The sequence below is a fragment of the Gigantopelta aegis genome, chromosome 3, assembly GCF_016097555.1.
Source record: "Gigantopelta aegis isolate Gae_Host chromosome 3, Gae_host_genome, whole genome shotgun sequence".
Lineage (NCBI taxonomy): Eukaryota > Metazoa > Mollusca > Gastropoda > Neomphalida > Peltospiridae > Gigantopelta > Gigantopelta aegis.
Window position 1 is genome coordinate 52040727 of NC_054701.1, and position 215631 is coordinate 52256357.

At 36.5% G+C, this 215631-nt stretch overlaps 4 protein-coding genes across 6 annotated transcripts; 2 read left to right on the plus strand and 2 right to left on the minus strand.

Moving 5' to 3' along the window:
- Positions 1-15239: 15239 nt before the first annotated feature.
- LOC121368219 (serine/arginine-rich splicing factor 1-like) lies at positions 15240-36464 on the minus strand. Of its 2 annotated transcripts, XR_005957487.1 has the most exons (5): positions 36207-36464; positions 23208-23497; positions 19361-19533; positions 18027-18241; positions 15240-17055 (listed from the first exon to the last, which is right to left on the minus strand). XR_005957487.1 is itself a non-coding variant. In XM_041492852.1 (4 exons), the coding sequence occupies exons 1-4, from the start codon at positions 36371-36373 to the stop codon at positions 18110-18112; spliced, it is 762 nt and encodes a 253-aa protein (XP_041348786.1). In that variant the 5' UTR covers positions 36374-36464; the 3' UTR covers positions 15240-18109. The 2 variants fall into 2 exon arrangements, 1 of the variants encoding a protein (XP_041348786.1); XM_041492852.1 differs by having other exon boundaries at positions 15240-18241.
- Positions 36465-51089: 14625 nt separating this feature from the next.
- Positions 51090-59650, plus strand: LOC121368220 (mediator of RNA polymerase II transcription subunit 20-like). The gene is made up of 4 exons (XM_041492854.1): positions 51090-51226; positions 52596-52738; positions 54131-54381; positions 58535-59650. The coding sequence occupies exons 1-4, from the start codon at positions 51213-51215 to the stop codon at positions 58751-58753; spliced, it is 627 nt and encodes a 208-aa protein (XP_041348788.1). The 5' UTR covers positions 51090-51212; the 3' UTR covers positions 58754-59650.
- A 7103-nt stretch (positions 59651-66753) lies between these two features.
- Positions 66754-118810, minus strand: LOC121368221 (urocanate hydratase-like). The gene is made up of 21 exons (XM_041492855.1): positions 118626-118810; positions 111827-111957; positions 107314-107467; positions 106022-106150; positions 105488-105549; positions 102000-102066; positions 100226-100282; positions 98564-98650; positions 95806-95957; positions 95546-95654; positions 95209-95279; positions 94556-94653; positions 93861-93969; positions 91708-91793; positions 91282-91352; positions 90188-90286; positions 83901-84000; positions 82322-82403; positions 79891-79939; positions 75987-76037; positions 66754-68379 (listed from the first exon to the last, which is right to left on the minus strand). The coding sequence occupies exons 1-21, from the start codon at positions 118749-118751 to the stop codon at positions 68233-68235; spliced, it is 2037 nt and encodes a 678-aa protein (XP_041348789.1). The 5' UTR covers positions 118752-118810; the 3' UTR covers positions 66754-68232.
- Positions 118811-123895: 5085 nt separating this feature from the next.
- On the plus strand, positions 123896-213738 carry LOC121368222 (kinesin-like protein KIN-14E). 2 transcript variants are annotated; one of them, XM_041492856.1, is made up of 19 exons: positions 123896-124154; positions 143865-144330; positions 162485-162595; positions 165079-165189; positions 169615-169797; positions 170772-170885; positions 173708-173816; positions 180246-180340; positions 182249-182299; positions 183865-183981; positions 188438-188587; positions 195816-195932; positions 196496-196669; positions 199631-199767; positions 204303-204366; positions 206870-207075; positions 209892-210078; positions 211705-211800; positions 212361-213738. In XM_041492856.1, the coding sequence occupies exons 2-19, from the start codon at positions 143920-143922 to the stop codon at positions 212487-212489; spliced, it is 2562 nt and encodes an 853-aa protein (XP_041348790.1). In that variant the 5' UTR covers positions 123896-124154; positions 143865-143919; the 3' UTR covers positions 212490-213738. The 2 variants fall into 2 exon arrangements, with proteins under 2 accessions (XP_041348790.1, XP_041348791.1); XM_041492857.1 differs by lacking the exons at positions 162485-162595; positions 165079-165189.
- Positions 213739-215631: the final 1893 nt, after the last annotated feature.

Below are 215631 nucleotides of genomic sequence, written 5' to 3' on the forward strand. Positions count from 1 at the left end.
ATTGAGCCTTGTGGAGCACTCCCTCAGGGTTTGGAGTCGGTATCTGGATTAAAAATCCCATTCCTCAACTGGGATCCGAACCCAGTACCTACCAGCCTGTAGACCGATGGCCTAACCACGATGCCACCGAGGCGGGTAATAGAGGATGCTTTGTTGTCTAACAGTTTGATGGTTATGCTCTGGTCTATGCATTTAACAAACCAATTGCAAACACATTTGTCAACATAGTTTTGGGAAAGACTGATGGTTCGACCAGAAAAGATGATATTATCTTTAACACTCATTGGGAAACAATACACAAAGGCACCAACATTTTGCATTTGACACAAGTGTAGTTCCAATGTTTCCTTAATTATTAATGAAACCAACAGTGTTCTTGCCATTCTTAAAAAGTGGAACTGTTGTGGACCTCTGAACCCGCTGAGGTATGTGTGTGTTGCGTGTATGGAGCTACTGAATCAGATGTTTGGATTGATAGACCGGTTTAGGATATTAAAAACAAACAACCCAGAAGTTCTGAAATATAAGGATGCCACTGAGTTATATGTTGGAAGACCTATATCCAACCATACATATTGGTAATGAAAGGATTCTACAAATTGATAGTGGTCTAAAACCTGCATTCAGAGTTTTGGGGAAGGATGTGTCACACGAAAAGAATATTGCCAATAAACACACTTCATTCCAGATTCCCTTAGTTTACATGAATATTGCAATATATACCAATCAATTAGTCATAACCAAGAGTAAACATTAAACAGCACTTTAGAAAAGATTTAACTCGCATAGACATCAGAACAATGTAAAACTAAAATATTGATTTTCACTGCCACTGACCTCTAAAATGATCCCTAAAGTGACCTTTAAATGTCACAATGGTGTGAGAACCTACCTTCAACATAAACCTTGCCTTAAACAGATCCCAATACAGGTAAATTATGTGTGGGTACCTACCCTCACCATAAACCTTCCCTGTATAAAGACCAGTAAGCACGGGTACCCATTTCTAACAAAGCTACCATTACTTATTTTTAAACATGTTTTAGACATTAGCAAACAAATAATTTCGAGATCAGTTGATTTTTATATCAATTTTTCTTATAGTTTGCATGTAAATTGTAATATATAATGATCCATTATAATCATATTTATGAAAAGCGAACTTTAAGTAGTATTTGTAAAAAGCCCTACCCTTAAAAATAAGAAAAATGTAAAAAAAAACTAGTTTTCGTAATATGACCCTAAATGACCTAACATGACCCTAAAATGATCCTTAAGGGTCAATTTCGCATAAGTACCTCTCCTCGCCATAAACTGCACCTACACTCACCATAAATCATACTCTGTAAAGACCTCAGTAAGCATGGGTACCCATTGCTTACAAACCATGCTCAAAATGTGAACATAACTAACCCATTCAGAAATTATCTCCTTTGATTAAATTTTGGATCTGCCCCAGAAAGACATAACTTCGAGATCAATTGATTTTTATATCAAGTTTCCCTATATTTTGCATGTAAATTGTCATATATAATGATCCATTATAATCGTGTTTTTGAAAAGTGAACGTTAGGTAGCATATTTGTAAAAAAAAATCCCTACCCACAAAAATGAGAAAAATGGTAAAATGGTAAAAAAAAAAAAAACCACCCGTAACTTCCCCTAATTTGATCCTAAAGTACCTTAAATGACCCCCAAAATGACCTTTAAAAGTCATCACTGAGTGGGTACCTACCCTCACCATAAACAGACCTCGGTAATCAACGGTGATCTAAAATCTACACATATTTTTGCATAAGAATCAATGTTCAAACCTCCGACATAGATGAATCGACCTGGCTCCCGTACTATATCGCTAACAAGTTATTTTGACTGCTGTAACTGTTTTCTATGATCAGAAAGCTGTTTGTCTAGTTTCCAAAAAGGTTTACAGTTGTTGATTTTTGATGTTTGTATGGAGTTAAATTCAAGGATGGCTAATTTGGATCAAATAATTTTCAGAATTCAAGATTGCGTTTATTTAACGACGCATTCAACACATTTTATTTACGGTTATATGGCGTGAGACCATACTGACGGGTTCACCAAATCCGTTTCAAATCATCTTAATATCTTTACTTGTATATTTATTGCCATGTATGTATCACGATACACACACATTACCATGATCCAAAGGGTATGTCAACACAAGGTAGATTCGAAAGAGAATTTTGGCAGTCGATAAACACTGTCATATAGTTAATATATACGTGTATACAGGTTGCACTAATAATACAGTAATATGGAACAGGAAGGAAATGTTTTATTTAACGACGCACTCAACACACTTTATTTACGGTTATATGGCGTGAGACATATGGTTAAGGACAACACAGATATTGAGAGAGGAAACCCGCTGTCGCCACTTCATGGGCTACTCGTTTCGATTAGCAGCAAGGGATCTTTTATATGCACCACCCCACAGACAGGGTGTACATAACACGGCCTTTGGTATACCAGTAGTGGTGCACTGGCTGGAGCGAGGCAATATAGAACAGTGTTCTAAACATAAATATACTGAATTTTGTTAATCATCTTCAAGGTTCTTCATCGAGTTACTTTCATCACTGGATTGAACATAATGATCCGATACCGAGCATCAAACAAGAATCTTATTAGCTAATATGGCATATCACCAGTGATGACAATGTTATGCAAATCACTTTACAATGCTACAGACTCGGATGACCAACTTGGTATTCTAGAAACTTACTTTTTGTCTGGAAGCGCTGCACCATCATACCAATTAGAAATGAGAGTTCCTTTTTCACTCTTCCAACCATGAGTTTGGGGATATTAGGTCATTGCTCCCATAGGTTATATTGGCTAAATAAACCAATTGGTTTGGAAGTCGAAGCTGCTGATATAACATTATAGTGTATTTTACTACTCGCATTTCTAAACGGCAATTCTCACAAAACTGGTGTCATTTACTAATTAGCATGTCCCATATATCCGACAGGTATGTTTGGTATATTTGACCAAAATTTCCACCTTCCTATGCATTTTATGTATCTTCATAACAAGCGCGAATACATACACCATATATTTTGTATTGCTGATTGCGCAATTTAATGCGTCCTTCTACTTGGCAAAATGCCCATAAACTGCATATCGCCAACACGACCACAAATCTTCAATCATGGGAATAGTTCTTATTTTATCATTCAAGTTTGATGAAAAATGGTAGAATATGTCTCCTAGTTGGTTGTAATTTACGTTACATATATGTTGGGTGCATTAAACAAAGTGGAAATCTGATTATTTTAGTAGTAATAGCTAAATATACACTTTATATAAACTTGGCGTAGTGTCATACGATTCAAATTTCAAATTCTGTATCATCGCACAATGTCATGTTACTCTTTCCTAATTATTTTCCAATATGTAAAATGGTGTAATCTACTAGATGTCGTTTTAAGTTTATGTGCTAAAGTTTAGCGAAAACAATGGTTATCTTTTCTTAATGCTATTTCTCGTTCTAGCCAGTGCACCACGACTGGAATATTAAAGGACGTAGTATGTACTTTCCGGTCTCGTGGGATGGTGCGTACAAAAGACCCCTTGCTACTGAAAAATGTCATAACATAATGTAGCTTCCCCAGTTTTAGCTCTGTGTAATCGCTTAACAAAATAACGTAATTTCGTAGTCTCCTTTTAGTTACCCTGACTGTAAGAGAGATGGATGGACATTTTGACAGTTATCACACAGGTACCGCTGCCTACCAAATGGTAGTCAAAGATACCCGCTCTAACACAATCCTATGTTTGACGGATCATTTTCGAGCACCCTGATAAAAATTAAATCACATATTAATCACTAATACATACACACACTACAGGAAACCCGTCAGCAAATGCATATTTAACCGTAACATTATTGAAAGGGGGTGCTGTCAGGTTTCTGATCGGGCAGTACAAGAATCCTGACACTAGTTTCGTAAAATCTCTCTATATATACACTACATGCATCGCATGCTTACCCTGGTGGGTGTAGTAATGAGGGGTACTAGAATTGTACACCCATATTCAGCTAGATCATTCCTAAATGTAACCACTTGAAATCACCTGACACCTTTAAGCCACCCCTCCCACATCTTTCGTGTATAGGCAGACAGGTATTTTCATTGGCGAGACATGTCCGCCAGACCAAAATAACTGGTGCCAAAAAATTGGGCTAGATCAACTCGATGAGTAACCGAATAAAACTGCAAACTGTTCAGCATACCCTCATATAGCATAAATGATTATTGCCAGAAATGTTCTGTTGTTGAGTACCCCCCCCCCCCCCCCCCCCAGAAGGCTTAAATTGGCCAGCCTTCAATAATGGGCTACATCCGCCCATTGAGCATCTGAATGAAAGTACTGCAAAATTTTCAGCATATCCCCATGTAACATAAACGACTATAGTCGGAACATTTCTATGGTGGGGTACTCCCTCCAGAAGGCTCACATTTGCCAAGTCCCAAAATTGCGCTAGATCATATCATAGTAACCGAATGAAACTTACTGCAAAGTATCCAGGATACATGTCGCCTAAATTTCCAATTTCAGAAATATTTTTAAAGCGGAGCACCCGCCAAAATTATTAAATAATAATTGATCTATAATGTAATACGCAATGCCGCCTTTGTATAGACTCGATGCCGCACTTCATGAGGATCTTTTTGTGCTTACGTCCAGTCGACTACTGTGTATACAGTGCTAACAAAGATGAATTCCAAGCATACATTTGGGTATGAAAACTGCCATCTTTGTCACTTAACATAGTGGCTATTTACACGACGGTCGTATTTTTGGGGAAAGCACATTGAATATTTCGCATCGTCCCCTCTTCAGTTTTATTTTTTTCAGAAACAAGAAAAAAAAACCAAAACGAAACATCACTCAAATTTAACGAGTGGACGTGGAGGCTGGGTTCAAGAAAATAAGTCGTGAGAAGTGTTGTGGTGTTCTCCTACTGGACGAAACTGTTTTGTATTTCCAAAACAATCAAGATGCACTTTCGGCAGTGATGAGACTTTCCAAAATGCACTGTGAAACGACTGGGAACATCAGCAAACATAACTCCTGATGATGCCTACACATTGGGTGCAGCAATGATATTCACATTTGGCCCATGGACTGGAATCATTTGGTACTCGTAGTCTTGTTTCATCAGGTGTGAACTACAGAAAGCACACATCAAAGATCAGTTAAAGTTTTGCCAACAACTTTGAATCTGTCAATTGCAAGCTTTCACCAAATTGTGGTACTGTTGTAATTTGGACTGCAATTTAAAAAATGGAAAACGAAGACATTCATTAATCAAATTCAGTGTCTACAGGAGCGATAGTTTACTAAAAGTGAATGCTCAACTAGTCTACATCAATGATAATGTTCTGACGAAAACGCAACAGAACAAACTGCATATGTAAAGAAAAATAGTGGTGAGTTGGACGACAGCATTCGTGGCGCGTTCTTCTTCGGACTGATCAGTGGTGTGAAGGAAACTTTTGAATCAAGTTTGTTTGTGATTTCCAGATGAAGGATGTACAGATTGACAATGGAAACGCAAGGACATACCCTATATAGGAAAGTGGCTCATGACTGAATCTTGTTTCAAAACTGGAGTTTCGTGCAGTCAACGCCCACTTCTCACGGCTGATTTGCTTCAAGGGCAGGTCTTACATATTTGGCGTTTGTTAGTTTCTAATGTTTCATTATCATAGAAAGTAGTGTTTGGTCGATGTTTCATTATCATAGAAAGCAGTGGGATACGATTGTCTGCTACTTGGACCTGGATTTACCTCCACCGCTGAAATGTGTTAGACATTTTCTTTCAGTTGGAGGTGGGTTTTTTGTAATTTGCAAAGGCATAAATCTGCAACAGATCTGTAAAATATATATTTAAGAATTTCTATGAATTGCTTGTAGTTTATTTGAAATGGGGGGGGGGGGGAACGCTGTAAAGAAAATTTAAAACCAATGGTAAAAGTAGACTTAGAATAAATATACGAGACAAAGTTCAAGGAAGGAAATGTTTTATTTAACGACGCACTCAACACATTTTATTTACGGTTATATGGCGTCGGACATATCGAGGGGTTAGTGCTAGAACCACTTATCTCCTTTTCCACTTCAATCTGAGAAAACGGCACTGAAAACTTTGGAATGCACTTAAAAATCGGAAACTTAACTTTTGCTAAATATTTTGCTTTTAGATGCTAGCAGTTATTTGTTTTAGTATAAACCTTAAAAGTTTTGTCTGCTAATAATAATAAATCATGATGTAATTAGATGAAGAACTATTTAATTTATTCTGGCTCCTGGAACTTGAACATAAACAGCTCCAACCAGCATGCCAGACCAAGCTATTTTATAAACAGTTTTTCTTACAGCCCAGCATGTAACAAATTGTGTGAAATCTCAAGTCAAGAATACTGTTATCTTGCAGTGACTCCTGGTGGCATACAAAAACTTTCGAGTTGGCAGCAGCTCTGAAACACCTAATTGGGTCTGTGTTGTTAATACTTTGAAAATGTACTGGAGGCAGGAAGTAATTGTAAACAATAACAAATTATTTTTGCTCCCTGGTATTGTAGCAGGTTGCTAGAAGCTCTTAGCAACTTTAGAAAAACAATTTGTCAACAAAGCAAAGCCTTAAAACCAGTTATAACAGATATATTTGTTATACTAATTATTACATGAAATGTAAGCTATCATACCAGTTATAACAGATATATTTATTACACTAATTAAAGACGAAATATAAGCTATCAGAGTAAAGTGCACCACCTGTAGTGTTGAGTTACTGACTGAATTAATAATCAACCGTTAAGATAAGTTAATACGTTTAATGATTTTTAATACAGAGTAATTTAACGAAACAAAATGAATACAGGGCCAGTAACTATATTCGGCATTTTTCTTTAAAAGTTTTCACTCGTTCTGAAATGTCTACGTTTAGACATGTTCTAAAACAAAATTATGTTCTTCAACTTAATGATTTAAACAGCAATTTAGAAAAAATAAAATGACAAATATATTTACAATCAACGTGTAATGATTCCTAGCAGAATACGCATTTTCGTAGGTTTTACAAAAATTCACACAAATCTCATCGTGTAAGATGTTTGCATGCAACATGGGTCAGATGTTACTAAAACAATGTTTAGAAGTTATATGTAATTAAAACTTACTAAAATAATACATTAGCAAATAATTACCACAATTCTACTGTCCATGCAAGTAATACTACTAAAGGTACCCGTGTTGAAACCAAAATCTATTGATTGATATACTTTAAATTGCACATATATGCACTGGCGTATCCGGGTAGCCAGGGATTGGGCACAAGAGGACCTCTTTTTTCACAATACCAACTTTTATAATGCATATCACCCCATAAAATGTGTAAACGCAGTGCCCTCGATCTCCACTCCACCCTCAATAAACAATCCTGGCTACCCTAATATGTGTATATATATTTTTTTTAATCCTCAAACTCTAAGCTTTTGGTGCTTGTGGATAGTTGTGTATCAAGTTTTAACTGTTATTTTTGTTCCCCTCAGAATTCAATATGACGTTTTTGGGAAGGTGTGTGTGTCCCGTGATCATGACTATGTGGATCTACAAAACAAAGCTGGCTATGACATAGCACAACTCGAAATGAATCCGGCAAGTGATGTCTTGAAATCTGAGCTGGATTATTATCACATCTTAAGCCAGTGTCTTTCCGCAACGTTAATTTTCAATCCAGACCCCGGCAACCTGATCTGGAAGTTGTTCAAACCATAGTTATGATATGTCTCTGTGAGGTATTTCGACACATGGTCTGTAAAATGCAAAAGGAAAATTGTTACCGGCATAGTGGCTGCTCCAACAAAACAGCGACAAGGTATCATTTATATGCATTTCCCCCATTGATAGGAAAGTACATATCACAATCTTTAATGTACCAGTGAATGCCATTAAGTACAATAAGACCAGGTGTAAAACATATCTAAATACAGTTTAATGCATTCGTCATCAGCACTGATCTGGTGCGTGATTAAGTATAATGTTTGTCTAATGCGCTCGTAGAATGATATACATGAACACACACACATTTTATTTAAACACACTATAGCAGTAACCACTTTGTTATAATGACCAGAGATATCTCATCATTGGAACATCTGAAATGCTACAATTATTCCAGTTAATGTAGTAATATCTAGATATTTTAGCCCAGAAAATATGAATTTGCATACATTTCAACTACTACAATGAACAATATTTATTATTAGTATGCATATTTATTTTATGCCATTTATATAAAGGGGGTCGCTTCTTCTAACCAATTAGTTATAATATGAACTACCATGAACGGACTCCCGATTTAAAGAAAAGTGCTTGACCTTAATCTGCTAATTCATTTTCAACTATATGTCAATTATATAATGTCTATAAAATATACAATGACTAGAAAAGTTACAATCCTGTGATGATGCCTTTGAAATAATATAAACTAATTTCCCTCTATGCTAAGTAAATTAAAATATTTTATTGCGTATGGTCATAAAACATTTATCATCTTTGGGCCGGCATCCTTTTCACAATAAACAATTCCCAGGCATTTTCATTTTAAATTGCAACTTAAATTTATGTTTTATATAATATTCAAATTATCTACAAAAGACAGACATAGCTAGATCATAATTTTTAACTAAGGCTGTTGCATATGGGAGCCATGTTTAAAAAAAGAAAGAAAGAAAGAAAGGAATTTTATATTTAATGACACACTCAACACAACTACAGGTATGTGGTGTCAGACATGTGGTTAATGACCACACATATATTTTAGAGAGGAAACTATGGGCAACTATTTTTATATTAGCACCAAGGGATCTTTAATATATGCATCATCCCACAGACAGGATAGTAGGCCTACATATCATGGTCTGTAAAACCAGTTGTGAAGCACTGGCTGGAACGAGAAATAGTCCAATGATTACACTAACAGGGATCGATCCTAGACTGACCGTACACCAGGCCAGCACTTTACTACTGGGCTACGTCCTGCCCCCGGCAAATTAATTTAATTATATTATTTTTTTCCTCTAATACACATAGTAACTATTCAGACTAAAATAAGGGAAAATAACTTTCCTGTTTAACTAGGTTCTCTGTCTCTGTTCAGTTAATATTTTCTTAACTGCGTGTTTCTTCTGTAGAACTAAATGAACTCTGCAATCACTTCTTATTAAACTATTTACATAACCGGCATTTATTCGGCATTTATTCAGCAACTAGTTAACAACACACACATTTTACCACATTCCAGATGTCTAAGAACTAAACACTTCATTGTGAAATGATAGTACACCTTCCCATGATGCTGACAAGGTGATTAACTCATTTTTGTACAATTCACCATATAATGGGTTCTGGCACTAACCCCTCGATATGGTTAAGGACCACAGGTATTGAGAGGGAAACAACGCTGTTGCCACTTCATGAGCTACTCTTTTCGATTAGCAGCAAGGGATCTTTTATATGCACCATCCCACAGACAGGATAGTACATACCACGGCCTTTGTTACATCAGTTGTGGAGCACTTGCGAGAAATAGCCCAATGGGTCCACCGACGGGGATCGATCCCAGACCGAAAGCGCATTAAGCGAACGCTTTACCACTGGGCTACGTCCCACCCCAGACAAAGTTCAAATGAATTTTTTTTTTAAATGCCGGAAGCGTAAAGGATAAAATTAAAAATTCCAGTCTTTTCATATATAAAATCTATTTCTGACAAAAAGTGTACGGCCACCCTATCTCAACTTTTCAGTGAGAATAGAATGGGTAACGACAACCTAGCAATGTTTGTCCATTACGTTTAAGTACAGCCATGCATTATGAAAAATAATTATTAAAGCGGCTGTATCCGGAATATTTTTATTATTTAAGCATATAGAACAGAAAATCCAATTACGTTTAGTGCATATATGACGCCGCAATCCGCATTGCTTTCACTACGCTGACTTATCCAGGTCAAAAACAAAGCCAGTATTTCGAAAGTGGGACACTTTTGACGGGATCCTACCGATCTCGGTTTTCATCGGCTTATCACACGTGTGGAATTCCCCAACAAGAGATCACGTGAGATTTCGTAATTTTTGAACAAATTTAACGGTCTATCTCCAACAAATATTTATATCCAGGGGCCGGTGGGTGGGGGATTTGCCTTGAAATTTTGACAGTGGCCAGCTGTTGGCATACGCGTTACATGTAAGGGGGTGTTACTAATTACGTAACGCTCTAGGGGTAGAGGAAGAGGGTACTGTGTTCGATTTACGTAACATTTTTCAAGACTATATGTTATTTTTATTAATTACTTAGACCTAAAAAGGTGTTTTTTGGAATTGCGCGGTCAGTCTAGGATCGATCCCCATCGGCGGAAATATAAAATACCATGGTATGTGATATCCTGTCTGTGGGATGGTACATATAAACGATCCCTTGCTAACGAAAGAATATTTACTTGAATTTGTCGATTTCAACACGTAAAATTAAGAAGTGCTAGTTCATGGTCTACTTTAGTATATTTTATTTTAGCCCGAGTACTCTGACTGTAAGAGAGCTAGACGGACATTTGGACATAAACACGCTCTCATTACAGTCAGAGACCAGCCTATGTCTTTTTTTGGCAATTCCTGACTACCAAACGGTAGGCAACGAATCCCGCTCTAATACCACAACAATTCTATGTTTGACGTCAAATACCTTTACATCAATCATTTTCGAGTTAAGTGATACAAAAAAATCCACATATTAATCACTAATACACATACTACAGAAAGAAACCCGACAGCACCCACATTCAGCTACGCTTCGTGACACTCCGTCGCAACAATTACAAAGCTCGGCGATCTATTTCGAGACTGGGCGATTCCGCCTTGTGCAGCAGTTACAGGGGTCGTCTCATAAGAGGCAGTACGTAGCACATACTTTTGCCGTATCCTGTCGATAACACCCCAAATGTATCCTTCAAATTCAAAATGGAATCAATAATGTGTAATTGTTTTGGTTTAATGACGTAATGAAATCCAAATTCATCCAAAACGGCATTAGCCAACTCTTCCATGTTGTAACTTCGCTTGATATGAGACGGCCCCTGTAACTGCTGCACAAGGCGGAATCGCCCAGTGCGCGATCACGTGGTCTACGTCTCGAAATAGATCGCCGAGCTTTGCAATTGTTGCGACGGAGTGTCACGAAGCGTAGCTAAATGTGGGTGCTGTCGGGTTTCTTTCTGTAGTAAGTGTATTAGTGATTAATATGTGGATTTTTTTGTATCACTTAACTCGAAAATGATTGATGTAAAGGTATTTGACGTCAAACATAGGATTGTTGTGGTATTAGAGCGGGACTCGTTGCCTACCGTTTGGTAGTCAGGAATTGCCAAAAAAAGACATAGGCTGGTCTCTGACTGTAATGAGAGCGTGTTTATGTCCAAATGTCCGTCTAGCTCTCTTACAGTCAGAGTACTCGGGCTAATTTTATTTTAAAAATATATACATGATTAATGTGTTACTAGTATACAAACTAAACTTTGAAAGTTCTACCAACACTTTATAAAATATTAATTCTGAAATAGGAAGGTACGATTGTCGATAATACGTTGTCAAGACCAAACCGGTTTTAACGAAAGACCAGTACCGTATCCTCAACCGAACGTTCTTCGTAAAGCGCAAGATTTCCCTTTTAATTTTTTGAGACGAACCCTACAATTTGAAATCGGCAAACGCACGTGTTAACTGAAACTGACAACAGGCTGTCATTTGTGCTTTGCACAGGCGACGAATCAAGCGTATACTTTTGACGATCTCCGTTCATAGCGAAAAAACACGACTTTTTTAAAAGTGCATTTGAGCTTGTATTTCATGTTTGTACATGATGTTATAATATGGTAACCAGATAATGTAACTTTAAGATTCAGAAAATCGCAATCGTAACCCAAAGCAGACAGACTTGATTGAAATGTACATCGAAAAGACGAGATTCCATACACTGGTTTTTGTGCGAACGGTCTTGTATTCAGATGGAACGAACGAAGTAATATCTGTTATGCATAGTCCAGTTTAGTTTTGATACCAGCCCGTTTATAAAGGCATGTTCAATGGCAAAGAGTTCCGTCCGTTTTTTAAAATACATTTTATTTTTTTAATATTATGGTTTGCTAGATTCAAGGGGCGGGGCTTAGCCTAATGGTAAAGTGCGCGGCCCATCTATGATCGATCCCTATCGGTGGGACAATTTCGTTTTAGTCAGATTACTCTTACGGATATTTGGACAGTTAACAACACTCTAAGCCCCTTTCAATAATTTCCGATTAAATACGTAGTTGCTGACGGGTTTCTTTCTGTAGTGTGTGTATTAGTAATTACTTTGTGAAACATTTGTCAAGGAACTCGAAAATGATCGATGTAAAGGTATTTAACTTCAAACATAGGATTGTTGTTGTATTAAAGCTGGAGTCTTTGACTAACGTTTGGTTGCTCAACATATATATCAATTGGTCTCAGACGGTTAGAGCGTTGACAACTGTCCAAATGTCGATCTAGCTAGCTCTCTTTAAAGCCGCACACCCTAGTTCCATCCAGCGAAAATAAATTATAATTTGGTTAATCTACAAACCTGTAACACACTTAGATCACGTTTTTATCAAATGGAGTGAAAAAGCAGGTTTTATATCGATAAATACCATGGGAATCCCCATGTCCCAATTGCTTGAAATAATTTTGAAAGTTTGTATTCCGATATCACCGGTAGATGTCGCTCGAAGCACAACAATGCCTACGTCACGACAAATTTCACAGACTTGGGGTGCGTTCTTTTCACCTCTCCTGGACATGTTCCAACTGTTCTGTCCTGGTTGTATCCCCTCTCCAGATATCGTAGGACTTAGCAAAATTATTGGTTTTAAGGGTTTGTAACGTTTTGTATTGAGATATTTACTTGTCTGAACTTTATTGTTACTGAAAATGTTCACGAACTGTGAAGAAAAATCTCACAAATGAACAACAAATCGGATGTTGACTGCGCGAACCGTGCACGAGAAAACAAACTGAACCAAAATGATAACGGTCACGTGGTATACCAACGTCTGTGACATTGAAATGGAACCCCTGCGCGTGTTGTAACCTCACCGTGGTGCAGGGGTGTAACATTCTCTTTGAGAATGGCCAATACAGCACAAATTGAAGTTTAGAGTAAAATTCGGTGTCCGTAAAATTCTGTGATATTTTTATTTGAATTTTTGGCACAGTTCTTTACACTGTTTTTGTTTAAACCTTGAATTTTTATATTGATGTTTATCATCACTTTATTTATTTGCATTACCATAGTTTGACACCCAATAGCCGATGTATTTTTCGTGCTGGGGTGTCGTTAAACATTCATTCATTCATTCATTCATTCATTTGAAATGGAAATATCCCGTCTAAAAATAGATTAGACCTTGTCTGCTCAACGGTTTTTTCTCAAACGTGCGCCCGTTTTTCAGAAATACGAAAAATGCATTTTGTGGTATTACAAACACCAGGATTACCAGGATTACCAAAAAACATTTCAGGTGAATGGAAATGTATATTCTAAATAATAAACGGTAAGTAAAATGCAATTTTATTTGTGAAAAAATGGGTTTAATAGCGAAAAACAACGCCGTAATGGTTAACTAGCCGTAACTAGGGTGTGTCCCTTTAATACAGTCAGAGTACACCGGCTAACATTTCATAACGTACCTCATATGAAAACAATTATACAGTGTGTTAACTGGGCTTGATAAGATACCTGTTCTTAGACCGTCCTGGAATAAACAAATCGGCATCGGACCTAAGATCTTATATCTACAATATGTAGGTGTTAATCTGTGTGAATTGGAATTTTTGTTATTTAACGACGCACTCAACACACTTTATTTACTGTTACGGCTTTTTGCAGTGTATTGCCTCAGCAACTGCGGCCGTATATATTTTTGCCCTGTATATAGCCAAGCCTCATATATACAAAATTCAAGATCATATACACAACCGCTGATCGATATTGTGGAATCGATTTAAAATGATAAGACACTAGAACTGCTCACAAAGATGGATATGGACGGGGATATAGCAGCTTGGGAAACTGTCTGGTCGAAATTGGGGAAAGGTCTGGTATCGGATTGGGGATGTACTTTAGGAGTGGTAAACTACATTCTGGAATAATTATAATTTCATTGCAGAGGACTCGATACAAACCAGTGGAGTACCGGTACGCTGTTCGGACATTGGATTACATATCTAGTAATTTTATTAGTAACCCTAAATTTAGGATCATCTGAAGTTTGAAGTGCTAAAAATATCACAAGACCTTTCACAGCAGAAGGTATCCGGGTTGATCAGTGTTACCTCACTATAGTAGCAGTGACAGCACCTCTTTCCCCGTTCTAAACCTAGTTACACCCCCAAATAGTACTGATAAAATGTGCTGAGGTATAGTAACAATGCATGTATACACTTGATTACACATTCCAAGAAGTGACCGACAACATACATGTACATAGGCTGTAATGGATCTTGTACATCAAAACTGCTACTGCAACTACATTTATTTTTAAAAAAAAATTGGGGGGGGGGGGGGTCAGTTAGTGAGACCAATCTATAAGATCACGTGGATGTTTACATTTACATGAAATTATAAATTTTATTTGTTATGTCTTTTCTCTTTTCTACACAGTATACAGCAGTTATGACTTGTATTGACCTAAGTGTTAACTTGTAATTATTAACATCTCTAATATTCAAAGCTGATTAATCTTAATGTTTCACATTTAAAATGGGGTATTTATTCAAACTGATGCTTATTTTTTAATACATACATGCTCATAAGTTACACAGTAAGATAATGTTTTACTGTTTGAAAAGAACACAAAGCTGGAAGAGCTGTTTTATTTAAGGGTCTCCTTTTAGTCCTGACTGGAACACACTGTTTATTGCAAATACTTGTAAAACTAAACCAATGATTCAAACATGTGTCGTTTAGTAACTGGTCCTAGGCCCAGTGTTATACATATACTGCTTTTGGTCTGTATGATCTTGACATTGTCACAATATTAGCAATGAACAGAATGTTCTAGATGGCACAAAAAGTAGAACAGTACATAAAATAGCTCAAAAATCAAAACATACACCGACAAATGCTTTGTTCGATTTTTAATCTGAACACACTACATGAACAAAAGCACCTATATTAAAAATATGAAATCCACAAAGCTTGCATACAACATGCTTTGGATTATTTAAAAATAAAAATGGAACAAAATCCTATGGTGAGGCGTGGTTTTTCTATGAAAGTAAACAGTGTCTGTCCATGTAAGCTCCAACATAAACTTGTGTTGCTGATCAGCTGGTATATTGTCATAAAAAGTTCAAGTTGCACTTCCCTTGTAGCAGTCTCACAATCTCTTCTCTTTATTAATATGGAAAACCTATCAAATGGACTTGATGAACGTACATCTATGCTATGATTATTGCCCCTTATTTTGCAGTTTGAGACTCTTCCCTCCGCCTGAGATTGAAAAGGGATGTCAACAGATGACACAATACAATACAATTTACCGATGTAGAGTTTGTACAATACTAATCATACTGACGTATATAAAATAAAATAAAATGACATGTATATATACATATGTAAACTATGTGACAAAATTACAAAACAACAACACAATAAAAATCCCTTGATTGTAATATACTCCCTGGTCCTACAAGCTATTACTACCACTAGTATTTTCTTCCATAGCTGCTAGATCTCCATACCATACCTATTATAACAGTTGGGACAAATTAATTAATGAAGCAACTCATTTTGAAATCAACATTAATTGTAATAAATATTTTAAGACTGTTTGGCAGGATATACAACCAATTTAATTAAAACTAATACATGGTTTAAATAAATTGTCCATATATTGATTTTTAAAATTTCATTTTGCAAAAGGAATCCACAATGAATCCTTACCAACAAATACTTCCATCCTTGTAACTGAGCAATATGTTGGTATCCTCATGAAAACGACCTCCAAAGTGAAAGTGTGGGAATTATGATCTGTACATGTGATTCATTAATATTTCAACTCCTTTCTAATTGAGGGTGAAACACTCCAAAATATTTAAAGTGTGAATTGTGTGAATTTTATCCATCCTTCTTTTTTCCCCCAAGCCTGTAGTTAAAAAAAATCCTTCTGGAGATAAAGTGGGACTTCCTCTACGAATGCTTTATCCATTCAATTCCTAAAAATCCTCTACGAATGCTTTATCCATTCAATTCCTAAAAATCCTGTGTCCAACTGCTGTGCTTTATCCAACCTCCTATTTATATATATAAAAAAAAACGTTCTTCCAGATATATATAATTTTGTCATGCATATCTCTCCTGTACACAACTACCTGGTATCCAAGCAAATGCCCTTAGCCTTTTAAACTTCAAATCCAGATAAATCTGTTTGCCTACCAAATATAACTCATCCAAATTTCTAATTTTTTTCTCCCACAACTGGAATAATAAGGCTACATTTTCCTCACTGGAAGAAAAGCCATACAAGGCATATCCCCATCCTCCTCATTCACACTGCACATCCTTTAATAATGTAACAATGCAATCCATCCATCCATTTTGACATCCTTGTGTTTGTCATCGTACCTAAACTATAGCTCTTTACAAATTTATGAAGTATTTGCCAATGAAGAATACCTTTCTTCTTTATATAGGTTTGGGTGCAATCCTTTGGAGTACTTTTTTCAGCCTGTATCTCTATGCAATGATCCTACATTTTTCCTGGGATTTTGAATTTTTTCCCTTATTTCCTTTTTGCTCCTTTTAAACGTATTATGATCCTTTCCAATCCCTATATTTCCATGATTTCAATCCTGCTCATTCCCAATACAGCCAAGAACAGGATTGCAATCCTTTTCAGTCCCCAAAACATCCAACAAGATTATAATCCTTTACCAAAACTGGACAAAAAAGAAAAACAGAAAAAATTAGTGATTACAATGAAAAATAATATTAATGACAAGGATAAAAAAATTTAAAATTTGTGTAGCAAGATACAACGTTAAAAAGATTAATTTAATTAATTCTTTTTAAATTGAGACATTTTTAGGACTAAATATATAAACCATAAATACTCAACAAAAGTTCAAAGACTGCTGGAAACCAATACTTCATTCAATTAAAAAGAAATCGAAAATCCAAATGTAAAGGACGAAATTAAAATGTATTTCATTTATATCTTTTAACTAATCAAGAAGAAAACATGACTCAACAATGTTCACATTTAATATAAGTATGAAACGTTGACATTTACATTAGAAGTATATAATGATCCTTTTATATAGTCATACAGTAGTTATTCTAATGAAGGACTACATGGAATTGCACTTCTAAATGATTACATTGTAAATGCATTATTTTCTAACTTCTTTAAAACTTGAATATCCCCACACAAAAAAGAAGAAATAATTTACTTTTTGTAATGTTCTTATCAGTATTGTGGGGATCTGTGCATAACCTTTTCATTGTTATATATATATATATCCAGTTAAGTAAAGTGGGTAAATTTTTCGTTAAGTTTTGAGAGAACAATTTACCCTGGAAATCAATTATGATCAAGACAGTCACATGAGTAATAATACTGAATAATTATTGTGTATTGTAATGTAGAGGAAATTGTATATATAGTAACATACACATGGAAAGAGGTACACATAAAAATACATGTATATTAGGCCTAAAAAATTATCAGTAAGCCAAAGACGAATACACTAAACTAAAGGAGAACTGTAATCAAACTTTCTGCATTTTTCTCCATACACTGTCACAAATATAAAATCATTACTAGAACATGCCCAATAGCAAATATTGTTATTTTAGGCACAAAGACAAAAAATGATATTACATAAGATGCTTCCTGTAATGTTAATACCTAAGCTGGGAAAATACTGCAGTCGTATTTTCAGTGACCATAGGAAGTCCTGATTCACACAGTAACAGCTGGTCGGATGCTGCTCAGAAAGGTGAACGTGACCGAGATCTCATTGGTGAGTACCGGGGACTGCTGCGTCGCCTCGGAGACGTGCTACGACTTCTTGATCGTCCCCCACGACCATCTTGTTTTACTCTAACAAAACTGGTCTCGCCCTGTGAAAGAAAAATTGAATTCTTTCAAATTTACTATGTAAAAACAAACACAATCCTATTATATTATTTTCAGTGAAATCCAAGCATATTTATTGTAGTGTCAGAAACTATCACATATTTTAATTGTACTCACTGCATACCTGGTGTAGAATCAAACAGACTGGTTCTCCAACTGTGAACACAAATTGTTTTACAGCTGTAAAATATGGCAATATTAGTCCCAAATACATCTTGTTCATTATCCACCTCCCCCACATAGCCACTTTTTACACAGAGATCTCCCAAATATTTTCAGAAATGCCCATATAAATACAAATCCACAGTCATTAAATATGAACATGTGCAGCATAACATTTCTCACAATTAGGAATTTAAGTGGTCCACGATGAAGGAATTCTAACCTGGAAAAAAACATTTTATTGAGACTAAAAAATTACAGCAATTTTCCGGTATACCACAGGGTCTGTTCCTGGTGTGTCAGCTGCAAATTTTTCTTATGTGTAAAATTGTATAGTGTAGTATACAAAAAAAAAATGCCAATCAAGTGATTAATTCTGGAAGAGCCCTTAACTACTAAAAATAAGATTAATACCAGATCAAATAGTTTCTCATCCACGTGAGGTGTAAAATTGACAGTAAACCCTTATATTATGTGCTATGTAGCTAATTTTTAATATTAAATTAATAATACTCAAGAACAATCCAGATCATTAAAAACAGCAACCTTGGAATACTACAAAACAATAGAGATTCTTGTTTAGAATATCAGTGTATGTACATTCAATGTGTTTCTGATCATCCAGAACATTTGTAAATAGCCCAAACTGGATTTGGTCTTCCAATAATTTTGTACATTAAAAAAATATATATACATGTACTAGGAAATAGAATGAATTTGGCCTCGTACAAAGACGACCAGAAAACCATTTAATCTATAGCCACTAATATTTCAAGAAGAAAAATATATTTAACGTAGAATTAAAATCATTAAAGTCTCTAAGTCGAAAATACCGTAACAAAGGCAGCAAACTCAGGACAGTCCCTTTAAGTGCTCAACAGATGGCAAATTCTGACAATGAAAACAAGTCTTAAGCATAAAAATACTTGTAGATTGATTACCTCATGGGAACGAAACTTGGTATCATCTAAATTTTTAACAGCATATTTCATATCTTCTCTCCTGAGAAATTCCACCACACCAGTTCCATCCTTAAAAACATCAGCATAGCAGACATCACCAGCTTCTCGCATGTGATCCTTCAAGTCTTGCCAGCTACCAGTTGAAGGCAGACCTAGTATTGGGTATAAAAACGTGTGTGAAAAAGTTACTATGTACATGAACATTGTACATGTATTAGTTCTTTTTGTTTCAGTGTAATAGTGTGATGTTCTAAAATAAAATATATATTAAATTGATCATATGTATATTTCTCATTTATAAAAGACTAGTAAGATTAACATCTGAACAAAATCAAAAATGATGTTAACATGGAGAAAACTTGGAGTGTTTTCTCTTTTATAGATACATTACCTGTCCTCAACAAGTGCAGACACACACACACACACACACACACACACACACACCCCCACCCCACCCCACCCCACGCAAGTGATCTGGTCTTCTACTGTATATTCCCTGTAGTTCCGGTCATGTGACTATAACTTCCTTCTTTATCCCTGAGCGCATCGCATGGACAACAGGAAGTGGGGAGGCTCGGGCGGGAATAAATCCTTGAGGACAGGTAATGTATCTATAAAAGTTTTCTCCATTTCTTTTCAACATTACCTGTCCTCAACAAGTGCAGTATTCAACAGATGGTGGTGGGTTTCGAAATCGCAGATGCACCTGGTATCTCCCCAAGACCAGATGGAGTCTGAAAAAGTGGAAGAATGAGGCCAACCATGGTAAGCCCTCCTCCAAGGGATGCCCGTCACAAACCAATGCAGGTGATGTTAGTAACAACAACCAGAAAAGGCGGCGTCCGTCAGCAGTGGCAGATACAGCTCCTAGAAACACATGGGACTGGAGTCCCATGGAGTCGGTCAGCTACATCTCATGCTGGTTCAGACAGGGTGGGAAGACATAGCCACCAGGGATGCAAATGTTAGGTCACCTCCCACGTATTGAAGTGTTAGTAATAACAAGCGACAACATGATGGGGTGCATCCGTCAGAATATTGAACTAAACAAGCCCCCTGAGTGTTTTCTGTCTAGTACACCAAAGAACTGTTAGCCCAATAGAGACAACATATGACCACATGCAGTGCAGAGTAAATGTTATCTAGACAAAAGTTCCGGCACCAGTGCGTGAACTATGCAAAAGAACTAAAGTCTAAGCAGTCCTCATCTGTCAATTCGATGGACATCTCGGTGTGCAGCCAACAGCAACCTCAATGACGACGAGGACGGCTAGTGTTCACCAAAGTCTGCGCAGCCACCACCGGACCCAGATGATGAAAGCCCTCGACATCTTCTGTAGATACGTCCCTCCGGTAATAATTAGCAACGATTTATGCGGATTGGAAGCTGAAGGTGCAGGCAAACCTTCCTTCTGGTACGCAGACAGGATCGTAGACAGGATCCAAGTAGCCACAGTATTCTTGGTGATATCTTTCAGGTGACTGGTGACAGGAAAGGAACAATCTCGAATGGTGTTGACGAAACAAGCGAGTCCTCTCGATGTAGTGATGCAAAGCTCTCACCGGACAACAATCTTCCACATCAGCCAGACCCACAATGGATGATACAGCTTGAACCACGTATGGTCGAGGCACTTGGTCAGGTAGTTGATTCTTGGCCACGAAGTTCATAAGGAGCCTCAGGGTAACAACTGCACTCACGGTGAAACCGAACCAGGTCGACATCTAAGGCATGAATCTCGGAAACATGTTCAGCTGTAGCAAAACCCAGCAAAGTCAAAGCTTCTAAGGAGGACTCTTCTAGAGGCTCATATGGTGCCGACGTCAAGGACTGCAAGACCAGATTCAAATCCCACTTCAGTGGACGAAAATGATGGACTTGAGCTTCCAGCTTAAAACCCTTGATCATCTTGTGTTTGTGTATCTCAGGGATGGTAGACAGCTTCATACCAGTGGCTGGATCACGAACTGTAGCAATCACCAAAACATAACCCGCAACGGTCGACCCCTTGAGCTTCAGAGATGTATGTAGATACAACAGGAAGGCAGCAAGATGAGGCACCGGAATAGTCTGAGGTTTAATCTTCTGCCGGATGCACCATCAGTGGAAACACAGCCATCGGACATTATACGCCGCAGTGGTGGACGATCGATAAGCCTTCAGGATAGCCGTAGTGGTCTTGAAAGAAAAACCCTTCTTCTTCAAACCTTTGGTGAGAATATCCACGTGTGTAGCTGGAACAAGCGGGGCTGCGGATGGTGTAACCTTGATGTGGGATACCACAGCAGATGATCCCATTCGGTTGACTGTGGAGCCGACGGATGGGAGAGACTGTCTGCGAGGTCACTGGACACCCAAGGATTATGTCAAGCACACATCTGCAGAGGAATACTGTCCACCAGGTCGTATAGGCAAAACGTTATCTGTAGAAGACTGCTGGAGTGAGTACCGCCCTGGCGACTGATGTAAGCCGCCATGGTAACACTGTTGGTGGCCACCATCAGAGACTCTCCAATCAACCTCGGACGCCAGTGGAGGACTGCGATGTAAACAGCCAACATCTCCAGCAAATTGATGTGTAGATCGGCTTGTTCTGGAGACCACAGCCATGACAATGTCTGGTCACTGAGATGAGCTCCCCAACCTTTTAGAGACGCATCAGCGAAGAGATGTTGAGTTGCTTGGAAGGGCTGCAAAGAGACTCCGTCTAAAGACGTTCGACCTGTGTTGCCACCATCGTAGACTTCAAGTGTGGGTTGTTATACCGGATGTAAGGATTCAGGGACAACTGGATTCGACGAAGCTGGAGTCGACCTCTGAGCGTCAAGTCTTGTGCCGACGTCAAGAGACCCAAAAGACTCTGCCACTCTTGGAAGGACATCTGAGCCGACAACACCCTGGTGATCATCAATTGAATTTTCGTCCATCGGTCGAGAGGAACCAGAACACGGTAATAGATGGTTCAGTGTATTTGGTAGTGGGTTATACATTTAGGGCCTACTATTTATGTCGCCAGGAACAGTGATGCCAATTGCTCAAATACATTGCATTATCCCGTGTCAGACTGATATCAAAAGAATATAACAGCGACATCTAATCCGTTGTTAATTGATGAACAAAAAAGGTATTATCTTGTATCGGCAGCTGTGACGCATTATCCAAACCGCTACACGCCAAGGCGAGTCATTGCATGTGCAGTTAACATTAAAGTAAATTGTTTTCCTAATTGCCGATAACCACATGTAAGCGAAGTGTTAAATTAGAAAACAATAGGTAACTAAAACAAACACTGAAATTCAAAGCATGACTGGGGTTTACTTGATTGAGATTAACCTGTCATCGCGATTGGTGATTTCCAAGTTCTTAGCCTAAAACATATGTGCGAGATTAACTACCAAGTGACGTGTCCAACTAATCAAAACACGCATGTCATTAGACTTATTTCCTGTGCCAGAAACTTCAAATGGAAAAGTAAACAATGCATGCTGTAACTGTGATGATGTAGAAATAGCATGTTACTGCAGTTTGCAGACCTAGTTCAAGTGGATTATTATTATATTATGATTGCGTTGTTGATACTATTCGATGACAAATGTCACAATCAAATTTATTAAACGAAATTTCAGACAAGAGAAAAAACCCAAAAAAAACCCATGATCGAGCGATAAGAAGGGGGGGGAGGAGGGGGGGTGGCTTAAAAACTACTAGCCGGGGGGGGGGGGCGCGCGGCGGCGGAGCGGCTTAAAAACCACCAGCTAGCGGATTTGTCAAACTCTGCTCTATATAGTATTATTACTTCTACTGGTAGGAAATAAACATTCGAACCTGACACAAGAACTCTATACTCGGATCGTCGTGATGGAGGACCTCCACGCCCCCGGCCCCGCCCTCTGCCGCCAATACCTCGGCCGCCGCTGAATCCTCGGCCACCTCCGCCACCTCCTCCACCTCCACCACCTCCACCACCTCGGTCACCAAAACCTCGGCCACCGCCCCTTCCACCCCCACCTCTTCCACCTCCAAAGCCAGGTCCACCGCCACGAGGAAATTCAACTCTGAGGGTGTAGCCATCATAATTAATACCATCACGCTGGAACACAGCTTCTTCAGCATCCCTGTTGAAAATAATTAAATTGACATAACTTCGTTACACTAGTAGACTGTACCATAACCTGAAAATAAACATTCAAATCTGATACAAGAACTCTACGTTAGTCTTATTACCACTGTTCAAAGACAAACATTCAAACCGGATACAAAAACTCTACATTAGTCTTACTTTTTATATAGTTCATTTCACGTATATGGTTCTTTCCAGGATCTCATAGGACTCCAAAACAAATGTTATTTTTAAACAAAGCTAACCAAGAAATCAAGACGACAGTCACTCTTCGCACCCTTATTTTAGCTTCGTACACAATAAATATAACATATCTTAACGTAATTTCACTTGAAAACCATTTCATAAAAGGTAAAAAAAAAAAAAAATCACACACTACAGAAAGAAACCTGACAGCACTCACATTCAACTAAGCTTCGGCAAACTACGGACAGCAGAATTCTAAGGTCATTGACCTATATCATCACATGATCGCCCACTAAGTGATTCAGTCTTCCAGCTGCCGACTCATACGATAATACAACAATCACCAAAAAAGTTTGTTTTGATTAACGACACTACTAGAGCACATTGATTCATTAATTATCGGCCATTTGGTAATTTTATCAGTGTAAGAGAGGAAACCCACTACACTCTGGTTAAACAAAACAAACTTTTGGGGGGAACTTGTCTTATTATCATACGACTACGAGGCGGCCCCTGGAAGACGGAATCATTATGTTGACTATCATGTGATGCTACGTCACGATATAGGTCATCTTCATAAATCAAGGCTAATATTCGTTCCTCGTATTCAGCCTTGATACATGTCGTCAAGAAATCGTGCCACAAAATGCTTAAATTTCACTGGATGCGATGAGATCTGATTGCAACGAATCGCAATGCTCCTTATAGATTCCCTTGTTATTGTAAACAAAGATGGCAGCATCAGCGTCCGTGGAAACGTGTCGTGTTTGTCATATGTTAAAAAAAATGTTTCGGTGGTTAATTTTTGATATTGCTTTCAAGATTGTCACATGTTACCGATGCTGTGATTGGTCAGCGATGTCATCGTGTAAGGGACATAATCGGTGTTACAAATTTTCTTCCAATAGAGGGCGCTAGTAGTGGATATCAGTAATCTTGACTATATGTATCAAGGCTGAATACTAGGAAAGAATATTAGCCTTGATTTATGAAGATGGATATAGGTCAGCAACCCTATGGTCGATGACAGTCACTTTTTGCACCCTTGTTTTGGCTTCGTACTGCACAATACATATAGCATATCTTACCGTAACAATACATATAGCATATCTTACCGTAATTTCACTTGAAATCCATATTTCGTAAAAGGTACAATTTTTTAATCACAAGATTTTCTTCAAACATCAGTCTACAGGCTGGTAGGTACTGGGTTAGGATCCCAGTCGAGGTATGGGATTTTTAATCCAGATACAGACTCTAAACCCTGAGTGAGTGCTCCGCAAAGCTCAATGGGTGGGTGTAAACCACTTGCACCGACCAGTGATCCATAACTGGTTCAACAAAGGCCATGGTTTGTGCTATCCTGCCTGTGGGAAGCGCAAATAAAAGATCCCTTGCTGCTAATCAGAAATACACCCTTTTAAGCAAAATATTTGAAATTACTATTCTATTACTTGACCAGCCACTAATCCACATGCTCACATCGATCATTCGCCAGCCATATGACTCGGACATTGCAAAAGCAATTACAGTAATGATTATAAACAAGTGAATATACTTTAATTTAAAATTTTATCAAAGGTGTTCTCATCACTCAAATGATGTCCGATTTTAAGTTAATCCCATTGAACATCCGACAAAAATTCACAGATCGTGTTTTGATAATAATGACCTATTCCTTAGGTCAGGTCAGGTCATAGGGTTTTACGTGCACATTCAGAACAAGCTGTTGTAGTGCACGCCATGAGAGGAAAGGTGGGGGGAGGTGGTGCTATGGAATTTGACTGGAGCAGTTAAATGCCAAAGAAAAGGGTGCGCAATTTTGATTGAGGGAATTTGGTGCAATTTTAGAGAAAAAATTTCTAATTTTCATTATTATTCATACTTACCTAGTGCTAGCACAACAAATATGCTATTCAACCTGAGTCATACCTTACACACTGCAGAATTCTCTCCCTTGCCGGATATATGCAATGCTATCCTTGCACGGGCTACCTATAACTTCATTCTCGGTTCAAAGTCCACCCAGGCCGACCTCTTTCCGTTGCCCTGCGCACAGACACGACGTGTTGAGCCGCAATGACTGTCTGGTTCCTCCGCGTACCATCAGGACCAACCGCCATATCCCGGAAATAGAAACGGTCAAAAGTGTGCCGTCCTTTCCAAACCCCTGCATTCATGAACTTTATAATATCTAAAGAGTCATGAAAATTCAGGGAAGCAGATATGGTTTGGATTTCATGTGGTTTAACAGAGAAATTCCGTAACACATGATCACCCGCCATCTCATATGCTAGCTTGACGGTAGCTGCTATCCATCGAGACAAAGCATGTTTTGTGACATCACCAGGCCTAATGGTATAATAAATAAACAATCTCTTTTTACCCTGCCGCCGGTTTTTCGTACGCTCCAACTAAAACTTCAATGCTCTCACCGGGCAAAGAAGTCTATCCGAGTTGTCAGATGACAGTGTACGAGATAAACTGTGAATGACAGTAGGTGGAAACTCTTCCCCCGGAAACGGATTTTTAGCAACAAAGATAGGGTCGGTACGTAAAGTGACAGACCCGTCCGAATTGTAATCAACCAAATCATGCAAAAAAGCATGTATCTCACTGATCCGACAGTAAAACCAGAAACAGAGTCTTCCACGTCAAGGCACGAAGACTAGCAAACCTCAACGGCTCATAAGGCGCACCCTTAAGAGCATGTAACACCAGAAAGACATTCCATTTCGGAATAATGGAAGGTCGTTCAACCGTGGATTGCAATGATTTAAGTAAATCATGCAACACCAAGTTCGTAGAAAAGTCACGACATCCACACTGTTTAAGAGTAGTGAAAATCGCAGCTCTGTGACTTTTCACTGTCGTGACTTTAAGTTTCCTTTCTTGGACCAACGCCAGAAGTACTCTGCTAAATCGTTGACAGTAGGCGATATGGGATCGAAATCCCGTGCGTTAGCCCAACGAACCCACACACACCAGTGACACTGATAAACCGATTCTGTAGATTTGCGCTTTGCTGAAGAGATGAGATGTGCAATTCCTGTCGAAAAACCTCTGCGTCGCAAGGAAGCCCTGATAACCTCCATGCGTGAAGCCGGAAGACCTCCGGCTTCGGATGCCACACCGTCTGACTCAGTCGTTGGCTGAGTATATCGGACAACACTGGTAACTGGAACAGGACTGCCACTAACAGTGACAGGAGCTGTGGAAACCAGGGCTGCGCCACCCACAGAGGAGCTATCAACGTCACATGACAAGGTTCCTGGACCACTTTGGTCAACACCTTGCCGAGTAAGACAGGAGGAGGGAAGGCATAAAAATCCAGTCCCGTCCAATCCATACTCAACGTGTCGTACTCCAACGCCAATGTGTCCAGTACCGGGGACACGAACACCGGCAATTGGTTGTTCAACCGTGTAGCAACGATTGAGATATGCCACTACCAACGTATTGTCGCATCTCAACAGAATTCGATGTTGTCGAAGAACACACTGGAAATGAATACAGGCACGATGCACTGCCTCCATCTCCAAACAGTTGATATGAAGCTTCCTCTCGGAGAGATTCCATACCCCTGAAATGTGTTTATCCAACGGATGCGCCCCGTACCCGTGCAGCGAAGCATCCGTGAAAAGGATCAGATCTGGAGCAGGGGGGTGCAACAGAACCGATAAGCACTTGTCTGACAGGCTCTCCTGTATCAGATGAGTGAACCATGGGCCCAGAGGCACTATCGTGTCCCAATTGTGACCGTCCCACCGTGGGAACAAATGCCACTGGAGTGGTCGTTTGAATCATCTGAACCGCACGATCATTGAGGCCAGAGATTCGAGGTGGCCCAACACCACGTGGTACCGTAGTACTTTGCTCCCCCATCAAACGTCGCGCCGACGTTTTAAAATTGTGGATACGCACATCGGTGGGACGAACCGACGCTACCACAAGATCGAAGACCACTCCGAGATATGTGAAAATCTGAGCCGGCGTTAACCCAATTGGGAATAAAACCCAATTGGAGGATCGTGTCCAAAACCAATCCGACATTGGTCCGACACTCCTGTTGCGACGAAGCTGTGATCAACCAATCATCCAGATAGGTATGCATTCGAACCCCTAACGATTGAACATGACCTACCACCGCTTTTACCACGCATGTAAAAGCATGGGGACTCGTTCCAACCCGAATGGAAGCACACGAAACTCGTACACTTTCCCGTCGAAAAGGAAGCACAGAAACTTCCAAAATGCCTTGTGCACCGGGACATGGAGATATGCGTCTTTCAGATCGATAGACGCAGCCCACTCTCCAATTTGAAGCAGGTTCCGGACTGAATGAACCGTTTCCATTTTCATGGAAGGAACGTCGACGTAGAAAAGATGAGAGTAAAATCCCGGAGTATCCAGACTGACTCTCTGGATGGCCCCTTTGTCGAGAAATTCGGCAATCATACTCTCCACTAAAACGCGCCGATTCGCGGATGGTAACGGCGGCATTCTCGGAGTGGAAGTAAGAGGCTCGAAGAAAAGGGTATTTTGTAACTGTCGAATGACCGACAGAACCCAGGGGTCGCGACCCAGCAGCTTGCACCAATTTCGAAGGAAATGGCGGAGCCTTCCCCCCACGGGTATGGTTGCTAACAGTACCTCCGAAAGCAACTGCCGATCGTTCACGTACCCTCACCCCAACCGCTTACCACCCGTAGGTGCAACACCTTTGGTGGACTGAGAACGGAACGCAGTACGACGTTTGCGTCCTCGCTTAGCGGAAGACGGGTTGTTACCTGGTTTCCTCCTAATGTCAGGAACCCTAGGGATCTAAGCAGACTGTAAAAAAGCAGCCTTTTTCACAGGAGGCGGCTTGAACCCCGAAAATGTGGACCGACATTTACCAGAGGTTGAGGGTTGAGTGTTCGGGACTGGTCGCGACAAATCCTTGTCTAGGACAATATTAAAATCGGGACCGAAAAGTAAGTTTTTCCGTACCGAACGTGTACGAAAAAACGTCTTCGCAACGTTTTGACGCACTATAACCCGCCAGGTAATGGTCACGCCGTAACAAAAGACTGTTCGCAAACAATCGGCCAGATAACTGAGTGATATGCTTAGAGGCTTTTGACGCAGCCTCCAAACAGCCTTTCGCCATCGCGGGAAGGCTCTCGACAGCCTTATCCAAGCCAAATAGGAACGTACCTAAATGGTTATTAACCTGGAATATCGACTTAGCCAGCCGTTCGAACGATCCCAGATCCGCGATTGGCAATGACATATGCGGCGATGGGGAACAAGCGCTCGCACACTAGCGGGAACGACCGCCGGATGTTCGAGAAAATCCGCCTCCAACGTCTCATAGGAGTCGGCACGAAAAATGCGCGCTGCTGTTAAGATTTTCCCCGTAGGCAGTGCCGTTGGGTACTCATCAACACCCACTCCCAGGATACGATCACTGCCAGTGATCAACGCATCAATGTCACAAAGTGAACTGTGCACCACCTGAGCACGTGGTAAACCAGACTCCTCGCGAGGAGTGACCAAATTCAAGGAACGGTTCCCGAAGGAGACACCCTTGAATGTAAGCTGGGCCTCAGCCTGAGGTATAGCGTCCCCGCATACCTGTCGGGCCTGGTCCCTGACAAAAGCCAGAACCGCCGGATAATTGCACTCCTCCTCTACCTCCGAAATGAAGTGAGAGAAAGCTGGGTCAGCGACAGAATCCGGTCCAACCGACGCTTCCTCTGACACTGTCCATTGGATCCCGAAGATCTACATGGACTCCTCCCCCTAATTGAGACGCCCCTGAGGCAGCGTCTCCTGAGACGGAAACAATAGGAACCGAACGACAATCCCTAACTGCATCGTCAAACTGCTGTCGAGACGCAGTTTCTGCTGGTTTTGGCGGAAAACCGGGGGGGGGGAGTGAGAGAGAGAGAGAGGAATGGGAGCCGCACCCGACGGTCCCATCTGCGAAAGCAATGATCCCAACTGAGACAAAGCGTTCAAAAATTCCACAAAACTCCGAAACATTTCCTGAAAGCCTAACAGTCGTTCCTGCTCCAAGTGCGGAACGGTCGGAGTTTGTGGCAATAGAGTACCCCCAGCCGAGGGGTATCTGCGCGAACCTCGTCCTCTATCGAGTAAAGTCGAAAGGGTATGGACCAAAGACGGTGCAAACTGTGAGGAGATGTCCATTGCTACCGAAGTCACCGGACCCTTGGGGTAAACATATGCAAACGGAAGACCCAAATGGGATGAGTCCTCCACCAAATGGTAAACATCAGTCGGGATGCCATCAGAGACAGATCCTGGCATCGGAACAACTGGCTCAGTTCGAAGCAAACTGGCAGAACTCTCCTAGGGCCTTGAGAATGCTGAGGTGCCGAAGCGACTGTCAGTAATCGAAGGCAAAGTCAGGGCCACCTGCTCTGCGGACAAAGCAGTGGACCTATGCAAAACGGAGTGCATGTGCTCGGTAACCGATGAAGTCGTCAAAATCGTAAAGACGATGGCGACGCCCGAGACGAAGCCACACAAACAGAAGAAGGCGCTGTCACTAATGGGGACGACTCACTTACCACGCTCCTGAAGTATCGGTAACTGTACTCGTAACACGGTCCGACGAAGAAACATACTTGTGTTTACCCCCTTTCCGGACACTTTTCGAAGTGTCCACAGACTTACAGGACCTACCCACTAAGTCCGACGTGCCGACTACTGCCAAAGCAGCCGAACAAGATTTTGCTGGTATCCGAAATCTGAGTCTGCGAACCAAACCGAACCCACTGGTCAGGAGACCACGTGGCGCAGATCTCACACTGACGGTCTTGAGAACAAGACCGACAGTCCGGACACAACACGTGTGTCTTTTTACGTCGTAAAGGAAATTGACAACCATCTCGCGCACAAACTTTCCGTGCGCTAGCTGTCAACAAACTCGTGTCGGACATGGTAAATTCAACACAGAATTCCCTACTACCAACCGTATGTCAAGTTCAACCGAAAAACAAACACAAAATTACAAGTAAAGAAAACTTTTTGCCAAAGCTTAAACAGGCGTTAACAGGTGGACTGCAGAATTGAGAATGAAGTTACAGGTAGCCCGTGCAAAGATAGCATTGTGCATATCCGGCAAGGGAGAGAATTCTGCAGTGTGTAGGTATGACTCAGGTTGAATAGCATTTTTGTTGTGCTAGCACAGTAAGTTGAATAAGACTATGGCCAAGCTAATATAGGTTTTGATATTAGTGAATCGAGCGTAGCTCGTTAAACCTATTCCTTCATTATCTGCCCAATTTATAGTGCAGTGGTCATTTACTGGTTACATAATACTTAGAACACATACTTAATTTAACCGTGTCTACACAGTCCAAGTAAAACAAACATGCTAAAGGTTAGCAGTTAATTAATACTATATGACGCATAAAACTTCACACACATAGTAAATAAAGAGGTTGAAGAGGCTTTATGTACGCTATTACTTCGTCGCTGACCAGCAGTACTGTACAGATATTCCCGAAGTGTGATTATCCTCAATGGTTAAAAAATCGGGGTATTAACGGGAAATGGCTTTTGCACTTTTCTGCACTTTATGGTATGATGTTTACTTCTTCGCTATAATTATTCAAAGGTCAAGGTTTACACATACACAGACTGCTTAAAAACCAGTCCAGAATTAAATAACCCCGATTTTCGGTCCTTGGCAATTTGGAAATGTAAAAAAAAAAATATTTATTATTATTATTATTCCCATTGTGAATTTACAATGGCAATCCCCCAACACACACAAAAAATCCTAAATAAACATTTGAGGGCTTTTTTTTCATTATTTTATTTTTAAATTTGGTAATTCGTGATAATATATTATTATTATTATTATAAGAACTCATGGGGCCGATTTCACATGTCTAGGTTATCGGTGGGTTTTGGAAACATATGGTTTAAACCTAGGTTAAACCCTGGGTCATGTTTACTGTGCATTTCACGTTTGGTTTTCAGTAATCCTAGTTTAACACTGGGTTACAATTGTATTGCTTGTTTAAACCTGCCCTTGAGGTGGTTTTTCGCTGGGTTTGCTCAAAGTAACTTTTCTTCATGGATAATTTCGGCAGCAAAATCGTGTTTTATGTCAGTATTGCAGAGCCATGAAATGTGAACGAATTTTAGAGATCATTTGAAGCCACTACAGAAACAGTGGCGTAGCCGGGGGGGGGGGGGGGGGGGGGGGCATTTGTAAAAAAAAAAAAAACTTATAAAGTGAAAAGTAAAATGTTGCAGGACGTGACGAAAATGGACATCACTTTTCGTTTTTTTTTACACTGCAGTAAATTCCAAAACTGCTCTCCTGATAGAATGTTTGCTTATTGAAATACACTGTTCAACACAATATCCAGTCTATTTCAAAATGCCATATAGCAATTTACTAAAAAAATATTCTTTATGATGTAACATTTACTTTTTAAAATTTCAGTACGAGCCAGAACGTGACTTTTTGTCCAGTCCACTTATACAACTAATAAATGACATGTATATCAAATACTACTAATGAAACACTGTTAATTTATTAAATCAATGATATTTACTTGTTTTAAGTGTTTTTATCATCAAATTAAGTGCATAAAATCCTAATTAATTGAACTTTTTGTGCCAAAAAAAAGTTCTCATACAATATTCATATCATATACTTTTATAACCAGTGACCATACTGTCAACAACATTATTTATCCTGATGTTGTTAAGTCTGGTGATTTTTGTCTTACCTTTATATTAAAACAGTTTTTAAATAAAACTAACTTTTATATATGCCAAATCAGCCAGGACTGGACATATATTTTGAAAAATAATTTAATATACTAATTAGGCCGACATTTTTTTTTTACTTGTTTCCTATTACATGCTGGAAAAATATTTTATTTTGGAAAATAATTTTATTTATGGATATTAAATAAAGGTGTTGACTACCGATATCCAAAATAACCTCTGCATGTATAGAAATGCATTATGCAAACCAACAATACATTTCATCACAGTGTTTTCCCTAGAAATGAAGTAAGGAATGGTAAAGTGACGCTTTGGGGTCATATTTTATGTGCAGTTTTAATTATAAGGGCTTTTTTTTTTTCCCCATTATACAATTTTCAAAAGGACAAAAATCGTATGGCCATTTTATTTTCTATATCTATTTCATAACTTAATTAAAAAAAGGAAATATGTAGTACTATCCACATAGGTGTTTAAAGGCTTCTTTTTACATGGGCAACTTATAAATTTATAAAAGGCAAGGCATTTTGATTTTGAGGGCAACATGGTGCTAACCTATCTGTGGGAGAGTACATACAAAAGACCCCTTGCTGTTTAATAATAGGCAGAAGGTTTACTCTCATACTAACACTTAACTTCTGTACTGGTCCAGGACAGGCTTGGTTGCACCTTAATTGGATAGAAACCAGTAAATAAGTTATAACAATTTCTTTTAATGAAAACTGAAAAGAAGGGTTCTATATTTATCTGTCCAACAATAACATTTAAAAAAAATGTTATGAATATTATTTTTCCTAGTGTAACTAAGAAATGGTAGACTTACCAATTTTATAATTTGCTATGTTAGTTTTATTCTGTATGCATCCAGTATTAAAGTACACACTTGGTTTGAAGCAATCAATTGGTCCAATGAATAGAAATGCAGTACAAATGCTCAGGATGCTCAAACGAATATTGAAAAGTAAAGTTTGTTTTATTTAACGACGCCACTAGAGTACATTGATTTTTATCTTTAATATCATCGGCTATTGGACGTCAAACACATGGTCATTCTGACACTGTTTTTAGCGGAAACCTGCGAAGTTCCCAGTGACCACTTACAAAAAATAACGAAATGCATCGAGATCTTACCAACATATTTAATCATTTGATTTGGCAGTAAATTCCATCAGTATCGGTAAATATTCCCTCCCCTAGTTTATCAGAAGGTCACTAAATTTCTACAAGGCCAGTTTGTCGCTGGAGTAAATCATTAAATACAGTTATTATTATTATTATTATTATTAACCGGAACACCTCGCTACGCTAGATGTAGAGTAAATCGGAAAAGATCGCATATATTCGTGAAAACAATTTTCCGACTCTTCGCCCGATATCTCACAAAAGTTACCGAACTTCAATTCGAAGGGAAGTAACTCCATCAATCAATTGTTAGAAGAAAACATTTCGTGGCTAACGGGTCGCCAATAAAACTAAATTTGCGACAGTAAACCCACCGATATACGTCCGCAAATCGGAAAACACAGTAGGGTTATCCCCTAAATGACACCAAATTTTGGATATACAAAAAAAGTTTTAGGGTCGGCAGGTTCAAATTAGGGTCGGTCAGGTAACCGGAAACAAACAATATTTTATGATACGCCTTATGATATGAAAGAAGGCAAAGTAGTATTTTCATATGCAGTACATTTTAGATATAATGTCCTGATACCTAATTTTTAAATTTGACATAACAGTAATGAAATATTACAAAAAAAACAAATGTCACGTCCTGGCTTACAAAAATAATTTTTTCAAATAACACTGTCATTAAAACCCATAAAACATAAGTAAATTGGCAATAAAAGTATACTTGTATGTGCTTAAGGGTGTTAACTTTAAGCTATATTAAAAACAGATCATTTTGAAATTTTTACACCCATGGACCAAATACCACAGAATGGCCCAACACTGAAAAAAAAATTCTGTTTGGGATAAGTTAGTGTAGCCCACTGCATTATAGGTGAAAACTGGCTTTGGGTGCACTGGACAAGATACACTGGGTAGGGTCGACATCGTATTACAATACTATTACCTTTGTAACCTTGGATGGGCAGGGATATGGCGGATCGTAGTCATAACAGCCCCAGTACTAAACAGCCTTAACAATAATTGGTCAAAACGGCCCTAAAAAAGTAAAAACGGCCAAAGTGAAAAAGTCATAACAGCCCTTGAAAAAATGTCAAGACGGCCTTAGTTATAATACTTTAAAAATGTATTTCATCTACACAAGTGTCAAGAAAGATAACTGTGCAAAGACAGTTTTTATAGTACGGTCTCACTACACGGATATTATCTGTGTCTTATTTATGTTTGAATAAACAAAGAGTTTAAAATCTACATATGTGGTTATTGTACTAGTACATCTGTGTTAATATGTAGATTTTAAGTACAGGTAAGTTTTGGAGAATCATGAATAGTTATTATTATAACCATTCCAAACACATCTCCCGAGCCATTATACAAGAGATTGCACCAAGCAAACCCCAACCCTACCTCAAAGCCCATTGAGCTTATAATGAACTTATAATGAGCTGTTGTGTGTGTATATTATTTTCATTATTATTTAAGAATTGAATGTTATATTTCTGACATTCATGTGATGATAAACACCAAAACAGTTTTACACACTGCCGTTCATACATAAATGTGTAGGCTAAAACGATTTTGGTGTTTATTATCGCATGAACGTCAAAAATATAACGTTCAATTGTTATAATTCTTTTCAAATACAAGGTCAATTGGTGGTCTTAATTATATTAGTAAATTGGGGGACAGGCCCGTTGTGGCCCCCGGGTGAGCAGCGCCACTAGGAACTCGTTCAGACGATACACACTCACCCGGAAAACCTAGATGGTCAACTAACCCTCAACCCCTTTCTGTGATTGAATTCAGTGTTGTTAAATAAAATGTTAATTGGTGGTCTTAATTACAATAGTATATTGCGTTGTGTAGGCTAATAAATTGTTACCAGTGATTCCGTTGTTTTGGTTGTTTTTATATATATGTTTATATAGGCTATATTGATTACTAATTATTACTAATGGGAATTAATTTAACGTGATAGTACCTATTGGCCGTTCTGACCATTTCTTTTGGCCGTTTTGACTTTTTCTTTTGGCTGTTTTGACTTTTTCTTTGGCCGTTTTGACTTTTTTCTTTGGCCGTTTTGACTTGCATGTTCAGGGCCATTTCATCATGGGGCAGTTTTGACTGCATACCGATATGGCCCAGTGGTAAACCATTCACTTGAATGCGTGGTTGGTCTGGGATCGATCTCCGTCGTTGGGCCCATTGGGCTATTTCTCGTACCAGCCAGTGCACCACGACTGGTATATCAAAGGTCGTGGTATGTACTACCCTGTATGTGGTTTGGTGCATATAAAAGATCCATTCCTGCGGTAGGACTTTCCTTTGGCACGGTCACGTATAAAGAAGATTATAAATACTTATAATAAATAGTTAGGATTTGGGTTAGTGACAGCGCCACTGAAAAAGGAAAGTCCTTCCCTTGCTACTAATCGAAAAGAGTAGCCTATGATAGGCCTTATGGCTATGTGACATGTCAGGCTACGAAGTGGCAGAGTGGGTTCCCTCACAAATTATCTGTATCGTCCTTAACCATGTCTGACGCCATATAACAGTAAATAAAATGTGTTGAGTAAATAAACATTTCTCTCTTTCTTTTTGTATTTATTATTATTTTGTATTATTATTACCTTGGATCCTCAAACTCCACAAAGGCAAATGGAGGACCTCTGCTGTTTTTCAGATCGATGAACAAAATCTTCCCAAATTTGTAAAACAAATCATCTATATCGCGGGTCCTGATATCAGGTGGAAGATTTCCAACATATACCCTAGCATCACCTCCCCTAGAAGACATTTTGTACCAAATTTGAACGATTATCTTATTCAAAGTAAAAAGAACAATTCAATGTTCGGCAAGTTTCAATCCCACAATGCTCACTCGATGTAAGTTCAGTCAACCGTTTGTCGATAACGTTCGTTAGACTGGATTTTACGCTACACATTAAACCGAATAACCACTTCGGGAACCAGTCAAAATAGTTTGCAAACGTTAGCAAAAACACAATTGCCTGAACAGAGAGAAGGCCATCCTGAATTCGCTCAGCAGTAACTGTTGGTGTACTCGCCCCAAACTGTTTCACTGTAGGGTTTACTCGGTTACTGCGGGAGTTGACTTTTATTTGACCGATTGTTTTGTACGGCGTTTTGCTTATCAGTTTCATACGGTGTTTTAACAATTTTACTGATTATAGTCAAACCAGGGTGTAGAGAAGAAGAAAAAACCTCACACCCGGTCAAAACCGCTGAAACTCATTAGCTAATGTTCAATGAAATATAAAAACAAACGTCATACTAAAAAATTAACAGTATATAATCTCTTGGGCTTGGAATTTTAATCCAGATACGGACTCCATACCCTGAGTGAGTGTTCCGCAAGGCTCAATGGGTAGGTGTAAACCACTTGCACCGACCAGTGATCCATAACTGGTTCAACAAAGGCCATGGTTTGTGCTACCATGCCTGTGGTAAGTGCAAATAAAAGATCCCTTGCTGCCTGTCGTAAAAAGAGTCGCCTATATGGCGACAGCGGGATACCTCTAAAAAAACCGGTGTCAGAATGACCATATGTTTGACGTCCAATAGCCGATGATAAGATAAAAAATCAATGTGCTCTAGTGGCGTCGTTAAATAAAACAAACTTTACTTTACTTTACTCTCTCTCTCTCTCTCTCTCTCTCTCTCTCTCTCTCTCTCTCTCTCTCTCTCTCTCTCTCTCTCTCCAGATAGATAGATAGATATATAACGTGTCACGCCAGGAATTAGTCTTCGAACTGAAGAACCGGCGTCGTGGTTAGGACATCGGTCAACCCACGTACTGAAAATAATAATAATCGGAGTGTTTTCTTGGTTAATTGGTCTTTTCTTTCCGTGGCCTGTACCTGTGGTTCCTGATTGGCAGGTGTATATTTAGACGGTCCCCAGACACTCCTCAAATCGTAATGGACATTATCAGCCATCCTGCTTTATTACTGTAAGTAATTCTGTAAAACCCTTGATTAAGTGGACTTCCCCATTTAAAATCACAAAACTGACCAATTAGGTAGTCCCAAAGAAAAGAAAAGTATCACTTGGGTATCGTGAGTGATCGATTTTGCTCGGACGTACCCTACCAATAGGCCTAATAATGTGCTTCTTTTTTTTTCTTTGGATTTTTTAAAAGAGTAAACTACTATAACTCCATTTCGTTCTATTGATGCAAATTGAAATATATTTAATTAAATACTTTATTATACTATCAAGTCATTTATGTTGTTTTACAAGTCAGGTTGATGAAAGCGAAGCGCCTTGTCGTAAATTAGAGCGTTTGTTTACATTGTGCATAGAGGCGTTGGACGGAGCTGACGTCACTTTGCCCCAAATTATACCACCGGACGACACAAAAACGAAACAAAATGGCTGCCCCCAGTTAGCAGGAATAATCACGGGTTTTTTTTTCATTAAATTTAAAATTACGCGTTTTTATTTCTTAAAGTGTCAGTATGTGTTGGTCGTCCGGGTATGCAATGCATCTTTCCAACACATCAGGCTCATATTTGAGTTGATCATCCCTTTAATGACGTCGGATATCTGCTTGATCACGTGAAGGTAAGAATGGGAAATTCAGAGACCTTTAAATTAGAAAGAGGATGTAGACAAGGTGATACACTTTCTCCTTATATTTTTATTATTTGCGCTGAAATTCTAGCTATATTAATAAAAAAAATAACGAAAACATAAATGGAATAACAATCGATGGTGAACAATATCTGATTTACGACAATAGCGTTTGCTAACTGTGTAACCCTCATTAAATAAAGAATTTATTATTATTATTATGATTAATATCCCAATACGCAGACGATACAACTTTTATATTGGATGGAACTCCTGGATCTCTGTTTAATACTTTAACAATATTAGAATATTATGCCACAGTATCTGGATTAAAAATAAATTATACAAAATCAAAAGCTATTTGGATAGGCAGTAAAAAACACCTCAAAAGATGTTTATCACCATTCAAGATTGAAATTGGAATGGAATACAACAGAATTTAAAATGCTCGGAATAACGTTTACAGTAAATTTACAATTAATTGTTAAAGCGAATTACCCCACAAAAATTAATGAAATTAAACTATTGATAAAACTATGGTCAATAAGGAAGTTAACTGTCTTAGGAAGAATAACCGTATTAAAAACACTAATAATACCTAAAATTACATATTTACTAATTTCACTACCAAACCCATCCAAAAAAGAAGTTGACAATTTGAATAGATTATTTCATAAACTCATTTGGCAAAATAAACCCGATAAAATAAAACGAGTCTTATTAGCTCAAGAATTCAAAGATGGTGGATTACGAATGTTAAATATATATAATTTCATGATGGCTTTAAAAGCTTCATGGCTCAGGAGACTATTTTTAGGTAACCCAAAATGGATTAAACTGTTTGAATCTACTACTAACTTATCCAATAGAGACCTTGTAATAAATGGAGATTATTATTTGAATATAAAAAGAAAGAAATTAAAAAACTTGTTTTGGAAAGATGTCTTATACAGTTGGGAGTTAATTCAACAAAAACAAATTTCGGAATAAAATAGAAGACATTTTAAGCTCAAATATTTGGTACAACAGCAATATAACAATAAATACAAAACCATTCTGTTATAAAAATTATTTAGAAAAGGGAATAATATTTATAAACGATCTACTTGATGAAGATGGAAATTTCTTTACATTTGAGAAATTAAAAAATATATATAACGTAAATTCACACTTTTTAGAATATTCATCGCTTATAAACAGCATTAAGGCATTTATAAATAAAGCAGACAATGTTAGAAATGGCCACTTTACATTGCTAACTAATCCTGCATTTCCGGTAAAATTTAATATTATTCTTAAAAGTCAGATAGGTATTAAAGACATGTATAAACTATTAAATCACGAAATTATTATACCAACATCACAAATAAGATGTAGAAACCAAGGTTTTGCTTTTGACTCAAAAGAATGGGGAAACTATAATAGAGTGCCTTTTATAAGTCTCAAAGATACAACTTTGATATGGTTTCAATATAGAATTATACACCAGATACTAACAACTAATACTTTTTTACATAAAATTAAATACATAGATACTAATGAATGTACGTTCTGTGGCAGTTCACCAGAAACATTAACACATTTATTTTACTATTGTAATAAAGTGACTGATCTGTGGCATGCTGTTGTAAATTGGATTTTAAACAAAAAAGGAATTCGAATAAAATTAAATAAAACAATTATTTTATTTGGACAAATAGGCGATATAGCATGGGCGTACATAGGGGGGGGGGGGGTTCGATGGGTTCGACGGAACCCTCCCTGAAATCGCCTTTTTTATAATTTAATATATCTGACATTGATATCTGACATTATTATATTTACTCAGCATAGAAATATATGCCCAATATCTCTGCAATCTATTTTGGAACCCCCCTTTTCAAAATCCTATGTATTGGAACCCCCCTTTTCAAACTTTTATGTACGCCCATGTATAAAAGACATATTTATAAACTGGCTGTTAATAAACATTAAATTATATATACAAGACAAAAATGGAAAAAAATGAAATAAATATAATAGCTGCTCAAATTTTTTTACAAAATAAATACGAAATAGAAAAATATATTCTTTTTAAAAACTGTAAATATGAAGAGTATAATACAATCTGGGCACCATGGAAACGACTCTTAAGTCAAGAAAGTAATTTGATGGAAGATAATAGAAACAATTATCAAGCGAGCGCTTGACGTGAATTTTGACATTATTACTTATCACTATAATTACCTACTATAACTTCTCTTTTTAACATTCTTTCTTTCTAAACTTATATATTTATTTTATGTCCCCATTAGGCCTACATCAACCAGCCTATTTAAATATATTTCTATTAACTAGTCATTTATAATACTACTATCTACATGTACATATGCATTAATATTAAATATATCACCATGTATATAGACCAAAGATCAAATTAGGATCGTATCGGGTTACATGTGTCTATCACTCGGTTAGGCCTACCTGTTCTATGCACAACAATCAACACCACTATTTCTCTTCCTATTTTTATATATAAAATAAATACTGAAAACTAAATGATAATTCTGGCGGCACTTAGTGAAACTAGAATTAAATGTTTGCACTTCACGATAACGGTATCATTGGGTAATGAGAGATAACTACAGAAAAAGGGAGAGCTGGCAGTTATAGTGCTGGGACATCTGGGATGTGATCATTCTAAGAACAGCGTTCAGCACAGCAACTCGGCTAACCAAATTTTGAATTTATTCCTTAACTTGGAACACAGCGAACTCCAAACTATTATTGCAGAACAAGTAAAAAGTAGGCTAATAATCATGGTATTCTCACCGAGATGTCTCTAATGATGATGTCATTCAAAGAAAACCTGGCAGAGACGGCTGATTTTAAGACACAACAGCTGATTTTAATCAAGAAAATATAAAAGCTACAGCAGATTGCAAATTTAAGAAAAGAGGAAATGAATTACAGTTTAAACACAACAGAGAAGTGATGGATCCGAGGAGCACACGGGGGGAAATAGATTGAGTAGTGCTCAGGAGACCCTAAAACGAGGTATGGAGATAATAAAACATAGAAGATAATTCTGCTTGCAGACAAATTAGAATATGGGTGGAAAACTGTGGAAGAATACGAGGGGAAAGACATAGTAGACGACTGCGACGACGATAAGAACATGTGGAAAGCTGAATTCACAGCGGGGAAGAAAATAAAAGAACAAAGAAGCAAGAGGAGTTTTGGTGGGGATTTAAAGAGACGATTCCAGACCACCCGAGAAGAAACAGCAGCGTGTTCACCTGTAAAACGGGGAAAGACTGGAACCTGCTTCAACTGCGAAAAGTTCGGCCACTTGGCCAGGGAGTGTCAAAAGTTTGCTGATGGGCACTCATCAGGAAGTGTCCTGGTTGGTGGGAAGCAAGCGTGAAAGATAAGTAAATCTTACATTGATTGTAGTGATTGTGGTACTGAAAGTTCACATCTTGAAGATCAGGCTTTACGTAATAACGAGATAATCAATGATGAATTAGAAGGCATTTTTGAAAGAGAACATTTTGAATATACTGAGGGTATAGACAGAAAACATATTGTATTTAAGGGGCGATTAAAGGCAAACATAGAGAAATGGAGGTTGCTTACACCACCAGGGTGGATTACTGACATCGTATAATCTGGGTACAAATTACCATTCAAAGGTTTGCCAAAAAAATAATGTACAATAACAAATCAAAAAGAGAAAATAGCTCATTTGTAACCAGAAGCAATATCTGACAAAGTATCGTAGAAATAAGTGAACCAGCATACGTTGTAAATCCATTGTCAGTGGCGACAAAAGACCGTGGGAAAAGTAGACTAATTCTTGATCTTAGACATGTAAACCTATTTCGCAATAAAGACAAATTCAAGTTTGAAGATTTATCTCTAATACGGGAAATTTAAGTCAGGACGATTTCATGATAACTTTTGATTTAAAATCAGGATATCATCATGTTACAATATTTGAAGAACACCAAACATTTCTTGGTTTTAGATGGAAATTAGAGGGCAGTATCAAACACTTCAAACTCACAGTGTTACCTTTCGGTCTTTCAAACGGGTCCGTATGTATTTACTAAATTGCTTAAGCCTTTGGTTAAAAAATGGAGGTCAGAAGGTAAGCGCATGGCTCTTTACTTGGACGGTGGGTTAGGGCTGTCCACGTCAAGACGTGAGGGAGAAATTATGGCGAAGGAAATGCAAAAAGATAATGTATGTATTGCTAATTAGCTGCAGAATAAACGCTGGTCACACCCAAGATAGTGCTGTTCTAAATAGTTTAAAAGTGGTGATTAAACATCATGTTTATTATTTCCTACAAAAATCATGTGTAACAATACTACATTTGTAGTTATTTATTTTACCATAGTTTGCAAACAAATTTACTGTCGTCTGCACACACGTTGCCGTACGGTAACAACAGAAAAGTTTCATTTATATATACCTCTATTATACGTCATATAAGGTCAATGCATAAGCTGATCTAGAGGTTAGTAACTTGTTGTGCCAGGTATTGTGGATCAATTCTCGAAATGGTTTTGTCTCCCCCCCCCCCCCCCAAAATTTTATTATTATTATTACATGTGCGTGCGTGTGTGTGTGTAATAATTATTAAATTAATATAATATATGTTCACTTTACTCACTTCACATTATTTGTATAGAAGGAGTTGGTTTTCTTTCCTACAGATGTATATTTTAATTTTACAGGAGTTTGAAGTATTCGTTGAGGCACATTTTGGAATTCAAAAGAGAAGACCAAGACTAAGAACAGTGGAAACGGGAGAAACTGTATCTGTATTAGATAATGAGCGGGACGTAGCCCAGTGGTAAAGCGCCCGCCTGATGCGCGGTACCTAGGTCTGGGATCGATCCCCGTCGGTGGAGCCATTGGGTTATTTCTCGTCCCAGCCAGTGCACCACGACTTGTATATCAAAGGTTGTGGTATGTGCTGTCCTGCCTGTGGCATGGTGCATATAAAAGATCTCTTGCTACTATTAATAGAACAATGACTATAGGTCAATATTACCAAATGTTTGACATCCAATAGCCGATGATTAATAAATTAATGTTCTCTAAAGGTGTCATTAAACAAAACAAATTTAACTGTCTTGGATTAATATAATAAACACAGGCCAATAGATGTTGACAATAATACTGAACATAGAATCAAACACTTAATTATCTGATGATGACACCAATGAGCAGAATTACACTGAACCAGATCCAATTAACAGTTTGACAAATAAAACACAAGTTAGAGAAAGGATACAGTGGATTGTGTTTTAGAAATATTCAAATCAAATTTATGTCTGTATTTTGAATAAGAGGGAACAGGAAAAGGACCAGAAGGAAATGTAAATACTATTCTGATTGGGTAAAAATTAAAGGAGGACGGCTGTGCGACCCTCGCCCTTATAAGAAGTAGTTTCGTTTTTGTAAAGGCGCTGTATATATTATTTCTCGTCCAACATAAATGTTTTAGTGATGTACACTACCACTTCTGTTGTTTTTATAAGCGGTGATACCCCCAAAATTAAAAGTTTCTAATATTTTATAAGGAATAGACCTCTTTCACATTCCCATTGCGCATGTGCGCGAAAAGTAACGTCCCTTGCCAAATTAGACTATATCCAGGCTATTTACAACGTGGGACATGATTGACAGTTGTCTTGGGCGTCATGAGTAGCTTCGTAGGAGCTGTGAATCTCTAGCGACTAACGCACATATTTCGTATCAGATGGTAAAATGGCTGCAAAAACGGTCTACTAAAGTTTACATCGGAATCGTTTAAGACCAAAAGCAGTGAAACACTAACTTAGACGAAGTCTCTGGAGCCGCCTGTCGAGGGTTTTAACAACGAAAATTAAAAGATTCATACAATAACATTAACTTAAGTGGAATGTGTTTGCTACTTTTAACATTTAGAATTATAGTTAAATATTCATGCTGATTTCCAGTGATGTTTAATTCTCCACATGTATCAGTATTTAAAATTTAATAAAATATGCCTACCCTTCCCCCTAAAAAAAACAACAAAACCCCTACTTTACATAGACCTTTATCATAGCTCTATTTTCCCATTTTCATTAGAAAAGACATTCGTACAACTACTAATCAATGCTACATGTCTATCCACATTTATTTACTTATTTGTTTATTTATTTTATTTTATTTTCACTATGATTTATATCAGATAATAAACTTCACTTGAAATAATATCTGATATTTACGAAGTTTTAAAACATATTTATTGTGTGTGTGTGTGTGTGTAACGCCATGACCTTATTTATTATTTTATTTATTTATTTTATTATATTTCTTTCTTTCTTTTATTTACTTATCTTATTCACATGCCCCCCCCCCCCCCCCCCCCCACCTGCTTCCTACGCCAATTATGACAGAAATATTTTATGACTAAATTTGATTATTTTAAATATTAAAACTGTTACGATATATACGGAAAAGTCGATTTACAATGTGTAGTTACGAACTTTTTCAATATTTTTCTTGTTGTTTTTGTGTTGTTTGTTTCAAAATGCAAGTGTGTCCATAAATTGAGTATAACACACCCACTCATGCACTAATATATATATATATATATATATATATATATATATATATATATATATATATATATATATATATATATATACTGGTATCCGAGTTACGGGTCAGACGATTAGAAATAGTCTTCATCAGCCCATACCGGCCTCGGTGGCGTCGTGGCAGGCCATCGGTCTACAGGCTGGTAGGTACTGGGTTCGGATCCCAGTCGAGGCATGGGATTTTTAATCGAGATACCGACTCCAAACCCTGAGTGAGTGCTCCGCAAGGCTCAATGGGTAGGTGTAAACCACTTGCACCGACCAGTGATCCATAACTGGTTCAACAAAGGCCATGGTTTGTGCTATCCTGCCTGTGGGAAGCGCAAATAAAAGATCCCTTGCTGCCTGTCGTAAAAAGAGTAGCCTATGTAGCGACAGCGGGTTTCCTCTAAAAACAGTGTCAGAATGACCATATGTTTGACGTCCAATAGCCGATGATAAGATAAAAAATCAATGTGCTCTAGCGGCGTCGTTAAATAAAACAAACTTTACTTTTCATCAGCCCATCTTCATGCTCGACGGTCCCGGGTTGTGCCTACCTTGACAAATCGTTACATTACCCACATACGTGAATGGTGTAGGGAACGTCAGAACTGGGGTATTCGTCGCTGGTCACGTGTCATGTTTTCAGACGAGTCCCTATTCACTTTGGACTTCCTTGACAGGCGTGGTCGGGTCTAGCGACGACGAAATGCGATTTCATGACAGATTTGGCGGTGGATCGCTTATGGTGTGGAGTGGTATTACTATGACTGACAGAACCCCCCTCCATATTGTGCAAGGAAGGGTCACTGGGCAGTACTACCGGGACAACATACTGACACCCTTTGTCGTCCCGTTTGCTAGAAGTGTGGGTCGACGTTTTGTTTTTCAGGACGACAATGCCCGTGCTCACCGTGCACGAATCGTCAATGCTCACCCTCAGCAGAACAACATCTATCGAACGCCATGGCCAGCAATGAGCCCAGACCTTTCCCCGATTGAATACGTCTGGGACATAATAAGGAGACGTATGCGTCAACGTCAAAGACCGCCGACCACGTTAGCGGAACTTGGTCAGGCGCTGCAAGAGGAGTGGAACAGATTCCCTCAAATGGCCATTGGGAGACTCATACGCAGTATGTCTCGTCGACTGAATGAATGTCTGACACATCGTGGTGGTATCTCCCCACTACTGATAAAAAAAACCCCGACAACTTTCAAATTTCACTTCTGACCCCAGTCGTCCATCAGTACCTTTGGTGGTCATAAAACCTATTGTAATACTGAACTACCGGTTGTAATGTTTGCCCAATTAATTCACTATTATCATATAACCATTCCCCACCGCTAATATATCTTACAATTTCGACAAGTGTAAATTCTTATTAGAGTTCCCCTACTTGTTTTGAAGAGTATATAAATATACAATCTGATTAAAATTAGCTCTACTGGTCTCACCACATGTAATAGTGGAGCTAATTTTAATTAGATTGATAAATATATAATATTCATATATTTGTGTATGTAATGCAGCTTTTTATTATGAGCTAAAATGAGATTGCCCACCACGGCTGTAGCACGACAGGTACGTGCTACATTTGTTGTTTATTTTGTAAACATTTTCTAGGGACACACCTCAGCTATCTGGACTGTCTGTCCAGGACAGCGGGTGATTAGTTAATTGCTATTGGTTAGTACCCACCGAGTCGTTAAACTCGCTCTGGGTAGGAGCCAGTACCGGTGTAGCATTTAATTTGCACTCCCCGAGAATATGCACTCCCCAGTCATTATACGTATAATTTGCACTCCCCCAGTTATTATTATACGTATAATACGCACTCCCCTTGAATTTATGCACTTCCCTAGTTATTATTATACATATAATATGCACTCTCCACTACTTTGTATAAATACTGAATACATTAATAGTTTCTTAAAAGAACTTTGGATTTATAATAATTTAAGTGCTATTCAATTAATATAATCCACATTCATTATTAGTCCCCTATCGGTCCAACCGGAGGGGGGATTATGGTTTCATATCCGTCCTTCTGTCTGTCTATCCGTCCTTCTGTCAGTCTGTCCGTCCGTATGTCATATAAAGGTTTCTGGATGCTTTTTTCACAATGCCTCGAGATACTGAGCTGAAATATTGTATAGAATTTTATCATATACCATTACAGATCAAGTTTGATTTTCATGACGATTTACACATTTTGACCAAATTATAGCCCAAAGTTACTGAGCTGAAATGTTGCGTATAACTTTATAGTGTGCCATTACAGATCAAGTTTGTCTTTCGTGAAGATTTACCTATGTTTGATAAAGATATGGCCCTTGAATTTAGGAGATACGGAAATTTGTTTTCGGGACTTTGTTTTTGCAATGCCAAAAGATATTGAACTGAAATTTTCTATATAACTTTTTCATATAATATTACAAATCAAGTTTGACTTTCATAACGATTTACCCATTTTTGACAGGGTTATTGCCCTTGAACTTAGGAGATGCGAACATTTGTTTTTCGTACTTTTTTGTGTGTGCAATGCCTCAACATATTCCAGTGAAATTGTATGTATAACTTTACAGGTCAAGTTTGACTTTCATGACGATTTACCTATTTTTGACAGAGATATAATATAGCCTTTGAATTTTGGCGAAACGAAAATTATATGTATATTTAAAAACACAACATGTCATTTGGCATGATTGTCAATAATAATAATGAACGGGGAGTGTATATTATATGTTTAATAATGAATATGAAATGCAGATTATATGTACAGTAATGAATGCGGAATGTAGGTTAGCAACGGGGAGTGCAAAGTATATGTAGTATAATAAGGAATATGGAGTGTAGGTTATATATGTGTAATAATGAAAGGGGAGTTTAGATTATACATATAATAATGAAATATATATATATATATATATATATATATATATATATATATATATATATATATATATATATATATATATATCTCTCTGTGTGTGTGTGTGTGTGTGTGTGTGTGTGTGTATGTGTATACTAATGAATGGGGAGTGCAGATTATATGTATAGTAATGAATTGGGGTGTAGGTTATAGTTATATAGTAATAAAGGCAGTGCAAATTACATATATAGCAATTAATGGGGAGCGTATATTATATGTATAGTAATTAATGGGGCGTGTAGATTATATGTATAATAATAAACGGGGAGCGCACATTATATGTATAATAATTAATGTTGAGGGTAGGACATATGTATAATAATGAATGTGGAGTTTAGATTGTGTGTAGTTAGATTAATGAATGTGGAGTTTAGATTATGTATATAATAATGAATGGGTAGTGTAGATTATATGTATACTAATGAACATGGAGTATAGATTTAATACTAATGGATGTGTAATAATTAATGTGAGTTCCAGGTTATGTGTATGATAATGTTCTATTTATGATCACACACTGAAGTTAATAAATTCTATAACATCAATTCACTGCCCCTAGGCTTGTGCAATTTTAATTTTTTTAACGACACTGATGTATTAATGATCGAATATAGGATGTCGAACATTTGGTAATTTTGACATAGAGTCTTAGATTTAGCAAATTCGCTACATTTTTCTATCAGAAGATTTTTTTATATGCACCATCCCAAAGACATGATAATATTATGTAGTGCACTGGCAAGAACGAAAAGATTGGGCCCACCGACGAGGATCGATCCAAGACCGACCGCACATCAGGCGAGCGCTTTACCACTGGGGTATGTTCCGCACCTTGTGCATCAAGATAATCATGAATCTATACGTAATAACTGTAAATTGTATATATGATTAGTATTGTTACATACAACTATAGTATAGATCTATGGCATGTGTATATTATTGTTTTATACTTTGATATTCATATATGTTACTAATATGCACCATAAGTATAATAATGTTCCATTTTCAATGGAAAATCGTTTGCAAGGACGTTAAAATTCACTTTTCTTCCTTTGTCTTTCAGATCGTCAACAACTTCCTTTACTTAAAAACATATAAATGGTTATCAATATCGGATCCCTGATATGAACAAAGAATGCAGGAATGACGATGGGCATACACGGTGGCACTTAATTGGGGTAGAGTGGGTCTGAAGTAATGATTTTTTGGTTCTAAAATATGAACCTGTTTAAGACGAAGCTTTGCAATGTTATCTTCACATAATTCCTGTCATATTAATCGGAAGCAAGGGAAGTAGGGGATGGGTGGAGATATTCTGGAATTCATCCGATCACCACACATGATGAGTTATTGTTTTTATTCTGCAAATTTGCAAGGGCGGATCCGGGAACGTTTTGGCCTCCTTGTGTCCGCCCCAGATTCACATACTATCTAGATTCGCCACTGAGATTTATATCAACTTTTACAAAGTGCACTGGCCATACAAACATCAAAAACCCACTAAATTATCATTATGTGAGTGCTTAAACAATTATTATAGCCTACGTGCAACATAGACTGGGGGAGTGCATATTATTCAGAGGGAGTGCATATTATTCAGAGGGAGTGCATATTAAACATCTAATATAGACTGGGAAGTGTATATTACACGTATACTATGCACTGGGGAGTGCTAATTCTACGTATAATCTTAACTGGGGAGTGCAAATCCAGGGGAGTGCAAATTATATGTGACACCGGGAGGCGAGCACAGTACCTACCAGCCTTTTAAAGTCCAATGATTAAACCACCATGCCACCGATGTTGGTGCTATGTAAGTCGAAAGGTAACCAAACTGCTGTAGCCTACATATATTAATATACTGACGTCCAAAAGAAACTTTACAAGGCTTGAAATTATAGAAAACAAACAAACGGTACGGTGGGATATGAAAATATCTTTAAGGTCAACATCTAAATATCACAATGCACTGCGTAATCAATACATGCAAAGTGTTTGTAATGTGGTTTCTAAATTTGTTATTTTCGATTGGCAACAGTATTTATCAAATCATTCAAATTTAATGAATGTAGGCTATTTAAAGTTTATTTTGGACGTCAGTTAGTTAATTGTAATCATTGCGTGTATTTTCAGATCTTATTTATTTATTTCAAATTATTTTCCAATCTTATTAAAATTAGCTCCACTGGATAATAACTACTAGAACTAATTTTAATCAGATTGATTATTTTCGTGCTTAGCACACTGTCCTCAGCTATCTGGGCTGTGGCTGTCTGTCCAGGACAGTGGGTTACAGTAGTTATTAGTGGTTAGTGAGAGGTAAGATGAACTGGTCTTACATCTACCCATCGAGTCGTTAAAACTCGCTCTGCTACAAATGGAAAAATGTAGGCTTAATGGGTTTCCTGTCTAAAACTATATGTCAAAATTACAAAATGTTTGACATCCAATAGCCGATGATTAATGACTCGGTGTAGGCCTACTCTCGTGACATTCTTTGGCATCCGTCGTTATCATAATAACAGTATTAAAGCATCAACCTAACTTGTTTTAGTTTCATGGCTAACCTTTAAAACTGATTAAATATCTTTGATATTTGTGGTGTTAATAAAAAAATTTTTTTTAATAAACACACGCACGCACGCGTGCGCGCACAAAAATTCAATTTCAATTTTAATTTCAATTTATTGCACAAATTCCAAACAAATTGGTGTCAGCAAACAGATAAAAAACATAATACAAAACAAAACAACATATATAATAACAACAACAATTAATAATAATAACAATGTTACTGTAGCCTACAGGCCAGACGGAGACACAAAATTTGTATTGCATTTATAGGAATAAAATGACTATATAATAATAATGTATATTATAAAAATAAAATGGTCAAAGTACTTGGAAATAATTTAATTATTAAATTAAATAACTGCTCCACTAACAGGCGGAACAAGAACTTTATGTTTAGATAGCCTAGGCCCTATAGTATAGGGGGCCTATATATACAGCCGTCGGTATGCCTAGTGTTAATATTAATAAACAAACAAACAAGTACGAAAACGCGAAACCCTCACCAAAACCATCTTGGACATTATGTTATTATGTTTTATATAGGCCCTATGATTATGAATATTGATTATTGTCTGATGTCCATCTTGTTTAGGAGAGCACTTAGGGCTCTGCCTGATGTGCAATCCTTTTGACTTTTTTCTGATCAATAAAATATCTCAAAATAAACCATCTTTATTACATGACATAATATTGGGGGAGGGGCGAACTATCAAATAGTCAGGGACGAACTGAAAAATAATTTAGGCGAACAGACATTTGGGACGAACTAGTCAATTTGGGGGGAAACCGATTTGGGGCGAAACGTCTGGTACCCGAGCCGAAAAAGAACCGGAAATACAGTTTGTGGATAAGCAAAAACTAATGTGTTTGTTGGAAGCACTTAAATTATTTTTGTTAAAAAGGGGACGTGAAAGTAACAAGATCAATGGGTGTTGTTTGGTAAGTTATTGTAAACCGGCTTCTTTATAAATAAAGAAACTAAATTGAAATCAAAACGAAGTCATTTTTGTTGGCGAAAACGGAACCAATTTGGCTATGGTCTCACTACACAGATGTCATCTGGCATTGAAATCCATGTTCATTGTTAAATTGCCCAACTTCAAACGAAGATTGCCAATAGAACGGGTTCTCGTTGACACTAACAACATACACCATTTGCAAACATACATTATATTTAATATAAGCATTTACTTTTACTCCAAAATTAGGAACATCTGTATTTTCACACATCACAGGGAACATTTTGTTTTCAAAATCTTGATAGTGATATTTCTAGTCAATTAAAAATTTATTAGCAATTACTGTTCAAAGTTTCAAAATTGAGTAGTGATCACTGAAACTTGTGTAGCAAATTGCTACGTGATACAGAACAAAATGTTCCCAGCATTACCACCACCATACACACTTTCAAATAAACTCCTCCAGCCTTGCAGGGCTTTCACTTGTCCTCCTACAGGAAAGAGTTTGACCCGTACCCCTCTATATCAAAGTCTGTAAGACTAACCCTAAGCATAACCTTAAAACTAACCATAACCATTGAAAGGGGGTATAATGGGTCGAACTCCTGCCCTCTTACATCCACTTCCTGCCCTGCAAGTTTCTACGTAGTACATTTCAACAAGTGAAAATATTGGCAGACATGTAGATTTTTAGATGTGCTTATCCAGTGGACAAGTGGAAAATTCTGCTTATTTCTATTACTGCTTGCCTTAAATTACTCTGTGTATTTACACTGTGCATACAGGTGTAGTTAACAAGAGCTGACCTTACTTCCAACAGGACTTCTAGATTATGGTAGCCCCACTCCCATGGCTGGTGATATTCAATATTGGGCTAGTAAATAACTCTTATCTCCATGCCCAACATTTGGCTAGTTAAAAAAAAAGTTATCAAATGCTGCTTTAAAGTCTATTTTGTAAATATGAATATCCTGCCCACCCAACCCCAAATCTAAGGGTTTTAAAGCTTTATAGATATATCTTTCTTTTTAGGTGACATATCCAATTATTCCTATTAGTAAAATGTCCCATATGTACATTATTTTTAAAACACTTAATTTATGTCCATAATAAATGGCAAAGTGCTGTCTGCATGTGCATGTTTATATTATATTTGCTTACTAGTGAGTGGCATTAGTAAGTGTGAGGTCACATCAGTCATTTTCTATTGAAGCAAATAAGGGTGCAGCAATAAAAAATAAAATAAAATAGGATGTAGATCCTGATTGAGTTTTTCAATTTAAAATATGACTGTTACTACATTACATATATCTGTTCAGTACTACATTTGTTGTTGTTGATTCTTTCAGTGTTTACCCATATCAGGTGCAGTCAGGGAAAAGTAGTCAGCAAGCCCTGGACATTCTACAGAAGCAGGTGGAACAACTTGGGGCCATAAAATCAGGAAATTACTATGTAGACTGTGAAACATTCCAGAGCAATTTGCAAAATGGTATATATAGGGTTTGTAATGTGCCAGGTGTTGAACTTACCAACAGCAATTTCTATAGTTGAGATATGAATGGCCAAAATGGCTTTACCAATGGCAGTTTGTTGCTGCTGGATACAAATCATTGCCATCACTTGGTTGTAAGGATAATTTGTGGTTTTTATATTGGTTACAAAAGTTATTGATTTAAAATTGCTGTAGGCAGGCTCTAAAGTTGCCAAAGGTGAGCATTTTGTCTGTGGCAAAAACATTTCAAAATTGCCAAATACTTGTACTTATACTCGAGCTCTACTACATACATGTGTTATGATGTAACTGAACTATTTATAAATAATAACTTTAAAAATATATTTTGCATACAAAATAATATTTAATTTATAACACAACCACAAGTCCAAATAATTATGAAACATGGCTTGAATTTATAATAAAATTCTATACAGAGCACTTCTTCTCCAAAACTGCTTGACCAGTTCCAACCAAATTTTGTTGGAAGCATCCATGGTGTATGGAGAAACAAATTTTTGAATTTGGTCAGTTGGACTCACGGGGCCCAAAAGGGAGAAATAAATCAATTTTAAAAAATCTGTGAACTTCTTTATTACCCAAAATTTTATAAGCAAATAGTCTTCATACATGTGTATGTAAAGCTCAATAGGTATACACATGTACTATCTAATTTGTTAATGTCAATAAAGTTGGGTCCCTCGTTTATGTCCAGGGATGTAATAATCTCTATTAACATGCATCTGGTACACTGTGTTATTCATTTAAAAACAACATATTTCAAGATGCCAGTTTAAGTGGACATTGTAGCTAATAGATAAGTAGTAGGTTTGTAATTTGTATAATTTTTCCCTTGAAGGGCGAGATCTAGCTTGCTTGATGTGCAGTCGGTTTGGGATCGATCCCCATTGGTAGGCCCGTTGGGATATTTTTCGTTCCAGCCACGACCATGACTGGTATTTGCTATGCTGTCTGTGGGATGGTTCATATAAAAGATCCCTTGCTATAATGGAAAAATGTAGCTGGTTTCCTCTCTTAATTAAGCAACTGGTGTAACAAAGACTGTGGTATGTACTATCCTGTCTGTGGGATGGTGCATATAAAAGATCCCTTGCTGTTAATCGAAAAGAGTAACCCATGAAGTGGCAACAGCAGGTTTCCTCTCTTGATATCTGTGTGGTCCTTAACCCTATGTCCAATGCCATATAACCATAAATAAAATGTTGAGTGCGTCATTAAATAAAACATTTCCTTCCTTCCTCCCTCTCTTAAGACTATATGTCAAAATGTCCAAATGTTTGATATCCAGTAGCCATTGATTAATAAATAAATGTGCTCTAGTGGTGTTATTAAACAAGACAAACTTTACTTTTTCCTTGAATGTTTCAGTTGCTCCCAAGCATGTGAACATATTGCATAATAGTGAACAGCCGGCATCCTGCTTTGCTGTGATGGACTCTGGCTTGTGTTTGGTGGCTGATGCTCTCTTTGATGGACTGATGCAAAAAATCAAGAACTATTACCAGCCTAGTAAAGGGGCAAAGATTGAAGTGCGTGGACAGAGATATGAACTTGGTGACTTTATTATCAAAACAGGATCAGTGATGCTGACTTCCAGTTTTAAAGGAATTCTTGTTGAGGCAAGTCCCATGTATTTTTAATCTTTTTTAGAGTATTGTAAATACACCATATCTGGTGTATTTTGACCTCTGGGTCTGTATCTGTAACGTGTTATCAAAATATATATATGAAAGGGACATTCCTGAGTTTGTTGCATTGTAAGATATTTCTGACTAATAAAATATTTCTACGATTAAAATAACATATTAAATATATTTTCTTGTTTAGGATATCAGTGTCTGTATATTCAATGTGTTTCTTGTCGTCTTAATATTTGTAAGAAGCCCAAACTGGATTTTGTCTTCAGATAATTTCGTATGTACGAAAAAAACTTATTTTAGGAAATAAAATGACATTTAACCTAGTACAAATATTAGAATGATCAGAAACATGTTTAATATACAGCCACTAATATTTTATGCAAAAAAAAATATTTAGTGTGTAATTACAATCGTTAAAAAGTATCTGTTAGTTGAATGCCCTTTTAATGAATATCTTTAGATAAATTTACTTCTGTAAACACAGACAATAAGTATGAAAAAAACACATTGATTAATAAATACCTTTCCTGAAAAAATGAAAGTGTAAGGTTCGAATATTGTGTAGCTACCAGTCTAGCAGTGTGAAAACATAGTACATGTTCTATGTCGTCTGTTGCCAGATCTGTAGTATGCACCAGCACAGACGCGGTGTGTTTTGTCACATTCTATTAAGTGTGTTTTATTATCGACTGGTACCATACTCGCCAGACCCAAATCCAGATCCGGTGTGTTTTGGGCCTTAGTGTGTGACAGCTGCTTCAACTTCTACTTTCTTTGAGGTGTGATTGGATGCACATAAGAGAACCAACAGGCCCTAATCTTGCCGGTGAAATGAGCTGGGGGTTTTTTTGCAGAAAGTTGGCTCAAGTCGCCGAGTTATTAGCAGTAGTGAGAAGTCGAAGTCGCCGTAAAATGCTGGACCTATTCAGATTTCAAAAACGAAATCACACAACAAACATCAAAACCCTGACTTGTTTATTGTCATACCTCACTTGGCACCTTGTCACCGTATGTCGGAGTGTTTTTACTTTAGCGCAGAGTTCGACAAATCCGCTAGCCCGACGCCCGTGGCTAGTGGTTTTTAAGTTCGGGCTAGTGAGAAACGCAAAACCACTAGCCCCTGCAAAAACAAAAACAGGACAATGACGATGGATCACACTTGACAAAAGACAAAACGTACGACACGACAAAAAACTGAAAGTTACAACATGATTTAAGTGTTTGTTTTATTTTACTGTTATACTCGTAAATGTGTAATGTTACAAAAATTATATAAAAATCCAGTTATAATTGATCAAGAATTTGGGCTAGTGCTTTATCTTGGTGGGCTAGTGGTTTTCACAAACCCACTAGCCCTGTGGCTAGTGACTTTTCAAAATATTTGTCATACTCTGTTTAGCGCCAGGCTGTATCCTCGGTAATCGAGAACTAACCTATAAACAGGAAATAGTTTCTACGCACGCGTACTAATGTACGATTGATTCGAAGAAATAATGTTTTACCATGTTAAATTTATTAACAAAATCAACCACCAAATGCTAATACTCATGCGAGTTTCTGTTGTGAAGAGATTAAATACATGTTATAATTGACATTCTTCAGATACACCTGTAAACCGGGCTATTGTTTCTCAAAGCGACACATGTTGTGCTGTGTACTGCGACCAGTCAAACGTTGTTAATCCTCGGCCACATTCATTTCAGTAATGTCAAGGTCCAGTGATACAGCTCTCACTTGATGTGTGGTTGGTCTAGGATCGATCCTTATCGGTGAGCCCATTGGGCTACTCCTTTTTCAGTTTTGCTGAAAATCGGTGTATACATGCAGGATTTCCGCCAGAAAAAAATGATGGGGGGGGGGGGGGGGACCAGGCGGAGGCGTGTCGCGTGCAGGGGGTCTGGGGGCAAAACAGTTAGATAATTAACATTTGCTAATTAACATATTTTCTCTTCCTAGTATTTTCTTAGAAAATGTCATGCTAAGAGCTAAAAATTACCTTTAAAAAACCCACTGCTCTGCAGATTGATGGGTGGGATTCCCCCCCCCCCATGTCAAAATCATGGGGGGGGGGATAAATCCCTCCGTCCCTCCCTCTGTATGAAACCCTGACATGTACATGTAAGGTTATTGTGCCAGAAACAAATTATATTTCAAAATTTAGCTTGATTGGACAAAATGGGCGTGACTGCCAATATTCAAATGACCATACGTACAACTGTTACTCAGTAACCGTTTGGTCAAGCTTGCTGAAATTGGTATTTCACGAAAGGGAATTTCACAAGGATTCCAAATCTGACCGTAAATAGGCATTGGGGTGATTTTAAAAGTGATGGCCTTTTTTACTTTGAATTTGAAGAATGTAGCCCTGTGGTAAAGTGCCCACGTGATGTGCAGTCAGTCTGGGATCGATCTCCATCGATAGGCCCAGAGGGCTAGTTCTCATTCCAGCCAGTGCACCACGACTGGTATATCAAAGGCATGATATGCTATCTTGTCTGTGGAATGGTGCATATAAAAGAACCCTTGCTACTAATGGAAAAAATGTAGCAGGTTTAAATTACCAAATGTTGGACATCCAATAGCTGATGATTAATAAATCAATATGCTCTAGTGGTGTCGTTAAACAAAACAAACTTTTAAATTGTTTTATTTGGCCTTGTGGATCACACAACCTTGAAAGTATCTTGCCAAAGTTTTTTTAGCTCTACATGTTTCTAAATAGTGTGAACAAAATTGGAGGTATAATATTTTTCATTGGCCTGTAAGGTCAAGTCAAAGTATGCCTACCTGTTGCTAAAATGCAGTCTCTATAGATTACAGTGCACAGTACTTGGATCTTTGTGATTTACTTCTAAGAGCATGTAACCTTCTGCTGATTTCCACAATAAAAGTTGATCAATAGATATATTGCACATTCCGGTTGCAAACAGATTACACAACGTGTTGTTGAGGGGCATTAGTAGATTTTATTTTGTAATGCTGATGGGGAGGGAGTATGTGGTCATTGTCCAAGTATTAACAATTCTGTCATTTGTTTATCACAGTCTAACATTTCAGAAACAATAATTGTTTCGGCTTCAGACACAATAATTATCAGATGTGGGCCGAAATAATATTAATTTATGTCTGTGTGTTTGTGTATATTAACGTATCATGAATTCAATATAAAGCATTATACAGATAAATACATTCTGGAATCATGTCAGGATTTCTTTTCACTCCGTTATTTAAAATTTCATTTAGTGTTTTGGAAAAAAGAAGAAGATACATACGAAATTTGAGCTACCAATAAATACAAAACATTGTGTTGCATATACAGATATTTATGTTCGAAGCAACAATATGCAGCTTAAGAAACTTGTAATTTTAATTTTTAAAAGAGATTATAGATTAGCCAAAAACACAATAAAATGGCTGCCACTGAGGATGGCCCCTTTAATATAAACTGATGAGGTGGACCCATTTGGCTGGAACAAAGTGCATGCACCTCAAACTAACATTCTACTTTTGTTTCAATTCATTCTTAATAATAAAATGTCTGGGGTTTTAGTATTATTTACAAAATTAGGAGGGCTAATCTTTTAATACAAGATAATTTCAAGATTGTGTGATCCACAAGGTCAAAAAGTTATCACTTTTAATATCACCCCTAGGTATGTAAAAACTATTGGCAGATTTGGAATCCTTGTGACATTCCACTTCCAAAAATACCAATTTAAGCAAACTTGACCAAATGGTTGCTGAGCTATTGTCATTTGAACATTGCAGACACACCCATTTTGGCCAAAATGAATGGACCGTATCTCGGGAATTGTTTGTCTGATCAAGTTATAATTTGAAATATTAGCTATTTCAGTAACATTAACAATATATACCATTTATTGAAGGGGGTAGGGTTTAATTATTCCATTTTAGGGGCTGATTTGACACGGGATGTCATGTTTGTATTAGGTATAATGAATTTCAAACTGATGAATTGAATAACAGAATACCAAAATAATAGTGGTAAAAATAAGTTCCAGTATATTACTTGGTAAAGTTTTGAACTAGTATAAAAAAATTTTGATAATGACTCCCAACTGACCCAGTAATATGTGAGTATTAATAAAAGTAAGTTTGCTTTGTGTTTTAGGTAGAGTATGGTCCATGCGTGGTGCTGGGTGACTGTTGGAACCTGCTGAAAGAACTGTTACAGAGCATTATAGGAAATGCTGCTGAATCACCTCCACCACTGTTAAAATCTAAGATGGATGCAACATACACACCATCAGATACAATATTACAGTATTTAGAACATTTCAGTAACTGCAAGAAGATGGCTGTTACTTCACCTACAGCACCAAGTCGATAAAATAGATGATCATCTTTTATGCAAGTTGATGAAATAGACAGTGATGATCATATATTACCCAAGTTGATGAAATAGACAGTAATGATCATCTGTTATTCAAGTTGATGAAATTAGACAGTGATGATCGTCTGTTATCCAAAATACTGTTGTTCAATGTACACACATTATACATCCTCAGCTAGCTAGGTGCAGGCTGACAGACAGCACCAGTAGCAACTACTGATCATGCTCAATTCATCTAATTTTTCTCATCATCTTTCTTCCCAAAGTTAAGCTTACCGAAATGTATATATCTGATAACAATTTGAATGTCATGGTGATAAACACAGCTATCCCATGGATGTTGGATTATATAGTATCGACACTCGCAGTCAAGCATGATAATCGGCAATTTCATGGAGGTTTCTATGGTCATTTATTTTGCTATCAATTTTCTATGTCACTATGTCAACCCTCTTTATAAAGGCCATGTTGGTGCAATACAGGTCTTGCCATTGTTTTGAATTTGCTGTTATAACGATAGTGAAGAGTCATCTCCCTTAGTTTGTTAATTTTGTTGAATATGCACACACAGAAACAAAACAAAGCAAAAATTAAATATTTTTTTATATACATAACAATTTCAATACTGTTTGCTTCCACAACAATCCGAATATCACATACTGTAACATAATTTACAAGTCACTATTTCACAACAAAGTGCTGTTTAGAATCGTACTCCATTCTTTGCTGAAATGCCTAGCAATTTCACCCTGCGCCAATAAGGACAACATTTTCAAATAAAGTTTTTATCAGCACAAGGATACTCTAAAAACAGGATTGTAATGGGAAACGAAAACATGAAAAGACTGGACTCGCATGTAAAAGGAAATAATATTAATAAATAAGTACAATTAATATACTGGCATGTCTGTTCTTTCTTCTTTCTCCTAAAAAGATAAATGTATATCAGGTAAAATGTTCTTTGAAAAGTTGTATACTATAAACACACAGATTACATGCATGTGTCATGACTTTCTTTGTCAGGATATAGTATAACACAATCTAACATAGCAAACAAAAATAAAGATGGTGGCTTAATTGCCCTTTATTTTTCTCTCTGAAAGTTTAACCATAACTAGAACACAGTCACACAAACTGAATACTGTTGTAATAAACAATAGAAACTTAAGTCATGTCCCATTCTCCAGATTTTTGCCATGCTGGTACAACTTTTATGCGACTAGATTTTCGAGTTTGGATGGAATACGCCATCGTGATTTCACAAATACTTTGTATGTCCATTTCATGAAACTCAGTACTGTTATCTGAATGATTATTGTCAAGGCATGGTTCATCCACAAACTCACCAAGTAGATCAAGACACTCCATGCAGCCAAGATGACCACTTGAGTCAGCAAGTTGTCTCACTAAGACCCCTGATTGGTCCTGTGGGTGAGGTAGCTAAGGTAGTTGGTCAACTGGGTAACATTTGGACTGGTGTACTTCACAAGTCTTAAAACGGAATTGTGACTTGGTGAACTTTCTCACCTGGCAGTGGTCATCTGAAAGGCCTGTGACCATAATATTATATTTATCTCTAGCTCGAGTCTTGTCCCGGTTTCCTTTAAGGAAGACTAAGACGTCTATCTGGAGCTGAGAGGTGGTTATTTTATGTTTTCCATGTGCTTTCGATTTGCTACTGTATGGAAAGCAAGAAATGTTTTATTTAACGACGCACTCAACACATTTTATTTACGGTTGCATATGGCGTCAGACATATGGTTAAGGACCACACAGAGTTTGAGAGGAAACCCACTGTCGCCACTACATGGGCTACTCTTTCCGATTAGCAGCAAGGGATCTTTTATTTGCGCTTCCCACAGGCAGGATAGCACAAACCATGGCCTTTGTTGAACCAGTGCATGTGGTTTACACCTACCCATTGATCCTTGCAAAGCACTCGCTCAGGGTTTGGAGTCGGTATCAGGATTAAAAATCCCATGCCTCGACTGGGATCCGAACCCAGTACCTACCAGCCTGTAGACCGATGGCCTAACCACGATGCCACCGAGGCCGGTACTACTGTATGGATGATTTGTTAGTCTTAATAGGTGTTGTAGAATGACCTGTCTGTCTGAAATTGGTAATCGCTCTCCTGTTAATTGATTATGCTGGGTTAATACCTCCTGAGCTGAAAGTTCACATTATCTAATCCTGGTCTTCATGTTGGCTGTTGCCAGAGCCAGTGTAACTGTGGACAGCTGTCCACCCTCGGGGGATAAATGTAAACACTCTAAGCCAGGTTCTTCTATGGCTCGTGCTACAGGAATCTTATTTGGATTCTTTGGAGATCCGAATTCCAAGGTTATACCATACTGGCTTAAAACTGGGTCCTTGGCAAGGGAGACAAAGCCTGGAGCTGGGTCAACTCTGATACTGATAGTTGTACCACCAGACCTTGCTTTTTAAGGTGCACGGGTGCGATCGCGCTCTTACAGTGCACTTAATTTCAATCTGGCGAATGTAAAAAACAGCACACATTACACTCAACAAACGGCGCACGTAAAATAGATGGATATATATATTTATTTCCACTGTTTACAAAAATCAACAGTTTTCATAGCTCATTTAGCTGATATGATTGTCCTTTTATTAAAACAAAAATTAAAAACATGGCAGTGGCTTCCATGCAGTCGTTAAACTGGTATTTCTCTTTTTTGAACAAATCGGGGAAATACTGGTTTAATAGGCAATTTTGTAGACGTACCAGTCAAAATCCAATCGGAGCTAACTGCCAATTACTCGCCTTAGTATATTGAGGTCTGCGAATTTCCACTCGCCTATAATTTTCAAAAACCAAGGACTACCACCATCACCTAAGTGGCGCATATGTGCACATAGTGTGAGTATGGCTCTCAGAGGTGATCATCCTTCTCACTGTCAATGAAGCATGTATGTGAGGGTGAGTTATGATTTGGTCTCTCGAAGTTCAAAAATTATCTTTCTGTAGCACTTCAATACATCTGCAGCAAAAGAGACACCAATAGATACTGGTGGAGCTGATGTTGACTGGGTAATGCTTGGATGGTATAGATTTCAGTGAAGCACAATGGTGACATGATGAGCTGAGTGAATGAAGAGTTTTGTCCAAGTCTAAGGCAAAATAAATACCCTGTGAAGACTTGCTTCATTTGATAGCTTGAGGAATGGTCAAATCGAATATGCATTGAAGTTAACAATCCATCCAGCACAGATCGTGGAACCACAACACACTATCAGCTTGACTGGAAAGGTTGATCTGCAAATACTACAAGTAAACCATCATTCGCAATGTCTACATCCTTCAGGTATCTCTTTACATCTGGTTTGTTGGTAGAGTTCTTTGTGAGTGATTTGAGATAAGTAGGAGTGTGTCCATCTCAGATCTGGACATTCTTGCTGAGTGGCTTGCCATGCAGCACTGCTAGTAAAAGGCATTCTTATAGCACCTTCAGTGATGTCCTTGACAAACAGGCTGTGGATAACAGTCGGCTGTTTCTTGAATGAACTTACACACCTGGCAACTGGTCAGAGCACTGACTTGGGTGTCAACTGCAGAAATTAATGGGATATTGGCTACACCTGATATGCGTGTCACAGCAACATGGTAACGGCTGACAATAGACAATGTGGTAACTCGTGAACTGGCAGAAAATGCACCATGGCACAGTTTGCTTGAACACAAGGACAGCTGTTGGTCAGAATCCATGTTTGGTTGGATGAGGCTGTGATGAATGGAGAGAAATGTTTTACTGCAGCTGCTATGGCGAGGGCTTCAACTTTGCATCACAGTCAAGTTACCTGGTGCTTCTTGAGTTTTGCATTGAAGAAGCCAGCCAATAAGGGCTTTCCGTCTCTGTAGGCATACAATGTTGCTGCTAATCCAAAGGTTTTCACAGATGCATCTGTGACTATCCATAAACAATCATTTGGCCTTTGAATTGTTATGGTTTTGTTGTTAGACAGGCCAGGCTGAAACCTCAAAAATGATTCTGTTATGTCATCTGTCCAAAGTATTTGATCTGTGGATTGTTTACCAGCTGTTGCTTTGTCTAGTGAATGTCTGTGTAGTCTGGGAGAACACGGCTGTGGGCCTTGTATGCACCGATGAAGGAACATAGTCCCTGTACTGTTGGCGGAGGTGTTGCTGCTGACAATGCAGAAATTTTATGTGTGATTGCGTAGTCTTAGGGCAAATAACAGTTTTGGATGCTATTAGTCTGAGGTTGTTACGTTTCAACCACGCCATTCAGGACAACATCAATGTTTTTAAACAAAGTTTTTATCAGAACAGGGGGATACTCTAAAAACAGGATTGCATTGAAAAACGAAAACATGCAAAACTGGACTTGCATGTAAAACAAAATAATATTAATAAACAAGTTCAATTAACATACTGGCACTGTGTGTGTTTAGGGCGACTTTCTTTAAAATTGGTTACTTCTTGTTTTTCACTTATCGAAATTTGTGTTTGGTACTGCTTTGCCGGAGGCTGTGACATTTTCCCCCTAATAAATAGTAAATAATGAAAAATAGTTGGTATTCATATATCCCAAACAGTTAACAAGAATTGACATGAATAACTCGACTCAAACACGGGCTGTTTGGGATTGAAAGAAAGAAATGTTTTATTTAACGACGCACTCAACACATTGTATTGACGGTTATATGGTGTCAGACATATGGTTATGGACCACACAGATTTTGAAAGGAAACCCGCTGTCACCACTACATGGGCTACTCTTTCCGATTAGCAGCAAGGGATCTTTTATTTGCACTTCCCACAGGCAGGATAGCACAAACCATGGCCTTTGTTGAACCAGTTATGGATCACTGGTCGGTGCAAGTGGTTTACATCTACCCATTGAGCCTTGCGGAGCACTCACTCAGGGTTTGGAGTCGGTATCTGAATTAAAAATCCCATGCCTCGACTGGGATCCGAACCCAGTACCTACCAGCCTGTAGACCGATGGCCTAACCACGATGCCACCGAGGCCGGTTGTTTGGGATTGATTCCCGTCTGTTGGCTCATTGGGCTATTTCTCGTTCCAGCCAGTGCACCACAGCTGGTATATCAAAGGTATGTGCTGTCCTTTGTGGGATGGTGCATAAAAAAGATCCCTTGTTACTAATGGAAACATGTAGCGGGTTTTCTCTATATGTCAAAGTTACCAAATGATTAATAAATTGATGTGCTTTAGTGGTATCATTAAACAAAACAAACTAACTTTTTGACTCGAACAAGATAATGCGAGATGTTTTTATTACTTTTCCACCTTGGTCCCAAGTCACAACAGACCTGATAATCACTACGCTGCATTTGACAGGCATGCACTATCAACCACAGCTAATCCAGTTTGCACAAGTCATCTACGGTCGGAACTGACTAGAAATGCTATACCGAATAGTCTTCATCAGGGAACATTTTGTTCAGTATCTCGTCACAATTCACTATGCAAGTTTCAGAAATCGCTACACAATTTTAAAATATTAAACAGTAGTTGCTAATAAATTTTCAATTGACTAGATATATTGCTAATCAAGATATTAAAAACAAAATGTTCCCTGTTCATACCTGTAAAGGTGAACAGATAGTTTCTTTAATTTGATAATATAATTTATGGTGGGTCCCCACGGTGGGGATGAAGTTTACTATGCATGTAAAATTGTATACAGAAATGCTTTTAACTGTAATTTCATCATCTTGTTCTCCATAACTACTTTACCAATTTGAAGCAAATTTTGTGGGAATCTTCCAGGTTCTTCCTTGGCATATGCAAAAACTAATTTGGTCATTCTGATTCCCCGCCCCCCCCCCGGGACCCAAGAAAATTAGGCCTATTTTTAACATTATTCTAATCTATTTCCAGAAATGCTATAACCAAATAGTCTTCATATATTTAAGATCAATAGATGGTTCATCTTATTTGTGAATGTTTTTAATGTGAGGTCCCAATGTTTACTATAGTGTTAAAAGAATGGCTGATTTTCAACACACTGTTTCTGACATTCATTCCTTTATCCATGCACAGGCAAACTAATTTTACTTTTATACACACATCTATGGGTCATATTATGGTATGGCATTGTCCATATCTTGCATACAGATGCATACAAGACCATCAAACCACATGTTGGAACAAAACAACATGTTGGTTCAAAACAAACTGTTCATCTATCCCATTGCAATTTCACATAATTATAATTGAATCATACCCGTAACATATTCATTAATATAGATATGTTTTTCAATCAAACTCCTGATAGGCATATCATGTACCTCACCAGTACTCTTAATACTATTGCTCTCGTACATGTATATGATGTTGATTTTTTCTTTCCGTAAACATCTAACATAATGACTAATATATAGCATGAATGAACCAAGTTGACAACATAAAAGGGATAACGTAACAAACACATCTTCATGAACATAATTTGACAAAAAATAAACTACCAGTATTAGATTGTAGGTGATATATAAAAAGCTCTGTTTACAGTGATTGTAATGACCCGGTGTATTTATAGATATTTTAAAAACAGTAATGTCTCTGTTTAAAACCACAAGTTTAAAATCTCAACGTTTCGTCAACTATATGTGGACATCGTCAGGAGAAACATAAAAACAGGAGTTCAGCCTTTAAAACCATTAAGATAAAAACAGTTCAAGTGAAACACCAGAGTTAAAGGATTAATCACATCTAAAGATAAGCTGACTGTGAGGACCGACAACATAAGAATATAAAAACAGTTCAGATAAAAGAATCATAACGCCACCAGGTAAGCTGCCTGGGAAGTTTAACAAAGAGAAAGTTAATTACTGCTTGGATCATACTCATTGAGTCCTGCAGGCCACTGTGTTTAAGCGGTGTATCCAAAAAGATTCTGGAATGTTCAGTTTGGATTTATCAAGATTAACAATCTTTTGTAGTACAGTGAAGTTGTAACTGTCCTGCCAAGCTGAAATGAGGGGCCACATGGAGTGTTTTAGACTGTTTATTGTACAGAATATTGGGTACTGAATTGTGGAGTAGTTTGTCCTACATACTGAATTTTGCAGTGTGTACATGTCCAACAGTAGACTACGAAAGTGGTACTACAGTCTAGACTGTCTTTTATTTGGTACACTTTATTGTTTTTGTTTGTAATATGTTGGGTTGTTGTAATTATTTCACAAGTTTTGCATCTAGGCCTGTAACAGGGGCAACAACCCCAGGTAGTTTTATCTGAAGTAGCTAGTTTGAGTTTGTTCATCCTCAAGATGTTGCCAATGGTAGCATTGTGTTTTTCTGCAATTACCATTCTAGTTTTCTGTAACACCTGAGACATTCTGTTGCTAGTGGTTAGAATGTTGGTGTCCGCAGCCAGTTTTCTCAATTGGGGCTGGCATGGGTCAGATGTAGTAACCCATGGTAGTGTTCTTTTGGAGTCTTTGTTGGGTTGTTTATACTTCAAGAGTTGATCTCTAGTATATTGCTTGGCTTTATTAAAAATGTTAATCACACTGACGGAGATAGGCACAGAACTGTTGGTCTTTCCACTCAGTTCTACTACAAATTCTTAGGATCAGGAGTGCTTCACTATAAGGTATTGCACGAAAGACATGTCTGGGTTGGCAAATGGATGGGGTTAAGTATCTGTGACAGGCTGTTTCTTTGTAGTAGAAGTCTGCCTCAAAAAAGGAATCAGTTATATCACTGTAACATCCAGAAATGGCACAGAGGTTTTACTCATTAGAAGAGTGAATTTTATTTGTGTTTGTTTCTTGTTTACGGTGTCAAAAAAAAAGCAAGTATTTCCAAAGAGGAGGCCTTACTCCAAGGCCAAATATTATTGATAAAGCGTAAATGTATATTTGGCCTATTGGGTATGGTGTTCCAGTATGTGTGCATCCTGTAAGTCATACAAATGTTAGCATATGTGACTGCAAATGGAGTACCCATAGCTGTGTCTGAAATTTGGTTGAAGAAACAACCACAGAATTCAAACTCTTTATTATACAAAACGAAATCTGCAATAGACATATCCGCCTGGGTGTCAATATCTGATAGAAGATCAGTATTGTGTATGGCTTCTTTAAGTGCTTCAAGTCCTTCTCAAATGATGATGTTAGGACAGAGACTCACACTACATCTAGTGTAAGCAAGTGGCCTTCTGTGGGATGAGGAGTAGTGGTATTAAAACCTTTCTAGATACAGATATTTTAAAAACAGTATTGTATTGATACTGTAGACATTCCATTTTTAACATATACACACTTTTAAGGTCCAAATTGGTCAACAATAAGCCTCAGGGACATACAAAACTAGGCTATATAATTGTCCATGTTAGGCATTGCAAATTATTTCACAATATAACAGATGAAACTCACATTTTATTTGAGCAAGAGAATATGAATATTGACAGTAACCACTTGTTCTCTATATATTTTACAAAATATAAAAAATACATGGCTAGTGAAAGGTGTTAACATATAATATTAGCGAAGAATATAACACAATATATAGAAAATATATTTGCAAGCAGGTTATTAAAGGTTCATCTTCATAGTTGCATGTGTCATAATGGGTTGTCCCCACATGTATTCAATAATAAACAAAAAAGTAATCGAGCCATATAATCTTTGTTTAATTAGCACAAGAATATATAAAAAAGTCAAGTTTTGCCATTGCCACTTCCACTGTATTAATCAATTATAGTGACTTTAAAGCAAAGTAACAAATGCCTAATAGCAGTTGATCACATATCACATGAACTGTCTGACTTTACTCATTTGCTTTAACTAAATTTTAAAGTTAATTGTTGTAGTAAATGTGACAAAATTCATTTTTGTATAACAATACGTTTTTGGACATATGACAAATATAACATTTTACAAGAATGAAGTCATGCATTTTGTATGTTATAATGAATTTTGGAATAAAGGTAATTTCCCCCACTGTTCTTGTTCCATTCCAAATGACATAACCAAAGATTGTCAGCTTTACCTAGTTCAGGATAAATGGAAAACACTGCTTAAAAGCCATGCACAGTTCTCCATTTCACCTTCACAGGGTAAAGCTGATGGCCTATATCATTAACGTATTATTCTCTATATATCATAATTCATGAAAATTAGAACTGATCTCTATGAGAATTATGATAAAAACAAGTCATCCAGCATATATTAGAGAAAACACATTAAAGCGACAGTTTGATGTTTATATACATGTTTCCATATAAAATATAAATTTAATTTCAAACAATCATAATTTCTACTAATGATAAATTTTAATTCTTCAACCCATCATCTTTATTAATTGCAGGAACATAAATGTTGAATTGGTTAACACTATTATCATGGTATACTTCCAAATTACATTTATCAGTTTTGTAAATATTTTTCAAACCGTTCTGCATATTTCTATCACTATTTAAAGCTGATTGTTTTTCACCACAAATAGATCTGTACTTGTAGGTCAGTTGGAGTGAGGAAAGGCTTTACTGAGAATAGTGGCATCTTTGATGTGGTGAGCAATGGTGACCTTAAGTCTTGGATCCATGTCCATTGCATGGCGTATTGTTGCTTCAGCGTTATCATTTCCTGACCAGCTTCTTCTTGCAACCTTAAAAAAATTAAAACTTTTATGTTTACTCTGGAATGGAAGGTCTTAGACTGAATATGAATCTGGTTGAAATCTACTCACCGGGTCTATACAACCACTTGTTTTATATATAGCCGTTTGAGCTCATTTTAGTCAGGCTAATTGAACATTTATAACAATGTATAAAAAACAAATTAAATTTGTGATCTTTTACACCCCTTCTCCTATGTACACCTTTTGTAGATTTGATCATTACCCCCTGACTCGTGTATGGCCATACATCAATCTTCTAATTAGGAGCTTGGTTTGCATCCATTTTGCACCAATACATTTTTTTTTAAATATTAGCACATCGAGGGGTTAGTGCCAGAACCACTTATCTCCTTTCCACTTCAATCTGAGAAAACTGCACTGAAAACTTTGGAATGCACTTAAAAATCGGAAACTTAACTTTTGCTAAATATTTTGCTTTTAGATGCTAGCAGTTATTTGTTTTAGTATAAAACTTAAAAGTTTGTCTGCTAGTAATAATAGATAATGATGTAATTAGATGAAGAAATATTTTATTTATTCTGGCTCCTGGAACTTGAACACAAACAGCAAGCCAGAGCAAGCTATTTTATAAACAGTTCTTCTTACAGCCCAGCATGTAACAAATTGTGTGAAATCTCAAGTCAAGAATAATGTTATCTTGCAGTGAGTCCAAGTGGCATACAGAAACTTTCAAGTTGGCAGCAGCTCTGAAACACCTAATTGGGTCTGTGTTGTTAATACTTTGAAAATGTACTGGAGGCAGGAAGTAATTGTAAACAATAACAAATTATCTCTGGATGGCAGACACTGGCAAGGGTCATGGGTGTTTCCAGCTGTATGCACAGTGACCTTATCCTACAAGCTGAGATGATAAATTCGGCTCCCTGGTAATGTAGCAGGTTGCTACAAGTACTTAACAACTTTAGAAAAACAATTTGTCAAACAAAGCAAAGTCTTAAAACCAGTTATAACCGATACATTTGTTAACTAATTATTACATGAAATGTAAGCTATCATACCAGTTATAACAGATATATTTACAGTATTACACTAATTAAACACGAAATGTAAGCTATTGGAGTAAACTGCACCATATCTGTAGTGTTGAGATACTAACTGAATAAATAATGTTAATTCAACAGTTAAGATAAGTTAATACATTTAATGATTTCTAATACACAGTAATTTAATGAAACAAAATGAATACAGGGCCAGTAACTATATTTGGCATTTTTCCTTTAAGGTTTTCATTCATTGTAAAGTGTGTACGTTTTGACATGTTCTAAAACAAATGTTCTTCAACTTAATGATTTAAACAGCAATTTAGAGAGAATAAAATGACAAATATATCTACAATCAATGAGTAATGATTCCTGGCAGAATGCGCATTTTCGTGGGTTTTTAAAAAATGCACAAAAAAATCATGTGTGCAAGATGTTTGCATGTAATATGGGTCAGATGTTACTGAAACAATGTTTAGAAGTTATCTGTGATTAAAAATTACTAAAATAATATGACATTAGCAAATAATTACCACAAGTGTACTGGCCCTTAATTCATTTTGTTGAGTACATTTTAAATATGCAAGTAATCTATTGATTGATATACTTTAAATTGCACAGCTATGTACTGGCGTATCCTGGTAACCAGAGATTGGGCACAAGAGGACCGTGTCTTAATAAATATACCTCTTTGTTCACAATACCAACTTTTATAATGCATGTCGCCCCATAACATGTGTAAAAGCAGTGCCCTCTATCCCCACTCCACCCCCAATATAAAATCCTGGCTACCCTAATATATATATATATATATATATATATATATATATATATACGCCGTTAAGGTTTGTGGACTAGTTGGATATTGGCATGGATGGAAAAGAAATATTTAATGGCAATTTAGCCAGCACATGATATTTTTAAACCATGCTTATCATATGTCCTGTTTGTGAGGTATTTTGACACTTGGTCTGTAAAATGCAGAAGGAAAATTGTTATCAGCATAGTGGCTACTCCATCAAAACAGAGACAAGGTATTATTTATAAGCACTTCCCCATTGACAGGAAAGTAAATACCACAATCTTGAATGTACCAGTCCTGGGCACTGGTTGAAGTAAGATAAAAGCCACTAAGGGCAATCAATCATATATCCTATCACATCTACCTGTACCACTGAGCTATGCTGACATGGGTGATATACTGTATACAGGAATGAACTACTCTACTAGACTTATCATATATAAATTGCAAATACATTGCGGTGACTGTAGATTAAAAATAAGATACATTTTCAGGTATAGTTTCATGTTTTGATTGTCAATGTTTTGAAAACATTTTAATGCGTCCATTGAATAAAGATTGTTGATTAAAATATTTAACAAATTGATGTTATAATAATGATAACAGTGAATGCTATTAGCTACAGTGAGACCAGGACTGGTGTAAATAATATCTAAATACAGTTTAATGCATTCGTCATCAGCATTGATCTGGTGCGTAATTAAGTATAATGTTTGTCTAATGCGCTCGTTGAATGATATATGTACACACATATATTTTACTTAAACACACTATAGCAGTAACCACTTTGTTATAAAAGTAAAGTTTGTTTTATTTAACGACGCCACTAGAGCACATTGATTTTTAATCTTATCATCGGCTATTGGACGTCAAACATATGGTCATTCTGACACTGTTTTTAGAGGAAACCCGCTGTCGCCACATAGGCTACTCTTCTTTACGACAGGCAGCAAGGGATCTTTTATTTGCGCTTCCCACAGGCAGGATAGCACAAACCATGGCCTTTGTTGAACCAGTTATGGATCACTGGTCGGTGCAAGTGGTTTACACCTACCCATTGAGCCTTGCGGAGCACTCACTCAGGGTTTGGAGTCGGTATCTGGATTAAAAATCCCATGCCTCGACTGGGATCCAAACCCAGTACCTACCAGCCTGTAGACCGATGGCCTGCCACGACGCCACCGAGGCCGGTCCACTTTGTTATAATGACCAGACATCCTTCATCATTGGAACATCTGGAATGTTACAATTATTCCAGTTAATGTAGTAATATCTAGATATTTTAGCCCAGAAAATATGTATGTGCATACATTTCAACTAGACCGGCCTCGGTGGTTAGGCCATCGGTCAACAGGCTGGTAGGTACTGGGTTCGGATCCCAATCGAGGCATGGGATTTTTAATCCAGATACCGACTCCAAACCCCGAGTGAGTGCTCCGCAAGGCTCAATGGGTAGGTGTAAACCACTTGCACCGACCAGTGATCCATAACTTGTTCTACAAAGGCCATGGTTTGTGCTATCCTGCCTGTGGGAAGCCCAAATAAAAGATCCCTTGCTGCTAATTGGAAAGAGTAGCCCATGAAGTGGCGACAGTGGGTTTCCTCTCAATATCTGTGTGGTCCTTAACCATATGTCTGACACCATATAACCGTAAATAAAATGTGTTGAGTGCGTCGTTAAATAAAACATTTCTTTCTTTCTTTCTTTACATTTCAACTACTACAATGAACAATATTTATTATTAGTATGCATATTTATTTTATGTCATTTACATAAAGGGGTCGCTTCTTCTAACCAATTAGTTATAATATGAACTGCCATGAACGGACTCCGATTTAAAGAAAAGTGCTTGACCTTAATCTGCTAATTCATTTTCAACTATATGTCAAATATTATATAATGTCTATAAAATATACAATGACTAGAAAAGTTACAATCCTGTGAAGATTCCTTCGAAATAATATAAACTAATTTCCCTCTATGCTAAGTAAATGAAAATATTTTATTGCGTATGGTCATAAAACATTTATTATCTTTGGGCCAGCATCCTTATTACAATAAACAATTCCCAGGCATTTTCATTTTAAATTGCAACTTAAATTTATTTGTATATAATATTGAAATTGTCTACACAATACAGACATAGTTTGTTAATAATGTTTAACTAAGGTTGTTGCATATGGGAGCCATGTTTACAAAAAATATATATAGAAAGGAATTGTATATTTAATGACACACTCAACACAACTACAGTTATGTGGTGTCAGACATGTGGTTAATGACCACAAATATATTTTAGAGAGAAAACTATGGGCAACTATTTTTTTTTATTAGCACCAAGGGATCTTTAATATATGCATCATCCCACATACAGGATAGTACATATCATAGTCTGTAACACCAGTAATGAAACACTGGCACGAGAAATAGTCCAATGATTCCACTAACAGGGATCGATCCTATTCTGACCGCACATCAGGCCAGCACTTTACTACTGGGTTACGTCCTGCCCCCGGCAAATTAATTTAGTTATATTATTTTTTTCTAATACACATAGTAACTATTAAACCTAAAATAAGGGAAAATAACTTTCTTTTTAACTAGTTTCTTTATGTCTCTGTTCAGTTAATATTTTCTCAACTGCATGTTTCTTCTGTAGGACTAAATGGACTCTGCAGTCACTTCTGATGCAAGTATTTACATAACCGGCATTTATTCAACAACTAGTTAACAGCACATACATTTTACCACATTCCAGATGTCTAAGCACTACACACTTCCACACACACACACACAAACACACATACCCCACCCCCATTCATTGCCTGCAGTCCATCTCAGATTATCACCAACGGACCGGTCATCATGATGAGTAAACAATTAATTCTAGCTACCTTTGTCAGAGTTGTTATTTCTTTGTAAGCCAAAACACCCAGCCAGAGAAAGTTTACATAAAACACCATCGCTGGATGGAAACATTTAGAGCTAGCACGTGCCATTAGCGTGTCACCTAGGATTCAATCTTCTCAGTTTACAGCCCACCACAATCCAGTGTTGTAAGCTAACATGTTATGTCTGTCAGCTATGGGTGATAGTAGTACTACAAAATTCTAGAGAGACAGAATAAGGTAGTGCTGAAAACATGGTTTTGACCTTTTATTTTGTGGAAATGGACATAAAAGATAACTGGTTTGGGTTCTGATGTATAAAAGCATAAATAAATGATTGGTTTGAATGTGACATTGTGAAATGATAGTACACCTTCCCATGATGCTGACAAGGTGATTAACTCATTTTTGTATAATTCACAATATAATGGGTTCTGGCACTAACCCCTCGACATGTATTCTCAGCAAAACCCTCCTTCCCTCTATACACTCTTAAACTTCCCCTCTACCTCCTGGCGAACATGCTTTACATATGGCCCCTGACAACATTCAATTGGTTTACATGTCAGAATGACGTCATTGATTTAGAGAACATAGTATGTTGTGTCAAAAATCGAATATTACAACTCTTACATGACTTAATACTAATATTCAAACTTAACACTAATATTCAAACTTAACATTTACCACCCCTCCACCCCGTAGGTAAAAAAGTATCAATAAATAGGCCCAACTTGCAATATCACCTACATCCATTACTGTTCACCCAATGTAACTACTCACCCCATTAACAACCCAATTTCACATCCCCTAATTACCTGTTGACAAATACTCTAATTCAACTCATTTGTAAGAATGAATCTGTACTAAAATTTGACCTGCATTTTTGTTAGCTACAGATTTTCAAATGGGAACTTTATGTTACTTGTTAAGTGCTTGACTTGCCTGTATATGCTTACATTTGTTTATGAATAAAGTGCCAGACATCGGTAAAACATACAGTGATATTGATGTAGATTATAATAGTTTATGATACTTCAGCAGGTCTACCTGTACCTATGTAAGGGGCCATTCAAAAAATTAAGTAATGCTCGAGGGGTGGGTGTAAGTCCAAACATTATGTAACATTACAGGGGGTGGATGGGTGTAACACATACATTGTAGGTGATAGGGAAAGAAGAAAAGTGTTTGATTTTACAAAATATTAGTTTTTTGTACAATGTTGCTGAATAACCATGATTGTTCATGTTCCTGGAATGGAACAGCATGCCCAAATGCACCCTAAAACAAATTTAATGCACGTTGTGCGACAATTGCAGGAAATAGGTGTGAAATGGTAAGATTTTGGCGAATGCACATGAAAGTCTAAGAAAAGATTGGGGTAGTGATGGGTATTTAAAGCTGCAATGCTCACAATGATGCCTCATTTCCATTTCGACGCAGATGAGTTACAAGATGCCAAGACTAAGCCTGCTGAATCGAAACATTGCAATAGGCCGCCTCCAGTTAGGTGAATCGCTGTCAGCAGTCGCATGAAACATGAATGTCCATCAGAGCACCATTTCACATCTCTGGGACGTACCAGCAGTTTCAATCAGCTGAAGACCAGTCCAGAAGTGGAAGACCTCGCATAACAACTGCAGCACAAGATCACAACATCCAGGTTCTGCACTTGCGTCACCGAACTGCCACAGCAACGAATACTGCTGAACGCATACCTGGTTTGAGAAGGGTGTCTACACAAACCATGAGGAACGGACTTCGAGAAGCTTGTTTACAGGCTAGGAGACCGTATGTTGGCCCCGTCCTGCGACGTCAACATCAACATTTACGTGTTCGCTGGTGCACGAATGTACAGGGGTGGAATTTGGGAAACTGGCGGCGAGTATGGTTCAGCGACAAGTCATGTTTCCTTTTACAGCGACGTGATGGACGACAACGTGTTTACAGACGCCGCAATGAACGTTTTGCCAACAACTGCGTCACCCAAGTTGACAGATGCGGTGGAGGGAGTGTCATGATGTGGGGAGCCATCTCATACACCGGCAGAAGTGAACTTGTGTTTGTACAAGGCAACCTGACAGCTGCACGCTACCAGGATAAAATTCTTCGCCGTCACATGCTTCCCATTTTGGATTGACAGAGAGAATTCTTTCAGAAGGACAATGTCAGGCCACACATTGCATGTGTAACAATGAATTTCCTACAAAATGAGAACATTAATGTGCTGCCATGGCCATAAAGATCACCAGATCTCAACCCCATTGAACATCTATGGGACGCACTGGACAGACGTGTACGCCAGCATGACCCAGAGCCTCAGACGGTTCCGCAACGGTCACATGCACTGCAGGAAGAATGGGCTAGGATTCCACGTGCCCGGATTCAGAGACTCATTCAGTCTATGCCAAGAAGATGTCGCGCAGTGATTGTTGATGCTGGTGGCCACACAAGGTGATTTTAGCGATTTTAGCGCCCTCGTGCGATGCTGTTTGGTGACGAAAACGCCTCCACTGCCATCAGTTCATAGCAAGAACATTGTCACATACTCATGTCAAATTTGATTGTGATACGATCATAAATAACGAAATTATGCCACTTTGTATTAAAGAGATAATTCCATGAATATTTCGCCTATGCATTTCTTTTTTGACAGAGTATACTATGTAATAATAATGGCAAGTGGGTTTAAGTACCACACTTACCCCATTGTTAACACCACACACTTATCACACTGTTAATGTACCACATTTAATTACCCTAAGCCGTTATTAACATCACACTGTCAAAGTACCACACTTACCCCATTATTAACACCACACAGTTATCACACTGTCAAAGTACCACACTTACCCCATTATTAACACCACACAGTTATCACACTGTTAAAGTACCACACTTACCCCATTGTTAACATCCCAACTTAGCATTTTCCTTGACTTGTCTTCTGCATCCTGTTAATTAGACAATCATAATGTACTTTCAAATATCACTATACATACTAAACCACAGAACCCCTAAAAAGTCGTTAGTTTTACCAATACCTATTAAACAGAATGATGTACAAAAACCTGACTTCTTCATCATTCATCTGATGTGATTGTTATTTATTTATCTTCATGCACTTATATATATATTCAGTTTAACTTCGATAACTCAAACTTGAAGGGGACGATGAAATAATTAGAGTTTCAGGGAGTTTGAGTTTTCAAAATTTGTATATAACACCTCAAAACTGAAATGGCATTGCAGATGGATGATTTTGTTTGTTAATGTAAGAAACGTGCAGTGCACTATCCCATCCCAAACTCTGAAAATTTTACATTTCCAATTCAAAGGCAAATTAATAAATAAATGACCATTCATCCCATATCTAGCTGGTGGCATCTTCCGGTGCCTATGACACATTCCTTTTATGTACGTTTTAAATGTAAGTAACAAAAGAAAAGAAAGTTGGCGAAACATAACTAATAAAATTAAAATACTGAATGTTAAAATGCAGGAAGAGAATACTACATTAGTGTCTGTTAGATACCATTTATCTTACGAGTTGTTTTAAAATGTATCTAACGAGCAAAATTGAGTTTGATATGTTTTTAAATAACAAGTTGTAAGGTAAATGGTGTCTAACAGACATGAATGTAGTATTCTATTTCTTACATATCTTAAAAAAACTGGTTTAAAATAAATTTAAATGCCTTTTCCATCTAAAACCTATTTATGGCCCTTGCGCTTACAGTTAACTGGTGCGTCACAGTCAAGTCAATTTCAGGTTAACTTGTACGGTACGGAGTGATCGATTTGACCAGTCTTGTTTTTCATTGGATGGCATGGCACTGATGGCATGGCACTGGTGACCTGGTTGTCACCTAGAAGCAGCCAATCGTATGTCTTTAAAATGTTAACACACATTATGTGTTAACAAGTACATGTAACAAATATTTTTATATCTGTAAAAAAATTCAAGATAGAAATTTTGTATTAAGTAATGAGTCCCTCTACAATGTACAATGTGTAAGCACCAACAACCAAACACATAGCCTTTGTTCCATTTAGTCGGTGATCTATTATTCTGTAATTAACAGCCAAATCCTTGACAGCAGAGACCACCCGAGACACCCGCACTTAGCTTGGGTGACAATTCATTCTTCTTTAAAATACTACCAGGAATAATAGCTTGATCAATCCATTCACTTCGAATGTTGGAAGTGCAATATCTATTAAATACCTTCTAGATTCACCTACCAGAAGAAGATTTTAACAATATTGTTTTAGTTTTTTCCCCTTTTGGGCTCCACTCTCAGGTAGTTTTCAGTAGTCACACTGAATGCTTAGACCCAACTGAAAAATCTTTAAAATTCAGTTGTATCTTATGTTCAGGCCAGTGCAACCATTTTTGATACATTAAAACACTGTCTTACATTTATTACACACACTTTTAACTTTTCTTCTTGCTGTATAAATGTAAGACAAAACATGTTTTAGTTAAAGTTTGTTTTGTTTAACTATACCACTAGAGCACATCGATTCATTAATCATCGGCTACTGGATGTCAAACATTTGGTCATTTTGGTCTTAAAGAGGAAACCTGTTACATTTTCCATTAGTATCAAGGGATCTTTTATATGCACCATCCCACAGACAGGATAGCACATACCACGACCGTTGATATACCAGTCGTAGTGCATTGGCTGGACATGTTTTAGGATCTCAATAATGGCTGCTCATAAAATAAAATAGCATTTTAAAGACTTTTTTGTTATTTCTAACCATACAAGTTCAACTAATGAAAACTATCCAGTCTGCTATATATCAGAACTTCATAATCTTCTTAGTGACCACATAAAATTTCATGTCTCTATGTACATTCAATTTATTTCCTGAAATAATGGGACTTGAAATATAGCATTCAAATTATGTTGGCCATTTTCGAGCTAAATTTAACACCATACCACTGTTAGCAAAATGACCATTTCTCAAAAACTACTTAAAATACAGAGCTCAAATTTCAGATTTATTCAGGTGGATGCCTTATGAATATTTGGTACAAAATTTATATGAATCAAAAGTGCCTGGGCGACCCTAAATATTAGTTGATTTAAGATGGATTGACCTATAAACGAAACCATATACTGAATGTGACCATTACTACCAATATATATGGTTTAAAAAAAGTTTGTTTTGTTTAATGACACCACTAGAGCACATTGATTTATATATCATCGGCTATTGGATGTCAAACATTTGGTAACTCTGACATATAGTTTAAGAGAGGAAACCTGCTAAATGTTTCTATTAATAGCAAGGGATTTTTTATATGCATCATCCCACAGACAGGATAGCATATACCATGGCCTTTGATATAGCAGTCGTGTGTTGCACTGGCTGTGACGAGAAATAGCCCAATGGGCCCACTGACGGGTATTGATCCCAAAATAAGCGTGTATCAAGTGAGAGCTTTACCAGTGGGCTATGTCCCGCCCTTAATTGATTGAATTTCCCACCTTGACGGGGGAATAATAACGCGACTAAATTCACTAATTTGTTTCTCCATATGCCAAACAAGCTGCCAACAAAGTACAAAGTACATGCAGTTTCAGAAGATTGGGTTTTTTAACTGGCTTAATTTTTGCCTTTTGGGCCCTGTCCCTTGGACAAGGGGGGTCAGAATGATCAAATTTGAAAGTGTATTTCTCAATGTGTAAAAGCTTGGCACTTATGGAAGAACAGAAGTAGATCTTTAAATATATTCTGAACATAATGGTATTTGAAAAAACGAAAGAAAGAAATGTTTTATTTAATGACGCACTCAACACATTTTATTTACGGTTATATGGCGTCAGGCATATGGTTAAGGACCATACAGATTTTGAGAGGAAACCCGCTGTTGCCACTACATGGACTACTCTTTCAGATTAACAGCAAGGGATCTTTTATTTGCACTTCCCACAGGCAGGATAGTGCAAACCATAGCCTTTGTTGAACCAGTTATGGATCACTGGTCGGTGCAAGTGGTTTACACCTACCCATTGAGCCTTGCGGAGCACTCACTCAGGGTTTGGAGTCGGTATCTGGATTAAAAATCCCATGCCTCGACTGGGATCCGAACCCAGTATCTACCAGCCTGTAGACCAATGGCCTAACCACGACGCCACCGAGGCCGGTAAATAATGGTATTTGAAACCCAATTTGAATTCACTGTTAGAGTAGTTACGCGTGTTTAAATGCCAGTAATGTGTGACTGACTGCTAGTAACATGGTTAACTTCCTGATACTGTGGATGAGACTTCTGGTAACAGTCAATATTTGCTGTCACTTTTTATGTCTTCCCTTATTTCCTTCCATCAGTATGTGAAGACTATTTGGTATAGCAAAATTTTGGATTTTTATATTAAATTAGCTTAATTTTCCTCTTTTGAGTCCAACTCTCAGACCTTTGGAGGGGGGGGGTCGGGTCAGAATGACCACCAAATTCACAAATTAGTTTTTCCATGTGCCATGGAATTGGTGACTTAGTTTTGTTTAAAATGCATTTGTCTATACAACTATAGTAAACCTCACCACCACCCCAGGGACAAACGGAGGATCCAACATTCATGACATTGACAAATTTGATAAACCATCTGTTCAACTTTAAATGTGTGAAGACTATTCGGTTACAACATTTCTGGAACTCGGGAAGATTTTTAAAAATTCCTCATAACATTGCTTCAATTAACTTTTTGCTCTGTAGTAATATTTCTTTTCTCAATTCACATTTCAACTGTCAATTAAATATATACTAATTATCATGGTACATGTACTTACAATCGATCCATCAAGAACAAGTCCAAATCCTCCATTAGTGACTTCACCCCTGTAAGATAATGACCTCATTACATTAGCACCTGTAACAGAAGCCACAACCTACATGTACGTTATGGTTACACAGTGGAACCTCGATAAGCCAGAATCAAGTAGTCTGAAAACCCAACCTTGTGGCAGCCGAGACACAAAACAAACATTTTACTATATATACATGTATGCATTTGTTAATATGAATATTCATTATCCGAAACAAAATGCAAAAACTAATGTCAGTTTACTTCATTTAACAGGGGATAATTTTTTTATAACATGTAATTAGAAAAAAGATAGCATCCCATGGTCTGAGTTGTTTTAACCATGACCAGTCAACACCAGAAATCAAGCAAAAAAATCTCATACCGGAATTTTTCAGTTATAGTTTCACTATAATCTAGGTTATTATTTTATTAACATTTTCATTATTTTTATCAAATGTAATTAATAAAATTAATATCAAAAGTTAATGGTTAATACATAAAAAAACATGTTTTTAACCCAAGAATAAAAATTACATCTTCTCAAACAAAATACCTTTATACATTGTACATGTACAAAAAAAGAAAAAGAAAAAAAGTTTCAAATGACATATAAAACAAGAGTACCGGTGATGTACATGTCAGGAGTTTGATGGAAAACCATAGATATTAATGAATATGTTACATGTATGATTCAATTCTAATTATGTGAAATTTTTGCAATGGGATGGATGAACAGTTTATTTTGGACCAACTACTGATGATACTGTATCCATTGAAGAAGGTGCTGTCTGATTAATGAAGTTATTGTTCTTTATTAGAAAGGGAACTTTGTTTAGCATGGGTACTCTGGTGACACATTTATATTGGCAGAGAAACAGTTTATGTATGTTAACAATACAGAACCGCCACAAATTAGCATATGTATTGTCGGTGCTGAATTGCATACTGGAAGAATAATTATATTTTATTTCAGAATATAGACAAATTAATTGATTTATTTGTATCACAGTGACCTAGTAATAGTATGCGACACACCGCCATCCCAAGTTGTTCCTACATGTGAGGTTTGATGGTCCTGTATGCATCTGTATGCAAGATATAGTCCGGACAAAAAACCATTAACAGACAGACAGACAGACATGTGGACGGATGGACATGCAAACGGATGGACATACTGACGGCCAGACAATGCCATACCATAATACGATTCATCACAGACGGGCGTATAAAAACTGAATTGATTATGAAATGGTAACTTTAAGTTAATGATTGGTGATACTGAAAAATGTTTTCTTACAATATATACATTGTACATGTACATGTATGAAGAAGTATTTTTTATCATTCTGTTCAATCTAACACATTTTCATTACCTCATTTTGTGGTGAAATACCAGTACATGTATTTGTAATTTTTATAAGTCTGCAGTTTGTAATAGAAAATGTTAAATTGATTTTAATAAGTATTTAAGGGAAATCAAATGTTTGATATCCAATACCTGATGATTAATAAATCAACATGCTCTAGTGTTGTCATTAAACAAAACAAACTATTAAGAGTGTATACTGCCAAATCAAATCCCATAGACGACAAAAGTAACATAATTATGTGGCTAAAACTCCTACCTGCAGCGTATCAATCGACATAAACACCACGGATATAAATACTACCATCCCTCACCCTTAAAGTGAATCGGAAAAAATTGGGGGTCAAGCTGCTCATTTCTGAGATAATGGGTAGCGTCTATGACTACCTTAGTTTTGCACAAAATTAGAGTACTTTTTTTTTACAGGTACCCCATATGTGTTTCAAGCACAAGGCTACTTGACACAGTGGTACTAGATGAAATAAAATTGCCCAATTTATAACCAACACACACATTTATCACCAATCACAGGACTTGTGCTGTTCACTTCTCTATCAAAAGTTGGGTGCACCTCGAACTTTGACCCAGCCGGAAGTTATTTGGTTTAGTACAATCTTAAATAAGAAGTCTCTTAAAAATGACTGAATATGTCTTTAAAAAATATAAGAGGACATGAATGACTTAAGATTGTAAATAATACAACAAATGTCTACTAATATAAGTGTTGACTCCTGGATCAATTCCACCAAGGGTGTTATAGGTATAGGGTGTTATAGGGGTAGGGTGTTATAGGTATAGGTTGTTATAGGTATAGGGTGTTATAGGTATAGGTTGTTCGTTAGCTTTGGAGGTAGAATGATGTATTTCTCAGTACAGTGAGGTAGGTGTACAACTGTAAACATAAAAAGTAGGCAACAATGGGGTCTGCAATACAGTCAAAAATCAATGAATGCCACCCACCAATTAACACAATACGTGAATGTTAATAATGGAATTAATACATTGTTACTACTAGAGACCAAATTAGCTGTCCGGGGCAATCACTCACCAGCCCACTCCACCACCATTGTGAATAGCCACCCATGTAGCTCCACGGAAACTGTCCCCAATCACATTTTGGATTGCCATATCTACAATATGAAAAACCATTTATAACAATCTTATTTACAATATAAAAAGATGTGGAATTCATTTTAAAACCATTGTAATGAAAGTTCATGTTTTGCATCCAAAACATTTTGAAAAAAAAGCTTTATTTAAACCATACTTATACATGTAGCCAGACCATAAGAAAGGCGACTGGTTTAAACATTTATTTGTACATTTTATAATGTTTAGTCAGGTTCCGTGTTGATTTGGAAAGGTTCCAAATGTTACTCCCTCTTAATTTGAACCATATGATTTTTTTTTTTTTCATTCAAAATCGTGATAGTATTAAGTAACTGATACGGTAATTAATGTGAAACTGTTATGTTAAAATGAAAGCAATAATTAGTATTTTCTGGCATTACTGAAACAATGCATGTCTTGTAATTGCAAATGACATAACATACATTGGTGTATGTACAGTTTCGTGCCAAAGTAACACAACAGACTGACAAAGTGTTAAGTGAGCTATGATAGTAAATAAGTCGGCTTAACGTCTGTTCTGTGATTTTGTTTTTCAAATTAGATTAGGTCCTAAATATTATGTTACTTTCAGCTTCTAACTACTTTTAATAACTTGGCAATTTGAGCCGTCTTGTGGCCAAAAAAATTCCATTTTGTCAGCAAGGTTAGGGCCTGCCTGGCATACATTTGATTTTCATGTTAATAGAAGAACAGAAGAAGCTACACAGTATTTTACCACTCAACCTGTTTAAAAAAGTATTTTGCTTTATGGGTTTCATGGGAACATTCTTAAACTATTGTACTGAATATTTCTTCCTATTTCAAAATGACTGTTTAATTAGTATATCAATTTTGTCAACAAAGCAACAATCACATGGTCATTCAAACTATGACTTGACAAGAAAGTAAGTCCCAATGGATTATACAGGCTTTAAGCTAGGCACCTTCCCTTATATTTTATATTTTTGAATCCTGCAACATGTAATATTGGTTCACATCTTTGTTTTTTCATTGATGGGATTGCTGTTAAAATATTTAATACCACCATTATCCATAAGACATTATCTTTACCATACTTTGACAAATACCAGTCTTTATTATTATTTAAGTTACATGTACATGCCAGTTAAAATACAAACAAAAACAAAAAATAAATTTCAAAGGTGCTATGTCAAAGTTGCAAAATTGGCAGTTCCCGCCAAAAATATTTAATAATTTTTGCTTTGAAACTTAAAGTTTATACATTCAGCTATATGCCTATAAAAAATTACAACTAACTAATTCCATTTACTAGTAGAATTTTGTTTATTTTTGGGGGGAATCTTGACAGTTTCACAAGCTAGTGACGTCATTGTTTTATGCATACACATTCAAAACACTAAATTTACCTAGAATTCTTTGTGGTCCACTGACAGAAGAAACAACAATGGTGGCCATGCTATATTTATCCATAAATTATTCGGGAAATGGAGGGTGTTTAATTTTGAAAACAATAACATTACATAATATTTGCGTACCTGCACAGAAAGCTGATCCATCATATATGTTTGACGTCTCCCGGTAAGGGCTGTCCGTGCCGCTCACATCATGGTGGTCACGACTCAGCACCACTGGGCCCTAAGTAGTAGAAAATATATTACTTAACCCTGGAGGAGTAGAAAACATTTTACTTAAACCTGGAGGAGTAGAAAACATTTTACTTAACCCAGGAGGAGTAGAAAACATTTTACTAACCCAGGAGGAGTAGAAAACATATTACTTAACCCTGGAGGAGTAGAAATTATATTACTTAACCATGGAGGAGTACAAAACATATTACTTAACCATGGAGGAGTAGAAAACATTTTACTTAACCCAGGAGGAGTAGAAAACATTTTACTTAACCCAGGAGGAGTAGAAGCATTTTACTTAAACCTGGAGGAGTAGAATTTTTTTTACTTAACCCAGGAGAAGTAGAAAACATTTTACTTAATCCTGGAGCAGTAGAAAACATATTACTTAACCCTGGAGGAGTAGAAATTATATTACTTAACCATGGAGGAGTACAAAACATATTACTTAACCATGGAGGAGTACAAAACATATTACTTAACCATGGAGGAGTACAAATGTTTTACTTAACCCTGGAGGAGTAGAAAACATATTACTTAACCCTGGAGGAGTAGAAAACATATTACTTAACCCTGGAGGAGTAGAAAACATTTTACTTAACCCTGGAGGAGTAGAAAACATTTTACTTAACCCTGGAGTAGAAAATATATTACATAACCATGGAGGAGTAGAAAACATATTACTTAACCCTGGAGGAGTAGAAAACATATTACTTAACCCTGGAGGAGTAGAAAACATTTTACTTAACCCTGGAGGAGTAGAAAACATTTTACTTAACCCTGGAGTAGAAAATATATTACTTAACCCAGGAGGAGTAGAAAACATTTTACTTAAACCTGGAGGAGTAGAAAACATTCAACTTACTGAAACTGATCAGTAGGAAGCATGATGGTCATATTAATATTAACTTGCTGAGCACCTCCATAACAGCCAGTTCTGAGTGCTGAGTGCTGTTCTGAAACTGATCAGTAGGAAGCATGATGGTCATATTAATATTAACTTGCTGAGCACCTCCATAACAGCCAGTTCTGAGTGCTGAGTGCTGTTCTGAAACTGATCAGTAGGAAGCATGATGGTCATATTAATATTAACTTGCTGAGCACCTCCATAACAGCCAGTTCTGAGTGCTGAGTGCTGTTCTGAAACTGATCAGTAGGAAGCATGATGGTCATATTAATATTAACTTGCTGAGCACCTCCATAACAGCCAGTTCTGAGTGCTGAGTGCTGTTCTGAAACTGATCAGTAGGAAGCATGATGGTCATATTAATATTAACTTGCTGAGCACCTCCATAACAGCCAGTTCTGAGTGCTGTTCTGAAACTGATCAGTAGGAAGCATGATGGTCATATTAATATTAACTTGCTGAGCACCTCCATAACAGCCAGTTCTGAGTGCTGTTCTGAAACTGATCAGTAGGAAGCATGATGGTCATATTAATATTAACTTGCTGAGCACCTCCATAACAGCCAGTTCTGAGTGCTGAGTGCTGTTCTGAAACTGATCAGTAGGAAGCATGATGGTCATATTAATATTAACTTGCTGAGCACCTCCATAACAGCCAGTTCTGAGTGCTGAGTGCTGTTCTGAAACTGATCAGTAGGAAGCATGATGGTCATATTAATATTAACTTGCTGAGCACCTCCATAACAGCCAGTTCTGAGTGCTGAAACTGATCAGTAGGAAGCATGATGGTCATATTAATATTAACTTGTTGAGCACCTCCATAACAGCCAGTTCTAAGTGCTGTTCTGAAACTGATCAGTAGGAAGCATGATGGTCATATTAATATTAACTTGCTGAGCACCTCCATAACAGCCAGTTCTGAGTGCTGAGTGCTGTTCTGAAACTGATCAGTAGGAAGCATGATGGTCATATTAATATTAACTTGCTGAGCACCTCCATAACAGCCAGTTCTGAGTGCTGTTCTGAAACTGATCAGTAGGAAGCATGATGGTCATATTAATATTAACTTGCTGAGCACCTCCATAACAGCCAGTTCTGAGTGCTGAGTGCTGTTCTGAAACTGATCAGTAGGAAGCATGATGGTCATATTAATATTAACTTGCTGAGCACCTCCATAACAGCCAGTTCTGAGTGCTGAGTGCTGTTCTGAAACTGATCAGTAGGAAGCATGATGGTCATATTAATATTAACTTGCTGAGCACCTCCATAACAGCCAGTTCTGAGTGCTGAGTGCTGTTCTGAAACTGATCAGTAGGAAGCATGATGGTCATATTAATATTAACTTGCTGAGCACCTCCATAACAGCCAGTTCTGAGTGCTGAGTGCTGTTCTGAAACTGATCAGTAGGAAGCATGATGGTCATATTAATATTAACTTGCTGAGCACCTCCATAACAGCCAGTTCTGAGTGCTGAGTGCTGTTCTGAAACTGATCAGTAGGAAGCATGATGGTCATATTAATATTAACTTGCTGAGCACCTCCATAACAGCCAGTTCTGAGTGCTGAGTGCTGTTCTGAAACTGATCAGTAGGAAGCATGATGGTCATATTAATATTAACTTGCTGAGCACCTCCATAACAGCCAGTTCTGAGTGCTGAGTGCTGTTCTGAAACTGATCAGTAGGAAGCATGATGGTCATATTAATATTAACTTGCTGAGCACCTCCATAACAGCCAGTTCTGAGTGCTGAGTGCTGTTCTGAAACTGATCAGTAGGAAGCATGATGGTCATATTAATATTAACTTGCTGAGCACCTCCATAACAGCCAGTTCTGAGTGCTGAGTGCTGTTCTGAAACTGATCAGTAGGAAGCATGATGGTCATATTAATATTAACTTGCTGAGCACCTCCATAACAGCCAGTTCTGAGTGCTGAGTGCTGTTCTGAAACTGATCAGTAGGAAGCATGATGGTCATATTAATATTAACTTGCTGAGCACCTCCATAACAGCCAGTTCTGAGTGCTGAGTGCTGTTCTGAAACTGATCAGTAGGAAGCATGATGGTCATATTAATATTAACTTGCTGAGCACCTCCATAACAGCCAGTTCTGAGTGCTGAGTGCTGTTCTGAAACTGATCAGTAGGAAGCATGATGGTCATATTAATATTAACTTGCTGAGCACCTCCATAACAGCCAGTTCTAGTGCTGAGTGCTGTTCTGAAACTGATCAGTAGGAAGCATGATGGTCATATTAATATTAACTTGCTGAGCACCTCCATAACAGCCAGTTCTGAGTGCTGAGTGCTGTTCTGAAACTGATCAGTAGGAAGCATGATGGTCATATTAATATTAACTTGCTGAGCACCTCCATAACAGCCAGTTCTGAGTGCTGAGTGCTGTTCTGAAACTGATCAGTAGGAAGCATGATGGTCATATTAATATTAACTTGCTGAGCACCTCCATAACAGCCAGTTCTGAGTGCTGAGTGCTGTTCTGAAACTGATCAGTAGGAAGCATGATGGTCATATTAATATTAACTTGCTGAGCACCTCCATAACAGCCAGTTCTGAGTGCTGAGTGCTGTTCTGAAACTGATCAGTAGGAAGCATGATGGTCATATTAATATTAACTTGCTGAGCACCTCCATAACAGCCAGTTCTGAGTGCTGAGTGCTGTTCTGAAACTGATCAGTAGGAAGCATGATGGTCATATTAATATTAACTTGCTGAGCACCTCCATAACAGCCAGTTCTGAGTGCTGAGTGCTGTTCTGAAACTGATCAGTAGGAAGCATGATGGTCATATTAATATTAACTTGCTGAGCACCTCCATAACAGCCAGTTCTGAGTGCTGAGTGCTGTTCTGAAACTGATCAGTAGGAAGCATGATGGTCATATTAATATTAACTTGCTGAGCACCTCCATAACAGCCAGTTCTGAGTGCTGAGTGCTGTTCTGAAACTGATCAGTAGGAAGCATGATGGTCATATTAATATTAACTTGCTGAGCACCTCCATAACAGCCAGTTCTGAGTGCTGAGTGCTGTTCTGAAACTGATCAGTAGGAAGCATGATGGTCATATTAATATTAACTTGCTGAGCACCTCCATAACAGCCAGTTCTGAGTGCTGAGTGCTGTTCTGAAACTGATCAGTAGGAAGCATGATGGTCATATTAATATTAACTTGCTGAGCACCTCCATATAACAGCCAGTTCTGAGTGCTGAGTGCTGTTCTGAAACTGATCAGTAGGAAGCATGATGGTCATATTAATATTAACTTGCTGAGCACCTCCATAACAGCCAGTTCTGAGTGCTGAGTGCTGTTCTGAAACTGATCAGTAGGAAGCATGATGGTCATATTAATATTAACTTGCTGAGCACCTCCATAACAGCCAGTTCTGAGTGCTGAGTGCTGTTCTGAAACTGATCAGTAGGAAGCATGATGGTCATATTAATATTAACTTGCTGAGCACCTCCATAACAGCCAGTTCTGAGTGCTGTTGCTGTTCTGAAACTGATCAGTAGGAAGCATGATGGTCATATTAATATTAACTTGCTGAGCACCTCCATAACAGCCAGTTCTGAGTGCTGAGTGCTGTTCTGAAACTGATCAGTAGGAAGCATGATGGTCATATTAATATTAACTTGCTGAGCACCTCCATAACAGCCAGTTCTGAGTGCTGAGTGCTGTTCTGAAACTGATCAGTAGGAAGCATGATGGTCATATTAATATTAACTTGCTGAGCACCTCCATAACAGCCAGTTCTGAGTGCTGAGTGCTGTTCTGAAACTGATCAGTAGGAAGCATGATGGTCATATTAATATTAACTTGTTGAGCACCTCCATAACAGCCAGTTCTAAGTGCTGTTCTGAAACTGATCAGTAGGAAGCATGATGGTCATATTAATATTAACTTGCTGAGCACCTCCATAACAGCCAGTTCTGAGTGCTGTTCTGAAACTGATCAGTAGGAAGCATGATGGTCATATTAATATTAACTTGCTGAGCACCTCCATAACAGCCAGTTCTGAGTGCTGTTCTGAAACTGATCAGTAGGAAGCATGATGGTCATATTAATATTAACTTGCTGAGCACCTCCATAACAGCCAGTTCTGAGTGCTGAGTGCTGTTCTGAAACTGATCAGTAGGAAGCATGATGGTCATATTAATATTAACTTGCTGAGCACCTCCATAACAGCCAGTTCTGAGTGCTGTTCTGAAACTGATCAGTAGGAAGCATGATGGTCATATTAATATTAACTTGCTGAGCACCTCCATAACAGCCAGTCAGTAGGAAGCATGATGGTCATATTAATATTAACTTGCAGGTCAATACTTTTCTTAATGTGTTGTTCTGACACTGAGCAGTTCGTTAAGGTGGAAGCACGATGGTTATTATATTAATAGTTTATGCCTAATGGGTCTGATGTATTTTTTTCTTTGTACATTCTTGTTTAAATACAATTACATTTTAGTTGTGTTGTGTCCAGCAACGGATCAGTTCTGGGAGAGTCCTAAGGCAAAACCCTATCTCCTGCATTTTTAAAATAATTTTAACAAGTTACAATTTTCCTTTATTATTAGTCAAATAACATTAGTTGGGCACACATAGGCCTACATTTATTTTATCTTATACATGTAACTTACCCATAATATCCATGTCAAAAACCTCTGATATTCTTGTTAAATATACCTACTGCTGTCAACGGGTCATTAGTTAACAGACTGTCAACAGGTCATTAGTTAAGAAACCTATGTTATATTTTGGTGTATTAAACCATTAAATATACCTACTGCTGTCAACAGGTCATTTAATTAGTTTACAGACCTATTTGATATTTTTGTGTATTAACCCGTTAAGTGTACCTACTGCTGTCAATGGGTCATTTAATTAGTTTACAGACCTATTTGATATTTTTGTGTATTAACCCGTTAAGTGTACCTACTGCTGTCAATGGGTCATTTAATTAGTTTACAGACCTGTACACTTGAGTTTAACTTTTTGATAAGATTTAGTTAAAGTGCTGGACATCACACTAATTGTGATGATATCATATTACCGATGAAGGTGACTTTAGAACTTTATCATATTAAGATGTTATTTTAGAAGTGTTAACTCATAAACAGAATTCACTACTCATGTTTTTTACTATGGAAAATATTAACCCTGTCTGGTTAATGTGTCTTTGTCTTTGCAGAGCCTCAACAAATACTACTAATATAAAATCAGTTGATATTTTCCATATTGGAAAACACTTGTGACAAATACTCTATGTATTACCATGCTTACCTTAATTTTCCCAGCAGCAATTGCTTTGTTAAAAGCTACAGCTATTTCTGACCTGCCCCGCTCATTGGAATACAAAATTCTAGCCTGCGAGCCAACAACCTAAAAATAAGACTGACATGTCTGTGAACATAATCAATGCACCATGAAGGCAGGTTGTATACTAATGATAAGATTGTTAAGGGTTGGTTGCAATTATCAAGTTAAACATATTCACTCATGTCAGGATTCATGTATTACCGTCGTTCTCGCTCGGACAATACAAAAATCCTGACATTCGTTTCGTAAAATCAGTACGACACACAAGCTCGTATAATAATCTCTATATATTTTAAAAATGAAAAAAAATTATATAAATATTCCATACAAAATTAGCATGTTTTGAGGGGCACAAAAAAACCAAAGAACAGTTTGCATTCTCATGAAAATGTTGGTAAATGTGAATATTAATTTATACTGTTTTATACTTAAAATATTTTATCACACATTAACCAGGTAACAGTAAATGTTTGTTCAACACAAAGGGTACATAGGGTGGAAAGTTTCCCCAATTACATCATTGTCCAGATTTCAACCAAGGCATTGTTAATAGTTCAAATGAACATTTTAAAATATTTTGTGGCTTTGTTTTTGTTTCGTCATGACCACAGAACAGTTTAAAAGTGATCATTTAAAATCCACTTGATTCATAATTTTAAGAAATATATTATTGTAAACATTGCTGAAAAATGTAGGCAATATTTAAATTATTGTCCAACAATGATAAAAAGTTAAAGCTATACTTTGTTTTGTTTAATGACACCACTGGAGCACATTGATTAATTAATCATTGGCTATTGGATGTCAAACATTTGGTAATTCTGACTCTCGACAGAGGAAACCTGCTACATTTTTTGTAATGCAGAAATGGATCTTTTATATGCACTTTCCCCACAGACAGGAAGGCATATACCACGGCCTTTGTCCAGTTGTGGTGCACCGGTTGAACAAGAAAAACCCCAATCAACTGAATGGATAACATTGATAAAGACACTAGAAACACTGGGATAGTGGTACAGGTAATTATTTCTACACGGATAGCTATTTTGGTTTGCTACCAGTTTGTGTTGTGAGGCCTCTCGAATCCATCGGATATTGTCTTTGTACTGCTGCTGTACCAACTCAGGGGCTGAAATATAATATACATCAGAGTTCAGTGCTTACATGTAAATACAGAAATGGTGAATTCATTCATGTAATAACATAGAACGAAACAATGAAACCAATAAAAAGCTGTGCAATTTTTGCATATCATTACTGACGATACCTTGATAATTACATTTATCCAATGATTTCTTGATAATCATGACATACATATTTATTTACATTTAAAAATATATACCGGAGATATATCATATGTCATAACACATGTTTCCAATTTAGATCATATTGAAATATTATTAGACTATGAATATATTTATTTCAAGTATTGTTTATTAATCATAATATGACTCCCTACATTTTAACTACCAATAATTACAAACCTTCTGTCATTATTGTTTCCATCACGTTACCAGCTATGTCATCAGTCAAGTGTAAATCGTTTTCTTCACCAGACGTGCACACCCACCTGTAATTAACAAACAATTCACCATTCATGAGTTATTTATTAACAGTAATAACTATAATGGTACTTAATACGTTATGTACTTATGGTGTTCTTGGTGCTAAGATTGCTATATGGAATGGGGCTCAGTTACCTTTATTAGATAGCTTGTTTCCATTGTCAAGATGTCTTCAACTTACCAAATAACAATTCCTGGGCAACTAGATGACATGCAGTGTGAGATATACTGTCTGATGAGGTAGTGAGTAATCATAAATCAGAAGCATCAGGATCCTACTGATCAAAGAAATCCTCTCAGATTCGCTTGCTAAAACTGTCAAAATGTGATATGAGAATTAGTTTTTCCAAAGATTTTCATGCTACTCCAATTTTTGTTTATCCATTCCTGCCACCTCTTCAGAATGTGAATGCAGTGCCAGTATTCTAAGAAGGCTCAACAATTACATACATGTGTTCATCACAGAACAGAGCTTTATGGGACTGGCACTAATGCATGCTCATTGTAACAACAGTTACATGAACATCGAATAAGCGGCTAACATATTCACCAAAATACACCTGCACAGAATGCTGCTATGTGACAATGGACTGGTGGAAGGTCAATAATGGTACCTTGCTATGTGACAATGGACTGGCGATTGGTCAATAATAATGCCTTGCTATGTGACAATGGACTGTTGATTGGTCAATAATGGTACCTTGCTATGTGACAATGAACTGGCAATTGGTCAATAATGGTACCTTGCTATGTGACAATGGACTGGTGAAAGGTCAATAATAATACCTTGCTATCTGACAATGGACTGGTGAAAGTCAATAATAATACCTTGCTATTTGACAATGGACTGGTGAAAGGTCAATAATGGTACCTTGCTATTTGACAATGGACTGGTGAAAGGTCAATAATAATACCTTGCTATCTGACAATGGACTGGTGAAAGGTCAATAATAACACCTTGCTATCTGACAATGGACTGGTGAAAGGTCAATAATAGTACCTTGCTGTGTGACAATGGACTGGTGAAAGGTCAGTAATTGTACCTTGCTATGTGACAATGGACTGGCCATTGGTCAATAATGGTACCTTGCTATCTGACAATGGACTGGTGAAAGGTCAATAATGGTACCTTGCTATGTGACAATGGACTGGCCATTGGTCAATAATGGTACCTTGCTATGTGACAATGGACTGGTGAAAGGTCAATAATAATACCTTGCTATGTGACAATGGACTGGTGAAAGGTCAATAATGGTACCTTGCTATGTGACAATAGACTGGTGAAAGGTCAATAATGGTACCTTGCTATGTGACAATGGACTGGTGAAAGGTCAATAATAATTCCTTGCTATGTGACAATGGACTGGTGAAAGGTCAATAATGGTACCTTGCTATGTGACAATGGACTGGCGATTGGTCAATAATGGTACCTTGCTATGTGACAATGGACTGGCGATTGGTCAATAATGGTACCTTGCTATGTGACAATGGACTGGCGATTGGTCAATAATGGTACCTTGCTATGTGACAATGGACTGGTGAAAGGTCAATAATAATACCTTGCGATGTGACAATGGACTGGTGAAAGGTCAATAATAATACCTTGCTATGTGACAATAGACTGGTGAAAGTCAATAATGGTATAATGGTTCAGCTGCAACCAGAGATTAGCCTTGGACAGTGATGTTTTACAAGTCAGAACTACGTCTTTAATTTGAAAAGTTTTCTTCAATAAAGCCATTTATTTTTTTGTTTTAACTGTATGCAATATTATCAGGGGAAAAGATGCTATAGGAATGGTTGCTGTGATTTGATCATCTTTCTTGTCAGTATATTGTTTACCCAAAATGCAGAAAATGACTTCTGAAAGGTTGGGGTAACCTGCCTAGCAGACTCAGGCCCCTATGGGTATTCAGAGCTCTCAAATACACAACCCCCTTAGAGATTCCTGGCAACAGGCTTGTAATATATTAATACAAAAACCCATTAAACACAAGTATCAGGTCTCTTCATAAGCACATTTGTTGGATGTCATGACAAAAAATAAAACATTCTATTAACACAAATCCTACCTGAAAGGCCCAAAGCCAAGGGAGAAAATATCGCCCATGATATCCTGTACATAAGATGGGTAGCGGAACTTTGTACCATACAGTCCACTTTCCAGTGTGACATCAGCTCCTAAAACACACATTAAATGGGCTCTATCAAAGCTGCATAATGGTGGCTTCACATCAAAAGTAAACCTATTTATTAATTTTGTTTTAAAATGTAAAGATGAAATATCTTCAATTACATGCTCATAAAGATTACAACCAATAAATTTCATTTACTAGCAGAAAAACACTTTTTGCTGGACTCCCCCCCCCCCCCCCCCCCAACACACACATAATTCACTGTTTCAAAAAGTATGTTTGGAATCAATTAGTTGTGGTTATTTATCATAAATAAGAATACAAACAGTAAAATATGGCACTCGATAATAAACCTTTAATTAATTCATTTATTTATTACTGAAATAAAATAATAATATAGAAAGTACCAAAATATAAACTATTAATGGCTGCTACTGAAGGAGTTAAAAAAAGGTCTGGAATGACATTGTAGTTAAATGCAGAGGATGTTTGTATTCAAAGTGATTTCATAGACATTGGTTTTGTTCACTTATCTACAAGCACTTATCAGCTTCTGCTAGTTATAGGTCCTGAAGTATTATTCAGATTAGATAAACTGTTCCTGAACTCGATTAATTTCCAGTGTAACTCACCAGCTCTGCTGCACTCCAACAGAAAGGCATTCCCATAATCCCAGAAAAACATCCCATTATCAGCTAATTCGTTTATGGCTTTTATCTGTCTTCGTAGACTGCAATATCCAACACATTATTTATGTTTAACACATTTGTTAAAATTCACTCTACAATTTATCAATGGTTTGTACAACATTCTTAATAATAAAGTCAGGTTGTATCACAAGATGGCACCAGCTTCATGTCATCTCAATACTAAAAGGTTAAAAAAAGTTAACTAAAGTTTGGGAAAATAGTGGATTTGTCAAATAAATAACGATGGCATCCTTGTTTTTGAATAAATTTTGGAATATTTAGTGTAGGTATTTTCAACAACACTTTGTGGTGCTTACATGAAAGCAGAATTGGAAATAGTACTTTTTATTCGTTACTGGGAATATTCAGTAAAATTTAAATTGTATGGCTCAAGAGTATAATTTTATTTAAAAGTTAACCTTTAATGCCAAAAACTTGCCTAAAATGTGATACGTCTTCTGCAAATATATCTATACTCTGTATCTAACATGAACGGATATGTAGTAATATGAAAATTAATAGAGCACTGTTGGGTGATGACAACTTGTCAAGTTATAGAACAGGTTTTGACAGGAGGACACCAATGAGAAACCAACCTTTCTTGTACCAATATTTTAAACTCTGCTGGCTTCTCATGCATAAGACGTCTTGCTTCTTCATAGCTCACCTGAATACGAGCACAAAGCACTGATCATAATAATCAACATTGATTTTCTTTCACACTTATCTTACATGTTCAACTCTTCCAACAATATATTAGCATAAGATTTTAAACATTATTTACCCACATTGACTGAAACTAATCATGGTACTTTTACCATATTTAATACTAATTTCAAATGTATAGCACCAAGCATGGTGGTTAAGTGTAACTATGATAGACAGGAAAGCAGTGAGCACTGAGGTAAGTGTAATATTTAGCATGTCACTAACCTGCACTGGGTAATATCCACCTTGAAATGGGTTGTGACAGGACGTCTGATCCGATCCCATATCAATCAGTTTTTCACCTGTCCTTTTGTAATCTTCCGCAAGTTTTTCCCTGTTAAACACATTTTAATTATAAAAACAAAAATCTCAAACTGCAAATTTTAAGCATGCATCTATGGTTTGCAATGTCATTTGTGTGGTTTAAATAGATGACAACCGACTATATAATGTAAATTGAAGGGATAAGACAAACTATTTCCTACCAAAGATGGACAACATTTCCATGGTACGCCAGACTGAGAGGCTGTTTCTTGGTGCGGTACTCCCTAATGATGGCCACACATTCGTCAAGGTCAGTCGTCACTTGCATTACCCAGCCCTGTTTGTGCCTTTTGTGAAGAGCTTCACCACAAACCTGGTCAAATTATACAACATGTTCTTTGCTATTAGCCCACAATATTAACTGAACTGCATACCAGTTATATGCCAGTGAAAACCAAAATAAATTTGAAATTTTGGCCATAAAATCTTCCAGAGATCTTTAAAGGAATGCTTAAGCAAGGCTTTTGGACTGGTATGCATATTCAAAGATATATAATGTACATTATTGCTTAATATCAACAAGTATATTATTATATTTAATTAATAAAACGGTTAAATGTGATGGCTATTAGATACAATGAGGGCAGCCATTTTGTTCCATTCCAGTGAAAACGCCCTCTGGCGAGCTGGTGGTTACATAACACTTAACGCGTAACACCAGGAATGAGCCTTAAAACTAAAGAAAGACAATATACCTGGTTTTTGCGGGATGATAAATAGTCATACATTGCAATGTTCTGTAATAATATACATCCCAGTAAGCCAGCAATGTATATATTATTTTTCAATACAAAATAAAACAGCACTGTCAAAGTCAAATACAACAAGTCGAAATAATTAACCATGTTTTGTCCATGCATTAACCTATGTACTGAAATGATACACAGAGTGTTTTCTTAGTTAATTGGTCAATGCTGTTAGTTGCTTCTACCTGTGATTCCTGATTGGCAGGTGTGTATTTGATTGGTAAGCAGACGAGCCAATTAAATGACACTGTCTAGACACAAAAATACATACCGGTATTGTGTAATATTACCTGTCGCCTTTAAAATGGTAATGGACATGGTTTATTACTGTAAATAGTTCTGTAAAACTATTGATTAAGTAGACTTTCCCATCTAAAACCACAGAACTTACGTAGTCCCAAAGAAAAGAAAATTATCACTTGGGTATCGTGGGGTGTCGTTTTTGCTCCAACGTAGCATATCAATAGGCCTAATAGTGTACATTTTCCTTTGGATTATTTAACAGAGAAAAATATTATAACCCCATTTTGTTCCGTTAATGCAACTTGAAATATATTTAGTTAAATAGTTTATTATATTATGGCGTCATTTATGTTGTTTTACAGGTTGATCAAAGAGAAGTGCCTTGTTGAAAATTAGTGCTTTTGTTTACACTGTACATACAGGAGATGGTCAGGAGCTGACGTCATTTCGCCCTAAGCTAGCTGTCCCAGACGCCTCAAAAAGAAAAGAAAATGGCTGCCTCCAGTTAGCAGGATTAATCATGTTTTTTTATTAACACTAAAGTTACGCATTTTTCATTTGGTAAAGTGTCAGTATGTGTTGGTGGTCCGGGTGTGCATCTTTCCAACACATAAGGCTCTTGCTTTAGTTTACTCTCACTTTAATATTTGACCAGAATCAATTATAAATGCACAGCCGAAAGCAAAGATTAGGCTAGGCTAATGTTGTTGAAAAAGTTCAGATTTATTTTGGTTTTCACAGGCAAATAACTGGTATGCAGTTCAGTTAATAAATGTATATAGTATGTTCTGGGTTTTCATTTTTAGAATAACACATGCTTACATCACGTTAATAATTTTAGTGTTAATTATTATGATTTTATTTTCTATCTAATTCATTGAATGCAATAAGGAAAATAAATACTAGCACATAAGTTAGGAAGTTACATTTTGTTCATTGCATCATAGCATCTGTAACAAGATTCATAATAATATTTGTAGCTAAAATCGGTTGACAATTAACATCTGCCAAGCAATGTCTATTTCGTCTGCACATGGAAATTGCGCTCTGTCAAGTGACACTATTTTACTTCACATAACACACTTGCCACCCCTAAGAACAATAGCTGTGAACTTTAAAGTTTTGTTTTCCCCTCACTGTCCTTTTCCTTCTCTCTTTTATTTCCATCTCATTCTTCCCAGTCTGTCAGCTCCTCCTAGCTTTAAACTTCTTTCATGGTCTACCTCCACATCCCAGTCCTTGTCTCTCCAACCGCGACAGGTGCTTGTCTCTTGTGGCTATCCGTGCCACACACTTGTCATTTCCCATCAGCTTTAGCTGTGAGCTTAGTTTTATCATTTCGGAAAGTGTTCAGTAGTTACTTCTGGCATTGTTAAGAGGCACTTGTAACCACCTACTATACTCCTCTACTACCAACGGATTTTTTATTAATTGTAGATCATGGTATTTCCAGCAATGATTAACATTAATAACATTATGAAACAATAAGATTTTTGTTTTCTCTGAGGATAAGCCATGTGCAACAAACTGTAAAATAGTATTGATAAACACAACCACATATTTGTAACAATACAAAACTAATACATTTAATTTTACAACATTCATACTGAATGTTACTGTATTATTATTATTATTACTATTACTATTACTATTATTATTATTATTACTTTAAAATACATGTATAAACAAATGAAATATATACAGATACATGCATTAGCATTCTTTGTTATGACAAAGAGTGAGATTGACTGTCTACTAGGTATTTGTAAAGTTTACTGTTGATTATAATCTGGAAATGGGGCTCTAACGGATAATTGGTTGAAGCAGTTATTAGCATACTGGGACTATACATTTAAGTGGATTTGACTGTATATACAATTATTACAGATATACATAGTGAGGTCTGTCACAAATATTAAACCTCCAATACCTCTGCCACAACTCCAACACATCCACAAATGACAGCTGCCTTGGCTTGGGCCCCACTCATTCCTCCTAGTCCTGAAGTGACAAACACCTGCAATGTGAAAATATTAGTGCAAACACTAATCAATAGCATATCATCGCAATTAGAGGCCATCCATAAAGTATGTAAGCACAAAATCTGGGATTTTAAAAAACCTCTCCCCTCATGTACACTTTTTGTTTGTTTGATCATTACAACAAACCTACGCCCTCAAACCCATGTACGGGCATACATCTATTATCCAAGCAAAAAACAATGTCAGATACAATTGGGTGCTTGAATTGCATACATTTACACCAATACTTTTCATGTATGTACTATGTCAGTGAACCCACCACCCCCATCCCATCACCGTCTTGTACAGTTTTAATATGAAATGTCCGAACATCCTCTCCATCTCTGGACATGTATACTTTATGGATGGCCCCTAAGAATACATGGTCATCAAACTAAACCACAAGTTTGGTTATTTAAAAATATATAAAGAGTTTTAAAGTAACACAAGTCAATGTAACAAGTGATCTCCAGTCTGATACACACAGAACCTAGACTTCAACACCATGCTGACCTCCAGTCTGATACACACAGAACCTAGACTTCAACACCATGCTGACCTCCAGTCTGATACACACAGAACCTAGACTTCAACACCATGCTGATCTCCAGTCTGATACACACAGAACCTAGACTTCAACACCATGCTGACCTCCAGTCTGATACACACAGAACCTAGACTTCAACACCATGCTGACCTCCAGTCTGATACACACAGAACCTAGACTTCAACACCATGCTGACCTCCAGTCTGATACACACAGAACCTAGACTTCAACACCATGCTGACCTCCAGTCTGATACACACATAACCTAGACTTCAACACCATGCTGACCTCCAGTCTGATACACACAGAACCTAGACTTCAACACCATGCTGACCTCCAGTCTGATACACACAGAACCTAGACTTCAACACCATGCTGACCTCCAGTCTGATACACACAGAACCTAGACTTCAACATCACACCAACCTCCAGTCTGATACACACAGAACCTAGACTTCAAAATCACACCGACCTCCAGTCTGATACACACAGAACCTAGACTTCAACATCACACATACCTCCAGTCTGATACACACAGAACCTGGACTTCAACATCACACATACCTCTAGTCTGATACACACAGAACCTAGACTTCAACATCACACCGACCTCCAGTCTAATACACACAGAACCTAGACTTCAACATCACAGAGACCTCCAGTCTGATACACCCAGAACCTAGACTTCAACATCACACCGACCTCCAGTCTGATACACACAGAACCTAGACTTCAACATCACACATACCTCCAGTCTGATACACACAGAACCTGGACTTCAACATCACACATACCTCTAGTCTGATACACACAGAACCTAGACTTCAACATCACACCGACCTCCAGTCTGATACACACAGAACCTAGACTTCAAAATCACACCGACCTCCAGTCTGATACACACAGAACCTAGACTTCAAAATCACACCGACCTCCAGTCTGATACATACAGAACCTAGACTTCAACACCACGCTGACCTCCAGCAGACTGATTTGAGTGAAGTTCGGTCTTTTTTATTCTTACCTTTCCATGAAGATCACTTGAACCAAGATGCTTCCGTGCTGCATTCAAGATTGTCAGCTGTAAATTCAAAGTATTATGCATGTAACAAAAAGAAATTCTTTCAAATACCATGAAAACACAACTTGTTGTTATCCATAATTGATCAAATAATCATAACAGAAATGATAATTTTAAAAGAATCCATTGAGGAATAAAATTGAAAAATTGAGGAATAAGCTCATTATTTCACTCTGGATTTTTATTCTTTTTTCTAAACTGATTCAAACTGTATGTATATATTTGTAATAAAAATATGAAAATTGATAATGCCACATTGTGTACATTATATACTCACTACAGTGTCATGAACAATGCCTTGTTATGTACATTATATACTCACTGTAGTGCCATGAACAATGCCTTGTTATGTACATTATATACTCACTGTAGTGCCATGAACAATGGCTTGTTATGTACGTTATATACTCACTGTAGTGCCATGAACAATGGCTTGTTATGTACATTATATACTCACTGTAGTGCCATGAACAATGGCTTGTTATGTATGTTATATACTCACTGCAGTGCCATGAACAATGGCTTGTTATGTACATGGTATACTCACTGTAGTGCCATGAACAATGGCTTGTTATATATGTTATATACTCACTGTAGTGCCATGAACAATGGCTTGTTATGTACATTATATACTCAATGTAGTGCCATGAACATTGGCTTGTTATATATGTCATATACTCACTGTAGTGCCATGAACAATGTCTTGTTTAATACATGATATACTCACTGTAGTGTCATAAACAATGCCGTGTTATGTACGTTATATACTCACTGTAGTGCCATGAACAATGCCTTGGTATGTACGTTATATACTCACTGTAGTGCCATGAACAATGCCTTGTTATGTACGTTATATACTCACTGTAGTGCCACGAACAATGCCTTGTTATGTACGTTATATACTCACTGTAGTGCCACGAACAATGCCTTGTTATGTACGTTATATACTCACTGTAGTGCCACGAACAATGCCTTGTTATGTACGTTATATACTCACTGTAGTGCCACGAACAATGCCTTGTTATGTACGTTATATACTCACTGTAGTGCCACGAACAATGCCTTGTTATGTACGTTATATACTCACTGTAGTGCCACGAACAATGCCTTGTTATGTACGTTATATACTCACTGTAGTGCCACGAACAATGCCTTGTTATGTACGTTATATACTCACTGTAGTGCCACGAACAATGCCTTGTTATGTACGTTATATACTCACTGTAGTGCCACGAACAATGCCTTGTTATGTACGTTATATACTCACTGTAGTGCCACGAACAATGCCTTGTTATGTACGTTATATACTCACTGTAGTGCCACGAACAATGCCTTGTTATGTACGTTATATACTCACTGTAGTGCCACGAACAATGCCTTGTTATGTACGTTATATACTCACTGTAGTGCCACGAACAATGCCTTGTTATGTACGTTATATACTCACTGTAGTGTTAGGAACAATGCCTTGTTATGTACGTTATATACTCACTGTAGTGCCACGAACAATGCCTTGTTATGTACGTTATATACTCACTGTAGTGCCACGAACAATGCCTTGTTATGTACGTTATATACTCACTGTAGTGCCACGAACAATGTCTTGTTATGTACGTTATATACTCACTGTAGTGCCACGAACAATGCCTTGTTATGTACGTTATATACTCACTGTAGTGCCACGAACAATGCCTTGTTATGTACGTTATATACTCACTGTAGTGCCATGAACAATGCCTTGTGGTCCAATGTAACAAAAGCTACCTGCTGTCATCTGACCATACCTGTGAACAAATGAAGTTGTGTTCAGGCTAGTACATGTCATTTTTTAGTCTACCATTTGGTAGTCCATTAACTACCAGCAATAGAGTCTTCTCAAGATGCATCACATACATTATGCAAGAATTAAAGTCCCACACATGAACTAATTTTATCAGATTAAATAAAGGTAGAATAAACTTCTACATTCAGACTGTAGATCTACTGAGTATGGTTCTCAGGTTGGCTTTTAGAAGATTTAATTACAATATTGTTAGTAATGTGGCTGTTGAACTGGTATATTGAATGCACAAATGAATGAATTAATGATGGAACCAACAAACCAATGAACCAACGAACCAATGTTTAATGACATCATAGCATGAAAAACATATCAGCTATTGGGTGTGAAACAAAGGTATATGATGGTCAACATCAATGTAAATATTATAAAATTATCCATACAACACAGTGTAAAGCACTGTGAAAGAGTCACATTCATGAAAGACACTATGGTGCATATCAACATAACACAACAAAAATAAAATCTTCAAAAACACAAAAACAAATGCTATGCCCAGACCATGCAAACCACGCTGTGTAAACATAAACCATTATTGCACTAGACTACATATTTGAAAACATATGCTTACAAAACTAAAATCTCACCACTCTCGAGGCAATTAAACAATAAGAATGTGTTTCTTACATTGTAACACCCATTGCAAAACGTTTCTATTACTGTTGAACAAGCATCTGTTCTGACAGTGTTTCTTACATTGTAACACCCATTGCAAAACGTTTCTATTACTGTTGAACAAGCATCTGTTCTGACAGTGTTTCTTACATTGTAACACCCACTGCAAAACGTTTCTATTACTGTTGAACAAGCATCTGTTCTGACAGTGTTTCTTACATTGTAACACCCACTGCAAAACGTTTCTATTACTGTTGAACAAGCATCTGTTCTGACAGTGTTTCTTACATTGTAACACCCACTGCAAAACGTTTCTATTACTGTTGAACAAGCATCTGTTCTGACAGTGTTTCTTACATTGTAACACCCACTGCAAAACGTTTCTATTACTGTTGAACAAGCATCTGTTCTGACAGTGTTTCTTACATTGTAACACCCATTGCAAAACGTTTCTATTACTGTTGAACAAGCATCTGTTCTGACAGTGTTTCTTACATTGTAACACCCACTGCAAAACGTTTCTATTACTGTTGAACAAGCATCTGTTCTGACAGTGTTTCTTACATTGTAACACCCATTGCAAAACGTTTCTATTACTGTTGAACAAGCATCTGTTCTGACAGTGTTTCTTACATTGTAACACCCACTGCAAAACGTTTCTATTACTGTTGAACAAGCATCTGTTCTGACAGTGTTTCTTACATTGTAACACCCACTGCAAAACGTTTCTATTACTGTTGAACAAGCATCTGTTCTGACAGTGTTTCTTACATTGTAACACCCACTGCAAAACGTTTCTATTACTGTTGAACAAGCATCTGTTCTGACAGTGTTTCTTACATTGTAACACCCATTGCAAAACGTTTCTATTACTGTTGAACAAGCATCTGTTCTGACAGTGTTTCTTACATTGTAACACCCACTGCAAAACGTTTCTATTACTGTTGAACAAGCATCTGTTCTGACAGTGTTTCTTACATTGTAACACCCATTGCAAAACGTTTCTATATATACTACTCAAAAGAATTTAAGGGTCAAAAATTTATAACCAAATAAGTTTCAGAGTGTATTAGATTGATGATGTAAACTACACCAAATTTTTTATTTATTGTTCCATATTTACAAAAAACCCACAAATAAACGTCACTGTATACAAGAAAGTCACATGACATGCTGTCAAAGTTGAAAGTTGTCAAACATGGATTTTACACATTAGAACATTCGTTTAATAGTGTGTGAATCCACCCCTGGCGCGAATACACTCGACACATCGTTGCCTCATGCTGTTGATCAGACGTTTGAAGAACTCTTGGGGAATGGCCTGCCACTCTGCCATAAGAAGTTGACCCAGATCATGAAGGTTGGCCGGAGGGGCATGGTTATCCCGAACTCTCCTGCCTAATTCGTCCCAGGCGTGCTCTATTGGGGCCAAGTCAGGCGAATATGCTGGCCAATCCATCCTGGCGATACCTTGTTGTCTGAGAAAGTCCGTTACCACCCTGGCGCGGTGGGGTCTGGCATTGTCATCCTGCAGAACTGCCCCGCCGCCAATCTGCTGAAGGCCTGGGAGAACCAACGGCCGGATAATCTCATTCAGACAGCGGATTCCATTCAGATTGCCATCCACCACATAGAGGGGGGTCCTGTGGTGGATGGCAATCTGACGCTGACACTGCCACCACCGAACCAGTGACGTTGTCTAACGTTAACGTCAGCGAAGCGCTCCCCAGGACATCTGTAGACACGAACCCGACCGTCGTTGAACTGGAGACTAAACCTGGACTCATCAGTGAACATCACTCGACCCCACTGAACACGTTGCCACCGCAAATGAAGCTTGCACCAGTGACGTCTGGCCGTTCTGTGACGTGGTAGGAGTGGTGGTCGAACAGCCTGGCGACGGCAGTGTAGATTATTGGCTCTCAGACGATTGCGTATGGTAAGATCAGACACTCGAGTTCCAGTCGCAGTCCGCAGATTGTCACGTAATCGGCGTGCAGTGGTTGTGCGTTGATGTAGAGCCATATTGGTGATGTAGCGGTCCTCTCTATTTGTAGTGCTTCGGGGTCTTTCCGAACGTGGACGATTTCGAACAGAATTCGTTGCTTGGTACCGTTGCCACAGTCGGCCAACGACACTCTGACTGACACCAAGTCTCAGAGCAACATTTCTTTGCGTATTGCCATCCTGAAGCCAAGCAATAGCCCTTCCTCGATCTTCGATAGTCAGTTGAAGTCGTACCATTGTCGAATTTGGAGTGTGCACCGTACACGAACGCAAGCTCCAATTATACGGAAATTCAGCATTGGGAACATGGAATACACATGCAAAGCGTGCAAATGAAGCGCTTTGTGAAAAAGCAAGTTATGGGCATTTAGCAGACCTTTCGCTTTCGCCCTAATTTACGTGCAAATGTAAGCATGTTTTCGCCATTAGAACTAGTCGACAGTGTCAATGACAGTGGATTTTAATTCATTTATGGGTTGCTTAGACCCACTTTCGTCAAAATAGAACAATACCATGCGTGACATTATGGTCTAGCTAATATAATTGACATTCAGAAAATAATGTCGAAAATATCGTCTGACCCTTAAATTCTTTTGAGTAGTATTACATTGTAACACCCATTGCAAAACGTTTCTATTACTGTTCAACAAGCATCTGTTCTGACAGTTTCTTACATTGTATCACCCATTGAAAAATGTTTCTATTTCTGTTCTACAAGCTTCTGTTCTGACAGTGTTTCTTACATTGTAACACCCATTGCAAAAAGTTTTTCATACATGTCCCTGGAGGAATAATTTGGAATTACCTGTAAATAAAAAAATAAAAATAAATATAATTTCACAAAACAGGAATTTGATCAACTTGTTTGTACAACCATTACAAACTATACCTCCCTATCTCCCCTATAAAAATAAAAGAAAGTTAAGCCCATTTATCTGCATATAGCATGAAATGTATTACATAGTTGTTTACAGGTTAATACTTAAAAAGCAATTTTGAGTTATAAATCATCAACTGTTAACAAACTGTATTTACATGATATTATTCCCTAAAGATTTTTGGATGTGGAATGGGAGAACCAGAAATCATGGGAACAACTATTTTTCACTAACAAAAATAGTATTTTAATTTATTAACTATATTTGGTGATAGGGACTTTATAATTATATGTACATTTGTGTACAGGCTATTTTTATTACCAGTACTTAACAAAAACTAACAGAACAAACCAATTGATTTTTAATGTGAAATAACCTAAAGATTACAATCAAATTTACCATTCCATTGGTGATGACAGCACGTGGTGCATCTCTCTTGCTGGGGAAAAGTCCCATAGGATGTCCTGAATACAGCACCAGAGTCTGTTCATCTGTCATCTCAGACAAGTAGCTCATGACCAGACGGAACTGCAAAACAGTTCAACTTCCCACATCAAATAATCAAGCCCTTTTTGATGAGCATTATGAGGGCCGACATCCACAAATTGTTATGTCTACTTTTTGGCAAAATTAGTAATGTCCTTTTTCTTTTTTTAAATGTAGTATTTTTAAATTATAGACCATTAACTTGGAGTGGTGGATTGGGAACAATGGGTACCACCTTTATTATAATATCAGTGTGAATATAACACAGCTTGTTTATTAGTGTTCATAAAGATTGGGAGCAATGGGTACCACCTTTATTATAATATCAGTGTGCATGAATATAACACAGCTTGTTTATTAGTGTTCATAAAGATTGGGAGCAATGGGTACCACCTTTATTATAATATCAGTGTACATGAATATATAACACAGCTTTTTTATTAGTGTTCATAAAGATTGGGAGCAATGGGTACCACCTTTATTATAATATCAGTGTGCATGAATATAACACAGCTTGTTTATTAGTGTTCATAAAGATTGGGAGCAATGGGTACCACCTTTATTATAATATCAGTGTGAATATAACAGCTTCATTGAGACTTATGTGGTGTAAGAATGCAAACTTTCATTCACTATTATTCGAATCAAGTGGTTTCCAAACAATTTTTGTTGTTTAGTTTATATTTGCTGAAAGTGTAAAAGGAACATGTCAAACATTTACACAGTTAAGGAAACCATTAAATTTTCATCAACAGCTGTAGGAAAATGCTTTATAAGCTTATGACCTGACCTTTCCTATATTTATTTGGCCAAGGAGTCTCATTTCATTAGCGATGACTTTTTCATCAATGTGTATGTCTAATCTGCTATAGCATTTTCAATTAATTTACCATATAAACAAAAAGAGTGCTATTAAGTTGTATTTGTGTCACAATTTAATTTTTTCTTCCATGTGTGTTTTCTTCAAAATACCTAAATATAGTTGCTAAATAATTTGGCTAGTTGCAAAAAAGTAGTGCAAGTCACGTGTGGTGTGAGTTTAGGCATGGTTTAATTTTTTTAGTTCATAGCTAGACATATGAACGCAAAAACAGTAAACACAATTCAACCTTTAATTGGGTAAACAAGTATGAACCATGCATGATCCTTGATGTCAAAACTAAACATACTGTCTGTGCCATTTTTCACAGCTAAACGAGAAATACCTGTGCCCAATTTGAGAATGCCTGTCCATTGCCGCCATACGTGACAAGTTCATGTGGGTACTGTGCAACATGGGGGTCAAGGTTGTTCATTATCATATGCATCAATGCTGCAGCATGCACACACTTGGCCGGGTACTCGCATATTGGATATGCCCTATGGAAACAGTTAATAAATATTAATAACCCTCATCCTGCCTCATTCTTTTTGCCAAATTTAAAGAATTTTCACCTGTTCTACATTTCTAGTAATATTATTAAAATCTGTGGATATTATAACATGAAATTACAACCATATATACCATAATGATCTACCTATGTAATGATATCATTTTGTAGATGGTTATTTTATTTGTTACCATGGTAACAGCTGCAAATTTCAATATACAATTTTTTCATTAATAATTAAGAAAACTTCAATTAAAAACTACTCTCTTTTTTAAATTTAAGTGTAAGCTATGATTTATTAACCATAGTGCTTGATTTAAAGAAAAAATTAAGTAGACTGCCAAATTGTTTCAGAAAAGTAGGGTGCAAAAATTCACATACTGTCATCAATGCTTTTTTGTAAATCATGAACATAATGTCCCAACATTAACTATTATACATTTCTAGTAATATTATTAAAATTCTTATTCTATTTTAATGCAACTGTCATAACGTAGTTCATATATAATTATAGTATATTATGACAAATTTGTACAGATAAAAGAAACTGCTACAAAAAAACAAGAAACAATAATAAATAATAGCACGAGCCTTTGACGGGTTATTTCTGTTTTTAAAAAAACATAAAATGTACAACAATTTAGCAAATATTTGGATATGTCATTTTACGAATATTCATTGACAGTTCCTTAATTTGTTTTTGACAAAAATGTCAACAGTTTTCTTAGAAAACAATTTTTATATATACAGTTGAATTCTCGGGACTACGTTTTTGGTTTGATCGTTACAGTGTATTTGACCATTCCAAGTTCGATCCAAAGAGATTCTACTGAATATAATATACACACACACACACAGTGAATCCCCGCTGGTGTGACCATCATTGAATAACATCAATCACATTTTACGTTATGTCCATTCAAAAAGACAAAGCGTCACAAATTCTTATGTCATTTCAATATCGAGTAATGCATGTCTGACTGAAATTAAAATTGGGTACACAGTTTACAAAAACACACTGTATTAAGCTTGAGATTATGTGATAAAGAGATTATTATCCTTGTGTGTTTCGGAATAAAAATAATGTATTATGCTTGCCAGAGGTTCATATAAAACAAAAAGAAAGTTTGTTTTGTTTAACGACACCACTAGAGCACATTGATTAATTAATCATTGGCTTTTGGATGTTAAACATTTGGTAATTCTGACTCGTAGTCATCAGAGGAAACCCACTAGATTTTTCCTAATGCAGCAAGGAATCTTTTATATGCACTTTCCCACAGACAGGAAAGCAAATACCACAAGCTTTGACTAGTTATAGTGCACTGGTTGGAATGCGAGAAAAATTCCATCTGAGCTAAATCCTGACCCCTCATATAAAACAATTTTTATTCCTAATATATATTGACGATTCTGAAACACACAAGGGTAATAACCTCTATATAATATGTTTAATTAAGACACTAATATTTAATGTTTAATTAAGACCCAAATATTGATATGCTTGAGCAATGTAGACAACAAATGAAAAGAATGTAACTACTATATATATATATATGTATATGTATATGTATATTTATATACAGTCGAACCTGGTCTAACGGTCACCTGCCTATAACGGCCACTATACATCCCCCCAATGCATTTCCTTCCTTATTTGACCTGTACATAACGGTCACCTGTCCATAAATGGCCAGCGGTCATTATTTTCCACCCAAAATCACAGGTTGAACCTGCTATAACGGTCACAAGATGACTGTCCATGAAGTCGTTTTTAAGTTTATTTTTTGACCTTGGTTATGTCTTTACTTTTTCAATCATCTTAAAAATTATAAATTAAATGTGTTTATATGGCCATGTCTGTAGCTTTGAGTTTATTTTCCATCAAAGTAAAGTTCCATTGTAATTCTCTGATCGTAATCGAAAAACAAACGGACACTCAATAACTTCTGTGACACGCAGTTACTGATGGTGTAATTCGATTGGTTCTCAGCATCCTCACTGAGCAGTAGACGACTTCCCATTGGCTGTACATAATGTAATCTGTATGTATGATCACTCTATTGAGTCTCGAGAAACAAAACAAATGAGGCATTATGTTAAGTGTCTGATTGTTTCTAGCCAGACATGATTGGTAAATAAACATGAATTTCTGAAGGCGACGGTCATTAAAGATGCCCCGTGTTAGGATTATTTAATGACTCATGATCTTAATCAGCTGTAATCAACGGTCATACTCCACTGAAGGATCAGTGGTGACATGAATTTGATGAAACAAACAAGTTAGTTAAACATGCCACATGGGTAATAACCTTCAATTAAACAAAATATCTTCTGACATGGACAGTCTCATGTAATAAAAAAACTTATTTATAACACATGTATGTCTTCTATGTATGTCTTCTTTCTTTATGACAGTTGTGATATGTTTTAATATATGGGTTCTAATTTTGAACCTGTATATAAGGGTTACCTGTCTATAACAGCCACTTCTGTCAGGTCCCTTGGGTGACCGTTATATACAGGTTTGACTGTATATATATATGTGTGTGTGTGTGTGTGTGTGTGTGTTCCTGTGCACTTAATAATTCCATATATAATATAATTTACTTGAAATCTGATCATAAAAATTTCAGTAAATGAACGTGTAACCACTCCCTTCGATATTCTAGCGGTTTCATACTTTGTGATCACAAGTTGCATTACTAGCGTTCTTGGTCACATGCTTCTGTTTGGCGTCATTTTTCTTATCATTGGACTCTAAAACTATTCTATGGATTCTCATCACTCAGAAAAATATGTGTTTTGGTATCTAATCGTCGACAGTGTGATGCCACATCTCCAAGAAAATTAACTGCTACGAACGCTGGGTATGATTGAAGTTAGAATGGCACAAACGTTGTTGCTAGTCATTTTGGTGTCCATTGGTGTTCATGAGAAAACCATGCAGTGTCTGCGGAGATGTTCTAAGCAGTTTAGGGATACTAGGGATCTTTCATGTTTATGGAGTCGACACGTGACATCACGTTAATAAATCGTCAATATCAAGCAGGTACACATATGGAATCATTTGGAAATGACAAGTTTAACATCCCAGTACATCCCTGAGTTAAGGCCAATCAGTAGAAGAACTGTACGCAAGAGAGTAGGGGATCACAAAGTACGACCATGACAGTACATCCATACGCTGTCCAGTTACATCGTCACCTACGGCGCACCAAGCATTGTGTAGACCGCACTTCATGTGCAGAAGATAGGAGAGGATCACTGTACTTTTAACAGATAAATACATCTATGTAAAACACAATATTTGTACATTTTAAAAATATACGTCTCACTGAAATGTTAATGATGCACAGTGTATACATATACACATACACACATACACACACACACACACACACACACATATGTGTGTGTGTGTGTATATATATATATATATATATATATATATACATACATACATACATACATACATGTTTATATGAAATATTACAAAACCTTTATCTTACAATTAGTTATACATGTACATGTACACACAATCATGTTATAATTTTATTATTATGGTACATTGTAAGACAATGATTCAAGCCACCCAACTTTGACATTGCCAGTGATCTGGGTTAATAAAAAGATTTTAAAAGACAACAACAAAAAACACTAATATTTTGGACATGTATACTGTAGTAGTTCATCCAAAAAAATATTACGACAGACATCAAGATGTTGACTTTACAGTTGATCAGTGAAGTGTTGTCTAACTAATGCTATAAAAATACTAAATTACTTTCATTTTAATATACATGTAATGATAGATTAATTATCAGTTACTCAGCAATATCGCATCTGAAGGAAAATATTTTGTATATAAAAAAATTTAAAAAGGTTTGCAGAGGCTGAATCTAAGTTTAATAAAGCTGTCTTCACAGCAAAATTAGTTATTAATTATTGTTTGAAATGTAAAGGTTATACCTTAAAATGTATTTTCATAAAACAATTAAAACAAGCAGATAAAAAGTAACAAAGTAGACTTTAGGCAGTGACCAGCTGTTAACTGTTTTGAATACACAATGTACAGTTTCTGTTTATTTTGTATTTCTACTCAGACTACTTTATGATGTAACACTTTATGGCAATGACTGCACATGGCAATTTCAATATTCTCATGATAATAATGCCAAGATTATGCGAGGAATAGATTAATTGATAAAACAGTAAACTATGGCATTTGCAACTATAATAAAAATAAAAAAAAGTTAAATAATATAAAAATCAGAATGTTTTTATGTTGGCTGTAATTTGTAACTGTAAACAATTCACCAAATAAACAAGCTTGTGTTTAGTGTACCTCATCTCCAAGCTGGGTCTGAATCTGTACATGTAAATGTGGCCATACAAGCGAAGTTCTTCTGCAAACTCTGGGGCCAGTACATCATGTAACGTGGAGGGAAAATAGCGTAGTGCATTCTCAAGAGCTAGCTGAAAGAAAATAAAAGAAAATTTGTTTAACAGCATCACAACACATTGTTTAGTTGGTGTTCATAAGCTAACCTGGACATGTTGACACTTGGTGTAGAACAGAATGAGAGAAGACACTGGTCATATCCCTAGTATGGGACCTATAACTGACCTACCCTTCTCCACAAACAGTACAGCAATTATACTAGATATACTAGCCTTTGACATGAATGTCTACTGGTCTCGTGGCAAGTGGATGTTTGTTGACATGGAGCCTGGACACGTGGCAAGTAGATGTTTGTTGACATAGAGCCTGGACAAGTGGCAAGTAGATGTTTGTTGACATGGAGCCTGGACAAGTGGTAAGTAGATGTCTGTTGTCATAGAGCCTGGACAAGTGGTAAGTAGATGCTTGTTGACATAGAGCCTGGACACATGCAAGTAGATGTTTGTTAACTTAGAGCCTGCACATGTGGCAAGTAGATGTTTGTTGACATAGAGCCTGGACAAGTGGCAAGTAGATGTTTGTTGACACGTAGTCTGAACACATGGCAAGTAGATATTTGAGACATAGAGCCCAGACGTGCGACAAGTAGATGTTTGTTGACAAGGAGAACAACAACTAGTTCCTGGAGGCCTGGACACACGTGGCAAGTGGATATTTGTTGACAGGGAGCCTGGACACATGGCAAGTGGATGTTTGTTGTCATAGAGCCTGGACAAGTGGCAAGTAGATGTTTGTTGTTATAGAGCCTGGGCAAGTGGCAAGTAGATGTTTGTTGTTATAGAGCCTGGGCAAGTGGCAAGTAGATGTTTGCTGACATAGAGCCTGGACACATGGCAAGTAGACGTTTGTTGTCATAGAGATTGGACACGTGGCAAGTGGAAGTTTGTTGACATAGAGCCTGGACAAGTGGCAAGTAGATGTTTATTGACAGGGAGACTGAACACATGGCAAGTAGATGTTTGTTGACATAGAGCCTAGACGTGTGGCAAGTGGATGTTTGTTGACAAGGAGCACAACAACTAGTTCCTAGAGGCCTGGACACATGGCAAGTAGATGTTTGTTGACAGGAAGCCTAGACACGTGGAAAGTAGATGTTTGTTGACAGGAAGCCTAGACACGTGGCAAGTAGATGTTTGTTGACATGGAGCCTGGACACGTGGCAAATGGATGTTTGTTGACTCGGTGTATTTAAATTTGTGACACATGAAAGGGACAAAAGTTTGCATGAAATATTGTGTCATGTCAATTTGCCTTTGGTCCTCACATTAAAGGCATGTTGCACCGACCAGTGATCCATAACTGGTTCAACAAAGGCCATGGTTTGTGCTATCCTGCCTGTGGGAAGTGCAAATAAAAGATCCCTTGCTGCTAATCAGAAAGAGTAGCCCATGTAGTGGCGACACCAGGTTTCCTCTCAAAATCTGTGTGGTCCGTAACCATATGTCTGACGCAATATAACCGTAAATAAAATGTGTTGAGTGCGTCGTTAAATAAAACATTTCTTTCTTTCTTTAAAAGCATGTTGTGCTTAACAGCATACTAAATGTATTCTTTAGTGATGATCTGCAAAGAACAGATACTTAACTGCTCTCCTGGACTCCGTTTCACAACATGTTGTAATCCTAGTTCTGCACATAAATATAAATCTATGACTAAACCACAATACATATTATATATTAACAGTACAATGAAAAACCAGTTTACCCCCACAAGCTAAACAACTTCTTAAAGACAAAACGGGATGTAGAGAAATATATAAATTGTTATGCTACACAAAAACCATTCCAAAGTCTCAATTAAAATATAAAAATAAAGGTTTTTGTTATTCACCAGCAGAATGGAATATATTTTACAATATACCATTTAAATGCGCTAGAGATACAACTTTACGTTGGTTTCAATATAAAATTCTACACAGATTTCTCACTACTAACACATTTCTATATACAATACATTATATTAATTCAAATAAATGTACTTTTTTGTAATTGTATGCCAGAGACAATTGAACATTTATTTTATGAGTGTTGCTATGTTAAAGAATTTTGGAAAGATATTACAAACTGGATATTCAATACTATAGAAGAGTGCATAATTATAGATAAACATATTGCCATTTTGGGTCTGCTTAAAAAATTAATACATATGCAATAAACTGGTTAATTATTAACATAAAATATTATATTTATTCCATGAAAATACAAAAACAAAAATTAAACTTCTCTGCCTTAAAAACTATAATTAAAGAAAAGTTGGAAACTGAAAAATGTATCTTATATAAAAATGGTAATTATGAAGATTTCAAGACAGTATGGGAGCAGTGGTATAATTTATTTCAAACATCATAAAAATTTATTAAATCTATCAAAATTGAGATATATCTATTTCTAAAATACCTTCTTCGCACTTTATACTCCTTCACACATCTTTTTATAATACTTTCTTGTATCAATACTAATTCCGTACATAACATCTCCTTTTTCTTTTTTTTTCCTTCTTGGACCCAGAAAATAATAATTTTAAAAAATTAATAAAAAAAACAAACAAACAAAATATTAACAACAACAATATACATGGATTTTATCTATTCGTGTGTATATATTTTGCCATTTATATGTATGTATATAAAACTGTATATCATATGAAATTTAAAAAATATTGTGAGACAGTGAGCTCAGGGCACCCCAACCCTGACACTGCCTTTTTATATTCTGGGGACAATAAAAGTTGTAGACATAAATTTACGATGTTTTGTGAAATTGGCTCCTGGACATCACTCCTGCTGCTTTTAGCCAATTTGTCAATGCTCTGGTCAACAAGCATCCACTGTCACTTGAAAATAGGACTTACAGTAGATGTTATACTAACTGAATCAGGACTCTGTCTTCAAGCTGTGATATCACATGGAGTCATCCTGACCTGCTAGAAAATAGGACTTACAGTAGATGTTATACTAACTGAATCAGGACTCTGTCTTCAGTCTGTGATATCACATGGAGTCATCCTGACCTGCTAGAAAATAGGACTTACAGTAGATGTTATACTAACTGAATCAGGACTCTGTCTTCAGGCTGTGATATCACATGGAGTCATCCTGACCTGCTAGAAAAGATCCTTCACTGGCTTGTCTGTTTTTAATCAATCTGCTGATTACTTTTTAGTCACACCTTAGATGATATCCAATAGCTTTGAAGAAAATACCTGTCAAATCCATCCCAATTAACTGTCATCTTTCCACCTCTAACTGACATCCTTCTTCATGACATGTTCATAGGAATGCTTCAAAACTGTATGACAGAAACATTAAATACCCAAACTATGCTCTGAGCAGATACGGCACTTTCAATTAGCATGGTCATCATAATGATTGTGACATATAAATGGTCCTACTGATGAATGTTATCTCAAACAATACAGTTCTTTTGTACATGTATAATTGAAATACATTTCTACCTTGCTCAGGTATCACATTTATTAACATATGTAGCTTAAAACTGGCCTCGGTGGCGTCGTGGTTAAGCCATTGGGCATATGGCTGGTAGGTACAGGGTTCGCAGCCCGGTACCGGATCCCACCCAGAGCAAGTTTTAACGACTCAATGGGTAGGTGTAAGGCCACTACACCCTCTTCTCTCTCACTAACAACTAACAACTAACCAACTGTCCTGGACAGACAGCCCAGATAGCTGAGGTGTGTGCTCAGAACAGTGTGCTTGCACCTTAAATGGATATAAGCACAAACATAAGTTGAAATGAAAATGAAATGAAATGTAGTTTAAAGAACACAGCTTGGTAAAAATTTAGACCAAATATTAAAGCAATCCATGAAAGGATCAAAACGTTACAAGCAATTAAAACCTAACACAGTTGAAAATGAAGATGCATGGACCCTGAGAGGTGTATAAAAGACTTGCTTATTGAACAAGCCATCCTTGAAAAGAATCACAAGTTAAAAACCAATTGCAGGGCTAGCTCTGCCACTCGCCAAATTAGCCAATTGTGAATTCTGAAAACAATGGGCAACTTTTAGTTCAATTTGGCGAACAAATTTAATGTAATTATTGATATTTTGTTGAAAAATAAATAAAGTAGGTTTTTGTCATTTTTGAAGTTTGATAGATAATTTGGCAAGATTTTCTGCTCGCCCAGAGCTAGCCCAGAGTTGGAGAAACTTAACAAAGTTCTGAATGATCTTGACATAACAGTGACAATGCTGAAGGTGTGCTGCTAACATACTAAAACTGAAAGCCAACCATGAAAATTAACGAGACAGAGGAAAGGGTGCAAATGAAAGATGTCAAATATGAAAGTTAACCATTAAATGAATGAATGAGTGAATGAATGAATGAATGAATGAATGAACAAGGCAAGGTAATTTTATTTACATGCCTATATCCATATACAGTTTAGGCACGTCTATCCCATGTCCAGTCTCTGACAAGGCAAGTGGCTAAGCATGGGACAGAATGGTAATTATATTATAGGCCAATAATAATTTGGAATCAATTTATAATGGGGGAGGGGGGAAAAAAAATTTCATCATCTGCCAAAAACAAAACTAATATTACAATTTTACAATTAATTATTTGACTTACTAATTTTGAATGAATGGATGTTAAATGAGCACAAAAATAAACATTGTGTATTTTGTGTCAACGGTAATTAGTACATGTATATGAATATGATTATTTACATTAAAAATAAGAATTATATAAAATCATTGGAATAAAGAGCTGAAGACAATTAGTGAAATTTTAATCAAATGTTAACCAAGTTCTAAATGACCGTGACCTTACACTGAGGTCATACTGTATTATCACACTTGTGAACACACATATCAAATATTAAAGCCATCCATTAAAGTATTCACGGGTTAACGGTAACTAGAGACACTTCAGCCAAATGGTACTTTAACTGTTAAATTACCTTACCCTTCCAACATTCATGGTGTGTGCTCTATGACTTAGTGAATATTCATCTAAATATAATAAAATTTTGTCAATTCACAGTTTTGTGGATGATTTTTTTTTTTAATACCCCGATGAATGTAAAAGAAATAACAAACAATCTTTAAATAACCTAACATTAACCCAGCTTATCCATGCTTACCAGTGGCCCGAGTATTTTGACTAAGAAAGCAAGATGGACATGTGGACAGTTATAGCACTGTCATTAATAAGAGTGTTATAACTGTCCACATCTGTCTCGCTCTCTTACTCAGGCTAGCTTACCAGTAAACTAAACAGAAATGTATTTCAAAATATTCCTATCATATTAGAATGAAGTTTGTAAACACAGTGGCCAAAACTGGGAAAAGGACATGTGGTTATACATGAATATAAATTTTAAACAAGCTTTAACTTGATTGCAACGAAATATTGATGTTGGTCAGATATTGTTATTTACTGACAGTCAATCAATGCTGCATGCGAGCCGAAAACCATCAAAATAAACACATCAATTATTTGTTACCTGAGTGTATTCATGTGTTTTAGGTTGCTTGTTGTTTTGTTTTTTTTTTTTTTTTTTGGGGGGGGTGGGTTTGGGGGGTTTGCATAGTGGGTGTTACGTTTTGGGGGTGGAGGGTATTTCAAAGGAAAGTAAATAAAACAAGTAAAATATCCTCAACACACAGATTGATAAACCTCTAACTACCCTAAATGTCACTTTAGAATTTGAATTAAGAAGATGATTCTTGCCACCAACTTCTGCCAAATACTCTCTTTCTGGCTTGGTGGCAATTGTTTTGCTCCTAGCTTGGCTAGCATGTCTGCTTCCTCATTTCCTGGGATCCCACATTGGGCTGGAATGCATTGCAGCGTTATTTGTCTTTACATTGCAACCTCTTGGATGCCTTCCATCAAATGAGGAAATATGTCCCCTTCTAGGGGACGCGACGTTGTCCAGTGGTAAAGCACTCACTTGATGTGCGGTCGGTCTGGGATCGATCCCTGTCGGTGGTCCCATTGGGTTAATTCTTGTTCCAGCCAGTGCACCATGACTGGTATAATATAGGTCGTGGTATGTGCTATCCTGTCTGTGGGATGGTGTATATATAAGATCCAAGGGATCTACTACTACTAAAAAAAATGTAACAGGTTTCATCTCTATGACTATATGTCAAAATGATCAAATATTTGACATCCAATAGCCGATGATTAATAAATCAATGTGCTCTAGTGGTGTCGTTAGACAAAACAAACAGGCTTTAACTGTCCCCTTCTAAGGCTTGCTGAACAGAATGAGTGTCTGAGAGCAAGAAAACTTGTCAACATTCATCTTTTGAGTCCATCATAATAGCGGTCTGCATTAGGGCTTCACTTTCTGCATTAAAGTTGGAACTGTAGGGCCTGTAGGAGTCATTTTCAGTTTCTACTTTGGAGACCAGGTACTGCCCTCTAGTCCTAGAGCATATACATACCATGGCTTTTACAGTACTTAGTGGGTCTCTAGTTAGGAAGGAGAAAAACAAAAACGAGCCATTGAGGTCAATCCATCCAAGCAAACCATCATTTAAATCAGACTGGTGTTGGCAGCATACACCCCACCTCGTTTGACAGCTCTGCGACTGTATTTTCTTAAAGTTAAAAAAAAAAACCTTCTTTTTTTTCGGACCTAGCAGTTAATGTCAACTAGTTTAGGGTTTACTGGGCCATGTTGCTACCATAATATACGTTACCCACCCTCTGTTCTGCAGTTGTAAGATGCGGGGTGCGTACAGGTGCGTGGACCACGGATTCGTCTCGACTCGGTGGCGGAGGCAGTGGATCTGTGGGTAACCCAGCGCACAAATCCTGTAACGTCGACATGGGTGTTTCACTTCCTTGCTTCGTCTGTAGGCCTGCCACAAGGGTGCGCTGGTGTTTTCAACAGTGTACATGCGAACATGACAACCTGTTGATAACAATATTGACACAGGCTACTATAGTATACTACTGAAAACAAGTTAAGGGTCAAATGTTTGTTTGTTTGTTGTTTGTTTTTCGTTTGTTTGTTTTGTTTTTGTTTGTTTGTTTGTTTGTGTGTTGTTTTTGTTTTTTTATATCGTTAACCTTTCATGCATTGATCAGTATTAACACCATTAGTGTGAGTTCGTGTTGAAAACTGAGTCTGAAGAAGCCGGGTAAGTCTAGATGAGCAATTTATCTTATTATGCCATTTCAAGTTCGAATGACCTTGACAGAATGATGCAATGCTCAAATGAACTGACATTAAGGGTTGAAGCAAGTGTTGTACAAACTCGATGTACAGAGTCTGCACTTAGACCTACAGATCATACAAGTTTCACGATAAACAACCTAAAGTTGCATTCATCAACAGCAACGCGACAATGACTTGTCGAGTGTGTACGTACAAGGGGGTAGTAATACTCGTTATAATACTGAACCCACAATGCTTTCATTGTCATCACTTTCGTTTTAGTAGCAACATGATTATGATTTCAGTTGTGGTCAAGATTTTCTGTCATCAATCTGATTAAAATCAGTTCCACTGGCCTATACTATACTGGCTGCAGGTTTTTTTTAGATGTTATTGACTATACTGGAAATTAAAGAGATTGTGCTGTCATGACACACTTTGGAGTTACTTTTATGACAAATTGGCCCTTAAGTTGATTTGGGTAGTATACAGTACGATTAACAGATCAGCTGTGTACACGTGGGCCTACCAATGCTACAGGACAAGGTAACCAATCAGCGCTTTCTGGAGTTCAGAAAAGCACGTACTTCCTTCAACAGTTATTTTTACATATATATTTACTGATTAAGTAGCTCGAGTGTCCTCTAGCGTCATTCTATTATATGTGAGAATAACACATTTAGAATAGCGCTAGACACGCGAGCTACTGATTAAGTAGCGTGTCCACTTGTGCAAGTGCAGTTCGGACACGACACGTTTTACCTGTTACAAATACGGTTTTGTATCCAATTTACAAGTCTGTCTTCTAGCATATGTCAATACCTACCGCTACATGATACGGTCATAAACCATAAGCCAGACAGCACTCCACACCGAATAAATGGACAGAGTCTTATGTTGTTCTATTGTGGGATTTTAGCCGTGTCCGCGTCCGCAGACCCTTGTAAAGGAACATAATCCAATAACACTGTTCATCATTTGTTTGGTACAGATGTGTCTTATCGTGACAATGCCAATGTATTGGCAGACAACTTTTCATCTAACTATTATTCTCCTTTCAGTACAGATGCTAGAAATAAAGCTAAAAAGATACCTATTAACTTTTCATCTGAGAATACTGAGGTATACAACAGGCCCTTCTCAGTGGAAGAGTTGCAGGGTTATCTGTATAGAGCCCATGGCACTTCAGCAGGACCAGATGAAATACATTACCAGTTACTAAAATAACCCAATCGTCCCTATTGGTTCTTTTGAACTTCGTTAATAAAACCTGGTTTTCTGGTAACTTTCCTTCTGATTGGAGGAAAGTAATTATTATTCCTATTCCCAAAACCGGTAAGGATCTCACGAATCCTACCAGTTATCACCCTATTGCTTTGACAAGATGCATCTGTAAAACCATGGGGTGAATGATTAACCTTAGACTTGTGTGGTATTTTGAGTCCCACAAGTTGCTGACTAACGTCCATATGGATTCAGATCCAAATGTAGCACGGTTGATCATCTTGCTAAGACTTGAAACGTTATACCATGTGGAAGTATGTGACTTTAAAAAACTTAAAGAGGTCGACTTCCTAATCTTATTTTTAAAATTTTTAAGTCAGAACATTTAAAATGAAAGTGGGGTCCACTGTATTTGATTCTCACTCTCGGGAGATGGATGTGCATCAAAGTTGCATCCCGTAATTCTATTTTCCATGAAAATTAACAGCATCACCCAGTGTTTAAAAGCTGATGTTGATTGCTCGTTATATGTCGATGATTTTCAGCTTTGCTACAGATCGTCTGCGTAGCCTACTATTACTGAACGCCAGTACATGTTGCAGCTTTGGTTTTTGACTGTCTGTATGCATATTTGTTAGAAAAGAGGTCACCATTTAAATCCGCAGCTTGACTATGGATGTATCGTGTATGGATCAGCACGCATGTCTTACAAATGCTATATCCCATACATAACCAGGGACACAGGCTTTGTCGTTTAGAACATCTCCTATGGAGAGCTTGTACGTTGATGCACACGGCACTAGTTTGGGTGCTAGACGTGCAAAGCTTTCTCAGCAGTATGCCATCAAGATTAAAAAACTACCAAATCATCCTATACATACTGCGGGTTTTTTTTTTTATAACAAATATATATGAGGTTGTTTAATTGAGGGCGAATGCTATCCTCACATTTTGTCTTAGGATTCAGCAGTTTTCATCCGTTTCCAACATTGATTTAACAGACACTTTGGAAACTCCTTCATATGTTGTCTTACCACATTGGCGTATCAAACCAGCTTTAAAGGAAAATGGTAAAAATATACTGGCTTTCAAATAATTGTGTTGAGTATAGTATAGGCACATAATACTGAACCATACGTCAAATACAGTTCAGTTTTTTATAATAAAAGATTCAGGGGGTCAAACGTATGTGTAAATGTATATCGAAAAAAAATGAATTTCAAGCATTGCTTAACTCTTGCCGATGAGTATATTCATTATTCATACCACGTATTGCATTGTTATGTGGTTTAGGATGAATATTAATTATCCATTTTGGCCTGATACTGTTACAAATGTATATATGGTTGTCAACTTTATAATTATATTTCATTTTCAAATTGTGAGATATAATTCAGGCACTGAAGAGGCAAGTAGAGGGTGGGAGGCTGACTGAGATGTCCTGAAATACATTTTCCTGCATTCTACAATTAAAATTAATCTTTCTTAAGATTTACTACCAATAATATTTTTGATTCAGCCCCTCTCCCCCCCCCCCTCGCTCCGCCGTACCTGTATTATATATATATATATATATACATGTTACAGTCAATGTCTAAAATCAGTCAATTTGTAAAAGGCCTGAAATTTTGAGGCAATTTATAAATTGTCTGATCCACTCAGTCAATTTACAATTACCTGAAATATCCAATCATTTTATAAAGTGCCTGGAAAATTAGCCCCTTTATTTGACAGATTGACTGAAATGAGTCGGATGAAATAAAATGAAGATGATGTATATCTTTATGACTGAAAGACGAGTTGATATTGGCAAAGGGGGCAATTGCCCCGGGCCCCTCTGCCAGAGGCCCCCCCCCCCCCCCCCAGACTAGGGACTTCCTTTCTATATATATAAAAAAAAGTAATAATTATAAAATTAGTTCATTCTTTTATTTGCCATGTAATTTAATTTCTATGATGAGAGGCCCCCGAACCTGAAGCGCCTCGGGGCCCCTCAAGGTCTAAATCCGGCCCTTTATGATGTCAAACATGTCATCTATATGAGTGAAGCAGACGAAATCCTCAGGATCTCCTTTTCGTTTTCGTATCAACTTTTCAACATCGCCACACTGGAAAATTTCATATCTGCCCAGGATGTAATATTGACTGTTAGACTTCTTTTCAGATTGAGCAGCTACCTTAACTTCTTCTAATAAAAAAACAAAATATTCTTCTTTGGTCAGTAGCAATGATTTGGAATCAGATTTTTTTTTCTTTTGAACAACTCCTCGTAAAATGTAGCTTTCATAGTGTCTGACATTTCTGAGGAATATATAGTGACAACCTTGTATTGAAATGCGCATTTTATATTCCTAAAATCTAGGTACTGGCTTCCCAAAATCAAAGGTAGGCCTATATCTCTAATCTTCAGTAACTGTGTTGTTACATTATATGTGGTGATTGCGAATCAAACGAATGCCAGTTAAGAACACAACGTGACAGTGTGTTATTATAGTGAATTCGCACATCAACTGAACGATAAATAGGAATGACTATTCCTGTCAGTTTTACTATTGCAATAGTATTGCGATAGTTAAAATACTGTTGTGATAATATTGCAATACTGATAGTACTATTGCGATAGTATTGCAATAGCATTGCGAGTTCTTAAATCGCTTGATAATAATAATATGAATAGATATTTCGCAAAATTATTTACCTGTCTTCAAATGTGTGTGTGTGTGTGTGTGTGTGTGTGTGTGCGTTTGTCTGTGTGAATGTGCGTGCATGTGTATGTACGTATGTCCTGTGTTTGTACTTAATTATTTGTAATAATGTCATTAGGTAGTGAAATCATCCGTTGGTCGTAGACCATATTCACTGTGCATACTATCGAAACTATCGATAGTTGAGCAAACAATTGCGATAGTTATCGATGCATTGCTATCGAGGCACTGACTGTCGTAACATATCTATAGTTCGATATATTGCTATCGAGGCACTGACTGTCGCAACATATCTATAGTTCGATGTATTGCTATCGAGGCACTGACTGTCGCAACATATCTATAGTTCGATGTATTGTTACACCACTAGATCTACTTCTAAAAGGATTATCTAAGAACACGATGTGAGAGTCTGTGTGATTATAGTGAACTCTCACATCAAATGAACAATACTGCCCACAGCTAATTGGCTGCTACTCCTAGAAGGATTATCTTTTAATCATATTAACAAGATATTTTGTCTTGATTGCCTTTTATTCTGTCTAAATAAATCATTAAAAATATATATACTTTATCTGCATTTTCTTTCATCTCACTCATTTCAGTCAGTGTGTAAAATAAAGGGCCTAATTTTCCAGGCAATTTGTAAAATGACTGGAAATTTCAGTAGGGTTTCTGTAAAATGACTGGAAATTTCAGTAGGGTTTCTGGCCCATGGACTAAATAAATTCACCACCGTAAAACTCGGGATCCTAATAATAATAAAAAATATTTCCCAACCGGACGGGATTAGGTGTCGACCCTATTCGAATTTCGACCTAATTCTACTATGGGCTGTGACATTTCTCACTAAGGAAGTAAATGGGAGAAGTAGAAGTGGGCGACTGTAGCTCCGCCGCTGCATAGTGTTTTGTAGATCTCATTAATTGTGATGTGATGTAACAAGTAAAGAAGATTTGTTTTGTACGTTGTTGTTGCCCTGGGATAGAAACGAACAGCACGGCCGATCGATGATCAATGGTATTCGTTCGTGACAACCCGTACGTCACACCAATAATCGGCAAAACACTAGGATCAAAGAGACCGACATCGACCGACAACCAGCTACCAGTCCTGACAGTTGGCATATTTCCACCTTCACAGGTAGGTAGAATTTCTTTTATCCACGCCAGTGTGGTTTGCTTCCTTTTTCATATTGGTGACATAGTTCACCAATTAGGTAAACATCTACGGTCCGGGTTTAAAAAAAAAAAATTCACATTTATTGGACCTGTACGTCACGGCACAGCAATAAACATCACAATAAATTGAATGAATGAATGAATGAATGTTTAACGACACCCCAGCACGAAAAATATATGGTATAATATCCGCCCGGTCCCCTCCATTATTATTTTTAGTTAGGGTTAGGGGTTGGGGTTGGGGTTGGGGTTAAGGTTAGGGTTAGGGGAGGGGGGACCGGGCAGATATTTTTCCGGCAGGATAGCACAAACCATGGCATTTGTTGAACCAGTTATGGATCACTGGTCAGTGCAAGTGGTTTACACCTACCCATTGAGCCTTGCGGAGCACTCATTCAGGGTTTGGAGTCGATATCTGGATTAAAAATCCCATGCCTCGACTGGGATACGAACCCAGTACCTACCAGCCTGTAGACCGATGGCCTAACCACGATGCCACTGAGGCCGGTATTCTAAACAAGAAAATATATTTAATATGTAAGTTTAATCGTAGAAATGTTTATTAGTCTGAAGCATCTTACAATGCAGCAAACTCAGGAATGTCCCTTTAAAGAAACACACTCACAGACCATTGACCTATTTAGTAAACTAGCAAAGTATTATCTGAAAGTGTATATATACATTTCATTTGTCGGAAGGACTTTCCTTTGGCACTGTCACTAACCCTAACCCTAACTATTTATAATCAGTATTTATAATGTTTTTTATATGTGACAGTGCCAAAGGAAAGTCCTACCCATTTGTCCCTAAAAGTATGTTATTTAATCATCTATATAACCACCATATCCCACTTGTCAATATTTTGTAAAAAAATATTGAATTATGGCAAATATCCATAATTCAGAAAAAATAACATTGATATGTTCAGACGCTTGACATATTATATTTTGAGTCACCCAAATAAGGTTCCACAACATCAAAATGGACTGCCAAACTCCTGTATTGAGAATGTGAGGTGATCTTGGTTAAATGGGGGTAAACAGAAGCTAAAACAATTAATGAAAAGAAGTTATTTAAAAAACCTTCACTGAATGATAATAAGTTAATGGAAATTACATACCGTATATAGAGGTTATTACCAGTGTTTTTCAGTATCGTCAATATCTGATCATATATTAGGAATAAAAATTGTATACATTATTACATAATGAAAATATATCTGTATTCTTATTGGTCAAAAACCAGTCACATGATCTTCCGTAAATAGTGATATTGCCCTGAGAGATTTAACCAATGAAAATATAGATGAAAAAAAAATCTATCCAATTAATGAGTAGGTAATGTAATACAACGTCAACTGCTAATCCTAATGTAAACAACCACAAACTTGTGACAAAACGCTTTTTTGTCCTTCAACACAAAGATAACATTTTTATTCATACAGAGTTTAATTCCGCAAATATGACAAAGACAAGGTCAGTAATTGTCAAATTGTGTAAGTAATATCTCGCAGATTTAGAAATGTACATGATACATCAAAATACAGTTGGAATCAGTACTGTCAGGATTTTGTTACAAATCAAAAATACATTTGGAGGTAATCGGTAACTGTTCAGTATAAATGTATGTTCAGAGTTATCACATTTTGTGTTTTATGTTGCTATTAATATGATTTTGACACTCTTGCTGGTTACAATGTCTCAATTTTTGTTTATCTTCGTAATGTTTCAACTGTTTATTTCCCCATTCCTCTGCTTGTCATACAACATCATAGGATTACATGACGTCACTAAATCACATCAGTTTTAACGCATTGCGGGAAATTATAACCATTGGCATTAACAAAGTAGGAATGTACAAGTCTTATGGATGACATTATGTAATAAAACAACTATTGACCACATTTCGGGCAATATCCTGTTTTATAGACCGAATAAATCAATTTATTCCATCCATAAAATATGATATTGCCATCAATGACGGTCAATAATTGATCAGTATTTTTATTCCTAATATATGATGTTGACGATACCGAAACACACAAGGGTAATAATCTCTTTATCACATAATCTCAAGCTTAATACAACATGTTTTTGTAAACTGTACACACAACTTTAACTCGAGTCTGCCATTACTAGATATTCAAATGATGTAAGAATATGTGACACAGTATCTTTTTGAATGGAAATAACGTCAAACTTGAATGACTTCATTTTGGATATTCGTACATAAAAATAAACTAATGGTTAACATTTTTTGTTTTCTGAACACTGGTCAGCTTTCAGTATAAAGTTGCTATTGAAAAGTTTTTGAATGATGACTGTGAATGCATACATCAATTATGGAGTGTCACCATAGTACATTTGCTTAAATTTCAATAAACGTAGTGCCATGACCTCAATTAATTTACATCAAATTTGCAAAGTTATCAAATTTTGAAAGTATTTGGTCTGAAAAGCATCACATACTTACACTGAAGTGATATATAATAAATTAGTTTATTACCCATATGGGCTCAACTATATGGGGGTAATATTTTTTCAATAATTGCACAGTGTGCAAATTGCTTCTACACCCAATGATTGGCTGGCTGAAAAATTATGATGTTTGGTTGGATGTTTACCACGGCCGGAACTGCACTTTCATGTATTTATTGTTTTCATTCATTTGTGGGGCGGGATTTAGCTCAGTGGGTTGAGTACTTGCTTGAGGTGCTTGCATCACAGGATCAAACCACCTTGGTGGATTCATTCAACTGATTGGGGTTTTTCTCATTACAACTAGTGCACCACAACTGGTCAAAAGTTGTGGTATCATGTATGTGCTTTCTTGTCTGTGGGAAAGTGCACATAAAAGATCCCTTGCTGCATTTTGGAACAATGTAGCAGGTTTTCTTTGATGACTACGAGTCAGAATTACCAAATGTTTGACATCCAATAGCTGATGATTACTTAATCAATGCGCTTTAGTGGTGTCATTAAACAAAACAAACAAACTCATTCATGTGTTGGATTACACATAAAGCTATACGATCTACACAATCTAATTAAAATTATCTACACTGGTTAATTACTAACACCTGTGGATCTAACAGCACCCCGTTGGGGCTCATGTCCAATTGACCTTTCATTCGACCAATCGAAACCTTACTTGCAAAATCAATGCCAGTGATTTGAAAAGAATTTGAAAACATTTGGGATTATGCCGAGGGTGTACGAAATGATTCAAGTGAATTACGAAGTATGCCGGAAACTAAAATCAATATAATTTTTTTATATAAAATTCGTTTCAAGACGGAAAAAAAAAACCCATGATGGTATAGCCATAAAATCGGTTTATACTAGTATATAATCCAGAGTTTATTACTGAACTTTTCCCCCTGTTTTTTGATGACTTTGTTGTAGAAAGCAGAGGAACTTTTATATTAAAAACCAATTAAAAGTGGCAGTGGGTAATAAAGAGAATAACCAATTCGCTACAAGGAGTTACAAATTATCTGTCTAGAGACTCGGGTTTACAACATTCATTCACTCGGGACAGATAATCCGTAATTCCTCATACTTGTTAATTATTCTCTAAATTCACTTTGGTTTGTTAATGTTTAGACTTTTAAAGTGTACAGGTCTAAGGGTGATTATCACCAGTTGCCACTTGAGCATACTGGAATTGTCTGCTATATTCAGTTCCAAGATTCAAAAACAAGTGTTGACGTCATGTTTGTTTAAATTAAATAGTTTTGGGTGATACAACAGCGAGGTTTGGTAATTATTTCAAATGAATGTAATTGTCATTTATAATCCATCTTTAGAGAAATGAGGTCCTTAAATTTGTGTCGGTATACATTCTCTGTGTAAACAGAGTTGCGTAGGTTATGGCTAGGTTTCTGTGTTATCACATCATAAATATTATAACAAGGCACACATTCACAGCTGGTGAGCCGTGGACAGGCTCGGTTAGCCAGGTGACAGTTTTCTCAACCATTTATGCCTCATTACACATGTGCATACTACAGCTTGTTATGACTACCTTAAACAAGGAAATAAACTCCAATATCATGTTGTATAATTAAAATGCTGTATTAAAGTAGAAGTGGGAGCAGGTACTGAGCTATAAACCCAGTACCCATCAACCTTATGTCCGATGGCTTAACCACAACACCACCGAGGCCAGTATTTTTCTATTAACAGCAAGGGATATTTTATATGTACTTTTCCAGAGACTGGACACCACATACCACAGCCTTAACGACACCACTAGAGCACATTGATGAATGAATCATCAGCTATTACATGTCAAATATTTGGAAACCTGCTACAATTTTTCATTACCAGCAAGGGATTTTTTATATGCACTTTCCCACAGACAGAATAGCACATACCACAGCCATTGATATATTACTGGCTGGAACGAAAAATAGCCCAATGGGTTCAGTGCTTTACCAGTCTGGGCTACATCCTCCCTCCTCACCCCCCTTGCATGAAGATATCAAATATATCAGCAACATCTGCTGACATAACATTATGGAGCATTTGCCTCAATTGTGCATGCCTAATTCCATAGTCTTCTAAAGATTTTCCAATAATTTTAGTAAATTAAATTAATTAGTTAAATTTTTGTATGGCTACAAAAATATTTAAACATCATATTGGGAATTTTCAGTGGCACTTACTTGGATAAATTTGTCAATAGAATGCTTGGATAAATCGTTGAATGTATCCTGTAAACCCCTGTCTCTTTCAGTGATACCACTGTCTGTTTCAGTGGTACCGCGGTCTGTTTCAGTGGTACCGCTGTCTGTTTCAGTGATACCGCGGTCTGTTTCAGTGGTACCGTGGTCTGTTTCAGTGATACCGCTGTCTGTTTCAGTGGTACCGCGGTCTGTTTAAGTGGTACCGCTGTCTGTTTCAGTGGTACCGCGGTCTGTTTCAGTGATACCACTGTCTGTTTCAGTGGTACCGCGGTCTGTTTCAGTGGTACCGCTGTCTGTTTCAGTGGTACTGCTGTCTGGAAAAGTGAATATATATAAGATCCCGGGGTGCTGATGGAAAATTATAGCAGGTTTACTATGACTACATGTTAAATGACCAAATGTTTGACATCCAACTAATAAATCTGTGCTCTAGTGGTGTTGTTAAACTAAACAACTTTTATTGATCATATGTTTTAACAGTTTAACATGTTCTTGGATGTGAATTAAATGTGAACATTGACTTGATATATATGTTTAAATAATATATACCTTTATATTTCACTTTATATTCTCAATTCAGTGTTTCGTCTTATGATACTGATTCATTAATTGATATATATGTTTAAATAATATACCTTTTTAGTTCACTTTATATTCTCAATTCAGTGTTTCGTCATATGAAACTCTTTCATTAATTACTCCATGTATTATTCAAGGTAGAAGGCAGGTGATTAGTAATGTGCTCAACCATGTCTTGTCTTATGTTGAGGCATCTCCATTATGGGACATCTATCTTTTGGGAAGATACCAGAAAAATGCAGCCAGCCATTGCTATTTTAATCATTAATGAATGACTTTTTATCTGATATTTAGTATGAAACCAAACAAACAGAAATACAAATGGGAAAAGCCATTAATATTGTTAAAATTATGTCATAATGACAGAGAATGCATTTACTGAATTAGAATGGGAATATCTATGTTGTTATTGACTATTTGCGGACGTTAATGCTGGTTTTACAGTTGCCAATTTGAGTTTTACTGGCAATGTAGAGCGGATGGTCAATTACAACATAGTTATCCCCATTCTAATTCAGTAAATGCATTTTCTTTTTAAAAATCATTTAAATAATAAAATTATAATTATTTAGATTAACACAGCATTAAAAAAAAGCTGGTCACTATGATCAGGTGGAGAGCTCTACGAACTGAGCTAGATCCTTCCCCTCATCATGACACATGCTGGTAAATTCAACAGTGTTTAGATCCTTCCCTTCATCATGACACATGCATGTAAATTCAACAGTGTTTAGATCCTGCCCACATCATGACACATGCTGGTAAATTCAACAGTGTTTAGATCCTTCGCCTCATCATGACACATGCTGGTAAATTGAACAGTGTTTACATCCTTCCCCTCATCATGACACATACTGGTAAATTCAACAGTGTTTAGATCCTTCCCCTCATCATGACACATGCTGGTAAGTTCAACAGTGTTTAGATCCTTCCCCTCATCATGACACATGCTGGTAAATTCAACAGTGTTTAGATCCGTCCCCTCATCATGACACATGCTGGTAAATTTATCAGTGTTTAGATCCTTCCCCTCATCGTGACACATGCTGGTAAATTCAACAGTGTTTAGATCCTTACCCTCATCATGACACATACTGGTAAATTCAACAGTGTTTTGATCCTGCCCCTTATCGTGATACATACTGATAAATTCAACATGTTTAGATCCTTCCCCTCATCATGACACATCCTGGTAAATTCAACAGTTTTTGGATCCTGCCCATCATCATGACACATGCTGGTAAATTCAACCGTTTTTGGATCCTGCCCATCATCATGACACATGCTGGTAAATTCAACAGTTTTTAAAATGTGTATTGCACAACATATAATTTTTGAATACATAAGTATACACTGAATGTATTGGGCAATTTATTTTTTAAAAAGTCCCTCTTTTTGAAGTTCAATGGCAGAAAACGTACATTGCAAACATACACAAAACCAGTTTATTATTTACAGTTTATTATTTACAGTTTATTACACCAAGTAAAAGGCGAGATATATATAGGTATTACATATCTGAAAGCCGCAGTAATGGTGTCAACTTTTACAGTTAAGTTTTGTGTATAGATCTGTTTCTCACAAACTGTAAGTCTTAGATCAATGAAACTTGATTTATAGTTGCACCTAAGGGTGTTCATCACAGTGCATGTAAAAAGTGTTAAAGTGTTAAACATTTTTAATTAAAATACTAAAAATTGCATTTAGATTAATATTAAAGTTTTGCATTTAGCTCCATATCTGACAAACAGTAAGTCCTAGATAAATGAAATTATATGTTTACATGCATTGAGATGAACATCTATTAGCAACACTGAATACATTTTGGTAGGCGAGACATTTAATTCAGCAGAATTCTTATGTTGTTCATTGATGAAGCTGCTCAACATACTGATATACCGGTTGTACTAAAACAATGGTCGTTTAGCCCACCATCTTCTAACACAGCATGTAAGCTTTTCTTCAGGATGAATGCACTTATATACTTACTCAAAAAATTGTTTACATATTTTGATCATTCTTTTTTAAGTCTGTGTGACCACTGTGAACCACTGTAGACTTTTTGGAAAGGGTCTCAAGATTATTGAATAGTCCATATGGTTGCAAATTGTGGACTTGGAGAGGAAATGTTGAAGGAAAAAACCTTGAACAAGTAAGAAAGTGCATTTCATCATGGGGGAAAATGTCTATAGGTTATGGTAGAAGAAGATGGTGGCCCATGAGATGTAGATGTTGAGCGACTTCCCAATTTTTGACATTAAATGTTGTATTGTGCACCATTTTTAATACAGTAAGCTACATATCTGAAGTGAAAATTTAAAAAATCAATAAACAAAATAATAAACAGGTTTTGTGTAAAATGCATTGTTCTTTCGCACACTTTTTCTGTGAATCATATAAACAGCACTGTCATGTACCAAATTGTTGGATGATGTGCCTGCCTGCCTGCCAACCATCTCTCTCTATCTCTTTCTCTCCCTCTATCACGATCTCTCTATTTATTTCACTCCCTCTATCTCTCCCTTTCTCTCCCTCTATCTCTATCTCTCTGTTTCTCTCACTCTCTTTTCTTCTCTCTGTGTCTGTGTTTCCCTTCTAAAAATTTACTATCAATAGTTTGTGATTTGGAATTCTATTGGGGAGTTAGCTATCCAGCACTCCCCCCACCCCCAGCTTCACAATGCCTGCAATGTGGAGTGTTAAGAACCTCAACATGGATTTAAACAGCCTTTGTACTAATTGTTTTCTAACACTGTTATTGATTTGTATGTAGCATTGGTAACCTACCAACGGACACAATGGAATAGCATATCTAATGTTAAATGTTCTTATTTGCTACATTCACTAATTATTAAAATTGTTAAATGATTGATTCTTGGGTTGTCATGTCAATTTTATCATCAGTCATCAGTTATAATCAGTTTGAACCAACCATTATGACGAATCACCTACTGCATGTTATATTCATTGACCTATGAAATATCTCTTTACATATACATGAAAACAAAGCCAAACCCCAGCAGATTTCACACGTGTAACATCATCTAGACTCTTAGTCGAGGACTGTCAGCTAACTGTTGATTACTGGTAACCTATTTTGTCGGTTATAGTTTTTTTCAGTGTTGATTATTCATCTCTTGCATGTATGTAATAATACATGTATCTAGGTAGATGTGGAGTTTTCACCTTTGGGAAAATGGAGAAAATCCAAGATGGCCATTACAAAATCATGAAAATCAACTTTTTCACATATCTTTACAACCAGAAAGGATAAAAACATGATTTAACTGTCTTTTTATATATTTTTTACTAATGGAAACGTGTAGTAGGTTTGCTCTCTGAGACTATATGTCAAAATTATCAAATGTTTGACATCCAATAGCTGATGTGCTCTAGTGATGTAGTTAAACAAAACAAACTTTAACTTTAACTTTTCTGTATATTTTCTAACATTATGAATCTGATTCTATGAATATTTATTTGGAAAAGTATAAAAAACAATATGAAAGCCATATACTTCCTAAATATGGCAATTAATAATGCAAATTAGAACTATGAAGCTTGACTACGAGATAACTTGACTGTATTAACTTTCTTTAGTTTCAGATAGATAGAACTAAAGACAAATAAACTATCATACATAACAATCTCAAATAAATATATTTCATTATGCTTATTAAGTGTTTCAGTCCTCATCTTTATAACACTGAACTTCCATACTCTTTTCATTTTGTCAGGCCTGTCCACCATTGCAAAAGTGAAACATTGTACCAGCCATGATATTACTGTTAAGCTACTGTCACATCTTGCCAGATAGCATTAAGGGATGTCAGATGGAGAGCAAAATTTTCAATCCATTCTTCTCCGTTCACGTGCGTTTCCTGTCCGTTTGTCGTTCGGCGAATGCGTTTCTTGTCAGGCAAGGTCCGGCGAGGTCTGTTCAATTCGGCGGAAAGTTTTGTGCATCTTCTGGGGTATAATATGTGGCTTTCCTGTCTCACCCTCTCAAGACCTTCTGGGACCGTGAGGACCTTCATGACGCCTGCAGTATCAAGTGGCCCTGATCCAGGCACATATTGACCTGCTAGATGCCAATCTCAACATCTATGCCCATGTAGAGAACAGAAGGAGAAGGGGGCAGCAGAGATGGTGGTGTAGGGCGTGGCTGGGCCCTGAGAGGCGGCCTTCCCAGCCTTCCTGGACTTCCCCTTGGTCATCTTAGAGAGAGGTGTTGAGCCAACTGGAGCCTGATGATACTGTGTTCAGGTCATAGGGCTTTACATGCACATTCAGAGCAAGGACAGGACAGGAAAGGTGGGGGGAGGGGGGGGGAGGAGGGACCACCTGCACTGGCAGGTGCAAGTGAGCACCAGCAGCCCGACCATGGTCTGCAGCAGGCGCGGGGGGGTAATGGTGCTATGGAATTTTGAATGGAGCACGAATTATGCCAAAAGAGAAAAGGTGCGCAAGTTTAATTGAGGAATTTGGGCGCAATTTTGAATGGTCGGTCAAAAAGAAAGTTCCTGAGCTAATAATACTGTGTTCAATTCACCAGACTATTTATACCCGTTTTGTCCGTCACGTGACCTGTACAAATACGTTCGAAGAACATTTGTCAGTTTCTCTTGCGTTCCGCTTTCATTTTGACCGGATCTTGTCCGTTACTCTTACGGTAATGTCCGTTACAGTGGCCGGTAATTGTCCTGTACTTGTCCGGTCATTGTGCGGTCATTGTGCATTTTATCTGCTAAATATCGGGTGTTCTTCCGTTCGAAGGGCCTCAAGCAGCAACGGAGACGACTTTCACCACCGGATAATTTTCTTTCACTCCGTCGGACGTCCGTTAACGCTATCCGGCAAGGTGTGACAGTAGCGTAACAGCTGCATCTTTTTGTTTTGCATGAAAGAAAGAAATGTTTTGTTTAACGACGCACTCAACACATTTTATTTACGGTTATATGGCATCAGACATATGGTTAAGGACCACACAGATTTTGAGAGGAAACCCGCTGTCGCCACTACATGGGCTACTCTTTCCGATTAGCAGCAAGGGATCTTTTATTTGTGCTTCCCACAAGCAGGATAGCACAAACCATGGCCTTTGTTGAACCAGTTGCAAGTGGTTTACACCTACCCATTGAGCCTTGCGGAGCACTTACTCAGAGTTTGGAGATGGTATCTGGATTAAAAATCCCATGCCTCGACTGGGATCCGAACCCAGTACCTACCAGCCTGTAGACCGATGGCCTAACCATGCCGTCACCGAGGCGGGTGTGTTTTGCATTATGTCTCACTCTCACACCAAGCATAGTGATCACATAAACACAAACTGATATTGCTCAGTCATCTTGTTACACTTCCCTTATTTTCAACACACATTGGCGTTTCTTCAGACAAACTGCCATTATCATCTTCTATAGTCTGTCCCATCCCTTGTTTTTTTGTAAATAATTTCAGTTTGGTTTGGTGTAAGAAAAACAGTAAACATGTTTTGGAAATAAAAAACAAACAATCTATTTTTATGTGCAACTTAGAAAACAATGTGGTCATAAATAAATAACTTGTAGTAAATTTCAAAGTGTGAAAAAAGCATTCCCTGTGGATATATATTTTTTATCTTTTGTTTGAGCAGCTGAACATAATACAGGCGCAAACTGAAACACGCATCTGGTCATTTCTTTTAGTAAAGATGGTCATATCTGTTAGGTAAAAATAATTAGGATTTTTTATTGATTCTGGTAATGCTATTTTTCTATTTTTAAATATGTATATTGAAATAGGAACTTTGGATAAGCATCTTTCAACTAAAATACTCCTTTATGTCAACCTGTTACAATGTTTTGCTAAGTTTGATGACTAACTAGAATAAAATACATGAACAGCTAGTTGAATTGAAAAAGGCCATTTATTGGTGACATAATAAATGACGAGAATTGACATATTCATATACATATCTAACTAGTTACACAACAATATATGTAATGAATTAAATTTAACAATATTATCACTGATAAAATTGTCTTATTACCATGTCATCAAAGATGTGGGCAACATTATACACCACCATATTGTGAACATCACAATAACCCCATCCAAAACATTGTATAACGTAATAATTCGTTAACAGATATAACCTGTTTGTCAGGGTTTTTATTTCTATGAAGCAAAACACATTATAATCCATAAAAAATCCAAACAAAACCCCCCCAAAAAAACACCATAGTCAGAGGCCATTATACCCCTGACATGTATGCAAACACAAATATTATGATACAGAAAATTATGTTTGTCAGAGGCCCTTGTCCCCATGACGCAAATGTTTCAAACAAAATATATCATGAATTCACAAATGCATAGTTACAAGAAGACCTTGTCCCCAGGACTTCATGAGTCAAGCAGAATGCACTATTATAAAATTGTGGTTGTCAGAGGCCCGTGTCCCCATGACGTCCATGATTTAAGCCAATACATTATGAATACACAAATTCATGTTTGTCAGAAGCCCTTGTCCCCATGACGCCCATGGTTCACGCAAATACAATATGAATACTCAATTCATTGTAGTCAGAGGCCCTTGTCACCATGACTACTACTCCTAAGCACAATTGCCCCTGTTTCCATAATTCCACATATTTACCTAGCATTGATATTTCTGTATGATATCACCCATAGTGGTGCGTTATCAGCTACAATTGTAATGCAGGTACCCGAATGTACTTTTTGAAAGCATTGGAATGCCACCTTCCCATTTGTTGAATTTTTTCATCTGGAATACCCATCATAGCTGCTGTGGCTGCTGCATCTATTCAAAAGCTATGACTTTTATAATGGTCTGTTCTAAGTCCACTCCAGATCAATGATAGATTCAGTTGTTGGCAAAAGAACTGACGCGAAACAGGTGAGCCATCTGCTAGAGCAAATAATGGGCCTGGTGCATTTCCCCGTATTTGGATGAATTCCCACAAAGCCTGTATTGGGCACAAGACAGATTGAGAATCAAAATCAGAGTAGGTATATGCTTCCCGGCACTATGTTTGAAGTGCTGCATTCATAGCTCAATGGAAGTAGGGACATCCTGATCAAAAGAGAATGTTATGTCTTGCATACCAATGTTATGAGCTGCTGCACTGGAACTAGTGATTTCTCCCACTCTTAGAAATGCGTGAAATGCTAGTAAGTACATGGCTCTGAGCATCGTTTTCTGGAAATGTGATTGGCACACATGATCAAGTGATGTAATCAAATTCTTTAAAATCTTCAGTGTAATTGGTAAACGTGTATCTCCAGAATTTTGAAGTTTTTTTAATCCTTGCAGCATTTTGCGAATGATAAAATGCTGTGTCACATCAGGAAATCCACCCAGTTTAAAGATATATCCGAATGCAGATACAATGTATGTATGTAGAAACTGTTGCTGCAGCCATTTTGTCTCTAAAGCACATTGCAATAAAAAGAGAAACTTGTTCTAATGTAGCTGGTAAAATAGGTTTTGTAGGGAAATGTTTGGATAAAAACTGTTTGTACATAGAAAAAACATGCCTCTATGAACTCCTTGAAGACTGCGACAAAGCCGCTTGTAAAATATCACCTGCTAATGTTTCTAAAGAGTGATTAGCCTGACTGAGACCTCTGTTGGGATCAATTCCATGTGTAGAAATGTTTCCTTGAATTCCTGAATAGTGAACGAGAAAGTTGATCAGACCCAATATTTTTAACACCTGTAATATGTGTAGCTTTGAACAGAATATTATGTTTCAACACTTGTATCATAAAACGACACACTAATTTCATAATAGTTGGAACTTTGGATGTTTGCTTATTGATAATATAGACCACTGCCATATTATCTGAGTAGAAATTGATGCATCTATTTTTCAAGTGTTGAGACCACAATTCCAAAGCCAGTACAATTGGAAATAGCTCTTTCACTGTAATATGAACTGATAACAATTCTCCCTGCCAAGAATCTGTAAACCATTTGTCGTGAACCTATCCCCCAAAACCCATACTGCTGGCATCAGTATAGAAACAGAGTTTATCAGAAGAGTCCCAAATATCTGACAACATTAAAACTTTTTCCATTAAAATGGTCAATAAATACCAACCAAGTATCCATGTCTGCTCGGGCCTCTAATGTTAGACGTCGTCTATGGTTAGGTTTCCTTAAACCAAGAGTCAGATCAATAATATGCATAAGAAATGGACGGCCTGGTATAATAACTGTGCATTCAAAGTTCAAAAGTCCTATGAGAGATTGAAGTTCTTGTAAGGAAACTTTTTTCTTTTTCTTTAAAGACAAAAGACTGTCTTTTAACTTTCTTTGTTTGTCGAACGGGAGCCTGACTTCCATAGCAATTGAATCAACTTCTAAACCTAAAAAGGTTATCGTGGTGGTTGGGTAAACAGGTTTTTCCTGTTTAATAGGGATGCCTATGTCGTTTGCAAATTTGCAATTTGCATAAAATTCTGCAAACTGTTTTGACAAGAGTTTGCATTTTGTGCTCCAATAAACAGAAAATCATCTAATACATGTATACAACATTCTGCTTCAAAATGATGATCCATAACCCAATGAATTGCCAAGCTAAACAATTCAAATATTTACATGAAAAACTTAAATCCACTGGAAGTGTTTTATCAAAGTAGAATAAGCCATTAATAGTAAAACCTAATAAATCATGATCTGATGGGTGAATTGGGATGATCTTGAAAGCATTCTTGATATCTGTTTTAGCTAGTAATGCTCCTTTTCCGCATTTTTTTTATCAACCGTACTGCATCATCTAATGTTTGATATCTGACTGCACATAAATCATGAGGTATACCATCATTTATTGAGGAACCTTCTGGAAATGGCAAGCGATGTATAATTCTATATTCCCCTGGTTGCTTTTTAGGAACTAGACCCAATGGAGAACTTTGAAAATTTGGAAATGGAATAGACTGAAATGGTCCTGAGACTCGTCCTGCTTTTAATTCTTTTGTAATTTTTTGCATTAAAATGTCTGAGTTGGTCAAAGCAGATTTTAGATTTTTACTTGACATAAATGTCCTTTTACCCTGGAAAGGAATTTTAAAACCAAATATAAATCCTTGTAATAAAAATGTTTTATCTTCTGTCGGGTATCCATGTAGCCAAAACTTTAATCTTTTAGGATCCACTGGAGTTATTAGGTCCTGATTTTTTGTAGTAGGAGTATCCAGATTTCTCATTTCCAGAGACTGTTATGGTGACTGTTTGAGAGGACAATACCGTCTGCTATGAGATCCTTGGCACCGCTGACAGATGTGTCGAAAGGAGCACTGTGCTCCCCTGCTACATATTCCTTTCGTGTTGTTAAAACTGAAACAGTATTTCTCAGCTGTACTGGATTTAGCTTTATTGGCTTGCTGAAATGACCCTTTTGACACAGGCTTGGCTTTAAATGCTAGGCCCATTGCCAGTGCTTCCTGATAAAGTTCTAGATTTATCTGTTCCCAGGGTAAATCTGCAGGAGAAAGCTCTCTCAATTGCCTGAAAGAGCGGTCATAATTAAGAGCCGCTGAATCGCATGCCTGCTGCGCAAGCTTTTGCACTGTAAGTGCATATTTCATCAAATGTGATGCCTCCTGTGAGTGCTGTTCACAATATATCCCCACAAATATGTGAAAGGCTGTCAACCAGTGGGCGACAGATTCAAATTTATACTCGGTGGGGTTTTGTTTAACAAACGTGATACCTCCACCTGTTTCTGACATGGAGTATCTTTCTTTCAATATATGTTGGCTGATTAATGCACCCATATCCACATACTCATTTGCCCATATTTTGGCCTTCAACTTGGGATCAATTCCCAATGCAAGTGGCTTACCAATACTTTATTTTCCCATACTTGTGTTCCATTTACTAACTGAAGGTTCCATACCTGTAATATTTTCAGGTGTATTGAGCAGGTCCTCCAACACCGTAGCCTGCAACTGCCTGGTTGCTGAACTTTGGCATTCTACTGCTACAGCTGGTGGTGCCTCTGTTTCCGACCTGGCTGGCTGGGCGGACAGTTGTTGCTGTGGTGTTGGCGGATCTGTGTTCAAGCTCCCACTTGAATGCAGTGCAGCAATCACTGATTTTGTAATTGCCGGAATTGCATCATTGATGCACTTCTGAATCTGTTGTTCAAGGCTAACTGGCTGGTTTGCTTGTCCTGCTGTTTTTGCTCTAGAAACTTCTGCAGACTTTGTAGATTTAGCTGATTTAACAGATTTCCTGGCATTGTCGTCTCGACTTCCTTGGAGGCGGGTTGGTGCCTTTTGTGGACATTATGCTCTAATCACAAAGATATAATTATAAATTCAATTATGCAATTACACATTTTAACCTCTTACCCCTCAGTAGCTCCATTAGTTATTGTAACTCTAGGTGTGAGATTTATTATTTGAAACATAGATGTATATGGATAAATGCTCAAACTATAGTGTATTGTAATCAAGATTATACCTCAACAATTATTGTAGGCTGTTTGTATATGCATATAATATAATGCATTGCTACTTAGATCGCAATGCGTCATAACATTCAGTAATTATGGCACAACAGTACCGAACACTTGCCATAAGTATACACATACATGTTTACTGCAACTGCACTATACCTCCTAATTATGTTATTTAACACAAGACAGCTGCAAAGGTTGCTAGTAAACCAAAGCAGATAGTGCAAAAACAGGCATTTATGTGAATCATAGCACAGTATACAGTATAATTGGACCAATACCTCAATTATGCCTTTTATCACAAACATTGTGATAAGTTCTCAGCACAACATATAGCACCAAATCATACTAAGCATACTCCTCGTGCTTCATCTCACAGACAAATGCAAAGAGTAAACATCACCCAGTGCACCCCGTATACTCACACTAACATTTATGTGATAAATCCCATTAAGATGACACAATACAGTTGCAGCAAGTATCCATGTGTATCATCATTTGTAACCTCAACACAGGCTAATTAGACATAACTTATACATGTAGGCCTATCACAACCCGATATGCTTAATACGAATTAGACCTACCTTTGCACATATATACACCTACAGATATGCGTTCAAAAATGAAATACCTTATAGCTAATTTGCAAATTATTGTTAGCTATAGCATATGTGTATCATGAAAATTTTAAATCTCAGTTGTGACAGTATTAATTGACCTAATTATTGCCCCGCGTACATTTCTGTAGTATTTGGGCATGCCATGCTCCAAGTTAAAGTGAACCCCATCACTAAATATGGGAGTTATACTGTTCTTAACTCCTTGAATGTTCCAATATTGCATGGTTGGTTTATTTGCTAACTCTGCTTTCAATAGGGTGTTAGCAAGCTGTACACGTTGATTATATACTTGTGAAGAAATACATGTATGTCTGGTAGAGAAGCATGGTAACAACTGACATACTGTTGTACGTTTAATGTTTCTGCAATGCACACAAGTTTTAATATTAACTCATGTGAAAAGTCAATGTCTGTCTCTGCTTTTTTGCAGTCCAAGTCATTTCCTCCAACATGCAACAATAAATGATCCGGTTTAAAATGGTATATAGCATGTTCCATTCTTGATATGTGTCCAGAATTGTACAATTTGCCACCACCGATTCCACAATAGTTCACCACAACAGACTGTCCTAAGTTAAAGTTCTTTAATAAGGGCCACTCCGCAATATAATCGCCCAGTCTCCGTACATGGGAACTTCCTACCAGTAGCATGGCCATTCTTTGTTTACATTCAGTGAGCGTACACTGGACGCGAAAGCAAGGCCGAAGTCATGGGCTATTTTTAGCTTATTCCACAATAGAACTTTTCTTCTTTTCACTCACTGGATAGCGAAGTTGGTAGACCAATTAATTGGTAAAAAGTCATATCAACGCAGAATTTTTGTGTCTTTTCCACCTTCTAGAATACCTTCTTAAACATATGTAAACAAATAAACTTACAATTCTACTCCAAAATGTAGATTATTTAATGGAATTTTCGTTGATTAATACTAATTACCAAATTGTTTTACTTAATAGCGCCCTCTATTAGATCTTTGATCAAGAACCATAACCATGAGTTTCAAGTAATAGTACGAGTTGTCTTTTCATGCTTAATTTTGGATTATTCAACAGTTCACATAAATAGATTTAACTGCATTAAATAACATTTTAATTATGCAAAATATTGGGACTCCCTTGATGTTAACAGAGTAAAGTTTTGTTTTATTTAACGACGCCATTAGAGCACATTGATTTTTTATCTTACCATCGGCTATTGGACATCAAACATATGGTCATTCTGACACTGGTTTTTTTTTCTCAGATGAAACCTGCTGTCGCCACATAGGCTACTCTTTTATGACAGGCAGCAAGGGATCTTTTATTTGCACTTCCCACAGGCAGGATAGCACAAACCATGGCCTTTGTTGAACCAGTTATGGATCACTGGTCGGTGCAAGTGGTTTACACCTACCCATTGAGCCTTGCCTCAGGGTTTGGAGTCAGTATCTGGATTAAAAATCCCATGCCTCGACTGGGATCCGAACCCAGTACCTATCAGCCTGTAGACCGATGGCCTAACCATGACACCATCGGTGCCGGTCTTGATGTTGACAGAGACATTACCCTGCACATGTGATGGGTGAAAGGTCTGGGTTCTAGACTGGCCTATGGTGATGTGTTGATGTTTCTCTGCTAAATGTACATTTCATTCCACACTTCTTCATATTTGAATCGAAACACATGTATCTCCAACTTCTTTTGAGCAAAGTGATGGCAGCAGGTTCCCTCTCTCTCTTGACTCAGTGTCAAAGTGACTGTTAAGACACCAAATAACCATAGTTTAAATATTCCTTTCTTTTTGATCCATCTGTCCATCCATCCATCCATCCATCCATCAGTCAATCCATTCATCTATAATCCATCTATCTGTCCATCCATCAATTCAACCATTCATTCATTCATTCCATTTATTAATTCATCTTTAATCATAAGTCAGTCCATCTAACCATCCATCTATTTATCCATCTCCTTTCTAACTATTCATTCATCCATATGTCTCTCCTATACTTCCATACATCCATCCATCTATCTGTAAACAATCCATCTATCCATACACCTATCCATCCACCATCCTGTCTGTCTTTCCCTCCACCATACATTGATCTATTCCTCTATCTTTCTATCCATTCATCTATAATTAATTCATCTAACCCTCATTTATTTGTTCATCCTCCCATTTATTCAACTGTCGTTCCCTCCATCTACATTTCTATCCATCCATAAGATTCTCCATCTATCATTTCATGCATTTATCTATAATATATTCATCTACCCCATTCATCCATCCATCCGTCCGTCTGTCCGTCCATTCATCCATCCATCCATCCATCCATCCATCTGTATGATTGTCCCTCTGTCCTTCAATCCATTCATCTATGATCTATATCCATCCATCCACCCATCCACCCATCCATCTGTATGATTGTCCCTTTATCCTTCCATTCATCTATGATCTGTTCATATAACTCCATTCATCCATCCATCCATCCATCCATCCATTCACCCATCCTTTCATCTATCTACATGTATGTTTCTATCCATCCATAAGATTCTCTGTCTATCCTTCCATGCTTTTATCTGTAATCTATTCATCTATACTGATTCAGTAATTTATATGGAAAACACTACATCCGCTTTTCTGTTTGTTCATCACACTTCATTCACCCATGCATCCGCTTTTCTGTTTGTTCATCAGTATGATTTTCCCTCTATACTTCCATCCATTCATCTATAATATATCTATGTAACCCCCATTACACATACATCTATCTATATTCCCTCCTTCCCTCTGTCCATCCATCTATGTATGTATCCCTCCCTCTATCCCTCCCTCCCTCCTGTTCAATGAGTATAGACTGCTTTTAACATAAACTTTATTGTCCCATTGTTGAGTTACATTAACATCACAGATAGGAGATAGCCCAGTGGTAAAGTGCTTGCTTGATGCGCGATCAGTCTAGGATCAATCCCCGTCAGCTATTTCTCGTTCCCGCCAATACACCACGACTGGTATATCAAAGGTATGTACTATCCTATCTGTGGGATCATGTATATAAAAGATCCCTTACTACTATTAATGGAAAATGTAGCAGGTTTCCTAAGACTATATATCAAAATTAATAAATGTTTGACATCCAATAGCCTATGATTAATAAATCAGTGTGCTCTAGTGGTGTCATTAAACAAAACAAACTTTGTATTAACATCAGTATACCTTCACTGCTAACCTCAAAATCTGGAACTTGGTATGTATCGCGTTTTGGAAATGAACTCTTCACATGCATACAAACAAATAAATTCAATCCAGATTGAATTTTTTTTTTTTTATCTAGGTTAAAGAACAAGGCATCACAACGTGATTTCCATTTTCATATTCATCAATGAATTATGGGAAGTGGTGCCTCAACAGCCTCTGATGACAGCAACTCTGGACAGACTAGTGCAGCTTCACCCAGACATGGCGCAGGGAAACCACAGGCAGGAGGTAACACTAACAACTTCAAAGAAGTTCAGGTTCAACCTGCAAAAGATCACTCTACACAAGACTTTCGAAATGGTGCATCAAAACACCAAGACTCAAATCGGTCAAAAGCTCCAGACAAAAGTCCATCAAAACACCCAGATAAAACCACATCAAAGCCTACTGAAAATAATGACAGCATGAAGGCATCAAATAGTGGCACTAAAAACACAAGTGCTAGCGAAAAGCAATCTGGAAGTTCTCAGCAGACCAACCAAGCAGCCAGCAGGTCAAAGGCCAGCAGAGCAGGTCAGAGGTCAAATCAAGATACTACCATTGTAAGTAAACACACAGAACATTTCCATTTCTGTATTACTGAGAATTATTAGCAGCCAACTAAGTTAAATAGAAAATAGATTGCAGTAAATTTCCAAAGATATATATGCCTTTAAACTAAGAGACTGAGAGTAGCAGAAAGTGAAAATTAGTTAAGGCGTGTCCACTTGCCCAGGACACTGCTTTTGGGTGTTGTTTACGTTTCAGAGGAGTTCATTTAAAAAGCATTATTTTTCGGTTTTCATCTTTGTATATAAGCACTTCAATGTGTCTTTACAGTTTTTCTAGTAGGTATCGGATGTTGTAGCATAGATTTATGTCATTTGTTTCCAAAATTATTAGTTGTATTGAAGGCATAGGCCACAAGAATATTACACAAGTGAACATTTCAGGAAAAGGTGACAGTAATTACTTTTGTTAGTGCTATATCATATGCATGTTATGTTGCATTCAAAATTCAAATCTCCCTTGTCTAAATATAATCTTTTAATCATCTATGACCATTCACAAATACATATAAAAAATATGTTTAATTTATAGTTGCTTGAAATTATTATTTCATTGCAATTACATGTACTAACAATACACTGAATAACTACAAACCATTAATTATGTCATTATAGTCCAGTTTTTTAATTATTAATTTATGACATTAACACATTAATGAAAAAGGTTTTTCCTGAGAATAGGAGTAAATTTCAATATTAGTGTACTGTAGAGTACTGTTGATTATATGGGTTAAAATATATACTGTTACTTTCATTATCTAATATTAAATGAGATGTTTCGAATCGTTTTAAAAATGTTTTATTTTTTATATCTTGTCTTTGTTATTCTGTTAATATAATTTATCAAACTGAAATGTGGACTGGTCTGAAAGAGGTAACAGTCAGGTGATTAGTGATTCAGTCAACCATTTCTATAATTAATGTAATTCACTTGTGTCACCAAATGGCATTCCTACAAAATGGGAGTGAACTCGCCTTCCAGAGTTTCTGTCTGAGAATACAAAGGGTAACATTACTTACCCTAAATCTTCCAAATTAATGGATGCATTTTCCAAAGATTTTAAAGCCATAACTACCTGGTAGGGGCACTTTATTTGTATTATGTACTATCAGATTATTTTCTGGCAGAAAACCTGCCTCTCCCACTCGGATTAAATTGATGGGGATGCATGCATTACGTTATGCGTGTGCCCTTTAAAAACAAAAGTGTGCATTTGACAAGAACAGATGTGGGATGTAGTTCAGTAGTGGAGCGCATGCTTCACATGCTATGGGTCACAGAATTGGTCGCTCTCTTTAGACTATTTTTTCTGTTCTAACCAGTGCCCCGCGACTGGTAAATCACAGGTCATACTGTGTACTTTTCTGTCTGTGGACCAAGTGTAGATAACGATAAGTTAGACACCAAATAGCCATAGTTTAAATACATGAATGTGCTGAGGGGTTGTAAAACAAATATTCCTTTTCTTTATTTTAGCACCAAAAGGTAATATTGCATCAGGTAATGTTTTATTTATACTGTACACAGAGTCACCATGTTGTAATCATAAACAAGCCGTGGTATCATAGTTCAAATCTGACACAGGGTTTGAAGCAGTTTTCATCAGGCTTTCATGATAAGACTTGTGTGATAGTAGACTCTCCTCTTTGGTCAAGTATTTCTAGACAAACTTGGCTTATATACTAGTATACATCATGCATGCCAGTATATGGTATGAGCATCATTAATGTGCTAAATTGATTTAAATCAGGGCATCATCAATTGCAAGTAACGTTTTCTGTGCCTTGCAAGCATAACAGTCAGTACTATGGCTTCTAAGTATGTTTAGATATCTAGGTCAAGTTCCTGTTTATCAATATTTATGTAGACCTCATGGCTAATTAAATGCTACATGTATACATTATTGGTATGCATGTAATATGTGTGTGTGTGTGTCTGTGTGTTTGTTTTATTTATGAGAATGAATGTTGAAAAATATGTATGTTAAAACATATTCCCAGTAATATATTTGTGTATGTGTGTTTGTATGACTGTGTGAATATGTATTATAATTTGTTTTGTTTATGTACATGTATTATGTGTATGTATCTCTATGTTGTGTGTTTGTGCATGTGTCTACATGCAAGTGGGTACATGTAACAATATATACGTGTGTGTGTGTGTGTGAGTGAGTGTGTGTGTGTGTGTGTGTGTGTGTGTGTCTGTGTGTGATTTAATTATTAATGGTGTTGCAATTTGAATGTTTCTGTTGCTTAGAAATACGTGTAGAAACACATTTAGTCAAACATTTTAAAGCACACTTTTTAACAAATTATGTTTGACCCTTTTGCCTTTTATGAACATTTTATTTTTAGAAATTTGATGTTTTGTATATTATAGATTTAATTAAGTTAATCTTCAAATCTTGTTTGCTATAGCCTATTTAACTCACCGGGGTATGTCATAAATTTTGGAAGTCCATATCCTTGCATTTTCTGTGTACAATGTACATGTACATGCTAAAATGGTGGATCAGGGAAACGAATAATTTTATGAATATATTCATTGTGCATGGCAGGCTATAAATGGATTGAGTGGGTTGTTAGGTTTCCATAAACATTCAAAAATGGTCCGATAAACAGTTATAAATGAGTTATAAGTTATAAATGAGTTATAAGTTATAAATCATGGAGCTCTGGTGGCACTTTTATTCTCTTATATTAATGGACGTCAAAAGGCAAGATATACATGTGGGTTTTTTTTTTATGGCAGTGTTGACATCAATATTTTCGTTTAGTTCAATGTTAAATGTTCATCTCTGTATTCACAAACTAAAAGGCTTAGGTCAGTGAAATTTGGTTTATTGGCACCTATATATGTTCATCTCAAATGTTAAATATGTTTTTATTATATATATATATATATATATATATATATATATATATATACATGTATATATATACATGTGTATATGTATGTATATATATATATGTATGTGTGTGTATATATATATATATATATATATATATATGTATATGTATATGTATATGTATATGTATATATATATATATATATATATATATATATCAAATACTTTTGTATTTTACTTTATTTCTCACAAACTAACAGTGATAGGTTAATTAAACTTGGTGTATATGAATTAACCTCCAGCAATAATCATGATGCAGAAATGAGGTAGGTAATTTGACATTGTGTTGTAATTAATTTGCAATTGATGGGACTTATTAAGTTTTGGGGGTATTTTGCCTTTGATATCATTGACACTTTTTTTTATTCACAGGTCTGTATTAACAATATGACAATAACATCATACATGCACATAGTACTTTTCATTCATGTGTACATGTACTAAACATTCTCATTAGTTTTGACTGGACTGTGTAAACAATCATTCGTCTGCCTGGTGTACAATCAAACATATAGCAGCCATGTTTAATTTAGAATTGATAATATATTAATGTAGAAAATGTTCATACATATACATTGTCATGTAGACCCAGTTTGTATCAAATTGGTAATATTTATGTATGTTAGAATCTAACAGATAACATATTATTGTGTTTTTTTCATGGTATAGCCTACTTGGGTATTTGGTTTTCTTATTTGGATAGCATCTGCTTGTCTCTGGGTAGGCTAAGCTTGACATTTGCAGTTTCACTTACTGTGACAATACACTGCATGATGTAGGAATTAAATAATTAAATGGAAAAAGAAACAAACTTATTGAGAATGGTTAAATTAATACATTCCAATTACCTCATGTCGAAAGTTGATTTATAGTCAACTGGGAGCACATAACCATTAATTAGCAGTACACACAGCAAAAAAAAGAAGAAAAGAAATAAAAACAAATGCTTTAAAAACTATATATGTGGCAACCTGTAATTAGCTGCCACCTGTTAGCATTCGTTTTTTCTCTACTCCCTTGTGTGACTGCTTAAGACAGGTTTGACTGTATATATATAAATTCTTTACATATGTGTATTTAAAACAAATGTCCTCCCCAAAAACTAGACACAGACTGCATGTATTTTTATAATATACTAGTCACAACAAGTTAAGGGCCACATGGACACGACATCAGAGGGGTAGCCCATTCACTGTGCCAATGGTATGGAAATGCTCTTGCAGTTAATGAATGACAGAATGGCTCACTTGCAAGCATCTTTCTACTTTTCTCATGGATATGCTATCATTAGGACATGCCAAGGCTTGACCACAGTCCAGAATGCTCAGTGTACATGTGGCATGGTTATCCAAAGCCAGATTGCAAAATATGTATACCCTCCCAACACTAATTAAACATGAAAAGTGTTAATATAAATAAGGAGTGTTATGTGCACCATGCAGTTTTCAGGCAGCTGCCCTGCTTATAATCAGAAAAGTTTTAAAAAGTCAAACAATCTTGGATTTTTTATGCATTTACCATACACTTTTTACCAGCAACCAAACAAGCTGTGAATAAAAGGCTCATGTACATGTACATGCAATCTGAAACGCTTTATTCAAGTCTGTAACCTACATTTCATTATCTACAATGTATTACCATATTTAACCAGAAATAAGCCCAGGGGGCCAAGACAACTCATTGTGAGCTTAGCATGGGGTGGGCTTATTCCCAGACAAGGGGCCAGTTTTGTTGAGAAAAAAAAAAGATAATAATTAAAATAAATAATAATAATTAAATGTACTAGGAAGAAAACAAAAAACGTTCAGTAGCATATCTATTAATTAATGTTCCATTTGTTATTAATAAATAATAATTGTTTATTAATTATTTTTAATTTTTTTTTTACTTGTATCTAATTATTAGAAACACACTTTCTATGTTACAATTACTTACCAGTGCTGTTTATTTACATCCAAAATTTAATGCTGAGACGACTTAAAACAACAGCAATTAACAATAAACTCAATAGGTATACACACGTTTCTGACACAGTCAGCCAGCTTACACTACAAAAAATTGTCAATCTAAAGTCATTGTTCTTAGCCAATCAGAATATGGTATTTGCTTAATTAGCATTAACTCCAGACCCAGTGTGGTGGTAAAAATAGACATTGGTTTTTAGTTCATACTTGGGCTTGGATACTTCAAAGAAATACTGCAGGCATGAAACTGAAAACAATGTTACACACTGTTATTGTTAGACTGCTAAATCTCACTGGTGGTAAAATATTGTGTTACATTTGTGTTTAATTATCTGCAGGAGGTATGACCTTTTAAATGAACTTTGAGCAAACTTGCAATTTCGTGTTATTTTTAAGGTGACGAAGTAAGGGGTGGGCTTATTTAAGAATGAGGGCCTAATTTCTTAAATGCTATCAAAACGGAGGGGGGCTTATTCAAAGACATGGGCTTATTTCCGGTCAAATACGGTACTGCCCCTGATTTTTCATTTAATTTTTGTTAAAGTAAGATAAAATTTGATACTGGCCCTTAACATGTTATAGTTAGTATATATTTTCTATACATGTCAAAAACAGTCATTACAAGATAACTCCATAGTAATGTAACATGGACAGACACAAAAGTAAATAGCATTAGATAATATTTTGCAGATTTGTACAATTCAAATTTGTGAAAATAACTTAAAATGTATCCAAACCAATGATTGATTACATACAAAAACATATCCTAAAATTTACAAATAAAAATTAAGTATATCATAATGTAATGATGTTTTAAAACTTGATTTAAAAAACCTAAAATGAATGTTCAGACTCTTGCACTACTTGTCCCAAACATTTCCATGTTTTGTTAGCCTTGACTGAACATTGTGTAATTTAGGTCAAAAGTTATTGCTGACAGCATCTTTTTAAAAAATGACCAAGTTGTTATTCTAAAAGTGTTAAAATAAATTATTAATCAACTAGCCATAATACATTGCCAAAGGGCCCTGTATCATACAATTCATATTGGGGCAATACAACACAATTGCCATTTATGTGCCCATGGGCTCTTTGATGTCAGTTCCTTACTTGCTTCTGTTTACTTGTTTCATGAAAATACTATTTTTGTTTATTTCCAAAGCAATTTCACTATAAACATTCAATTTTTGAACAGTTTATTATTAACAAGTGAAATGATTATCCTCCATTTACATTTATTATCATTATTGTCAGTCATCAGTCACAATTAAGCATTTTGTTTGAATTTAATTCCCTTCTGTGTCATAATTGTTCTGTAAATGTTGTGATCAGTAACATTTATATTTATCCATGACGCTCCTCTGAGAAATTTGTGTTTGTTTTTTAATGTGAGAAAAATGTTTGATCATACAGTCCAATTAGAATATATTTCAGTGCATCAGGATTTAGCAGACAACAACATTGTGGTAATTTAAATTGCCAGTAAAACAAAATGCAAATATTTTAGTCAAAATGTAATCAAATATAGCACATTCAGGTATATGGGGGAAATCCTTTAGGTGTTCGTTTTGGCTATTTTATACTGCACAACACAATAAACTGCACATAGTCTATAACCCCAACATCCCTTTTTGATACTGGACATAGGTGTCAGAAGCTGAGGGCACTGCTCCTCAAATTCACAAGGTAATGCATCTCCCAGATGAAAATCAAATATATAACTTATAACCCACTCCCCATTGTTTCCATCTTCCAACACCTAGACCAGAACATGCAGAATGTAAAGGCAACACACCGCCATTTGTCATGTTGTTACTTGCTGTAGTACGTAGCTTAATATAGTCCGGTTTAGGAAATCGTTCTTCATAAAAAAAATACATTGTACTACAAAATTCCGATATGCTTTTTGAAATCTTTCTTTGATTATTACACATAGGTTGACCTCTGTAGTATTTAAATAACACATTGGTTTGAAGTTAATTGTTGTATGTAGTACTAACTGATAACAATTGCAAGTAAGTGGTATGGTGCCACTTGTATAACAGCAACACGAGGCATTGGTCAGGTATAGGGGCCATTAATAATTGGAAAATTTTGTGGTTGACCTATGTTGATTTTTTACATGGTACTTGTCAGTTGAGAGCACTCCCTAAAATTAGTAGTCACATGACCCTCTTGATAGTGTTGTATTTTTCACCGAACATATTCTGACATAAAAATGACATATAGTTGCATGGAGTACTTAATGGTGGTGTGTAACCTAATGTAGTCTTTTGCAAAAACAAATAAACTGGAGGAGAGTTTGAAATAGAAACTTTAGTCTAGTTTTGTCTAAAATAATACTTTAAATACCCTAAACCTAATTTTCATAATTGTTATGAAATAAAAATGTGATTGTCACCATTCCAGTAGAAGTTGATTAATAAAAATGCCATTAAATGTCATTAAATTAAACGTTACAGGTCTTTGGACCTATAACATGAGCAGTATGAAAACACCCATTTAATAAAATTATATTATTAAAAAGAACTCTTCACATATACAAGTATTATATCTAGATTTACTTGATAACATATTTATATAAGGATCTTTGAGTCGCAGGGGCATGTATAGCAAGTATTTGTGTACGTGTACATATTTATAGCAACGTCAATGTAAATCCCAAGTTCTTCCTGTTTCTTTTGTGTAAATATTGGACAGTCAATGCAGTACTTACATGTCAGACCATTGTTTTGAAAGAAATGTCAGTGTCCTCATAGCAACATAACACAAATGTGTGTGTGTGTTCTAAATCTTGATCAATTTCATCATGGTTACCTCAATACAATCCTGTACCACAGGACGGTTATCCATACAGGTTCAGTTTATATATCACTTTAATATTGATTGAATAATGTTGTTCAGTTTATATATCACTTTAATATTGATTAAATAATGTTCAGTTTATATATCACTTTAATATTGTGTATATATATATATATATAAGCAGGGTATATATCCTAGGAAATACACCACCAGGGGAATATTTCCTAGGAAATACACCACCAGGGGAATATTTCCTAGGATATATGCCTCCTGATAGGAAGGATTTCCTAGGATATATACCCCCAGCCTGAAACTTTACCCCCTACATTAGACATTGAAATAAATAATTATTTTTAGACAATAGGTTGCAAATTCAAAAACAAATATAGGATATTACATTTATGTTTTCCCACCCCCTATCTAGGGTATCAGAATATCTTCAAATAGGAATGATCCCTGGCTGTGGGAAACATTTCTTATAGTGAAAATTATGCAAGAGGCATCCAACCAAATCTTTTCAAATTAGTAATAAAAAAATTAACATTAAAATCTTTATTGCAAATGGTCTATTCTCTATACATGGTATTACATATATTTGTTATGCAAAAAATCATTTTATCAGTTCTCTATACAGAGTATTATATTTATATTTACGCCGTCCCCCCAATACATTTAAAACAAATAATAATAATAATAATAATTTGGTAAGTTCTTTATACCGAGTATTGCAAAATGTATTTCACACAAACATTTATTTGGTCAGTTCTTTATACAGGGCATGAATTCCAAAGGGTTTGGGGGGGGGGGGGGGGGGGGGGGAGATAGATTTTTGGCATTTTGTTAAGAAACATTATTTATACTCTGATTTTAATGCAAATGTTTTTCATTCAAGTTGGTATGGATTTAATATGTTTTTATATGAGTTTTAATGTTATTCTTATTGAAGTATATTTTCTAGGAATAATCTCCCAAGAAATAAACCCCTTTGCATCACAATATATGGGGTGTATCTTTCATAGGAAACATTTCCCCTAGGGACCAATATCCTTGGAACACCCCCCCCCCCCCCCCCCCCCCAAGAGAATCCTCACACTTCAGCCAAGAGAGAACTATATATTTCATATATATTTTACTTGTTTGAAATTGTTTTATATTTGTATGATGATATTCAGGGGGGTGGGGGTGGGGGTATATCTTTTTAAAGAAAAATCTCCTCTGTGTTATATATATATATATATATATATATATATACATACATACAGTAGAATCTCGTTGGCGCGACCTTGGAAGGGTTGATCACACCGCAACGTTCGAACCAAAAATGAAGTCCAGAGTTTTTTGTTCGGTAAACTCTTATATTAACTGATGTTGGGTCGAACTCGTCCATGGTCAACTGTAAAGCTAACATTCCATTAACGCAGTAAGCAGATGCGTGGTGTGTTCAGTTGCCACACGAATTGCTACATGGAGCGATTTAGTTTTCCGCATTCGCAGCCGCGTGGCAAATCGCATCCGCAAGCGGACATGTGGAATCACTCTCGTGCGTCTACATGCAGTTCCATTTTTGCTGCATCATGCATGCCACATCCGCTTACCGCATTAATTGAATCTTAGCTTAAGCCTTCGCTCAAACTAAATTATCGGTCCCGTCTGTGTTATTAGCTATATTTCATCAAATATCAACGAGCAACAATAGTCATGCAATCCTTTCTTTACCATACCTGTCATGTTGTGTGTTAAGCGGCTATTGGTAATGATCTTTCAAATACAGCTAGTGTTACGGTACCTGTTCGATGAACAATTAGTGCACAAAAGACCGGTTTTAAATGAAACAATGGATGAGTTACTTAGCTGTCATCACTTCAGCAATCACACATTTAATTAATACCAACAAGGGCTTCTGCATCACACAGTCAGAGTAATTTGTAATAAATTCCATCACTCTGATATTTTGCTATATAACACCTTGATGAAATTTTTAACTTTGCAGTTACCTAAATAATATTTATTTAATTCAACTTTCTAACTGATGTTTCGGAAATATCCGATGTTGACCAAATGGTTCGGTCGAACTACCCGATGGGTCGAACACTTTCTCGAGCACCGATGGGGTTTGAGCCAACGAGATTCAACTGTGTGTGTGTACATATGTATATATATATATATATATATATATATATATATATATATATCATATCTATATTCATATATATATATATATATATATACATATGTTTCACTTGTTTGATTTTGTTTAACATTTGCTTTACAATTTTAAGGGGTATATGTCCTAGGAAAAATCCCCACCCCTTGTCGGTCAATATTCTAGGAAATATACCACCCCATGAAATATCCCCATACTATAACCATGGGAAAATTACATTTTTGATATGTACATTGTACATGTATGTTTCACTTGCTTGCCACTGTTTAACATATACATGGTGTGGGCAGTATCCTAGGAAATATACCCCCGAGCAGATATCTCCACTACAATCATGAGAAAATTACATATTTTATATATATATTTCACTTGCTTGCCACTGTTTAACATATACATGGTGTGGGCAGTATCCTAGGAAATATACCCCCGAGCAGATATCTCCACTACAATCATGAGAAAATTACATATTTTATATATATATTTCACTTACTTGCCACTGTTTAACATTTACATGGTGTGGGCAGTATCCTAGGAAATATACCCCCGAGCAGATATCTCCACTACAATCATGAGAAAATTACATATTTTATATATATATTTCACTTACTTGCCACTGTTTAACATTTACATGGTGTGGGCAGTATCCTAGGAAATATACCCCCGAGCAGATATCTCCACTACAATCATGAGAAAATTACATATTATATATATATATATATATATATTTCACTTGCTTGCCACTGTTTATCATATACATGGTGTGGGCAGTATCCTAGGAAATATACCCTCGAGCAGATATCTCCACTACAATCATGAGAAAATTACATATTTTATATATATATTTCACTTGCTTGCCACTGTTTAACATTTGCATGAGGATTTGGGGGTGGTGGGGTGGGGCATAACAGTCATAAGAAAGTATATATTTAAAAAATATTTCAGACTACATTCAAGAACAAAATTGTGGAAGGGGAATGTTCTGGGAGGGGGAGTATACTTCCTAGTATATTTTACCCCTTGTGGGGGGTGGAGGAGATTTTCAGGGGGTAAATGTTCTGTTACACTGGTAATGTTTTGTTTTTTTAACATTTAATTACTTTTAAAACATTTATTATTTTTTCTTATATATTAAATTACATGTTGAGTAAGTATATTTATCATTATTTTCTGACTGCTATTAATGATAATAGAACACTTCCTGAAAAGGTCAGTCAATTTACAGAAGCCCTTTGTGGTATTACCCGGTAACCTTGTATGTTGTATTTTGCGTGCATTTGCACATTTGTATATGTATAGTTTACTGAAATTATTGTTTTGTTATCCCAGCTTTGCTTTGTTGTGTATCAGTTTTTTCATCTATTAAAATAGTTCAAATATGTTATGAACACAGAGATCAGAATAAATATGATAATTTATCTATCCTTTTGCAAAACATTCATTTGGGATTTTTTATAAATAACAAAATATATTGCAATAATTATGAAAGCTTACTGGCTTCCGATGTGCCAAGGTTGTTCATTTTATCATACCACAGAATTCTAGAAAGTCTTTAATGTGACAGGGAATGATATCACGACACTAACTATTTGAAACTATTTGCACATTATAATAATTCACTGCACCTTAATAGACCATTAAGATTTAAGCAAGACATAATTTCTTGTTACATGACCTGTACTTGTATCAGACTTGTCCAGTCCACACTACCGGAAAAGTTAGTGTCATGTTGTATTCAGATCTAAGTCATACTAGACAGCTTCTGTATTGAGTATCTCCAGTACTGATGTTAAACTTAAGTGGGTTATGTTTAAATGTTTAAAATTACAGACACTAGTTTTTAAACACTACACCATATTTTGTCAATATTAAAGCAATTTTTGATTATTGGAATCAGACTTGACTTACATTTTATTGTTTAAAATATCAATTTTCATCCATCATAAGTGTTTATTTTACAAAATGCAATTTTTATTATTCTAAAAAACACAAGTACCTCTGAGAAGTAATGGTTATGGAAATGAGCTGTAGTCTATTTTTTTATAGAGTGTTTTCCCCATTTCAACATCACAGACTCTTGTTTCACTCTAAATGTAACTTTATCCAGATGTGTTACAGTTTTGTAAATTAACCAAACTATTTTCATGGGTTCAACCCACCTGTAGGGTTTGTGATTTTAATCAAGCATTCATTTAATTACACAGTGGAATGAGTATATAGGAGGAACTACATTGTTTACATATATACCTGTATTGTTTGTATATACCTGCATGGTTTATATCACCTCTGTGTGTTATGACCGTATATCGCAGTGTATTAGCCAACTTCGTAAGTCTTTAAATGCCATCCTGGGAGGAGGGGTCAGCCAATACATACAGTCAACAAAATATTTCTAAAAAAATACAATATAACAATAGCGGTATTCAAATGGAGTTTTATTCAAATGGAGGTGAAATATACCAGAATTATACCCATTTCCATGAGTAACTTTATGTCAAAAACTAAATTTATTAAATGCACAAAAATAATCCTATGAAGTGTACTCTTGTTACCAATGTTTTACTACACAAATATATTAACCTACCTGATACATGTATATAGTTACATTGGTCTTTTTGTTGAATTGCCTTGACATGTGATTATGTTTTGATGTGTTTAATCATGACATAGCTAGTTGCATTATGTATTCCTGTGTGGCGATGTTTTACAAGTCAGAGGTGTTATTAGGCCTAAATTGGATTGATCAGGTTTAGTTTTATATATATGGCAACACTGAATGTCAGTACACAACTACAGAAGCTTCAAAACATTTTTATGCTTAGAAAATAAGGATCTTCCAGGAGAAACGTTGTCCCGGCGGTAGAACAGGAGACTTGATAAAATATGGCGCAATCCAGGAAGGTTGACAGGTCTAAATATTCTATTAGACTTATGATAGAATACGGTTAACTGTTGCCCATGGCTGGTGATTTACTCTGACCCAAGCATGACAGCAAGTTTTAAAAAAATAAAAAATAAAAATCACATCTCAAATGTTGTAATTTTTTTTCTTTATCAAATTATCAGGTTAAAGCAAAATCTAATTATTATCAACATATATTATCTCTAAAATTAATGTACCTTCCAGTTTAGATTCCAATCTAAAATTAACAGACGAAATCAAATATATATATATCTTCTACAAATGCTTAATAAAACTGGTTCCATATATTAACAGACAAAAACAAATATATATATATATATATATATATCTTCTACAAATGCTTAATAAAACTGGTTACATATATTAACAGATGAAAACAAATATATATATATCTTCTACAAATGCTTAATAAAACTGGTTACATATATTAACAGACGAAAACAAATATATATATATATATATATCTTCTACAAATGCTTAATAAAACTGGTTACATATATAACAAAGATATATACAATTATGGATTGGAGGCTAGTATACCAGCATTCCAGTATACCAGTCCTGGAGAGGACTATATGTAGACAGGTTAATTGGCTCAACCATGTTCCATTGTTGAAGCACAATGATTAGACCTTACTTTCTACTTTTTCCATGACACTCTATTTGAAAAGTGTATTTTCATTGAATTGCATTTTTTTCTTCATGTAGTTTAAGCAGTTGTGTTGATAATGGAAAATGTTACTTGGAAGAAAAAATTAAGCTAATCCTGTCCTAGTTATATACTTAATGGAAAATATGAATAATCAGGTATAGTTGCTTTTGGGGTGATAAAAGATGATAAAAAAAGCAACATTTACTGTTAGCACACTGTGGTACAAATGCTTGTTGATTAGTCTTGTCCGAATGTTTCTCCCAGTAGCTAGTGTTTATGTGGAAAACAGCTTGGTAACTGTTTGCTTTCATTGTGTTTCTCACATCACTTGTACATGTGAATTTGTACCTGTATCAATAATTAATGAATAGATTGACTTTGCATTATATACATGTATTTGTTTCAATATAAATCTAACAACTGCCTTTCTTTTCTTAAAAACTATATATTCTTTTAAGTTTTATGTCTGTTACTTCAACAGATCATTAGAGATCATTAGAGATCAAACTGACATATAGCTGTATGTTTTTTTTAGCAAACAAAAGTGGTTAGCGGGTGATAATCAATAGACCATATTGTTTGTTAGTGGTTATTATAGCAACATACCATACAGCTTACAAATCAATATAAACATGCTGAGAAATGGGTTGTGTATTGTTGTTTCATATTCACTTAAAGATCCAAATGTACTTATTGCTACTTGTATTTATTAATTATTGCTACGTGTACTTGTACTTATTAATCTGTGCTAATTAAACCTTACAGTTGTATTTCAATAGAATATAATTTTAATGTCCCTATACAGTCAGTAAGATTAATATTATGTATTGTGCATGCTGAGATGTCACAAACACTAAACTACAGATTATTTCTATTATGAATTCTCTTTTGCAATAATACATTGTAGTCTCTATATTTAAAAAAAAATGGAATTAAAAAGGTTTTTAAATTTTGAAAATTTATTTGAAAAAAATTGGGGGGAAGATGGACTACTTTCTGGTTTGCATGCTGACATGTAATGCAAATCAATGGAAAATGTTTTCTATCTGAACATCTGACTACTTGTCATCATTTTGTTAAAGTCAGGTTAATATTTGCTTAGAGATCATCTACCTGCAACCTGTAATATGGTATGCAATGAGAACTCTGACATTCACTGATACACAAATGCACCAAACTACCGTAGTAGGTTTTAAGTGTTACCAAAAATGTAATCTACATCCTATGTTTACGATGTGGTGTTCTTGTAATACAAAGTACTCTTTTTGTTTATATCATATTTCTGTACATCATAACTAATTAAGAAATAAAATTCTTCCTAATACAAATAACACTACTATGACAGTGTTATTAGATCCAGTTTTGTTATTATTAATATCGCTTGTCAAAGAGTAAGCAATTACATATCTTCCTCTTTTACAATGCTCCATACAGGACAGTTTTGTTAAGGTGAGTTTGATATTTCAGATCTTGAATATTTATGCTGAAAACACTCAGTTAGCACTTTTATTATTTTGTCACATTTTGGTTTATTTATAACTGACTGGCTTGGCCCTTTTTATATTTGCACCACCTGTGACACCCTGTAATATACACCATCAGTAGCCTGTGTGAGTAGGACACTGGCATGTTACACATGTTAATATAGTGTCCTGCAGCAGATAGTTTCCTCCACAGATGACATTTTCTCCTTTTCAACACAGTATTTCAGTAAGGCGCCTGTTCCATTTCCCAAAATTCAAATGCATGTACATTACTATTACAGTTTTGTACTTGTTGGTAGAAATGTATACAAGTAACACAAGAAATTATGATTACATGTATTTCAGCTATGTTTTCCAAATATAAAATATGAATTTTGAATGAAAGAACAATATTAAAAGGCGATTGAAAAAACCTTAAGAGGGAGGAATGTCTTCCTAAAACAACTGGTGTTAGGAAGGTGGTGAGTTGTGGGAGAAATTGCACTCTTAAACTTTAAATATCTCAAACACTTGGAACCTTGTTAATCCATAGTACTAGCTGAAAGAAAGAAATAAACAAATGCTTTATTTAATGACACACTTAGGACATTTTTAATTACAGTTAGTTAGTGTCGGATCTATGGTTAAGGACTGTAGAGATAATTAGATAGGAAACCCTCTGCAGCCACTTTGTGTGCTATTCTTTTTGATTTGCAGCATGTGATCTTTGATATGCAACATAACACAGCCTTTGTTACAGAAGTTTTTGAGCACTGATTGGAGTTAGAAATAGCCCAATGGGCCCATTGACAGCAGACATTGAAATGAATGAAGAACAGCTCTTCAGGTTACCAGATATCAAGAAAGTCGAGAATGGTGCTTTATTCACCTCAAACTGTTATTAAACTAAAACTACACCCCCTACTTAACACCTATTTGTCCTGTGTCTGTCCACCCATCAACGTTTCCTTTGAAGTCTATCTTCTACAATTTTGATTCAGTTGTTCTGAAACTTGGTACAATGACCCTCTGGGGAACAAACTAATAGAGAAATATTTGGGAATGTTTTTATATGCCCGTCTTTGATGGGTCATATTATAGTATGGAGTTAGCCGTCTGTTCATCCATCCATCCATTTGTATGTCTGTATGTCCATCTGTACATCCATCTGTAAACTTTTTATTTCCGGAGCAAGATCATCAAACTCTCCATAACTATGTCACCATGACCTACTTCACACACTACTGCACACTGTCTGGGTCGTACCTTGATTCTTCCTTATCAGTAGTGTTAGATAACCAGTGGCAGTAGTGTTAGACACCCATGCAATAGCAACAGTGTTAGATGCCCAATAACAGTAGTTTAAGATGTGCTGGGTGCATTACACAATCATTCCTTTCATTTTATTTCAATTTAATTTGAGTGTTTATACAGTTCAAGCATGCTGTCCTTAGCCCACATACACAGGTCAGCTATCTGGGCTGTATGTGCAGGACAGTATAGGCTAGTTGTTAGTGAGAAAGGGCTGGTAAAACTGGCTGGGAAGTGGTACTGGGATTCTGTTACTGCAACTTAAATGGTTTGTTAACATCTTTCATTTCTTTTGATGCAGACATCACAGCTTACCCTCATGTTTTGCAGTAATTTATTTTAATTATGTGGGTACTCTGAATACTTAAACATTTACACATAACCGTTTTGTCTTCTATTGAATTCTGTTCAAAATGTGAAAAATCTATTCCCCAGTGCTCCACTGCTGGTGGAAAAATACTTAAACATATCTTGCATCTAATCAAAGAGAATATCACCTACAGTATTGCATGCAGTGGTCTGTTTGTTTCAAACTGTCTCAGTTGCATGCAATAGACCCTGATCACATATTAAAGAAACACTTGTTCTTTTCTCTTCTTTTGAGCTCTTCACACAAACAGGACAGAAAATCCCAGTTAAATATTAAATTCTCTTGTGGTGTCAGACAATCATTTGTTTCTGTCTCAGTTGATGGTATATTTAATGGAATAAACAATGAGCAGCGTGGTATCCATTGATTTCACTGTCTCAGTGTAATTAGCCTGGCCAGTGATCTGACGTACAAATGGTTAACAAGTATTTGTGCGTTAATCGTTGTGCATGACATGAGAGAAATATTATTACATTGCTGGTCTCATTCACAAGGTAGATTGATCATGTTTTTGAAACTAATATACCAGCACATGTATAACTTGAGAAATGCATTAATTATTTTCTTTAGAATGTTAATACTGTGCGGGTTGATGAAGCCCGAGTGAAAAAGGCCAATCTATTTGTTTAACCAACTGATATATTTATTGAAATAAAGTTTCCCAGACTTTTTTGTTGTTTTCTGTCCATCCCGTATTGTATTTAATTTTTAAGAATATTCTGAAAAAGCTGTTGTAAAATACTGTATAATGGTAAGAAGCTGTAATATTTCATTTGTTTGAATGTATGTGATACACCATGTGTTGATGGTCAAGGGTGCAGAAAATACTCGCCCGCTCACCAAATGTGAGTAAGTATTCTGGTGGATGAGTTAAGAAATGCAATTACCAGTCGATCTGTCTTTTTCTGACTAATTTGTTTTTTCATCAAATCTGTGACGCATGCCAAAATTCCAAACCATTCAAAAAAAAAGTTTAAAAAAAACAAACAAAAAAAACAATACATGTATCGCACTAATAACTTCGGACTTTCGAACTACACAAGCTCGACATCCCGAAAACAGAGCTAGAAATGGCTTGTTTACGATGAAAGTATATGTTGCCAGTATGTTTTGAATAGATGGTTTTGTTAAATACTTGAGGGGTGTCATTTGAATTTTGTAAATCCATATGAAAGACATTTGAAAAACTTAGTCTTTACCAGAATATTTCAAAATTTATAGATTCCACATGATGTTGATAACTTACCAAGTGCCCTTAATAATGATTTTTTAATTAAATACATATAGACATCATTTGAAGTGAAGACCGCGTATATTATATTATTGTTAAACAATAACATTGTTATATAGGCTGGTGGACTAGTAGAAATTCTGGCAGGCTAGTAATTTTAGTTGGTTCCGGTCCAGTGAGCTAGTGAAATATTTTCCATTTCTACACCCCTGATGGTATTCCTTGTAACTAGCAATTCTCTGTTGTAACTTTTATTTCAGATAAAGCTTTGTTAACTCTTCTCATGACCTGTTTAGGCAACCACTGTGTTGTATTTTTCACAACCTGTATTAATTCAATCATTAATGTTCTGATTTCAGGGATCAGATGCCATTGTATTTGAAACATTTGTTCATGAAGGATTAAAGCGAGAGTTTCAGTGTCTGTACACCAACAGGCAGCGGTTTTACCTTGATGACTGGAACTCTCAGGTTAGTGGACTGGTTTTCACATGTACTGTTATTCTTATAAAACAACAGGCAGCGGTTTTACCTTGATGACTGGAACTCTCAGGTTAGTGGACTGGTTTTCACATGTACTGTTATTCTTATAAAACAACAGGCAGCGGTTTTACCTTGATGACTGGAACTCTCAGGTTAGTGGACTGGTTTTCACATGTACTGTTATTCTTATAAAACAACAGGCAGCGGTTTTACCTTGATGACTGGAACTCTCAGGTTAGTGGACTGGTTTTCACATGTACTGTTATTCTTATAAAACAACAGGCAGCGGTTTTACCTTGATGACTGGAACTCTCAGGTTAGTGGACTGGTTTTCACATGTACTGTTATTCTTATAAAACAACAGGCAGCGGTTTTACCTTGATGACTGGAACTCTCAGGTTAGTGGACTGGTTTTCACATGTACTGTTATTCTTATAAAACAACAGGCAGCGGTTTTACCTTGATGACTGGAACTCTCAGGTTAGTGGACTGGTTTTCACATGTACTGTTATTCTTATAAAACAACAGGCAGCGGTTTTACCTTGATGACTGGAACTCTCAGGTTAGTGGACTGGTTTTCACATGTACTGTTATTCTTATAAAACAACAGGCAGCGGTTTTACCTTGATGACTGGAACTCTCAGGTTAGTGGACTGGTTTTCACATGTACTGTTATTCTTATAAAACAACAGGCAGCGGTTTTACCTTGATGACTGGAACTCTCAGGTTAGTGGACTGGTTTTCACATGTACTGTTATTCTTATAAAACAACAGGCAGCGGTTTTACCTTGATGACTGGAACTCTCAGGTTAGTGGACTGGTTTTCACATGTACTGTTATTCTTATAAAACAACAGGCAGCGGTTTTACCTTGATGACTGGAACTCTCAGGTTAGTGGACTGGTTTTCACATGTACTGTTATTCTTATAAAACAACAGGCAGCGGTTTTACCTTGATGACTGGAACTCTCAGGTTAGTGGACTGCTTCGCTACATGTATTACAGTCTGCAAAGAAAGGATTGGGTCAAAAGCAGGGGTAGGGGGAAATAAAATAGTCAGTCTGTATTCTACTGGCTTAATTGGCCAAGATTTTATAAGGAGTGGGGGGGGGGGGGGTCAGAACGAAGACAAGCCAATATTTGTGTGTGTGTATATATATATACCGGTACATGTATAACAGTAGGGGGGGGGGGGGGGCGAGATGTTTTGGGTCATGGCCCCCACCAACCCAACCTCTGGCTATACATAAAACACTAGGATATCAAATGAAAAGCTTTTTCAAAATCAGTTAACAGTAGTAAACCTGGGATGTCATTTATTTCAGTATAAACATGATATTGTAGCCTATATTAATCTTGTATTTTCTCCCATTTATCCTGCAATCACTTTAAATAATTCATTTTAGTACTGTATATATAAATAACATTTAGTGTCACGATAAAGATACAAAATTGTATATTTATTTATGAATTAGTTTAGAAATGCTTTTTGAATGAGACAGAATGTAGCTAGTGTCTTACAAAGAATGATGTTGTGTATCTTGTATGACATCATACTGTAAAAGCCTTGCTAGGTTGATGATACTTGATTTGAGTATAAAAACTGGAATAAATAATGATTTCTGATTATTCCTGTAGGATTGCAGGATAAATAAAATAACCGGTTACTGTCTTAAGGTATCAGCTTTATCCTGCTCAGATCGAATAACAAATGCCACTCAGCAGTCTTGCAGAATATTAGCCATTCCAATCTTTGCATGATAAAGTCGATACCTTAGGGTAATAACCAGTTATTCTCCATATATCTTCCCTGTGTTTGGTCATTCTGACCAGCAGGAAAATGGGTGTTGTGCACTTCATGATTCTGGTGGAGGTCAACAATTTACTCAGTTGATCATGGGCATCTTGGGTTGTTTTTTCACTATTGCCTTGCTGTTGAAATAGTTAACAAAATATACTTATTTATACATACCTTAGCCATTGCTGGAAACATATACTGATGATGAATAGGTATCAGAATGATTAATTTAATAAATTGATATACTTCAAAAATATTTTTTTGAATGTTAATTTTATGCAAATTATAATAGATGTAAATCGGTACATTCACTGAGAATGAAAATTGTATAACTTGGAATTTTGTACAAAGGTTTTGCCTCTATAATAGTCAATAGTTTTTGTTAACATTTCAAAGTGAATTTAATACTCAAGTCGTTCCACCTAAATGCATGTTACAGTACATGACATAATTTGCACAAAAATGTTTACTTCATTGTAAGTTTTTATTAAGTATTTACCAATTCACCATAATTAATATATAAAATAGACATTAGTGTATCAAAGGCAAACGGTCCTTATATTTGGTGTTTTAAAACATTTTTTTTAATGCAAACTATTTACTGTGACCTAGGTTGAATAGCTTACTGCTACAAGTAACTGTTTTCTAATGTTTTATTTCTGTTCCTTCTGCAGGAGTGGCAGCCATTTCCATATGAATGGTACAACCAGGGCCACTTGGTTTCCAATGAGATCTTGAAAGATGACCAGCCACGAGGACAGGTGGCAGAAGACACTCGACACAATGTTAAATTTTTTATCAATTTCAATCTTCTTTCTAGTAAAATGCCCAAACAAATATACTCAAGTAGTATTGTAATACTTGTAGTTCACCAGTAGGTAATTGCCATTATTTACAAGTGGACATACATTATCAATGACCTGTATAGTTTAGACTTGGTAACCATTTGGCTTGTATGAAAGACTCTGTGTCCTCTATTATAATAACCTTGCCGTAGATATACATGTAGAAGTAACATGTGGACATTTTCATTTTGTTTTTATCTCTTTTGCAAAGTAAAAAGGTGATATATAGGTGAAACATTGTCGATGGCAGCTGTTGTGATGTCATCGACTTTTGTTTTAAACTTTCTACATTGATTTCAACCTTGTTACTTGTGTTAAAGAAACTGTGTCCTCAATAATAACCTTTCTTGTAAAGAAACTGGTTGATTTCAACAGTAGAAAAAGGATAGCATCGTTACCCGTTTATTTTCCTGCTTTACAGTTGATAGCATTTGTGTATTGTACAGTACACATTTTTGATTGGAAATGTTTAAGATCACTGTGATTTGACAAAGAAATGCACAAGACAGTCCTATCTGGTTACACTGTCACTTACAATATGTTTGTGGGTTTTTTCTCCCAAGTTTAATACTCATTATGTATAAATTATAAGATGTTGCTTGCTTTTAATGTGTAGTACCAAGGCTTCCTGCACTCCAGCATACAACTCTTTATTTTAATGTGTAGTACCAAGGCTTCCTGCACTCCAGCATACAACTCTTTATTTTAATGTGTAGTACCAAGGCTTCCTGCACTCAAGCATACAACTCTTTACAAGGGCTCGATCTTAAGAATTTGTTAATTTTGAAATATTTTTGCCATAAAAAAATGCTCACTGACAACACTTTTGAATTTGCTTACAGCAATATTAAACTAGTAACTTTTGCATCAAATAAATATAACGGAATGATTACTTTTCTATGTATAATATTAATAATATTTCCGTTTTAAATGTTAAATTTTTTCTCTGCGAGTGTCTGTAGAGTGCATAATAGAAGAGCAAAACGTTTTTTTAAGTCAGCAAAAATTAATTTTTCACATGACACAAACTCCCTTATTATGTATATTTGGCTTGCACTTCTAATAATGAATAATATATATATATACCAAGTGTATATATTTTATCCGCATCATGGTTACTGTAAAAAATTAACATAATCCAATGTCCAAAATAGAATTCCTCATTTCATAATTTGTTTTCTTTTTCAACATACAAATGTTTACTTTGTGGCTCAAGAACCCTTCTAAAACAGTTAGGGTATTTGACATGTATTATCTGATAAAACTGTATTTTCATACACTACAAAGATCTGTTCTTCAGTGTATGCTTGCTGTAGATATAAAAGTAACATGGACATTTTGATGTTGTTATCTCCCTCTTAAGTTCAAGCCCTGTTTTAGAAGCTAGATGTTAATGTTTTAAAATTATTTTCTTAATTTTCTTAACTGTATTAGAATGCTGTGGACTGTTTGAATGCTGTATACTGTGTTAAACTGTAATAGAATGATGTGGCCTGTTTGAATGCTGTATACTGTGTTAAACTGTATTAGAATGATGTGGCCTGCTTGAATGCTGTATACTGTGTTAAACTGTGATATAATGCTGTGGATTGTCAAACTATGTCTGAATATTGTGGACAATGTTAGACAGTGTTTGAATGCTGCAGAGTGTTATTGGGTTTTAATGTTGTGGTCTGTTGAACGTTTTTGTAACCTGTGTTATTCTGTGTTCAAATGCTGCGAACTGTGTTTGATTGTTATGAACTGTATTAGAATATGTTCAAATGCTGTGAATTGTATTAGTCTGGGTTTGATTGCATTGTAGGCTATTTTTTTTTATACTGTCAACTATTTGAATGTTATAGACTGTGTTTAAATGCTGTGGACTGTGTTAGTGTTTGAATGCTGTGGACTGTGTTAGTGTTTGAATATAGTGTGCTGTGTTAGACAGTGTTTGAGTGCTGTGGGCTGTGTTAGACTGTGTTTGAATGCTGTGGACTGTTAGACAGTGTTTGAGTGCTGTGGACTGTGTTAGACTGTGTTTGAATGCTGTGGACTGTGTTAGACTGTGTTTGAGTGCTGTGGACTATGTTAGACTGTGTTTGAGTGCTGTGGACTGTGCTAGACTGAATGCTGTGGACTGTGTTTGAGTGCTGTGGACTGTTAGACTGTGTTTGAATGCTGTGGACTGTGTTTGAATGATGTGGACTGTGTTTGAATGCTCTAATCTGTGTTTGAATGCTGTGGATTGTGTTTGAATGCTCTAATCTGTGTTTGAATGCTGTAAACTGTTAAAGAGACAGACCCTAGTTTTTAAACATTACAGCTTATATTTTACTAGTAAAGCCATTTTTAATAATTGAAATCAGATGTAACTTAGATTTTATTATTTAGATTATTCATTTCCATATATCCGAAATGTTTCTGGTCATCCTGGTGTTTTTAATACTAAAAATGTTTCATAAGCTGAAATTAGGGTATGCAACTTTAAATTGTGTTTGAATATTGTGAATTGTGTTAAACTATTTGAATGCTGTTGACTGTGTTAGACTGTTTTTTTTTTTTTCACATTTTTTTTTTTTTTTACAATACACCTCACACTCCCAGGGAAGAGTGTTAGATGGTGTACAGAATAGAAAATACCTCACACTCCCAGGGAAGAGTGTTAGATGGTGTACAGAATAGAAAATACCTCACACTCCCAGGGAAGAGTGTTAGATGGTGTACAGAATAGAAAACCCGACAATTTGACCATAATATTGATATGTATTGAAGTTTGATGAAAATAAAGAGCTTGAAAAGTATACCTTAAATATTAGTAGAAAAACAAAAAGAAGTTGAGAAAAGAATACAGCAATAATGTAATTATTATTTTGTGGACAGTATAATAGGGGGAGAAAAAAAAAAATCGAGTTTACACAAAAAATAGATCCATTGAAATAAAGCTATTCCTGGTTGTGTAAGTTTAGAGACTATGGATTCTTCAGGAGTGGCAATCTGAGCAGAAAAATATATAAAGGAAGCTCCCCTCCTCATCACTGGAGAGCCCTTGCAAAATGAACAAAGATTACTTTCAGCCTTGTTGATTTTTAGAAGAAAAATGTTTTTAGTGATTATTCTAGGTACCAATTGACACTGAAACCACCATAGTTTTGTATCCTGCATTGTTTTAAAAAGGATTTAAAGTAAATTTGTATCCTGTTAATGTTAGAATAAAAGAAATCTTCCCATTTAAACTGTGCCTTAATTATGACATTACATTTATTTAATAAGATGTAGCAATAAGCTATAGAACCCTAAGCTATTTTCTCATAACATTGGTGCCATCCAACAGAATCAAAGTGTCCAAAGTTTAGTACTCTGAGGTATTTTGTTACAGCTTGACGAATACTGTAATAAGTAACAGAAGACACATTAAAATCATTAATATCTTAAAATTGTCATAAAGTAAGAAATTTGTAAAATAAGAAAATAAAAAAAAGTCTGTAATTTGAGAAATACCTTTCTGATGCCATTTAGCATTATAAAAAGGCTTTTTGTCCAAACAGATATTAAAATTGTAGAAAATGGATTTAGTTATATAAAAAAAAATGGACAAATTTGATATGAAAAAAAAATCCATACAAGCCATTAAACAGACTTTCCAAAATATGTTGTAACTGCAAACTTAATTGTTAAAGAAAGTCACTGGGAGGGTTGGGAAGAGTAAGAAAGTGATAATTAAGCTTTGATATTTAAGTAGGGATTTAATGACAGCAATTCTACCAAGAGTTAAAATTTTGTTTCATCCATCTGTTGATGATTTGTTTAATTTCAAACAGCTTATTCTGAAAATTTATACTGCTAATTTCACTAATGCTAGTTGTAAATTTAGTCCCCAAAATGTTGAAAATATGTGGATTCGATTAAAGTTTTAAATTTGGTGAATAGTGTTGTGTTTGTATATTGTTCACTGTATGTAAATGCTATGGACCATGCTAGACTGTATTTTAATGCTGTGAACTATGTTGGACTGTGTTTGAATGCTGTGGATTGTTAAGAGTGTTTAAAATATGTAGAATGTGTTAGTTTATGTTTGAATGCTGTGAATGGTGTTTGAATGCTGTGGATTGTTAAGAGTGTTTGAAATATGTAGACTGTGTTAGTTTATGTTTGAATGCTATGGATGGTGTTTGAATGCAGTGGATTGTTAGAGTGAAATGTGTAGACTGTGTTAGTTTACGTTTGAATGCTGTGGATGGTGTGTGAATGCTGTGAACTGTACTAGACTGTGTGTGAACGCTGAGACTGTTCATATGTTGTTGACTGTGTGAGCTGTGGACTGTTTGAATGTTTCGGACTGTTTGAATGCTGTGGACTGCCTTTAACTTCTATTGACTGTTTCAGAATGGACAGAAGACTGCATCATCTCAACAGGCATCAGGACCATCAGGACCATCAGGACCACCAGGGTCATCAGGGTCAGCAATCACTGACCCATACACATCATATTCTGTTCAGACCCAAGATGACCGGGCTGGCTCATTACATCACCCACGTAGGGGAAAGATTCCAACATATCTCTTTTCGGTAATTTAACATTTTTACTATGAAGAATTCTGTATTCTATCATTCTTCCTAGGTGAACATATCTAGGTTAAAATATCACTATCATTTTAGAACTAGAAGGCCATTATAATATTTAGCCATTAAAATATGCTGTCTATAGGTTCTAATAGACCAAATCAATTCCTATTGCCGATAATGATAACATTTACTAATAAAACTAATATAAGCAGCGTATCAACATGTAACAGAAAAATCAACCTCCACTGAGGGGATTCGAACCACAGACTCAGTATGAGAATCCAGCTCTCTACCAACTGAGCTAATAGGAAAAGTCCCACTATCTACTGCCAGTAGGAGCAACACTACCACAAACACACCCAGGAAGTACAGCAATAAAAAGTGTGGCACCTCACATCTAATCTACCTGCAAGAAAATGGGGTGTCACACACCATTTAAGAAATTTAATTAATGTTTTTAATAGCAACCGTCATTTTTGCTGAAAATTGCAGTTCCATTTTTTGGAGTACCCCGTATTAGTTTCAACCTCTGGTATATACTGCATAACAACTGTATAACAAATAAAAGTATATTTATTTATTGTCGATGGATAATAGTATTTGCACAATAATCAGTGTCACATATTACTACCAATCACACCCACAGCTGCTTTTACTCCCGTAAATATTTGATGGTACACCTCAAACTTTGACACGGAACTCTCTTCTTTGGTACTATACAACCTATAGACAACCTTTCAAATGACAAAATACAAAAAATTTCCATTATCATAATATCATGTTTTTCTCTCAGACAGAAATTAGGACATGATACAGGACTTGTTGGTACAGTTCACAAAAATGACTTATTTTCATCATACTTTTGGTATTAAATACTAAATATATTTGTTTTACAGAGTACTGCAATTTAGCTTTTGTATATTTACATGGCTTCACAGTAGGTTTTTCTGATTACATGTGCATTATTTCTTTCTCAGGAGAAACAATACACCCACTGCTTTTTTGACCGAGATACCGGTGCCTGGCTGAAATTGCCACTGGGTTGGGAGCTGCATCATGAGATGATCAGAAACATGGTTGATCAAGTTATGGTAAGGCAGTCCTTCAAGGAATGACCTTCGCAAAAAATATAGACTTGACTGACAATTATCTTGCATTTAATTGTAGTTTTATACATTAGTAAACAATTATTGGTAAAAAGGAAAAGTAGGATGTAGCTCAATGGTAGAACTTCTATCAGAATTTTATCAGAGTGGATGTAGCTCAGTAGTAGAAGGTTTGTCCATTCGATCAGAGTGAAAGTAGCGTAGCTCAGTAGTAGAGCTTCTGTCCTGTCTGAATGTCTGTCAGAGTTTTATCAGAATGGATTGAACTCTGTGGAACTTCTGTCAGTTCTTTCAGTGGAAGTAGCTCAGTCGTAGAACTTATGTTAGTTCTGTTTGAGTAGATATAGCTCAGTGGTAGAACTGTTGTCAGCATTCGAACAGAGTGGATGAAGGTTGATGGTAGTGTCTGTCTGTTCTGTCAGTGTATGTAGCTCAGTGGTAGAGCTTCTGTCAGTTTTGTCAGAGTGTATGTAGCTCAGTGGTAGAGCTTCTGTCAGTTTTGTCAGAGTGTATGTAGCTCAGTGGTAGAGCTTCTGTCAGTTTTGTCAGAGTGGATGTAGCTCAGTGGTAGAGCTTCTGTCAGTTTTGTCAGAGTGGATGTAGCTCAGTGGTAGAGCTTCTGTCAGTTTTGTCAGAGTGGATGTAGCTCAGTGGTAGAGCTTCTGTCAGTTTTGTCAGAGTGGATGTAGCTCAGTGGTAGAGCTTCTGTCAGTTTTGTCAGAGTGATGTAGCTCAGTGGTAGAGCTGTCAGTTTTGTCAGAGTGGATGTAGCTCAGTGGTAGAGCTTCTGTCAGTTTTGTCAGAGTGGATGTAGCTCAGTGGTAGAGCTTCTGTCAGTTTTGTCAGAGTGATGTAGCTCAGTGGTAGAGCTTCTGTCAGTTTTGTCAGAGTGATGTAGCTCAGTGGTAGAGCTTCTGTCAGTTTTGTCAGAGTGATGTAGCTCAGTGGTAGAGCTTCTGTCAGTTTTGTCAGAGTGGATGTAGCTCAGTGGTAAAGCTTTTGTCAGAGTGGATGTAGCTCAATGGTAGATGTAGCTCAGTGGTAGAGCTTTTGTCAGTTCTATCCAGAGTGGAAGTAGCTCAGTGGTAGAGCTTCTGTTAGAGTTTTATGAGATTGGAACGTCTGTCAGAGTGGAAGTAGGACAGTAGTAGAGCTTCTGTCAGTTCTGTCAGAGTGGATATAGATCAGTGGTAGAGCTTCTGTCAGCTCTGTCAGAGTGGATATAGATCAGTGGTAGAGCTTCTGTCAGTTCTGTCAGAGTGGATATAGATCAGTGGTAGAGCTTCTGTCAGCTCTGTCAGAGTGGATATAGATCAGTGGTAGAGCTTCTGTCAGTTCTGTCAGAGTGGATATAGATCAGTGGTAGAGCTTCTGTCAGTTCTGTCAGAGTGGATATAGATCAGTGGTAGAGCTTCTGTCAGTTCTGTCAGAGTGGATATAGATCAGTGGTAGAGCTTCTGTCAGCTCTGTCAGAGTGGATATAGATCAGTGGTAGAGCTTCTGTCAGTTCTATTGGAGTGGATGTAGCTTAGTGGTAGTCTTTGTCAGAGCTTATGCATTTTATCAGATCAATTCTTGTCAACATTATTTTCTATTAAACTATTTCTGCATAACCCATAGAAAATGTGTTGTTTTTTCTCGAGAATGCTTTCTGTACCATGACAACAATGTATAATTTGGGTAGTTGTTGCAAGATACACAATAATGAATTTAATTTGAAATACTTGCACCAGACAGTGCATTCGATTTGAAAATCTAAATTTTTGCAGTTTAAAACAGATCAGCTCAAATTGTGTTATGCTTTTGCAGAATAAACATTCATTTCAGATGATTAATCAAGAACACAAGCTCTACTTCATTATTAGTCCCCTACCAGTCCAACTGGAAGGGATATAAGTTTCATCTCCATCCTTCTGTCTGTCTCTCTGTCCGTCCATCCGTCCATCTGTCCCACATATAGTTTTCCAGATGTTATTTTCACAATGCCTTAAAATATTGAGCTGAACTTTTGTGTATAGCTTTATCATGTACTTTTATAGATGTAGTTTGACTTTCATGACGATTTATCAATTTTTGACAGAGTTATGGTGCTTGAACTAAGGAAATATAAAAATTTATTTCCCAGACTTCTTGTTTTGCAATGGCTCAAAATATGGAGCTGAAATGTTTTGTGTAGCTTTATTATGTACTATTACAGATCATGTTTGACTTTCATGGCGATTTACCCATTTTTGATTGAGTTATGGCCCTTGAACTTACGAGATACAAAAATATGTTTCTCAGACCTTTTTTGCAATGCCTGAAGATATTGAGCTGAAATTTTGTGTGTAGCTTTATCATGTTCTGTTAGAGATCATTTCAACTTTTATTCCTGCTTATATCCAATTAAGGTTCAAGCATGCTGTCCTGGGCACACACCTCAACTATCTGGGTTGTCTGTCCAGGACAGTGGGTTGTTAGTGGTTTGTGATCTTGCACCTACTTATTGAGTCGTTAAAAATCTCTCTGGTGGAAGCCTGTACCAGGTTGTGAACCCTGTATCTACCAGCCTTATGTCCAATGACTTAACCACGACACCACTTAGGCTGGTTGTTAGAGATCAAGTTTGACTGTCATGGCGATTTATTGCTTTAGCGGTACTCCCAGAATGCTTGTTTATTTTCATATTCTATGCTGATCAATGGTTAATCTGTACATTTAAGATGTGGAAGATTTTTTTAAATCCTTAAGATAATACATTTTTGCATGTTATCTGTGGATTTCCATTTTGCAGCTAAACCGTGTATTTTGATCATTCTTTGTTACAGGAGGCTGTGCCCAACTGGAATGACCGGCTTGATATACTTGCAGCTTTACGGGTCTGCAACTACAATGTTGACGAGTGTATATCCATGTATCTACACCTCGAGGGAGATGGTAATATGTTCATCCAGTCAAATATAGGCATTAAAACCCACACCCAAATATAACCTCACCAAAATAAAAAAAAAAAAAAAATTCTTTTAGAGAATGGTTTAGTACTGTTATTATAATGTCTTGTATTCATGTGCATCATATGAGGAAGGGAACATTGGAAAAAAGGTTGTTATTAGGCAATCTCGCTCAATTATCATCCTGGAAGTTCAGCATGAATAGCTCTTTAATAGTTTGGTTTGAAATGAGCATCTACACATTTTGTTTTTTCAAATTTCCCTTTTTTACCCTGCTTGTCCAAAACTGGCAAAAAAGTTGCTAGACGAGGTAATACCTAAGCTCACTAAAGGCAATAGCCTGCCTGGTGACTCGTAATTTTGCATTTTATGATATTGATCTCTGAATTTGTAAACGTGTCACCATTTTAGCTTGGCAAAAAGGAAGTAAAGTTCAGAAAACCCTGTATACTTAGACTATTTTTTCTGTGCAGTGTTCACATGATGTTTTCTTATGTCTGTATGTCTTCCGCAAAAAAGTGTACTTTTATTATTTCTTTGAACCCTTGAATTGTACTCACACTTCGGCTGAGGTATTCCCAGTGAGTTTTCAAATCTTGGCTATTTTCATAAATTTCCAAAAAATTAAAAATTAAAGATTTTTTCAATAAATTGTTTGTTAAAGTTAATCCAGATTACTAATTAACACAGCTGCCTTGATACTGGCTGTTCTACTTATAAGTTGTGACTTCTGATATTGACCCATTTGGAAGACATCAGATATTTGATTTGTACTCACTCTTCGGCCGAGGTATTCTGAGTGGATTTCTTTTAAACTACCGTTATCTTCTCCAAGAGTTTTGATGGGATCATTCTGAAACTTGATATTGTAATTCTATAAATTAACACATTTCTCAATTCAGGAATTAATTTAAATAAAAAATTTAAATATTAAACTGTAACAAGAAAAAAATCTGTCTCCTTTTTGATTCAGTATTTCTGAAGTGTAGAACAGCGATTCTCCTATGCAGCTTCCACTGACTAATGAATGATTCTAAAAACAAATTAAATATAAAATAAATAAAACTGCAGCTTAACATTGACAATTTCTATTTTCTTGACTTTTCATTCATTGGTTTTGAAAAACATTATTTCAATTAGAGCAAGCCTAAAAAAAAAAAAATATTTAGGTAACAAATTTCTTAAAATGTATTATAATAAAAAGTTACTTAACAAATCTCAAAATATGTCTCATACAGTTTTGATTTGATAATTCTTAAAATTGACACATGGATATTCTAAGGTGGTCTTTACAAATTAATGAAATATCAACTACCGTATTTGACCGGAAATAAGCCCAGGGGTCCAAGACAACTCATTGTGAGCTTAGCATGGGGTGGGCTTATTCCCAGACAAGGGGCCAGTTTTGTTGAGAAAAAAAAAAAGATAATAATTAAAATAAATAATAATAATTAAATGAACTAGGAAGAAAACAAAAAACGTTCAGTAGCATATCTATTAATTAGTGTTCCATTTGTTATTAATAAATAATAATTGTTTATTAATTAAATTGTGGGTTTTTTACTAGTATCTAATTATCAGAAACACACCTTCTATGTTACAATTACTTACCAGTGAGGTTTATTTACATCCAAAATTTAATGCTGAGAAGACTTAAAACAACATCAATTAACAACAAACTCAATAGCTTATACACGTTTCTGACACAGGCAGCCAGCTTACACTACAAAAAATTGTCAATCTAAGGTCATTGTTCTTAGCCAATCAGAATATGGTATTTGCTTAATTAGCATTAACTCCAGACCCAGTGTGGTGGTAAAAATAGACATTGGTTTTTAGTTCATACTTGGGCTTGGATACTTCAAAGAAATACTGCAGGCATGAAATTGAAAACAATGTTACACACTGTTATTGTTAGAATGCTAAATCTCACTGGTGGTAAAATATTGTGTTACATTTGTGTTTAATTATCTGCAGGAGGTATGACCTTTTAAATGAACTTTGAGCAAACTTGCAATTTCGAGTTATTTATAAGGTGACGAAGTTGGGTGTGGGCTTATTTACGAATGAGGGCCTAATTTCTTAAATGCTATCAAAACAGAGGGGGGCTTATTCAAAGACATGGTCTTATTTCCGGTCAAATACGGTAATGACAAGATTGAAAATTAAATAGTGGAGCTGTATAGACTGATGGCCTCTTGCTTTAAAGGTAGAGTAAACTCAAACAAGAGCCTTATGTGCTGGAAAGATACATACCCGGACCACCAACACATACTGACACTTTAACAAATGAAAAATGCGTAATTTTAGAGTTAATAAAAAACATGGTTATTCCTGCTAACTGGGGGCAGCCATTTTGTTTCGTTTTTGTGACGTCCGGTGGTATAGCTTGGGGCGAAGTGACGTCAGCTCCGTCCATCTTCTCTATGCACAGTGTAAACAAACGCTCTAATTTACGACAAGGCGCTTCGCTTTCATCAACCTGACTTGTAAAACAACATTAATGACTTGATAGTATAATAAACTATTTAACTAAATATATTTCAGGTTACATCAATAGAATGAAATGGAGTTATAGTATTTTTTTTTTTTTTTAAATCCAAAGAAAAAATGCATACTATTAGGCCTATTCGAGCAAAAAAATACCACTCACGATACCCAAGTGATACTTTTCTTTTCTTTGGGACGACATAATTGGTCACTTTTGTGATTTTAGATGAGAAAGTCTATTTAATCAAGGGTTTTACAGAATTACTTACAGTAATAAAGCAGGGTGGTTGGTAATGTCCATTACTATTTGAGGTGTATCCGTGCTGTTATCACACAGTATCCTGTGATCTTCATAAAAGAGGCACGTCTTTTTAGTGTTTCTAGACACAGTGTCTGGGGATTGTCTGAATATACACCTGCCAATCAGGAACCACAGAAAGGCCACGGAAAGAAAAGACCAATTAACCAAGAAAACACTCCGATTATTGTTTCAGTACGTGGGTTAATTTATGTACGAAACATAATACAGTTATTTCAACACTGACAATGGTGGTTTATTTTGTATTGAAAAATAATATATAATTGGTGCTGGCTTAAATTACTAGGATGGATATTATTACAGAACACTGCGATGCATCTGCAAAAATCAGGTATGGTTTGTTTCTTCAGTTCGAAGACTAATTCCTGATGTAACATGTTAGGTATTACATAACCACCAGCTCGCCAGAGGGCGTATTCACTGGGATGGTACAAAATGGCTGCGCCCGTTATATATAATAGCCGTCACATTTAACTGTTTTATTAATTAACTATACGATTATACTTGTTGATATTAAGCAATAATGTGCATTATATATCGTTGAATATGCATACCAGGCCAAATGCCTTAATTGTCCCCTCCTTTAATAAAAATTTATTTATAATATTATTTGTCCTTTCTTTTGTGTATATTTTGTGGACATTTGTTATTTATGGGGGTTTTCGACCATTTTCTGTTGAGAATGGGCTATGGAAGATTCACAAGTTTCGTTAAATAGTCATGCTAATGATGAAGATCTTATAGACATTGACTTAGAAGTCTCAAAAAGTATTACAGTTTAAAAAGTTAAAAATAATTGTCTTAATTAATATTTGCAGTATTAAATATATATATATATATATATATGTATGTATGTATGTATGTATATGTATGTATGTATGTATATATATATGTATATATATATATATATATATATATATATATATATATATATATATATATACACGTATATATAATAAATCTCCTGGGCTACATGATTTTACACCAGAATTTTAAAAAATATTTTGAAAAGATATTAGAATGTTTTTATTTTGAAGTATCAACACGAACTTTTAATCACACAAAAAAATTGTTGCTTTTTAAGAAAACAATAATATTTTAAAATCTGGAAACCAATTTCTGTTCTTAATCTGGGTGTATAGTCAATAGTATATACATGTAAGTGTTTAGACAAATTAATACCTGAAACTCAAAAGGGTTTTCCGACTGGAAGATCTATGGTAGAATTACTTTAGTATTTGATACATTCTACTAGTGACAACAGCATTCCAGCACTACTCTTGCTAGTTTCTTTCATATGCCTTGAGTCCTTTTATACACTAAAATTAAATTAATTGTATGTATTATATTAAGAAACTATCTGTCAGTACAAACAGTGGCAGCATAAACTGTAATAAAATAAAAGTATAATGTTGATTATCACCATATTCGTGAACCATAGCAATCATCTAATACGTGTTGTTACCATATCTTAACTATTTTATGTTTTGAAAAACCAGCAATGCTAAAAAAAAAACAAAAAAAAATCATATTGATAATGTATCACACAACGTGAATATACATGTAGTTAATTGTTTACCAATTTCGTTAACATTTAGATGGCCTGAACTAAGCAGTATGGTGTACACATGTAAACATGACAGCCCTAAATTTTTGTAATAACTTAAAGTCAAAATATATTTTACTTAGTACTCAAATTTTTGTTTGTTTTGTTATACACTTGTTGACTGAAAAACAGTTTTTAAAGTGACTTGTGAATAAGTACATAAGGTACAATTGAACAAACAGATCTAAAGGTTGGTTCTCAGTAAAACACACTATAGGTAGTACTAGACCAAATAACTTCCGGCTGGGTCAAAGTTGGAGGTGCACTGAACTTTTGATAGAGAAGTGAACACCACAAGTCCTGTGATTGGTTATAAATGTGAGTGTGTTGGTTGTAAAAAATAATAGTTTTATCTGGGTTAAAAAAAAATGCAATTTTATTTCATCTAGTACCAATGTGTCAAGTAGCCTTGTGCTTGAAACATGTATGGGGTACCTGTAAAAAAAAGTACTCGAATTTTGTGCGGAACTAGGGTAGTCATAGACGCTACCCGTTATCTCAGAAACGAGCAGCTTGACCCCCATTTGTTTCTGATTCACTTTAAGTGTGAGGGGTGGTAGTATTTATATCCGTGGCGTTTATGTCGGTTGATACGTTGCAGGTAGGAGTTTTAGCCACATATGTTACTATTGTCGTCTATGGGATTTGATTTGGTAGTATACACCCTATATAATTAGCTCAGTAAAACACACCATATAATTAGTCTCAGTAAAACACACTATATAATTAGTCTCAGTAAAACACATCATATAATTAGCTCAGTAAAACACACCATATAATTAGTCTCAGTAAAAAACACCATATAATTAGCTCAGTAAAACACACCAGATAATTAGTCTCAGTAAAACACACCATATATTTAGCTCAGTGAAACACACCATATAATTAGTCTGAGTAAAACAGACCATATAATTAGTCTCAGTAAAACAGACCAGATAATTAGTCTCAGTAAAACACACCATATAATTAGCTCAGTAAAACACACTATATAATTAGTCTCAGTAAAACGCACTGTATAATTAGCTCAGTAAAACACCATATAATTAGTCTCAGTAAAACACCATATAATTAGCTCAGTAAAACACACCATATAATTAATTACAGCCGTGTCTGTTATATCGGCACATCCGGTGATTCAGCACACTTGGTATTGTTGTCGGTGTATTTAACGAATTAAAGTTCAATTCCTTTTTCGGTTATTTTTATTTAAACTGAAAAGGAAAACACAGAAAAGTGCAAACAAAACTAAAGTTTCACACCTTAATTGACAGTCATTCCAGTTCACAATTGTTACAAAAAAATAAAAGCAAAATAAGATCCATGTTTGTGGACAATCTACAGGTACCTGAGAAAAAAAATCCATGTTGGCATGTTAGCCATGCATGACAATAAACATGTATGCATCTGCAGTACTATGTCACTTAACGATTCCGAAACTTATCATGAGAAGGGTCATGTGTTATCGTTCATTTTCATAGTAATATTTTTAACAAGACAAAACAAAAAATTACTAAAATAATCCTGGAACAATAGTGTAGCATTTATGGGCTACAAAGTGAGGTAATGGGTGGTCTATAAATAGCGGGGTCACCGTTCCACATCTACTGCGCTGAATCACCGGACATGCAAATCTTTTTGGATACAAGGGGGTGTCTACATTTATGCACAATTTTAAAATGTTTATCTACTACAGACATAAAACAATTTGTAGTGTATCTTAGATTATGCACTGCTTCATTGGTGAGAGACACATTTTATTAAGTATTTCACAGTGTTTAGAAAATGGTCTTTGAATGCTTAGGTGCACCGATACACCTGACAGCACTGTACGTATAGCTCAGGAGTATAGTACCAGTTACTTTTGAGGAATGTTCTGTTTATCTTTCACGTAATATAATGTCTGTCAGCAGAAATATTTGCAGTTGTCAGTTATTTCAATCTTGGTATTTTTATTATTGCCATGTGTTGCCACTTTCCATGTTTTGTTTTTTTATACACAGAATGGTTAAGAGCAGCCCGAACTAAAGCAGCAGAACGTTCTCAAACACAAGCTGAAGAAAAGATGGAGAAAATGCAAGAAATATTTGGAGTACTAGTAAGTTATAAGAAACCATTAGCCTAAGGGCTCTGTGGATTCCTCCCAGAGGAGATACAAAGCTTCTTCATGGGGTACATACAGAACGTGACACACCATATTATATTATGTGGATTCCTTCCAGGGGAGATACAAAGCTACTTCATGGGGTACATACAGAACGTGACACACCATATATTATGTGGATTCCTTCTAGGGGAGATACAAAGCTACTTCATGGGGTACATACAGAACATGACACACCATATTATATTATGTGGATTCCTCCCAGGGAAGAATACAAAGCTTCTTCATGGGGTACATACAGAACGTGACACACAATATTATATTCTGTGGATTCCTCCCAGGGGACAATACAAAGCTTCTTCATGGGGTACATACAGAACGTGACACACCATATTATATTCTGTGGATTCCTCCCAGGGGAGAATACAAAGCTTCTTCATGGGGTACATACAGAACGTGACACCATATTATATTCTGTGGATTCCTCCCAGGGAAGAATACAAAGCTTCTTCATGGAGTATGTACAGAACGTGACACACCATACTATATTCTGTGGATTCCTCCCAGGGAAGAATACAAAGCTTCTTCATGGGGTATGTACAGAACGCAGTGTTCTTGCTGCTCAATTTGAGTGGGGCAGCCCACCCTGCTATTTCATTTTGCCGCCCTCTTTTCACGTTCTACCACCCTCCTTTATTTTTCTGTGTCTCTCTTTATTTTCCTGAACCCTACTTTATTTTACAGCACCCATCTCCGCTATTTCCAGATACATACTTCCCCCCCCCCCCCCCCCCCCGGAAAATGTTTTCGATCAGTCAGCACACTGGACATCAATCTTTTCAAATGACACTCATTTTCTACAAATATCTTGTTTTGAGCAGCAGGATTTTTGTTAGCATACATTTTGCATTTCTCTCATTATTTATTTCTTTATTTTATTTTATTTTATTTATTAATCATCTTTATTTATATATTTATTTAGGCATTTTTTGCAATCCCCAAATCTTACAATAATCTAAATATTTGTATATATTAAACTACGACTTATGTCTATGTGTAATATAATATTTTCTCCCATCCCTAACTATGCAAGACAGGCCCATTCCATGATGTCAGCCCATATGGAATAAATCTGTCTTGCATAGGCTACGATGTCGTTACATTTAACATGAGTATAGAAGTTACTTTTTTAAACATCTTTGTTTGTGTAAAATAATGGTTTATTTCTCAAATGGATGAGAGAAAAAGACTCCATCATATGCGGTCATGTGGGATAGAAAAAGTACACCTTCAGTGGTGAAAATTTCGACCCTGGTACTCAGCAAACTTCATCCCGGGTCAAAATTTCCACCACCCATCTGTCTGTCTTTTAACTTTTTCTTGTCGGACCATATCTTGCATACAGATTCATACAGGCCCATCAAACCTCGCATGTAGGAACAACTTGGGATGGTGGTGTGTCACATACTATTACTAGGTCACTGTGACTTACTTTTCATGGTCTACTGCATATAACAGTAAATCCATGTCCGGACCATATCATGCATACAGATGCATATAGGACCATCACACCTAACATGTAGGAACAACTTGGGATGGTGTTTGGTCCAAAACAAATTGTTCATCCATCTCATTGCAAACATTTCACATAATTTGAAGTAAATCATACCTATAACATATTCATTAATATAGATATGGTTTCCATCAAACTCCTGATATCATGTACCTCACCGGTACTCTTGTTTATAGTAGCTGTCTATTCCATTAAAAAAAAAGTATATTGGGTTTGGCTTGTGCAGTTGACACTCACTAATATAATTATAATTAACTATATATTATCAGCTAAGCCATACATGTAGGCTACAGGAATATCCATGGTACTTTTTATAAATCTCATTCCAGAAATCTGTTTTGGATGAAGAAAAACGTCAAAGAAAAGAAGCTGAAGAGCAGGTAAGTGCTGGTGTAGGTTTAATGTGTGTACAGCAGGTGAGTGCTGGTGTAGGTTTAATGTGTGTACAGCAGGTGGGTGCTGGTGTAGGTTTAATGTGTGTACAGCAGGTGGGTGCTGGTGTAGGTTTAATGTGTGTACAGCAGGTGGGTGCTGGTGTAGGTTTAATGTGTGTACAGCAGGTGAATGCTGGTGTAGGTTTAATGTGTGTACAGCAGGTGGGTGCTGGTGTAGGTTTAATGTGTGTACAGCAGGTGGGTGCTGGTGTAGGTTTAATGTGTGTACAGCAGGTGAGTGCTGGTGTAGGTTTAATGTGTGTACAGCAGGTGAGTGCTGGTGTAGGTTTAATGTGTACAGCAGGTGGGTGCTGGTGTAGGTTTAATGTGTGTACAGCAGGTGAGTGCTGGTGTAGGTTTAATGCGTGTACAGCAGGTGAGTGCTGGTGTAGGTTTAATGTGTGTACAGCAGGTGAGTGCTGGTGTAGGTTTAATGTGTGTACAGCAGGTGGGTGCTGGTGTAGGTTTAATGTGTGTACAGCAGGTGAGTGCTGGTGTAGGTTTAATGTGTGTACAGCAGGTGAGTGCTGGTGTAGGTTTAATGTGTGTACAGCAGATGAGTGCTGGTCTACATAGGTTTAATGTGTGTACAGCAGGTGAGTGCTGGTGTAGGTTTAATGTGTGTACAGCAGGTGAGTGCTGGTGTAGGTTTAATGTGTGTACAGCAGGTAAGTGCTGGTGTAGGTTTAATGTGTGTACAGCAGGTGAGTGCTGGTGTAGGTTTAATGTGTTGAGTTGTAGAGCCTATGTTGACATTTAGACAGATACACCTGTATCACATAGGAGAACCACATCTAATTTTTCGAAATGCAAAACATCATCATGATTTTTGCAGGATGCAAACATTTAAAAAGATTTTTTGATTATCTCAACTAGAAGAAAATGCTCTGGTGTCATTGTAAGTCCCACTTGACCATTGTTATATTTCTTTTTATATCCCATCATTTTTATACTACTGAAGGGGCGGGATCTATCTCAGTCAGTAAATCGTTTGCTTGAGGTGCTTTTATTGCAGTATCAAACCTCCTTTATGGACCCCTTGCCTCAAGATTGGTATATCAAAGGTCATGGTATGTGCTGAAGACTGCAAGTCAAAATGACCAAATGTTTGACATTTGATGGATGATGTATCAGTGTAAATCTAGTGGTATTATTGAACAAAGTTTTTTACTATTGGAAATAAGGTTATCTTGATATTAACTGAGTGTTAAAATGTGAGAGACTGTCCTGTACAGTTGAGGTTATTAGGTCATCCTGATTAAGAACCAAACTCATATTACCATATCTCCCATTTGAGGACCAAAAATATTTTTTTTGTTTCTCATACTACATGTGTTATGTAAACAAAAATAACCTTTTAAAAAGCTGTCATCAAAAGCATTGCTATTTTGGTCTCTTTTGCACAGAGTATTATACCTACACACACCAGTAGCTTGTGTCCCTTACTTCAGATATTATTCCTACAACAAGCCTGAAAATGTTTAAACATTAGGTTATCTTCATATTTTCAGGTTTCAAAGCTGCAGGAGAGACTAAGCATGTTGGAAGCTGAAGCTTCCATTGCCAAAAACCAGGTTGAAGCCCTCCAAACAACCAGACCAAAAACAGCACGACCAAAGACTCCTCAAGTATATCATTTGTATTTGTCTGTCTGTAGTAACATTTTAGTCCTAGTTTTACATTACTTTACGTGTTCCATACTGGACAGTTGAGACAATAACAGCAAGTTACACAAATCTTTTATAATCTGAAGTTATGATCTACTGACATTAAAAAAAATCTAGAAAATGTTGAAGAAGTAGTTTTTCTACATTTTCATCTCATTTTTAGTTTACATACCTTAAAGTGATAACAGTTTGTAGTTTAAGAGAAGATCTAAGATTATTAAGAGGGGTAGACACAAGAATTCTGAAAAGGGGTTTCACTGGGTTGGAGAAAGGCTGATAATAAACTAAAGCATGCTGGTGTTTAGATAAAATAAGAAAACTACCTTTAAAACTCCTTTAAAACAGTTTTTTCAGGTGAAAAGGGTTGACAATAAACTACCTTTAAAACTCCTTTAAAACTGTTTTTTTTCAGGTGAAAAGGGTTGACAATAAACTACCTTTAAAACTCCTTTAAAACTGTTTTTTCAGGTGAAAAGGGTTGACAATAAAGTAAGTTTATGGTACATGCAGGGCACAGATATAGGTTTTTTGTTTTAATGTAGGTGACATAATCCTGACACTTATTTTATATTTGAAAAATCTAAAAGTCCTTTTCATTGTTAAAGGCGAATGAGCTAAGCTTTGGGAAAAGGGGAGAGATCTATAGTGAAGTTAAGGATTGGAAAATGTTATAATACAAATGCAATTTTGATATATAGATATTTACAATAAATGTGTTATTTGTCACATTGTTTATTTGTGATAAAAACTTGTCATCATGAAAAGTGGATATTAATGTAATGTATTTTGGTGTTGTTAATAAACGAGGCCCCTCATCCCAACCCATGTTGACTTTAACTGTGGTGGAGGGAACGTCTGGGTCCCACCTAAATCTGTACCTGCATGTAGTATGATAAACACGATATAATTTTATTTAATCAACATGCACATCTTGTAAAATAACATTGTTGTCTACACTGTAGAAATGTTTTTCTTTTTTTTTAGTGTATTGATGCATGTACAACTGAATGAGAATATTTTGTATTTCTTTTATTGTAAATCTATATGTATTATGACACTAGTATTGTGGTTGATCAACAATAGCTTAAACTCTCGTACAAAGTGTTATATTTTTAACTGCATGGTTATCTGTATATATAGTAGAATCTCGTTGGGTTGATCACAGTTGGGGCACCATGATTTGTTCGACCCACCGGCTAGTTCGAGTCAAGCATTTGACCACCTTCAGGAGTGTCTGTGACCCTTTATAATTAGAATTAACAATTTAAAACCGAAGTGCATTTTTTTTTTTTATGTAATAAAATATATCAAGAAATTATTTGCATTACATACTGCAAAAGAAAGCATTAAGTATAGAAGTTTGTTTTGATTTTATTGAATCAAATACAATTTGGGGCAGGATATAGCCCAGTGCAAGTCAAACATTACTCACATTCAGTTTATGGTGCAAGTCAAACATTACTCACATTCGATTTATGGTGCAAGTCAAACATTACTCACATTCGGTTTATGGTGCAAAACATTACTCACATTCGGTTTATGGTGCAAGTCAAACATTACTCACATTCGGTTTATGATGCAAGTCAAACATTACTCACATTCGGTTTATGATGCAAGTCAAACATTACTCACATTCGGTTTATGGTGCAAGTCAAACATTACTCACATTCGGTTTATGGTGCAAGTCAAACATTACTCACATTCGATTTATGATGCACGTCAAACATTACTCACATTCGGTTTATGGTGCAAGTCAAACATTACTCACATTCGGTTTATGGTGCATGTCAAACATTACTCACATTCGGTTTATGGTGCAAGTCAAACATTACTCACATTCGATTTATGATGCATGTCAAACATTACTCACATTCGGTTTATGATGCAAGTCAAACATTACTCACATTCGGTTTATGGTGCAAGTCAAACATTACTCACATTCGGTTTATGGTGCAAGTCAAACATTACTCACATTCGATTTATGATGCACGTCAAACATTACTCACATTCGGTTTATGGTGCAAGTCAAACATTACTCACATTCGGTTTATGGTGCATGTCAAACATTACTCACATTCGGTTTATGGTGCAAGTCAAACATTACTCACATTCGATTTATGATGCATGTCAAACATTACTCACATTCGGTTTATGATGCACGTCAAACATTAATGATAAGATTGAGATGATCAAATATAACAATAGAAAACAAACACTGTAATTGTTTTGGAATAATATGGCCGCAACTACATACCCCATTTTTTCAGGATCTGGGAGATGTACTGAAAACCGATTGTATTGGGCTATCGGTGTCCCCACGGTACAATGGGTAACAAAACTTCTGCCTGAGTCCCACAGATCAGAATGAGGACCACAGACCAGTCGTAGTTACACACACTTTCACTTTATTAACTTGCCTTCCTGGTATTATCTTTGACAAGGGTAAGCGAACTCTTTCCATGGTACCACAGATAAGAGCGGGCTCCTCTCGGTAACAAGAATGGGCCCTATCCCACTCATTCATACTGCACAATATGTAATGACCCCTGAAAACATGTGCAGCTCAAACCTGTGATCCTCCCTCACCTCCCAGATCCTGCCCCCACAAACCAAAAGTTGTGACGTTTTTATTATAATACAAAATAACACATTCACAAATACATTGGTTACTCATTAACTCTATGCCTGGTTTATAACAATAAAAATAAGATTGCTAATTGAGACGCGATTGCATTAAAAAGTTATTTTAAAATTTAAAAACACAAGTTTGTCGTTTGATATACTTCCAGTCTTGCAACAGTTCTTGTTAAGTACAAGTGGCCAGTCAGTATGTTCATAGTGTCTTGAGATCCTCGAAATACACACTGAAAATACAACAAAAACACTGAGCAGCAGAATATGAAATTAATAACTTGCCGACCAAACTACTTACAATACTCCCTAACATGCTAGTGACAGTTTAATTAAAATTCTGGGAAGGGTGGGTGGGATTAAATAAGTTTTAATAAATAGTCCAGCTTCCTTCAAAACGTAACGACAAAGTGTTTAATTTCTGTAAGAATATAAACAATGACGTCAAATATTTGACATCATTGAATATTAATATCAACACAGCCGAGTGGTCTCCCTTGACTATGAGCTATGCAAATAACCTACACAGTAAACCATACTTACATTAAAAACAGTTATTTTGCAATGACTGCAATAACTGCCATTTCTCACATTTGGTTTATGATGCAAGTCAAACATTATTCACATTCGTTTTAGATAATGCTGCTTTGTCAGCTTGTCTTTGAAGATGTTTAAAACAATGATTTGGAATTGTACTAGTTGTTGTTTTGAGTTGTTTTGAGTTGTTTTATTTTTTATTTTATTTTATCTAACTCTGTTTTAGTTGAGTTTTAGGTATTCTGTATTGTACATTAATTTGCACTTACATCTTGATAATAATTTGTGGTTTTTAACTAAACACATGTTAGTTTTAGATTGTTGCTTATACACACACGCATGCTCACTGATTAAAGAACTGGATTTGGCAGAAGGCATTTTGATTTTTGAGAATGGTGTAAATAAAATATTCATTACAGTTAATTACTCCTACCAACTGTAACCAAATGACAAAAAAATAATTCATTTTAACTTAGGTCTCACTACACAGTTCACTTCCAGGTGAGAGTTCATATATCATAGTCGACTGTTTGGAATGAATACATATAATACATATGTATAAGCATTAGGTCTACAGCTACGGAATGTCTGTTTAACATCTGCATCATTGATATCAAGTGTTTTTTCTCCCTCATGCAGAAGTGATTACAACATATGTAAATTAAATCCATCATTCGCAGCCATCAGTTACACCAAGCTTGTTCATAATTTGTTTATATATGCCCAAAGCCTACCATTTAAAGTAAAACATGTCACAGGCAAATATGTATATAGATGCTTTTAAAAGTGGTCCCATTCTAATTAATACTGTGAAACTTCTCAAAACCAGACCTTCAATAAACTGGAATTCCCTCGAAACCAAACTTATTTCATTGTTCTCTGTTTTACACAGCATTCTTTGGTGTGTTTTTAAGCATGTTCTCCTGAAGTGCTTTGGTACCCTAAATGCTTTCCTTCACATTTTTCACATAGCCAACTGAACTTAACTTTAATGATTTTGTCTTTGTACCCAAATGACCTCATTTGGACCCAAAATGTCCTGGTGTGTCACAATATTATTAGTCAGGAGGTGCAGCATTATTTCTAGTATAGATGGTGCTGTTGTAACTTCTGTGGTAATTTAGAATTTGTTTTTAAATATTGACACGCAGGTTCAAAATCGACCAGAAACCAGAAATTTGTTTTGTTTGGTCATATTATTGTTATTATTATTAAAATGATTATTGCTTAAATGATGACAATATTACAGGTAATCCAACCAGTAGTACAAGAAAGCAACATCAGTTTGGATGATTTAGAGATACTAAACAGTACTGCTAAAGATCTACACAAGTCACATGTGCACCTAAAGATGAATGTAGAGCGCCATCTTGGTATGCTACAGCAGATGGTTAAAGAGGTAATCATTACTTTCATCTTTTATTAACATTATACTTGTAGGGACCCACTTCCATTAAGTTCACCATCATGGCAGACTAGACTAGTACTGGTGGATGTGCATTCATGATTGGTAGGGGACTAGCTTACACTGATCCTACCAACAACTTTAGTATAACTACTTGTATTCATCCAGCTGATATTGCGTTTAATGGGGCAGGACATAGCCCAGTGGTAATGCAGGCTAGGATCAATCCGCGTTCTTGCCAGTGCACCACGACTTGTATAGCAGGTTTCCTCTCTAAGACTATATATCAAAATTACCAAATGCTTGACATTCAGTAGCAGATGATTAATAAATCAGTGTGCTCTAGTGGTATTGTTAAAACAAAACAAACTAAACATTTTTGATTTCACTGAAATGTTTAGTGGGCAATAGGTTACATTGATTTCACTGAAATGTTTAGTGGGCAGTAGGTTACGTTGATTTCACTGAAATGTTTAGTGGGCAGTAGGTTACGTTGATTTCACTGAAATGTTTAGTGGGCAGTAGGTTACGTTGATTTCACTGAAATGTTTAGTGGGCAGTAGGTTACGTTGATTTCACTGAAATGTTTAGTGGGCAGTAGGTTACGTTGATTTCACTGAAATGTTTAGTGGGCAATAGGTTACGTTGATTTCACTGAAATGTTTAGTGGGCAATAGGTTACATTGATTTCACTGAAATGTTTAGTGGGCAATAGGTTACATTGATTTCACTGAAATGTTTAGTGGGCAATAGGTTACATTGATTTCACTGAAATGTTTAGTGGGCAATAGGTTACATTGATTTCACTGTTTACATTGTTCTAGCAGTATTGACCTTCATGACTAGAATTCTCCACTTACTGAAGCCGATAACACTGCAGAGATGCTGTATTTTGAACTGATCATTTTATTAAAATTACTTGTGTCCTTTATTAGACTTTATTTTATTTATTTATAAATATTTGTTGATTTGAGATGGATTTACCCTTTTTTAATTACATTGATATGAACATATGATGGATGTAACTACATGTATCAGTGACACCAAATAAGTTTATGTTAAACAAAACATTTAATTCTGCAGAATTCTTGTATTGATTTTATTGAAATATTTGGTTGGGACTAGCTTACATTGATTTTACTGAAATGCTTGTAGGAACTAGCTTATGTCAGTTTGAATGAAATGTTTGGTAGATACATGTATCTTAGATTAGTGACTAAAATAGTGTCGCAAATAGAATAAAAATTATTTCCGTTGATTATGTCTTTCATATTAAACTGACAAGTAAATATTTTGTAAATATCTATTTAATGATACTCTACCTAATATAGCATTGACTTGTTTGGGCTCTCATTGATGAACAATGTGGTGTTTACTCTTGAAATTAAAAGACAAATGTCAGTAAGCAGGTGATTTGTGTACTTTATTGAAACAGACTATAACACATTTTGATCGACATGTGTCAATTTCATTTACCCATAAACAAACTTTTAATTTAAAACTGCCAGCATAAATTATTAATTATGATCAGCATATTTAGTGAATATAAATTCAATATAAGTACATTAGAAATTTACACAATCTTGCAACCACTTAAAGATGCTATATCATAGTTATACATGTATGTGAGCATCTGTTTGTGATAAAAATTGTCCAATAAAAATGTATTTTCTACTAGTAGATAAAATTATTTTGTTAGAATCATTTATGGGCATATAGTTGAAGGTTTAGTCAAAATTTTAAAGCAAAATTTAATTTTAAAAAATTTGCAATAGCTGTCATTATGCAACTTGGAGATAGCACCTTTAATACATAGCACCTTTAATATCGGTACAATAGACCACACACTCAGAATGGTTCTTGACAGTTTTGCTCAAAAGTTACTTAGAAATGTCTATAAATATTTAGTTTTGGGAGCGTCCCTCGCATATTGCAACAGCAATAAAACTGACAAATGTCCATCAAAATTTGTTATAGTCTGTTCCAATAAAGTGCACAAATCACCTGTTTACTGACATCTTTCTTTTACTTTCAAGAGTAAACACCACCAGGCTTGTACATCAATGAGATCCCAAACAAGTAAATGCTAAATTAGGTAGAGTATCATTAAATAGATATTTACAAAATATTTACTTGTCAGTTTAATATGAAAGACATAATCGATGAAAATCATTTTTATTCTATTTCCGACATTACTTTAGGTTACATTGATTTCACTGAATGTTTATGTTGATTTCATATTAGTGGGGACTAGTTTACACTGATTACGCTTAAATATTTGGTGGGGACTAGGTTACATTGATTTCAAAGAAATGTTTGGTGGGCACTAGACATTGATTTCACTGAAATGTTTGGTGGGCATTAGACATTGATTTCAAAGAAATGTTTGGTGGGCACTAGACATTGATTTCAGTGAAATGTTTGGTGGGCACTAGACATTGATTTCAATGAAATGTTTGGTGGGCACTAGGCATTGATTTCAATGAAATGTTTGGTGGGCACTAGACATTGATTTCAATGAAATGTTTGGTGGGCACTAGACATTGATTTCAATGAAATGTTTGGTGGGCACTAGACATTGATTTCAATGAAGTGTTTGTCAGGGACAAGCCTGCTAATTAACACTTTTTCTTTTTAAATATTAAATAAATTTTACTGAAATATTTGATTGGAACTAGCTTACATTGATTTCACTGAAATGTTTAGTAGGTACTAGCTTACATTAGTGAGGACTAGCTGACATTAGTGGGGACAAGCATGTATTCATTTCACTGAAATGTAGGGACTAGCTGTGACGTTTTTATATATATATATGGACTGTCTCGCACATGGAGGAAACAACACAAAATGAGAAAGCGGAAGCAGCTCTGTGTTAAGGACATCTTTAACGCTAGCCGACATGACACGTCATCTACAGACATTACATGGTGTCAGAAAGTGAAAAATCACTGAATTTCTTGGTTATTGAACGCACACTTACATACAAACATGGCATATATGAACATTGATCACCCATGCATTGACTGGGATGCATCAGAGTTATATCAAGAATTCTAAAGATTTAAAAGTCATGTAGGGTTTGTATTTGATGGTCCATTATCGTCACTCACGGACAAACAAAAAGCAGGCTGGTTAGGCACATGGATCGGCGCTCATGGCAGAGAAGTATACAAAACTCTTTCTTGGGAAGGTCAAAAAGATAATCCAAAATATGTACTAGATAAATACGAAGCTTATATTAGACCAAGAAAAAACAAACGTGTCCCTAGGCACAAATTAAAACAAAGGAGACAAGCAGCGGGTTTTTTTTTTGACAATTTTGTGAAAGACTTGAGGTTAATACTGATGGATTATGAATATGCTGATTGATTATATCATTGATGGTATGTACAACAAAAAGATACAAGAAAGATTGCTTGACAGAGGATAAAATCTGTCACTTCCAAAAGCCATCGAGATCGGACAGCAATATGAACTGTCACAGAAGCAAATTCGAATTGTCAGAGACAAAGACACAATGTGAGTACAATCTATCACAAACACAAAGAAACGATAATTAATCAGAATCTGTCTGAACACAAATGTGGAACACAACAACACAATAAAGAGAACTACATGCACTGTGGAAAAGACCCCAAACACTCCAAAACTAGTGGTAAATATCCTGCCATGGGAACAACATGTTACTACTGTTCTAAACCAAATCATTGGATGACAGTGTGTCTAAAATGCAAGAAAGACAATAATATTATACATACAGTCCAATATCCTTCTGATCCAGAGTCAGAGTCTGAAGTTTTGAATATTCACATGGCATCTGATCCTAACTCAAAAAAATTACAAGTGGAACCAAATAGCAGTTATACACGGAAAAAACATCAACTTCAAAATTGATACTGGAGCAAAGTGTAACAGCATGAAACTAAAAGACTACCAAAAGCTGTCTCATCTTAGTGATCTCTACACATCAAAGCAAGTATTATGTTCATACTCCAACCACTATGTCTGTCCAGTTGGCACTACAAGCCTGCTCATCAAATGTAATCAGAAAATGACAACAACAGAATTTGAGATAGTTAACCTTGATTAAGAAACTGTCGTATCTGGACATACTGCAGAGACACAAGGATTGATAATATGACTTGCAACTAGTGACAAAGAAATGCAAAACAGACCACCATCTCATAGACCTGATGACATTTGGGCAGAATTTCCAGAGCTCGGCAAGACAACTGGAACACTTCCGGGTGAGTATTCAATAAAATTAAAACCAGGAATAAAGGGTGTAGTGCATGCTGCACGACGTCAGCCAGCAGCACTACGTGAGAAAATAATTAAGAAACTCAAGGAAATGGAAACTAATGGACACATCACAAAAGTGGAAGAACCAACAGAGTGGGTAAGTTCTATGACAGTTTCTTTGCGAAATGACAAAATTCTCATTTGCATAGACCTGCGAGATCTCAATGCTGCTATCAAGAGAGAACATTATTCTATGCGTACTATAGAAGACATAATAGCAGAAATTCCTGAAGCTAATGTATTCTCAAAACTAGATGCAAAAAGTAGATTTCTCCACATCAAACTTGACAAACCTTCCTCCTATCTCACAACATTCAACACACCCATAGGAAGGTACAGATGGTTACGTCTTCCAGTTGGAATTTCCTGTGCACCCGAAGTATTCCAGAGAATAATGGATCAAATGCTAGAAGGAATAAAAGGGGCATACACAGCAATGGATGATATTCTCGTGGCCGGCCGTGATATTGAACATCATGACCAAATTCTGAAACAAGTTGTAGAGAGAGCCATAAGCTACAATCTTTGGACCCTTCCAAAATAAAATCACTTCAGGACATGCCCACGTCAAATAACAAAGAAGATCTGAAGTGATTTCTAGGATTCATCACATATGTTCGAAAGTTCATTCCAAATCTCAGTGAAGAAACCAGCCCTTTGAGAACACTGTTGAAGGAAGATGGTCTTTTTGAATTGCAACAACCTCAAGAAGAAGCATTCCACTGACTTAAGATCTCTGCTGCAGTCCTGCAGTTCTCACTTACTATGATGTTAACAATCCAGTAGAAATTCAATGCGATGCTAGTCAGCACGATCTTGGAACCAGTTCTACTCCAAGAAGAGAAACCAGACATTCCATATCTAGAATCAGTCAGCACTCAGGATTTCATTTCTGTTACAAAAGATAAATATGAAGAAATCAAAGAGAAAACACAACAAGAGTTGAATCATCTACAAAGAGTTAGTCTAGATGGATGGCCATATTTAAAATCTGACCTACCAACAACTCTCCGACCTTATTGGGACTCGTGTGCTGAACTAACAGTATCTGATTGAATCATATACAGAAATACATGCTAAAAATCATTCACGAGTCTCACCTGGGAATCGTAAAATGTAAACAACGAGGAAGAGAAGTAATGTATTGGCCGTCAATGAATGCAGAGATAGAAGATACAGTCAAGAACTGCACTAAATGTGCAGAATTCCCAAGAAACAATTCAGCAGAACCTCTCATGCCTACTTCAGTACCCAACTATCCATTTGCAGAAGTCTCCACCAGGGCTTCTAGATTATGGTAGCCCCACTCCCATGGCTAGTGATATTCAGTGTTGGGCTAGTAAATAATTACTATAACTAGCCAGACGAATAGTGGAAAAAAATACCCTTGTCAAATGCAACATTTACATATTTTGTAAATATGAATATCCTGCCCCCTCTTTCCACCCCAATCTAAGGATTTTTAAGCTCAATTTCCCTCTTTAGGTGATGTATCTAATTATTACTATTAGTAAAATTGTATTTATTTTAAGTAAGGCTAGTGAATATTTAACCATGGCTAGTAGATTTTTAAAATCACTGATCCCATGGCTAGTGGATTTTTATAAAATTCTAGAAGCCCCGTCTCCACAGATATTTTTGACTTCGAGGGAAAGAACCATCTCATTACGGTTGATTATTTTTCCAAAATATATTGAGGTGGATCAACTTAGAAATCTCACCAGTGAACATGTTATTGAAAAACTAAAAAGTCAGTTTTGTCGTCATGGCATACCTAAAAAACTACGGAGTGATTGCGGAGTGATTGGACACTTTCAAAGTTCCAATGGGGAGGCAGAACGTGCTGTTCAGGCAGTACAGAAACTGTGGAGAAAGAACACCGACCGATATCTTGCACTACTTGACTACCGAACAACTCCATTAGAAGGAATCAATCTTTCTCCGGCACAGCTTCTGATGGGACGTCGCCCTAGAAATAAACTACCATCATCCCGAGGCCTTTTGACTCCTTCATCTTACAATCAAGAAGTCATCAAACAGTGTCTTAACCTTGAAAAGGAGAGACAGAAATACTATCACGACAAACCAAATATTACAAGTCATGCTCCATTCCAACCAGGAGACCAGGTATGCATGGCCCCACTACCGGGTTCAAAAGAATGGCATGCAGCTGTGGTACTGAAGCGCCATCCCCTGCCAAGATCGGTCATAGTACAATCAGGAAACCAGATATTTTGATGTAACAGAAAACATCTACACAGTTCAACTGCAGAGGCAAACAAAATGCCTTTACAGGCAGAAGAAAATTTGGTATATGAGCCTCTTGAAACCGGGCCCAACAATTACACAAATTCCCATGGTCCTCGCCGCTGAAGTCGAATCGGACCAAAGTAATGCCTTCTCCATCTACTCTTCCGATAGAAGAAACAAAACCTGATGAGACTCTCTGTACTAGGTCTGGCCGTTCTATTCGTCAACCAAAGCGACTGGATTTGTAGAAACTTATGTATATATTTATTCAGACTTCATTCATTCATTAGATAGTTTCATTTAATAGTTATGTTTCAGACACAATTCATCGTTTGCTGACAGTTTTGTTTGATTATTCTAAAAACGAGAAAGCAGAAGCAGCTCTGTGTCAAGGACATCTTTAACGCTAGTGGACATGACACATCATCTACAGACATTACACTAGCTTGCAGTGATTCTGTTGAAACATCAGGTGGTATAACCAGCTTTCACCAATCCTACTGACATCATGCTTTACAGACTAGTTTGCAGTTTCCCATTTCATACTCTTCTAGTAGTACTGACCTTCATGAATAGAAGATGATAACACTGTAGAGATGCTGTATTTTGAACTGATCATTTATTAAAATTACTTGTGTCCTTTCTTAGACTTTATTTTATAAAATTTTAGGTGGCTAATGCTGCAAAACAGATGAAGAACCAGAAAGCAGGTCAAGCACAGGAACTTGATGAAATTCGAGCACTCTACCAAAAGGAGGTAGTGCAAAGAAAAATGTTGTATAACCAGGTTAGTAAAAGTATGGCATTCTTTGGTAGCATTAACAGTTCATAGAATAAAACTTAAATTATACTCTTAATATTAAGAAAAAAGACTGAACGAATTGTGGATGAAAAATCTTCTGGATTTGAATGAATGAATGAATGAATGAATGTTTAACGACACCCCAGCACGAAAAATACATCGGCTATTGGGTGTCAAACTATGGTAATGCAAATAAATAAAGTGATGATCAACATCAATATAAAAATTCAAGGTTTAAAGAAAAACAGTGTAAAGAACTGTGCCAAAAATACAAATACAAATATCACAGAATTTTACGGACACCGAATTTTACTCTAAACTTCAATTTGTGCTGTATTGGCCATTCTCAAAGAGAATGTTACACCCCTGCACCACGGTGAGGTTACAGCACGCGCAGGGGCTTCTGGATTTAACCAGAAGTATGTGTTTTTTTAGTTTGTCCTGTATTATTTTCCATTTTGTCTGTTTTTCTTAAACACAAGCCTTTAAGCATTGTAAATGTATGTAGTTGTTAATTTTATTTAAATTTTACAATTTTATTCTGGCAGTTACAAGAACTACGAGGAAACATTCGAGTGTTTTGCAGAGCAAGAAAAGATGATCGTGCCAAATTGTGTCTGTCATTTCCTACAGATCAGGACATTGTTGTGACAAACAGTGACGGCACAAAGAAATCATTCAACTTTGATAAAGTGTTTCCCATTAACACTACTCAAGAACAGGTATCTTGTCTTTTGAATTCGTTATTTTTACATGACATGCATGTAATATTCAACATAATCTTGGCTTGTGCAGGGAAGGAGTTTTGTTTTTGAAATTATGACAACTTTCTATGTCATTGTTGATAATTTCTAGCAATTGCATGTTGTAAAAACTTCACGTTTCCACTTAAGTGGCAAGACTAACCATTAATTTTTTTTTTGCACATACCAACTTTCATATTTGCGAAACAAACATGTCGCAATATTAATCAAGTTTTCAGTATGTGATTAATAATAGACTAATAGACTAGTGACAGAGCCTAGTGTTTAAACACTACTAAGCCATGGTTTTCACTGTTTAATATAGAGCTGTTTTCATAATTAATAATAGACCGTTCTTTAAAGTGACAGAGCCTAGTGTTTAAACACTACTAAGCCATGGTTTTCACTGTTTAATATAGAGCTGTTTTCATAATTAATAATAGACCGTTCTTTAAAGTGACAGAGCCTAGTGTTTAAACACTACTAAGCCATGGTTTTCACTGTTTAATATAGAGCTGTTTTCATAATTAATAATAGACCGTTCTTTAAAGTGACAGAGCCTAGTGTTTAAACACTACTAAGCCATGGTTTTCACTGTTTAATATAGAGCTGTTTTCATAATTAATAATAGACCGTTCTTTAAAGTGACAGAGCCTAGTGTTTAAACACTACTAAACTATGGTTTTCACTGTTTAATATAGAGCTGTTTTCATAATTAATAATAGACCGTTCTTTAAAGTGACAGAGCCTAGTGTTTAAACACTACTAAGCCATGGTTTTCACTGTTTAATATAGAGCTGTTTTCATCATTGAAATCAGACATTATTTACATTTTATTGGTTTTCCATTTCCGTACATCCAAAGTGTTTCTGGTCATCCTGGTGTTTGTAATGCCACAAAATGCATTTTTCACAATTCTAAAACTGCTCATTCCTCTGAGGAGTAAAGGTTATGAAGGGTGGTTTCCCTACTTAAATGTCACAGACTCATGTTTTAGTCTTTTGTAACTTTATCCAGATGTGTTACAGGTTTGTATATGAACCAAACTTAGTGTTATTTTCATGGGTTCAAACTAAGGCCTGCAACTTTAAACTGTCACTGATCACTGCCTGTGCTGACACAGCAAACAACTTCCAGTCACTGATCACTGGCTGTGCTGACACAGCAAACAGCTTGCACTCACTGATCACTGGCTGTGCTGACACAGCAAACAGCTTGCAGTCACTGATCACTGGCTGTGCTGACACAGCAAACAGCTTGCAGTCACTGATCACTGGCTGTGCTGACACAGCAAACAGCTTGCAGTCACTGATCACTGGCTGTGCTGACACAGCAAACAGCTTGCAGTCACTGATCACTGGCTGTGCTGACACAGCAAACAACTTGCAGTCACTGATCACTTCCTGTGCTGACACAGCAAACAGCTTGCAGCCACTGATCACTGGCTGTGCTGACACAGCAAACAGCTTGCAGTCACTGATCACTGACTGTGCTGACAGCAAACAGCTTGCAGTCACTGATCACTGGCTGTGCTGACACAGCAAACAGCTTGCAGTCACTGATCACTGGCTGTGCTGACACAGCAAACAACTTGCAGTCACTGATCACTTCCTGTGCTGACACAGCAAACAGCTTGCAGCCACTGATCACTGGCTGTGCTGACACAGCAAACAGCTTGCAGTCACTGATCACTGGCTGTGCTGACACAGCAAACAGCTTGCAGTCACTGATCACTTCCTGTGCTGACACAGCAAACAGCTGACATAACAAAATATCCTTTGTAAACTTTTTGGCATTGTATGGAATGCAGTAAATAGTCTCATCTACAGGGATGTGAGAGCTACGCAGAAATGCTTAAATGCACTTTTTCATTTCGTCTAAAAAAATAAAAACATGATGTTCAATACTGTTGACCACACAAGGTTCATTTGCATATTTTCATGGTTTCAAGTTTATGATTTGTGCCTTATACTATAAGTTATAACCAGTTTAGATTTGTTAGCATTGAATGCAATTTTTGGCAGTTCCAGGGGTTGCAAACAACAATTTTTCTCCAGGGGCCGCAGTAAGCTTTTTTGTTCCAGCCCCTCTCACATCCCTGTATCTATGACTATATGAATACCTTAAAGGGACATTCCTGAGTTTGCTGCAATTTTTATGATGTTATTGACTAACAAGAGTCGTTTTAACGATTGCTATTACATATCAAATGTATTTTTTCTGCATAAAATATTAGTGGCTCTATATTAAACGTGTTTCTGATCATTCAAATATTTGTACCAGGTTATATTTCATTTTATTTCATGAATTTTTTTTTCTTTCGTATGTACGAAATTATTTGAAGATAAAATCCAGTGTGGGCTTTTTACAAATATTAAGATGACTAGAAAAACATTGAATATACAGACACTGATATTCTAAACAAGAAAATATATTTAATATGTAAGTCTAATCGTAGAAATATTTTATTAGTCAGAAACATTGTACAATGCAGCAAACTCTGGAATGTCCCTTTAAACATTCTCTTTTGAACATCATCTAGCTTAGATAGATCACTGCCAGGTATCTTTAGAGAGCATTGTCATTGATATAGTCTACCTCTGTCTTTGTCATTCTGTCTGTCTGTCTTTCTCTCTGTCTGTCTGTCTTTTTCTCTGTCTGTCTGTCTTTCTTTCTCTCTCTCTCTTCCCCGCTTTCTTTCACTATGTGTTTGAAATGTTTTTTGTTGGTTTTAATATAAAATTATCTCTTGTCATGTTTTCGTTTTAAAATAAAATACATGTACATAGCAAAGTAGTCAAAATAGTTTTAATGGATCTAAAATTACATGAAATTGTTTACCAAAATTTTATTTAAAAACACACGGAAAAGCTAGGTGACCAAGTTGGCAATAGCATAGCCAGCTAACAGGTGAAAATGAAAGGCTGTGTATATTTGCAGATATTCACTGACACCCAGCCGATCCTCACCTCCTGTGTAGATGGCTACAATGTATGTCTAATGGCCTATGGACAGACAGGCTCGGGAAAAACCTACACTATGATGGGACCAGACAGTAACCCGGGAATCAATGTCAGGTAACTTTAAAAATAATATTAATTTTTTGCAGAATCTCCAGTGCATTATTACAAAACGTACATTTGTTTGAATCTACATAATGAATCATATGAAGCAATGTATTTGTGGCAAGAATTCTATGGTGTAGGGTCTCCACAAGTACTCGAGTACTCGGGTATGGGCAGAGTGTTATAAGACTTGTCACTTAAGTCCATTCACAGGACTTGATTACCCATGCATGGAAGAGCACTCTCCTTTAATTTTATTTATTTTATGTCATTTTACCATATGTTTGCTTCCGGTTACATGATAGGGCTATGAGAAATGAAGAGAAAACAAAAATCAAATGTGTGAAATGCAATACAATGGCATGATTTTTTATTTATTTTTTTAATACATATTTATTGTCCCAGATCATATAGCAATGTCGGGGTAATGATTTGGTATCCATGTTCAGCACTGGAATTGAGATGCATGATGCTATTTTACTTTATTCCTTAGTCTCATTCTCAAGTGTAAGTGTCGACTCAGGTCTGGGTCGAGTTTGAACCTTGAGTACTCGAGTCCTGTATTTTGGACTTGTGGAGGCCCTGCTATGGAGCCAACTGTATTGGAACCGTATTAAAGTGGTATCTTTCAGACATTTAAATGGCAAAACATACATTTTTCCCAAGTATAACAAGCATAGTTTAAACCCTTATTGGCATATTTTATCTGTGACTTTGGAATTATGCTTATGCAGTTCAATACATTATACATGTCTTTACTTGTTGTATTAACACAATTTTGATTTTAAAAGGTAAAATTGGAGTTTGAATAGAAACAAATGTCTTATTGATAATGGTTAATGAATATTAAAATGAGTTTACTGCATTCACTAATGATGCATAGATTAACAAATGTGTACAATCGAGCACCATTGTGTCGATATCTTCGGGACAACATAAAAATATCAAGTTAACCAAATATCGACTCCGTGGTTTGCTGAGATCACTGTGCTCAACACGATATAGTACAGGCATTTTACCCAAAAAAATTGGTCAACCTCACACAAATTGCAACAAAAGCAAACTTAACAGATTTTGTTTCCTGAATATGTACTCAATGACAGAAAAAAAGTCCTAAGGAATTCTTTGGATGGAAAGTTTTGAAAATCACCCAAGTTTGACACTACCCTAAATGCCTGTTTTCTCCACATTTCGGTGTTCTTACATGATTGCTTGAATGATCTGTTCGTGTATACCATGCTTTATTTTTAGTGGAATAGCTTTAAAGCATTTAAATAATGAGAAACGATGAAGACACAAGACGAAATCCAAGTGACTGTCAATAAAGTATTATATCAATCATACAAACCTAACAAAATTCAGGAGGAAAAACAAGAAATAAAATATAGCAGTCTGTTGAAATATGACACACTTTTACATCTCATAATCAAGAATAATAAAAATAATACTGAAATTCACACTGTGATACATCATCTACATTGTAGAAACACAAATGACTAAACATGTTGAAATTTAGATCTCGACAATGTCATGATCTTCATCATCATCACATGGTGTCTGTAATATGTTCGTACAGCCAGATCCCCTGCAGTTTCCAGAGAGAGTCCAGAGTGTCAGTTGATTTTCCGTTGTAGATTATCACTAATGCTTTCTCTCCTGCATCTGCCACATTATGTGTAGAAGCTGAATGTGTATCAAACACTTTGGCCTGCTCACAGATGTGTTGCTTGCTTTAAACTTCTTGAAGGAAGCTTCCTTTCCGATCCAGTGGAGCCGAGATGTTGTGGCACACCCAAGAACTGCATGCAGAAAGAGGATATGTTTGCATATATCTGGACCAGGCAGTTGCTTTGTAGCCTTGATGTTCTTCTTTGGCTCAGGGCAAAAGAAGAGGTCATGGGATTCCAGGCTTGCATGGTAGCAGAGGAAGATGTGGAGGGGTGTGTCCATCACCAACTAGCACAGTGTTGGTGGCGGTAGCAAACTGCACGGCCTTTAGCACAATCAGGAGGTCAGCATCTCCTGAGGCATGGTGTGTCTCACAGTTTTTATTCTGCAGCTCTTCACTCCGCATGAAAATTAATTGCTGCTTATTCTGCCTGTTGACCAGGAACTGTTCTTTGTTCATGACGACAGGCATGTCAGCTGCAAATGTCACAGTTGCACCAGCATTTTTTTTTACCATCTCTGGTGTGTCATGTCCTTCATGTTTGTACTCTCATAGCCATCGAACACGACTATGGCATCTCCGTACTTCTTTGTTACATACTCAGTATACTGGTGGCAGATGTCTCTATATGTAGATCCGCAGGACCATGGGATACGTTGAACAAGTGCCCCACCATCAAATGCATACTGGGTTCCACCATCTGGGATATCTGCTATCAGGTCCAACAAGATCCCAGATGGCATCACCAAGGGATGGTTGTGTGCTTTTCGGAGCAGAAGAGAGCAATCAAAGAGGACTGATGGGTAGCTGCATAGTTTATGCTTGAAGGCTGACTCCATTCATCTGATGTCTGCACAGCAATGATCAGTCTCTGGAAAAGGAGCTGTGGATCAATCTGGACTTGATCTCCATCAATCTTGATTGATGACTGCATGGCTAGGGTGACAACTTGGTCTTTCCTCTTGAAGGTGTACTCAGCAGGTGTTCTCTCATTCATAGACTTCAGTATCATGGCCTCAACTGCCTGTGCTGTATCGATGTTGAAGGTGGGGTGGGCATTGACTCCAGTGGCAATGCTCCGCAGACTTGGGTCATTGCTGAACGGATTTCGCTCCTGTAGATACTGGAGAGCTGCTAGTCCTTCCCGTCACGAGCTTGTCTTGCTTTGGTCATGTCCTTGTTTTGCTCCCCAGTGTTGTAGTTCACCCCTGTAAGCTCCTGCATTGCCTGGTTTACTTCTGCGATAATCAGGTCGGATGAAAGACCTGCCCACCTAATTGAAACGTTTTTGGACATCAGGGTTTATAGCCTTGAGGTTGGACATCTGCTGCAGATACACCATTGCAGATTTGGCGTACAGGTTGTGGCCCAAGGCTTCCAGGTAGAGCAGCATGTCCTGGATGACCTGTAGATGTAATGTCCAGTTTCCAGTGTGCTCTGCCCTAACATATTTACCTAGGATGTCTAGCATGTCCATGTACTGAATCCAGAGTGCTGAAGTTCTGATGACATTTTCACAGACCCAGACTGCTTCTGAAGGCGGTCTTTCATTATTTTCAGGACATCAGACAGACAAACCTCTTCAGCAGACATCTTCTCATAGAGGATAAAAGCTTCGTCCAGATCCAGATTCTTACTAACATCTGAAGACTGTTCATCTGGTGGCTTTGCAGCTGCTTCAGCCAAGTTCAGATCGTCATTCTCATTGCTGCCTGATTTGTTATGTTGGCGTGGTAGAGGGGCATTGAGCACATTTGTCAGCATCAGGGCATTGAGGCTACGTCAACAATGAAGTGTGCATGTACTGTCTGAGCAATGGCCTTGCCACTAAGCATATGGACTACAGCATTGGAGGTATGGATCAACTCCAGTAGTTCTTGTAGACCGGATGAAATAGAAATCAAGAAGTTCATGTAGTTAGCCCCAAACACCTCATATTATCACAACTGGAAACAAAGTGGTATTATAGAGTACCTGCACTCATAAACGTCAAAAATTTCAGTACCCATGACTTGGCTTTTATAGCTCTGAGGTAAAAAAAACAATCTACAGAAAGCTCAATTGATCATCTCACAAATACTCTAAATAGAGCTTACTATACTCAGATTCCGGGATGGAATGGAAAAGGAACAGCAAAAGGCACATGTTCAAAGAAGAGAACGTTTAGGTTAAAATGGAGCACATGAGGACAATGATAAGCTGAGGACAATGTCCACAAATAGCACCCAGTCAGAACCAGTACCAACAGTTATATCAGAGCAAGCGCATCTAGCATATGTTATATCTCAAGATCTACAATCAGTCTCACCAACCTGTAATGTGGATCCCACAGAAAATTCTAGTATCTTTAATGAATGAGTCATTCACTGTTCCCATATATTAGGGTAACCTTAAGGGATGACCTTGACCTCAAATCATCAAGATAAGATCAGAATAGGATTCCTCGACCACAAAACCCCCTAAAAAGTGGTATTATTTATTATTCATGATTGTATCACTTTTGGATTTTTAAGAATGATTGACAATAAGCCGGGTGGTGGCCATATTGGATTTCCCAGATTTTGAGACTTTCCTCCTGGAGGATTTCTTAGGACTTTTTATATGTCAAAGAGGATACATCCAGGGGTACAAAACAACTGAGAGAGCTTTTGTTGCAATTTGTGTGAGGTCATTGTACATAATGCCTGTACTAATACTCCAAAAGCTTTCCATATGAAACAGTGAGTCCCCCCAGGTGGGGGGTAGCTCGAGAGAGAGCACAAAGACATGTCTTGTCTCATCGAGAGTTCATGGTAAACCCATTAGGTTATAGATAAGATATTGTTCAGCTTAAAGCCTGCATTACCTATTCTATTAAAGGTATTGTTCACTCTTTTAGAGCAATTAAAGAGCTGATGAAAGTGTGTGAAGACAGAATTGAAACAGTTACCTACACTCTGAAGGTGAGTTTATACACTGAAGATGAGTTACACCTGTACACTGATGGTGAGTTACACCTGTGCATTGACGGTGAGTTACACCTGTACATTGAAGGTGAGTTACACCTGTACACTGAAGGTGAGTTACACCTGTACACTGAAGGTGAATTACACCTGTACACTGAAGGTGAGTTACACCTGTACACTGATAGTGAATTACACCTGTACGTGGAAGGTGAGTTACACCTGTACACTGAAGGTGAGTTACACCTGTACACTGAAGGTGAGTTACACCTGTACACTGATGGTGAGTTTATACACTGAAGGTGAGTTACACCTGTACACTGAAAGTGAGTTATACCTGTACATGGAAGGTGAGTTACACCTGTACACTGATGGTGAGTTATACCTGTACACTGACGGTGAGTTTATACACTGAAGATGAGTTACACCTGTACACTGATGGTGAGTGTATACACTGAAGGTGAGTTACACCTGTACACTGAAGGTGAGTTACACCTGTACACTGATGGTGAGTTTATACACTGAATATGAGTTACACCTGTACACTGATGGTGAGTGTATACACTGAAGGTGAGTTACCCCTGTACACTGAAGGTGAGTTACACCTGTACACTGATGTTTGATTTACACATGTACATTGAAGGTGAGTTACACCTGTACACTGATGGTGAGTTTATACACTGAATATGAGTTACACCTGTACACTGATGGTGAGTGTATACACTGAAGGTGAGTTACACCTGTACATTGAAGGTGAGATACACCTGTACACTGAAGGTGAGTTACACATGTACATTGAAGGTGAGTTACACCTGTACACTGAAGGTGAGTTACACATGTACATTGAATGTGAGTTACACCTGTATATTGAAGGTGAGTTACACCTGTATATTGAATGTGAGTTACACCTGTATATTGAAGGTGAGTTACACCTGTATATTGAAGGTGAGTTACACATGTACATTGAAGGTGAGATACACCTGTACATTGAATGTGAGATACACCTGTATATTGATGGTGAGTTACACCTGTATATTGAAGGTGAGTTACACTTGTATATTGAAGGTGAGTTACACTTGTATATTGAAGGTGAGTTACACATGTACATTGAAGGTGAGATACACCTGTACATTGAATGTGAGTTACACATGTACATTGAAGGTGAGTTACACATGTACATTGAAGGTGAGTTACACATGTACATTGAAGGTGAGTTACACATGTATATTGAAGGTGAGTTACACCTGTGCATGGAAGGTGAATTACACTTGTATACAGAAGGTGAGTTCTATCTATATACTGAAGGCGAGTTCTATCTATATACTGAAGGCGAGTTCTATCTATATACTGAAGGCGAGTTCTATCTATATACTGAAGGTGAGTTCTATCTATACACAGATGGTGAGTTCTATCTATATATTGATGGTGAGTTATTTTTGTATACTGAAGGTGAGTTCTATCTATATACTGATGGTGAGTTATTTTTGTATACTGAAGGTGAATTCTATCTATATACTGATGGTGAGTTATTTTTGTATACTGAAGGTGAGTTCTATCTATATACTGAAGGGGAGTTTTATCTATATACTGATGGTGAGTTATTTTTGTATACTGAAGGTGAGTTCTATCAGTATACTGATGGTGAGTTATTTTTGTACACTGAAGGTGAGTTCTATCTATATACTGATGGTTAGATATTTTTGTACACTGAAGGTGAGTTCTATCTATATACTGATGGTGAGTTATTTTTGTATACTGAAGGTGAGTTCTATCTATATACTGAAGGTGAGTTCTATCTATATACTGAAGGGGAGTTCCACCTGTACACTAAAGGTGAATTATGTCTATACGTCGAAGGTGAGTTGTACATATATGCTGAGGGTAAATTACACTAAAGATGAGTTTGATGATCTGTATGCTGTTATGTTTATCTAAATAATCTAAATATTGTCAAATAAACAGTGTTATGTCATTGATACATAAATAAAATAACATAAAATGTTATATATATCAGCAATTCAAAAGTGTCAAGATTTTTGTTAATCTCAAGTTCATGTTTTATTCATACTGAAATAAGAACAGTTCAATTAGCACATACTATATTGAGAAGCACAAATAATGACATGGGTATTACACTGATATTTTCTGAAATGTCACATATATATTAACTATGTGAACAAATGAAATACTTCCAACAACAATAAAAAAATGGAATATTTTCAAACAAAAAACACAACTTTTTTGTTTTTAACAATAAAACAGCATTTTTACAGCATTATGTATACCTCCAAAAAAGATTGTTCAGCACCAAGTTATGGTTTTTGCATCAAAGACAATTTATTACATTATTATCTGATTTAAACAGTTGCAGTTGTTACCAGTATCTCATTTGTCCACATGCTTAATATATATGATATGATATTTCTATAAGAAACAATTGAGTGAAATACCCATTGCGTTATTGTTGCCTCACAGTATATGTGGTCGTCGTCTCCTCCAACAGGTTTCTCTGGTGGAGATTTACAATGAGAATGTGGTTGACTTGCTGACCAAGGATGCCAAGATAGTGGAGCTGCATGCTGCTGGGAACAACATCCGCATCCCCAACCTGACAGAACAGCCAATCGATAGTCTGAAGGACATAAAGCGCCTCATGGATATGGGAGACAAGAATCGATCAACTGCTGCAACCAAAATGAACTCGACCAGGTAAGTTAGAATTGCTGTAAGTCGTTTACATGTATACAAAGACACTAACAGAAATACAACATTTTGTTGACAGTTTGTGTTTTGCAATATGTTATTTGAAATGCCTATAAACAAATAAATAGTTTTATTTTATTTTCAACTTAACCAGGTCTCCCTTAAACTAACAGCATTTGCCTCTGGAACAATAGGCTGGTCTGAACATCCCAACAGCTAATGGGATGGCTTAAAATCTTCTGCTTCCTGTTCCAGTCAGGTGCTTGAAGCATCCTTCTTTCTTATTCACTCATCCATTCCCCATTACTTGCTCTTGTAAAACTTAAGCGATAGAAGTTTTTATGTTGCTTTGGTTTTATCCATGTTTATTCTTACTCCTCAAGAATTCAATTGTAGCTTTTCATCTTTAATATAAGTGTTATTTTTATCACTTATTTATTTGAATTGTTCTACTTGGTTGGCCACCATTGTGAAAATGTGTTTTGTTTGTTTACGGCTTGTTTACATTTATAGGAGGTCTTTGACATCCAAATGAATTATTAGAGAATGTCATCATCTTTCTAGCTAGCAAGGATCCTCATGATCAATGCGCGACTTGATGTCTAAATTCAACTGTTGTACAGCTCTTACAGATGGGGAGTTTGATGAATATTTAAAGTTACTGATGTTTCGCAAGCAACATAGGTCATTTAGGGCTTCAGGGATGTCCAGTTCGTCCACGTCACCTGCTCCGCCTATATTGTTGGTGGACCCCCACCATTGAGGAATTCTATGATGGAGGTCTTCAAGTCAATCTTGCCTGCACTTCTCAAAGATACTTTGGCTGCTTTGCGTGTGTGGTTTTGATGGTTTCTGCAGTGGATTCCAAGACTTTGGCTGAGTCATCAGACACTCATATGGATTCCACAGCTTTCCGTATGGCTCCCGCGACTACCCAGTTGGCTCCCACAGCTTTCAGTATGGCTGCCGCGACTACCCAGTTGGCTCCCAGTTTTCTGTATGGCTCCCGTGACTACCCAGTTGGCTCCCACAGCTTTCTGTATGGCTGCCGCGACTACCCAGTTGGCTCACACAGCTTTCTGTATGGCTCCTGCGACTACCCAGTTGGCTCCCAGTTTTCTGTATGGCTCCCGCAACTACTCAGTTGACTCCCACAGCTTTCTGTATGGCTCCTGTGACTATCCAGTTGGCTCCCAGTTTTCTGTATGGCTCCCGCAACTACTAAGTTGGCTCCCACAGCTTTCAATATGGCTCCCGTGACTACCCAGTTGGCTCCCAGTTTTCAGTATGGCTCCCGCAACTACTCAGTTGGCTCCCACAGCTTTCTGTATGGCTGCCGCGACTACCCAGTTGGCTCCCACAGCTTTCTGTATGGCTGCCGCGACTACCCATTTGGCTCCCACAGCTTTCTATATGGCTTCCGCGACTACCCAGTTGGCTCCTACAGCTTTCTGTATGGCTCTCGCGACTACCCAGTTGGCTCCCACAGTTTTCTGTATGGCTCCTGCGACTACCCAGTTGGCTCCCACAGCTTTCTGTATGGCTCCCGTGACTACCCAGTTGGCTCCCACAGCTTTCTATATGGCTCCTGCGACTACCCAGTTGGCTCCCACAGTTTTCTGTATAGCTCCCGCGACTACCCAGTTGGCTCCCACAGTTTTGTGTATGGCTCTCGCAACTACCTAATTGGCTCCCACAGCTTTCTATATGGCTTCCGCGACTACCCAGTTGGCTCCCACAGTTTTCTGTATGGCTACCGTGACTACCCAGTTGGCTCCCACAGTTTTCTGTATGGCTCTCGCGACTACCTAATTGGCTGCCACAGCTTTCCATATGGCTCTCGTGACTACCCAATTGGCTCACACTAGAGGATTTTTCGGTGGACCCATCAGCTCCACCATCTATTCCGGAAGAACCTGACTTTGTGGAGAAGATGATGATGAGGGTCTGATTCACATTTATGAGCTTTGCCATCTCTCTATAGACCACTGACTCCATCCAAGAAGGGACCAGTACTGATGGACGAAACTTCTCCAGAGGATGTCGATGCTGTTCACCTTCCACACTGGACATCATCTATATACCCTGTCTTCAGTATGGAGCCCAAGGACTCATCTCAGAGTGGGGATAATGTACAATGGAGATGACTTGTTTTCTAAAATGGACATTTTCTTTGCCAGTAATAAACGTTGAGGGCTGATTCAGTAGTGCACTGACATGTTGGCTTTCATGACTTTGGCTGTGATTATCTTGACTCTTAAGAACTCAACTCTGGAAGTTGGCCATTGTCTTGAGTTCCTTGCACAACCTTGGCTTCGAAGTTGTTTGCTGGCAAGGTCTCAGCAGTTGTGAGGGACATTGAGAGGGCTGCACAGTTATCGGCCATGGTCATTACTCTTCAGTTTGTCATGTTGTTGGCTGCAATGAAGAGGAAGGGTTTTTTCAACCCTATAACTAGGCCAAAAGGTGCAAGTCCTCTTCCTACCAGCATCAACAGCAGATGGTCTACAGGAAGAAGACTATGGCATTTTGGATCATGGAATGCTGCCATTTGTTTAAGGTCAGGTTAAGTTGAAAAGAAATATAAAAAATTGGGATCGTATTCCCTTTTAATGAATACTTAATCTGACTTCAAGGGTTTTTAGCTCGCCCAGCTTCCCCACTTCTATTTCTCCAGATAATACCACTCAGGGGGGAAAGAAGGAAGCTTCAATCACATGACATGAACAAGAAACAGAGGACTCACTGGAAGATTTTAAGCCATCCCAGTTTTGCATGTTTTTTACATTTCCTTGTTACATGTATTTGTTTTTGTTTTTCAGCTCGAGATCTCACCTTGTGCTCATGATCACTGTTGAAGGGACAAACAAGGTGACAGGAGCGGTGTCTCGTGGCATCCTCACACTGTGTGACCTGGCTGGCTCTGAGAGAGTGGGCAAAACAGAAGCATCAGGCCAGAGACTGGTGGAGGCTGCCGCCATAAACAAGTCACTATCGGCACTTGGACAAGTAATGTTCTTACATTTGTTATCATATACATAGCTATCTCTTAACATGTTTTATCATGCAACCACACTGACCCACTATGCCCTACCTGATAATACAAAGTGTTATTGCATCACTGCCTGCTAACACCTCCATAGTTAACATAATAACCTTGGTATCTGGGGCAAGTTCAGCCAGCAAATGTTTCGCTGACGTTTGTGAACTATTTGATTGGTTCCTGACGTGGCCATTTGGTTTAACATGAAGTGCATAAACCAGTTTAGTGGATGTTTTTCGGCTTGATCTGGCTGAATGCAGCCCAGGTCACAGGTGACATACATGTAGTCACTAGCGGCCAGTGACATGACATACATGTAGTCACTAGTGGCCAGTGACGTGACATACATGTAGTCACTAGTGGCCAGTGACATGACATACATGTAGTCACTAGTGGCCAGTGACGTAGATATTCAACTAGTCACATATAAACTTAAAAATTAAAAATATAGCTTGAAATGGGTTTGTTTGATTAAAACAAAATCAGGTTAAGTACTATGTTTTGATACCTTTTGCTTATTTAGCTAGGTTCTCTGAAGCTGGCCTGTTACACCATTATGTAAACCTCGACAAATAACCAAGATACCACAATGTAGTAACCTGATATTCTATATATATCTGTTATCCCATACCCAGCTATATCTTAACATGCTATATCTTATATCACAAACCCAGCTGTATTAAAATTAAAGTTATTTCTGATATTTTAAACCCAGCTGTTCTTTAACATGTTACATCTTGCCTGTAACACCATTATCTAAACCTCGCCAAATAATCACAATATTAAAACATAAACCATCTATATAGCTCTATCTTAACATGCTATATGTGACATTCTATACTCCACTATATTTAAACATGTTGTATCTGTTATCCCATACCCAGCTGTATTGAAACATGTTATATATGTTAACCCATACCCAGATGTACCTTAACTGTAATATGTTACATCTGTGTAACCCCTGTTGTGTCTTATAACATATTTGTGATATTGCAAATCCAGCTGTACTTTAACATGTTACATCTTACAAACCCAGCTGTACTTTAACATGTTACATCTCACAAACCCAGCTGTATTTTGGCATGTTACATCTCACAAACCCAGCTGTATTTTAGCATGTTAGATCTCACAAACCCAGCTGTATTTTGGCATGTTACATCTCACAAACCCAGCTGTATTTTGGCATGTTACATCTCACAAATCCAGCTGTATTTTGGCATGTTACATCTCACAAACCCAGCTGTATTTTAGCATGTTACATCTCACAAACCCAGCTGTATTTTTTCTGTGGTCTGTCTGGTATACCAAACTTAGCAGTTCTAAAACATCCATAAAAAATGTGTCTTATGTGTAAAACAGTCAACAAAAACCCCAAAACATAATCAGATTTTGAAATTGTCAAGCGACTGGATTTTGAAATGAACGGTGGTGCTAATTATAAAATATCAGTATTTTGGTTTGGACACTTGTCAAATGTAGGACAAGAATTTCATAAAAGTTACTCATTTTCTCTTGCTTTCTTATTTTTCTGAAATGCATATTGTGTTTAGATATAACAAACAGTAACTTTTGTGACACCCTGTTTTCTGTAGGTATTTACTGCCCTAAGACAGGGTCAGCTACATGTGCCCTACAGAAACTCGAAGCTGACCCAGATTTTGAGACCATCACTGGGAGGAGATGCTAAGGTAGAATACTATTATATCACATTACAAGTAAAACTTTCATAAGAGCGAAGTTGCTTAAGACTATAAGTTTAAATTTCTTCCATAACTATACTAGATGATTAATGTTTTGTATTCAAATTGTACATGTTAATGCCACACCTCTATAGGTGATGCAAGCATTTTCTGATACTTCATAGTCAGTACTGCATGGTTTAGTGGGTTTTTTGTTTCTTTTTTTAAATTTATGTTTTATAATTTAATTACATGCAGACAAGCTGTGATTCTCACTTCAAAAATGGACGCTACTATTTAACTTCAGTTTTTTTAAAATTATTTTTGTAAATTAAAATAAATGTTGTATCTTAATGAGCAGTAGCAAGCTAGATACCATTTTACTTTAGTATAGTATTTTATTCCACACATACAGTTGTGACATCCTTTAGCAAAAAGAAACAATATGACACTCTCTAACAATGTGAACAGCTATTTATGACATATAGTTTTCTAATTAAACTGTGATCTCTGTGATGGTGATAATAATAAATTGTAGTAAACTTTAGAATTGTTTTCTCTTTTTACAGGCTTGTTTGTTTGTGAATATTAGCCCTGACGTATCAAACTACCCAGAAACTTGCAATACACTTGATTTTGGATCCAATGCTCGCCAGGTGGCTTTGGGACAAGCTAAGCAAAATGTGGTCAAGAAATAATGTATGAAGACATCAATGTCATAGATACACACTTGTCCAACTGTTTCTGATAATATACAACTGATATAAACATACATAAATTCAGCATACATGTATGACTGTCTTTAGCTAATAATGTAATATACCATGTCTTTTAACTAAACACACACACACACACACACACACACACACACACACACACACAAACACAAACATATGTACATACAAAAACAACAATATTCTGGGACTAGAAAGATGAATATTTTAAAAAGAACTGAAATAGATTTTGCCATTCAGGAGTTTGATGTTTATTCTTTTATACAGGTAAATAAAACAAACTGTTATGGTACACAATTTGCCTGAACAAATATCATTTGCATCAAAACATGTTTCTGATAACCATGTTCTTTGTTTTTAATGCCACGGTTTTGTTTCTGAACACACATACAAGTATCTGTTGATGTTGAAAAAATTATTAACAGAAAATGACAGATTGTATGAACATAATGCAGTGCACCCCCCCCCCCCCCCCCCCATGAAAATAAAATTGATATATAATAACCCAGTACCCCAACTGCTGTCATCTACCGATGCCTATGATCACCCTAGCATCAAATTTATTTAATGTTATGACTTAACATGAAACAGGCATCTACTTTTAAGAAAAACCATGGATCATCAAAGTTAATAAAAGAGTTATTGAAAGACGTTTTATAATCCTAGATATGAACAGCTGAAGGCTGAGGTTGGTAAGCACCATGCGTGTGATGTCACACTGTGGCAATCTTTTTCTCCACTCATTGTTCAGGCAAAATCAGTGCTAGAACAGTTTGTGTGGACAGTGTAAATGTGATCACACAGGGACAGATATGTCTGTTCACACCAAATGATTGTCGATGTGGATGCTGTGGATGAAAAAACTCCTGATAATTCTGATTGCTGCCTTATACTGCAATAATTGTAGTTCAATTAAAGAAATATGTGTGCATCAAATAGTAACTTACAGATTGTCAGTTCTACTAAACGAATGTACCCATGTATATTTGCCTAACAGTTTGGATGTGTCACCCAACTATTTAAATATTGTCTGTGATAGTCATCAGTGTGTTGTTGTATTCTTCATCAGTTCTGTGATATCTATATTTGTTCTACTATTTATAGACTTTAAAATGTATTTTGTATTTTCCAAATATTTATATGTTATGCCGAATTACCAAATTGAATTTAAAAATTATATTTTAACCATTTACACAGTATTTATTATCAAATATATTTATTTTGGTACATCATATATATACTTAAATATGCTGATTTACTAAATATATACTTAAAGTCAAAAGTTATTGTGACACACAAAAGACAAAGATAATTGATAATAAGTTTTTTCTGCCGTGTATGAAACGTTATAACATGGAAAGAGAAATGTCCAAAGGTATGGAAACAAGCAATAGTCCATGAAAAGGGCACACCTGCCATATGCAAATGAGCCACATCACTAGAGAATGGTCCAGAGTGAAGTTCACACAGTCAGTAGCAAGTGTGTCCACCTTGAGCATTGATACAGGCCTGGCACCGCCGTCCCATTGAGGCCACTAAACGCTGAAGAAAGTTCCTGGGAATGCCATTCCAGATCTGAGGAAGGATCAGCCGGAGTTCCTGCAGTGTTATCATGGTGAGGGGTTGTCACGGGTCAGCCGTTATGTGGACAGTACCTGACCTGGTTGTTTTGTTGATATCGTTGCTATAAATGCCATATGGTGTTTCTATGGATGTTGAATTGACATGCGATGTCACGCTGCAAGGTCCCAGATTCAAGCATCCCTATGACTTGCCATCTGTCATTTTCACCAAGGCGTGGCATGACAAAATTGCATCAAACAGTTCACTAATGGTGTTTTTCTGACTTCTGGACTTCTGAAGGCTGCACAGAGTGGCAATGATTTGCCACTGAATGTCTGGCCTTTTATGGTGAACACTGGACAGGATTTCTCTCGAATATTCCATTTTTCTTGCACAAAGCATGCAGTCACTGCAACAACTACTTGGTTGCATTTCTTCAAGCTGTTTCATGCACATTTTCTCTGGTTACATCCATAAATCCATTCACAAATTTATTACTCCAAACAATCCATGTCACAATAACTATTGCCTTTGAGTATATGATTGGTAAATTCATAAGATTCAGTTTTTACAAGTTCTGTATTTCACACAGTTTTTACTAATATTGCAGTTCATTATGATTCATTTTAGTTTAAAATGCATCTTTTGTCTGTTTTCATTTGATCTAGTTTGAAAAATTTGCAATGTAATTACATGTACTTTGTTAACTATTCATGGCTAATTTGACACTTAATTCAGTGAACACCTGATATGCTTGGTCAGCATGTTTGTGCTACCTTCTAAAGAACTGCTAACAAAAATAAAGGTGGAAATACTGTAAATCATAAAATATTAGTGATACTACAATTTAGCGAAATCCAAATAAGAGACATATTAGTGACATAGGACTTTAGCAAGGTCACCATATCAGAAACTAAAAAACATTCATCTCAAGTTATATGATAAGCTAAAATAATAATTTTGATTTAATTTGACTTTATGCAGCTTACAGACAATTTAAATTTAATAGAAAATTGCAGTAATATGCATGTAACTAACTGTTGTTGATTGCTGTTTGGGTTTAATAAATAGCATGTAAGCATTGTTGTTTGTTCAGTTAATCACCAACAAAACAATCTCACACAGTCTTTTGAAACAGTCTGTTGTATATCTCTTTAAACATGACTCTCACCACAATTGGTTATAGTTAGTATATAGCTTAAATCTTGTAATCTATGTAAATAACTACTACTAACAATATCCACAACATTGTTTAATATTAAAATACTACTAATGCATAAGTGTTAATATCCTGTTATTGTTGCAACAAGTATAAATATATACAATCAAAGGACAAAAAAGAAGCAGACTTCAGTTAAATGATTGTGGTTTTGATCCAACATTTGAAGTGTGTATTTGCTGTAATATAGTTCAATATGTAGTCCCATTATATACCTTTTTTAAGCTTTGTTTTTACATTTTTACCTCATTTTAGTCATGTGCAATCAGCATAATCATAATTATAATATTATAGTAATCATTTTCTTTTTGTTATTTTTTATAA

What these genes read in the sequence shown, in the direction of transcription:
- LOC121368219 (XM_041492852.1), bottom strand. Translation starts at nt 36,373, where the DNA reads ATGTCTTCTAGGGGAGGTGATGCTAGGGTATATGTTGGAAATCTTCCA. An exon ending in GTGGAGTTTGAGGATCCAAG is followed by an intron (nt 23,498 to 36,206) that starts GTAATAATAATA and finishes TATTTTCAACAG; the next exon opens with GGATGCTGAAGAAGCTGTGT. An exon ending in GTATAGAGTTCTTGTGTCAG is followed by an intron (nt 19,534 to 23,207) that starts GTTCGAATGTTT and finishes ACCCAATACTAG; the next exon opens with GTCTGCCTTCAACTGGTAGC.
- LOC121368220 (XM_041492854.1), top strand. An exon ending in CCAGAGCAATTTGCAAAATG is followed by an intron (nt 52,739 to 54,130) that starts GTATATATAGGG and finishes TGAATGTTTCAG; the next exon opens with TTGCTCCCAAGCATGTGAAC. An exon ending in TTAAAGGAATTCTTGTTGAG is followed by an intron (nt 54,382 to 58,534) that starts GCAAGTCCCATG and finishes TTTGTGTTTTAG; the next exon opens with GTAGAGTATGGTCCATGCGT.
- LOC121368221 (XM_041492855.1), bottom strand. Translation starts at nt 118,751, where the DNA reads ATGTCGACGTTACAGGATTTGTGCGCTGGGTTACCCACAGATCCACTG. An exon ending in TGGATCAGCTTTCTGTGCAG is followed by an intron (nt 82,404 to 83,900) that starts GTACGCAAATAT and finishes TTCATATTGTAG; the next exon opens with ATATGGCAATCCAAAATGTG. An exon ending in GTTGGGATGTTAACAATGGG is followed by an intron (nt 68,380 to 75,986) that starts GTAAGTGTGGTA and finishes AATTTTTTTAAG; the next exon opens with GTTGCAAGAAGAAGCTGGTC.
- LOC121368222 (XM_041492856.1), top strand. Translation starts at nt 143,920, where the DNA reads ATGGGAAGTGGTGCCTCAACAGCCTCTGATGACAGCAACTCTGGACAG. An exon ending in TTGATGACTGGAACTCTCAG is followed by an intron (nt 162,596 to 165,078) that starts GTTAGTGGACTG and finishes TTCCTTCTGCAG; the next exon opens with GAGTGGCAGCCATTTCCATA. An exon ending in CACTATCGGCACTTGGACAA is followed by an intron (nt 210,079 to 211,704) that starts GTAATGTTCTTA and finishes TGTTTTCTGTAG; the next exon opens with GTATTTACTGCCCTAAGACA.